The sequence below is a fragment of the Salvelinus alpinus genome, chromosome 22, assembly GCF_045679555.1.
Source record: "Salvelinus alpinus chromosome 22, SLU_Salpinus.1, whole genome shotgun sequence".
NCBI classification, from domain to species: domain Eukaryota; kingdom Metazoa; phylum Chordata; class Actinopteri; order Salmoniformes; family Salmonidae; genus Salvelinus; species Salvelinus alpinus.
Genome location: NC_092107.1, coordinates 13,439,188 through 13,727,545, shown reverse-complemented (window position 1 = coordinate 13,727,545; position 288,358 = coordinate 13,439,188). Strand labels below are relative to the sequence as shown.

The 288,358-nt window shown below is 43.6% G+C and overlaps 8 protein-coding genes and 1 long non-coding RNA gene across 18 annotated transcripts in view; 7 read left to right on the top strand and 2 right to left on the bottom strand.

The window, feature by feature from the left end:
- Positions 1-16,392, bottom strand: part of LOC139549033 (ankyrin repeat domain-containing protein 13B-like) — a 40,652-nt gene extending 24,260 nt beyond the window's left edge. The window contains exons 1-2 of the mRNA XM_071359090.1: positions 16,279-16,392; positions 2,400-2,535 (exon numbers count right to left, since the gene is read on the bottom strand). Of these exons, the coding sequence (XP_071215191.1) occupies positions 2,400-2,535; positions 16,279-16,386 (244 nt within the window). The 5' untranslated portion in view covers positions 16,387-16,392. The remainder of the gene's footprint in view (positions 1-2,399; positions 2,536-16,278) is intronic.
- Positions 16,393-17,410: 1,018 nt separating this feature from the next.
- On the top strand, positions 17,411-44,205 carry git1 (G protein-coupled receptor kinase interacting ArfGAP 1). 3 transcript variants are annotated; one of them, XM_071359081.1, is made up of 21 exons: positions 17,411-17,835; positions 20,994-21,127; positions 22,041-22,153; positions 22,894-22,999; positions 23,266-23,352; positions 25,055-25,185; positions 25,497-25,591; positions 26,022-26,064; positions 27,086-27,112; positions 28,334-28,382; positions 28,905-28,977; positions 34,035-34,132; positions 35,194-35,305; positions 35,803-35,930; positions 37,124-37,276; positions 39,865-40,164; positions 42,348-42,428; positions 42,749-42,825; positions 43,084-43,251; positions 43,379-43,442; positions 43,698-44,205. In XM_071359081.1, exons 1-21 carry the CDS (start codon positions 17,784-17,786, stop codon positions 43,911-43,913), a joined length of 2,307 nt encoding a protein of 768 aa, XP_071215182.1. In that variant the 5' UTR covers positions 17,411-17,783; the 3' UTR covers positions 43,914-44,205. The 3 variants fall into 3 exon arrangements, with proteins under 3 accessions (XP_071215182.1, XP_071215183.1, XP_071215184.1); XM_071359082.1 differs by lacking the exon at positions 39,865-40,164 and having other exon boundaries at positions 17,412-17,835; XM_071359083.1 differs by lacking the exons at positions 27,086-27,112; positions 39,865-40,164 and having other exon boundaries at positions 17,412-17,835.
- Positions 44,206-48,238: 4,033 nt separating this feature from the next.
- LOC139549030 (tumor protein p53-inducible protein 13-like) lies at positions 48,239-62,930 on the bottom strand. 2 transcript variants are annotated; one of them, XM_071359085.1, is made up of 9 exons: positions 62,492-62,930; positions 62,202-62,279; positions 61,932-61,964; positions 61,407-61,465; positions 53,340-53,418; positions 52,858-52,986; positions 52,166-52,345; positions 51,036-51,771; positions 48,239-50,241 (listed from the first exon to the last, which is right to left on the bottom strand). In XM_071359085.1, the coding sequence occupies exons 1-9, from the start codon at positions 62,588-62,590 to the stop codon at positions 50,126-50,128; spliced, it is 1,509 nt and encodes a 502-aa protein (XP_071215186.1). In that variant the 5' UTR covers positions 62,591-62,930; the 3' UTR covers positions 48,239-50,125. The 2 variants fall into 2 exon arrangements, with proteins under 2 accessions (XP_071215186.1, XP_071215185.1); XM_071359084.1 differs by having other exon boundaries at positions 61,932-61,967; positions 62,492-62,929.
- On the top strand, positions 53,454-61,189 carry LOC139549034 (uncharacterized). Its single transcript, XR_011669820.1, has 2 exons — positions 53,454-54,127; positions 61,104-61,189. It is a non-coding gene; the product is annotated as an uncharacterized lncRNA (long non-coding RNA).
- An 8,252-nt stretch (positions 62,931-71,182) lies between the features above and the next one.
- LOC139549032 (uncharacterized) lies at positions 71,183-81,915 on the top strand. 3 transcript variants are annotated; one of them, XM_071359086.1, is made up of 24 exons: positions 71,183-71,461; positions 72,177-72,370; positions 72,637-72,738; positions 73,424-73,483; positions 74,937-75,021; positions 76,286-76,344; positions 76,527-76,592; positions 76,685-76,795; positions 76,882-76,992; positions 77,162-77,203; positions 77,318-77,387; positions 77,616-77,731; positions 78,387-78,435; positions 78,531-78,643; positions 78,828-78,902; positions 79,038-79,097; positions 79,306-79,393; positions 80,103-80,171; positions 80,372-80,410; positions 80,507-80,581; positions 80,692-80,769; positions 80,864-80,923; positions 81,138-81,203; positions 81,397-81,915. In XM_071359086.1, the coding sequence occupies exons 1-18, from the start codon at positions 71,440-71,442 to the stop codon at positions 80,114-80,116; spliced, it is 1,437 nt and encodes a 478-aa protein (XP_071215187.1). In that variant the 5' UTR covers positions 71,183-71,439; the 3' UTR covers positions 80,117-80,171; positions 80,372-80,410; positions 80,507-80,581; positions 80,692-80,769; positions 80,864-80,923; positions 81,138-81,203; positions 81,397-81,915. The 3 variants fall into 3 exon arrangements, with proteins under 3 accessions (XP_071215187.1, XP_071215189.1, XP_071215188.1); XM_071359088.1 differs by having other exon boundaries at positions 81,138-81,214; XM_071359087.1 differs by lacking the exon at positions 80,372-80,410.
- A 9,983-nt stretch (positions 81,916-91,898) lies between these two features.
- On the top strand, positions 91,899-94,335 carry LOC139549028 (uncharacterized). 4 transcript variants are annotated; one of them, XM_071359080.1, is made up of 5 exons: positions 91,899-92,168; positions 92,347-92,455; positions 92,926-93,023; positions 93,187-93,423; positions 94,134-94,335. In XM_071359080.1, exons 2-5 carry the CDS (start codon positions 92,434-92,436, stop codon positions 94,158-94,160), a joined length of 384 nt encoding a protein of 127 aa, XP_071215181.1. In that variant the 5' UTR covers positions 91,899-92,168; positions 92,347-92,433; the 3' UTR covers positions 94,161-94,335. The 4 variants fall into 4 exon arrangements, 3 of the variants coding, with proteins under 3 accessions (XP_071215181.1, XP_071215180.1, XP_071215179.1); XM_071359079.1 differs by having other exon boundaries at positions 92,026-92,168; positions 93,175-93,423; XR_011669819.1 differs by lacking the exon at positions 92,347-92,455 and having other exon boundaries at positions 93,175-93,423.
- Positions 94,336-97,831: 3,496 nt separating this feature from the next.
- LOC139549751 (immunoglobulin superfamily member 11-like) lies at positions 97,832-212,789 on the top strand. 2 transcript variants are annotated; one of them, XM_071360489.1, is made up of 8 exons: positions 97,832-98,468; positions 131,126-131,155; positions 191,791-191,954; positions 198,834-199,041; positions 199,463-199,618; positions 200,765-200,887; positions 204,924-205,071; positions 207,748-212,789. In XM_071360489.1, exons 1-8 carry the CDS (start codon positions 98,408-98,410, stop codon positions 208,271-208,273), a joined length of 1,416 nt encoding a protein of 471 aa, XP_071216590.1. In that variant the 5' UTR covers positions 97,832-98,407; the 3' UTR covers positions 208,274-212,789. The 2 variants fall into 2 exon arrangements, with proteins under 2 accessions (XP_071216590.1, XP_071216591.1); XM_071360490.1 differs by lacking the exon at positions 131,126-131,155.
- A 25,179-nt stretch (positions 212,790-237,968) lies between these two features.
- Positions 237,969-238,790, top strand: LOC139548700 (general transcription factor II-I repeat domain-containing protein 2A-like). Its single transcript, XM_071358438.1, has one exon. It carries the CDS (start codon positions 237,969-237,971, stop codon positions 238,788-238,790), a length of 822 nt encoding a protein of 273 aa, XP_071214539.1.
- A 41,686-nt stretch (positions 238,791-280,476) lies between these two features.
- LOC139549749 (limbic system-associated membrane protein-like) overlaps positions 280,477-288,358 on the top strand; it is a 1,088,465-nt gene continuing 1,080,583 nt past the window's right edge. The window contains exon 1 of the mRNA XM_071360485.1: positions 280,477-280,714. Coding sequence (XP_071216586.1) covers positions 280,651-280,714 — 64 coding nt within the window. The 5' untranslated portion in view covers positions 280,477-280,650. The remainder of the gene's footprint in view (positions 280,715-288,358) is intronic.

The following is a 288,358-nucleotide window of genomic DNA, read 5'->3' as shown; positions in this document are numbered from 1 at the left end:
TCGTCAGGTTTTTTACACCCAGCCGGCTCGTCAGGGCACTATGTCTCCACCGGATAATCGGGCTTCCACGCCGCAGCGGGATCGATGGGCTTTCACGCCTCAACCGGATCTTCAGGCTCCCACGCCTCAGTCGGTTCGCCAAGCTCCCACGCCTCTGCCAGTTCATCAGGCTTCTACGCCCCAGCCGGCTTGCCCAGCGCCCATGCCTCGGCCGGCCTGTCAGGCTCGCCCCCCCATGGGACGCGAGGGGAGGGGTGCTGTCATACCTGCTCCCTCGCTAGACTGCCTATCTTTACGCACACCTGTCCCCTTCGTTACGCGCACCAGCGCCTCATTGGACCCACATGAACTCTATTATTAGTTGATTGCCTTCCCTTTATCTGTCTGTTCCTCACGTTATTCCCTGTGTCAGCATTGATTTCGTTATTTTGTCCCGTCCAGACGCTGGTCCTGTCCTGTTTTATTTCCGTAGTTGATTAAATGTTCTCCATGTACCTGCTTCCTGTCTCCAGCGTCGTGCCTTACAATACTATACAGGTCCCTTCCCAGTGCCACAGTTCTCAATCAACTCTCTGAGGAAACTCAGACTAACCAACTCTCTGAGGAAACTCTGACTAACCTACCCAATCAATTTAAATTTCATTTTAAATTATCAATAAGTGCATTTAAAAGCAAGTGTGCCTAATTACTTGATTAGATCCATCCACAACGGCCATTTGGCTCACCATCAATCCACAAACAAATGGTTCCTATTCGTAGAATCCAATCACCTCAATCTATTTCTATTGAGATTCCATACAGTACATCCTTCCAGCCTTTAATTATGAGTCACTATTTAGACTTCTCCTAGCCAATTTATCTATGCTTTCACAGTACACATGCCTGTTGTGTTTTATGGATGATTCTGCTGAAAAAACTATTTCCCCTTGAGGGTAGATAAAGTTTTCTATCGCTAGTGCTACCGATACTACTCCTATTATTACTCCTACTACTACTACTACTACTACTCCTCCTACTCCCACTACTACTACTCCTCCAACTGCTCCTCCTACTATTTCTCCTACTACTCCTATTACTCCTACTACTACGATTACTCCTACTACTCTTATTACTACTCCTCCCTCTACTACTACTATTACTACTCCACCTCCTACTACTACTCCTACTATTTTTACTACTACGATTACTCATACTACTCTTATTACTACTCCTCCCTCTACTACTACTATTACTACTACTCATCCTACTACTACTCATACTACTCCTACTACCACTACTACTCCTACTACTACTCCTACTACTACTACTACAACTACTCCTATTATTACTCCTACTACTACTACTACTACTCCTACTCCCACTACTACTACTACTCCACCTCCTCCTCCTACTACTACTCCTACTACTCATACTACTCCTATTACTCCTACTACTTCTACTACTCATATTACTCCTACTACTCTTATTACGACTCCGCCCTCTACTACTACTATTACTACTACTACTTCTCCTACTACTACTACTCCTACTACTCCTACTACTACTACTACTCCTACTACTACTACTACTCTTTCTACTATTACTCCTACTACTCCTATTATTACTCCTACTACCACTCCTACTCCTCCTACTCCTACACCTCCTACTCCTCATCCTACTACTCCTCGCACTCGTATTACTCCTACTCCCACTACTATTACTCCTACTACTCTTCCTACTACTACTACTCCTGCTACTCCTACTACTACTCCTACACCCCCTACTCCTCATCCTACTACCTCCTACTCCTCCTCCTACTCTTATTACCCCTACTGCTACTACTCCTACTACTCCTCCTACTATTACTCCTACTACTACCACTCCCACTACTCTTCCTACTATTACTCCTACTACTACTACTACTCCTACTATTACTCCTACTACTCCTCCTACTACTACTCCTCCTACTATTACTCCTACTACTACTACTACTACTCCTACTATTCCTACTATTACTCCTACTACTCCTACTACTAATAGGCCTACTACTATTACTCATACTACTCCTCCTAATATTACTCCTACTACTACTACTACTCCTACTACTCTTCCTACTATTACTCCTACTACTCCTACTACTAATAGGCCTACTACTGCTACTACTATCACCACTACTACTACTACTACTACTACTACTACTACCATCATTACTACTCTTACCACTCCTACTCCTACTACTAATAGGCCTACTACTGCTACTACTATCACCACTACTACTACTACTACTACTACTACTACTACTACTATTACTACACAAATTAAATCAATCACATTTTATTGGTCACATACACGTGTTTAGCAGATGTTATTGGGGGTGGAGCGAATTGCCACCGTACTATTACAACCCCTCCCTGTCTCACCCGTCCAGCCGTTGCGGTTCTCCTTGCTGACGTCAGCACCATGTTGGAGGAGCAGGCGGGCACAGTCCAGGTGACCCAGAGTGACAGCCAGATGGAGGGGAGTCCGACCCCGGGGGTCCAGGGTCTCTACATCCACCTGAGGGAGAAGAGGAGAGAATTGGGGTCATTGTATTGTATGGCGTACAGGGCTCATCTGGCAAGGAGAGAGATAGGGTGGAGGAAGTATGGAGGAGAGAGTGATGGAAGGAGAAGAGACAGGTGATAATTGAGCTATCACATCCTCACATGAACGGAGTGCCAGTGTTCTAGATGGGTCGGCTTTATATAGTGAGTTACACTGTAAGTGTCTAGATGTAACGTCTCTGTTATTCTCTAGAGTTAATCTCTCTCTCTCGCTCTCTCAATTTCAATTCAAGGGCGATATTGGCATGGGAAACATATGTTAACATTGCCATAGTGAAGTCGATAATAAACAAAAGTGAAATAAACAATACAAATTAACAGTAAACATTACACTCACAAAAGTTCCAAAAGAATAAAGACATTTCAAATGTCATATTATGTGCAAATAGTTAAAGTACAAAAGGGAAAATAAATAAACATAAACATGGGTTGTATTTACACTTGGTGTTTGTTCTTCACTTGTTGCCCTTTTCTTGTGGCAGCAGGTCACAAATCTTGCTGCTGTGATGGCACACTGTGGTATTTCACCCAATAGATATGGGAGTTTATCAAAATTGTGTTTGTTTTAGAATTCTTTGTAGATCTGTGTGATCTGAGGTAAATATTTGTCTCTAATATGGTCATACATTTGGCAGGAGGTTAGGAAGTGCAGCTCAGTTTCCACCTCATTTTGTGGGTAGTGTGCACATAGCCTGTCTTCTCTTGAGAGCCAGGCCAGCCTATGGCGGCCTTTCTCAATAACAAGGCTATGCTCACTGTACATAGTCAAAGCTTTCCTTAAGTTTGGATCAGGTATTCTGCTACTGTGTACTCTCTGTTTAGGGCCAAATAGCATTCTAGTTTGCAAAATGTTTTTGTAAATTCTTTCCAATGTGTCTGTCAAGTAATTATCTTTTTGTTTTCTCATGATTTGGTTGGGTATAATTGTGTTGCTGTCCTGGGTCTCTGTGGGGTCTGTTTGTGTTTGTGAACAGAGCCCCATGACCAGCTTGCTTAGGGGACTCTTCTCCAGGTTCATCTCTCTGTAGGTGATGGCTTTGTTATGGAAGGTTTGGGAATTGCTTCCTTTTAGGTGGTTGTAGAATTGAACGGCTCTTTTCTGGATTTTGATAATTAGCTGGTATCGGCCTAATTCTGCTCTGCATGCATTATTTGGTGTTGCATGTTGTACACTGAGGATATTTTTGCAGAATTCTGCATGCAAAGTCTTAATTTGGTATTTATCCCATTTTGTGAATTCTTGGTTGGTGAGCGGACCCCAGAACTCACAACCATAAAGGGCAATGGGTTCTATAACTGATTCAAGTATTTTAAGCAAGATCCTAATTGGTATGTCAAATTTTATGTTCCTTTTGATGGCATAGAAGGCCCTTCTTGCCTTGTCTCTCAGATCGTTCACAGCTTTGTGGAAGTTACCTTTGGCACTGATGTTTTAGCCGAGGTATGTATCGTTTTTTGTGTGCTCTAGGGCAACGGTGTCTAGAAGGAATTTGTATTTGTGGTCCTGGCAACTGGACCTTTTTAGGAACACCATCTCTCTCTGTCTGTCTCAGCCTCTTCCTGCCTCAGTTTTGATACAGTAGCTATATCAGTCTAGTAGACTACTGCAGTGTGTTTGATGTAGGCTCTCTGCTCTGCAGTCTAGTAGGTCTAAATCAGCAAGTCTCTATGTCTATAAATCTGGTCTCTGGCTTGTGATTAAACAAAGTTCATTAGAGCACCTGGCAGGTTCCAAGGTCAAGAATAAACCAACCACACGCTGATATCCTAATGAGGGAGGCTGATAGAAGGCGACTGGGGTGCGTCCCAAATGACACATTATTCCCTCTTTAGTGCTCTACTTTTGACCAGAGCTCTGTGGGTGCCATTTGGGATGCACACAAGGAGACGCTCTGAGGAATATGAATCTGCCTTACTGGTGGATGTGGAAAATGTATTGAAGAAATGACAACGCATGGAAATGGATGGATGGATGGAGCTTGCTGTTGTGAGGGGAGGAGCAGTTGTAACAGGGAATAAGCGCAATAGCTTTATGGTATACTTCCATCCGAGCTTTGTGTCTATTCATATTTGCATTGGAAATGTTTCAAATAACAAAGTACACACACTGTTGTGTTGTGTTGTGTGAGGGCTTGCGTTTTGGTTCACGTGTGCCCCAGTGCAGGTCAGTGCAGCCCCGGCGGTTGGTGTTGGTGTGTTGAGTATACTTTGCAGTGTGTTATTGTGGAGTGTGTTGTACAGTACATCAGAGGGATGAGGCTGGGTTGTTTTTCACCAGGAGCAGCCTCCCTCCTCCCACGTGGAGCCTCCTCATCTCCCCCGCTGCTCTCCCTCTCTCTCCAGGGGCCTCCCTGGGGGCCACGCCCTGTTCTGTAATTAGCAAGCCCAGCGTTCGTGCTAGTGACGCCACCGCTTGATCGTAAGCAACAACCGGGGCTCCTAATCCCAAAGAGGTGGTAGGGGGACACCGGAGAGGAGAGGAGGAATGGAACGGCAGAAAAACAGGAGGAGGAATCCACACAGGCACTGTCAGAGGTGAAGGACGAGGTGTGGAGGGAATAGAGGGAGAGAATAGAGGTGTATCGCTATAGCAACCAAGAAAAGAAGAGGCGGGAGAGAGGGAGAAGGAGGAGGAAGGTGTGCTATGCGTTGGAGCTGACTGGTTGACTGGCGGCAGCTGCACTGTGAGATAGAGAGGGTGGTGATGGCGTAGGCTGTGGGTGTACTGAATAATGGGTAGTGAGCGATTTATGTCAGTGTGGCTTTGTAGGGCCCTCCAAGTGGCCCTGGGGATGACACTGAGGAAAGAGAGAGAGAGAGAGAGAGAGAGAAAGAGAGAGAGAGAGAGAATGGATTGATGGATGGATGGATAGAAGAAAGGGAGTGAAACTGGCAGATAACGGTGAAAACTACATAAACAGCAAGAGCAGAGCAGCAAAAGATTGTGGTAGTATTCTGACGATTTGAGGGGGAATATTTTAACGATTGTTGTCTAACTAAGCTCATTACAACCTAGTGTTGGATGAGATTGCCTTGGTTAGCAAGATTGCCTACAGGCTGGGAGGCCTGGGTTCAAAAGCCACAAGGGGTGTTGCACTGTCACCATTCGCTACAATATTTAAGTGATAATGCCCTAGAATCTGGTGTTTCTTCTCGGGCCGGAAAACTGTGCCAATATATCCTCCAAACACCGGCTTCAAGGGCATTATCAACGGGTTGCTACCCAAGCCGGCTGGTCGTTTGTTCTATCGGTTGGCTGAGACACGACCAAGTTGTTAATTATTTTTGTTCTGTATCTATGGACAAATGTTTTATTGCCATACTGGCTGGCAACGTTCTTATCCCTCGCTTGCTAGCTAGCCAACTACGGCTAACTGACAGTCACGTCAGACAGTGCAGCAAGAATAACAACAAAGTAGCTGCATTTGCATTTGTTTAACTGTTTTCTAGTGACATATATTTTGATACATCCATAATAATGAGCAAATGATGCGCGATTTCACCTAGCATAGAAAATGTGCTCTCTGTTGTTCAGAGGAGCTAGCCAACAACACAGCTAAAAATCACTTCAAACTGAAGCTGAAAAAACTGCAACTAGCTGCACTTAATTTAGTTTTACCTGTTTTCTATTGATATCTCTTTGTATATACAGTGCATTCGGAAAGTATTCAGACCCCCTTTCCACATTTTGTTACGTTACAGCCTTATTCTAAAATTGATTAAATAACTTTTTTCCCTCATCAATTGTGTCCGGGACTGGACACAATACCCCATTTTGACAAAGCGAAAACAGGTTTTTAGAATTTTTGCAAATGTATTACAAATAAAAAACAGACGCTCAGACCCTTTGCTATGAGACTCAAAATTGAGCTCAGGTGCATCCTGTTTCCATTGAACATTGAGATTTTTCTACAACTTGATTGGAGTCCACCTGTGGTAATTTAAATTGATTGGACATGATTTGGAAAGGCACACACCTGTCTATATAAGGTCACACAGCTGACAGTGAATTTCAGAGTAATAACCAAGCCATGAGGTTGAAGGAAATTTTTCGTAGAGCCCCGAGACAGAATTGTATCGAGGCACAGATCTGGGGAAGGGTACCAAAACATTCCTGCAGCATTGAAGGTCCCCAAGAACACATTGGCCTCCATCGTTCTTAAATGGAAGAAGTGTGGAACTGTCACGATCGTCGAAATAACATTTGGACCAAGGCGCAGCGTGATACATCTTTTTATTTGTGAAACGCACAAAACAAGAAAAAAATTAAACGATACGTGAAGCTATGGAGTGCTCACAGGCACCTACACAAGATCCCACAAAACACAGTGGGGAAATGGCTGCCTAAATATGATCCCCAATCAGAGACAACGATAAATAGCTGCCTCTGATTGGGAACCATACCAGGCCAACATAGAAATAAAACAACCTAGATTACCCACCCTAGTCACACCCCGACCTAACCAACATAGAGAATAAAAAGGCTCTCTATGGTCAGGGCGTGACAGTACCCCCCCCAAAGGTGTGGACTCCGGCCGCAAAACCTGACTCTATTGGGGAGGGTCCGGGGGGGCATCTAGCGTCGGTGGCGGCTCCGGTGCGGGGCGAAGTACCCACTCCGCTCGCGGATCCGCCAGCATCGGTGGGTCCGGCCATGGAGCTGGGTAGAACGCCGTGCCTGGACTGGGCCTCGGCACAGAGGAGGGCCCTGGCCATGGAGCTGGGTTGAACGCCGCACCCGGACTGGGCACCGGCGCCGAGGAAGGTTCCGGCCATGGAGCTGAGTTAGCCGCCGTGCCTGGACTGGGCGCAGAGGAAGGCTCCTGCCATGGAGCGGGACTGGACCGGGCACCGGCGCAGAGGAAGACTCCGGTCTTGGAGCGGGACTGGACGCCGTGCCTGGACTGGGCACCGATGCAGAGGAAGGCTCCTGCCATAGAGCGGGACTGGACACCGTGCCTGGACTGGGCATCGGCGCAGAGGAAGGCTCCGGCCTTGGAGCGGGACTGGACACTGTGCCTGGACTGGGCATCGGCGCAGAGGAAGGCTCTGGCCTTGGAGCTGGACTGGGCACCGGCGCCGAGGAAGGCTCCGGCCTTGGAGCGGGACTGGACGCCGTGCCTGGACTGGGCACGGGCGCAGAAGAAGGCTCCGGCCCTGGAGCGGGACTGGATGCCGTGCCTGGACATCGGCGCAGAGGAAGGCTTCGGCCATGGAGCGGGACTGGACACCGTGCCTGGACTGGGCATCGGCGCGGAGGAAAGCTCCAGCCTTGGAGCGGGACTGGACACCGTGCCTGGACTGGACACCGGCGCAGAGGAAGGCTCCGGCCTTGGAGCGGGACTGGATGCCGTGCCTGGATTGGACATCGGCGCAGAGGAAGGCTCCTGCCATGGAGCGGGACTGTACGCCGTGCCTGGACACCGGCGCAGAGGAAGGCTCCTGCCATGGAGCGGGACTGGACACCGTGCCTGGACTGGACACCGGCGCAGAGGAAGGCTCCTGCCCTGGAGCTGGACTGGACGCCTTGCCTGGAAGCTCCGGACCGTTGACCCTCGCTGGAGGTTCCGGAACATTGACCGTCGCTGGAGATTCCGGACCGTGGACCGTCGCAGGAGGTTCCGGACCGTGGACCATCGCAGGAGGTTCCGTACCGTGGACCGTCGCAGGAGGTTCCGGACCGTGGACCGTCGCAGGAGGTTCCGGAGCGTGGACCATCGCAGGAGGTTCCGGACTGTGGACCGTAGCAGGAGGTTCCGGACCGTGTACCGTTGCAGGAGGTTCCGGACCGTGTACCGTCGCAGGAGGTTCCGGACTGTGGACCGTCGCAGGAGGTTCCGGACTGTGTACCGTCGCAGGAGGTTCCGGACTGTGTACCGTCGCAGGAGGTTCCGGACTGGGGACCGTCGCAGGAGGTTCCGGACTGTGGACCGTCGCAGGAGGTTCCGGACTGTGGACCGTCGCAGGAGGTTCCGAACTGTGAACCGTCGCCGGAAGCTCCGGACTATGAACCGTCGTCGGAAGCTCCGGACTGGGGACCGTCGCCGGAAGCTTCGGACTGGGGGACGGAAGCCTGGGGCGTGGAGCCGGCACAGGTGGCACCGGACTGGTGACACGCACTTCAGGGCAAGTGTGAGGAGCAGGCACAGGACGTACCGAACTGGGAAAGCGCACTGGAGGCCTGCTGCGTTGAGCCGGCACATGTGGCAACAGACTGGTGACACGCACTTCAGGGCGAGTGCGAGAAGCAGGCACAGGACGTACCAGACTGGGGAGGCGCACTGGAGGCCTAGTGCGTGGAGCCGGCCCAGGTGGTACCGGACTGGTGACACGTACTTCGGGGCGAGTGCGAGGAGCAGGCACAGGACGTACCGGACTGGTGAGGCGCACTGGAGACCTGGTGCGTGGAGCCGGCACAGATTTGACCAGACTGATAGCACGCTCCTCAGGACGAGTACGGAGAGCTGACTCAGGTGGCATCAAACAGATAACACGCTCCTTAGGGCGAATGTCGTGTCTCATACACCAACACAACAACTCTCTCATTTCTCTCTCCTCCAATTTCTCCATCAACTCACTGACGGTCTCTGACTCTCTCCGTTCACTCTCCTCCAATTTCTCCATCTTCTCCCAGATTGGCTCTGGTTCACTCCTCTGCTCCGCCGACCACCCCGTTTCCCCCCCCAATTTTTTTTATTGGGGCTGTTCCTTGGGCTTTCGTTGTGGCCGCGAACCCCGTCGTCGTCGCTGTCTTCCCTTCTCTCCTTGCGTCTGCTTCCAAGGAAGGCTTTCGTGTCCTCCCATTATTTCCTCCCAAGTCCAGGATATCTTCTCCTCCTTGATCTCCTCCCAAGCCCAGGATACCTTCTACTCCTGGGCACGCTGCTTGGCCCTGGTGTGGTGGGATCTTCTGTCACGATCGTCGAAATAACATTCGGACCAAGGCGCAGCGTGATATGGGTTCCACATCTTTTTATTCGTGAAACGCACAAATCAAGAAAAGAAAAAAACGATACGTGAAGCTATGGAGTGCTCACAGGCAACTACACATAAACAAGATCCCACAAAACACAGTGGGGCAATGGCTGCCTAAATATGATCCCCAATCAGAGACAACAATAAACAGCTGCCTCTGATTGACAACCATACCAGGCCAACATAGAAATAAAACAACCTAGATTACCCACCCTAGTCACACCCCGACCTAACCAACATAGAGGATAAAAAGGCTCTCTATGGTCAGGGCGTGACAGGAACCGCCCGGCCAAACTGAGCAATCGGGGAAGAAGGGCCTTGGTCAGGGAGATGACCAAGAACCCGATGGTCACTCTGACAGAGCTGTAGAGTTCTTCTGAGGTGATGGGAGAACCTTCCAGAAGGACAACCATCTCTGCAGCACTCCACCAAGCATGCCTTTATGGTAGAGTGGCTAGGCGGAAGCCACTCCTCAGTAAAAGGCACATGACAGGCCACTTGAAGTTTGCCAAAAGCCACCTAAAGGACTCTCAGACCATGAGAAACAAGATTCTCTGGTCTGATGAAACCAAGACTGAACCAAGGAAACCTGGCACTCTCCCTACAGTGAAGCATTGTGGTGGCAGCCTCATGTTGTGGCAATGTTTTATGTGCATTATGTGTAGATTGATGAGGGGAAAAACAGTTTAATCCATCTTAGAATAATGCTATAACGTAACAAAATGTGGGATAATGGTTTTTGGTTTTCTCAGATAAATTATTCAATTTATTTATTACTCTGAATCTAAATGTTATGTTGCCTATTTGTCTTTTTTGCTTGGATAACACATAGATGGTGGGCAATCTACTCTTACTGTAGTATTGACTAAATGTCTGAGACAGACAGACAGCAAGGTTTATACAAATCTACACTGTTGAAAACGAAATGTTAGTCTAAAAGAAATGTGAGATAATGTCTAGATGCTTTTTATAGTGGAGATCAAGTTTATAAATTGCCTGGCTGGGCTGATGAGACAGTGGATTGCGCAGTCAGATGGAACAGAGTAAATAGGCATTTTAACGTCATAGATTTAGTCGGTGGTAACTTGTGGAATAGACACTGGCTGGAATGTGGTTTTAACCAATTCAGGATTAGACCCACCCATTGTATAAAGCTAATTAAGTATAAGAGCATAGAGCATTCTAAGAAGTCTTGACTATGGCGGAGAGGTGTGGTAAGTAAGGGAGAGAATAGAGAGGGAGTGTTCAGGAAACTCCTATTGTTTAAGACAAGTGGCCCCCATTGACCCAGTCTGATGTTATTTTTACACCATTGTGACACTCAAATAGAAACACTACAGCAGCCACTTTCTCACATAAACAAACACGCAATCACACACAGACACAAGTCCTCTCTCTCTTGATCTGTTTAGTGAAATTAGATTTAAAAAATATATGTATATATTAAAAAAGGAAACCACTCTTGACAACAACACTCTGATAACATTATTGGTCAGTTACGGTATAGAACTGACACGCTAAACCAATACACTCAAATGTAACACTTTTCTGCTGTGGTACACAGACACTCGCCACCTCTTAGTCCACACCTCATCCTCATGTCTTCACACTAGTGCACACATTAACCCTGAAACACAGTGGCACACTTACTCATTCACATGTGAACAATGTGGTTCTGACCAACAAACAGCCCACAAATAGAGCCATACTATCTAGCACACAGACACGTACAGACCTACACACCCACACACACAGGCCAGACATTAGCTAGAGTCTCAGTATAGATGCTGATTTAATGTAGGATCAGTTTTGCATTTTAGATCAATGAATAAGATTGGGTGGACCTTCTCCCAGATCAGCACTCCTACACGGAGGCACTTACAGAATCGACTGGCCCAGGTGGTTACAGTAAGGATATTATGTCATACTGGGTCTCCCCATTCTCTCTGCTCATCCTAATCATCCACTGACTGACTCGTAGTCCATCCGTGGCTCAATCCACCCTTCATTCTTCCATCCCTCCCTTGGTCCTCCGCTATCTCCCTCTCCTCCTCCACCCTTCCTTCCATCCCTCCCTTGGTCCTCCCTTCTCTCCCTCCCCGTGGAAACTGCATAATTGATAGACATCTCTGTCTACTCCTGCACTCTCTCTGCTTAGCCTTAATGTTCTCTGGCAGCTACTTAAACCAACATCAATCATTTATTGTGAGACCAAAATATGTTTGAGGTGGGCGGAGAGTGCATGCATGAGAATCATATGTGTGCTCATTGGGAGGGGTTAAAAAAATCAACCTGTCCCCCTTATTTTCAGTGTTACCCTTTTTAAATTCGGTAGTTACTATGTACAACTGTGATTGATCCATTTTCAATATGTGTTGGAGAGTTATAGCCTAGTTATAGCCAAACGTGGTATATGACTACATGACAGCGCTTGGGATAATGTATCTTTATGCAGTCATTCTCTATGCGAGTGTATGGTGTAAGTGGGGCGTATGCAAATGAGACCACACCATCAGATGCATGTGTGTGATCGACCTATAGATATCTCGAAATAACTCATATCATTACCATCCCTCTATCACCAAATGCAGGTCAGAGAAAGAAAATGAGGCCAGAGCAGGAGTGAGTTGTTGGAGCCTGACAGTCTGAGCCCAGTAAATTTGAGCGAGAGGGACGGCTGGGCAGAGGTGAGAGCAGCAGAGGGACTGAGGGAGGATGGAGCTGGGTGAAATAACTCTGCCATGGTCAGTGAACCTGTCACAGGCAAGGCGGGGAGAGATATGTGGGTCTCTCCCTCCTCCTCGATAACAGATGTGACAGCACTAGTCTCTGATACATGTCCAACTGAAGAGACTCTAAGAGACTCTAAGCTCTCTCATACTTGCGGATGAGGGTGAAAATGATCACCTATACATTTATATTTGGGACAATATGCAAACCAATGGCAAACCATTAGGCCTTTAGTGTTTAATCTGAATCACCACTAAACCTCACAATCATCTGCACTTGTGTTAGTGTTCTAAACCAAAGTCAAACCTTCATTATGCTACAGGTTTCTACTGTTAAATCACGAAAACTTTTAAGACGCATTATATTGGCAACATGTCTCGTAACCATTGTTGTCACTTGCCAGACCACCATAAGACTAATGTAATAACATGTATTACTTTGCTCAGTGATAGGAGACAGCAGATGGTATTCTGTATGAAGGGAGGAGGAAGTTGTGAATAGAGAAACAGTGGATAGAGGAAAGTCCCCCACAATGAAAAGCGAGGAGGAACCTACTCCTGTCTCTAAGGTAGGAACCTCACATTTGATCTCATGCACGGAATAGAAGCTGAAAATACCCTGGATTTGCATAATCAAATGACAACAAGATACCGTGGTTAAGCAAACATCAGGACAAAATGTCGGAACGGAAACTGGAATTGCTTAGGGGCGGTTTGTTTCAGGAAACAATGACATGACTGCTGTGGAACAACTCTTTCCATGTCTGATGGTTGATATAGATTAGGATACCGCAAACAATGTCTGTGAACTGATGGAGAATTGGAGGTTGAATTCAGTACTAACCTCAGAGAGTTTTATGCATAGCTATTTACAACCGGTGTGTGTGTGTGCACGCGTGTGAGCGTGTGCATGTGTGGTGTGTGTGTTTGCGCATGCAAATATACAGTAAATCTGTCCCTACGTTATGGTTTGCAAAGGCAGATATGGGCCACGAAGTACCATTAATTTCCTCCTTTCCTTTTCAGGCACACAAATGCAACCCAATATTAGCAGGGACATCTTTTCAAGCTTTAATGAGTACTGCTGTCTGTTTCTGTCCTCTCTCTCTCTCGGTTAAAAGCTTTCCGCAATTGAACTAAATGTAGACGAATCACACCCCTATCCCTAGTGACACTGCACTGCTGCAATTAGCGTAGAATTTCACTGCACTGTAGAGGTAAGTAGAGGGGAGAGGAGATGGAGGTATGGAGCACCATAGAGGGGAGTCAGGGGGAAACTAAGATACGTTGGGTGCGGGAGCGAGAAACGGACAGAGGGGAGGATGGATGTTGTGCATAACGGGTCAGGGAAATTTACTGTAGATTACAGGCAGGGATAGACAGATGGTACAGCAGAGACAAACGAGGAAGGGGGACAATGTAATTTGTGAGGCCTGTCTCCACCCAGTATGATATCATCAGACTTCAAGACTGCTGAGTTGACATGAGCGCCCAGCTGAGGCTGTGAGCATCGTACACATTAGAGTGAGGGGAGTGGGGGCGGGGGGCGGTGAGGGTGGCTCCTCTTCGCCTCTTTGGTAGAAGGTTGGGGCAGTTCTTTTTTAGAAAAGGACCATGTTCCATTTCAAACATATCTGGGATGCATTTTTAGTGCTTGGATCAGGATATAGTGATATGCTGCTGCACACTGCTGTTATTCTTCCCTCCATCCACTCCTCCCTCGTTTCTTCCCTTCACTATCCCACTTGCATCCTCATGTTACTTTACAACCTCTGGCTATTCCTCTTTGTCTCTACCTTGTTGTCAGCTCGCTCTATTCCAAGAATCCATCTGCTTTGTTTGATGATACTGCTTAAAGAAGCTGTATTGAGGACCCCCTCTTCACTCTCCTCCCCGCTCAATTTATCTTTTTTTTAAACTTTTGCTCTTTTATGTGCTTCTTCTTCTCCTTCCCGGATACCCAATACCAATAACATTTTCTCTCTCTGCTGGCGCAGCACTTCTCTGTTCTTTCATCAGTGAGGCGCAAGCCTTGCTTACCCTGTCTGCACTTGCTCCCTACACCCTACACCCTGTGCATTTCTTGTGTCCGGCACTCCTTTAGATACCATTGATCCTTGACACATATGCAACCACCGTCAGCCACATCCAATCCACTCATGTGCACACTTGACCGTCCATACATCCAGCCAGTCAGTCAGTGAGTTCCAGACAGACAGTTGGCCAACCAGTGTAACTCTTCCCCTGATGGAGCCATAAACACACTTCTATAAGCCTGCGTGCTTTTCCAAGAGAGGCCAGGATTTATCTATCAGCGCCCTGTAAATGACATCAACTGGGGGTGCGTTATATAGTTATAATCAATGGGGCTCAGGCTTGAATCATCACCAGCATCACAGTGCGCTGCACAGCATTGTATCCGAGCCAAGAGGTGCTAGGCCTGAGCGTTTACCATACGTTTTAACGGTGTGCACTGTTAAATAAAGTTATTCGAATGGAATTGAATTTGGATTAGTATATAAATATGACTGAGCGGGTATGACATTCGAGTCAGGTTCGGAGATGTGAGTGAGAGTAAACAAATTTTATAAATGTCCTAAAAAAAATCTAAACGTAAATACGGTGTCAATCACACTGACCGGACATATGAAGGACATGCAAATACTCCCCTTTAAACATTTTTTTGTTGTTGCTCACATTCAGAGTGAAAAACAACCACAGCCCTTATGTTGATGTGACAGTGTTACAGTAGGGAAGCCAAGCCTGTACTGCACATCAACCTGGTGCATAATAAGCAGCAGAACAGGGAACTGGCATTTCAGTCTACTGTCATTTAAAACCTGTACTCTCGCCATTGCTTACCATTTCTTGTCAATATTAAATGCATTGCATTATATGCTTTGTATTATAAACACATGTGATTAATCTTGCTGGAAATAATAAGGCACTGAAATAATGCAGATCCTCATGAGAAATTGAAATGAACTCTTTACATAGTGTGCAGGTTTTGAGGTTTTTAGTTCAGTCGTATTCATCCTACTGAATTGTCCGTGTGCCTGGGAAACTGCAGGAAACCTGTGTTAGATATTCCATATTCTTGCAGAGGTGCACTGACTGTTCATTTAAGACAGTATTTTCAGGTGTCTGTCTGTCATGCCTTGTGTCCATCAGTCTGTCCTGTAGTACCTATTTCCATTGTATGCATGCACCATGTTCTAGATATTTATGGGTTCAAATAAATGGACGTACAGGCTAAAATGTTCCGACAGTACATCCCAGAAAGAATACATGAACACCTATGCAATTTCATTCTGTAGGAATGGACATATCATAGAATTAGTAAACATGGCATAGCCACACATCCTCTTCTGACAGCCGAGTCAAGAGTGGTATTATTTCCATCACTGTGCATGTGCATCAATTCGCCCACATTATATCTGCATTGTCTCCCACGGTTTCCTCCTCTTCATTTAGGTGGTGGGGAGGTACAGTACTGGACACAACACGAAATAGTATTACTAGTAGCTTTACACACGCACAGCTATAGCTTGCGAAAATGTAACAAGGAAGCAAGGAAATTGTAATGAAATGGATAAGGATAAAGGAGATGATTTCAAGAATGATACAATGTTGCAAGTTCATGATGTGGTCGCTAAATGCAATGACATCATTATACGCAATTGTGGCAAAGCCTTGACACATTTTCTGACTCCCACTGAACGAAAACGATGGAAACACATTTCAAACGAGGTTTACAGTATTTCATGGCATGGGCTAATTTGCAATCTCGAGGTAAACTCATGGCAGGTAGCCACCTATTGAAACATATGTAACTTCCACCACCTCCTACCGTTCAATTCATTCTACGAGCCCAGGGTTCGTGAACTGTGGTCACACTAGATGGCACACCTAAACTAAACCTATCCAAATGATATTGGCATGGCCCACGCTTTTTTATCAGATAGACTAGGACGTGTCGCCCGAAGACTCACCTGCTCGTTCGCGGATAGCGCTTTCTCCAGTTGCGGATGTTTGTCGTGCCACACCATATAGTGAATAGGATAACGACTCTTTTCCGGAGTTTTCTTAGCAGAAATCATCTTCGGTCATAGTTCGCCTTCTCCTCTGTTTATTTTGTTCCGTATAAACCTATATCTTAATACTTCGCTTTTGACTGACTATTTGCTCATATTCTCGCTCTGTCGTGACATGTCACTTTACAAGACATGCCTTCCGCATTATGATATGAAAGTATGAATACAATGTTTCAATGATTTCCCTTGCAGTCTGTTGGTTATGATAAAGACTAGTCAACAGCCCTAGATCTAAGAAGAATCTGCAAGAGACCCCTTACTTGTATTTAATCTAGCCTACCTCTGTTCTCCATGCCCTGCCCCTCTCATACCTTTCTCTTCCTCCTTGAATAAACTAGCGAGGCAGACGCCCAATCATTCTCCGCTCCCTCCCATCACAGCGAATGGTGACTGTGAGATGCCCTCTGCACTGTTGCGAGATAGTGATGACAGCCCGCAATAAAATGTAAACAGCCAATCAAATAGAAGGGATGCTGATGAGAGTGATGTATAGGGTGCACGCGAGTAGAGTGGCTAGTGTGGCTACATACTGTACGCCCCCTGCCAGTCATTATGAGTTAGTCATTCACTTTTCACTTCATATGAATAAACTAAAGATTCAAGCCTATATAGCTTAGCCTATAACATTATCACATCCAAATAGCCGAAGGCCAACACCCTTGATGCTGTCTATTGGCTCATTGGCTAGGCTATAGCACGGCAATGTTTTTGCAACATGAAGCTCTCTGAACATTTATTGAGGCTATTTGTAAACCTGCTTTTATCCCCATATTATTACAGATTAGTCAATGTCTAAAACATCAGAATTGCATTGCCAGCCACCACTATTTTCCTTCGACAGCCTCGCCTGTAATATAAACTAGCCTAAGCCACTATAAAGCTTTACAAAACATAATCAAATAAATAATGTCTAGAGAGCTAGCTAAATATGAACATTTATAGGTGTAGGCCTACATGCATGGGTATTGATGAGATTCCAAGCTTTGACGAATACGATAGGATTTTAGAGCTATCTCTATTCCCATTGGCATTGGTGAGAGAGTGGCGATCAGAGCAAGTAGTGGGAGAGCGAGTCGAGTGACAGGTAGGACGGAGCGCAGTTATCCTAGGTCTCGACATTGGCAATGCAGTGTGCGCTAGTGTCTTATATCCCTCTAGATATGAGCTAGCCAGTGATAATCATCCCACTGACGAGGACTGCGACTCACTGAATCCGGAGTTTAGGACTGAAACCGGTTAGGAAGAAAAGGGAAAGCTTCGGGCCGGGAGAGCCAAAGACCACAACGCCGGCTTCCGGGGATTCAGGGCAGCATATAGAAACAGCAGAAGGCGGTCTTCGGAAGGGCGAGCATCCATTAGATATAATTTGGATATACAACCACTGCTGTAGTGGAACCCTAAACATGTCAAGAAAGGTCCACAGAACCGAAGTATGCGCCGACTGCAGTGCACCAGGTACGATGAAAACTGAAACAATGTGTTATTTTAGTCTTTGATATGTGCTGGCTGGCGACATTTAGGTGGGACGGCGGAGGCCTGTGCCCGCTGTCAGTAGTACAATAAAACGGCGCAGGTTCACAGGCAGTTAGTTAGTCAGGCCTTTAAACAGTGACATTTGCATTTTCAGTGCATGTGAATAAATGAAGTGACTAGAAAGTTACTTTGGTTTATTTGATAAGAATCATATTCTGTATATGAATTTGAGTGTCAGATTTGTTTCGCCTACTTGACTAGCCAGCGCAGCTAGCCAAGCAACGTATAACGTTTGCTTTTATTTATCGTGTTAACCGCCACATCTATCTGGTAGCTAACTACGTACCTAGTTTGCTAACAAATGAGAAAGGGTGTCTGTCTTGTCTGGTCTAACATGAATAACTTGCTATCACATCTGTTTGTCTGTAAAGTTGGCTCTGTAGCCACACGGGCTAACTAGCTAGCTGGTTATGTAGCTAGTTACATTTGAAGACGACAGGCTAGCTAGTTTGGCATGTCTTCCTCCAGAGTACTTCTATAAATGTGACCAATTTCACGTTGTAATTTGTGTAACGTCAGATAGTTAGCTAGTGTGCTAACGTTTAGAGTCAAGAAGATTAGCTGAACGTTGTTACTGAGTTAGTTAGCTAACTAGTTAGTTAAATTATCATACGATATTAGTTGAAGCTAGTTGGCTAGCTAGCTGCCTGCAACTAGCCAATGTTAGCAAGCAGTGCGGCGCAGAGTAGGGGCGTTGATAGTATAGGTTGTGAATAGTGATTGAGTGAGTGCCTGTAATCTGGACCCCTGACCTGTCTAGACTGCTCCATCTGTAGGCATAAAACCATTTTTTTTTAGCTTAATCCTTCATGGCATTTTTTTTAGTAGTTGCTCATAAAATCATGAAGACTACATTCTCCAACTCTGTGTTTTTATACATTATTGTGCACCCACAACTCTGATGTGATGCCAACCTTGGCATCCCGGCACTCCCTGCCGGAAGAGCCTTGGCCTTACACATTTAACAATGTTTTGGGGAGAAGGAGAGTTTGGGATGGGGGTGGTTGGAGTGGGGTGCATGGCAGCTGCTCTCTCCTTCACAGCTGCTCTCTCTTCAGGAATGTGTTTCTGCTATCCCAGCTGATTTATGACACTCCTGACCATCACTCCTCTGCAGTTACCTGCGTTAGCCTGGCTTGCTTGTATACCTACTCTGTGTGTGCACTGTGCCGTTTCTTTTTCTTACTTACAGTCTACCGTCAGCTTTCTGCTGCCTCGGCGGCCCGTCCCCTTCTGGGCAAAGGCAGCTCTAGCAAGCTTCTGATCCAAGCCACTAATGTGTGACTCCTTGCAACCCTCCACATTGGAATAGCTACTGGACTCATAAACAACCTCCATATTTTGGAAGAAGTCATATAGCCACTATAGGCTATTAAATGTTGTTACTGCCAGTATGCTCGTGAGGCCTATTTGTTTTTCTATCATAATATGGTTCGTTTTATGGGGTTGTGATGGGCAGCACAGCATGTGGTAGAATGCTAGACTGAAGAGATGGCTATAGCCTTCAGTAGTGTTGACTGTAGATGTAGTGGTAAAAGAGACTAGAGTGGCCCCATATGCACTGTGTAGCCTAGGTCAGTGTCTGTGCATGAAATCACATTAGGCGCTGCACACACTAAGTGGAAGTAAGTGTGGACATGGAGAGGAAGACCAATGGGGTTGTTCTGTGAAGCATGAATTATGACGAGATTTAACTTTGTGTCAACGATTGGAATCTATACCAATGAAGAGTCCTGCTCCCCACTCTTAACATTTGATTTAGCGCTTTGCTTTGTCCTGTTCTGCCATGGGTACAAACCCAACAATTGTATTTATTTATTTATTTAACTCTTATTTTACGAGGTAAGTTGACTGACAACACATTCTAATTTACAGTAACAACCTGGGGAATAGTTACAGGGGAGAGGAGGGGGTTGAATGAGCCAATTGGAAGCTGGGGATGATTAGGTGGCCATGATGGTATGAGGGACAGATTGGACATTTAGCCAGGACACCAGGGTTAACACACCTACTCTTACAATAAGTGCCATGGGATCTTTAGTGACCACAGAGAGTCAGGACACCTGTTTAACGTCCCAGCCGAAAAACGGCACCCTACACAGGGCAATGTCCCCAATCACTGCCCTGGGGCATCGGGATATATTTTTTAGACCAGAGGAAAGGGGGGCTCCTACTGACCTTCCAACACCCCTTCCAGCAGCATCTGGTCTCCCATCCAGGGACAAACCAGGACCAACCCTGCTTAGCTTTAGAAGCAAGCCAGCAGTGGGATGCAGGGTGGTATGCTGTTGGCTAATGAATTGCTGCTTTTCATAGATTATAATATTTGAAAACAGTAGGCATGCTTTGTTGAGTATTGCCAATAGCTATTTGTTTCAGAATTGTCCCTCAAGAACAGATCTCTCTCTCTCTCTGCATGTATTCGCTCCTCCCCAGCCCAATCTGTTAAGCTCTTAGGCCTACCAATTGAGAAAAAAATGCTCCATCTAGTTCCTCGGATAAAATAGGCTGTTTGCATGTCATACACAGTTAGCTTAGCCTAATTCTAGCAGGATCCTGAGGGTGTAGGCTAACCTTGCCCCAGCCAGACTTAATGACTAGACTGTGTGGCCATTGGTTCTCTTTGTGCCCATTGAACTCTGGACTTGTCTAGTATGATGATCTCATTACCACCTAAAGGCACAATTGGGTGGTACTGGAATTTTTAAGGTCAGACTTATATTTAGGCTATACAGTATGATGCTAATAATACGTGTTTTGTTGATTTTTATGGTCTCGAGAACTTCTCATTGTGAACTCCACATGTCAGGGAAACTGTCAGTCTATTCATCACCCTCACATTAGGCTATTTGATTATTTTAAATGTGTGCAGTAAACAATAATGTCAAATATTAGGCCTAACTTTATTACCGGTAAGAAACGGTAAAACAGCTATAGGCCTAATGATGAACCTGAGATGACCTAGGCCTAGTAGACAGTTGTCAGAGGTGGGTCTTTGCTAAATAGCCTAAGTTGTACACACCTGACCCCCCCACCCTCTCCCCCTCTCTCTCACTTCATCTCTTTCTCTGTGTTTTCAGATCCGGGCTGGACCAGCATCAACAGGGGCGTTCTGATCTGTGACGAGTGCTGCTCGGTGCACCGTAGCCTGGGGCGCCACATCTCCATCGTCAAGCACCTGCGGCACAGCGGCTGGCCCCCTGCACTGCTGCAGGTACCTGGGGGGGCGGCGGCATTGGGGATCATTACTGATGGTTGTACAAGTATCCCAGTATTTGGCAAGCAGCTAAATGACAAGTAACCCAATTCAACCAATGTATTATATGTATTGCGATATGTATTGCGATTCGATAATACGATTTTATTGCGAACCTGTTTTTTACAGATTTATAACATGTAAATCCATACTGATAAAAAACAGTTTATAAACTATATATAAATTAGGGCCAGGGACCTCACAATACGATATTACAATATTTAGGTGCCAGTATTACGACTCTCCCGATATCTAGATGTATTGCAATTCGATAATATAATTTTATTGCGAATTGATGTCCCAAACATATTGCTCACTATATGTCTGCTGCAGAGAGACGAGAGAGCATGGAAATAAAAGTGCTGAAAACATGTTGGCTCACTATTTAAAAAGATGATTGAGATCAAGCTATAGGATGAAAAATACAGGCGTTTTGGTGCACGCACAGCCGACTAGCGCTAGCTAACGCTACCTAGAAAAACTATTAAATACATTTAAAATAATGTTGCAATATTTAACTATCAATAGTTTTTTTCCTCCATCGCTAATATAAAGTAAATGTTACCTGGCTGCTGGACAGAAAAGATTTAAGAAGACTTTTGTTAGGAACTGGATTTAATTATTATTATTTTTTTGTTGTATTTTCACTTTATTCAGACAGGAAGGAAATTAGTGGTGAGGGAGATGCAGAGAGTGGCTCTGGGGTCGGGATTCGCACCCACGCTTGGTGGTGTATAGGTGCTGCAGGCGGTGGCTTTACCCACTAGACCAGCCTCAGGCACTGGAAGAGGCTTTGATTTGCTCTAAGAGGACGTTCCACGCCAACATGAGGGCTGTGTTGTCGTGTGTCTCATTAGTGTGTGTGTTTTAGATGGTGCAGACCCTGGCCAGTAATGGGGCTAACTCGATTTGGGAGCACTCTCTGCTTGACCCAGCACAGGTGCAGAGCGGCCGCAGGAAACCCAACCCACAGGACAAAGTCCAGTAAGTTTATTTTTTATTTCACAACATATATTTCACGATACGTCAGATGAGAACCAATTCTCAGTTACAATGATGACCTGGGTGGGAACATTCCCCACTTACGTATAGTCTCTGTTTGTGGAACTCACTCACTCTCCCCCACCAAGATCTCAAGAGATTCTTTTCACTCGGTCAATTGTTATAGTCCGATCAGGCTAATAAGCTTATGTGTTAGATGCAGCTCAGCCTTGGGTCATTAACTAGTATCAGACTATTATGGGATCAGAGAGGATTTGCCCCTCGGCATCTCCTGCTGCAATGATTCATACATAGATCTGATGAGGGCCTTCTGAGTAGCGCAGTGGTCTAAGGCACTGCATCGCAGTACTAGCTGTGCCACTAGAGATTCTGGGTTCGAGTCCAGGCTCTGTCGCAGCCAGCCGCGACCGGGAGACCCATGGGGCGGCGCACAATTGGCCCAGCGTCGTCCGGGCTATGGGATGGTTTGGCCGGCAGGGATGTCCTTGTTTCCTCCGAAACATTGGTGCGGCTGGCTTCCGGGTTAAGCGGGCATTGTGTCAAGAAGCAGTGTGGCTTGGTTGGGTTGTGTTTCAGAGGACGCACGGCTCGCAACCTTCGCCTCTCCCGAGTCCGTATGGGAGTTGCAGCGATGGGACAAGACTGTAACTACCAATTGGATACCATGAAAAAGGGTAAAAAAAAATACATACAGCTGATGTCTTACCTTATGTCTTACACAGCGCCACCAAGTCCGAGTTCATCCGCTCCAAGTACCAGATGCTATCCTTCGTCCACAAGCTGCCGTGCCGCGATGACGACGGTGTTACCACCAAGGATCTCAGTAAGGTGAGGCCCCGCCCCCTCAGGTCAGGGGTTGACGTTCTTCACAGGCTGGGCTCGTCCACTCAGGGCCATGGCTGGTGGGCCGGGCTGCCTCCCACTGAGGCTACACACACACAGAGCCTGCCTTTCTTCTTCTCTCCCCTGTAGGCAGGAAGGAAGCACCTTAATGACACCACAGGAATAACTAATGGAAGCCGCTGTGTGGACCTATTAAACACCACTAATGAGGAGATTCACAGGGTCTCTCTCTCTCTCTCGTTCTGTCTCAGCAACTGCACTCAAGTGTGAGGACGGGGAGTCTGGAGACATGTCTACGGCTGCTGTCCCTGGGAGCACAGGCCAACTTCTTCCACCCGGTGAGACCCATACCACTCCCACCCTCCCACCCCATTACTGCAAATGATCCACTTTCTCACCACTCACCCTCCCGCCCCGTCACTGCAAATTACCCACTTTCTCACCACTCACCCTCCCGCCCCGTCACTGCAAATGATCCACTTTCTCACCACTCACCCTCCCGCCCCGTTACTGCAAATGATCCACTTTCTCACCACTCACCCTCCCGCCCCGTTACTGCAAATGATCCACTTTCTCACCACTCACCCTCCCGCCCCGTTACTGCAAATGATCCACTTTCTCACCACTCACCCTCCCGCCCCGTTACTGCAAATGATCCACTTTCTCACCACTCACCCTCCCGCCCCGTTACTGCAAATGATCCACTTTCTCACCACTCACCCTCCCGCCCCGTTACTGCAAATGACCCACTTTCTCACCACTCACCCTCCCGCCCCGTTACTGCAAATGATCCACTTTCTCACCACTCACCCTCCCGCCCCGTTACTGCAAATGACCCACTTTCTCACCACTCACCCTCCCGCCCCGTTACTGCAAATGACCCACTTTCTCACCACTCACCCTCCCGCCCCGTTACTGCAAATGACCCACTTTCTCACCACTCACCCTCCCGCCCCGTTACTGCAAATGACCCACTTTCTCACCACTCACCCTCCCGCCCCGTTACTGCAAATGACCCACTTTCTCACCACTCACCCTCCCGCCCCGTTACTGCAAATGACCCACTTTCTCACCACTCACCCTCCCGCCCCGTTACTGCAAATGACCCACTTTCTCACCACTCACCCTCCCGCCCCGTTACTGCAAATGATCCACTTTCTCACCACTCACCCTCCCGCCCCGTTACTGCAAATGATCCACTTTCTCACCACTCACCCTCCCGCCCCGTTACTGCAAATGATCCACTTTCTCACCACTCACCCTCCCGCCCCGTTACTGCAAATGATCCACTTTCTCACCACTCACCCTCCCGCCCCGTTACTGCAAATGATCCACTTTCTCACCACTCACCCTCCCGCCCCGTTACTGCAAATGATCCACTTTCTCACCACTCACCCTCCCGCCCCGTTACTGCAAATGATCCACTTTCTCACCACTCACCCTCCCGCCCCGTTACTGCAAATGATCCACTTTCTCACCACTCACCCTCCCGCCCCGTTACTGCAAATGATCCACTTTCTCACCACTCACCCTCCCGCCCCGTTACTGCAAATGATCCACTTTCTCACCACTCACCCTCCCGCCCCGTTACTGCAAATGATCCACTTTCTCACCACTCACCCTCCCGCCCCGTTACTGCAAATGACCCACTTTCTCACCACTCACCCTCCCGCCCCGTTACTGCAAATGACCCACTTTCTCACCACTCACCCCCCCGCCCCGTTACTGCAAATGACCCACTTTCTCACCACTCACCCTCCCGCCCCGTTACTGCAAATGATCCACTTTCTCACCACTCACCCTCCCGCCCCGTTACTGCAAATGATCCACTTTCTCACCACTCACCCTCCCGCCCCGTTACTGCAAATGATCCACTTTCTCACCACTCACCCTCCCGCCCCGTTACTGCAAATTACCCACTTTCTCACCACACTCACAACTTCCCTATAGAGCATCGGTCCAATCGGTCTATGCTGTATCCATGTTCCCTAATTTGAAGTTATGATGTCTGTGTGTGTGTGTGTGCGGTTGTCTTCTCAGGAGAAGGGCACCACTCCACTCCACGTGGCAGCCAAGGCAGGCCAGGTTCTGCAGGCAGAGCTGCTGGTCGTGTACGGAGCCGACCCCGGAGCCCTGGACATCAACGGACGCACACCCATGGACTACGCCAGGTAGGCTACACCAAGGGTCTATTCATTATTGTACACTGATCCAAAACATTTTCCAAAGGAAAACAAGGGTCTCTTCTTGGACAAGTTCAGGTAGTCCCTTCCCGTTTTGTCCTGTTTGCTTTTGTTACTTGTGAATACACCCCTGGCTCACTCTTTTTAAACATAGTATTCATACACATACAGTTTTGTGTGTGACTCTGTCATAAGGTAGTCAGTTTATTTGTTATTTTTTTCTGCCTTATTGTGTCAGTAAGCTGTGTCATATACAGTTATAGGATCTGATCTTTGTACTGTGTGTGTGTGTGTGGAAGGCAAGCGGGCCAGGTGGAGCTGGCAGAGCGGCTGGTTGAGTGTCAGTACGAGCTCACAGACAGGCTGGCTTTCTACCTGTGTGGCCGACGCCCTGGTAGGTGACCTTTTTACCCCTGCCAAGGACCTTACAGAGGGCTCCGAGTTGAAGCGATAATCAGCAATCAAGTCGTTGAGATCTCGCTTGGTGGGTGTATCTTTCAAACAGCTAGCATGACAGCAGTTTTGTTGTTCGCTAATGTCAGAGCTTTCTAACAAGAGCTGCCCTCTCCCTAAATTTGCATAATATTGGGACATTTTCAATTCTGGTCACTAGTTCTCTCCTCGCCGACCGCTAAGTCGCTGTGTGTCGCTGTGTGTCTCTTTGTGTCTCCTTCCATTGAACATGACTGGTTGGTGGTTGATAGTTCGCTGATTATCGCTCCAAGTATGGACCCACTGTCAGGCTTAACTAGTAGGGTGGTTTTTCACCCAATGACTGTTTTACACTATACAATGATTTCACTCCATTGTACTCTATCCTGTAGATCACAAGAATGGGCATTATATCATTCCTCAGATGGCTGACAGGTAAGTGTCAAAGGGTCGTGTTCAGGGTCAACATAGAATGTGTGGGGACTATATTTATAAATCTGCATGGTGGTTGATATTTATTATAAACTGGGTGGTTCGAACCCTGAATGCTGATTGGCTGACAGCCGTGGTATATCAGACCGTATACCACGGGTATGACAAAATATTTATTTTTAATGCTGTAATTATGTTGGTAACCAGTTTATAGTAGCAGTAAGGCACTTCGGGGGTTTGTGGTATATTGCCAAAATACCACGGCTAAGGGCTGTATTCAGGCACTCTGCGTTGTGTCGTGCATAAGACCAGCCCTTAGCCGTGGTATATTGGCCATATGCCAAACCCCCTCTGGCCTTATTGCTTAAGTATACATAGGGGTGTTTTTTCAGGCACAGATTAAGGCTAATCCTGGACTAAAACGTATTTTCAAATGAGATTCTCTATTAAGCATTTTTGTCTTTGACTTGACATGATATTCTGGCAATGCCTTTGATTTTCTGGAATCTACAATGAAATGTTATGAATACCATGTAATATTCTGGCACAAGTGAAGTGGCTAGGTGTATTGCAGTGTTTTGACCAGTAGGTTGTGCCCTGTCGTTAGTCAGTCTGTACTGCTAGATAGGAGAGGAAGGCCCCTGTTACACTGATGCAGACTGCATGTCTGTCTGCTGAGCTACAACAGACTTCTACAACACTGCTATTACTGTACTGTACTATACTCTGTACTATACTCTGTACTATACTCTGTACTCTGTGGAGAACTAGTGGGCGGTATTCACAAAGCGTCTGAGTAGCTGATCTAGGATCAGTTTTACCTTCGATAATAATTCATATGACAGAGGGGGACCTGATCCTACATCAGCACTCCTACTCTGAGAGACTTTGTGAATATGGGCCCTGGTGTTGATATGGAGTGTATCCCCCCTCCCCTCTCTCTCTTTTACTTTCTACCTGTCTCTTTCTTGTCTCGCTCACTCGTTTTCTGTTCTCTCCATCTTTGCTGCGCTTGTGGAGGCAGAGCTCGCCCTAAGTGCCCGACACAGAGGTATCTCTCTCTTTTCTCTTACTCACTCAACATCCCCCCCCCCCCCCCCATTTTCTTTCGTCTTTTATCCTGTACGCTCATCATCTTCTCGCTGTTGTTAGGGAAGGAGGGAGGGATTCCTGTGATATTTTGTCAGACTTTTTTATATAGTAGTATTACTTTTATGATGTCTTGATTCAATAAACATTGACGAGAGCCCTTTTGTTTTTAAATATCAGGTTGGCTACTGTATCTCGACCACCAGTACTCATTGTAGATCATACAAGTACTTAGGCCTATAGTTTTGAATGTTGCCAGACTGAAATGGAAGGAGCTACAGGTAACTGCCAAAAATAAAGGAAACGCCAACATAAAGTGTCTTCATATGGCGTTGTGCCACCACAAGCCAGAACAGCTTCAATGCACCTTGGCATGGATCAGGGGTATGCAACCCTGGTTCTGTTCTTCATTTAACTGACCTGGAAGACCCAGTGTGTTGAATTTTGGCAATCACCGAACTGACCAATTAGCTTAGTTGGTTAGGTGTGGTGCCTAGTTGGAACAAACTCCAGCAGTAACTGCGGATCTCCTGGGACATGGTTGTCTACCCCTGGCATAGATTCTACAAGTGTCTGGAATTCTATTGGAGGGATGCGACACCATTCTGCCCCAAGACATTCCCAAAACGTTGGTGTTTTGTTGATGGAAAGGTAGAAAACGCTGTCTCATGCGCCGCTCCAGAATCTCCCATACGTGTTCAAATGGGTTGAGATCTGGTGACAGACGGCCATGGCATATGGTTTACATCGTTTTCATGCTCATCAAACCGTTCGGTGACCACTCGTGCCCTGTGGATGGGGGCATTGTCATCCTACGGGCACATCGCCATGGTATCCAATATAATGGCCTGCCCAGCATTTATATACATGACCCTAAGCATGATGGGATGTTATATGCTTCATTAACTCAGGAATCACACTTTGTATCCCTAAGTGTTTCCATTATTTTGGCAGTTACCTATATATTTCACCTGATTATCTGCCATGGCCCTCGCTCCATGACCTAACACCCCTCCTGTCCTCACCCCTACCACCCACCACCCTGAGAAAACCCCCAGTCCCATGTCCTCCACCTCCCTTACCTTTCTGTCCTTTTTTTCTCTCCTCACCCCTCTCTCTCTCTCTCTGTTGGTGTCTGCGGTTGTTTCATTGTGGCATTTTGTCTGTCTGTGTCTCTGCGTAGCCTGGACCTCTCAGAACTGGCCAAGGCAGCTAAGAAGAAGCTCCAAGCGGTGAGTAGTGCTGGGTGGTAGGGGTCATGGGTTAGAGTTAAGGCTCTATCCGTCTGGTAGACTTCCTGGCTTGTGTTCATTAGGACACACAAGGGAAAACATTTTGAAACGTTTTCAACGGAAAACAAAAACGAGGTATCCCTCCCTGTTTTTCTTCCATTTGGTGCCTAATGCACACGACCCAGAAAACGAGCTAATCTGATAATAAACTGAAGCAGTGGGCCATGTCTGTATCAGTGACTCTAATTGTCTATGACAGAGGACAATGACTTTCCCCATTTCCTGTGTATGGTATAATCAATTCTCCTTTGGCCCAGGCAGCAAAAGGACAGAGCCCTTTAGTGTAGTGCTACTGTTTGTGTTGACAGCATTGCTGTACATGGTTGTCCTATTATTTTAACCGTGTGTGTGTATTTATATATATTTTTTCCTCGCTGGTATTTGCAGTTTTGTCGTGCATTGCTTATGTTTGTCTTGGTCTTGTACACTGTCTGCGTCCCATAAATGTCCTGTGTGTGACAGCTGAACAATCGATTGTTTGAGGAGCTGGCCATGGATGTGTATGACGAAGTGGACCGCAGGGAGAACGATGCAGGTGAGACACCCCCCTCCTCCTCTTCTCCCTCTCCCGTGTAACCCATCCCCTGCTTCTCCCTCTCCCGTGTAACCCATTCCCTGCTTCTCCCTCTCCTGTGTAACCCATCCCCTGCTTCTCCCTCTCCTGTGTAACCCATCCCCTGCTTCTCCCTCTCCCGTGTAACCCATTCCCTGCTTCTCCCTCTCCCGTGTAACCCATTCCCTGCTTCTCCCTCTCCCGTGTAACCCATTCCCTGCTTCTCCCTCTCCTGTGTAACCCATCCCCTGCTTCTCCCTCTCCTGTGTAACCCATTCCCTGCTTCTCCCTCTCCTGTGTAACCCATCCCCTGCTTCTCCCTCTCCCGTGTAACCCATTCCCTGCTTCTCCCTCTCCTGTGTAACCCATCCCCTGCTTCTCCCTCTCCTGTGTAACCCATCCCCTGCTTCTCCCTCTCCTGTGTAACCCATTCCCTGCTTCTCCCTCTCCTGTGTAACCCATTCCCTGCTTCTCCCTCTCCTGTGTAACCCATTCCCTGCTTCTCCCTCTCCTGTGTAACCCATTCCCTGCTTCTCCCTCTCCTGTGTAACCCATCCCCTGCTTCTCCCTCTCCTGTGTAACCCATCCCCTGCTTCTCCCTCTCCTGTGTAACCCATCCCCTGCTTCTCCCTCTCCTGTGTAACCCATCCCCTGCTTCTCCCTCTCCTGTGTAACCCATCCCCTGCTTCTCCCTCTCCTGTGTAACCCATTCCTTGCTTCTCCCTCTCCTGTGTAACCCATCCCCTGCTTCTCCCTCTCCTGTGTAACCCATTCCCTGCTTCTCCCTCTCCTGTGTAACCCATCCCCTGCTTCTCCCTCTCCTGTGTAACCCATCCCCTGCTTCTCCCTCTCCCGTGTAACCCATCCCCTGCTTCTCCCTCTCCCGTGTAACCCATCCCCTGCTTCTCCCTCTCCCGTGTAACCCATCCCCTGCTTCTCCCTCTCCCGTGTAACCCATCCCCTGCTTCTCCCTCTCCCGTGTAACCCATCCCCTGCTTCTCCCTCTCCCGTGTAACCCATTCCCTGCTTCTCCCACTCCCGTGTAACCCATTCCCTGCTTCTCCCTCTCCCGTGTAACCCATTCCCTGCTTCTCCCTCTCCCGTGTAACCCATTCCCTGCTTCTCCCTCTCCCGTGTAACCCATCCCCTGCTTCTCCCTCTCCCGTGTAACCCATCCCCTGCTTCTCCCTCTCCCGTGTAACCCATCCCCTGCTTCTCCCTCTCCCGTGTAACCCATCCCCTGCTTCTCCCTCTCCCGTGTAACCCATCCCCTGCTTCTCCCTCTCCCGTGTAACCCATCCCCTGCTTCTCCCTCTCCCGTGTAACCCATTCCCTGCTTCTCCCTCTCCCGTGTAACCCATTCCCTGCTTCTCCCTCTCCCGTGTAACCCATCCCCTGCTTCTCCCTCTCCCGTGTAACCCATTCCCTGCTTCTCCCTCTCCCGTGTAACCCATTCCCTGCTTCTCCCTCTCATGTGTAACCCATCCCCTGCTTCTCCCTCTCCCGTGTAACCCATCCCCTGCTTCTCCCTCTCCCGTGTAACCCATCCCCTGCTTCTCCCTCTCCCGTGTAACCCATCCCCTGCTTCTCCCTCTCCCGTGTAACCCATTCCCTGCTTCTCCCTCTCCCGTGTAACCCATCCCCTGCTTCTCCCTCTCCTGTGTAACCCATCCCCTGCTTCTCCCTCTCCTGTGTAACCCATTCCCTGCTTCTCCCTCTCCCGTGTAACCCATTCCTTGCTTCTCCCTCTCCCGTGTAACCCATCCCCTGCTTCTCCCTCTCCCGTGTAACCCATTCCCTGCTTCTCCCTCTCCCGTGTAACCCATCCCCTGCTTCTCCCTCTCCCGTGTAACCCATCCCCTGCTTCTCCCTCTCCCGTGTAACCCATCCCCTGCTTCTCCCTCTCCCGTGTAACCCATTCCCTGCTTCTCCCTCTCCCGTGTAACCCATCCCCTGCTTCTCCCTCTCCCGTGTAACCCATTCCCTGCTTCTCCCTCTCCCGTGTAACCCATCCCCTGCTTCTCCCTCTCCCGTGTAACCCATCCCCTGCTTCTCCCTCTCCCGTGTAACCCATCCCCTGCTTCTCCCTCTCCCGTGTAACCCATCCCCTGCTTCTCCCTCTCCCGTGTAACCCATCCCCTGCTTCTCCCTCTCCCGTGTAACCCATCCCCTGCTTCTCCCTCTCCCGTGTAACCCATCCCCTGCTTCTCCCTCTCCCGTGTAACCCATCCCCTGCTTCTCCCTCTCCCGTGTAACCCATCCCCTGCTTCTCCCTCTCCCGTGTAACCCATTCCCTGCTTCTCCCTCTCCCGTGTAACCCATTCCCTGCTTCTCCCTCTCCCGTGTAACCCATCCCCTGCTTCTCCCTCTCCCGTGTAACCCATCCCCTGCTTCTCCCTCTCCCGTGTAACCCATCCCCTGCTTCTCCCTCTCTTGTGTAACCCATTCCCTGCTTCTCCCTCTCCCGTGTAACCCATCCCCTGCTTCTCCCTCTCCCGTGTAACCCATCCCCTGCTTCTCCCTCTCCCGTGTAACCCATCCCCTGCTTCTCCCTCTCCCGTGTAACCCATCCCCTGCTTCTCCCTCTCCCGTGTAACCCATCCCCTGCTTCTCCCTCTCCCGTGTAACCCATCCCCTGCTTCTCCCACTCCCGTGTAACCCATTCCCTGCTTCTCCCTCTCCCGTGTAACCCATTCCCTGCTTCTCCCTCTCCCGTGTAACCCATTCCCTGCTTCTCCCTCTCCCGTGTAACCCATCCCCTGCTTCTCCCTCTCCCGTGTAACCCATCCCCTGCTTCTCCCTCTCCCGTGTAACCCATCCCCTGCTTCTCCCTCTCCCGTGTAACCCATCCCCTGCTTCTCCCTCTCCCGTGTAACCCATCCCCTGCTTCTCCCTCTCCCGTGTAACCCATCCCCTGCTTCTCCCTCTCCCGTGTAACCCGTTCCCTGCTTTTCCCTCTCCCGTGTAACCCATCCCCTGCTTCTCCCTCTCCCGTGTAACCCATTCCCTGCTTCTCCCTCTCCCGTGTAACCCATTCCCTGCTTCTCCCTCTCCCGTGTAACCCATCCCCTGCTTCTCCCTCTCCCGTGTAACCCATCCCCTGCTTCTCCCTCTCCCGTGTAACCCATTCCCTGCTTCTCCCTCTCATGTGTAACCCATCCCCTGCTTCTCCCTCTCCCGTGTAACCCATCCCCTGCTTCTCCCTCTCCCGTGTAACCCATCCCCTGCTTCTCCCTCTCCCGTGTAACCCATCCCCTGCTTCTCCCTCTCCCGTGTAACCCATTCCCTGCTTCTCCCTCTCCCGTGTAACCCATCCCCTGCTTCTCCCTCTCCTGTGTAACCCATCCCCTGCTTCTCCCTCTCCCGTGTAACCCATCCCCTGCTTCTCCCTCTCCCGTGTAACCCATCCCCTGCTTCTCCCTCTCCCGTGTAACCCATCCCCTGCTTCTCCCTCTCCCGTGTAACCCATCCCCTGCTTCTCCCTCTCCCGTGTAACCCATCCCCTGCTTCTCCCTCTCCCGTGTAACCCATCCCCTGCTTCTCCCTCTCCCGTGTAACCCATCCCCTGCTTCTCCCTCTCCCGTGTAACCCATCCCCTGCTTCTCCCTCTCCCGTGTAACCCATCCCCTGCTTCTCCCTCTCCCGTGTAACCCATCCCCTGCTTCTCCCTCTCCCGTGTAACCCATCCCCTGCTTCTCCCTCTCCCGTGTAACCCATCCCCTGCTTCTCCCTCTCCCGTGTAACCCATCCCCTGCTTCTCCCTCTCCCGTGTAACCCATCCCCTGCTTCTCCCTCTCCCGTGTAACCCATCCCCTGCTTCTCCCTCTCCCGTGTAACCCATCCCCTGCTTCTCCCTCTCCCGTGTAACCCATCCCCTGCTTCTCCCTCTCCCGTGTAACCCATCCCCTGCTTCTCCCTCTCCCGTGTAACCCATCCCCTGCTTCTCCCTCTCCCGTGTAACCCATCCCCTGCTTCTCCCTCTCCCGTGTAACCCATCCCCTGCTTCTCCCTCTCCCGTGTAACCCATCCCCTGCTTCTCCCTCTCCCGTGTAACCCATTCCCTGCTTCTCCCTCTCCCGTGTAACCCATTCCCTGCTTCTCCCTCTCCCGTGTAACCCATTCCCTGCTTCTCCCTCTCCCGTGTAACCCATTCCCTGCTTCTCCCTCTCCTGTGTAACCCATCCCCTGCTTCTCCCTCTCCTGTGTAACCCATCCCCTGCTTCTCCCTCTCCTGTGTAACCCATCCCCTGCTTCTCCCTCTCCTCCACCTCTCTCTAGATCTCTCCATCCTGCTCCTCTTTCTGTCTTTGCCTTTTTGAGTCATGCAATCTGTTTGGGCCACTCTGGGGTCTGCGTCCCAAATGGCATCCTGTTCCCTATATAGTACACTACTTTTCACCAAGCCCTGGTAAAAAAAAAGTAGTGCACTATAAAGGGAATAGGGTGTTATGTGGGACATGGCCCTAGTGTAGGCTGTTCCCCCGGAGAAGGAGTCACTGTTTAGAAAGGAAACGTAAAAAAACGCATAAACAAAGTCTGTAAAAGGGCACTGGGTGAGGTCTAAGACGAGAGAGAGAGAGAGAGAGGCAATTTAGAGGGAAGGAGCAAGTGAGAAGGAGAGAGCGAGTTGGTGAGGAAAGTGCCTCAGGAATTCTGGAGTCTCTCTCTCTTTCACTCTCCTCCCTCGCTCTCTCTCGGAAGCAGGAGCAGTCGCAGACTGCGTTGTCTGACAGAGACTCTCCGCAGGTAAGCAGGATGGGGTAGAGACCGAGAGCCGGACACGCTCAAGCACACACACATGCATACACACACAGCTCTAGGTATAGCAGGACATTCTCGGAGGAGAGAAAGTGTGTAAGACTGTAACTGTTCTGTGGTCTGTTCCAGTGGAGCTGTGCACTGTGTGTATGTGTGGGCGGAAGGCAGGGTGTGTTGCTGTGCGTATTCCAACTTCCAGCTGAAATGACCTTGTTTCTCTCTCACTCACACATCAGTGTATAATATCTCTCTCTTTCTGTCCTTCCTCCCCCTTTCCCCAGTGTGGCTGACGACTCAGAACCACAGTACTCTGGTGACGGAGCGCAGCGCGGTGCCCTTCCTGCCTGTCAACCCCGAATACTCAGCCACACGCAACCAGGTAACCACCACCACCACTACTATCAGACACACACACACACACACGTGAAAACAACGTTTGATGACTGCCAGCAAATGCTTGAATATCTTAGTATGTATCCTTCTCCAACCGCTGCGTAGGCTTAGTGATGACAGCAGGCTGAAGACGATGCTAGTCACAGTGACACAGGCAGGCAGTAGAAGGGACTACGGAGAAATCCTTCGAGAACACGACAGATTTTAAAACGGGAACAAAAGAGGAGAACAGAAGGGCAGACGAGGAAAGATAAAGTCTGGGCTGAAATATGGAGAGAGAGAGAGAGAGAGAGAGAGGGATGAAAGATCAAATTCTATTAATAGTTTTGTGGCTGTACCGGGATGTATGAGCTTCTGCACTGGCCAGTGGGATATAGAGACAGTGAGAGAGAGATTTTCCAGCTGTGGGGGAGGGTGAGGGGGAAACAAAAGGGGTTGTGTGTGATTGTGGGTCCTCCCTCAGTTGGCTAGCTCATTAATGTAAACATAGGCCTTAACACATCAGCACCCTCACCACAGTGAGATCCCCAGCTAGGATTGGATTGAATAGGGTTGGAGCCATCTGACTGGTCAGTAGTAGTGTTTATGTTTCATGCAAGAGAGACTGAGGGAGAAAATACACACACACACACACACACACACACACACACACACACACACACACACACACACACACACACACACACACACACGACAGTGTGCTCACGGTCGGACGTGTTTAGAATTGAAACCACATGGATACAAAGCCTGTATTTTTGTCCCCTTATGCAAACACAAACGTGAATTGCTAGGTGCAATGTTTAGTGTGTGTGTGTGTGTGTTACTATGATCAACTGTAGCCCCTATGACTATGATTTTCCACACCACATGACCAGTGACCACAGGACTGCAATACCAGAGACTGTGGCTTCAATTTGTGTTTTCTTTAATAATACACCAAAAATGTCTGAATTCATTTTTCTCCTGTAAACCTACGTCTATGCGTCGGAGGGTTTTTGAGTACTCAAGAATGAATGCGTGTGTCCCCTGCCTATTTTTCTCTTTCAGGGTAGACAGAAGTTGGCCCGTTTCAACGCTCGTGAGTTCGCAACGCTAATCATCGACATCCTGAGTGACGCCAAGAGGAGGCAACAGGGGAAAGGCCTGAGCAGCCCTACCGGTGAGAGAGGGAGAGGTGTGGAGGAGGAGAGGACTGAGGAGTGAAGGGGGGGGGGGGGGAGAGAAGGCAGGGACTGAGCCAGTTCAAACGAGGTCTTTTATGAATTAAGTATGCTCTGGACTTTAAGCTGTTTTGGCACACTTCAGTCAATCCATCCATTGCGATGTATGAGTGAAAAGGAGAAGTTACTGAGATGTATTTTAAATTTTGGGGTTGCCTGGTTGTGTTATGGTTAAGTCGTCACTAGTTAAGTTGAGCTGTAGTTTTTCCTGATTTTTTTGTGGCTTAATCTCAAAACATCTTTCTGCAATTCCTCACATCCTGTCTCCTCGCCTCCTTCTCAACCGTATTCAAGGAAAAGGTCCAAGTTCCCTCCCCTCGGACTTTCTTCTCCAATGCATTTTCAGAAGGAAGCGAGGAGAGTACGCGAGGAATCGAGGAAAGATGAATTGAGATTGAACCAGGGCCTATGTTGTTGCTCTGATCCATCCCTGTAGACTCTAGTCTGGACCTGGGGGCCGACGACGACCAGCATGACTACGACAGCGTAGCGTCGGACGAGGACACGGATAGCGAGTTGACAACTCAGAACAACAACAACACGCAGCGCAACAACCGGGCCAAGGTGAGGAGAGAAGGACTGCAGGGTTGTGTTCATTAAGCATCAAACGGAAGCCAACAGGTCCAAATGAGGAGGGACCTACCTGAATTTGTCCAATGGGAAACATTTTGCTGTGTTCACTTGGCACCAAGCAGCCTGAAACATAGTGAAAGGGGCAGGTACTATTCGGAACTCGCCTAATAAGAAGCTCTTGTTTTCTTTTTCCATTGCAAACCGTTGTTATGTTTTTCTCTACAGGCCAACATTAGAGTACCAGAGAACAGCCAAAGTATTCCCCTTAAACCCAGTAAATAGATGGATAAAATGTGTACTGAGAGACATGGAGGTGGAGCAAAGTGACCAGGAAGTGGTCCTATGCTCCCAGCCCTGCTTTGAGTTAAGGGTCCATACATGTCAAGAGTCTCAAAATAGGAGTGCTGATCTAGCATCAGGTCCCCCCTGTCCATGTAATCATATTCATTGTGATCTAAAACGCAAAACTGATCGTAAATCAGCACATAGTTCTTCTTAGCTTCTTCTAGTGATTGCAGTGTTATCCCCAGCAGTATCTTCCTCCCCGCCTGTCCCAGCATGCCTTGCGGGAGTGGCAGTGCTGCTGCTGCCACATACTTCCACAGTGACATCACAGCTATTCTGGGTCTTCAATCAGAGGAGCATTGTTCTACAAGCAGGGGAGGAGAGGGAGTGTGAGAGGAGGGGGTGGGAGGAGGCGAGGGAGTGGGTGAGAGGAGGGGGTGGGGGAGAGGGAGGGGGTGGGGGAGAGGAGGAGATGGAGAGGGGGGGGGGGTGAGAGGAGGGGAGAGGGGGTGGAAACCCTGTTAAAGCACGTTCCCACAGCCACAGGACGTGGTGGAAAAGCTGCTGTAAAATTAGAATTTCATGTCCTCTGTGTGAAGAAGCTCTGTTCTGGTGTCATACAGACAGAAGCTCTGTGCTTCTCAGATATGGCTGAGCTGTGAATGATGAATGCTGTTCAAAGTCATTTCCAGTTAAGAAGAGATTTCTCAAATATGGTTTCAGTGTTGAATGTGAAAAGATTGTTATTTTAAGCTGTGCTTTAACTTCTCCATTTACTGCTAAGAGTGATGATGAAATCGAGTGCCGCTTATTGCTCAGACAATATCCCACATAAATGACTCCCAAATGCTTGTGTGTGTATTTTAGATAGTTTTATTTCTGTGTGTGTGTCCCCTCAGAGCATGGACTCGTCGGACCTGTCGGACGGGCCCATCACTCTGCAGGAGTACCTGGAGGTTAAGAAGGCCCTGGCCTCCTCCGAGGCTAAAGTCCAGCAGCTGATGAAGGTCAACAACAACCTGAGTGAAGAGCTGCGCCGGCTGCAGAAAGAGGTAGGAGAGGGAGGATAACAAAAATGTGAGGGAGGTACGATGGCAGGGAGAGGAGGGAGGAATGGATAGAGTGATGGATGGAGGGAGTGGAGAGGGAGAGAGTTAGGGAGGGGAGGGTGGAGGGCAGGATGCACGACAGAAAGATGGGAGGAATTTCTATGTCTACCAGTTGATGTGTTATAATACACCAAGAGCTGGTTTTTCAATTATATTTTTAGTTAATGGAAGATATATCGTTTCTGCCTCAGTATGTTAGTGTGAAATCACTATCAGTGTTCCCAGAGCTGTCCTTATACTGTAGTATGCAAATTGTGCAGCTCAGAACAGTATCTGTTAGTTTTGGTGTTTAATACTGCAGTTTGTTTTTCAGTTTGTCAAAATATCAGGTTTCGTTCCCATCTGTTGTTACGCCATATTTAGTCACTTTGTTTCTGTTCCATCTCTCCATGGTGGTATTGTTGGTTTGTTCTCATGAATGCCCGAGCTATTGTCCCATGTCTGTCCCATCACTCATGTCTAACGCCAGGAGAAATACCAGCCCCTAGACACACACACGTCAGTCCCTGCACACACACTTGGGGAAATGCACAGCAATTCTCTTCCAGTGTTGATAGGTTGACAGGTACATACAGGTAAAACAATAACACAGTGTCAGTGAGAGCAGCCCCCCCCCCCCCCCCCCCGTACCCCTCAATAAACCATGCATGTGTAGTTCCATTATTTTCCAAGATACTAAAGATCAACCCCCAATACCTACCGCCAATATGTATGTTTATTGGTTAAGATACAGTGCATTCGGAAAGTATTCAGACCCCTTGACTTTTTCCACGTTACGTTACAGCCTTATTCTAAAATGGATTACATCCCCCCTTAATCTATCTACACACAATACCCCATAATAACAAAGCAAACAGGTTTTTAGATTTTTTTTGCAAAAAAAACTGGTCACATTTACATAAGTATTCAGACCCTTTACTCATTACTTTGTTGAAGCACCTTTGGCAGCGATTACAGCCTTGAGTCTTCTTGGATATGACACTACAAGCTTTGCACACCTGAATTTGGAGAGTTTCTCCCATCTTCTCAAGCTCTGTCAGGTTGAATGGGGAGCGTCGCTGCACAGCGATTTTCAGGTCTCTCCAGAGATATTTGATCGGATTCAAGTCCGGACATTGAGACTTGTCCTGAAGCCACTCCTGCGTTGTCTTGGCTGTGTGCTTAGGGTCGTTGTCCTGTTGGAAGGTGAACCTTCGCCCCAGTCTGACGTCCTGAGCACTCTGGAGCAGGTTTTCATCAAGTATCCCTCTGTACTTTGCTCAGTTCATCTTTCCCTCGATCCTGACTAGTCTCCCAGTCCCTGCCGCTGAATAACATCCCCACAGCGTTATGCTGCTGCCCCTACCATTCTTCACTGTAGGGATGGTGCCAGGTTCCCTCCAGATGTGACGCTTGGCATTCAGGCCAAAGAGCTCAATCTTGGTTTCATCAGACCAGATAATCTTGTTTCTCATGGTCAGAGTCCTTTAGGTTCCTTTTTGGAAAACTTCATGCGGGTTGTCATGTGCCTTTTACTAAGGAGTGGCTTCCGTCTGGCCACTCTACCAGAAAGGCCTGATTGGTGGAGTGCTGCAGAGATGGTTGTCCTTCTGGAAGGTTCTCCCATCTCCACAGAGGATCTCTGGAGCTCTGTCAGAGTGACCATCGGGTTCTTGGTCACCTCCCTGACCAAGGCCCTTCTCTCCCAATTGCTCAGTTTGGCCAGGCGGCCAGCTCTAGGAAGAATCTTGGTGGTTCCAAACGTCTTCCATTTAAGAATGATGGAGGCCACTGTGTTCTTGGGGACCTTCAATGCTGCAGGAATTTTTTGGTACCCTTCCCCAGATCTGTGCCTCGACACAATCGTGTCTCGGAGCTCTACGGACAATACCTTCAACCTCATGTCTTGGTTTTTGCTCTGACATGCACTGTCAAATGTGGGACCTTATATAGACAGGTGTGTGCCTTTCCAAATCATGTCCAATCAATTGAATTTACCAAAGGTGGACTCCAATCAAATTGTAGAAACATCTCAAGGATGATCAATGGAAACAGGATGCACCTGAGATCAATTTCGAGTCTCATAGCAAAGGGTCTGAATACTTATGTAAATAAGGTATTTCAGTTTTTTTATTTGTAATACATTTGCAAAAATTCTAAAAACCTGTTTTCGCTTTGTCATAATGGGCTATTATATGTAGATTGATTGAGGGATTTTTATTTTATTTTATCCATTTTAGAATAAGGCTGTAACTTAATAATGTGGAAAAAGAGAAGGGGTCTGAATACATTTCGAAGGCACTGTAACCCAGTATGTAGTTATATCCATCCACAGACTAGCCAGTTTAACCCCTTATATCCACCCTAGTATAGACTATAGATGGCCTATAGACTCCCTTGATCCCCATTTATAATCTTTCCTCCATCCATATCTAGTATGTGGTTAGCTAAATGAAGCTCCCTGTACAGTACCTGTGTATGTGGATGCTTGTCCATGTGATCTTTGACACGTTAAGGTGACCCTCCTCCCCCGTCCCCACCTCTCCCCGTAGATCTCGCGGATGCAGACGGAGAACAGTGCGTTGCGGGGGGGCCAGGTCATCGGAGGAGGGGGAGCTGGCGGTTTGGGAGGCGGGGGAGGAGGCAGCCCGGCACATTGGCAAGGGGGGGTGAGAGGCGGCGGAGGGGGAGGTAGGGGAGGGGACCACTCCAGCTTAGCCATGTCCTCGGCGCCCGCCCACCGGAGGGACAGACAGGCTTTCTCTATGTACGAGCCGGGGCCCGCCACCCCCAAGCCCCACTCCCCGGGCCTGGACTCCTTGACGGGCCGCCTGCAGCCTCTGCACCCCAGTGTAAGTGTGAGCAACGCGCTACGGCCCCCAGGTGGCCGTGGTCATGGTGATATACACCACCTGCTGTCTCTGTCTCTACTGCTGTCTGGCATGCACACACTGCTCACCAGTGGAGCGCGCCTCTACTTTAACCCCTAACCTTTGACCCCCAGCCTCTACCGCTGGCGCAAATCTTTCTGGGCCAGATGCTGCACGCACGCACCTGCCCCAAATACACACAAATAGTGACTTCGACACTGTGGCAAATCACTCTTCTCCTCCACTCACTTTACATGAGTTTATCTCTCAGATTGAGGTTTCTTTTGAGTGTAGAATGTCATCATTTGTTTTTTAAGCTAAGATGGCAGGTATCTTTCCCACCATTGAGTGTCTATCATAGCTTTCCCATTCCCTATCTCTAGTGTGAGTAGCTCAAACACGAGGAGTGTTAGTGGTTTGTCCTGCACCGTTAGCCAATAGCCATACGCTCTTCTCAATGGATCCTTCAAGGCACTGTGTCAGTCACTGACCCACTCGGTCACAGTGGAACCTAGGGCAGGCTGACTTACACGAGTGTGGGTCAACTGCTGGGTGTGTTGACAAACAGTGGTAATTCAACATGTGGAAATGAACAGAAAATGACGGACGATGATCTGTGGTCTGAGGCGCTCTAAGCTAATGCACTACTTACACATACACACACACACACACACCCCTGCTTCCAGACACTTCGACTGGTATGGAACTTGAATAGGAAGCCAGGAGGTAAAGTCAGTCTGTCTGTCTCTCTATCTGTTCTGACTCCTGTCTGTCTATCTGTTGCTTGTATTCTGGGCACTTCCATCTATCTATCTATCTATCTATCTATCTATCTATCCTGTCTGTCTTTTGTTGTGCTCATTGTTGCCTTCAACCTTTACATTCCATTATCCATGCGGGTGATGCAAAAAACCAAACTGCATTGGGATATCTGTGCATTTTTCTGTGTTTCTTTTAAGTTTTTATTTTGTAGGGCATTACAGCGTAGCAATTTACAAATGCACAATTTCTTGTGTAGTTTGAAAAACATTTTTATTTTGTATAGAATTGAGTTCTATATGCTAGGATATATCTAGATAAGTTGTGTTTTTTTCTGTATATGTCTTGCATTGTTGCTCATACTGTGTTTATAAGTAATTCAAAAACAATGATATGGCTATACTGTATATAATTTAATATAATATATATATATTTTTTTAATCGATGTACCAATCCCAGATTGCCCTTTTTTAAAGTTGTACAGTTTGGACCCCATCATAGATATTGGACCACACAGTGGTAAAACCCAGTGCCGATGACGATGACTTCATTTTATGGACATTATTTGTGTATCATAAAGCATATGCCATCATACAAATATTCGCAGATGTTCAGTCTACATCTAGTTAGCTCTCCGCTAGGGAACCGTGAGTCCAAGAGTGGCCTACTGGCCATACTGTCTGGGATAACTCACAGCATAGCCCCTTATGTCAGCCAGCTGTATCTAAAGAAGTATCTATAATCGTGCTGACTGTCTGGGCCTGCATAAAGTGTCTCGGAGGAGTGCTGATCTAAGATCAGTGACCCCCCCCTTATTTCTTATAATTTTAAAAGCCTAAACTGATCCTAGATCAGCACTTCTACTCAGAGATGCTTTATGAATACATCTGTTGTGACTGTGACTAGAGAGGAGACGTGATTTGAGGCAAGCTAATGAAAGTTAACCGGCTCCTCTGTCTTCTCCTGTGTTTATCAGACAGTATGTTTGTGTGTCTGATAATGTTAATGATGTTTTCCGTGTGTAAGTTGTTCTGGGATAGTGACTCACTAACTACTTGGCAGGACCTCGCTCAAGACTCACACATTTCCTTTTGAATTCCAGTCAACTGGGCCGTACACATTTTCAGTATAAACCTGTCCTGGGGAAAGTTGCTCGGCAGTTTGGCTGTTGAGTTTCAGTCAAAGTTATTTGACAAAAAGAATCTAATTTGACCTCGACATATAGGCTACTATCTCCCCGCACAAAGCTGAGCTGACTCTGCTCAAGCATGTATAGTGCATCCCAGTGTCTGATTGGAATTTTCCTACTAAAACTCAAAAATTCTGTCAGGCAGTGTTCCTTCTGCGATTCCTCTGTTGCTTTTCGTTCTCCTCTGAGTTCCTGTCCCATTCTGTCTATCCTCCAGGTGAGGAAGGGGGGTCCTGGCGGCCCAACACCCTATGGAGGACAGCACCTCTCTAGCTCCATGGAGATGGGGAGATACATGGTAAGGCTGGCTGGCTGTTGCCCTCCCTTGCAGTTGGTCAGCTCATCTGTGACTTCCAGGGTTATTAGACTACTTCGCGACCAACCCCAGACTGTGACGGCTGAAACCTTCAGTGGCGTCTTATGAAAGCTGATACTGACTGACTGTTTTATAGACCAATATGAGCTGATGCATTGCTGAGGATTATATATTGCAGATTAGTGTAAATGTTTGTGTGAATGGCTTGCTTAATAAAGGCCTTGCCATACTCTCACTGATGTCTGCCTTTAGAATCACTACTGCTACCTTTGATGCTGATAAGGTGTTCTGTTTGTCCACAGGTCCCTAAAGGAGAGAAGCACGGCAGTGGCACTGATAGTGACTATGACAACACTCAGATGTATGAGCTGTCGCTAAGGTAAGGCTGGGGGGGAGATATCTGGGGCAGGTGGCTGGGCAGTGAACGAGTCATTCTGGGGTCTCCACCAATATGTAGCAGGGGCAAGACAGGCCAGGCTCTAGGGTCTACCTAGACATCTAGCAGACTGGCGGACTGTTTGTCTTTGTCAAGGACATATTTACTGTGGGTGATTACTTCAGAGATGCTTACCTCTCTGCTCAATGTGGGAATTGCAGGCTAATGTTAGAGTGTACTGATTGTGTGTGTGTCCTACAGTAGGGGGCGCAGCAGTGAAGAGGAGGGCCGGGGGGAGTCGGAGGAGTGGGAGGGGGGTGAGCCGGATCCTACCCTGCCGTGCACAGAAGACGTGATCCTCAAGACGGAGCAGGTGACCAAAAACATCCAGGAGCTTCTGAGGGCCGCACAGGAGTTCAAACACGACAGGTAGGGCCCCGACTTACGAGACTCACTCACAGTCGGACTGAGGCTTACGTTGTATCTACGGGGGTAACAAGAATTTGGCTTACGTTTGATCTATGGTTGTAACAAGAGGATGTCTTATGTTCCCTAGTTTCGTTCCATGCTCTGAGAAGATCCACTCTGCTGTCACTGAAATGGCCTCTCTCTTTCCCAAGGTAAGGTTTTGCTCTAGCTCTCCCTCTTTCTAGAATTTCCTTAAAGATTCCGTATTGTGTGAAACTGCCACCAACAGTTATTATTATTATCAAAGAGGTTGCGTCAAACAACAAACATTTCTTATTTTATTTTTGGCTGCCTGATAGAACAGCAGAATATATACTGCACATTTTTTGTGACCAAATACAGATTCTAGCTGTAAGCAGTAAGTGTTGTCTCCCCTGTGTCTAACTGTTCTCTCCGCCTCCCCTCAGCGGCCCGCCCTAGACGCCGTGCACTGCTCCCTGCGCCTCCTGGCGTCCAGCGCCTCCCGCCTCCAGGTGGAGTGTCGCAAGGCGGCACCCCCGGACCCGTCAGCGCCCGCCGTCGACTACCAGCTGCTCACCCAGCAGGTCATCCAGTGCGCCTATGACATCGCCAAAGCCGCCAAGCAACTGGTCACCATCACCACCCGCGAGAAGAAACAGTGACGGGGGTAGAGGGGGGACGGACAGGGGAGTGGCGAGGGGAGTTGCAAGACTGACAGAGGGAGGGGAGAGGGAGCAGGAGAGGGATGGAGGTAGCATCGATTTCCAAGCTTCCTAGTCGAGTGATGAACGACACTTGGAAGGTTGGCATCTCGAGGGAGGGAAATGCCAGCCAAGGGGAGAAGCTATATTGGCTGCAAACCGAAAAGAAGATCTCTGAGGATGAATAAATAGAAAATGGGGAGTCGAAGGTAGGGAATGAAGAGCGGGGGGAAGACCAGGTGGTAATATTATATGACAATAGAACAAAGCTGAGAATCCACTGCAGCCCTTGATACTATACCTGAGTGGACTGAGTGCAGTTCTATGGGGGAGGAGGAATGTGGACCATTGAGAGAGTAATTGCATGCGGGAGATGGGCACAGCTCTCATCTCACTATGATCTCAGTCTATCGTTCCTTTGGAGAGGGGGGGATCCTTTTACTTCAACACCCCTCTCTGTGCAGCGCCTCAAACTCTGATGAGACCGAGGCAGGCTGGGCCCGGGGCTGGGGCCAGTCAGTGTGGCCTACAAGGGGGCCAGGCCTTGGAAGAGATCCACCCTGCTCTATCTCTCTGTCTCTCAGACAACGCCTCCACTATAGTCCCAGGCTCTGCTAAGGAGGGCCCTTGCTACTCACTGGTACACTACAGCATGTCTTGGCATCGTGGACAAACGACTAGGGGATTTTTTCTTTTCTTTTTGCCAATCCGTTGGCCTGTACCTCTGGGACAAGAATTACTGACTTAAGAAAAAAACAAAAACACTTACACTGGAATTATTGTGATTTATTATTATGCCCATTGTTTTGTATTTTTACTGTCATGAGTTACATTATCTCATGTATGTTTACTTTGACGTCGTCTCATGTATGATGGTTCCTGTTTAGGGACCAGGGAAGAGCTGTGACAATACTCACTCGCCTTCTGTCTGACTGTGTCTTGACACGTGCGCACACACACAAACACTTAACTTGTGAAATGGTCCTGGAGCAGTCCAATTCCTCCCAGGAATTTCACTTTTTACTTCCTATAGATTATTATTTTTTCTACCTGTCATGTTCTAATATGTCAGTAGCCAAGGGGTTGAACAGATGCTTAAGGGGTAGGGAAGGGGTATAATATGCTATCAGTAGAAAAATCTGGAAGCGGCATGACAATATTATATATTATGCAGCCATTGGCTGCTTCAGTCGCTAGGCAAAGCTTATCATCTCAATCGCACTACAGTGGGATCCATACGAAGCTCGCTCTTCAACATATGCCAACTCGAGGCAGACTAGCTAGATAGGGAACAAATGTTTTGTGAAAACGACAAACTGCACCTGCTGTAGGTTGTGGGGCCACTGGGGAAGCTGCCCTGTTTTTAATACTGTGCTAAACAAATGAACGGTCACACTTAGCTTAGTGACACACGCACTCCATGTATTTAGTTTGATTTCTTAGCTTCAAGGACTTTAGTGATCGTCTGTCGGATGGATCTGGGTCATGTTAATTAGGAACTAAACGGTTGAAAACGGACTGAAACAGGGAGACTACTTGGACCCCCCACACACACACACACACAAGGCTTGTGTGATCCTTGAAAGCGCTTCCATGTCAGCTTGACTCATGTTCTCTTAGCCACGGGGTCCTGTCGTTTCACTCTCCGCCTGACTGCTCTCGTGCTCACTACATTTAATGAACCTGTATGGGATATGAGATCTTTTATCTGTTCCCCGTCAAATGTCCAAAAGATTGTCAAATGTAACGTTCCAATCATGATTGCCTTTGCACATCTCCTGCTAGTCTGGCTTAATACTTAGTGATGTTATAGCTGTTTGGGTTCCCTGAGTTGATTATCTATCTCACACACTGGGACAGTATTAAATACTTTCTTCCCCATTACAATGTCCTCTGTTACCTCTCAGACAACCTGTTGTAGAATAGAGGCCTATATATAAACATATTTTCATGCTATTTTTTTATTAAGCTATATGTTCGTATTGTGTTTGGGAGATCTGATCTATTTATGCTTGCCGTGGTGGGTTCCAGGCCTGAGGGGTAAGTGAATAGGGTCTGAAGTCTGCCACTGGTTAGCACTAAACTCATCTCAAGTCTGAGGGGAAAGGGCTATTGCACAATGCTACGCCTTCCCTCTTCTTCTTAGTGGACACTTAGTATAGGGTCCCTTTTTAGTGGGAATGTTGGAAAATGTTACATGTCAGTCTGCCTCCATGTTGTTCACATATGCATCCCGAACACACACACACATCATGTTGTTTAGACAGTGGCACTGCTCTGTGCCCAGTACTGTTTTCTGTGTGTCACAAACCTCTTTACCTGGGAGATCACTGATGGGAGAATATATTTTAACAGAAGTAAAAACTGTAAAAAGTAGAACATGGAAAAAAGGTCAATCGTAATGGAAACTCATAAGCTGTACATTTCTAATAAAAAAAAATATTAAAAAAACAAGTGAATTGTCTTAAATGTATGTATTTTTTGTTTAGCTAGAGATGCTTGAAACATTCATCAGTAGGTAATGCAAAGGCTGTATCAAAGGACCGTCTCTGGGTAAGCTGTACAAACTACAATCTCTCACTTTCTCTCTGGTTCATGTAGTCACACTTTAACCGTCCTCCTGGTGTCAATGATTTCACAGGTTGTTAGCTTTAATGTCTGAAGTCTTTAACATTTAATCACAGCTCATTACATGGTAATGGCATACTGTGTCCCAAATGGCACCCTATTCCCTTTCTAATGCACTACTTTTGACCAGAACTCTATGGGCCATAATCTCGATTAACCCAGAACTATAGTGTCACGTAATTTGTCAGCTGCTCGATTAAATTCTGGGCCCATACGTGTTGAGAAGAGATGAAGATATGCTAGAGAGGGGAGCAGAACCCTCTTCGCATGTTACAGGCCAAATGTCCCCCCTCACAGCAAAATATGAAAGATGCGAACACCTGAGAAATCAGGATTTGTACAAATAACCAGCGCCAGAACTACCGCTGCTCATTGTCCTCCGCATTCAGTCCCGACAGATTCTCTCGGTTTAAATGAATAATCTTTCCACGAGAGATTATATGGGCCACACTAAAAAGTAGTGCACTACTTGGCACGTGTACACACTAACGGTCCGAGGACGTGATGTTGGACACGCTGAAGCCTGTTAGGGACAGACATTTACCATTTCAATGGTTACGTCCACAATGGTACACTATTCCCTATGTAGTGCACCTTTTTTTATTGTATGATTGTCTCATCGTTGCAACTCCCCAACGGGTTCGGGAGAGGCGAAGGTCGATTTCATGCGTCCTCCGAAACATGACCCGTCAAGCCCTGCTTCTTAACACCCACTCGCTTAACCTGGAAGCCAGCTGCAGCAATGTGTCGGAAGAAACACAGTTCAACTGACTACCGAGGTCACCCTTCAGGCACCCGGCCTGCCACAAGGAGTCGCTAGAGCGTGATGAGCCAAGTAAAGCCCCCCCGGCCAAAACCCTCCCCTAACCCGGATGGCGCTGGGCCAAATTGTGCGCCGCCCTATAAGAATCCCGGTCACCGCCAGTTGTGACACAGCCTGGGATCGACCCCCGCCAGTTGTGACGCCGCAACACTGCGATGCAGTGCCTTAGACCGCTGCGCCGCGCAGGAGGCCAGTGCACTATTTTTGACAAGGGCCTAAGGGAGCCAATCATTGACAGATACACTGAGTCTAAAAAACATTAAACACCTGCTCTTTCCATGACAGACTGACCAGGTGAAAACTATGATCCCTTATTGATGTCACCTGTTAAATCCACTTCAATCAGTGTAGATGAAGAGGAAGAGACAGGTTAAAGAATAATTTTTAAGCCTAGAGACATGGATTGTGTATGTGTGCCATTCAGAGGGTGAATGGGCCAGACAAAAGATTTAAGTGCCTTTGAATGGGATATGGTAGTAAGTGCCAGTTGCACCGGTTTGTGTCAAGAACTGCAACGCTGCTGGGTTTTTCACGCTCAACAGTTTCCCATGTGTATCAAGAATGGTCCACCACCCAAAGGACATCCAGCCAACTTGACACAACTGTGGGAAGCATCCCTGTGGGAACGCTTTCGACACCTCTGTAGAGTCCACGCCCTGAAGAATTGAGGCAGTTCTGAGGGCAAAAAGGGGTGCAACTCAATATTTGGAAGGTTTTCCTAATGTTTTGTACACTGTATATGGCTACAGCTGCTCCATTATGGTAACCACATCTATGGTGATGTTTGTGTTCATGGTTGTAATTTCATTACTTAGAATAATGATCTTCAGTCATATCCTACTATGTATACATTAGTATTGTAAATAAGAGTATACACATCTACATCTGGTACAGGGTTACTAGTAAACATCACACAGTAGATAAAAACAAATAAAAAGCCTTCACAGGGTACTGCTGCTCCCAAGTGTTTTCATTACCTGCAGAGCAACATAATGTTCAATCGTTTTCTCGCACAAGGGAATTCATATCCTGTGGTTTTTCAAAGCATAGAAATAGAACCTCTCTAGTTCTGTGGTTGAAACGGTTAGCTTCCAACCAATAGCTTCATAGGAGTACACTGGCCGTAGTGTAGTAGGAGACGAGCAATAATCAACATACAAAACCTCTTTGTCCATGTCTTGATTCACTGCAGCCATCATATATTAAATAACTCACAAAACATGATAACATTTTTTTTTTTAAACGATTTGCTACTAATCACACAACAGAATTTGATGGACTCGTACCCACTACTGCAACACAGTGCAACCGACAGCCTGTTGCTTACAACAGCAACTACACTCCCCTCCAGATTTATTTGGACAGCGAGGCTAAACGTTTTCATTTGGCTGTAAACTCCAGCATTTTAGATCACATGATTCATGAGGTGACAGCACAGAATGTCAGCTTGAGGGTATTTTCATACATATGTTTTAACATTTAGAAATGTTAAAACATTCCCCCCCCCCCATTTTGAAGAATTCACTTAGTGTAAAATAATCAAAAGTTGAGTATTTGGCTACATATTCCTTGAACTCTGTGACTACATCAAGCTTCTGGCTCTACAATTTGTTGGATGCATTTGCAGTTTGTTTTGGTTGTGTTTCAGATTATATTTTGCCCAGTAGGAAATGAATGGTGACTGGAGTAAATGTCTTTCTGTGAGCAGATGTTTCTGAACACTTCCAAATGAATCCTGATAATGCCATGATTAAGACAAATCGTGAATGAATAATGATGAGTGAGAAGGTAACATAGGCTACAACAAAACATGCTAACCTCTCACCATTTTCAATAACAGGAGAGGTTAGTATTCACTCATTATTCACAATTCATGATTATCGATAATCATGGTAGCAGCCACATTAATGTAGAAGTGTTCAGAAACGTATTCTCTTCCTACAATAAAAGCTTGTAGGGTCACAAGCTTGATGTGGTCATTGATTGCAAAGGATTATGGGATCAAATACAAAACTTTTGACTACTTTAATACACTAAGTGAATTTGTCCAAATACTTCAAAAATGGAGAAGTAATTTTTAAAAGGTAAAACAGATATTTATGAAAATACCCTCAAATTAAAGGTTGCCTCATATGAAACACTTAATCTAAAATAAAAATTGTTAGCTTCACTGTCCAAATACATATTTAAAGGGATTACCTTAGATAAATGAACGAAAACGCCGTTGTCAATTCTGTCGGCCAACTAGTGGATGTGTTTTCTGGGGTTGAATTACATTTATTGTTGGAGCCACACCCGCAAATCTTGCTTGAAACCTTCATATGGCAAGTCTGAATACCAACTACTTAGAAGTGCGTAGGAATGGCGTGTGTAGGAAAGGCGTACATTTCCTAATTCTGAATCGGCCCCTACGAGAACATTTGAATGTGTAGTAGAATGGTATCATTGGTGGTGATTGTGAATGAGATCTGATAGAATGGGGTTTTGTACTATGGAGTGTTTTATGACAGTTGAAATACCAAAATATTCCTTAACTACCGGCGATAGAAGATGAATCTGAGGTCTCCTTACAAAAGAATCCATAAAATGCTCAGTTTCTTCAGCAGAGCAGTGTTATTAGGCAGATGGGAGTACTCTGCTTTTAGGTCCCAGTGTCCTCTCCTCTTACCTCTCTTCTCACAGGGCTAAAGACAAGACGGGTATAATAAACAGATGTCTGTTTCTACTCGTCGTCCTCTGTGCTGGAGCTGGGTGGTAGGAGGACACATTCCTGTCTTCGGCTCTTGGACGCCCTCCTCTTCCTCCTCCCTGGCATCTTCAGCCTCCTGTGGATCACATCTAAGACACAAAACACAACTAGACCTTTGAACCTTTTTAAGGCCCTCTGATCAATTTCCCCCCAAATGTTACATTTTTTAGGAACTCAGTCGGGGTCTCAACTTCAAAGTTCAATTTCGAAATGTGGTTGTGCATCAGCTTTTTTGCTCCATGTCAGTCGCTGATAGTGAGTCGATTAGCCCACGTCAGCTAACATTTTTTAGATTGCTAAGTTAGTTTAGCGGCTAGCTATCTAAACATGCTATCATGTTCGAATTACCGGCCAGTGGGCCCCTATAGATTTTGTTAGTCTCACTCAGATATCATATTCAAAACGGCAAACATTTCTCTCCACCCCATGGCAAAATGTGTTGATTTACCTGAAATGAACACCAAAACTATCCCCGTTGTCAAGAGGGGGGTCATTAAAATGTTTTGCTCACAATGTGGGTGTGTGGGGGTATGGATGTGGATGTGCAAACCCGCGAGCAACTGCGGCCCCTCGTGATGAGTTCATATTTTTGGTGTAGACATATTGTACGTGCGCACAATACCCACCACACACACGGGCATTCCTGTGCCGTTTCAGAAAGTTGCAGGTAAATACGAATCACTGATGCATTTTGTTGTTGTATTATGTTAATCTTAGGCAAATGAATAAATGCTCTAAAGTTCAAAAAAAAAATGATAGTGTTGAATTCCATTTTAATGTCTGCATTCTGTAATTCCGTCCACATTCTATGCAACGCGGATTTTATGGGACCCTAAGAAGTGTGTGTTGGGGAGGGGGGTTGTTTAAACCCAAATGAACCCACCTGCCACCCTGTCGTAGTCCTGCTTGGGGTCATGCCAGTACATGCTGGGCGTTGTGCCACAGTGGCGGTAAAGGCGGGTGTGCAGCACAGAGAGTGCCAGCAGCACCAGGAGGAAGCCCAACGCTGCTGCCGCCCACACCGCCTCGTCTGTCCGCGGAGTGGGCAGCATCCTGTCACCGGGTCCAGCCGTGGCGCCCCCTAGCGGAGCTACGGTCTCAGTGCACTCGCTGTGGCCCACCCTACCATCACAGTCTGCTCTCCTGTCCTGGCTGTTCGTTTGTGTGACAGCCAGCTGCTTGCGCCAACTCTGAGACAGAGCCTTTTTCCTCTTGGTTGGAGAGTTACGGGGCTGTGTCTCTCCCTCGTGTCTGCTGCTCTTCACCTCTCTCTCCTGGGTGTCTCGCGTTTTCCCGCTCTGCCTCTTGTCCTCTGCTTCGTTCTGGTTCAGCCAGTCTGTTTCTCTCACTTTGAGTCCTTGGTCCGTATCTCTCTGTGTAACCCTCACTGTGGCTGAGCCCTGTGCTTCAGGTCCGTTCGGCTCGGTTTGGTCCAGGGTAGTCCTGTTGGTCTTGGTGACTGCTCGAGGCGGCACCACGGTGGTCTGTCTCTCTTTCTCCCTCCCCTCGGTCCCGAGTGCAGCTCGGCTCTTGCGGACCCTCCCTCTCCTCCAGTCTGTCACCTCCAACCGTCCATCCAGCAGCAGAGAGAGGGTCTCCTCACAGCACTGCTTCAGAGACTGGTGATGATCGACAAATAGGCACACTCAGTAAATCATACAGTCAAATCATCCTACGACAGCTTCAGGACATCATGTTACTTTACACCAGTGCTATTCAAAGTCGGGGTTGTGGGAAAATTATAGTGGGTTCGCCAAATACCTAAAATGTATATATTTTTAGAGTACAGAATAATATTTTATGTATATTGGTTTGGATAAGAGAGATGAAATTGTAATGAATTGAAGGTCATTTGTTGATGTGAAAATCTAAATGTACAGATTTGAAGGTTGTTTCATTAGATTTGGGGTGGAATGGGGTCCCCACTGAAAAAGTTTGAATAGCACTGCGTTACGCTGTCTTTCAAACGTTGAAACATCCAGTGCCCTCTCCTCTCTCTGTCTTCTGGCTCACCTTCTTTGGGTATGCGTGTTTGTGATCCGCAGGATGGCTCAACAGCAAGTTATACTTCCTGTTTGGACCCACATCGCCACTGTTACCGTGTGCCGCTGTCAACTGCAGCCAATCACAGACCTCCGGCGTGGTCACCTGGGACAGCTCCAGAGTGCGACCCCAGGACACCAGCGCTAACGGCTTCAACAGGAGAGAGATTCAGTCACCACAGGGTCATGTTCAGTAGGCACCAAATGGAAAAAAACTGATGTGCTTATTCAATAAGAAACGCTTGTTTTCCTCCTTGTTTTGTAACTGTGTGCCCTAATGAACACAACCCTCATTTCAATGACATGCCACTGAATATGTGTTCTACTGTGTTCCCCATTGCTACAAGGAACATTCTGGTGTCTTGTTTCACCGTCACGACTTTGTCTATGCATCTGTTGGGATGTCAATTGAATGCCCTGCTGTCACAGTAGACATGTTGTCGTCTGTTTTCAGTGTAATCTATAATCAGGTTCAACTAAGCCACTACGGAGTGCCATCGTGGGTTTTCTAGAATCCTATTGGTAAGGCGATGATTCTATTGGGATATCAGCCAATTCACAAGCTAGTACAGAGTAGATGGTAAATGACTTCTACTGATATCTTAGTGTAAGTAAAGGTAATGTTTCCTTTGAGACTGTCTTTATCGTGTGTGTGTGACTCACCCGGTGTGTGCTGAGGTCAGGGTGTGGCGTTATGATGTAGTCAGACAGACAGCGGTGGCCCAGGACAGACAGCAGGTCACGCTGACAAACAGGAGCACACGGATGGTACAGCAACACTGTTGCTCCATGCTGCAAACACACACACACACACACACACACACACACACACACACACACACACACACACACACACACACACACACACACACACACACACACACACACACACACACACACACACACACACACACACACACACACACACACACACACACACACACACACACACACACACACACATCAGTAAAGGCTGATTAGAGTTGGACAATCAGTTATGGCAATACTGGACTAATGAAAAATATTAGCTATCTCTGTGAGGTTGTGTGTGTGTGTGTGTGTGTGTGTGTGTGTGTGTGTGTGTGTGTGTGTGTGTGTGTGTGTGTGTGTGTGTGTGTGTGTGCGGTCATGGTTTTAGTGGTTACCTGCAGGTTATTGAGCCAGTGTTGAGGGGGGCAGTACAGGTACTCTCCACTCTCTGCCCCTACAGTCCGGTGAGCTCCACTATACAAACCACCCACATAATGACAGTATAGTAAATGGAACCCAACACAGGAATTGACATTAAGCTCTCAGAGGCACTTGTCCATCATGCATGCAGGTCAGGAGCTGTTTCTATTTATGGTTGTCACTTGCCCAGAAAATGTATTTGGCTGTTTACATATGTAGCAGTGTGATGTTGTTCCCCTAGATTACGCACCAAATTGCACACAAGGACCAATTCAAATAGGCCAGGTCAAGAGGGGATGTTAGTAATTTGATAATAATAATAATAATTCAGTGTATTTTTTTTATTTAATTACAGCCGCATAGCTAATGTTTTTATTTGGTGTACAAACACTTTTTCATACCAATATTGTACATACAAGTGATGGTAAAAGTTTTGTATATTTTGGTTTGGCCCATCGCGGGTTATCTGTATTCCCATACCACTTTATCGTTCTCTTTTGCCTGACCCTCGGCTAGCAAGGTGCCGGAGAGCTGTGACTGCACCAAGGGTAACGTTTGTGTTGTCTCTTCGTGTGCAGGGCAAATAAAAAGATTTCAACGAGCAGACCATCAGTTGTGGCAGCGTCCTAATTAAAAATACACAACGCAGAATGAACCAAGCTACAAACTGGTGCCGCGACCTCCCGACTGGTTAGCTCAAGCTGACCACCGGAGCTGTGCATGTGGAGGAGATGCGCGATCCGCGCATGCGCACTTGTTGATGGTTTGCTATAAGTGAATGTATACTGTAAATAGTGAAGGTGAATGTAGCATATTCACTAGATAATTGTATTGGTGTTTATTTGTATGTTTTGAGGGAATTTGTTTATTGCATTTTTTTTGTATTTGTATGCAGTAAATTACATTGTAGCTTAGTTCTCTATTGAGCCATGGAAGACTCTCAAGTCCATAAGATGAGTTATGCTGGGGATTTTGGTGTGGTTAGTGTGGGTAGAGGGAGGGGTGTCCATGCATTTACACCATTTGTACAGTCAGCTCCTGGGAGTAGAGTGTTTGCTAGTCCTAAGTTTACAAGCACTGGGAGGGGTAGGCTGTTTACTCCACCTGACCAGGGTATCCCACCTCTGTCTCTTGATGTACCATTGTCCCCAGTCCTCAGTAATAATGGGACACCGAGTCAGCTTAGTGACCTTATTAAGCAGATTGGTTCAGAGATAGGAGAATCTATCAGAGCGAGTTTACTGCAGCCTGGGGCTTCAAGTCTTTCTCCTGCCCATTCCCCTGACCAATCCCAGCAGTTTCCCCTGCCTGAACAATGTGGGTCAACTTTTATTGATGCGTCCAAGCTGAATCTGGTTGTGAAGTCAGAGGTTAGTGCTCCACCTTTCTTCAGGGGTGATGGCTCAGATGAGTACTCTGTCCTGGAGTGGGAGGAGCTAATGGGAGTCTACCTAGAGAAGAGGGGTTACACTGGGTCTGAGAATGTTGGGGAGGTGATGTCTAGGCTCATGGGGAGGGCACGGGATGTGACCAAAGTCTGGATGCGTAACAACCCTGTTGTCACAGATGTTAAGGCAGTGTTCAGTGTTCTCAAGCAACACTTTGGGGATACTGTCTACTCAGGTATGCCATTAGCTGATTTCTATTCAATGAAACCATATGCTAATGAGGGTCCACTAGATTTCTGGATTAGGCTTAACAAAGCTGCAGACGCAGCTGAACAGTATCTTGTAGGTGAGGGTAGAACTTTGCCCAATCAGCGCTCAGAGTTGGCAGTCATGTTTGTACGCAACTGTCCTGATAAAGAGTTGGCCCAAGTGTTCAAATGCAAACCCCTTCGTGACTGGACAGCCAGTGAGGTACAGGATCGTTTGGATGAACTGTTAAGGGAGCGTAAAGCATGTAGAATACAACTTTCACAGCAGGTGGCTGCTGTCTTCAACTCCCCCCAGGAGGAAGTGGATCCTGAGAGCAGACCTAATGTGTCATCTTTTTCTCGATGTGGCCGTGAACCAGAACAGGCCCAATCTGTATCTGAGGGTGGGACATTAGAGAAAGTTTTGAGTATGCTAGAGAAGGCTCTTGTCAGCAATACTCAGTCTGTGAACAGAGGGCCCCATAAACAGTTCCCCAAACGTGAGCGTGAGTGCGCTGTCTGTGGAAGCACTAATCACTGGACCAAAGCTCACTGTCAGATGCACCAGCTGTGTTTCAAGTGCTTCTCTCCTGGCCACATGAGCTTTGACTGTAGTGAGACTGGGCAGCGACAGAGCCCTGGATGTGGACAGACTGGCAGGTCTGGAAAACTAGAAAGCCTCCATTCTGAGGAGGGCAATGTGGGGCAGGCTAATTTTTCCTCCACTGATGATGATGATATCCAATCTGTTTATTCTTATTTTTGTGAGTCAGTACCCAAGAACAACACAGTAATTTTTCAGAACACAATGAGAATTTCTCAGAATGACAGTTTGTTTTACACCACCGTGCTAGTACAGGATAAAGTTGAGCTGAAGGGGATGTTAGATAGTGGGTCCATGGCTACTACTCTGCGCGCAGATATTGTACCTCGGTTGAGGGAGGCAGGAGTGGTAGAGGGGAACTTTGTAGCTCCTTCAGACATCATACTGGTGGGTTGTGGTGGGACGCAAACTAGCCCAGTGGGCATGTGTGACTTGAAACTACAGCTTTATGGCTTCAGTTATGTAGTCCCAGTGCTTATTGTAGATGGGCAGGTTGATGAACTCATTGTTGGCACTAACGTGTTGAAGTCTCTGATTAGACAGTTCAAATCAAATGACAGCTACTGGCGGGTGGTGGGTACGCCAGGTCCTTCTGGCCAGTGTGAGGACAGCCGGTTCCTGCGTCTCCTATCAAATCTGGAGAGATGGAGAGGAGACTCCATCCCAGATAAAGTGGGCACCATTAAGTTGAAGAGGGCAGTAACGCTCCAACCCATGAGTGAGCATCTGGTGTGGGGCCGCTTACCCCCAAAGACAAAACTCTCTGTGGGCAGTACTGTTGTTGTCGAGCCCAGCACGTCTCGTTGTGTGAATCGACACATACTAGTAGGGAGAGTAGTTACGCCTCTGTGGGGGGATGGATGGCTCCCTGTGAAGATTGTGAATCCAACAACTTCGCCAGTTACCCTGAGACGAAATGCTAAAGTGGCAGATGTGTACCCTTGTATTGCATTGGAGGATTTTGATGATGTCAAGCAGCAAGCTGCTTACCAGAACGTGGCAAAAGTACAATGTGACAGCTCACATGGCAGTCTTACAGCTAAGAGTTCAGTTGGTGGCAGTGTAGTTAATGACAACAGTACACTGAGCAATCTTGGACTTCAAGGCCTGTCTGTTGAGGAGTGTCCAGTTTCACAGTTCTGGAAAGACAAACTTGTCGGTTTAATTGAGAAGTATGACACGGTGTTCTCTAGACATAGCCTGGATTGTGGAGAGGCAAAAGAGTTCTGCCATCGCATACGGCTGACTGATGACCGCCCATTTCGATTACCTTATCGTAGGCTTTCTCCAGCTGATTACCAAAAACTCAGGGAAACACTGGATGATATGGAGGAAAAGGAAATCGTCAGAAAATCCAGCAGCGAGTATGCCTCACCATTGGTGCTGGTATGGAAAAAGAATGGGGACTTGCGTCTATGTACTGACTTTAGGTGGTTAAACGCCCGCACAGTGAAGGATGCTCATCCCCTGCCTCATCAGGCTGATGTACTGGCGGCGCTGGGAGGTAATGCCTTCTTCAGCACAATGGACTTGACATCTGGGTACTACAATGTGCCACTGCATGAAGAGGATAAGAAATACACTGCCTTTTCCTCTCCTTTAGGTCTGCACGAGTACAATCGTTTGCCTCAGGGCCTTTGCAACAGCCCAGCTACTTTTATGAGAATGATGCTGACCATCTTTGGGGACCAAAACTTTCTAAGTCTCCTTTGCTATTTGGATGATCTGATGGTTTTTGCTAAGACGGAGGAAGAGAGTCTGCAGAGACTTGAGATGGTTTTCCAGCGGTTGCAGGAGCACAATCTTAAACTGTCTCCGTCTAAGTGCAAGTTTTTGAGGAGGTCTGTTAAGTTTTTGGGCCACATCATTTCTCAGGAGGGCGTAGCCACTGATCCTGCTAAGGTTCAAACCATTTTGAATGTGACTGAGAGTGAGATGATGGAAGCTGATGGTGTCACTCCGTCTCCTAGCAAAATCCGTTCTTTCCTTGGTATGGTAGTATACTATCAACACTACATTGAGAATTGTTCCATGGTTGCTAGGCCATTGTTTCAGCTGACTACAGGTCAGAAGAAGCCTAGGAGAGGCAAGGGCAGAAAGAGGCCTGGTCCCTCTCGCAGGCTCACTGCTGCAGACTGGACTGCTGAATGTCAACTCGCTTTTGAAGCTTTGAAAGCAGCACTAGTTGACCAGGCACTGCTGGCTCATCCAGATTTTTCTCAGCCATTTTTGCTTTCTGTTGATGCATCTACTAGTGGTTTGGGAGCTGTACTATCCCAAGTGCAAGATGGGAAGGCCATAGCCAGGCCAATAGCTTTTGCTAGTAAATCTCTTAATCATGCACAATCCAAGTATCCTGCTCACCGGCTGGAATTTCTAGCCATGAAATGGGCCATTCATGATAAGTTCAGCCATTGGCTGCGAGGGCATAAGTTTACGGTGTGGACCGACAACAATCCACTCAAATATATTCTTACAAAGCCGAGACTTGATGCATGTGAGCAGAGATGGGTTGCAAAGCTGGCACCTTTTGATTTTGATATCCAGTACATACCAGGGCCCAAGAATGTCGTTGCTGATGCTTTGAGCAGAGAGCCATTTGTCCGCTCCAAAGTTCTGCACCGACTGACAAGAATTCCATATGATGTCCTGCTGGAGGAAGCCAGAGGTCTTCGACTGGATGATGTACAAGACATGTTCCGTCTCTCCTGTGAGCAGCCCGAGGCTGGCTGTGGAACGTCTATGGCTCCTGGGAGTGAGTTGAGTAGAGCTGGAGACGATGTCAGTGGGTTGGTTTCCTGTGAAGAGGTGTCTGCTGTCCTCCAGGCCCATCGCCGATGGGATGATGGTGCCACAGTGAGGGCCGTTTCACATGTGCAGCACCTTGAGAAGTTGATGTCCATGGGTCAGAGCCCTTTACCTGTCCTTACACACAAGGAGCTGTATGATAACCAGTCACTGGATCCTATCATCAGCAGAGTCATGTTCTTTGTAGATAGAGGCCGGCGCCCATCTAGGAGAGAGCGAGTCTTTGAAGCTAAAGAAACAGTTTATACTCTAAGACAGTGGGGGAAACTCACCACGCGGTTAGGGATTCTGTATCGTGTCTCAAAACACCCAGTGAGTAAGAAGAAAATATTTCAGTATGTCGTACCTGTGTCTTTGAGAGGCCTTGTGTTGAAGGGAGTTCATGATGATGCTGGTCATCAGGGTCAGCAGCGCACATTGTGGCTCACGAGACAGCGGTTTTACTGGGAATCTATGGAGAAGGATGTCAAGGAATACGTGGCCCACTGTAAGAGATGTGTGTTGAGTAAAGCACCTGAGCCTGAAGCAAGAGCTCCACTTGTCTCCATTGTGACAACGGCACCTTTAGAACTTGTGTGTATTGATTTCTGGACTGCAGAAGATTCAAACAACAAGTCTATTGATGTGTTAGTAGTGACTGATCACTTTACTAAGCTGGCCTGTGCGTATCCATGTCCAAACCAGTCTGCTAAGACTGTTGCTCGTGTTCTCTGGAATAATTTCTTCTGCATTTATGGGTTCGCTGATTGCATCCATTCTGACAGGGGTGCTAACTTTGAGAGTTTACTTATTGCAGAATTACTTCAGTTATCTGGTGTTGAAAAGTCCCACACCACACCTTATCATCCCATGGGTAACGGTCAAGCAGAACGTCTGAATCGCACACTGGGTGGGATGATTAGAGCTCTGCCAGCTAGGTCTAAGGCTAAATGGCCTCAGATGTTGAACACATTGACATTCTCCTATAACTGCACTGTTCATGAGACTACTGGGTTTCCACCCTTCTTCTTGATGTTCGGACGCACCCCTAGGTTGCCGGTAGATGTTATGTTTGAAAGTGTGCTGTTGGATGGGGACACAGTAGATGTGGATAAGTATGTCCAGTCTCTGGGTGAGGATCTGAGAGAGGCCATGACATTGGCCCAGCAGCATGCCAGTAAGCAACAAAAGAGACAAGCCGAGGTCTACAACAGACGGTCTAAGGGTCACTCGGTGCAGAAGGGAGATAGAGTTCTACTTGCTAACAAGGGGGAGAGGGGCAAGAAGAAACTGGCTGATCGCTGGGAGAGTGTGGTGTACATAGTGGTTGCAAAGAACAGCTCACTGAACACATATCGTATCCAACACCCTACCACTGGACGCATCAAAACTGTGCATAGGAACCTGATTATGCCAGTCAACTTTCTGCCTTTACCTTCGTGGGAGGAACCTGAGGGTCACGGATCTCTATCGAGTGGTGACGTGATCTCTGAGATGTCTGCAAAGTCCAGCCAAATGGATGGGAGTGACGCCAGGACTGTCCACTGGGTAGCAGGCCTTCCTGAGTCTTCTGGGAGGATACTCCAAGAGGATGGTGAAGTCCCGGCTGATGAAAGTGAGGTGGAACAACCGTATGAAGTCCCCTTAAGTGAAGTGTGCTCAGCAGAAGTGGACCAGAGAGATATCCCCAAAGCCTACAAGAGTTCTGATTGCGAAACTCCATTCAGTGTGGATGATGTTACCTTGGTTGAAGATGCTTCGTCAGTGTGGTCTGTGACAATCTACCAGGATTCTGATCAGTCGTCTGACACTACTAGTGTTGAGTCGGTAACTGAAAGTGGGCTGGCTCCGGAGATCTGTAGTACTCCCCATCCTGAGGTTAGACCTCTGAGCAGGGTTAGTGCTGTCTGTGACATTCCTGCTAGGTTTGTGGGTGAGGGTGTTCGGACTAGACTAGGTAGACTTATTAAGCCAGTGGATAGGCTAATCCAAACTATGTCTACACAGGAAATGAAACAGTTCTTGGTTTCTCAGTGACGGTAGGATATTGCCTACCTTTTCTTTTGTAGGAATGTAGGAATCTAAGCATGTCTTAGAATGATTTGTGGGTTTGTCTAATATATTTGACAATTCATGTAACTTTGTGTGTAGTCCATCGGCATAAAATGTATATGGCATTTTTCGTATACGGTTGAATAAGGGATTAGCTACCCCTTATTTTTCCTAATCCTTCGCGGGATAGCTTTTCAGCTGATCGACCATTTGTGGGTCTAGAATTAAAGGACTACACTGGGTTACTCTGTCGCCCTGTGGGTGTGAATTTTCTTTTCTTTCTTTGCTTTGTTACCTTTGAGGTAGTGTGTTTTGTTTTGGGCCTATAATCTAGTGTAAAACAGTGGGGGTGAATGTAGCAGTGTGATGTTGTTCCCCTAGATTACGCACCAAATTGCACACAAGGACCAATTCAAATAGGCCAGGTCAAGAGGGGATGTTAGTAATTTGATAATAATAATAATAATTCAGTGTATTTTTTTTATTTAATTACAGCCGCATAGCTAATGTTTTTATTTGGTGTACAAACACTTTTTCATACCAATATTGTACATACAAGTGATGGTAAAAGTTTTGTATATTTTGGTTTGGCCCATCGCGGGTTATCTGTATTCCCATACCACTTTATCGTTCTCTTTTGCCTGACCCTCGGCTAGCAAGGTGCCGGAGAGCTGTGACTGCACCAAGGGTAACGTTTGTGTTGTCTCTTCGTGTGCAGGGCAAATAAAAAGATTTCAACGAGCAGACCATCAGTTGTGGCAGCGTCCTAATTAAAAATACACAACGCAGAATGAACCACGCTACACATACATTTATTACATTGGTTATTACAAAGTTATATTTAACAGCCTGTCATATGGGATTTGGGATTTGGGATTTGACACATGTTCCCAGGTGAGTGTGTATTTTGTGTACTTGGTGATGTAACACTTCCTGTGTGTGTGTGTGTCTGCAGCATCTTACCTGTTGGGGATAGTGTGATTGTAGGTGATGGGTGTGTCCATGCAGACGTGCTCAATCGGCTGAGGTCAGACAGGAAAAGAGGGCAGACATATCAGCGCCATGAGCAGATACAAATGTCATGAAGAGACCAGGCGTGATTTCTCATTCTACATGTCAGAGAGGCATGTTTAGTTCTACATAATACACCTCTATGTGAACGTTCTGCAACGCTGTGCCCTGCTGAATGGAGCCCAGGATTAGGCGACGTCAGCATCCTATCGTTACAGACAGAAACACTGTGATATGTTGTCTTGTTGCTGCCTCTGAGGGATACATTTATTTTTATTTTTTATGATTGAATTACATTTAATTGAACAATCAGGTCATGTGTGGATCTTTGATAGTATTTTTGTGTAAAGAATCAGTCGCTCTAAAGACTCATCACTATCAGTAATAGCTACACTAAAGGTTTTGGAAAGAATGTGTTCATAACGAAAGATAATGCTAGCTCATTGTGCTTTCTGTTTGACAAGTTGATTGATTTACCTGTGGAGGATACTCTGTGTCAATGCTAGGAATCTTCTGCAAACAGAGGAGAGAGACCTGGTTTGCACTGTGTTCCAGCAATGGATTTGCTCGGGGAAATGCACACAACAAATGCACAATACGAAGCCAAGTGCACAAGATAAATAGGCGACCTAATCAGAAATGCTCAAGTTTACATGTAACTCATGCTTACAGTAGTTTACTACCAGTCGGTTTGTATGTTATGTGGAACAGTGGTTCAATAGGTCAAGTGGTTAGCTCCATGGTTACCTGGGTAGTGGACTCTGGCCAGGAAATCACAGGACAGCTCCATACAACTGATGGGGGCAGGTCTCTCCCCAGCAAGAGCTGTCAGTCACAGAAAACACATCATACAGACACAACACTGCCACAGTTTGCTTGCTGTCTAGAGTGGTAACATACAATCGATGGCACATATATTAATCATGTCATTGCATTGTGATAGCTATGGTTTTTCTTCATGGTCGTTGTTCAGATCGTCTAGCAATTATACTTGAAGCAGGCAATACAAAGTCAAGTGAAGTGACATATGGCAGTACCTTCCCATTGTCACAGGCTTGCCACATCGACCTAGCAGCACAAGACAGAACCAAGAACAGCCACAGTCCGGACAGCAGAGTCGCCACCCGTGGAGACATTCTGCTGCACACAATGGAGAGTGCGCTAGTCACGGCGCTGTGATGATCTTCTGAGATGTATCATTTGAGGTCATCTCTTAAGCTAAATACATTTTGTTTTTCAGAACAACCATTAGTCAACGTGTGGATCATCCCATCCATCTACCTCCCACGGCTAGGACCATCAACGCGAGCTACTGCAAGCCCTCTCCAGTGCAAAGCGAGGCACTGATGCTGTTACAGAAGAGGTTTCCGCCAAAATACAGTATTCCAAGATCTCCTTTTTTACCATCGTGCCATTAACACTGCCTACGGCAAACCAAAGGGGACATAAAATGTAGGTTCTTTGTCCATGGTTTCTACTAATTTCTTCCACATGGCGGCGCCAAAGTATCACGTAACCATCTGAACGCTGAACACTTGCGGGCAGCAAATTTGAGACCAGTGCCGGGCTGCCCGCAAATGTTAATGTGGAAATCCCTATGGGAAATCCACACCTCAAAATTCATCTTCAAAATGTGATTGATAGGATGAACAAATACTTTCAATTACAATTACATGTAGTGAGTAGGCTTATAGAATGTGGTGTCCTCTCACCATTCCCCAAATGTTTGACCAGAAAGGTTATGCCTAAATGTAGGCAACCTTGCCGCGAAAATTTGAGTTTCTATTGGACAAATTTAGGTAGGTTCCTCCCGTTAAATTTGCTTCTGTTTGGTTCCTAGTGAATACACCCCAGTGTAAAATTGACTAAATTTGATCCCTTCAATACTATACCACAATGAATTTGATTGATTAGAAACTCTTTACCCACTTTAAAGCGCCAGGCAGCTACTTGCATTCTGTGCTTTTATACCACACAGTCCTACTCAATTCCGAATTTTATTTTATTATTATATTTGTCACCCCTCCGAAATTTATTATTTTGGTTGGGCCTGGTCTTGAGGCAGCAGTTTGTGTTTTGTGACTGGAAAAAAGTTGAGCAAGGGTTGAAAGGAAAACTGAGAAACACCACTATCTCCTCTCACTCATTTCATTTTGTGTGATCATAACCAGAACGAAATATTTTATTATAATAATAATCATAATAATAATAATAATTCATTTAATTTGTAAAGCACTTTTCTCATACACAAGGCACAAAAAAAAAGTAATAAAACAATCCAAAACACAGAACACAGACAGCATTCAAAGCTACACTACATTACCAAAAAGTATGTGGACACCTGCTCGTCGAACATCTCATTCCAAAATCATGGGCATTAATATGGAGTTGGTCCCTCCTTTGCTGCTGTAACAGCCTCCACTCTTCTGGGAAGGCGTTCCACAAGATGTTGGAACATTGCTGCGGAGACTTGCTTCCATTTGGCCACAAGAGCATTAGTGAGGTCGGGCACTGATGTTGGGTGATTAGGCCTGGCTCGGAGTTGGGGTTCCAATTCATCCCAAAGGTGTTCGATGGGGTTGATGTCAGGGCTCTGTGCAGGCCAGTCAAGTTCTTCCACACCGATCTCGACAAACCCTTTCTGTATGGACCTCACTTTGTGCATGGGGGCATTGTCTTGCTGAAACAGAAAAGGGCCTTCCTCAAACTGTTGCCACAAAGTTGGAAGCACAGAATTGTCTTGAATGTCATTGTATGCTGTAGGGTTAAAACTTCCCTTCACTGGAACTAAGGGGCCTAGCCCAAACCATGAAAAACAGTCCCAGACCATTATTACTCCTCCACCAAACTTTACAGTTGGCACTATGCATTCGAGCAGGTAGCGTTCTCCTGGCATCCACCAAACCCAGATTCGCCTGTCGGACTGCCAGATGATGAAGCTTAATTCATCACGCCAGATAACGGATTTTCATTGCTCCAGAGTCCAATGGCGGCAAACTTAACACCACTCCAGCCAATGCTTGGCATTGGGCATGGTGATCTTAGGCTTGTGTGCAGCTGCTCAGCCATGGAATCCCATTTCATGAAGCTCCCAAAGAACAGTTCTTGTGCTGACATTGCTTCCAGATGCAGTGTGGAACTCAATAGTGAGTGTTGCAACCGAGGACAGACGATTTTTACACGCTTCAGCGTCGGCAGTCCCGTTCTGTGAGCTTGTATGGCATACCACTTTGCAGCTGAGCCGTTGTTGCTCCTAGATGTTTCCACTTCACAATAACAGCACTTACAGTTAACTGGGCAGCTCTAGCAGGGCAGAAATTTGACGAACTGACTTATTGGAAAGGAGGCATCCTATGACGGTGTCACGTTGAAAGTCACTGAGTTCTTCAGTACGGGCCATTCTACTGCCAATGTTTGTCTATGGAGATTGCATGGCCATGTGCTCGATTTTATACATCTGTCAGCCACAAGTGTGGCTGAAATAGGCAAATCCACTAATTTGAAAGGGTGTCCACATACTTTATTCCATGGTCATTCGTAACTTTATTCAATGCATTCATTTGGTCAGGGCGTCCTCGTGCATTTCATTGTTAAATCTTATCATTGCATATTTATGCCCATGCTTCAGCCTATTTATTTATAGCCACTATGCTGCATCAGTTGGGCTACAAGTGATAATGCTTATTACTAAATAACACAACTGCCTGATAATATGGACCAATATATGATATTGAGCTCATTTATAGAGGGGATGTATTTATTTTAAATGGTGTCATTATCATTTACATTTTTATTCATTTTGGAGTAGAAAATTCTATGTCAGAAATGTCCAAAGTAATCAGCCTCTCTGATTCCAGGTTGTCCAACACAAGACTTGTATAATTTTATTAATGATATAAACTTCAGCCTAATTAGACCTGATTTCCTATAAGACCTCATTTGCGACGATGTCTTGTCTATATATCGTTGTCAAAACAAGTCCGAGGCGCTGTGTGCTAATGGTTAGTTCTGGTGAGCGATTGGATAGCATGCACTGCAGCACACTGGGCAGCTGTGCTTCAGATAATTTGATTACTGCCAGGGGTGATTAGACTGCGCTAGGCAGTGGTTTCATGTGGGCATGAATGTAATCCAAACCCAACCTTTATGTAAATCGTGATGATCTCAGTTACACAAATCTCACAGAAATTAGCCTACTTACACTTTTTAGTCAATTTTAGCATTGGAATAAATGTTTCTGACTAATATCAATGCCACATAGGCCGTTTTCAACCAGAGAAGTTGATTTTTGCCTTCAGTTGTTTTTATTTAAAGTAATACATACAAATATTGGTAGTTTTGAGTTTTGATTGGGCTATATTGACTAAAATATCAGCAAAGTGTTGGATGTACAGCTATCTCTTTTAAAATGCCCCAGACCCCCTTACAGGGTGTTGACCTTGGAATCCACATCCATACCCACACATACAGTCAAATTGTACAATCGGCCCCGGCCTTTTGGGAGCCCTAAGCGAGATTTGGTTGGTAGGCACCTGTACTTTGCGGGCAAAACATTTGACTGGCCCCCTGTCTTGATGGCAGAGAGAAACATTTTAGTTTTACAGTTAATTTCCTGCAATTCTACACATTTTGCCAAGGAGCTTAGAGAAAATGTTGCAGTTTTAAAGCAAGTTTTCTGCAGTTCTACACATTTTGCCATGTGGCGGAAGAGAATGTTTTACAATTTTGTAACTAATGTCATGCAATTCTACTAATTTTGCCATGGGCTGGAGAGCAGTTTTAAAGCAGGTTTTTTGCAGTTATAAAGCAAATTTCCTGCAATTCTACACATTTTGCCATTACTTGTGCCATGTTAATATGATGTCTGAGTGAGGGGGACTAACAAAATCAATGGGGGCCCCCTGGAGGTCAGGCCCTCTTGACATGCCCGTCGTGCTAATTGAGTGGCGGACATAACAACAGAAAAACTACTGATAGACAACCACATTTCGAAATTGCACCCTGTGTTTTCTACTTTTCTAACTCTCAACAGTATATTTAATTATTTATTTATTATTCATATTTTTGGTCGTGGGCCCCGTTTTTGGAAATTGATCATCAGGCCTACAAAAGGTGGGCCAACCCTGCTTTATGGTCAGAGTGGGATCTCTGGTACTTTTAGAGAAATGGCCCAATTTGTGAGCATTACCACAGAGCTAGGTGTTGTGGTGGAGAAAAAAGGTTTTTTTATCCATTCCCTCTGATTTTAAATCTGTTCCCACTGATTTTTATCCATTGCCTCAGAATTTGTATCCATTCCCTCAGATGTTTTATCTGTTACCTCAGATTTTTTATGAATTTCCTCACTTTTTATTCGAGCCCTCTTCTTCTTATGTAGGCTACCATGACGGTCCTACTTGGCCATAGCATATTGCAGCCTAAATGTAATTCTATTTAGTTAATTACATGTTTCAAATGGTGATGAGCCTATTTCCAGTTTGTGTTTCATTCCCTCATGTTCCCTCATTCCGTCAAGTTCCCATGAAGCTACAGTTGTAGTAGGAAGTTTACATACACCTTAGCCAAATACATTTAAACTCAGTTTTTCACAATTCCTGACATTTAATTCTAGTAAAAATTCCCTGTCTTAGGTCAGTTAGGATCACCACTTTATTTTAAGAATGTGAAATGTCAGAATAATAGTAGAGAGAATGATATATTTAAGCTTTTATTTCTTTCATGACATTCCCAGTGGGTCAGAAGTTTACATACACTCAATTAGTATTTGGTAGCATAGCCTTTAAATTGTTTAACTTGGGTCAAATCTTTTGGATAGCCTTCCACAAGCATCCCACAATAAGTTGGGTGAATTTTGGCCCATTCCTCCTAACACAGCTTGTCTAACTGAATCAGGTTTGTAGGCCTCCTTGCTCGCACACACTTTTTCAGTTCTGCCCACAAATTTTCTATGGGATTGAGGTCAGGGCTTTGTGATGGCCACTCTAATACCTTGACTTTGTTGTCCTTAAGCCATTTTGCCACAACTTTGGACGTATGCTTGGGGTCATTGTCCATTTGAAAGACCCATTTGCGACCAAGCTTTAACTTCCTGACTGATGTCTTGAGATGTTGCTTCAATATATCCACATAATTGTCCTGCATCATGATGCCATCAACTTTGTGAAGTGCACCAGTCCCTCCTACAGCAAAGCACCCCTACAACATGATGCTGCCACCCCTGTGCTACACGGTTGGGATGGTATTCTTCGGCTTGCAAGCTTCCCCCTTTTTCCGCCAGACAAAACAATGGTCATTATGGACAAACAGTTCTGTTTTTGTTTCATCAGACCAGAGGACATTTCTCCAAAAAGTACGATCTTTGTCTCCATGTGCAGTTGCAAACCGTAGTCGGGCTTTTTTATGGTGGTTTTGGAGCAGTGGCTTCTTCCTTGCTGAGTGGCCTTTCAGGTTATGTCGACATAGGACTCGTTTTACTGTGGATATAGATACTTTTGTACCTGTTTCCTCCAGCATCTTCACAAGGTCCTTTGCTGTCGTTCTGGGATTGGTTTGCACTTTTCGCACCAAAGTACGTTCATCTCTAGGAGACAGAACCCGTCTCCTTCCTGAGCGGTATGACGTCTGTGTGGTCCCATGGTGTTTATACTTGCGTATTGTTGTTTGTACAGATGAACGTGGTACCTGCAGGCATTTGGAAATTGCTCCCAAGGATGAACAAGACTTGTGGAGGTCTACTAATTGTTTTTCTGAGGTCTTGGCTGATTTCTTTTCATTTTCCATGATGTCAAGCAAAGATAGTCCTTGAAATACATCCACAGGTACAACTTCAATTGACTCAAATTATGTCAATTAGCCTATCAGAAGCTTCTAAAGCCAAGACATAATTTTCTAGAATTTTCCAAGCTGTTTAAAGGCACAGTCAACTTAGTGTATGTAAACTTCTGACCCACTGGAATTGTGATACAGTGAACTATAAGTGAAATAATCTGTCTGTAAACAATTTTGGGAAAAATTACTTGTGTCATGCACAAAGTAGATGTTCTAACCGACTTGCCAAAACTATAGTTTGTTAACAAGAAATTTGTGGAGTGGTTGAAAAATGAGTTTTAATGACTCCAACCTAAGTGTATGTAAACTTCAGACTTCAACTGTATAGGGGAAAACTGGGCTAAAATGTAACACGAGTTAGATGTAAAAGATAAGCCTACATTATTCAGTCTGTATCAAATCAATAGACTTTCTCACTGTCTATTACCGGAGTGTACTTCTGTCTGGCAGTGATTCACAGCGAATCATGCTACAAAACATGTTGCGGCGGGACATAAGATGCTTGCAAATGGGTTTCGAATTTTGGAATATTGACAAGTAGCAGTTGGGGTGCAAGTGCGCGTCATCTCAATCCTCAGTTTTCCCCAAACAGTGGCAGACTTGAGTGATCACTATCAAACACATCAACAAGTGTGCTTTCAACATAACATTGGTAAAGGTATTGTCTCATGTAAACAAGTCCGAGACTGCGTAATGTGGGCAGGTCTGTCTCACTGTCTGTAGGTTATGTTGTTTGGATAGAGCGCAATCAGCGCAGCTGTTTCTCTGTGCTTAACAATTCTCCCTAGGTGTTCCCACCCCGTGTTAGTGGGCATGATTGAAATCCAAACCCAATCCTCAAATGGATCTAGGAAAGTAATAGCTTCTGTAAATCTCTCAAATCTCCGTTTTGGAAAACACTGACTTTATGACCAAAATTATGCTATTTACACTTTGTAGTCACTTTAATAAAAAAATGTAATCAATGTTTCTGACTAATATCGATGCAACATAGATCTTTTTCAACCAGACAAGTTGTTTTTGGACTTCAACTGCCTTTGAAGTTAATTAGGTATTAGAAATGAGTCATTTCAAAACCATGTATCTATCTCTGCTGCATTCCTAGTTATAAATGATGTGGTTAACTGTATGGATAAAAGGCAACATTCTGCTGCCCTTTTCATTGACTTGTCAAAGGCTTTCGATACCGTTGATCACTCACTGCTAATTCAGAGGCTTTCCTCAATTGGCCTAGACCAGGCTGCATGTAACTGGTTTAAAAATTACTTGACAGATAGAACTCAATGTGTATCTATTGATGGTGTTTAATCAGGTTTCCTGGATATTACGAAAGATATCCCGCAGGGGTCGATTCTGGGTCCTGCACTGTTTACATGAACAATATTGAATATTGTTGTGCATGCTACTGCCCCAATAGTTGACCAGGCTCTATCTGAACTACAGTCTGCTTTCATTGTATTACAGAAAAAAATTTGTGACCTGAAATTAGTATTGAATGCTGATAAAACTAAGTATATGTTTTTCTCTAGAGCGCATAAAAATAAGCTTATGTACTTTGGATGGTGTCCATATTGATCATGGCCCTGCTTACAAATATCTGGGCATCTGCATAGATGACAGCTGTCTTTTAAAAAGCATATCGATGAGTTAGTAAAGACGCTGAGAATAAAAATGGTCTTCTTCTATAGAAATAGGTCCTGCCTCTCGCTAAATAGTAGGACGCAGATTATTTAGTCAACGTTCCTATCGGTCCTAGACTATGGAGACCTGATCTATATGAATGCAGCTGCCACTTCATTAAAGCTGTTAGATGCAGTTTATCACTGCATTCTCCAGCAGAAAGTTGGTTGGCCCTCTTTGATGTCACGTAGGTTGATACGTTGCTATGTTTTCATTTATAAAGCCCTTTTAAAAAAAAGTCCCACTGTACCTAGCATCTTTACTTTAGACATACAAGTTACTACCTCCCGGTCTCAGGGATGGCTAACTCTAGAAGTTCCTTTGGTCTCTAGGGTGTTATGTAAATCACCGTTTAGTTTTCTTGCACCTTATTTGTGGAACAATCTTCAAAATGTTCTTGAATTTGATGTTTTGGTGCCTCTCGTGCAATTCAGAAGGCTGATTGAGGACCTTATTACTGATGAATGTGTTTGTTTTGTATGACCTTGTTTTTCTTTCTGCTTGCATTTTGTGGTCATATTAATGTGTGTATTTTCTGTCATTGATGTAATTCAGGGCTGATCTGTAAAAGAGACCTTGGTCTCAGTATGACTCCCTGATAAATTAAAGGTTAAATGAAATTAAAATAAAATAAATGTAGCCTACTAGCCAAGTGTTGTGAAAGGTAGACTACACAAATAGAATAATATGTTTTTAACATTTACTGTACATAAAGAAGGGGTGGTGGCTTACTGAACTGTTAGAGTTAGACCAATGGTTTAAAGTAATACAGAAAAATATTGGTATTTGAGTTGTGATTGGGGTATATTGACTGAAATATCAAGTGTTGGATTTTCCCTGTAACATTCACCAGAAACAACCATTTCACAGCTACGATATGCTTTAAATAAATGCTCCAGGATCCCCCATTGACCCTGACCCCAAGTTACACCTTTGGTTGGCCTACATAACCCTTTAAATTCTAACCAAACAATGTCCATAATTTGCCCCTTGGCTGTAGTTCAGAGATCAATTTTAGCACTTCAAGATATCACAATAAAAAATTGTATTCAGCGCAATACTGTGTGTCATCACGCGCCTTATTTTGCGCAAGGCACACCTGACCATACTGACAGGTGTAATGTTTTGACAATTATATGTTTATACACTTATTGTTTTTGTTTGTTTTTTGTACCTCCATGTACTGTGAGAAGAGATAATACATTTGGACAAACTATACAAAAACGTATTATATAGATCAGACATAAACAATATATTTTTTTAAAGATATTAGGCTAATGTTCTACATGCAAGGTGAAAGGTCAGCCCATTACTGTGAAAAACGGATTTACCTGTTCTGCACAGGCCTACACATTTAAACAACACAACACTCACACCTTGGCCGATGGCCATATAGAAGGAGTTACTATCGTTGTAACTGTCAGCTCATCATTTCACAGCAAACGACGAGGTGTAACTGGAGCGGCTGTTGAGTTGAATGGAGTTCAACAGGCCCAAAGGTATGGTGATCTATGCACTTTTAGTGATTTTATAGATTTTATAGATTACCGACATATGTTTAAAGCTTTATGTGGTGTAAAAATGTAACGGGTCTCGTTCTTTAAGTATATTCCCCAGTAAAAGTAACAATAATTTCTCATTATCACCAACTCTATAATCTACTCCATTCTGCTTTATGCGTAAATTGGAAACATGTAGATATATGACATTTGAAGCGGTGCACTGTTGTGTAAAGCTCTACAAATATTCGTCTTTTTCGGGTCATGCAGGGGCGTGGTCAAAATAAACCTGTTGTCACTCAACATGCATAATTCAGTTATCTGTCAGTTATTCTACTTAGGACAGACAATATATAGACGTAGTCAATTTGTTTTGTGCGTTATGGCTACAAATGTACTCCATCATTGCATGGGATGGAGTACAGTGTGAGAAATAAGGAAGTGCATTAGATAATATGTTTAAACCATAATATTAATAGACTTTTATGCCATTCATACATGAACAGTCGGCCTATGCATTTTTGATACTCTGGTTCTCGTTTTTGTATTGTATTTAATATTGTTTGCACCGCAAAAGCCTCAGTCTGTAGGTGATTGGTACAATAGGATACAAGTCTAAGACAACTGAACAAATATTCTAACACATGCAATACAATAACCATTGATTTGTGAATGGAAAATATAATTGTGTATTAATCTATGCTGGTTTGTGTAGTTCCAGGGCCTGTAGATGGAGATGGAGTGGGGGGAGAGGGAGGACGAGTGGTCCTGAGCCCGCTGGAGGAGATCCAGCCTGGGAGGAGTGAATGGGTGCTTGCAGAGCATGGAGGGTTAGGAGGGCTGTCTGCCGCCGACACCACTAACGCAGCCAAGACGGAGCCCAAAGGCCCTGCAGGAGGATCTGGAAAGGTATGTCGGAGAGGGCCAGGTTCAATGGGAGGGCTGGGGAGACAAAGAAAGTAGGCCAAAAATGTTGTGATAGGGGGAGAATATAGTGCACGTTTATATTCATGGTTTAGTCAAAGACTCTACAAGGAAAGCAACAATGGGTCAACTAGTGTGTGCACTAGTGCATGTGTGCAGTATGAAAGCAATAGTATATTTAACATCTATTTTTACTCCGTCATATCCATCTGTAAGTTGTAACAATTACAGTCTCTCTCTCTGTCCTTCAGGTTGACCTGTACTCATTTGACAGCTCCCAGACTTCAGGCAGCGAGGATGAGGTCAAAGGCAAGAAGGAAAAGATAAAGAAGAAGCTAAAGAAGAGGAAAAAGGTGAGTCGCCTAAGTGGTTCCAGTTTTAACATTCCTTACTTGGAATGCATTGCTTACTAGAGCCTCTCAAATTTGGTAAAAGTGACCCGAACGTAAATGCAGTGTCATGTCAGCTCTACACTACTCGTTTCGGGTGTAGTTGCTCCACAGCTGAGGGCTGATTTTCCTATTTGACCTTTATTTAACTAGGCAAGTCAGTTAAGAACAAATTGTTATTTACAATGACAGCCTACACCGGCCAAACCTGGATGACGCTGGGGCAATTGTGCGCCGCCCTACGGGACTCCCAATCACGGTCGGTTGTGATACAGCCTGGAATCAAACCAGGGTCTGTAGTGACGCCTCTAGCACTGAGATGCAGTGCCTTAGACCGCTGTGCCACTCGGGAGCCCAAAAATGTTGATCTCCAAAAACATAGATGTATTTTGTTATTGTGTTTGCAGTAACCTATTGGAGAGTGGCTATCTGTTACCTGTCTGTCATCTCTAAGTATGTTATCTAGAAATATTGTTATTTAATAGTGGGGCATTCTGTAAGACCCTTTCTAAATTCAATAGAGAAGCATATGCATTACATTCACGCATGAAAGGTAAAATAGGAACTAACCAAATAGGGGAGGTATCTACTGACATGTACTTTACTGGTGTCAATTATGCAATAACCTCTTTATTTTTCTTGTACACAGGATTCCAGTTCATCCTCTTCCTCCTCCTCCTCCTCTGACAGCAGCTCTTCAGACAGTGAAGTAAGCTATGCAAATTTCTTAACATGTGACCTGATGTTCATCAGCAACACATCAAGATCTGGGCTTGATTGAGCGTGTATTGTGCAATGGAACAAATAGAAAAGTCACACAAGTGTGAACCCTGCCCATCTGGCAGTCCAGTCCAAAGCTGCCTGTTTGGAATGAGTCACTGAACAAACAGAGAGAGAGAGTACGTTTTGTTTGGATTGGGCTGTGTGTTTAGTTTTAGACAGATATCTTGTTCATGCGAAGCCAAAAGGAGACTTGAATCCCCCAATGAAACAATTAAAGTGAAAGGAAGCCAAATTGCTTTATAGAGAGTGTTTTGGCAAAGATGGTATCTACCCTGAAACCAATCCAATGTTGCTTTAATCCTGGGAATACTCTTGTCAAGCGTATCCAGATTAGGTTCCTTGCCATAGCACACAGCTTTATAAAGTGGATGTAGTATCGTCTTACTATGCCACATTGGGCTGGGCAGTTTTTATTTGATAAAAATGTGACTCATGTAAATTTCTTTATTTAATCTTACTCTTCTCACTTTTAGATGTCCAATCATTTAGATTTGTCTTTCATACAAGGATAAAAATGTGAATCACATTTTTGGGAAATTTGTCTTGGGAAATGAGTGCACCTGTTTATTCGAATATGAAATCAGTGAATTTGTTAAGATTTGCGTTGATTATCGATTGCAGGTACTTTGATGCCACAATAGAAACTCAAACGCCAGCGTTGTACTGGTCTGGAACAACGGCACTATGTTCTGTCGGCGTTAGTAAGCAGGAGACACAGGTTTGCCTGTTTGAGATATGTGGGGTTGAAAGACTAGCTGAAAGACTAAAAGCCACAATGAAACCCGTATGGTAGGCATGCTGTGACCCTCGGGACCCAGATCTAAGATAGGCATAGGAAACACACCCAGTCATAACCTGTTGAGCTGGTGCTCACATGATCAGGAATCAGAGAGGTCCCGTACCACTCTTGTGGTAGGGATTTGCTTACTCTCTGGAATATGATCTGTCAAAACACTCAAACTAGCAATTATGCATAAGGTGGACGTACCTGTATGTGAATGGTGTGTGCGTGTGAATGGTGTGTGGGTGTATGTGCGTGCGTGTGTATAAGTCATTTATTAGTCATGAATAATAAAACGAGGATGGATACCCCTGGGCCGGTTGGAACCTGGTAGAACCCATGCTTGTAGATGCTGACTCGTCATGCTTGTTTATTTCTGTTGAATGACCCTTTTTGTCACGGCAGGTCCTGGAATAAATGTATGTTTACTACCCAATATGCCTTGAAAGGAAAGTACACCCAGTGATCTAAAAGGAGATGTAGCCAATGTTCCGACAGGCGCTTTTGTCCAACCTGTCAGGGTATTGTCTTGTTCTGATATGTTAACGTTAGATGAATGAGTCAAACTCGCTGTGAGTGTAGTAACTTCTGTCTGCAGGATGAGAAGAAGAAGAGGAAGAAGGCAAAGAAAGAAGGCGCTGGGGATATCATAGTACACGGTGTAGCCTTCATACCTGAGCCTGGTGAGTGTTTATGTTTATTTTTGATTTATTTGACCTTTTATTTAACTAGGCAAGACAGTTAAGAACACATTCTTATTTTCAGTGACGGCCTAGGAACAGTGGGTTAACTGCCTTGTTCAGGGGCAGAACGACAGATTTTTACCTTGTCAGCTCGGGGATTCGAAGTCCAACGCTCTAACCACTAGGTTACCTGCCGCCCCATGTGTGTTCGTGCGTGTGTACTGAAAACTACGCACTGTAGTAAATGACTGTCTTTATACACAAATGACCCCACCTTGTAACCAGTGGTGGAAAAAGTACTCAATTTTCATACTTGAGTAAAAGTAAAGATACCTTAATAGAAAATGACTCAAGTAAAAGTGAAAGTCACCCAGTAAAATACTACTTGAGTAAAAGTCTAAAAGTATTTGGTTTTAAATATACTTAAGTATTAAAAGTAAATGTAATTGCTGAAATATACTTACGTATCAAAAGTAAAAGTTTGAATATTTAAAAATTCCTTATTAAGCAAACCAGACGGCATCATTTAATTTTAATTTTTTATTAACGGATAGCCAGAGTCACACTCCAACAGTCAGACATCATTTAAAAACAAAGCATTTGTGTTTAGTGAGTCTGCTAGATCAGGGATGTAGGGATGACCAGGGATGTTCTCTTGGTAAGTGCGTGAATTGGACCATTTTCCGGTCCTGCTAGCCATTCAAAATGTACGAGTACTTTTGGGTGTCAGGGATAATCTATGGAGTAAAAAGTACATTATTGTTTTTAGGAATGTAGTAAAGTAAAAGTTGTCAAAAATATAAATAGTAAAGTAAAGTACAGATACCCCAAAAAACTACTTAAGTAGTACTTTAAAGTATTTTTACTTAAGAACTTTACACCTCTGTTTTTAACCAAACATTACACCTACCTGCCTACTGCTCAAGTGACACATTCACCTCAATTCACATTATATGTATAGACATCATGGTTATGGCACAATTGTTTTATAATAAAGCAATGATGGGAGGAATATGGGTAGGCGAGGGTGTGGTAGGTGTGGTAGGTGGGCAGGTGGGTAATCACAGTCTAAAGAGCATGTATTGATTGCAATTTTACAGTTGATTGTAATTTTGTTGACTGTTGGCGTTTTATCTGACCATGTGCATTGTTTATGTTCAATCAATCATCGTCAAACAGAAACACCACAAAATACACAGAACAATGATACTATTCTAAATATTATATTCTTGTTCACTAAAACATATTGACATGTTGTTTGCAGGGCTTGAAGGCTGCACTGATCTAAACCACGAGGAAACACAGAAAAAGAAGACAGAGGATGTAAGTGGGTTTCATAACTTGTTGTGTCATTTCGTATCATCAGCATGGCCAATTTCCTTTTCCAGGAGTGTGTACAGTAACAAGAAGCGGCAGTAATACTCTATATCGCAGAGTAAGTCCGCGTTTACTTCAATGTTTCCATGGCAGTATTTAGAACATGCATTTTTGTCCCCACCTCATAGAATTCAGGCTCAGACAGTGAAGAGGACAAGAAGATGAAGAGGAAGATGAAGAAGAAGATGAAGAAAGTATGGACAGTACCTCTCCTGTATCAGGTGGTAACGTGTGAAATGTCTCATGAAAGAGGTCCTATTCGATGTTCCTGTTTTCTGTCTCTCAGGATTCCAGCTCCTCTTCTTCATCTTCCAGCTCACCATCCTCTTCATCATCCTCGTCAGACAATGAGGAGGAGAAGGAGAAAAAGAAGACGAAGACCATGAAGAAGAAAAAGGTTTGATTCAACATGACATCAGAGAAATGTGTGGTGCCCATTTTGTCTACACAGCACACTAACTATTTGTTCGGATTATTTTTCAGGATTCCAGCTCCTCATCTTCATCCTCTGATAGCTCGTCATCCTCCTCATCGGACAGCGACAAGGACAAGAAGAAGAAGAAGAAAAAGAAGAAGAAGAAGCAAAAGAAAAAGGTAAGTAAATGTCTCATTGCACCATTGTGGCTAAACAATGTCAAAGTGTTATAAACTGGATATCATTCCTCGACCAAATCAGCAAATCTGACTGAAACCGTACAATATGACCTGACATTATTGTGAAACATTTACCTGACGTCCTGACTCATGGACATTTCTCTTCTAGGATTTTGGCTGTTCCTCCGACAACGAGGCAGACAAAAATAAGGTAATATACAGTACCAGATTAGGAGTTCTAGCGTGTTGGTAGCATGGCAAAAACATTGAAAGCTGTTTTTAAAATGAGTCTAAAGTTACATATGTTCTGTTCTGTTGTCTTTAGGAACAGGGAGAAGAGGGAGACGGACAGGGCAAGGATGAGTACAGCTGTTCTGCTGACGTTTCAGCAGCTGGTATGTCATTTCCTCTTTTAAAATGTCACCACATGTGTTTTCACAGCATGTTGTACATGCAAAGCTATTCTCATTCTCGTCATTGTAAACAGAACATCACATCAGATCTTTCATGTTCATTTATCTAACGTCAATAAACACGTCCACAATGGACGCCTATCTACTTGGTTTCACTGGGCAGAACAAATGGCAACAAGAAATGATGACCAAACCCATGTATCTCTGCAGGCGAGGAGGGCGCCGGACTGGAGGGCACCCTGGGACAGAAATCAGGTCAAGGAAAAAAGAAGGAAGATGAGAAGAAGAAAGACAAGAATAACAAGAGAGACAAAAAAAAGGACAAGGTGAGGTCATCGAGGTGCATGACAACATGACCTTTTGCGAGTTTTAACCTTGAAACATATCACGTACTGAAGCGGAAGTGGTCATAATGTGGTCCATCAATGGTCATAATAAGCATTATGCATCTCTTAACCTATATCAACTGTTAAACTCTGAGCGGTTGTTTTGGACCCAGTACAGTGTCGGCTCAGCCTAAGTGGTACGCACTCCGTGGAAAGAGCAGGTGTTCCTAATGTTTTGTACACTCAGTGTGTATTTATTTTGCTTTTCCTTGCCTGCTGTTGCTCTGGCTCTGTAATAGTCAATTTGTTAATGTACACCCGTATCAGAAGCCCACGGTTATTACCTTTCTAACAGTACTAAGCGTGTGTTTGTAAGACTTATAGTTTTGAAATCGAAATGTATCTAATGAAGGTAGTTTACAATATATGTGTCGCTTAGAAAATGTCAGCAGAGAGCGTCAGAGATTTAACAGGTTAAAGTTTCAAAGGACATCAACATCTCACTCTTTCTCTGGGCTCTGTGTCAGAGTGATGGTGATGACAAGGTCAACACAAACATATCTACAGACAGACACTCCTCTCCTCAATTTGAATTTAAACTCTCTGTATCCACTGAACGACTGTGTCTGTTGTAATACCCTCTCCCCTATCACAGTGCAAGAAAGGCAAAGGAAAGGAGGGTGGTGCATCAGCTGAATGGATTTGTAAGTAAATCAAAAAAGAATTGTCTCAGAAGAGATATGGAGATTATGAAGGGGAAATCTTGAGGATGATAAAGTCTTCCTTCCCGTGACCAAAGGTGGTGGAGATTTTCCTGAAGGGATGGAAGCTGGAAATATGAGTGATGACGAGAGAGACGGAGGCAAGAAGAAAGAGAAAGAAAAGAAGAAGAAGTTGAAGAAAAAGAGGAAGGTACTCAACTCAGTTCCCATTGGCTCCCTGTGCTACAGTACAGACAACCTTTCCCACAAGTATTTAGCTGAGCTGTGTTATTCTGCCCTAGGACTTGAGCTCCTCTCCAAAAGTGTAATGAGCTCATGTATTTAATTAAGTAATATAGCTGTAATTAACCTACTGAGTGTTTTTTCAATTGAAGAACTTTGGCTGTTCATCATCCTCTTCATCCTCGGATAGCTCTTCCTCTTCAGACAGCGAAGACGACAAAAAGAAGGTAAAAAATAACATGAAGAAGAAATCTGAGGTTTGTGGTTCCAAACTAGCAACTACATTGTTTACTATGGTATTGTTGGATGGTCCACACCATCCCAATATGACTGACGGATTGGACACTCTGTCTTTGCCACAGGATTCCAGTTCTTCATCTTCCTCCTCCTATTCTGATAGCGAGGAGGAAAAGAAAAAGAAGGTGAGAAATCCATGTGTTGTATGATTTAACACAAAACAAGCGTATTGTTTGTGTTGACTCACTATTGACTGTGGTAACTTCTGGATCACAATAAAACTGTGTAACACCATAACTAAAACTATGGCCATCTATAGCCCTATGACAGACATCTGTCCTAGAAAGATGTTAAGTACTTCATAGTGACCTGCTTTTTGTTGTTGTCCCTCAGGATTCTAGTTCTTCATCCTCTGACAGCTCCTCATCTTCCTCCACTGACAGTGATGACGATGAAGAAGAAGAAAAAGAAGATGAAAAAGGTAAGTGCAGCAATGAAATGTTGTATGTCCATATTTCCCAAGCTACTACATATTGCCCAAGCTACTCCATATTGCCCTAGCTACTCCATATTGCCCTAGCTACTCCATATTGCCCTAGCTACTCCATATTGCCCTAGCTACTCCATATTGCCCAAGCTACTCCATATTGCCCTAGCTACTCCATATTGCCCAAGCTACTCCATATTGCCCTAGCTACTCCATATTGCCCTAGCTACTCCATATTGCCCTAGCTACTCCATATTGCCCAAGCTACTCCATATTGCCCTAGCTACTCCATATTGCCCTAGCTACTCCATATTGCCCTAGCTACTCCATATTGCCCTAGCTACTCCATATTGCCCTAGCTACTCCATATTGCCCAAGCTACTCCATATTGCCCTAGCTACTCCATATTGCCCAAGCTACTCCATATTGCCCTAGCTACTCCATATTGCCCTAGCTACTCCATATTGCCCTAGCTACTCCATATTGCCCTAGCTACTCCATATTGCCCTAGCTACTCCATATTGCCCTAGCTACTCCATATTGCCCTAGCTACTCCATATTGCCCTAGCTACTCCATATTGCATCCCCTTTGGCTCTATCTCCCAGCATTACAGCACGGAAGGAAAGGCAGACATGTTACAAATCGTCTTCTTCTTTGGAAAACACAGGATAGATGTCTGATTTAAAGTTTTGTCTGTTTCAGGATTCCAGCTCTGATTCAGATAGCGAGAAAGACAAGAAGAAGAAGAGGAAGAAGAAGAGGAAGAAAACGGTGAGTGCCGATGCATACAGGTGTTATTTTGAGAAACCCAGTGTGCAGGGTTATGGTTAGAAGCCCACTGGTAAGTGAATTCATTACACTCTCATTTTGTTTTGGGGGGGGGGGGGGGGCAGGATTATAATTGAAATAACTGTTCATTTGAGATATCTAATGACAACTGAATGAGCTGAATATTTCTTATGTGTGTCCAGGACTCATCTGACAGCGAGGATGATAAGAAGAAGAAGAAGGTATGTTTTTTAATTGACTGTCTTGGAGAGTGATCCACAAACTAACAACAGTAACTATCAGAATGTGACTGTGGATCGTTCCTCCTGTGTACCCAGGACTCTTGTTCAGACAGCTAGGAAGATAAGAAAAAGAAGAAGGGTAAGAAGAAGAAAGACAAGAAGAGGAAAAAGGTCAGTTATTTATGGGCCCCGCTATGAGTTTTGAGCCCAGTGCACATAGTTGAGGCTAATAATAGAAGATTGCTATGGATCACCATATACTGTATTTTATGTGTGTCTAGGACGACTCCCCGTCTGGAAGTGATGATGATAAGAAGAAGAAGAAGAAGAAGAAGGGGCAGAAGAAGAAGAAAGAAAAGGTAAGTCCCCATAAAAGTAAATGTTATTTGGCGATGAACAACAGTGAGGTGAACACTGGAATCTGACGGACCATGTCCTCTGTTTGCCCTGTAGGGCTCCTCTTCTGGAAGTGGTGATGATGATGAGGAGAAGAAAAAGAAGAAAGACAAGAAGGTAAGTACCAAGAAAGTAAATGTTATTTGGAGATGCACTTGATCCTGAGTTGAACACTGTCTTTCCTCCGGACGTGAGAAGGACAAGAAGACGATAGAAAAAGTTAGGGAAATTCCTGGTAGACTTTTGTTGTGTATACAAACAAACATGTGACACAAAAATAGCTTAGAAACTCATTCCCCTTAAATGTACATTGGTCATTTTTTTGTTGTAGGACTCCCATTCCGATGTTGAGGGAGAATCTAAGAAAAAACAGAAGAAAGATGACAACAAGAAAGACGTAGGTACCAGGTAGTGAATATTGGAATTCTATGCAAAGAGAAAGCCAAACCCTCAAGGTTTTCCCTGGTGTAGTCCAATCATCTCCTCAATGTCTCAGCTCTAAAGCAGGTATTTAGGACAGCTTTGAAGTAAAAGCCACTCATTAGGTGCGAGTCTGCCATTCTAATAACATCCCCTTTATTCCCTTTTAGGATGGACCTGAGAATGAAAAGTGTGGAGAGCTGAAAAAGGAGGGGAAACGTGCAGGTGGCTTGGTGATGGGAGGAGGGTGCATGGATACAAAACCATCTGACGAGGGATCAGCTGTTCCTCCAATACCCACCCTGAAGTTGGAATCCTGGGGGCTGTTGGCGGACGCCAGAGCCAACACTCGCCATGTGTTCCTTTATAGCTCCTCATCCTCTCTCAGTCCCAGGGATATCAGCCCCTCCTGCCTCCACTCAGTCCCATGGAGGCCCTGATGGGGAACCCAGCCAAGACCAGTGACCGTGACCCACTGACCGGGAGAGGACCAGCCAGCGGCAGAACCACACTGCTCAAATCCATTGATCTGTTCAGGGCCCTAAGCCTTATCGGCCTTAATTAACATGGAGATAACATGGAGATAGGTCAAGATGATTCATGCTCATTACAATCAGGTGTACAGGCTGAAAAGTGATCAAATGTAGAACATTCTGTCAGAAATAAAGAAATCACGTCAATAGGTACAATTTTGTGAATCTCTTTTCCAACTGAAGCTGGTCAACTTTTGCAATGAATAATCTTTTGGCTCTTTGGAAACCTCACACGTGTCAGAAGGTGGGTGTAGCTGGTGCATGAAGTCAGGCGCAGGAGAGCAGAATGAGTGAGCAACGTACTTTACTCAACATAAAGGCACAAGGTAACAATACACTTGACCAACAATAAACGGTAATCAATTACGCAGGGGTGAAAACAGCACCCTTCGAAATACCAGCCATAACGTACCGAATGAACATAGAAACAATCACGCACAAAAACATGGGGAAAACAGAGTTAAATACATGAACATGTAATTGGGGAATGAAACCAGGTGTGTAGAAAACAAAGACAAAACAAATGGAAAAAGAAAGGTGGATCGGCGATGGCTAGAAGACCGGTGACGTCGACTGCCGAACGCCACCCGAACAAGGAGATGGACCGACTTCGGCGGAAGTCGTGACAACACGTGAGTGACATGCAACTTGTTTATCTAAAGAAAAGTGAGAAGATTGAAGAGAATTGTGTGTGTACACATGCAGGAATTTCCAGCAGTGTTCATGCAGGCATAGCTGGTCAGACTGCACACCAGAGCAACAGTCAGTATCTGGTGTGGCCACCAGCTGCATTAAGTACTGCAGGGCATCTCCTCCTCATGGACTGCACCAGATTTGCCCGTTCTTGCTGTGAGATGTTACCCCACTCTTCCACCAAGGCATTTGCAAGTTCCCAGACATTTCTGGGGGGAATGGACCTAGCCCCCTCACCCTCCGATCCAACAGGTCCCAGACGTGCTCAATGGATTGAGATCCGGGCTCTTCGCTGGCCATGGCAGAACACTGACATTCCTGTCTTGCAGGAAATCCCGCACAGAACGAGCAGTATGGCTGGTGGCATTGTCATTCTGGAGGGCCATGTCAGGATGAGCCTGCAGGAAGGGTACCACATGAGCGAGGAGGATGTCTTCCCTGTAACGCACAGCATTGAGATTGCCTGCAATGACAACAAGCTCAGTCCGATGATGCTGTGACACACCGCCCCAGACCATGACGGACCTTCCACCCCCAAATCAATCCCGCTCCAAAGTACAGGCCTCGGTGTAACGCTCATTCCTTTGACGATAAACGCGAATCCGACCATTACCCCGTTTGAGACAAAACCGTGACTCGTCAGTGAAGAGCACTTTTTACCAGTCCTGTCTGGTCCAGCAACGGTGGGTTTGTGCCAATAGCCGATACTGTTGCCAGTGATGTCTGGTGAGGACCTGTCTTGCAACAGGCCTACAAGCCCTCAGTCCAGCCTCTCTCAGCCTATTGCGGACAGTCTGAGCACTGATGGAGGGATTGTGCGTTACTGGTGTAACTCGGGCAGTTGTTGTTGCCATCCTGTACCTGTCCCACAGGTGTGATGTTCGGATGTACCGATCCTGTGTAGGTGTTGTTTCACGTGATCTGCCACTGCAAGGACGATCAGCTGTCCGTCCTGTCTCCCTGCAGCGCTGTCTTAGGCGTCTCACAGTCCGGACATTGCAATTTATTGCCCTGGCCACATCTGCAGTCCTCATGCCTCCTTGCAGCATGCCTAAGGCACATTCACGCAGATGAGCAGGGAGCAGGGACCCTGGGCATCTTTCTTTTGATGTTTTTCAGAGTCAGTAGAAAGGCCTCTTTAGTGTCCTAAGTTTTCATAACTGTGACCTTAATTTTCTACAGTCTGTAAGCTGTTAGTGTCTTAACGACCGTTCCACAGGTGCATGTTCATTAATTGTTTATGGTTCATTGAACAAGCATGGGACACTGTTTAAACCCTTTACAATGAAGATCTGTGAAGTTATTTGGATTTTTACGAATTCTCTTCTATTTTTTTTCTGAGTATATGTGTTATCCAGACAGAAAAGAAATATAGGCTAAATAACATTTCGATTTAGAGCAATAAAGAAATGGAATACTTTAACTGAGCAAACCAGAAACCTTTCAATATATAAATTGAAACAACACTTTAAAACCATTTAAATATAATACATAGGAAAGTTGTGCTGGACTATGGTAGATGAAGAATCAATCTTTCTTTTCAGACTGTTAGAGTATTTATCTGGCCAATATGTCAGTGTATTATGTCTGTTTGTAACAGTGTGAAATGTGATCGTATTATACATTTTATTTTAATATTTAAGGACTCTTGGAAGATTAGTCCAAATGAGGACTAAAAGAGAGCCTAATAAAAGAAAAGAAAACTGCAAGGTGACTGGGTATATGGCCGAATACAAACAGTGTAGTCATTCCCTCCGCAAGGCAATCAAACAGGCAAAATGTCAGTATAGAGCCAAAGTGGAGTCACAATTCAACAGCTCAGACACGAGACGTATGTGGCAGGGTCTACAGACAATCACGGACTACAAAGGGAAAACCAGCCATGTTGCGAACACCGACGTCTTGCTTCCGGACAAGCTAAACACCTTATTCACCCGCTTTGAGGATAACACAGTGTCACCGATGCGGCCTGCTACCAAAGACTGTGGGCTCTCCTTCTCCGTGGCTGACATGAGTAAGACATTTAAGCCCGTTAACCCTCGCAAGGCTGCCAGCCCAGACAGCATCCCTAGCCGCGTCCTCAGAGCATGCGCAGACCAGCTGGCTGGAGTGTTTACGGACATATTCAATCTCTCCCTATACCAGTCTGCTGTCCCCACTTGCTTCAAGATGTCCACCATTGTTCCTGTACCCAAGAAAGCAAAGATAACTGAACTAAATTACTATTGCCGCGTAGCACTCACTTCTGTCATCATGAAGTGCTTTGAGAGGCTAGTTAAGGATCATATCACCTCTACCTTACCTGACACCCTAGACCCACTTAAATTTTCTTACCGCCCCAATAGATCCACAGACGATGTAATCGCCATCGCACTGCACACTGCCCTATCCCATCTGGACAAGAGGAATACCGATACAAGAATCCTATTCATTGACTATAGCTAAGCATTCAACACCATAGTACCCTCCAAGCTCATCATTAAGCTCGGGGCCCTGGGTCTGAACCCTGCCCTGTGCATCTGGGTCCTGGACTTCCTGACGGGCCGCACCCAGGTGGTGAAGGTAGGAAACAACACCTCCACTTTGCTGATCCTCAACACAGGGTGCCCCCACCTGTACTCACTGTTCACTCATGACTGCGTGGCCATGCACGCTTCCAACTCAATCATCAAGTTTACAGACGACAACAGTAGTAGGCCTGATTACCAACAATGACGAGACAGCCTACAGAGAGGAGGTGAGGGCCCTGGGAGTATGGTGCCAGGAAAATAACCTCTCACTCAATGTCTACAAAACGAAGGAGCTGATCGTGGACTTCAGGAAACAGCACAAGAAGAACGCCCCTATCAACATCGACGGGACAGCAGTGGAGCAGGTGGAAAGCTTCAAGTTCCTCAGTGTACACATCACTGATGATCTGTAATGGTCCACCCACACAGACAGTGTGGTAAAGAAGGTGCAACAGCGTCCCTTCAACCTCAGGAGGCTGAAGAAATTTGGCTTGGCACCTAAAAAAACCTTTTATAGATATACAATTGAGAGCATCCTGTAGGGCTGTTTCACCACCTGTTATGGCAACTGCACCGCCCGCAGCCTCAGGGCTCTCCAGAGGGTGGTGCGGTCTACCCAACGCATCACCGGGGGCAAACTACCTGCCCTCCAGGACACCTACAGCACCTGATGTCACAGGAAGGCCAAAAAGATAATCAAGGACAACAACCACCCGAGCCACTGCGTGTTCACCCGCTATCATCCAGAAGGCAAGGTCAGCACAGATGCATCAAAGCTGCGACCGAGAGACTGAAAAACAGCTTCTCAAGGCCATCAGACTGTTAAATAGCCATCACTAGGCGGCCTTCACTCAGTTACGTAACCCTGCTCCTTAGAGGCTGCTGCCCCATATACATAGACTTGAAATCACTGGACACTTAATAAGTGGAAACCTTTAATAATGTTTACATTAATAATGTTTACATATTTACACTACCGTTCAAAAGTTTGGGGTCACTTAGAAATGTCCTTGTTTTTGAAAGAAAAGCAAATTTTTTGTCCATTAAAATAACATCAAGTTGATCAGAAATACAGTGTCGACATTGTTAATGTTGTAAATGACTATTGTAGCTGGAAACGGCAGATTTTTAATGGAATATCTACATAGGCGTACAGAGGCCCATTATCAGCAACCATCACTCCTGTGTTCCAATTGCACGTTGTGTTAGCTAATCCAGGTTTATAATTTTAAAAGGCTAATTGTTCATTAGAAAACTCTTTTGCAATTATGTTAGCACAGCTGAAAACTGTTGTCCTGATTAAAGAAGCAATAAAATTGGCCTTCTTTAGACTAGTTGAGTGTCTGGAGCATCAGCATTTGTGGGTTTGATTACAGGCTCAAAATGGCCAGAAATAAATACCTTTCTTCTGAAACTCGTCAGTCTATTCTTGTTCTGAGAAATGATGGCAATTCCATGCGAGAAAATGCCAAGAAACTGAAGATCTCGTACAACGCTGTTTACAGCTTCACAGAACAGCGCAAACGGTCTCTAACCAAATCAAATCAAATGTATTTATATAGCCCCTCTTACATCAGCTGATATCTCAAAGTACTGTACAGAAACCCAGCCTAAAACCCCAAACAGCAAGCAATGCAGGTGTAGAAGCACGGTGGCTAGGAAAAACTCCTTAGAAAGGCCAAAACCTAGGAAGAAACCTAGAGAGGAACCAGGGGTTAGAAAGAGGAGTGGGGGGCCCCAGTGCACAACTGAGCAAGAGTACAAGTGCATTAGAGTGTCTAGTTCGAGAAACAGACACCTCACAAGTCCTCAACTTGCAGCTTCATTAAATAGTACCCGCAAAACACCAGTCTCAACGTCAACAGTGAAGAGGCAACTCTGGAATGCTGGCCTTCTAGGCAGAGTTGCAAAGAAAAAGACAAATCTCAGACTGGTCAATAAAAAGAAAAGAGTAAGATGGGCAAAAGAACACAGACACTGGACAGAGGAAGATTGGAAAAAAGTGTTATGGACAGATGAATCTAAGTTTGAGGTATTCGGATCACAAAGAAGAACATTCGTGAGACGCATAAACATTTTTACGATGCTGGAAGAGTGCTTGACGCCATCTGTCAAGCATGGTGTAGGCAATGTGATGGTCTGGGGATGCTTTGGTGGTGGTAAAGTGGTAGATTTGTACAGGGTAAAAGGGATCTTGAAGAAGGAAGGCTTTCACTCCATTTTGCAACGCCATGCCATACCCTGTGGACGGCGCTTAATTGGAGCTAATTTCCTCCTACAACAGGACAATGAACCAAAGCACAGCTCTAAACTATTTCCAAACTATTGCAAGAACTATTTAGGGAAGAAGCAGTCAGCTGGTATTCTGTCTATAATGGAGTGGCCAGCACAGTCACCGGATCTCAACCTTTTTCAGCTGTTGTGGAAGCAGCTTTACCGTATGGTACGTAAGAAGTGCCCATCAAGCCAATGCAACTGGTGGGAGGTGCTTCAGGAAGCATGGGGTGAAATCTCTTCAGATTACATCAACAAATTGACAACTAGAATGCCAAAGGTCTGCAAGGCTATAATTGCTGCAAATGGAGGATTCTTTAACGAAAGCAAAGTTTGAAAAACACAATTATTATTTCAATTAAAAATCATTATTTATAACCTTTGACTATATTTCCTATTCATTTTGCAAATCATTTCATGTATGTTTTCATGGAAAACAAGGACATTTCTAAGTGACCCCAAACCTTTGAACGGTAGTGTATATACCCTATTCCATTCTGCTGTATTTTAGTTTATGCCACGCCAACATTGCTCATCCTAATATTTATATATTCCTTAATTACGTTTTACTTTTAGGTTGTGTGTATTGTGTGTGTTGTTGTGAATTGTTAGATATTACTGCACTGTTGGAGCTAGACACACAAGCATTTCGCTACACCTGCAATAACATCTGCTAAATGTGTATGTGACAAATAAAATGTGATTTAATTTAATTGAAATATTAATCAAATGTGTTTTGTGTGTTAAGAATTGTCATGTTAAAATACCTTACACATTTAGTAATGACAAACGCATTTGATACTTCACACAGTGAAACTTTTATCGATAAGAGTGGGAAAAAAGGTGCTGTGCATTGATAAGCACAACAAAGGCGGCATTAACGATAAGTAGTCAAATAAAGACGACGCCTCTAAAAGCCTATTTCACACCATAACCTGCTGAATTTGAAAGATACATTTTCTTTCATTTTGATTTCGGCACAAATGAAAATGTGGCACATGGATTGATGTTTCAGTGTTGTCTCAATGAAGAGTTCGGCGTTCGACTAGCCACATGCGACATGCACGTGCAGTTACAAGCCTGCTAGAGTTAGCGGCAGGCAGAGGAGCAATATCCACCATCGTACTACGGATAAACTCTGAACTGGAATGGGAAACTAACTGAAGCTGGCTAGCTTTAGAAAACCCTGAGTAGATCTAGCTTGCTTCGTAGTATACCCCTTTGGTCAAATAGTTTCTTAACCAACCCAGCTCATTTTTAACAATGAAGTACCTTACTGTGATTGTTTTCAATTAGAATGGTCAAAAATAAACAAAAATAGCTTCTTAACAAAGAGCAATTTCTCAAGCAAGAATTTTGCTACGACTGTCTGGGAGTGGTCTGAGTGGGGAGGGGAAAACTGAACATTAGCTGTTATTGGCAAAAAGGTTTGGAACTCCCTTTCTTATTGGTCTATTAACCCCCAGGTTTGTTAAACATACTTCCATGGTTGGTTTCATTGATTTTCCCCTTTAACTGCCCCTAATTGACCAATTTTTAGCTACAACTTCCATTTATGTTGGAGAGGATCAGCTTGAGCAAAGTGAAGTGTAGAATCACTGATCTACAAATAGTATTCCCTGCCAAATAATAGGCTTTGTGCAATTAAGATTCCTAGAGGTACGCCTCCCCTGGCTTAGGCAATCCCCCCACCGATTGTCACGGCTGGGGGCCCTCAGATCCTCAAAAAGTTTTACAGCTGCACCATTGAGAGCATCTTGACTGGCTGCATCCCTGCTTGTTATGGCAACCGCTTGGCATCCGACAGTAAGTCTCTACAGAGTGTATGGCCCAGTACATCACTGGGGCCGAGCTCCCTGTCATCCAGGACCTCTAGATCTTTGTGGGCTATACTCGGCCTTGTCTCAGGGTAGTAAGTTGGTGGTTTGAAGATATCCTTCTAGTGGTGTGGGGGCTGTGCTTTGGCAAAGTGGGTGGGGTTATATCCTGCCTGGTTGGCCCTGTCCACAGTGCCACAGTGTCTCCCGACCCCTCCTGTCTCAGCCTCCAGTAATTATGCTGCAATAGTTTGTGTCGGGGGGCTAGGGTCAGTCTGTTATATCTGGAGTATTTCTCCTGTCTTATCCGGTGTCCTGTGTGAATTTAAGTATGCTCCCTCTAATTCTCTCTCTCTCTCTCTTTCTCTCTTCTCTCGGAGAACCTGAGCCCCTAGGACCATGCCTCAGGACTACCTGGCCTGATGACTCCTTGCTGTCCCCAGTCCACCTGGTCGTGCTACTACTCCAGTTTCAACTGTTCTGCCTGCGGCTATGGAACCCTGACCTGATCACCGGACGTGCTACCTTGTCCCGGACCTGCTGTTTTTGACTCTCTCTCTCTACCGCACCTGCTGTCTCTAACTCTGAATGATCGGCTATGAAAAGCCAACTGACATTTACTCCTGAGGTGCTGACCTGTTGCACCCTCTACAACCACTGTGATTATTATTAGTTGACCCTACTGCTCATCTATGAACATTTGAACATCTTGGCCATGTTCTGTTATAATCTCCACCCGGCACAGCCAGAAGAGGACTGGCCACCCCTAATAGCCTGGTTCCTCTCTAGGTTTCTTCCTAGGTTCCTGCCTTTCTAGGGAGTTTTTCCTAGCCACTGTGCTTCTACATCTGCATTGCTTGTTGTTTGGGGTTTTAGGCTGGGTTTCTGTATCGCAGTTTGTGACATCGGCTGATGTAAAAAGGGCTTTATAAATACATTTGATTGACTGAAATTTGATTGATATACCAGGCGGTCAGAGGAAGGCCCTCAAATTGTCAAAGACTTTAGCCACCCAAGTCATAGACTGTTCTCTCTGCTACCGCACAGCAAGCGGTACCAGAGTGCCAAGTCTGGGACCAAAAGGCTCCTGAACATCTCAAATCAAATCAAATCAAATCAAATTTTATTAGTCACATACACATGGTTAGCAGATGTTAATGCGAGTGTAGCGAAATGCTTGTGCTTCTAGTTCCGACAATGCAGTAATAACCAACAGTAATCTAACCTAACAATTCCACACTACTACCTTACACACACACACAAGTGTAAAGGGATAAAGAATATGTACATAAAGATATATGGATGAGTGGTGGTACAGAACGGCATGGCAGATGCAGTAGATGGTATAGAGTACGGTATATACATATGAGATGAGTACTGTAGGGTATGTAAACATAAAGTGGCATAGTTTAAAGTGGCTAGTGGTACATGTATTGCATAAAGATGGCAAGATGCAGTAGATGATATAGAGTACAGTATATATACATATGAGATGGGTAATGTAGGGTATGTAAACATTGTATTAAGTGGCATTGCTTAAAGTGGCTAGTGGTACATTTTTACATAATTTCCATCAATTCCCATTTTTAAAGTGGCTGGAGTTGAGTCAGTATGTTGGCAGCGGCCGCTAAATGTTAGTGGTGGCTGTTTAACAGTCTGATGGCCTTGAGATAGAAGCTGTTTTTCAGTCTCTCGGTCCCTGCTTTGATGCACCTGTACTGACCTCGCCTTCTGGATGATAGCGGGGTGAACAGGCAGTGGCTTGGGTGGTTGTTGTCCTTGATGATCTTTATGGCCTTCCTGTGACATCGGGTGGTGTAGGTGTCCTGGAGGGCAGGTAGTTTGCCCCTGGTGATGCGTTCTGCAGACCTCACTACCCTCTGGAGAGCCTTACGGTTGTAGGCGGAGCAGTTGCCGTACCAGGCGGTGATACAGCCCGACAGGATGCTCTCGATTGTGAGCATCTTCTACCCCTAAGCCATAAGACTACTGAACAGTTAATCAAATGGCTACCCAGACTATTTACATTGACCCCCTTTTTTGCACTGGCTCTATGCACACTCACTAGATTCTACCCACACATTCACACATACTACGCTGACACTCCCAACACACACATACACACACAAAATACACACACACGTGCATATTGATGCAACACTCACACATAGACACACGTGCTGCTGCTACTGTGTTTATTTTCTATCCTGATTGTCTAGACACTTAACCCTACCTGTACACATTGCCTAAACTACCTCAACTACCTGTACCACATTGACTACCACATTGACTCAGTACTGTTACTCTTTGTAAATAGCATCGTTATTGTTATTGTACTGTGTTACTATTTTCCTTTTTTTATTTAGCAAATATTTAAAAGAATTCTCACTTTAACTCTGTATTATAGGGGTCATAAGTAAGCATCTCACGGTAAAGTCTACACCAATTGTATTCGGTGCATGTGACAAATAAAATGTGATTTGATTGGAGACTGGCCTTCTCCCATCGCACTCCAATGACTCCTTGTGGCAGGCGGGCAAATACAAGCTGACTTCGGTTGTACATGTTTACTGGTCCTGTTTTAGCAGACCAATATAGACATCTTCAGGGTTGGCAATTTTTTTATTTCTGCATGCTCTGGCCGAACGCTACCCTATGTAGGCCCACGGACGTCACATCATTGGGCTCAAATCATGCGGTCAATAAGGCAGCATGGTCCATCATCCAGAAGAAAATATATATTTATATATTTTCGAAATAAATGTTTGAATTTACAAAACTAGTTTTCATTAGGAAGGCAGATAATGCATTGTTATAAAAAGCAATTACCTTTGCACGTGAAAACACATAATCCTACTCATTACTACACGTGCGTGACTACGTCACGTTTGTTTTGGCCAGTGTTCGCGGTCGGCCAGAGCTGGGCACTGGCTCACGCCCCGGAGGCAGCCCCGTTCCAAAGCAATCACGTTACACCCGGTTCAAACTCTTCGGGCCAGATAAGCGAACCCCCTCGGTGATTGCAGTCTTAGACTAATTTGCCTATGTAGCGGACGACACATTAGCCGAATAATTTAGTTTTAATCGTCATGCTACCGGACTAAGACTCCACCAGGTAAATTCCACACTGGCCCAATCAGGGGCTCTTTCAAAACCGTTAAAAAACATTAACATTATCATTGTTACTGGACAAAATCAGATGGTCCCTCCATTTAAAACTCCTTATGCCGTTTTGTGCCTTCTGACCAACACGAACGTGTTTTGGTCACGTGGTTCCGGGGTGGGGTCAACAGGTAGGTGCGTTGCATGAGTTTTTCCGTTTAAAACGTGCAACATTGCTATTGCTGGTTGTCTTTACTGCCGTGTGCTCTCAAGACAAAATGGATTTCGATTTGGCTTCAGGTAAATCTTCATTTCTTGAATCATAATTGCATTCAACTTTAAAATATTGTCTGAATACAGAAACGACATTGTATGCATTTCTCAATTGATTTGGTGGTTATTAGTCTGAGATGCGAGCCTAAAATGTTCCTATTATTTGAGCTGATTGAATGCAATTCACACCTATTAAGCATTTCATTTTATTCCAAAGACTGCCTTAGTTGAGGCAATATGTTTACATTATTAATGGAAGAAGGCAAATGTGCCTCTGAAGGACTTTATATAAATGACATGATTAGCAATTGAACATGGACAGGTGGAGTAGGCCTTATGTCCTTTCAGTTGAAGAACGCATAGTGCCACTGTCTATTTATTGCTATTGAGGATGGTAACCTATAATTTTAATGAAAATGTTCTGGTTAGTTTATTAGGCTGTGATTGTTCATGTAAAGATAACTAAGCCTACATTGCCTGTCTCTTATTTTCCACAGCTGTGGGTAAAGATGATCAGGTGAAAAAGGATGATGCCTCTGGCCAGGAACAGAATGCCCTATTTGGATGGGGGAAGAAGGACAAAGATGGGGATAAGGTAAGAAACATACTGTTACCATTACCTAAACCAGTTGCTTGATGAGTGTGTCAATTGTATTTCAGCCATGAATGGCAATTTGTGTGCAATTAATGCTGACAATCATACACACACTGCATACAAAGTATTCTGACTGTATACCAACTTTCAGTGTGTGTCCAAGGACAAATCAAAGGACCATGACAAATCGAAGGACCGTAAGGACCATGACAAATCGAAGGACTGTAAGGACCATGACAAATCAAAGGACCATAAGGAGGATAAAGACAAGTCTAAGGAACATAAAGACAAGAAACATGGTGACAAGAAGGACAAAGGTCATAAGAAGAAAGACAAGAAGCCCAAGGAGCAAAAGGGCAAAGATGATGGGTCATCATCTTCCTCGTCCAGCAGCGATGAGGTAGTGCACATTAGCCTTGATTTGTTATTTTTGTTGTTGTGATTATTGTTCCAAAGAATGTTAATATATGACTGCTATAGAATGGGGTCCAAAAAGTTGTGTTGACAACCATTCCTTTAGTTCAAGGGTTCCTTACTGTCAAGATGGGTAAGTCAATAGAGGCTGTGCAGGTCATACCAGTTGTGGCAGTTTTATCAGGTTAAACGCCCTAGTTATGTAGGTGTGGTTGTGGCAGTTTTATCAGGTTAAACGCCCTAGTTATGTAGGTGTGGTTGTTGCCATTTACAACACTTGAGACTCCGAACGTCTACTATCACATGTTGTTCCATACACTATCAGCTAGTATAACATCATTTTAGAAACCAATATCTTCTTTAGCAGTCTATTCATGCTACCTCTTACTGTAATGGTTATCTGTTGTCGCTAGGTATATTGGTAAGACTCGTAACCTTGGTCGTGCCTTACTTTAATGTAAAAGAGGAAATGGACAAGAATGCTCTGAGTTACTAGGTGTGTCTGTGAAAACAGATCAGATAGGAGAGCAATAAAAAGGTGTTACCTGCCCTACAGTCACATCAGGGACTGACTGCATATTTCACCCAAGACAAGTGTTTATTATTAGTACATGTAATGGTTCATACTGGCATTTTAATGTGGTACATAATCACTAGGGTTGTCTTTTATTAAATGTATGTCTTTTGTCATTTTAGGATGAATGCAAGAAGAAGCATCACTGATTCTGGTGCTGTGAGGAAGTGCTACTGCCAGTGAACTCTTACAATGTTTTGTACTGCAATGTTGCCTGCATGATATTTACTGTGTACTGTTTCCTTGTTCCTGATCATGTGTTGATGTGCCAGACTGTAAAGTAGTGGTTTTACAACAGGACATTAAATAACACAACAACCAGGATGTATGGTGACTGTCAGCCTTTTTTCACTTCTTTCCTCCCTAGTAAAAAGTGTAATGTCCACCAGAAGGGGGAGGTGTTCTTCATTCAATGTTTATTTAATAGATTGAATTCAATTGCTTTGTTGAAGTTTTTTGATAAATTGTCCAGTTCAGAAGATTGAATTGAATTCACTTTTGTTTTATTTTAGCACAAGTTATGGGAAAGCTCAATGTTCTTAGTTTGGAATAAAAAGCATAAGGGTGCATATACCTAAAGGTTTCCTCAACAGGGGATAGGAGTGGGACATGGGTACTGGGCATGTTACTTCAGTACATATGTATTGTACTCCAACTATGCAGAGTTAAGATAGCAGTCCATTCCTTGTCTAACCTGAATGGACTTAGTGAGCAGGTGCACTGGCCTTGAGTAAATTCATTCTATAAAAACTAACTAGGAAAAGCAGAGCTGCACAAGACTGGGGTACACAAAATGCATGACATAGCAAAGCCAGGTAGTGTTTCCGTAACACTGGCATCAATATTGAAGTGGACCTGAACTTTAACATGGGTTGTCAGGAAAGAGGAATTAAAACATTTAACATATGGAATTTGTTCACATACTTAATCTTTTATACTGGGCAAAATATATCAATAAATAAATAGTGTGTGGATGCTGCTATTGCTGTATGGTATCTCCTATCACACTAGGCTGTATCCCTGTTGGGATGCATGGGAGGGGAAATTAACAGATATACAGCCTGTCTTTCTAGTTGATCTAGTGAACTTGTTAGCAGAACTAGATGGTCACTTCATTTATGCTTTCATGGTTTATGAAATGAAAAACAAATGGTATGCTCATATTGCCTATTGGCTACTAAACTCAGCAAAAAAAGAAACGTCCTCTCACGGTCAACTGTGTTTATTTTCAGCAAACTTAACATGTAAATATTTGAATGAACATAAGATTCAACAACAGACAAACTGAACAAGTTTCACAGACATGTGACTAACAGAAATGGAATGTGTCCCTGAACAAAGGGGGGGTCAAAATCAACAGTCAGTATCTGGTGTGGCCACCAGCTGTATTAAGTACTGCTGTGCATCTCATGGACTGCACCAGATTTGCCCGTTCTTGCTGTGAGATGTTACCCCACTCTTCCACCAAGGCACCTGCAAATTCCCGGACATTTCTGGGGGGAATGGACCTAGCCCTCACCCTCCGATCCAACAGGTCCCAGACGTGTTCAATGGGATTGAGATACGGCTCTTCGTTGGCCATGGCAGAACACTGACATTCCTGCCTTGCAAGAAGTCACGCACAGAACAAGCAGTATGGCTGGTGGCATTGTCATGCTGGAGGGTCATGTCAGGATGAGCCTGCAGGTAGGGTACCACATGAGGGAGGAGGATGTCTTCCCTGTAACTCACAGCGTTGAGATTGCCTGCAATGACAACAAGCTCAGTCCGATGATGCTGTGACACACCGCCCCAGACCATAACGGACCCTCCACCTCCAAATCGATCCCACTCCAGAGTACAGGCCTCGGTGTAACGCTCATTCCTTCAACTATAAACGCGACTCCGACCATCACCCCTAGTGAGACAAAACCGTGACTCGTCAGTGAAGAGCACTTTTTGCCAGTCCTGTCTGGTCCAGCGATGGTGGGTGTGTTCCCATAGGTGACGTTGTTGCTGGTGATGTCTGGTGAGGACCTGCCTTACAACAGGCCTACAAGCCCCCAGTCCAGCCTCTCTCAGCCTATTGCGGACAGTCTGAGCACTGATGGAGGGATTGTGCGTTCCTAGTGTAACTCGGGCAGTTGTTGTTGCCATCCTGTACTTGTCCCACAGATGTGATGTTCGGATGTACTGATCCTGTGCAGGTGTTTCACGTGGTCTGCCACTGCGAGGATGATCAGCTGTCCGTCCTGTCTCCCTGCAGCGCTGTCTTAGGCGTCTCACAGTCCGGACATTGCAATTTATTGCCCTGGCCACATCTGCAGTCCTCATGCCTCGTTGCAGCATGCCTAAGGCATGCTCACGCAGATGAGCAAGAACCCTGGGGACCTTTCTTTTGATGTTTTTCAGAGTCAGTAGAAAGGCCTTTTTAGTGTCCTAAGTTTTCATAACTGTGACCTTAATTGCCTACCGTCTGTAAGCTGTTAGTGTCTGTTCCACAGGTGCATGTTCATTAATTGTTTATGGTTCATTGAACAAGCATGGGAAACAGTGTTTAAACCCTTTACAATGAAGATCTGTGAAGTTATTGGATTTTTCAAATTATCTTTGAAAGACAGGGTCCTGAAAAAGGGACGTTTTTTTTTGTTGCCGAGTTTATATTTTATTTATTTTATTACATTTTTTATTTCACCTTTATATAACCAGGTAGGCTAGTTGAGAACAAGTTCTCATTTACAACTGCGACCTGGTCAAGATAATGCAAAGCAGTGCAACACAAACAACAACACAGAGTTACACATGGAATAAACAAACATACAGTCAATAATACAATAGAAAAAGTCTATATACAGTGTGTGCAAATGAGGTAGGATAAGGGAGGTAAGGCAATAAATAGGCCATAATGGTGAAATAATTACAATATTAATAATTTCTCAAATCATAAGGCAGTTACTAGGTGTGCTTTTAAGATACAGTAATCATATCTGATAACATATGCCAGGGTTCTATAAAACGGCAACAGTATATCAAAAATAAAACAACCTAAGGAGTAGATATTGTACCTAAAGTCAGGAGTGACAGACATTCTTTGGAAACGCTACCAACAACCCCAGGAAGAGGTGGTTGAAGCACTGGCCCTTGTCACGCCTTCTCCTCTTCTCTCATACATTTTTAATTAGTCAAGTCTAAAAAGTTGAATAAGATAAAAAGTTTTCATCAAATGTTTGTCTACAAAGCCTTGACAGATTAAAAAAATATAATAATAATATAAATCTATATTTGGACCAGAAGTGCTCAGGCTCTATGTATGCATGCAGTGTTTAGTGAGACACAGGAAGTATTTTGGTTGAACTGTGGTGAGATCACATTTTGTTCAAGAGAAGACATTGACAGTAGCCTCCCTTTGAGAGCTGTTGTTCTGTGTTGCTGGCTCTCTAATATGGGCGGCGGTGACAAAGACAACTGTGTTGGGCTTGAAAAATAACTACCAAAAGTGTTGGTTTGCTGTTACATGCATGCAGAAAACTACTTTTTGAAATTGAATTAGGCTTAAACTTTCTGGAAAGCTTGTCACTTCTGCAGAATTAAGATGTGCATGAAAGCTGGAGCAATCAATCAAACAACACTTTCAATAAACCAGATAAATGGTATCCTGGCAAGTCCATAGACTTTATTTACTTGATATCAGCTTTTATTCAGCACGTGCATTGTATGCATAATGCATTACATCCGTACATATTGGAGCAGGCTTGGAGCTGGCAGCGGTACAGTTGCTTTTTTTTTTACACCAGAGGGGGGCATTACTACCTCTTGTCTAGACCGGCGTCACTGGTCTCCTGGCAACAGCCCGGGCGAGTTCTCGATCAAGGTTCCAAATAGAATGCTGTACAGAAAAGGAGTGCATGTTTCCCGTTGAGAAACATGGGCCAGCCTTGTACAAGAAGAAACAACTACCCTCCAAGAAAGTGTACTGTTTCATGTCTTCTGTGAATGTGTATCTACAACAACAAGACTGCCGGCAATTTTCAAAACGTGCGTAAATTAATTAAAGGTAAAATACCAAGTGCTGTCAGCAGAAAAAATAGTGCGAGAGTGTGCGACCAACAACAGACAAATAACAGTGAACAACAAAAAGATAGGACGACCAAGAAGAAGCAAAGGTTTGGGGTGGTGGTAGGCTAATTGTACAAGAAAGGCTATGAGGAGATGCAACATTTTGTTACTCTTTCGACTTTTAGAAAATTAAACATTTTGTTTTGCGACATTAAACGCATCTGATTATTGCGTAAACCATTGGGACTGTATTCATGTATGCTGTTTCGAGAGACCGTTACTTTCCATCAAATAAACTGTGAAATAACGATTTATTTAATCAAGAAGGCACACAAAACGACTTGCCAAGTAGTTACGAACCATGATGAAATTCCATAATTCGGACCTATGGATTGCTTGGCTGGTTTTATTTTGCATGGAAGGTAAGACATTTATTTATTACTTGAAAAAGTTTTTAGGCCTAGCTACTTGAGTGACATTAAACTGTCCCTGCCAGTCTAACACCATGACAAAATGTGATGGAAAAAATAATTTACTATTGACATTCATTTGAACAAATTTGACATGAGATGTTGTATTATATCAATGTGATCATAAGTAAGTGATTGGGATACAATATTGCATTTATGTAATCTATGATTGCAATATAGGCGATTTTGGAATTACAATTGTGCCATGGAAGCAACCTCGCCAAGAGCGCATGCCATGCTTACGTTTGATCCTTCCCTTAATATATTTGAATCTCTCTGTAAATCCCCTCCATTTCAGCACAATCTAAAGCAATGATTTAGAATTACTTTGCTTAAATAGGTTTTCCCATATAGCATGAAAATAACTTTTGATTGCTTTCATATGCACACGATGTGCGTTTTTTTGGAACATCGGACAGGGAGCCCAAATCTTTATTCTCTGTTTTTGCCAATGCCATGGATACGGAGTGAAACATGTAGTGGAACATTCAGTGTTTGTCTGAGATAGAAACGAAGATCCGTCCAGACGACAAAGGGTTGCATCCGATAATCCGCGCGATTAAGAAGAGCACTCGATTCCCTGTGACGACGCCGCCTTGTCGTTGTAGCTGTACAACCTCATAAGAAGTTTTCAGAATATATAGATGGGAACTAGGTGGGGGGTAGATGACAATAATATACAAAGTCATCTTTATATTACAACAAAGTATGTGCAGAACAAGTTGAAATGGCCAATGCGTGTGTAATATATTCCCAACATGAACCCCACCCTCTGAATTCTCCCTCACATGGTTATGAATCACAGAGAAGTGTCACTTTGAATTCTGGTTTGATCCAATTGAGTGCTAGTTATTTAACAAAACACTATACTTTGCTATATGTTGTGTGTGATGTCTGATGTCATCCTTATTCAATAGTGGACAGAGACAGAGCATCCTTCTCCCCATCCTGTCCAAGTCTACTCCTGCAATCAGGGTCTCACTTTATCTGCTCTGTACTTAAAGTGATCCAGTGGAAAAGTGGAAAATGCAAGAGTTCAAAGGGTGAGGTGCAGCAGTTCTCCCTTGTACTCCAAAGAGATGACCGTGAGTGGTTCATACTGTGCAATGTATCCAAAGAAGACACATAACTAAACACAAGTTGTTGATTTACTTTTCAAATATGTCCTCTTTCTATCTAGGCGTTTGTCTATAAATACAGTGAACTGGCAATAGATTTCTTCTTGTTTCTGCTGTAAATTGATATTGACCTCCCTTGGGTGCAATGTGCATCTCAGGCATCATCACTCAGTTATATGAATTGATCTGATCAACTCATTATCAACTACCAGAGTTACGTCTCTAGTGTGGTGAAGCTAGGTCTGTTGATATGGTACTACTGGTTTGTTGGGGTAAAGTGTTGGGGTGAAGAGGAGAGATACAGTGCACTCTATTGGCCCGTGTTACTTCAGCGTCAATTCCCACTGGGCACAAACTGGTTGCATCAACGTTGTTTCCATGTCATTTCAATGAAATTATGTTGAACCAATGTGGAATAGACATTGTATTGATGTCTGTGCCCTGTGGGTTGTCTCCCCGTGCTGTGCTGCGGTCTCTCTTTAGCTGAATGTGGCCGTTACTTTCCGCTAGAACTCCCCTGTGTCTGGGAGAAACCGTGTCACAAGGGAACTCTCTCCACACAAGTGACGCCGGACATAGTCCCCTTCAAACTGTCAGCCTTAGTTGGAGATGTAGCCTGTCCTCAAGCCTTCCAACATAAATGTTGCATTCCTGTCAATTAGCTAAGGCCAGGCAGACAGAGTACGGACATTCAGATACATGCAGAGCACAAAGTGATGCAGAAAAAGTTTTATGTTAAAACATTTTTTTCCAGAGCTGGTTCAAGGGACTTTTAAAAGAACAGAATAAATGGCGGATTGGTTCTGCTTGTGAAATGATGCCCAGGGCCATACCCAGAGTGTGTCTCTCCGTGGCCGGCTCTAAAGATTTCACTAGATAGCTGGAGGGCTGGAGAACCAATCCGGCATGGTGATCAATTCTGCAAAATAAATTCATCTGAAGTGGTGTCCCTGAACTTTTCAACTAGTTGTTGTTGAATATAATGCATTTTAAATTGCCTGGTTCCACCAGTGCCCCGATGTAGTGGCATCTCGTTTGAAGTTCTCCGCACCCCATGAGTTAAATGCTGTGTTGGGAAGATGAAGGGTCGGCCTAGGCGAAACATAAAAAATAAAAAAGCAGCAATGGAAAAACTCATAATAGCAGTAAGGTACTTTATCTGCATCAATTTAACACCGATTTCTTGGCAATAAGAGTTTCTATGCAGGGACTGTAAGCTATAACCCTCCAGACATCAACAGGCTTTCTGAAATACCATAACCCGGGCAAAAAGTAGGGGTGTTAACCGGGTGTCTTGGCTGAATTTCCTATCCTGGCCCCTCATAATGACATGGCCAGTTTCCGCTACACTGGTAATTTAGAATAAGTTCAATCAATTTACCTGGCAAAATCAAGGTAAACGAATAGAACAGAATTGAACAGATAAATACGATTGACACGGCAGAGGAATCTCTGAAAAGAGAAGCACTCGGGTGAGAGAGTTGGGAAACAGTGCTCAATACAAAACACACGGTCTCTGTAATCATCTGTGGTCCTTCATGATGAGTCTCCCTTCTAAATGATATTCAATATATGATTTCAATAATCAATTATTCTTTAAAAACACATTTGAGTACGATTTATACATTAAATACGTGCTCAAATCATTTGTGTTCGTTAGCTCTGGAAAATGTATGTAAAAATAAAAATGTTCACCACTAAAAAGGAGCAGCTGGAATGTGAGTAGGACAGATGGAAGTTTCCACCTCGATTATTTTAAAGCTAAAAATATCTTCTCAAAAATTAAAAGACCTTTGGGACTACTTGCAAAGTGCATGAGCGACAGAGACGAGCTAGGAGGACAAGCCTTCAAAAGACGACTGTGATAGCTGGTTCTGGGGAAATTTATAAATTAATGATGGAGATATTTGAGAGAGAGAGAGAGATACCACTGGCAGTTGCCTGCTCAGGACACACTAACAGTACCCAAAAGAGAAGCTTGAGGCGATTGAGCCGAGGTCATGCCAAAACACCTCAGTGCAATGTTTGGTTATGGCTATTTGGATTCAGCGGTTTGGTAGCCTAGCTGTTAAGGGTGTCGGGCCACCAACCGAAAGGTCGCTGATTCGAATCCCCAAGCTGACAATTTGAAAAATCTGTCAATGTGGCCTTGAGCAAGGAACTTAACCGTAATTGTTCCTGTAAGTCGCTCTGGATAAGAGTGTCTGCTAAATGACTAAAATGTCAATCTTATTAGTGTCATCAAACTGAGCTGTGAGAATACACACATTTTAATTGAATAGAGATAGGAGAGAGTTTGTGTCAGAAGGGCAGTGGATTCGAACCCCTGCTGATACGGTATATGTGTTCTGAAGGTTGTGGCTCTAACCACTAGACTGCACGCATACGGTATGAGCAGGGTTGGGGAGTAACGTAATCCGTAACATGTAAGGGATTACAAAAAAAGTAACTAAACCGTTACCAGCAAAAATATTGTAATCAGATTACAGATACTTTTGAAAAACTAGATGATTACTTCAAGGATTACTTTTAAATTCAGAAAGGAATTTTGCTAAAAAATCTTTGCCATTTCTCTGTTTTCTCAATGACATTCAAATCAGCATTGAAAAAAGGCGCACGTTTTAAGTTTGTTCCACCTGAGCGAGTCTGACCACAAGTCAGAAACCACTATGATGACACACCAAATGTGTTTGATGGATCGTGGGAAAGAGCAGGAATAGGCTTTTGTAGGCTACAGTCCAAGCTATGTCTTCCAATGGTGCGACTGCTGTCGGCATCCAAAGATGATCCAATTTGAATATACACTTGGAGGTAAGGATGACAGCAGTGGTGTAGTCTACGGCGATATGGATATCACTTATTATTGATATCTACACAGCGCATTGATGTGAATCACACTGCTGCTTTCTCATTTAGCTATTTGCGCCTCATGGATTGTGGTTGTTGTGGATGGCTGTTCACAAATCTAAATGTGTATCTGAACCCAATAATGGTTGAATTCAAGAAGTTTAAGCTGCCTATCAATCATTGTTTTTGAAACCAGTGGACAGACAATGAAAAATGCGCTCTTGCAACAGCTGCATAGTGTGGATTCCAGCCTATGGAATAAAAGTTTATTTTTTTATTGCTCAATCTAATTCATGGTGATAGACTTAAAGGGGCAATCTGTAGTTGCTACATCCATTTTTGGATTTATAAATTATATATATATATATACATACATACATATACATATACATATGTGGTCCCGTGTGGCTCAGTTGGTAGAGCATGGCGCTTGCAACGCCAACGTTGTGGGTTCATTCCCCACGGGGGGACCAGGATGAATATGTATGAACTTTCCAATTTGTAAGTCGCTCTGGATAAGAGCGTCTGCTAAATGACTTAAATGTAAATGTACATATACACACACAGTTGAAGTCAGAAGTTTACATAGACTTTAGCCAAATACATTTAATCTCAGTTTTTCACAATTCCTGACTTTTAATCCTAGTATAAATTCCCTGTTTTAGGTAAATTAGGATCACCATTTTACTTTAATAATGTGAAATGTCAGAATAATAGTAGAGAGAATTATTTATTTCAGCTTTTCTTTATTTCATTACACTCCCAGTGGGTCAGAAGTTTACATACACTCAATTAGTATTTGGTAGCATTGCCTTTAAATTGTTTAACTTGGGTCAAACGTGTTGATGTCAAATGATGTCAAGCAAAGAAGCACTGCGTTTGAAGGCAGGCCTTGAAATACATCCACAGGTACACCTCCAATTGACTCAAATGATGTCAATTAGCCTATCAGAAGCGTCTAAAGCCATGACATCATTTTCTGGAATTTTCCAAGCTGTTTAAAGGCACAGTCAACTTAGTGTATGTAAAGTTTTGACCCACTGGATTTGTGATACAGTGAATTATAAGTGAAATAAAATAAATAATACTTGTGTCATGCACAAAGTAGATGTCCTAACCGACATGTCAAAACTATAGTTTGTTAACAAGAAATTTGTGGAGTGGTTGAAAATCAAGTTTTAATGACTCCAAACTAAGTGTATGTAAACTTCCGACTTCAACTGTATATATTGATTCTTGAAGAATGTAACTTATAAATGCCTCATGAGCTTAGTTCAACTGTCACACTCCATGAGAACCCAAAATATTAGTTTGTTTTTCTCCTATGTTTGTAAACATTGTAAATGTAAACAAACACAGTATAGCCTCATAACATGGTTCAAACAATACTTTTGATATCATGGATGGTCAGTCCTTGCATCCATAGCTCTGTCTATTAATCTGAGAGTGGTTACATTTCACCAGGCCTATCCCTCAGCTTTTTACCAAAACAGAGGCGGGGCAACCGTTTTGTTATTGTTTCATCTGTGGAATAGCCCTTTACACAGCCTCATATTACCAAGATAAGAAAGTGTCGCCAACAAAAAGGTAAACAATAGGCCTATAGCAAATGCAGCATATGGCATTCATTTTTCACATGTAAATGGCACTTTTCAGTAGTGCTTAAAGCATGCTATTCCTTGAGCGCCGCATTTATTTTTCAACTCGAATCAATGAGCCCAACAACAGAGTAGGGCTTGCTAATAAGTCCTTAGTTTTGGGGTTATGCTCAGGTAAGACAATTTGGCTAATCAATACTTCCATGTTTCCTATTCTTGAAGATCAAGGGGTATAACATTTATTGGAATGGCTGGAATTCTGATAGACTGGGTTTTAATGTAAAGATTTGATTTCGTATTATTAATCGTATTATTATATGTAGTAGAAAGCGATGGGTTAGAAGATGCCTACATAACAAACCCATAACGTAAAATGTAACATATGGCCAGCTATGTAAACTTTAACATTGATTTATCCTGCAATAGATGTTGTTGGTAAAATACATGTTTTTCTTCTTCTAATGCCTCTTAAGGGAAAAGTAATCTAAAAGTAACTTAATGTAATCAGATTACGTTACTGAGTTTGGGTAATTCAAAAGTTACATTACTGATTACAATTTTGGACATGTAACTGTAACGGATTACATTTAGAAAGTAACCTACCCAACCCTGGGTATGATCGTACGGCCACAACTTCCTGTTGTGAAACTGTTGGGAGTAACTTTCTGTTGTGACATTGTTGTGAGTGAGGAGAGGGACACATCTGTGGTTCACACACTAACCTGTCTTTAATGTGGATTTCCTGTCCCTGTGCGTTGCTCCCAGGGCTTATACATCTTTTAGGCGGATGTTGTCCTGCTGTAGTAGCATCCTGAGAATGGCCTCAACTTGCAGTTTTGATTTTCAGCTTCAGTGGCTTGAAATTTGATGGCATTGCAGGGAAGGGTTTAGAAATGTTCCTTGTCTATCTATTTGTAATACAGAAACAGTCTTGTATTGTGCTTTATGAAGATGGCTAATTTAGTGCTGTACCTTGGTTCTCCATTTTAACACCAACGTAAAATGTAAAGCTTGCATGGCAAGCATTTTAAAGCTATCATTAAACTTCCCAGGTGCAGTTATTATTCGTAAGCCACATTCTATATCATTTAAACCTACAACACCCATAAGACACCTTGCCTCCTTGTGCGTTAGCCTATCATAATCCTCCAACAGTGTCTGATAGAGGATTATTATGTATCAGGGCATTAGCAAGGATTGTTTGTTTATAAACCGAGGGGTCAGGGGAATCAATGGGTCAGAAGGTAGAGTAGTGTGCTCTAATTCCCTTGGCATGGCAGTGAGTGAGCATCCCAGAGGTTTAATGCTCTCCTGCCCTGGTATGATCACATAGCTGCTGTAATCCACCTCACACACTGGCCACCAACCAGCATCACTTTATGTTTGTATAGTGTATGCATGTGAGCTTTTTCTCAGGTACAACGATTTATTCAAACTCAGCTTTTGTTGTATAGTGACATATAAGTAATATATCACCATAGTGCCAAAAAAGTAATATGTCACCTCAAGTGACATGTAATTAATATGTCAGCATAAGTGACATACAGGTAACTGCCAAAATAATAGTAACACTTGAATAAATGAGGCATACAATGTATATTGAAAGCAGGCGCTTTCACACAGGTGTGCTTCCTGAGTTAGGTAATTAACATCCCATCACGCTTAGGGTCATGTATAAATATGCTGGACAGGCCATTATTTTGGCTACCATGGCTATGCTCCCATAGGATGACAATGCCCCCATCCACAGGGCACGAGTGGTCACCGAATGGTTTGATGAGCATGAAAACGATGTAAACCATATGCCATGGCCGTCTGTCACCAGATCTCAACCCAATTGAACACTTATGGGAGATTCTGGAGCGGCGCATGAGACAGTGTTTTCCACCACCATCCACAAAACAAAAAATGATGGAATTTCTTCTGGAAGAATGGTGTTGAATCCCTCCAATAGAGTTCCATACTCTAAGCATGCGTGACCAACTGGCAAGTGTCTTCACTGACATTTTCAACCTGTCCCTGACTGAGTCTGTAATACCAACTTGTTTCAAGCAGACCACCGTAGCCCCTGTGCCTAAGAACACTAAGGTAACCTGCCTAAATGACTACCGACCCGTAGCACTCACGTCTGTAGCCATGAAGTCCTTTGAAAGGCTGGTCATGGCTCACATCAAAACCATTTCCCCAGAAACCCTAGACCCACTCCAATTTGCATTCCGCCCCAACAGATCCACAGATGATGCAATCTCTATTGCACTCCACACTGCCCTTTCCCACCTGGACAAAAGGAACACCTACGTGAGAATGCTATTCATTGACTACAGCTCAGCGTTCAACACCATAGTACCCACAAAGCTCATCACTATGCTAAGGACCCTGGGACTAAACACCTCCCTCTGCAACTCGATCCTGAAATTCCTGACGGGCCGCCCCCAGGTGGTAAGGGTAGGCAACAACACATCTGCCATGCTGATCCTCAAACCTGGGTCCCCTCAGGGGTGTGTACTTAGTCCCCTCCTGTACTTCCTGTTCACCCACGACTGCTTGGCCAAACACAACTCCAACACCATCATTAAGTTTGCTGACGACGCAACAGTGGTAGGCCTGATCACCGACAATGATGAGACTACAGTATAGGAAGGAGGTCTGTGTGGTGCCAGGATAACAACCTCTCCCTCAACGTGATCAAGACAAAGGAGATGATTGTGGACTACAGGAAAAGGAGGACAGAGAACGCACCCATTCTCATCGAAAGGGGGTTTTATGCAGCAGGTTGAGAGCTTCAAGTTCCTTTGTGTCCACATCACCAACAAACTATCATGGTCCAAACACACTAAGACAGTCGTGAAGAGGGCACGACAAAGCCTATCCCCCCTCAGAAGACTGAAAAGATTTGGCATGGGTCCTCAGATCCTCAAAAAGTTCTACAGCTGCACCATCGAGAGCATCCTGACTGGTTGCATCACTGCCTGGTATGGCAACTGCTCGGCCTCTGACCGCAAGGCACTACAGAGTGCGTGTGTCCCAGTACATCACTGGGGCCAAGCTTCCTGCCATCCAGGACCTCTATACCAGGCAGTGTCAGAGGAAGGCTCTAAAAACCCTAGTCAGACTGTTCTCTCTGCTACTGCACAGCAAGCGGTACCAGAGAGCCAAGTCTAGGCCCAAAAGGCTTCTTAACAGCCTCTACCCCTAAGCCATAAGACTCCTGAACAGCTAATTAAATGGCTACTCGGAATATTTACATTGTCCCACCCCCACCCCCTCTTTTACGCTGCTGCTACTCTCTGTTTATTATCTATGCATAGTCACTTTACCTCTACCTACATGTACATATTACCTCAATTACCTCAACTAACCTGTGCCCCCGCACATTGACTTTGTACCGGTACCCCCTATATATAGCCTCGCTACTGTTATTTTACTGCTGCTCTATAATTATTAGTAAAAAAATATATATATATATTTTTTTACTTATCTATTTTTTTTACTTAACACTTATTTTTCTGAAAACTGCATTGTTGGTTAAGGGCTTGTAAGTAAGCATTTCACTGTTGTATTCGGTGCATGTGACAAATACAATTTGATTTGATTCGACACTTGTAGAATCCATGCCAAGGTGCATCGTGGTGGCCCAAAGCCCTATTAAAACACTATGTTGGTGTTTCCTTTGTTTTGACAGTTGCCTGTACTTTGGTTAAATGTCACTATTTTGACATATTCAAATGGGACCATGTTGCTTTTGTATACTGTAGGCAGAGGAAATTCCAACATAAGCACTGTGAGTGTGTTCTTGTTACCATAAATTCCCCTATAGACTAGAAGGAATAGAGACATAACCTCTTGAACCTGGTAGAGCTGACGATTGGAGGTTATGCCCCTGGCCATAGTAATGGCTTCCAATTCCGAGATATTATGTGGTTGAAGACTATTATGTTTGATGTTTGTGATGAAATCACTGAATATTACACTGCTCTAGTGAAAACAGGAAGACCAGGAAAGTGTCTTGACCAGATAATTCCGATTCTCTAAAAATACATGGAGGATAATTCATATTATTCTGAATGTAATTTAGAAAAATGGCACATAGTTGCACCCAGCGTGTCGTCTGGCGCTCTGTAATGGTGACTTCCACGTTTCATCCCTCGAGGTACGGTTACTGACCTCCGTCGATAGCTTTCATGTGCCTGGGAATTATACTTTCACTTTGATATATTCAGTGTTCCAGAGTGAGGTGTGCAAAATGTAAATGTTTTGAAAAGGGTTTTCTGTTTATTGGCATTTCAATGTTAGAAGCTTTTAAATGTTAAGGGAGGTGGTGTGCTCTCACTCATGGCTGTTTGGCTGTATGTGACGCAGCCAGTGGTTAGTGTATGTTTTCTTTTTAACCCAGAAAACCCAAATCAGGGGACACTGCAGTACAACCTCAATCAAGCGCCACTGTACTACAAAATGCCTTGTTTGTCTAGATTCTCTTCCTCTGGAACCGGTCGTTCTATTGCAATTTCATGCTGTTTTTCTGACATTAAGCACAATTAATAGATATTTAAACCACCGTTCAAGAGTTTGGGGTCACTTAGAAATGTCCTTGTTTTTGAAAGAAAAGCATTTTTTGCCCATTAAAATAACATCAAATTGATCAGAAATACAGTGTAGACATTGTTAATGTTGTTAATGACTATTGTAGCTGGTAACTGACATTTTTTATAGAATATCTACATAGGCGGACAGAGGTCCATTATCAGCAACCATCACTCCTGTGTTCCATTGGCACGTTGTGTTAGCTAATCCAAGTTTACCCTTTTGCAATTATGTTAGCACAGCTGAAAACTGTTGTGCTGATTAAAGAAGCAATAAAACAGGCCTTCTTTAGACTAGTTAAGTATCTGGAGCATCAGGATTTGTAGGTTTGATTAAGGCTCAAAATGGCCAGAAACAAATAACTTTCTTCTGAAATTCGTCAGTCTATTCTTGTTCTGAGAGATGAAGGCTATTCCATGCGAGAAATTGCCAAGAAACTGAAGATCTCGTACAACGCTGTGTACTGCTCCCTTCACAGAACAGCGCAAACTGTCTCTAACCAGAATAGAAAGAGGAGTGGGAGGCCCCGGTGCACACCTGAGCAAGAGGAGAAGTACATTACAATGTCTAGTTTGAGAAACAGAAGCCTCACAAGTCCTCAGCTGGCAGCTTCATTAAATAGTACCCGCAAAACACCAGTCTCAACGTCAACAGTGAAGAGGCGACACGGGGATGCTGGCCTTGAGTTGATACTGGTGTTTTTTTTTTGTTGCTGTGATTTTCTGATGCCTAGTTTTAATGAAATCTGTAAAGGAATCATCCAGAGAGATCTTCAGAGAAGCAGCGGAATATAGAGACACTACTGCATTAAACATGCCACAAGTTTTTTACAGCCATAGGTAATTCATAACCTGACAGGGTGCTCTCTCTCTCACTCTCACTCTTACTCACAAACACACACACAAATGATGTATCTTTTGATGACGTGCTTCATAAAGCCATCGATTCGCTTCCACCTAAGATGTATGTTTCTTTTTTTTCAATTTAAAGTTTTATTCAGTTTTCAAACAACCAACCAAACACATTCCACATTCACAGATGTGACAGACTTAAAAAAAAAATAATAATAATAATAATAATAAAAAAAAAAAAAAATGTTATATATATATATATACATATATACATACCTACATATACATACATACACACATACACACAAATAATAATTATAACAACATTTAAAATGTAGAACTTGCAGCAGCACTATCAAGGTTCTTATTTGCTATTTCCAGCCTTAGCTGAGATGACGAGCCAATGATTAGTTTTTAGATTTTACAGCACCTTACACAACACGCATCTGCTCACCTCCCCGATCCCCCCATTCACTCTGTCCAATTTGAGATATAGTGGAGTAGTGGAGACCAGAGTCTATCAAACTTGGGCTGTCTCTTGTGGAGGTCATAAGTGAGCTTTTCAAGAGGGAGAAAGTCAACAATCTGGTCAATCCACATTTTAAATGTAGGAGAGGTACTAGAGGCCCACAATAGAAGGATACATTTCTTAGCAAAGTATGTAATGGTCATGAGCAAATTTTCTCTGTCAGGATCAAGAACAAAGTCCTGCTGGGCATTAAGAAGATAGAGACACGGGGTCATATCAAACTGTACATCTAGTATTTTCTGTGCAGCAGTATGTATAGATTGCCAAAATCTGGCAATCTCTCTACAGCTCCAAAATACATGCATATAGGTTCCACTTTCAGAGGTACATCTTTTACAGTTAGGAGAAATGTCTGTTTTCATTTTATGGAGTCTCAAGGGAGTGTAATAAAATTTGTACAAAAATTTGTAATTCGATTCTTTCATTTTTACATTAGTAGAGGAGCAGTATACCCTGTCGCAAACCTCCGCCCATAACTCATCACTGATAGTCAGACCAAGGTCCTTTTCCCAGATTATTTTCAAAGGAGTAAAGGAGGAGCCTCCTTTCTCAGAAAGGAGTCTATAGATATAGGATATTTTGCCTTTAATGGATTGTGCTGTGACAAGAAGGGTTTCAACTTCGTTCAACTGAGTTCTAAACCTCCTCTTGGAAGTAAATGAGGAGATGACATGTCTAATTTGAAGATATTTAAAAAAAATGGGATCTTGGCACATTGAATTCACTGCAGAGCTCTTGAAAGGATTTCAGTGTAGTGGTCTTCTGATGAAATAGGTCTGAAAAGGTCCTGATTCCTAGAGTATGCCAAAGATTAAAGTTGGCATCCCTCAGGGCTTTTGGCAAGTCTGGGTTGCCTACTATAGGCGAGTGAGAGCATATTTGGGAGGAGATGCCCAGGTATTTCTTACAGTCCCTCCACGCTAGTAGGGTGCTGTAAATCACAAATGTTTTGGCTATGTTGCCCACTTCACTAAAGTTATTAATGAATATAGTTGAGCTTAGTGGCAATGAACCACAGGATTGGGCTTCTATCTGGATCCACGTTGACTCTTGTCTGTTTGTGATCCATGTTAGCATGTTGCGGATTTGGGCAGACCAGTAGTACAATTGAAGGGAGGGAAGGGCAAGACCGCCCTTAGATTCAGGTTTCGATAGAGTGGAGAGCTTGATCCTAGGTTTTTTATTGCCCCATATAAATTTGGTGATGCTTTGGTTAATTGTTTTGAAAAAGGAAGCTGGGAGATAGCATGGGAGCATCTGAAATAAATAGTTCAGTCTAGGGAGGATGTTCATACGGATTACATTAATTCTTCCTACTAAGCTAATTGGGAGGGAGATCCAGGTTTGGAGGTTGTTTTTGATTCGATCCAGGAGTGGAAGATAATTCTCCTTGAAAAGCCTATTCAGATCTGGTGTTATGAATATCCCAAGGTATTGAAACCCCTGTGTCTTCCATTGGAATGGGCATAGTGTCTTCATAGAACTGGTGAGTGTAATATTGAGAGGGCAGACAGTGGATTTGTTAAAATTTATCTTATAACCTGAAAACGTGCCATACTGAGCAATTGTGTCTAAAATGGGAGGAAGGGATTTCTCAGGGTTGGATATGTAGAGCAAGACATCATCCGCGTAAAGCGAAATCTTGTGCTGCAGGCCGCCTGCAGGAACACCTGTAATACTTGAATTGCTCCTTATCAACTCTGCCAGAGGCTCCGCCCCCAACAAGTAGAGCAGGGGGGATAGCGAGCACCCTTGTCTTGTGCCCCGTCCCAAAGGGAATCTGTCAGAGTTCAGTCCGTTAGTAGTCACCATGGCATTTGGATGAGAGTATAGTGATTTGATCCATTTAATAAAGTTTGGGCCCATATTGAACTTTTCTAAGACTGAGAACAAAAAGCTCCACTCCATCCTGTCGAACGCCTTCTCAGCATCCAGTGAAGCCAGCAGGACAGGGGTCTTCTGTGCGTTTACTTGATCAATAATATCAAAAAGACGGCGAATGTTATCAGAAGAGTATCTGTCTCTAATAAATCCAGTTTGGTCCGCTTTTATTATTTTGGGAAGAAGAGTGTTTAGTCTTTTGGCCAGCAATTTGGTAATTATTTTGTAGTCGAAATCCAACAAGCTTATGGGCCGGAAGGAGGAGCAGGATAGGGGGTCCTTGTCTTTTTTGAGCAACACTGTAATGCGAGCTGTGCGCATTGAGTCTGGGAGAACTCCGTTTTTGCAAAACTCCTCCAGCATTGGCATGAAAATAGGGCTAAGCTGGGGCCAAAAAGCTTTGTAGAACTCTCTGGGGAATCCATCTGGGCCTGGGGACTTGTTAGGTGGCATGGAGGTAATTGCCTCCAGGATCTCCTCAGGAGTGAAGGGGGAGTTGAGATCTTCTTGGTCAGTCTCTGATAGTTTAGGTAGCGAGATTCCCTCTAGGAAGGAGTGGAGTTCTGCTTCCGTGTGTTTTCTCTCAGAGGTATATAGTTTGCAGTAAAAATCATGAAAAGTTAAATTGATCTTTTTTGGGTCATATGTGACCTCGTCCTCTGCTGTTCGGATAGCCACAATTGTACGCTCTGACTGCTCTTTTTTTAATTGATAAGCAAGCAATCTACTAGGCCTATTGCTATACTCATGGTATTTCTGTTTAGTAAAGAAAACCTTTTTTTTAATCTCCCGAGTATAGTCCAAATTCAGTTTGGCTTTGGCTGCTTTAAGTTGACTCCAGGAGGTGCTGTCTGTGGATTGTTTATGTACTTTTTCACAGCGTTCCAGCTCCCTCTCCAGATCTAGCCTGTGTGCTTCCATTGCTTTTTTCTTAGAGGAAGCATATGCAATTAGATGACCTCTTAGTGTGGCTTTAGCAGCGTCCCACATTGTGGCCGGAGAAACAGGAGAATCTTTGTTGTCTTGTGTGTAGTTGTCTATCCATGTAGTTACCAATGTATGGAATGCTTCGTTTGATAGCATGGAGGTGTTGAATTTCCAGCTCTTTGACCTCGGGATGTTTTTGCAGAGGTCAAAGCGGAGGTGGACAAAGGCGTGATCCGAAAGCGCTATGGGTCCGATTCTACACGTGGCTGAATTTATGAAACTCTTTGGGATAAAAATGTAATCTATACGGGAGTAGGTGTTATGGACATTAGAGTAGTATGTATAGTCCATAGATGAGCTATTAGTCTCTCTCCAGATATCTATCAGTCCCATCTCTTTAGTAAGAGAGTTCAACATCTTTGCAGATCTAGGATTTGTGGTGGGGACTTGAGATGATTTGTCTAGGGTTGGGTTCAGGGTACAATTAAAATCTCCGGCCAACACTCCAAAGGAAACACAATGCTCATTGAACAGGGTTATCATTTTCGACATAAAAGCAGGAGTATCTGTGTTAGGGGCGTATATGTTTAAGAGAGTAATTGGTTGCCCATACAGTGACCCAGTTATCAAAATAAATCTCCCCTCCGGATCAGATATGTTTTTGTCAATTATGAATGGAACATTCTTATGGATAAGTATGGCTGTGCCTCTACTGTTGGATTTGAAAGATGAGAAATACACCTGTCCCACCCAAGCTCTGCGGAGTTTGGCATGTTCCGCATCACAGAGGTGTGTCTCTTGCAATAGCGCGATGTCTGCTTTTTCCTTTTTTTAGAGCACATAGTATCTTTTTCCGTTTTATTGCATGACCTAGACCATGGCAGTTCCATGTCAATAGATTTAAGGTACTAGTCATCGTCATCGAACAGTAATCGAACTTTAGTGCAAGTCATCTCTGGGTAAAGGTGGATAGTAGTTACAGCTGCGTTCACATAAAAGGAAAATAAATGGTTTACATAAAATAACAGTCTCTGAACACCCCAGCCGAGTTCCCAAACAACTCGACATATCCCGTTGGATCTATTACCTCCCCGCTCAGTCACAATTCTGTGTTCCCACAACAAACAAAAAAAAAAACGGGAACAGTTAGCAACGCACAACGTCTCCCCCTCCCCACCAAAGAAATGCCTCATCCTCTCCGCCCCGCATTGGGTAAATGACAACGTAGCCCCCGTCCAGACCACATTAAAAATGGGAGAAAATAAAATCAATAGCCCAGCCTACATATAGTAGGCCTAGGTTATAATATGGAGCCTATCCCTCTCAGCTAAAGGAACATAAATATAGATTAGACGGCTATAATGACATTTAGCAGGGCGGGTGGGTCTTTGGATATCGGCTATATGTTGTCTTACCTCCTTTAGTAATAATAGTAATCGCATTTAGTCATTGGTCCATTTCTCATTGACCGGGGTTGTCTTTCAAAAAACGTTTTGCCTCTTCGGGAGTTTTGAAGTGTCGCAGGGCTCCTTGGTAAAGAATCCTGAGCTCGTTTGGGTATTTGAATCCCCTAAAGATGCCTCGGTCAATGGAACATTTCTTCACCTCGTCAAACTCTCGGCGCTTTCGGCGTATTCCAGCTGACAGGTCCTGGAGCAAGATGAGTTTGGCGTTTCCCACTGTAATGGTGTTGGTTTTCGCCGCCTGTAGGACTCGTTCCTTGTCGGTGAATCTCAAGAAACGTATGGTGATTGGGCGCGGTGGTTGTCTGGCTGCTGGTGGGGGCCTCAGTGCTCGGTGAGCTCTCTCGAGTTCTATGGGTCTGTCGGTGGACAGGTGGAGCCACTCGGGAAGTTTGTCTTGCAGGTAGCGGATCAGTGGCATGTTTCCCTCTTCTTTTTCGCCCAGATTTAATAGAACACAATTATTCCTTCGCCCCCTGTTTACCAGGTCCTCTGTTTTCTCTTCCAGCTGCTCTATTTTTTTTTTAGCATATGCTATTGTTTCCATGGCGTCTGTCAATAAGTTTTCCGTGGATAGGATTCGCCTCTCTGCCTCGTCCAGGCGCCCCGCGTTTATGGTTATCTTGTTGTTTATGTCAGGCAAAGCATTTTCCAGGATTGTCACCTTGCCCCCTATCGCACTGAGCTGAGCGTTAATGGCATCTAGTTTAGTGTTGAGTTTTGTACGTTGGGATCTCAGCTCAGAAAAGATGTCTTCGACAGAGTGCGAGGTTGGCCTTCGTTGGGCCTCGGGGGGGAACGGGTCCTCTTGCTCCTGGCTAATGGCGCTAGCTTTTTCTGAAGCTAGCTGCTTCTTGGAGGCTTTTTCCGTCGCTAGTGCTCGAGTCCGGGTAAAAATGTCACCTGTAGTGTCGCCTTTTGTAGCCGCCATGACTTTTTGACTAAAGCTAAATGAGTTTAAACTTGAAGTGGAGGTAAGATTAGGAATTGGAAACTACTTGTGCGGAGCTCCTAGTTCATGCGGCCATCTCGTTCAGGGGTCACGTGATCCCTCCAAGATGTATGTTTCTAAACATAGAACTGATGAATATACTGTACATCGTCAAAAGATCTCAGAATATGTATGCAGCACAGGTTCAGTCTGGCAAAAATGTGTTTAAACTAAACATGAATAAGGTTGTAGCTAAGTGATGGACAGCGACTAGCAACGGTATATTTAACACACTGTAGAAGTTTATTACATGATATTTTACTTCTCCACCAGAGGACATCCAGGTTAATGTGTGCTGAGTGTCTGAATTGATCCTTAATGGTGTGTTGTCTACACAAAGTTTTCACCAGTTCCCTTTCCTCACCAACTTAAACAAGAGCCAAATGACTTTCCAAGGCCGTGCAACATTACTTGAGTATGAACGAGCACGTCGGGTCTGATGTGTGTAAGAACTGCAGAGTGATGGTTGTAAGCATGAACAGTGAGCATGCAGGAGATCCCATCTGTACATGGTTACAGCAGATTTCACTGGCCTCAGAGCCGGGGCCCCTGTCATAGAAGGGAGAAGGGCCACTGCAATGTGCGTATTATGGGGGGGGGGGATATTGCCTACTAGATTTAATTGGTCATACGTCCCCATAATCCACTAAACTGTCCTCAGTCACTGACCACACTTCGAAACCACTCTCTCAGAGAAAAATGTGATAACCTCTACCTTCACGTCACTGTTTTACGACATCATGATCACATCTTTGCAAATGATGCGCAAACAGACCAATCACAAGACACAAGCTTCGTTTGGTCTCAGCACAGTTTTCCCTCTCTGTTCCAATGCAGACATGGTCATGCAACACCAACCAACAGCAGAATTAATATGATGCACATAATAAACAATGCTACAATGTACAGACTTACACTATATATACAAAAGTACACGTGTATAAAATCGGGCACATAGCAATGCAATCACCACAGACAAACATGGGCAGTAGAATGGCCCGTACTGAAGAGCTCAGTGACCTTCAAAGTGGCACCGTCATGGGATGCCACCTTCGCAAAAAGTCAGTTTGTCAAATTTCTGCCCTGCTAGAGCTGCCCCGGTCAACTGTAAGTGCTGTTATTGTGAAGTGGAAACGTCTAGGAGCAACAACGGCTCGGCCGCAAGTCACAGAACCGGACCGGCGAGTGCTGAATTGCGCAAAAATTGTCTGTCCTCTGTTGCAACACTCACTACTGAGTTCCAAACTGCCTCTGGAAGCTACGTCAGCACAAGAACTGTTCGTTGGGAGCTTCATGAAAGTGGTGTAAAGTGGTGTAAAGCTCTCCACCTTTGGACTCTGGAGCAGTGGAAACGCGTTCTCTGGAGTGATGAGTCACACTTCCTCATCTGGCAGTCCGACCGACAAATCTGGGTTTGGCAGATGTCAGGAGAACGCTACTTGCCCCAATGCATAGTGCCAACTGTACAGAGCCCTGACCTCAAAACCATCGAACACCTTTGGGATGAATTGGAACGCCGACTGTGAGCCAGGCCTAATCGCCCAACATCAGTGCCCTACCTCACTAATGCTCTTGTGGCTGAATGTAAGTGGGTCCCCGCAGCAATGTTCCAACGTCTAGTGGAAAGCCTTCCCAGAAGAGTGGAGGCTGTTGTAGCGGCAAAGGGGGGACCAACTCCATATAAACGGCCATGATTTTGGAATGAGATATTCAACGAGCAGGTGTCCACATACTTTTGTCCATGTAGTGTATCTATCAGCCCTGATATTAGTTGTGTCCCAGATCCCTGGTCCAGCGGTGTGTTACCTATTAGTGTGTGTTATCCCACAGCAGAAAGGATTTTAAGTAGATTCAGGCTATTGAGGGGCTTTAAGCTAGCGTGGGGCGTAATTTAACAGCCGCGGTTCGCAAGTACCACATGGACGCAAGACAATGTGTAAAATATTAAAGTGCTCCTCTGTTTATTTGCCCCAAATCGTTCGCTAAGACAGGCTTTTCGGCAGATTACAACCCTCAGGTCCCTATGCAGTGATTTATAGATTATAGATAGCTTTGGGTTTATGTATTCACGAGACTCAGTGGACAGCAAGCCTCTTTGGCCCTACCTCACATGAACAAATTCTCTCCTCCCTCTACTTCCCTTCTTGTTCTCCTCTTTCCCTCCATCTCTCTTCTTTTATCTCCAGCCTCTCATCATCCCTCGGTCTGCTCTGCCCTCATCCCGCCACAATAATTTCTCTTTTTCCTCCCTGTATGGTCACACTTCCTGCTCCTCTTCCCTCTCCTCCCTCTGAGCCATACTTCACTCTTGTTCTGTGGATCCTGAGTAAAAATACAGCACAGTGTTATGGCCATGGGAATGAGCTAATGACTAGAGTTGAAAAGGTATTTGGTTTGAAGCCCTGGTCCTGCGTGCTGTCTGTTTAGGTCCCCTGTGGTTGTTTTTCAGTTGTCCAATATGCAATTAACATCAATCTAGTCAATATGGGTAATTAGCCATGCACAATTAATTATTAATTAATTAATCCCTGCATGTTATCACAGCTGTAATTAGCCCAAACCAACAATAACCATGCAATTGCCATGTTGTCTCCTCTCTCAATGCCAACATGAAGAGTAATTCCTGTGTTCATAGATACTGGAGGGAGTGTCTGTATCCCATCATGCATAACAACTGAGATGTCCCCTCCTCTTTTTAAAAGAGAAAAGGCATGTCCCAATAATCTCTCCTTCCTAAAGTGTGCACCACAGGAGGTTGGTGGCACGTTAATTGGGGAGAACGGGCTCATGGTAATGACTGGAGCGAAATTAATGAAATACAAATACATCAAACACATGGTTTCCAGGTGTTTAATACCATTCCATTTTCTCTGTTCCGGCAATTATTATGAGCTGTCCTCCGCTCTGCAGCCTCCTGTGGTGTGCACTCATTCACATCTTCACACAAAATTAAAAGCATCGGGTTGGTGTTGGAATGGGCTAGGTAGAGTACCTCATGATAAACTGTAGACCACACTGTCTACCAAGAGAGTTTTCATCTATATTTTTCGTAGCCTTCTATTTACCACCACAAACCGATGCTGGCACGAAGACTGCACTCAAAGAGCTGTATAAGGCCATAAGTAAACAAGAAAATGCGTAATCCAGAAGCGGCGCTCCTAGTGTCCGGGGACTTTAATGCAGGAAAACTTTTACCTAATTTCTACCAGAATGTCACATGTGCAACCAGAGGGGGAAAAAACTATAGACCACCTTAACTCCACACACAAGGCTCTCCCTCACCCTCCATTTGGCAAATCTGACCGTAATTATATCCTCCTGATTCCTGCTTACAAGCGAAAACTAAAGCAGGGAAGTACCAGTGGCTCGATCAATACGTCAGATGATGCGGATGCTACGCTACAGGACTGTTTTGCTAGCACAGACTGGAATATGTTCCGGAATTCAACCAATGGCATTGAGGAGTATACCACCTCAGTCACCGGCTTCATCAATAAGTGCATCGATGATGTCGTCCCCACAGCCATGCCATGGATTACGGGCAACATCTGCACCGAGCTAAAGGCTAGAGCTGCCGCTTTCAAGGAGCGGGACACTAATCCGGACACTTATAAGAAATCCCGCTATGCCCTCAGACGAACCATCACACAGGCAAAGCGTCAATACAGGACCAAGCCTGAATCCTGCAAACTATTACGGACTACAAACAGAAACCCAGCTGCGAAATGCCTTTTATGTTCCCTTCGAGGCAAGCAACACTGAAGCATGCATGAGAGCACTAGCTGTTCCGGACGACTGTGTGATCACGCTCTCCGTAGCCGATGTGAGCAAGACCTTTAAACAGGTCAACATTCACAAGGCCACTGGGCCAGATGGAATACCAGGATGTGTACTCAGAGCATGCGTGGAACAACTGGCAAGTGTCTTCACTTACATTTTCAAACCTCTCCCTGACCGAGTCTGTAATACCTACATGTTTCAAGCAGACCACCATAGTCCCTGTGCCCAAGAAAGCGAAGGTAACCTGCCTAAATGACTACCGCCCCGTAGCACCCACGTCGGTAGCCATGAAGTGCTTTGGAAGGCTGGTCATGGCTCACATCAACACCATCATCTCGGAAACCCTAGACCCACTCCAATTCGCATACCGCCCCAACAGATCCACAGATGATACAATCTCAATCACACGCCACACTGCCCTTTCCCACCTGGACAAAAGGAACACCTACTATGTGAGAATGCTGTTCATTGACTACAGCTCAGTGTTCAACAGTATAGTGTCCACAAAGATAATCACTAAGCTAAGGACCCCGGGACTAAACACCTCCCTCTGCAACTGGATCCTGGACTTCCTGACGGGCCACCCCAAGTGGTAAGGGTAGACAACCACACATCTGCTACGCTGATCCTCAAAACGGGGGCCCCTCAGGGGTGCGGGCATGGTCCCCTCCTGTATTCCCTGTTCACCCACGACTGCGTGGCCAAGCACGACTCCAACACCATCATTACGTTTGCTGACGACAACAGTGTTAGGCCTGATCACCGTCAATGATGAGACAGCCTATAGGGAGGAGGTCAGAGACCTGGCAGTGTGGTGCCAGGACAACAACCTCTCCCTCAACATGATCAAAACAAATGAGATGTTCGTGGACTACAGGAAAAGGCGGGCTGAACACGCTCCCATTCACATTGACAGGCTGTAGCGGAGCGGGTCGAGACTTTTAAGTTCCTTGGTGTCCACATCACCAACAAACTATCATGGTCCAAACACACCAAGACAGTCGCGAACAGTGGTGGAAAAAGTACCCATCGTCATACTTGAGTAAAGTAAAAATACCTTAATAGAAAATGACTCAAGTAAAAGTTGAAAGTCACCCAGTAAAATTCTAGTTGAGTAAAAGTCTAAAAGTATTTGATTTTAAATATACTTAAGTATCAAAAGTGAAAAGTCATTTAAAAGTCCTATTAAGCAAACCAGACAGCACCATTTTCTTGTTTTTTTAAATGTATGGATAGCCAGGGGCACACTCCAACACTCAGACATAATTAACAAACAAAGCATGTGTGCTATGAGTCCGTTAAGTCAGAGGCAGTAGGGATGACCAGGGATGATCTCTTGATAAGTGCGTGAATTGGACCATTTTCCTTCCCTGCTAAGCATGCAAAATGTAAAAAGTACTTTTGGGTGTCAGCGAAAATGTATGGAGTAAAAAGTACATTATTTTCTTTGGGAATGTAGTGAAGTAAAAGTAAAATTTTTCATGATTATCAATTGTGAAGTACATATACCCCAAAAAACAACTTAAGAAGTACTTTAAATGTTTTTTTTTTACTTAAGTACTTTACACCACTGGTCGTGAAGAGGGCACGACAACACCTTTTCTCCCCCAGGAGACTGATTTGGCATGGGTCCCCAGATCCTCAAAAAGTTCTACACTACAGAATGCTATGGTAGCCATGTTGGTTAAGCGTGCCTTGAATTCTAAATAAATCACTGACAGTGTCACCAGCAAAGCACCACCACACCATCACACCTCCTCCTCCATGCTTCACGGTGGGAACAACACATGCGAAGATCATCTGTTCACCTACTCTGCGTCTCACATTCTCACATCACTATTTTTAGCCCATTTACTCCCAAACTTCATGGTATCCAATTGGTAGTTAGAGTCTTGTCTCATCGCTGCAACTCTCGTACGGACTCGGGAGAGGCAAAGGTCGAGAGCTGTGCCTCCTCCGAAACACAACCCAACCAAGACGCACTGCTTTTTGACGAAATTCCCACTGAACCCGGAAGCCAGCCACACCAATGTGTTTGAGGAAACACTGTACAGCTGGTGACCGTGTCAGTGTGCACTGTGCCCATCCCGCCACAGGAGTTGCTAGTGCGCGATGGGACAAGGACATCCCTGCCGGCCAAACCCTCCCCTAACCTGGACAACGCCGAGCCAATTGTGCACCGCCCCATGGGTCTCCTGGTCGCGGCCAGCTGCGACAGAGCCTCAAACATTTGACAAACTGATTTGACAAAGATGGCATCCTATGACTGCCACGTTGAAAGTCACTGAGCTCTTCATTACAGGCCATTCTACTGCCAATGTTTGTCTATAGAGATTGCATGGATGTGTGCTCGATTTTATACACCTGTCAGCAACGAGTGTGGCTGAAATTGCCATATCCACTAATTTGAAGGGGTGTCCAAATACTTTTGTATATATAGTGTACCTGTCATTTCCTTTCAAATCTACAAAGGGAATAAAAAAAGAATCCATTTTATACTCATCATCTCCAGCACCACCCCAACATTAACATATGTGAAAATGTTTATGTTTTGTAGTAAAAAAGATAAGTGTTTCCAATGACATCATCGGTGTGCATCGTGTGATTTTAACCAATTATGAGCAGGCATTGCCTAGCAATTGGTTGATGATGTCATTGGAAACACTTATCTTCTTTACTACAAAACATAGAAACACACCATTTTCATATATGTTGGATGTTGGGGTGGTGTAGATGATGAATATGAAGCTAAACATTTTTGAAATTTCCCTTTAAGTGTACAAGAAAGGAAAGATTATTGAAACGCAACCAACATCCTCATTTAGGACCTAGAGAGGAAGGCCTGTTCATATTCATAGATCATAATCAGTGAGTGAATAACAAGGGATCAGCCAACCTCCCATGTGTGGACAAGGCTGACATTTTCACTTTAAAATTAGCACAGGTATTTCATGACACTCTCCAGAAAGAAAGAAAGAAACAGAAATGAGTGGCATTGTTGGGTCTGAGGTTGTTTTGAACAGGGGTTTCAATACATTGAAGGTATGCTTCAGCTGTCTTATTGAAATTGCCTATTGACTTTTAGCTGTGACTAAAGCTTTAGGAGAGTGTAAGAGGGACTGTAATATGGTGGTGGGTGCAGAAAGTGATGGCTTCGCTATTAGAGGGAACACAATAGAAAATTGAGGGTGGTTGAAAATGACAGAGAGCCCCATTGAGCCAACCATCCTTTTGCTCACACAGCCACAAGAGATGCTATTTTCAATTGTTAAAAATGGTGTCTAGATAAAAGGGTGAACGCCTGCTCGACCCAGCTATAACTGATTATATGGCTATGCAATGCAAAATGAGCGCAGTTTTAATTCATCCTTGTTTAACAGTAGGATGAAAAATTCATTGCACATTGGTATGCAGATGAGCCTGTGTTGTAGTCATAGTTAATAAACCGTTAAAGGGAGTTGGTTTTAGCTGTGCCGTTAAAGTGTGAGCTCAGGAATAAACGGCATACTTCCCTTTAGATATCTGACAGACACCTCAGGAGAGACCAGTTGACTGTAGATGGAGAGGTCAACGTGAATCTTTTAGAAATGCATACATGGTTGAGAGAGTCAGCCACCGAGGCACATTTCACACACGACTGCACAGCATGGTAAGGGCTGTACTGCCTCTATCTTGAGGAGAGTCAGTCAGTCAGTGTACTGGCACAGTGCAGCAGGATTACAAAGGAAAGAACTACAACACTTTGCTTGAGCTTCCTCTACCCACTCTACTTTCCTCCTTTGTGGTAAAAGACCTGGGTTCAAATACTATCTGAAATCATTTAAAATACTTTAGCTGGGCATCATTGAGCTTGCCTGTTGCAAAGGAACCGGTAGAATAGCTTTGAAACAGCAAACCCTAACCATTTGGCACTCCAGGCAGACTGAAGCAAACTCAAAAAATATTGGAATTTTTTCAAATAGTATTTGAACCCTGATCTGCCATGGTATCTGAAAAACAATTCTAAGTTAACATCTGGAGCATACCACCATGTCTTACATCCCTGATCTAACACCATTACCACTTGTTTGCATGCTGTCAGCTGTAATTTTGGGCAGAGGGTTCGAATCCAAAGGCTTGTAAGGTTCTGTATTTATTTTCTTAGTCAACCTTGTGTTCTGTTTCTTTGTGTTCTTGAACGTAGCCCCGTCTTTCATTTTTGTTCATTGATTTCACCTGTTAGTTATTCACCTGGTCTCATCAGCTCCTTATTTAGTTCAGTTCATTCTGTTTGTGCCTTTGTGGGGTATTGTTCGTTTTGACTCTACTAAGCCTTTTCCTAGCTCGTTTGTGAGAACCAGTTATAGCCTTCAGTCCTAGTTTTGATTCACCTGTCTGTTTGCCTACCTGTGTATGACCATTGCCTGCCTGTGACCACGATTCCTGCCTTCTGCAAAGACGAATTAAACACCTGCCGTGCTCTGCGTGTGAATTTACACCTTTTTCTCCCTGAGTATTCATTACAGTTGCCTGGGGAGCAGTAAAATACTTTATTTTACATTTTATTTGGTTGTCTTACATCCTGCCTACAGTACCGAGGACTCAGGTGGACTGTGTGTATAAAATAGAAACTAACAGTGATGACGTGTTTTGGAGAAAATCACACATGCCATAGATGATTTTCAAAACAGCATTCCAATACAGCCTTTTACAGTAGAAAATATACCAAGGGTAACTGTGTGTTTTTCTTTGCTGAAAGACAGTCCTCTGGAAAGCCTCAGTTCGTTCAGAGCTTTGTGGAATCCTTAATGCCCTCACTGTCCCTAGGCACTGTCAGGGTGCCGTTTCCAACTGGTTTCCTTGGCGATGGGTCTTTGAGAGAGGGCTAGCTGGTGCCAGGACACTGGGGGTTTTGATTGTCCTGCTGCATGGCTCATTATCATCGGAATACATCATGTTTCCTGCCACCATGTCACGGGAACAAGAGGCCCCCTGTTCCACTGGCCAGAGCCTGGGTGAAGCCTGGGCCCAGTGTGGTTGGTTGGGTGGTTTCTTGACTTTTCACTGGCACTTCTTACCAGACGTTTGTGAGCTGCTGCTGCATCACATCTCCTCCATATTCCGACCTGTAGATCTGGGGCACAATATTAAAGGGATAGTTTGCTGTTTTGAAGATTGAGCTTTTTCGACTTTCCTAAAGTGAACTATCCATTTAACCTGGCTCGGTGGTGTTTCTCTGCCAAAGTGATGGTGTAAGTGCTAAAACACTTCACAACCTTAACTTAAGCCTTATTAACTGATCGTGCCCAGGGCTGGCTCCAGGACTAAGAGCCCCCGGCCCAAAGCGACCACTTCCTTTTTTTAAGGAACTCAGTCGGGGTTTCAACTTACTGTTGAGAGTTAGAATAGTAGAATACACAGAATGTAAGTTAGAAATGTGGTTGTGCATCAGCAGTTTTTCTCTTGTGTCAGTCACTGACAGTCACTCAATCAGTCATGTCAGCTAACAATTTTTAGGTTGTTAAGTTAGGCTAGCCGGTTATCTAAACTTGTAGTAGTCATGGCCAAATACCAACCTCCAGGGCCCCCATTGATTTTGTTAGTCACTCTCAGTCAGATATCATTAACCTGGCATAAGTCATGACAAAATTAGTAGAATTGCATAAAAGTTGTTATAAAATTGCAACAAAATAAATCGTCCCATGGCATACAGTGCATTGGGAAAGTATTCAGACCCCTTGACTTTTGACACATTTTGTTATGTTACAGCCTTATTCTACAATGGATTAAATCGTTTTTGCCTCCCATAAATCAACACACAATACCACATAATGACAAAGCAAAAACAGTTCTTTTGAAATCTTACAAATGTGTATATATATATATATATATATGGTAAATTGATTGGAAATGATTTGAAAAGACACACACCTGTCTATATAAGGTCCCACAGTTGACCGTGCATGTCAGAGCAAAAACCAAGCCATGAGGTCGAAGGAATTGTCCGTAGATCTGGGGAAGGGTAGCGAACAATTTCTGCAGCATTGAAGGTCCCCAAGAACACAGTGGCCTCCATCATTCTTAAACGGAAGAAGTTTGGAACCACCAAGACTCTTCCTAGACCTGGCTGCCCCGGGCCAAACTGAGCAATCGGGGGAGAAGGGCCTTGGTCAGGGAGGTGACCAAGATACCAATGGTCACTCTGACAGAGCTCCAGAGTTCCTCTGTGGAGATGGGAGAACCTTCCAGAAGGACAACCATCTCAGCAGCACTCCACCAATCAGGCCGTTCTGGTAGAGTACCAGACGGAAGCCACTCCTCAGTAAAAGGCACATGACAGCCCGCTTGGAGTTTGCCAAAAGTTACCTAAAAGACTGTAATGTGTAGAACTGTAGAAAACTTGCTTTAAAACTGCAACATTTTCTCTAAGCTCCTTGGCAAAATGTGTAGAATTGCAGGGAATTAACTTTAAAACTAAAATGTTTCTCTCCACCGCTACATTTTTAGCTGCTTGGTGAGGGGGGCCCCAACCAAATCTCACTTAGGGCCCACAAAAGGCTAGCCCCGGCCCTGATCGTGCTGACAGCGACTAGTTCTCTTGTACATAAGACACCAGCAAAGGTCATGCCTCAGCCACGGCGGAGTGATTTCACTGGGACCAATTTAAAAGTGTAATAGGTGGTTGGTGTCATGCCCAGGGCCTCAGGGGCCCCTGTGTACTGTGTGCATTCCCATACTCCATAACACTGTTCTATACATGAGGCTATGGATGTGTAGCAGATTGAAATGTTACATATGCCGGTCTACCATGGTATAGCCAGGTTAGATAGTGGTGAAGACCGTCTATCTTGCATGCAAGGCATACAGAGGAGGCATAAGTATTTCTTCTGGTTATGTTTGCATAATACAAATTGACAACCATGATACCTGGCAAATTTACTTGAAAATGTCTTGTAGCTTTAATGCGCTAGAAAAATTGTGGGTTCCATACACTTAGGGAGCAAGTGGGGGGGCTTCATGTATAATTGAAAATGGTGTAGATGGTCGTTTTATAATAACTGCAGATCTAGCACCCTAGAGATAGAGGGTGGAGATGGTGCTGGAACCCAGAGACCTAGGAGAGCCAGTAGGCACTGTGCATAAGCATGTATCATACACCACCCTGTAGGTTTCCTCTGTAAGCTTCATCTCCTGTGTGTGTGTGTGTGTGTGTGTGTGTGTGTGTGTGTGTGTGTGTGTGTGTGTGTGTGTGTGTGTGTGTGTGTGTGTGTGTGTGTGTGTGTGTGTGTGTGTGTGTGTGTGTGTGTGTGTGTGTGTGTGTGTGTGTGTGTGTTTGTGTGTACAGCCAAAGGATTTAAAGCCCAAGGCTCCCTCATCTCATCCTGTAATTAATGTTAACCTCTGATTAAGACAAATGTAATCAGTCAATCTGACTGTTATTGTAGGCTTTTGGAACCAGGCTCCTCATCACCAGTCTTGGCAGATGACTTGGATCCCGTCTTCTCAATATTTTCCTGGCTGTGTCCAAGTGGGGGTCTCACTTTGTGGGGGACTCATCATTGACCTTTTGCCATCCTTTTCCTTTTAGAATCCCTGTTGCTGATATCTTTTGATATTGGCCAACGATATATGGGTTTTTAATTGCAGTGATAAGGGGTTACACATACTGTACAGTGATTGGTTTGTCGATTGTTCACAAAGCAGAGTAAGCAGTGACAGTAGTTAATTTATACTGTCAATCGGCCTATGGGTTTATCTTATTCTGCTATTTATGATGCTTTTTATATACTGAAACATTGGCATTATGATTTTGCAGGGAATACTAGTCTGAGTGAAAGTACATTTGGGGTGTGTTTTGGATGGTGCTGCCGGTCCACACAAAAATAAAGGAAATATTGCACAGTATGTGTTCATTTAGGTGCAAATGTATTATATTTGAGCAATATTAAAAGGTCTGATCATCAATGATTAATAGTCGTTGTGCTGTAATCTAGGTTAGGGCCCAAGAAGGAGTGGGGAGGCAAAATAAAACAAACAAATCATTCTGTATAAAGAAAACAACATCTTTTACTATCTGGCCCAGATCCTGTTAATTATACAATATAAATGTACATTTTGAATGACAAAATGATCAGTAACACGTTTACTGAGGGTTTCTGCATCAGACTGTCATTATTATTGTAAGACATGCTTGCTCACATGCACACACACACACACGCACAATTAAACAAACAAGTGAATACTTACTCCTGAAATAAACAGCTTACATTTTGACTCCTGGAAGAAAACCAGGTGCAAACACCTTGAGTCATGAATTCATGTGTGAAACTACAATCAAGTTGTGCTAATCTTCAAACGCTGTTGTTATTCTCATATCTCCTAAGACTACAGGGAAGCTTAACACATAGGACTGTGTTTTACAGGATCCAGGAGCTTAGTCTGAACAGAACTTGAAAAGAACTGGATGAATCAAATGGCAGAATCCCACACAGTAACAAGCGGACCATGACCCAATAGTGAGAAGATAGCTTTTTAAACCAAACCAATGGGACTTGGACACGTGCTGAACCTAAAGACTCATTGTGGCACCATATGGGATGTGGTTGCAGATGAGGGATGTGTGATCATATCGGACTCATTCATTGCACCCAGTTATGAGGAGGTCAGTCTGAATGCTGAGAGTATTGACAATAGGAGAGAGAGGATATAGGCTCTTGGAAGCATGAGAATGGTCTGTTTTTAGAAATGAAGGCTGCATGGACGGAGGGCATCAGGACAGGGCTACCAATTCTGTGTTTGTGACCTGCTTTAAGCTTGCAGGTCACTATACTATCTGGTCTTGAGAAGACTAAGGAACTGACTCGATAACATCTTACTGAATCTATTTATATTAACTGTACTACCACACTCCGCTGAATCCTGTCACTGCAGTTGTAACATGTTTAAGTCCACTGCCAAGCTAAGATTTAACATGGTTTACCTGGCGATTCGACCAACAAATACCAGTAACATTTATACCAACTACCAAAGTACACTAAAGCCAGTGGCCTCTACCTCTCAAATTATCTCTTTCTGTGCTGCATATGTTTTAATCTCCTTTTAAAACTTTACTTTGAGTACCTCTGTGAACCAAAAAATCAGCATGGGGAATATTAGCCAAGGGATACTTGTGCTACTTCTGTTGTTAAATATGAAGACAGATTCTCAAAATGAAAACAAACGATGATATCATCCGTTTTGACACTTGTTAATTCATCTCAGTGCTTCGTACTTGTAGTGTGGCGAGGAGGTTAGAGCCAGGGTTCTACAGTAGCAGACGTCTCCGTGGTAACTGACATTCTCTTTAAGGTGCTTGGCTGTTAGCGGACAGTTGTTTGCCTGGGTAATGGCTTGTAATTCTCACCAACGTGCTTCAAAGGTCGGAATTAAATTCAAAGGGGAACTTCAATGAAAATTGCCTTGTTCGGTTGGTATTTCTATCTAGAAAACCTTCTGTTGCAGCCTGTGATTGTCAACTGTTTTCAAATATTCATGTTTTCAACCCTGTTTGGGTTTAACCCTGTTAAAAAGCACTTTTATACATTCACATTAAGCATAAGACTGACACACCTGAAATAGAACAGGTCCAATGATGTGTATGCTGGAGTGAGTTTTACACACAAATTATTATTAAACATAAAATCTGAATTTGTGGTCTAATTCTGTCAGTCATACGATCACTTCTCTAAATATCCAAACGACAGTGATTTATTATGTTTCCTGGCAGTTATCATTCATGGTAGAGGACAGCCTAGCTACTGTATATGCCTGATTTGCACCCGGTAATCTACCGAGATTCCCTCTTTCCCCAGCAGCCATTGCTCTTGAAGATAGCCTATTTCAGTCAGAGTACTCTGGCCCAGCTTGACAGCTGATGAAATGATTGCCCCTTCGTCTCTGAAATGAGAGCACTTTAGCAATACAGCAGGTACTATTAAAATCAACGGTGATAGCCTGTGAACGTTCTCAGTATAGGAGCAGTGAGGCAAAACGTCAGCTTCACGTCTCGTTGCCAGTTCATGCAGAAAATGTAGAAGATTATTAAAGGAGTCCGCCGTGCTTTGGGTGCATGTTCCTCTCCTGAAGCCATGGGGGTTTCAAAATGCTCATTTACATCAACTGGGGAATTTCTGACAGGCATCAATTGAACACTTGAAGATGCCAATGTCCAGAATATCAAACGCCAACCTTTCTCCAATGACTATATTGTATTTCACATTGGGTGTGTAATGGAATTTAAAGTGAGCGGGGTGCGTACTGCACATTTGAGAACAATAACATTATCTGAAATGCAGTGTATTGTTTACATTGACAACGATTTCTTTGGCTGTCGACGTGGAAAACTCAAGTATGACACCCACAATGGTCCTCTCACCCCATGCAGTGTTTTGATGGGATGCCTAATGAGCTCTAGTGCTGTTATCGGTATGCTGGTGTTCACTCCAGTTTCTAAGGATTCTACTCTAGGACTGTACGTTTCGGCTCGGCAGAGAATCAAAGGTTCTGTATACTGTCCCCCAGAGCAGGGTTCATGAAAGCCAGTTTTTCACATGATTCTCTTCAGTTTATCCAGGCTGCCTGGGTTAGAGCCAGCCATGGAGACGCTGTGGGTTCTTCTGGGCCGTTGGATCTATGGGAGGGCACTGAGAGAGGTCCATTTAACACCAGTGGAGAGAGCAGTGAAGACGTCACCATATTGCAATCTCTAGTTAGAAACATTCTAGTGTATCAGAGAAGAAGAGCCTGTTATTGGCCAGATATATCAAGCAGCATGCAAAGCTTGAAGAGCTTTATCACAGAAGAGCTTCATCTCTCTCTTCAGCAGTTACTGTAACTTCAAGTAACATGCTGTTTGTTATAATGTATCTGTAGATTAGGGAAATGTTAATTCCAGGAAAATAGGATGAAGGGGAATGAGAAAAATGGGATTTATGGAAAGATCCTCCTTTGGCAACATATGTGATATTGCTTGAGCTTGAATTCCTCGGCGATGCATATTCAATTAATTGCTTAAATGCAGATGCAGTGTATGTAATACATATTTGTTATCATGCACTTTGCATACACAAGCTATGGGGTAGATAGACCCCCACACATTGACTCTGTACCGGTACCCCCTGTATATAGCCTCGTTATTGTTATATTTTTACTTTACATTTTTTCACTTTAGTTTATTTAGTAAATATTTTCTTGACTCTTATTGTTCTTAAAACTGCATTGTTGGTTAAGGACTTGTAAGTAAGCATTTCATGGTAAGGTCTACCTACATCTGTTGTATTCGGGGCATGTGACAAATACAATTTGATTTGATGTCAATACAGATTATTATGATTATGAAAGCCCTCCAGGACTTATATAAACTAGACTTAATATCCCTGTATCATGACGACTGATTTATGCCTGTAAGGTTAACTCACAATGTGGTCAATTATAGCCAATCTTAATGGCGACAACGCTGCTGATTGTATTGGCACATTGTGGAAAACCAGTCAGCGGTGCCATCGAGTCACTTGATCTGTTTGGCATACGATTCACTCAGTGGGGCGATGATGCAACGCTTGTTCCCCGTTTGCAATGTGAGCTCTAGGGGATAATGGAGGTGATGGGGGCAGATCTATGAACTGTAATTACATTACCTACTGTACCGGGGGACCTTTTTAATTAAGTGTCCCATGTCAAACAGTATATGGAAAATAAATCGATGTATTCTGACACGCTGCAACAAATAGAGCAGGGTGCATTGAGTTTGCCATCAATTAGTGTTTTCTTTCTTTTTCCAGGCATGTAAAATCACACCCCCTTGACTGCATGAGCTCTATAGAACAATTACACTTGACAAGGTGCCCTACCAGGAATTCACTGTAGACGGGGGTGGATTACCTTTTGAAAACCAACAGCTGTTCATGTTCTTGAAATGCATATTTGCATTACTTTATCTTTACTATGTATAGGCCTAAGCTCTTTTACATGCATGCAAGCTTTTCGCTTCAATACTTAGCATTGTTTTCTTATTCTCTTTTCTCAGGTTCAAGATTTGATCTACACACAGGAACAGGTACCTTTTTTGATGATTCCAGAAATAAATACAATGATGATTGTTGATTGTGCAGAATCCATCCTCTAAGAGTAGGGTGTAGTGGTGGAGATGCATTGAATCCATCCTCTAAGAGTAGGGTGTAGTGGTGGAGATGCATTGAATCCATCCTCTAAGAGTAGGGTGTAGTGGTGGAGATGCATTGAATCCATCCTCTAAGAGTAGGGTGTAGTGGTGGAGATGCATTGAAATGCCAAGATGAGAACGCCGCTCGGCTGTTCAGGTGTGACACTAGTAGTGTCAATGGCACTATTTGAATTAAACCCTTTTTTAGGAATGGTAACTCATTCATTTGATTAGAAATTAGTCACATTCTTCCCCTATGTACTGTTAAAGCACTGCACTTAATATAGTCAGGTCCATAATTATTGGCACTTGATTAGGATGAATGAAAAAGACTGTATAAATAAATAATAGAAATACTGAGCTATATTGTATGCTACATTTTTTGGGGAAATTATATTTTATACAAGAAGCAAAAAAAAATCTGGTCCTGGGGCCCTTGTTAAGGTAAACGGCATCACAAACTTTACCTAGTACTAGCACATTTTACCCAAAAACCTGACACTTGGCCATAAGTGGATCTCTTTCAACAAGAAATTGTATATTGGTTAATTGACCACAAAAGCTCCCTGTGAGGAGTCAAAGGAAATCAAAGATCTGGAAGGATTCTTTATGGAGGAATGGTCTAAGATCACTCCCAACATGTTCTCCAATCTCATATATACAGTACCAGTCAAAGGTTTGGACACACCTACTCATTCAAGGGTTTTTCCCCTTTGCCTCCATGACAGCTTTGCACACTCTTGGCATTCTCTCAACCAGCTTCACCTGGAATGCTTTTCCAACAGTCTTGAAGGTGTTCCCACATATGCTGAGCACTTGTTGGTTGCTTTTCCTTCACGCTGCGGTCCAACTTATCCCAGACCATCTCAATTGGGTTGAGGTCGGATGATTGTGGAGGCCAGGTCATCTGATGCAGCACTCCATCACTCTCCTTCTTGATCAAATATCCCTTACACAGCCTGGAGGTTTGTTGGGTCATTGTCCTGTTAAAAAACAAATGATAGTCCCACTAAGTGCAAACCAGATGGGATGGCGTATCACTGCAGAGTGCTGTGGTAGGCATGCTGGTTAAGTGTACCTTCAATTCCAAATAAATCACTGACAGTGTCACCAGCAAAGCACCATCACACCTCCTCCTCCATGCTTCACGGTGGGAACCACACATGCAGAGATCATCTGTTCACCTACTCTGCGTCTCACAAAGACATGGCGGTTGGAACCAAAAATCTCAAATTTGGACTCATCAGACCAAAGAACAGATTTCCACTGGCCTAATGTCCATTGCTCGTGTTTCTTGGCCCAAGCAAGTCTCTTCTTATTGGTGTCCTTTAGTAGTGGTTTCTTTGCAGCAATTCGACCATGAAGGTCTGATTCACACCGTCTCCTCTGAACAGTTGATGTTGAGATGTGTCTGTTACTTGAACTCTGTGAAGCATTTATTTGGGCTGCAATTTCTGAGGTGCAATTTTTTATTGAATTTTTATTTAACTACGAAAGTCAGTTAAGAACAAATTCTTATTTTCAATGACAGCCTACACCGGCCAAATCCGGACGACGCTGGGCCAATTGTGCGCCGCCCTATGGGACTCCCAATAGCCTGGATTCAAACCAGGGTGTCTGTAGTGCCGTCTCAAGCACTGAGATGCAGTACCTTAGACCACTGCGCCACTCGAAAGCAACTCGAATGAACTTATCCTCTGCAGCAGAGGTAACTCTGGGTCTTCCTTTCCTGTGGCGGTCCTCATGAGAGCCCGTTTTTGCGACTGCACTTGAAGAGACGTTCAAAGTTCTTGAACGTTTTCCAGATTGACTGACCTTCACGTCTTAAAGTAGTGATGGACTGTCGTTGCTCTTTGCTTATTTGAGCTGTTCTTGCCATAATATGGACTTGGTCTTTTACCAAATAGGGCTATCTTCTGTATACCACCCTTACCTTGTCACAACACAACTGATTGGCTCAAACACATTAAGAAGGAAAGAAATTCCACAAACTTTTAACAAGGCACACCTGTTAATTGAAATGCATTCCAGGTGACTACTTCATGAATCTGGTTGAGAGAATGTCAAGAGTGTACAAAGCTGTCATCAAGGCAAAGGGTGGCTACTTTGAAGAATCTCAAATATAAAATGCACTTTTTTGGTTACTCCATGATTCCATATGTGTTATTTCATAGTTTAGATGTCTTCACTATTATTCTACAATGTAGAAAATAGTAAAATGAAGAAAAACCCTTGAATGAGTAGGTGTGTCCAAACTTTTGACTGGTACTGTATATATGATACAGGCTTTTAATTAAAGGCTCATTGTCATTATCCTCGCAAGGGGAGGATGCCAGACTATTGAAAACGAGGGTGGCAATAATTTTGACCTATCTTTTTGAGATTTGTTTTTATTACTTGTTAAACAAAATCTCTTTCTCTGAGCAATAGTTTTATTATGAAATAATATAATTTCCCCTTTTTTTTGCATACAATTTAGCTCAATATTTGTATTATTTATTTTATAATGTATTTTTTGCCCATATTTATCAAGGGTGCCAATAATAAAGGACCTTGCTGTACATATTCAGTGTGCAAACAGCCATAATCAGTTTAATCACATTGACTACATAGTGTTTACCATGGTGACGTTGGCTTTAGCATAGAGCTGGTCCTAATCACGGTAAATGGAGAGTGTGTTTGTGTGGACACTAGTAATAGTGCTCTAATAATTTGTCGGGACAGTCCTAATGACACTGTTTGGAATTCCCTTCCCCTCTCGGCTCTTTAGTTTACCTGGGATCGACTGTTATTCCCATATTATTACTTATAGTATTTATTGTTGTAATGAGTCAGCACGGACGGTGTGAAGCAAAAAAAACAACAACAGGGATATCTATAGACGCAGAGGCATGCTAGTCGATTGAACGGTTCGTCCTGCCTTTATGGGTATTTCTAGCAGATGGAGTCTTGTTGCGATTTATGTCTCTGGCCTCCCTCAGTGGATCGCAGAGTATTTTAGTCCTGAATAATCCCCACCATCTCTCTCTCTCTCTCTCTCTCTCTCTCTCTCTCTCTCTCTCTCTCTCTCTCTCTCTCTCTCTCTCTCTCTCTCTCTCTCTCTCTCTCTCTCTCTCTCTCTCTCTCTCTCTCTCTCTCTCTCTCTCTCTCTCTCTCTCTCTCTCTCTCTCTCTCTCTCTCTCTCTCTCTCTCTCTCTCTCTCTCTCTCTCTCTCTCTCTCTCTCTCTCTCTCTCTCTCTCTCTCTCTCTCTCTCTCTCTCTCTCTCTCTCTCTCTCTCTCTCTCTCTCTCGGCCTCTCTCTCTCGGCCTCTCTCTCTCGGCCTCTCTCTCTCTCTCTCTCTCTCTCTCTCTCTCGGCCTCTCTCTCTCTCTCTCTCGGCCTCTCTCTCTCTCTCTCTCTCTCTCGGCCTCTCTCGGCCTCTCTCTCGGCCTCTCTCTCTCTCTCCATCCATTCATTCATGACTATTGCAGATCCAGTCTGGCAAATGTAATCTGGACTCTGGTCAGGGTAGTGTTTCCTCCTGCCAACCCTATAGGCCCCTTACTGTTGGCTATTGACCAGTAGCATATTCATGTGCCTGGTGCTTAAGCCTAACTAATGTCTGATGTCTGTTACTGTTTTATCCAGTAGCTAGATTTGAATTTAATGTTTGCTTAGTAAGCGTTATATTTGCTACACTATCAAGTAAACATTGTTATGGTTGTCAATGAGGAACAAAACTGTCAGCCATATGACCTTATGTGTACTGCTGCAGTGCGGTTTGCATATAAACATTCTCGGCTCAAAATATCAAGAGTCTGTACCAAATGCCAGACAGCACTCTAGCATCATAAACAATGGCTGACCATGCACAGGATTTAGTGTGTATACAGGCCTACTGTATACACACTATAACTGACATGTTCGTCCGCCATGTTCATGTTCTATGGATTACTAATGGTTATGAATGGATTATGGAGGAACGATAAAAAATAAACTAGTGGTGACTAGTGGGGGCATGTGAGTATTTGATGAAGCCATCTATACCTCAACAGAGATAGACGTCTCATCATCAGACACGGCTCTGCTAATGATAGATAGACACCCTCTGAGTGGATAGGATTCACATTTTCCACCCAAACCTATTATCCATTACCAGGACACAGTCTCTCTGCTCCGTTTCACATTGGCTTTTCTCCGGATAATTTGTTTTTTCCTGAAACGATATGATAAGCCAGAGACCGTCAAAGATAAACATTAGGGCCTATAAGATTTTGTAGTGCGGTGTGGATTGTGGATTCCAACTGCCTACAGTAGCTAGCTATCCAGTGAACCCATTGCAGTTTAACAAAGGCCAGTATCCAAATGATGTAATTCCGCTTGCCATACAGCAACTTCGAGTTAATTATCCTTACAGTGATTTGAATGTTGGATTATTGTAATAGTCATTAATCTATTGGTTATTGAAAAATACGCTCCTTATTGAATGCTGAAAGGCACTTTTGGGTAATCAGCTTTCAGCTTGGATATGTAATAGTTTGGAGATTCCTAGTACACAGAAACCACTAAATCTTTATTAGAACTCAATTCAACCACATTTCATTGTGCTAATCTGCTGGAACAATGGGCACTGCTGCCAAAGTGAAGTAGTGTTGCAATAATGAGGTGATGAATCCTCTATTCACAACATTGAAGTCAGAGGTGTCAGACAGCCGCTCCACTTAACACATTGTCTGTCTGAGATTGAAATACATCTGCAATAAATTGCAAATGCTCTCTGTTATACAGTTTGTATAAGCACATAAGCACATTGGTAGAGAACAAGGGAAAGCTTCGCACAACAGGATTTGATGGAAATTATACAACGGGTGAGTTTAATCCTGAGTGCTGATTGGTTAAAACCGCTTTCCAGCCGGTGTCTATTACACAACTTACCACCGGCTAAATCTATGATGTCAAAATGCTTATTAACTCTGTTCCATCTGACTGCGCAATCCACTGTCTCATCAGCCCAGCCAGGCAATTTATAAACTTGATCTCCACTATAAAAAGCATCTAGACATTATCTCACATTTCTTTTACACTAACATGTAGCTTTCAACAGGGGAGATTTCTATAAACCTTGCTGTCTGTCTCTCTGACATTTGCAACATTGTTTCAATATTCAAATTCCATCTACAGCTGTCCAGTAGTAATGAATGTGTCTGGAGTTGGGACGAGACAGACAGGCAGGCAAGCAGCGTTTCTCAGCCAGTCATCTGGCATCATTTTTATGGATATATACAAATAAATGTCAATTGAAAACAAAATGAAGTGCAGCTAGTTTGCAGTCTTTCCAGCTTCAGTTTGAAGTGATTGTGTTAGCTGGGTTGTTCTATGCCAGGCGAAATCGCGCCTCATTAGCTCATTGTTATGGTTGTATCCAAATAAATGTCACTAGAAAACAGCTTAAACTAATGGAAATGCCGCTACTTTTCTGTAATTCGGGCTGCACTTTTATTTTATTTTTTTATTTTTTATTTTATTTTTTTATCCCATTTTCTCCCCAATTTTCGTGGTATCCAATCGCTAGTAATTACTATCTTGTCTCATCGCTACAACTCCCGTACGGGCTCGGGAGAGACGAAGGTCGAAAGCCATGCGTCCTCCGAAGCACAACCCAACCAAGCCGCACTGCTTCTTTAACACAGCGCGCCTCCAACCCAGAAGCCAGCCGCACCAATGTGTCGGAGGAAACACCGTGCACCTGGCCCCCTTGGTTAGCGCGCACTGCGCCCGGCCCGCCACAGGAGTCGCTGGAGCGCGATGAGACAAGGATATCCCTACCGGCCAAACCCTCCCTAACCCGGACGACGCTATGCCAATTGTGCGTCGCCCCACGGACCTCCCGGTCGCGGCCGGCTGCGACAGAGCCTGGGCGCGAACCCAGAGACTCTGGTGGCGCAGATAGCACTGCGATGCAGTGCCCTAGACCACTGCGCCACCCGGGAGGCCCCCGGGCTGCACTTTTTGACGTGACTGTAAGGTAGCCGTAGTTGACTAGCTAGCAAGCAAGGGATAAGAACGTTGTCAGCCAGTATTGCAATGGAACATTTGGAAAGAAAGACTGGGTCGCGTCCATAGATACAGAACAAAAAGACTGAACGACTGGGTCGCGTCTCTAGCAACTCGACTTCGTCTCGGGCCTAACAACACCCGTGCCAATATATCCTCCAAACACCGGTTTCTTGGGCATTATCACTTAAATAAACGGTAGAAATCAGATCCTTCAGTTTTCAGAGGAAGTGGATGATGAATTCTTAGTTCAATTCATTCCTTGGTAGCTACAAGCCCCATACTATATCTAAATTCCTTAGCACACCATAGGTTTGTGGAACAGTGTAAAGTATTTGCTGCCATCTCCATATGAGTCATTGGTAGTCTAGCAGACTGTTAGCAGAGGTGCTACTTGGCCGTGTCTCATACCACTCATTCCTCGCAACTCCTACCCATATCTGTTAGAGTCCAGCCTCTGGAGAGAAGAAATGTAGAGCAAGACCGCATGACCCAACACACAACACAGATAGACTTGGACTCCTGGGAGACACTAAAGAAAACGAACATACCACTCAACCAACCCAGCGCCAGATCCTACTGGAAGAGGTTACATACTGTAGAGAACAAGGCCTACATAGACAACAATACAATTAACAGTTTCCTTTTTGATTACTGCTAGTCAGGGTTGGGTAGGTTACTTTCTAAATGTAATCCGTTACATTTACTAGTTACCTGTCCAAAATTGTAATCAGTAACGTAACTTTTGGATTACACAAACTCAGTAGCGTAATCTGATTACATTCAGTTACTTTTAGATTACTTTCCCCTTAAGAGGCGTTAGAAGAAGATAAAAATGTATGTTACCAATTGAACGACATCTATTGCAGGATAAATCAATGTTAAAGTTTACATAGCTGGCCATACATGGATGTTAAATTTTACTTTATGGGTTGGTTGTTGGCTTTTTCTAACCCATCGCTTTCTACTACTTATAATAATACGATTAAAATATATCTTTACATTAATATATATAATTTATAAGTCCAAAAATGGATGTAGCAACTACAGATTGCCCCTTGAAGTCTATCAAAAGTGTTTGAGCGTGTGGCCATTAGGCCTATGGATGTATTTCTTTTATCAGCATGAATTATATTGAGCAATAAAAGCCCTACTTTTATTCGATAGGCTGGGATCCGCACTATGCAGCTGTTGCAAGAGCACATTTTTCACTGGCTATCCACTGGTTTCAAAAACAATGATTGATAGGCAGCTTAAACTTCCTGAATTCAACAATTATTTGATTCAAATATACATTTAGATTTGTGAACAGCCATCCACAACAACCACAATCCGTAAAGCACAAATAGCTAAATGAGAGAGCAGCAGTGTGATTCACATCAATGCGCTGTGTAGATATCAATAATAAGTGAGATCCGCATTGCTGTAGACTACATCACTGCTGTCATCCTTACCTCCAAGCGTTTATTCAAGTTGGATAATCTTTGGATGCTGACAACAGTTGCACCATTGGAAGGCATAGCTTGGACTGTAGCCTACAAAAGCCTATTCCTGCTCTTTTCCCGCATCCATCAAACCCATTTGGTGTGTCATCGTAGTAGACTCTGACTTGTGGTCAGACTCCCTCAGGTGGAACAGACTTAAACTTGCGCCTTTTTTCAATGCTGATTTGAATGTCATTGAGAAAACAGAGAAGTGTCGAAGATGTTTTGAAAGTAATCCTCGAAGTAATCGTCTAGTTTTTCAAAAGTATCTGTAATCCGATTACAATATTTTTGTTCGTAACGTAACGGATTACAGTTACCGTTTTTTTAATCATCCCTTACATGTAACGGATGACATGTAATCCGTTACTCCCCAACCCTGCTGCTAGTGGATACAAAGATCAGATGCAAAGATCTGGATACAAAGGTCAGAGAGAAAATTTATCCAGGATGTATAGTGTGTGTGAAAAGGAATCACTATGGTGCTGGTTCTCCCGGATCAATCGGTTGGATGTACACTCATAGATCTCTGTTAGATCTCATAGATCTCTGTTCACTTGAGTATATGTCTACAGTGCATACTTTTACATTTGCTTCATTTAGCAGACACTCTTATTTAGAGTGACTTACAATCAATGCGTTCAACTAAAGTAGGTGAAAACAACCACATATGACAATATGTGATTTGCATACCACTTACAATTCACATATTGAAGTTGTCTGATAGCATTATCCCATGAAACCAAAAATGGGCAGTGCTAGCTAGCCATAGACCCTCTGGGCAGTGCTAATTAGCGCAGGCAGATGCCAACGATGGCAGAGAAGAACAAAAGAATGTCCTGATTCTCATTCTTCATAACACCTAAGTGTGTGTTCCCACCCGGTTCAAATCCAGAGATCCGGGCCCCACTCATTAATGAGTCACAATTGGGGTGATATTTTTGCCATAGGCAACACATCATGTGCACTGTTGGAAATACACATCTGTCTTCTGATGAGTAGACGAGCAGTAGCTTCTTAATCCACCCTTGTATTTGGTTTTTAGAAAAACAGATAGCAAGTTGGCCTATGTTTGTGCTTTTAGATTATATATTATGTACACTATATATACGCAAAAGTATGTGGACAGCCCTTCAAATTAGTGGATTTGGCTATTTCAACCCACAACCGTTGACGATAGCTGTATAAAATCGAGCGCACAGCCATGCAACTTCCATAGACAGTAGAATGGCCTTGTCATAGAATGCCACGTTTCCAACAAGTCTGTTCATCACATTTCTGCCCTGCTAGAGCTGCCCTGGTCAACTGTAAGTGCAGTTATTGTGAAGTGGAAACATCTTGGAGCATCAACGGCTCAACCGCAAAGTGGTAGGCCACACAAGCTCACAGAAGTGCTGTGCCGAGTGCCGATGCGCGTAGCACGTTTAAATCATCTGTCCTCGGTTGCAACACTCACTACTGACTTCCAAACTGCCTCTGGAAGCAACGTCAGCACAAGAAAAAACAGCAGCCACACACAAGCCTAAGATCACCATGCGCAAAGCCAGCGTCGGCTGGAGTCATGTGAAGCTCGCCACCGTTGGACTCTGGAGCAGTGGAAATGTTTTCTCTTGAGTGATGACTCACGCTTCACCATCTGGCAGTCCGACGTACGAATCTGGGTTTGGCAGATGCCAGGAGAATGCGACCTGCTTAAATGCATAGTGCCAACTGTAAGGTTTGGTGGAGGAGGAATAATGGTCTGGGGCTGTTTTTCATGATTCGGGCTAGGCCCCTTAGTTCCAGTGAAGGGAATCTTAATGCTACAGCATACAATGACATTCTACACAATTCTGTGCTTCCAACTTTGTGGCAACAGTTTGGGTAAGGCCCTTTCCTGTTTCAGCAGGACAATGCCCCTGATCACAAAGCGATCTGTGGCTGAATGGAAGCAAATCCCCGCAGCAATGTTCCAACATCTAGTGGAAAGCCTTCCCAGAAGAGTGGAGGCTGTTATAGCAGCAAAGGGGGGACCAACTCCATATTAATGCCCATGACTTTGGAATTAGATTTTTGGCGAGCAGGTGTGCACATAACTTTGGTCATGTAGTGTACATGATCAAATGATGACATAATGATGACATTATCAAAGACCCGGAGATGGGGTTGTGCATGGCGTTCACTGCGGTGAAGGTGTACAGCTAACCATCCGGCTTGCCCTCTGCCCTTCCCGCCCTGACCCCCTTTACCCCTCACCCATCCTTCCCTTCTCCCCGTGGGCCCCACCTGCTGCTGGTGCTGGCGGTGAGGTATCCCTCACAGCCAGGGCTCAGAGACGATTAGCGTCGCGCTAAGGGACAGCTAATTTAGAGCCTGCCGCGTCAGAGTAATAGGATCTGTAAACAAACTGCCTCCACACGTCCCTGGCCGGCACCATTTAACTGAAGCACCTCCTCCCTCCTAGGGGAGGGAGAGGAGAGGAGAGGGAGGAGGGGGGGTCTCTGGAGGCATCTCTCCTCCAGTGCCTCTGTGGAGAGGCCTGGTAATGATGTGTTGCAGATCACAGCTCCTTTAGCTAGTTCCTACGCGAATCTTCTCCCTCAGGAGGTTGAAAAAGTTTGGCATGGGCCCTCCAAACCTCAAAACGTTCTGCAGCTGCACCGTTGAAAGCATCTTGACTGGCTGCATCCCTGCTTGGTATGGCAACAGCACCGCCCTCGATCGCATGGCACTTCAGAGGGTGGTGCTGACAGCCCAGTACATCACTGGGGCCGAGCTTCTATACCAGGACTTCTATATATCAGGTGGTGTGAAAGGCCCAGAAAATCGTTCAAGACTCCAGCCTCTATGCTTCCGCACGGCAAGCGGTACCGATGCAAGTCTGACACCAACAGGTTCCTGATCATCTTCTATCCCCAAGCCATAAACCTTCTAAATAGCTAACAAAATGGCTACATGGACTATCTGAGTTGACCCTTGTATTTGTTTTTTTTTGCACTTTCTCTATGTACACTATATGGACTATATACGCTCACGCACACTGACACCCCAACACACATTACATGCACACACATTTATACTGACTCTATACACACACACACACACACACACACACACACACACACACACACACACACACACACACACACACACACACACACACACACACACACACACACACACACACACACACACACACACACACACACACCCTTACATACGATCTTCATCTGCTGCTTTTCTGTTTATCATATATCCTGATGCCTAGTCACCATCCCCTATACATATCTACCTCTATCACTCCAGTACATTGTAAATATTGTATTGTTGGATTTTGCTCTTGCAAGAAAGGCATTTCACTGTACCTTGAAACCTTGGTCATACCGTTGTAGACCCTTCTGGAATCAGAGAGCAGCTAGTGGTAAGATAATAGCTGTGTTCTGTTGCTGGGCAGGCGGCTTAGTCCCTGGTCCTTGATATCAATGTGTTGGGGATGGATATGAATCATAGGCCACTTTACGGAGAGATCTCTGTCAGATCAAGTACAGGTGAATGGGGTTGTGTTAAACCCTGAGCCATTAAGTAAATCATGTTCTTAGGTCAGGAAGACTCACTCAGCTTGGATCCGAGTCAGCGAACTCACTAAATGTGCTTAGACAGACACACAGACATTTTTGCACTCCAATGCATTCCTACAAATCTTTCATAAATCATATAATTCCAATTGTTTACATGCTTCCTACATAAATGACCAGGACCCATAAGAAACACTGTTGTGTCACAGCATAGGTAAAACATACAGAGTGGTGGTGGTTGTGGTATTGCCCGTTAAGTGCCTTGCTGTAATTTCAGAAACCCAGCCAGTAGCATAAATCCACCATGTGCTTTAAGCCTAGAGTCTTCATGATCTGTCTTATCTTATCTGGGAGGGAATAGGTGATGTCAGGCAACACATTGATATACTAAGTAATTAGGAAGCAATTTGTTTTGGGGTTGATTTGGACCACGCCATGCCATAGTGGAATCTATGAATAATGCATGTCCTCTGCTGCACAGGAGGAGAAAAGCAATAAACATTTGTATCATCTGTTATTCTTGATGGGAAATTAAAGAATATTCCCTTTGAAGCACAGACCCATGGATCATGTTTTCCAGTTATTGTTTTTGATAACAGCTAAACATTTGCATGCTTTAATATCTGCTCAAGGCAGGGATTGCATACGTCAAAGTCGCTGTATAGCGAGATAGCAATATTCTGTTTAAAACGAGACTATCCTCCTGTGGAATATAAATTGTACAGAGATTTGTTTTATGGATTCGTTTGGATTAGGGTTGAATATTTTCCCGGTATTTTACAAATGTTCCATCCTGAGAATAAATCACTTTTCTCCCAAGTAACCTGGTGTTTCCCGCCGGAAGTGTATTTCAAACGCATTATAAAGCATATAAATAGGCCTATGTCTACGGTAGATTTGATTAGAGCTCTGATAGACAATTCAAGCCTGATGCTACCTAAGCTTGATGGGCCATACATTAAAGACATTTAATGAGCCCAAGCCCAAAAAAGCCCAAATGATTGTGCCGTTATCCAATACATACAGTACCAGTCCAAAGTTTGGACACACCTACTCATTCAAGGGTTTTTCTTAATTTTTTACTATTTTCTACATTGTAGAATAGTAGTGAAGACATCAAAACTATGAAATAACACATATGGAATCATGTAACCAAAAAAGTGTTAAACAAATCATATTATATTTTATATCTGAGATTCTTCAAAGTAGCTACCGTTTGTCTTGATGACAGCTTTGCGCACTCTTGGCATTCTCTCAACCAGCTTCATGAAGTAGTCACCTGGAATGCATTTAAATTAAAAGGTGTGCCTTGTTAAAAGATCATTTGTGGAATTTATTTCCTTCTTAATGTGTTTGAGCCAATCAGTTGTGTTGTGACAAGGTAGGGGTGGTATACAGAAGATAGCCCTATGTGGTAAAAGACCAAGTCAATATTATGGCAAGAACAGCTCAAATAAGCAAAGAGAAACAACAGTCCATCATTACTTTAAGACATGAAGGTCAGTCAACTTTGAAAGTTTCTTCAAGTGCAGTCATAAAAATCATCAAGCAATATGATGAAACTATCTCTCATTAGGACCGCCACAGGAAAAGAATACCCAGAGTTACCTCTGCTGCAGAGGATAAGTTCATTAGAGGTACCAGCTTCAGAAAATGCAGCCCAAATAAATGCTTCACAGAGTTCAAGTAACAGACACATCTCAACATTAACTGTTCAAAGGAGACTGCGTGAATCAGGTCTTCATGGTCAAATTGTTGCAAAGAAACTACTACTAAAGGACACCAATAAGAACAAGAGACTTGCTTGGGCCAAGAAACATGGGCAATGGACATTAGACCGGTGGAAATCTGTCCTTTGGTCTGATGGGTTCCTGCTTTGCTGGTGACACTCTCAGTGATTTATTTAGAATTCAAGGCACACTTAACCAGCATGGCTACCACAGCATTCTGCAGCGATACGCCATATCATTTGGTTTGCATTTAGTGGGACCATCATTGGTTTTTTAACAGGACAATGACCCAACACACCTCCTGGCTGTGTAAGGACTATTTGACCAAGAAGGACTTTTTTGGTTACTACATGATTCCATATGTGTTATTTCGTAGTTGTAATGTCTTCACTATTATTCTACAATGTAGAAAATAGTAGAAATAGAGAAAAACCCTGAGTAGGTGTGTGTACAAACTTTTGATTGGTACTGTATATATGATACAGGCTACTGCACAACAGAAAACAGAAAACCCCATAGATTTAGCTAGCTATATGCACTCTTGAGTAAAGAAATGAAACTAGCTCCAGTAGGCTAATCTTTGAGTGTGAACTGTATTAGTGTATTGTATGGACTGGAATTACGCACATCGTTCAAATCATGATGAAGCAGGAAGAGAACATGTGATTCTGGTGCAGCACATGCGGCCTACAAAGTTACAAGTATAGGCTATCGAATTTGATTTAAAATATCAAATAAAATAGGGCCTATTTGTATAACTAGTAGGCTGATGCATTTATACCTTTCATAATATTTCCCCTAATTATTAGCCCACCTTCTTTCTCTCTCTATTGTACCTTCATTCCTTCTGCGCTTTCAACAGTTAAATGAAATACGTTTTGTTGTCCTTATCTTCATAATTCTAATGGCATCCAAGAATAATATAGGACTAGAATTAGATGCAGAAGGCTTTCACTTCTCTTCACGAAGATTGAATGGTTATGGGTCTGATTAAATAACTGCTATAGCCTACCGCTGTAGCGGGTTGGCTCTTCTTTCAAACTACCTGTGAGTTCTATAGGCTGTTGTATTTAACATTCAGCAAACAAGAGTGTGTCCCTCTTTGAATAGTCTATTGGTAATATAAAAAAAATTAGAAAAAAAAACATTTTTTTTATGTCCAGCAAGCTACAGTATGCTAGTTTATATTTTCCTGCATGGGGGACTCCCAAGAGCTAAGGAGCGTTTTTTAAGGAGAGAGGCCAGCCGAGCACAGTTGGGTGCGTATTGCGCACGAGACAGAGGCTATAAATTATAATCTTCCTATGCATAACTAGTCAAATAACATGAATTAGCTAAATATAAGGCTAATACTGCATTGGATTTATTACCTGAAAGAGGTAGGCTAAGACATCTATATATAGGGCTATATATCAATCTAGAACTGTGACAATACAGAGGCGGATGCAAGATGCAAGCAACGATGGTTTAATGAATACAGTTTACAGCAGCAACAGGACAGACAGACTGTACTCAGACGGAATCCGACCCAGGGACTAGGGCGCATCTTCCGATGATAGCGTGCTGAGAAATCCAGGGGAGTGTGTCCGGATGGGTAGGAAGGAGCACAGAAAATAATCCACACAAGGGTGGCGAGAGAATGAGCACGGACACACGACACAACCTCAGGGAAGTAACAACGATCTGACAACAAGAAACACTGGTTACAGAACATATAAAGGGAAGATAAGTGATTCCAGCTGGCGCAGACAATCAGGCCGAGATTGGGAACCACGCCCACACAAACACGAGAGAGAGAGAGAGAGAGAGAGAGAGAGAGAGAGAGAGAGAGAAAAAGAGAAAGAGAAAGAGAGAGGGAGGCAGTGGATTCATGAACCGTGACAAGAACAGGATGATCTATTTTGGATGCAATTTGAATGGAGTTGATGGAGAGAGAGAGAATGCGAGAGAGTGCAGTGATAGACTGTTTTAAAACTCTGCAGCTGCAATTTAAAGATCGTCATCTTTTCAATATAAGGTGACCTCAAAAGCCAGATGGAGATGGGTAATTTAGATGTGCGTGGTCTATATATTACTGTAGCTGTACTGATGTTTGTCTGAGGAAGAAGGAGTAGACCAAAGCGCAGCACGTGTTCATGATTTTTAATATAACCTTAACACTGAAACAAAAAACAAAAATGGAACAAAACTCAACAGTTCTGTCAGGTATTCACACAAAACAGAAAACAACTACCCCACAAAACCAACATGGAAAATGGCAACCTAAATAGGCTCCCCAATCAGAGACAACGAGAAACAGCTGTCTCTGATTGGGAACCAATTCAGGCCACCATAAACCTACAATGCCCTAGACCGTACCAAATCCCCATAGATAGACAAAACCCCTAGACAAATACAAAAACTAAACAAACCACCCTTGTCACACCCTGACCTAACCAAAAAATAAAGAAAATAAATATAACTAAAGTCAGGGCGTGACAGTAGCATAGACTATGCTGCAGCAAATGCAGTCCTACCTGCCCCAAGAAAAAAAGTTACCATGATGAGATGATAAGTTTACATGCATTGTGAAATGCGCTCCATATTGAGATGGGCTGTCTGTCCCCACCCTGAGTGTTGATGATTAATCGTGCAGAGGCCGTAGAGAAGCCAGATTTAGACATTGCATATCATGTAACAGTTCAATTTCACGCCATCATATAAATAACCTATTGTAATTTACTGGTTTCTCGTAGTTATTGATCACGGGAAAAGAGAGTGGTTTTGGCGGTAAATCTCGGTAACCGGGTTCATTCAACTTTAGTTTGGATGTCACGATATGTGAAGTCTCGGTTTGGAAGTTCTCATTACTCAGCATGGTAGTTAATGTTACATACAAACTGTTTTATTTAGTCCCCATACATTATTCAATAATTATTTCTACAGTCGTGGCCAAAAGTTTTGAGAATGACACAAATATAAATTTTCACAAAGTCTGCTGCCTCAGTTTGTCTGATGGCAATTTGCATTTACTCCAGAATGTTATGAAGAATGATCAGATGAATTGCAATTAATTGCAAAGTCCCTCTTTGCCATGCAAATGAACTGAGTCCCCCCAAAAACATTTTCACTGCATTTCAGCCCTGCCACAAAAGGACCAGCTGACATCATGTCAGTGATTCTCTCGTTAACACAGGTGTGAGTGTTGACGAGGACAAGGCTGGAGATCACTCTGTCATGCTGATTGAGTTTGAATAACAGACTGGAAGCTTTAAAAGGAGGGTGGTGCTTGGAATCATAGTTCTTCCTCTGTCAACCATGGTTACCTGCAAGGAAACACGTGCCGTCATCATTGCTTTGCACAAAAAGGGCTTCACAGGCAAGGATATTGCTGCCAGTAAGATTGCACCTAAATCAACCATTTATCGGATCATCAAGAACTTCAAGGAGAGCGGTTCAATTGTTGTGAAGAAGGCTTCAGGGCGCCCAAGAAAGTCCAGCAAGTGCCAGGACCTTCTCCTAAAGTTGATTCAGCTGTGGGATCGGGGCACCACCAGTACAGAGCTTGCTCAGGGATGGCAGCAGGCAGGTGTGAGGGCATCTGCACGCACAGTGAGGCGAAGACTTTTGGAGGATGGCCTGGTGTCAAGAAGGGCAGCAAAGAAGCCACTTCTCTCCAGGAAAAACATCAGGGACAGACTAATATTCTGCAAAAGGTACAGGGATCAGACTGCTGAGGACTGGGGTAAAGTCATTTTCTCTGATGAATCCCCTTTCTGATTTTTTGGGGAATCCGGGAAAAAGCTTGTCCGGAGAAGACAAGGTGAGCGCTACCATCAGTCCTGTGTCATGCCAACAGTAAAGCATCCTGAGACCATTCATGTGTGGGGTTGCTTCTCAGGCAAGGGAGTGGGCTCACTCACAATTTTGCCTAAGAACACACCCATGAATAAAGAATGGTACCAACACATCCTCCGAGAGCAACTTCTCCCAACCATCCAGGAACAGTTTGGTGACGAACAATGCCTTTTCCAGCATGATGGAGCACCTTGCCATAAGGCAAAAGTAATAACTAAGTGGCTCGGGGAACAAAACATCGATATTTTGGGTCCATGGCCAGGAAACTCCCCAGACCTTAATCCCATTGAGAACTTGTGGTCAATCCTCAAGAGTCGGGTGGACAAACAAAAACACACACATTCTGACAAACTCCAAGCATTGATTATGCAAGAATGGGCTGCCATCAGTCAGGATGTGGCCCAGAAGTTAATTGACAGCATGCCAGGGCGGATTGCAGAGGTCTTGAAAAAGAAGGGTCAACACTGCAAATATTGACTCTTTGCATCAACTTCATGTAATTAGTAACATCTGACAAAAATATCTAAAGACACTGAAGCAGCAAACTTTGTGGAAATTAATATTTGTGTCATTCTCAATACTTTTGGCCACGACTGTAGATGGAGACTGCTACCATCTATGAATGTTTGAGAAATGATAATGATCATTCTCCTCTATGTATTAGCCATGTGCATTTAGGTTTAAACATGTCCAGTAATCTCACATGGAATGTATCAAGAGAGATGGTGTGATTCAGTCGCTTAAGTATAGATGGCTGATTTGGCTCCTTTGGACTTTTCTGTTCCGGCCAGGCCTGAGCGGTGCTGTGGTGTCCCCAGCCGCTCTCTGTCACTCTTCACTCCCAAGTGTATGTGTATGTGAACAATATGCATGCACTCTCTATTTATCTCTCCCCATCTCTCTCCCCCTCTCTCTCTCTCTATTAATTTATATTTTCTTCATACCCTCTTACTCTCCTTTCTGCCTTACCCATATTGAAACAATCTATCTCTGTCTCTCTGTCATATTTCTCTTATTCTGTCTCTCACTCTCTTTTTCATCTCTCCACTTTCGCCTCTCATCTCTCAATCCCCTCTTTCACTCCTTCCCTCTCTCCCTCCATGTTTCTCTATCTCTTTGATCCCTCTCTCCACATTTCATTTCACAGTGAGACCTCATGCACCAATGAGATCTTGTCGAAGGGCTGGTTTCTAGTTGTCGAGTAAGTAAGATTTAGCATAGGAAGTCTTGATTCATGCATTTGCGGTGTAGCGTGCATAATGGAGCAACTTAGTTTGCCAAACTCACGTTTATTGTGATACAAAAAACTGCTGAAGGATGTATCTTAATTTTATTGAGTATGTTGAATTCCGTTTGCCTCCTGATCAAGCAAACACACCTCTTATCATCAATACCTTAACACCTTCAGACACTGAACTGGTTCGATCTTCAGATGCAGTCTCTCCTCTTTATCAAACCCTCCTGCCTCTCTCCTCTCATCTGTCTGATCCTCCCATTATCAAGTTCCTCGTTCGTCACACACTGAAAACAGAAATATGATAGATTACCTGCTATTTTTAGGGAGTCTCATACAGTGCATCATGCCATGCATCTCTCTGTGCCCCGAGCCACTGTACACGCTTTATGTTTGGGATGCAATCTCAGTTAAACCCAAATGCAAAACCCAGAATCTTTCTGCCTTTGCAGGAATGCAAGATGTCTTAATAGAGAAATACAGACGATAAGAGATTCATACCATGTTTCTCAGAATGACACCCTTTATAGAAGTCCATGGAGAATAAGAGCACCTCCTCTCAGCTTCCCACTGCACTGAGGCTAGGAAACACTGTCACCACCGATAAATCCACGATAATCGAGAATTTCAATAAGCATTTCTCTACGGCTGGCCACGCTTTCCACCTGGTTACCCCAACCCCGGCCAACAGCTCTGCACCCCCCGCAGCAACTGGCCCAAGCCCCTCCTGCTTCTCCTTCACCCAAATACAGGCAGCTGATGTCCTGAAAGAGCTGCAGAATCTGGATCCCAACAAATGAGCTGGGCTAGACAATCTGGACCCTCTCTTCCTAAAATTATTAGCCGTAATTGTCGCAACCCATATTACTAGTCTGTTCAACCTCTCTTTCGTATCGTCTGAGATTCCTAAAGATTGGAAAGCGGCCGCGGTCATCCCCCTCTTCAAAGGAGAAGACACTCTAGACCAAACTGTTACAGACCTATATCCATCCAGCCCTGCCTTTCTAAAGTCTTCGAAAGCCAAGTCAACAAACAGATCACCGACCATCTCGAATCCCACCATACCTTCTCCGCTATGCAATCCGGTTTCCGAGCTGGTCATGGGTGCACCTCAGCCACGCTCAACGTCCTAAACGATATCATAACTACCATCAATAAAAAAAAGTACTGTGCAGCCGTCTTCATTGACCTGGTCAAAGCCTTCGACTGTCAATCACCGTATTCTTATCGGCAGACTCAACAGCCTTGGTTTCTCTAATGACTGCCTCGCCTGGTTCACTAACTACTTCTCAGATAGAGTTCAGTGTGTCAAATCGGAGGGCCTGTTGTCCGGACCTCTGGCAGTCTCTATGGGGGTGCCACAGAGTTCAATTCTCGGGCCGACTCTTTTCTCAAAATATATATCAATGATGTCGCTCTTGCTGCGGGTGATTCTTTGATCCACCTCTAAGCAGACGACACCATTCTGTATACATCTGGCCCTTCTTTGGACACTGTGTTAACAAACCTCCAAACGAGCTTCAATGCCATACAACACTCCTTCCGTGGCCTCCAACTGCACTTAAACACTAGTAAAACTAAATGCATGCTCTTCAACCGATCGCTGCCCGCACCCGCCCGCCCGCCCGCCTAGCATCACTACTCTGGACGGTTCTGACTTAGAATATGTGGACAACTATAAATACCTAGGTGTCTGGCTAGACTGTAAACTCTCCTTTCAGACTCACATTCAGCATCTCCAATCCAAAATTACATCTAGAATCGGCTTCCTATTTCGCAACAAAGCATCATTCACTCATGCTGCCTAATATACCCTCGTAAAACTGACTATCCTGCCGATCCTTGACTTCGGCGATGTCATTTACAAAATAGCCTCCAACACTCTACTCAGCAAATTGGACGCAGTCTATCACAGTTTCATCCGTTTTGTCACCAAAGCCCCATATACCACGCACCACTGTGACCTGTATGCTCTCATTGGCTGGTCCTCGCTACATATTCGTCGCCAAACCCACTGGCTACAGGTCATCTATAAGTCTTTGCTAGGTAAAGCTCCGCCTTATCTCATTCACTGGTCACCATAGCAACACCCACCCGTAGCACGCGCTCCAGCAGGTATATTTCACTGGTCATCCCCAAAGCCAACACCTACTTTGGCCGCCTTTCCTTCCAGTTCTCTGCTGCCAATGACTGGAACAAATTGCAAAAATCACTGAAGTTGGAGACTTAAAGTTGAAGTCGGAAGTTTACGTACACCTTAGCCAAATACGTTTAAACTCAGTTTTTCACAATTCCTGACATTTAATTCCAATAACAATTCCTTGTCTTAGGTCAGTTAAGATCACCACTTTATTTTGAGAATGTGAAATGTCAGAATAATAGTAGAGAGAATGATTTATTTCATATTTTATTTCTTTCATCAAATTGTCAGTGGGTCAGAAGTTTACATACACTCAATTAGTATTCGGTAGCATTGCCTTTAAATTGTTTAACTTGGGTCAAACGTTTTGGGTAGCCTTCCACAAGCTTCCCACAATAAGTTGGGTGAATTTTGGCCCATTCCTCCTGACAGAGATGGTGTAACTGAGTCAGGTTTGTAGGCCTCCTTGCTCGCACACGCTTTTTCAGTTCTGCCCACAAATTGTCTATGGGATTGAGGTCAGGGCTTTGTGATGGCCACTCCTATACCTTGACTTTGTTGTCCTTAAGCCATTTTGCCACAACTTTGGAAGTATGCTTGGGGTCATTGTCCACTTGGAAGACCCATTTGCGACCAAGCTTGAACTTCCTGACTGATGTCTTGAGATGTTGCTTCAATATATCCATATAATTTTCCTCCCTCATGATGCTATCTATTTTGTGAAGTGCACCAGTCCCTCCTGCAGCAAAGCACCCCCACAACATGATGCTGCCACCCCTGTGCTTCACAGGTGGGATGGTGTTCTTTGGCTTGCAAGCCTCCCCCTTTTTCCTCCAAACATAACAATGGTCATTATGGCCAAACAGTTCTATTTTAGTTTTATCAGACCAGAGGACATTTCTCCAAAAAGTATGATCGTTGTCCCCATGTGCAGTTGCAAACCGTAGTCTGGCTTTCTTATGGCGGTTTTGGAGCAGTGGCTTCTTCCTTGCTGAGCGCCCTTGTAAACTTCCGACTTCAGCTGTATATCTCCCTCACTAACTTCAAGCATCGGCTGTCAGAGCAGCTTACCAATCGCTGCAGCTGTACACAGCCCATCTGTAAATAGCCCATCCAACCAACTACCTACCTCGTCCCCATATTATTTATTTAATTTTTTTGCTGCACTTTTGCTCACCAGTATTTCTACTTGCACATCTATCACCTCAGTGTTAATTGCTAAATTGTAATTACTTCGCCACTATGGCCTATTTATTGCCTTACCTCCTTACTTCATTTGCACACACTGTATACAGATTTTCTATATTGTTATTGACTGTACGTTTGTTTATCCCATGTGTAACTCTGTTGTCGTTTTTATCGCACTGCTTTTGTCACGATCGTCTTGAGGTGAAAGAGTGGACCAAGGCGCAGCATGTGCAAAATACATCTTCTTTTATTAGAAGATAGGAAAAACACGAAAACGAACACTATACACAAAACAAACCAAACCAAACCAAACCAAACCAAACAAAGAAGCTAAATGACGTAAGTGCATGGACAAGCAACAAACGTTCAACATAGACAATTACCCGCAACCAGCTAAAAGCCTATGGCTGCCTTAAATATGGCTCCCAATCAGAGACAACAATAACCAGCTGTCTCTAATTGAGAACCAATTCAGGCAACCATAGACTTTCCTAGACACCTACACTGAACACTAAACCATCTACTCTACTTAACCCCCTAAACCATACAACACCCTAGACAATACAAAAACACATACTACACCATGTCACACCCTGACCTAACTAAAATAATTATGAAAACAAAGATAACTAAGGCCAGGGTGTGTCAGCTTTGCTTTATCTTGGCCAGGTCGCAGTTGTAAATGAGAACTTCTCAACTGGCCTACCTGGTTAAATAAAGGTGGGGGAAAAAAAGGGAAAAAAAGATGGACTTGATTATTGGTGGTCTTGAAGGTGATTTGTTTATCGTTATGGTAACACAGTATGATATATATTTCAGTGCTTTCGGCTTCTTTTCCCCTCCCATTTCTTCACATACAGGCTGGTTGCTGTAGATTTCCCTGTGACAACCTCACCTACTCATGTCATCAGTTGGCTCCGCCATGATTAAGAGGGCTCATATGAGTCTCCTTAGGTGTGTTGAACATCATCCATGATATGTGCTAAGCATCATCCATGACAGGGGTAGGCAATCATTTTGTCTCGAACGGCCACATTGGGATTTCAAAATTCAGCGGGCCACACAGATTATTTTCTGTATCGAATGTAACATGATGAAGTGGGCCATACAACGAGCTTCAAAAAAATGCAAGTAAAACTAAGTGCATGCTCTTCAACCGATTGCTGCCCGCACCTTCCCGCTCGACTAGCATCACTATTCTGGATGGTTCTTAGAATATGGACTTAGAATATGTTGACAACTACAAATACTAAGGTGTCTGGTTAGACTGTAAATTCTACTTCCAGACTCACACTAAGCATCTCCAATCCAAAACAAGGCAAAATACCTTAAAAATATTTTCCCCCCCACCAGAAGAGGAGGGATCTTTTCTGTCAAAAACGTCCTCTATTTAAACTATCAAAAAATTAGGAATATATGTTGGTAATAAATAAATAAATAAAAAAGCTTAACAAATGTAAAATGGGCCATTATGGCCTCATAAACTACTTAAATCTCCAAAGACATTGGAGTGACACAACTGCATACATCATCGCATCTGTTTTTTCCTCTTTAGAGGAGAGGACAGAGCTTTTAGGAAATGATCTGTCCTGATACATTTGTGTACGTGCAGGCCATTTGGCAGAGAGCGCACTGCACAGCTTTTTCTGAATACGGATTATTACTTTACATTACAGATGGTTTTACTGTAATGTCTGTTGTTTTACAGTCTCCTGTGTCTGTCCCCTATGGTCAGTCAATATTAAGACCGTGAAGAGCATCTGAGCATACAGATGTAGGATCTTAATTTGTTCACCCTGTTGCAGGAGAACTTCCCTACAGTACAGAACAGCGTGAAACTTGTAGTGTATTTAAGGTTTAAAAAGGCTTCTGAAGTTTGTAATTTCCCATTTGAAACTTGACTTGATTTTCCCTTACGAAAAATGAATGATCCCCTTCAAAAATATTGAAATGTCCATGAATTATAATCCACATTTCCTGTTGCTGCAGGAATATTTTCCCACTGTAGCAAACTGACTCAAATGTAAATCTTACATGTGTACTCATATTGCTCTCTCTATTTACTTGTTAATGGTGAGGCAGCCTGTGATATTTTCTATCCTTCTTTCTATTCAGCCCATACTTAGAAAATTGGGATGGTTGGAATTTCAGAGGAGTTATTCCCCCATATGACTCAGAGAAAGTATCACTCTGCACATCATCTATATGTATTCTAATCCTCAAAGGAGTGTGTTAGAGGCAGAGGCCAGACTGAAATGGAGAACCTCCCCTAGGAGGTAATTGATGTTATCGCATACATTTACATCAAACCAAGATAAGGTACTGTACGCTACCCCTCTCTTGGAATCCTAGAGATTAATACAATTTCTACATTTCAAATTAGATTTTCTTTCTTTGCCAGAAGCAGGGTTTCTTTTTTTCGACAGGCTTTTGTTAGAGTGCAAGAATATGTGAGGGGCCAAGACACAAATTGAAGGCATAAAACTATTCCTTTTCATGCAACACAAGAAAGGGAGCTCTGTTAGCCCTTGACATTCCACTTAATTTGATTCATTATGGGATGCTGCACATGCACAGTAGTTCCAGCTGAATACAGGCAACGTCTACTTATAGAATAAGGTTCCTCAGTTCTCCATATAGGCTAGTGGTCAGCAGAGAGATAGTCAGCTGGGGATCCATATACCAAATAACAGCATAGCATATTTCAGTAAATCTGTTCACTGTAGTAGTCATTTTCTATCCGAGGGTAGAATCAGGGTGATGGATATTACTGGTGGTACAGTACATTGGCACCAACCACAGTCTATTTGTCTGCTTGGTGTCTCATGACTCATGAACGCACTCGTTTGCATGCGGAGGCTGCCAAACAGTGTCAGTTCATTTACCAGGCAGTGAGCCTAACAGAGAGAACCCCCTCACGAAAAATGAAAGATCTTAGGGAGGTCCATGCAGTATGATATGAAATTGGATTGAGTGGGATTGAACATTTTATGTGAATATTCGCTCCCCTGACTTTGATGACCAGACAATCCATGAAATGTACCTGTATAAATGTCCTTTATGTCAGTTGGAAGGAAGAGCCAGAAAGCAGAGTGTCTTTAGGCTTCATATTGGTCAGCAGTGTCAATGGAATCAATGTACAGGCTATTCTCTGTCACTGATCAGACAATGACAACAAACCTGTAGTGGACAATGAAGAATACAGCTTTTCAGCAGCCAGTCCATTTTTCACTGTAATATCAAACGACTTCCTGTCACTGGCATCCCAAAGAGTTAGTGATGGAGAGTTTGCTATTGTTCTCCATGACAACCCACAAATCCATTTAATACCCAAACAGAGATAATCGGAAATAGGACTTTAATGTGACTCGGTCTACCCTGAACCTTGTTTTTTCCCCCATTTTGTATGTTGAATGTAATAACAAGCCTAGTTTCTCTCTGTGTAAAACATACCTTATCCGATCTTACCCAGAATGCTGATGGTCCACCGTCTTTCTGTACTGTAGTACTCTATTTAAATACCATACAGTATCACTACTGCTGCTGCTCTCCACCATCACCACTTTAAAGTCATTTGATTTCTACCACCTCCTCGGGTGTGCCATAAATCACCCTATACAATAAATCATCCTATACCATAGGCCACCGAGGCACACATATCCACCTGGCACAAACCCAGCAACACTGTCAGCACACCACAGCACTGGAGGTAGGAAGATCATTACCCGTAGAGGAGTGTAGAACCTCTTCCCAACCCGTCTCAGTGGGTGGGTTGTCTTTCAAAGAAACTCGATTCACATGTGAACATTAGAGAGATAGAGACATGGAGTTGACTTTATTAAATACCAGTGGGATCTATCTACCTTTAGCATTTAATCACTGTGACTTGAGAAATATGCTAGTTTTAACTTGTTATTTTTACTATTGACAAGTGAATATTAGGTCAGTATTTTAATGTAAATGAATAGCCTACTGTACAACTTGCATCACATTCACAACATAATCATATCACTCTTTTGACTGTATTTTGATCTTGTGAGCTCTTGCATCCTTTACACAATCCAATGCAGGGTTCTACAACTGGTGGACCACAGTTGATTTCATTTTTATTTGTTGGACATAACAAGACTTAAAACATCAGCAAATCAGTGATTTTAATTTTGGAAATCTGCGCCAAAGTATTCCCACGCATAATAGAGAGATATATGTGATTTTATACAAATGTAAGCAAGGTTTGAAATGGTTGTTTTAGTCAAATGTTATCTGTTTGGGATTCTTGCAGTCTACAAATTATTACAAAAATATAAATATAACATGAAATCATTTCAACGATTTTATTGAGTTACAGTTCATATAGAAAATCAGTCAATTGAAATAAATTCATTAGGCCCAAATCTATGGATTTCACATGACTGGGCAGGGGCGCAGCCATGGGTGGGCCTGGGAGGGTATCGGCCCACCCACTTGGGAACCAGGCCCACCCACTGGGTAGCCAGGCCCAGCCAATCAGAATGAGTTTTTCCCCACAAAAGGGCTTTATTACAGACAGAAATACTCCTCAGTTTCATCAGCTGTCCGGATGGCTGGTCTCAGACAGGTAAAGAAGCCGGATGTGGAGGTCCTGGGCTGGCGGGGTAACACGTGGTGTGCAGTTGTGAGACCGGTTGGACGTACTGCCAAATTCTCTAAAATGACGTTGGAGGCGGCTTATGGTAGAGAAATTTACATTATTTGGCAACAGTTCTGGTGAACATTACTGCAGTCAGCATGCCAATTGCACACGTTCTCAAAACTTGAGACATCTGTGGAATTGTGTTTTGTGACAGAACTGCACATTTTAGAATGGCCTTTTATTGTCCCCAGCGCAAGGTGCACCTGTGTAATGATCATGCTGTTGAATTAGCTTTTTGATATACCACACCTGTCAGGTAGATGGATTATCTTAACAAAGGGGAAATACTCACTAACAGGAATTTAAAGAAATTTGTGCACAACATTTGATAGAAATACACTTTTTGTGCACATGGAATATTTCTGGAATGTTTTATTGCAGCTCATGAAACATGGGACCAACACTTTACATGTTGTCTTAATATTTTTTTCTAAAAAGTGTCTCTCCCTCCTTTCACCTTCACTCAATCTTTATCTGTGCATAGTGTGTATCTCACACAAAGTGTATATCAGAGTCAAACAATGGGAGCACAGAAACCAGCTTTCACAGTGCTACATTCAACACCTTGAAGTGTAATGAACTCAGCCCAGTAAAGGAGGGAAGGTTATGAGAATAGCTCAGCAGTAGGTAGCTATGCAATCACCACCACCTCCACAGAGGGTATTACAGTACCATTTTCACACTACTGAGCCAAACGGAGCTGAGCCAAGCCAAGCTGTACTAGGATGGTCTGGTTACGCATCCAACATAGTTGCTGAAGAGGGCATAAAGAAAAGAAAATATCTGAGCCAGCACAGTACAGTTCGGGTCAGCCCTATAGTGGGAATCAAACACAGGATGTTAAAAATAAACTGCAGACCAATCTCTGTAGTTGAGGGTTGAGGGTCAGGTGGGGACTCCAGCTGGTTCTCCAGTTCTCGATGAAAGGCATCGTAGATGACAGGATATGCACAGCTGATTAAGCCTCCAAGTTTTTTCTGTTGGTGTCAGCTTGACATCAGCTCACGCATGGCTTGGCCCCCCCCCCCTCCCCCCCCGAACTGAAACACAGCACAAAGAGCAAAGCAAGTTCTTAAAACCATTCCTCCGTGTAGCTCTACCTGTTTTTTTTATCTTGTGTTTTTTTATTTGTTATACAGTACCAGTCAAAAGTTTGGACACACCTACTGATTCCAGGGTTTGTCTTTATATTTACTATTTTCTACATTGTAGAATAAGACATCAAAACTATAAAATAACACATATGGAATCATGTAATAACCAAAAAGGTGTTAAACAAATTCTTTAAAGAATTCTTTAAAGTAGTCAACCTTTGCCTTGATGACAGCTTTGTACACTCTTGGCATTCTCTCAACCAGCTTCATGAGGTAGTCACCTGGAATGCATTTCAATTAACAGGTGTGCCTTGTTAAAAGTTAATTTGTGGAATTTCTTTCCTTAATGCGTTTGAGCCATTTCAGTTATGTTGTGACAAGGAAGGGGTGGTTTACAGAAGATAGCACTATTTGGTCAAATACGAAGTCCATATTATGGCAAGAACAGCTCAAATAAGCAAAGAGAAATGACAGTCCATCATTACTTTAAGACATGAAGGTCAGTCAAAACGAAAAATTTCAAGAACTTTGAAAGTTTATTCAAGTGCAGTCACATAAAACATCAAGCGCTATGATGAAAGTGACTCTCATGAGGACCGCCACAGGAAAGGAAGACCCAGAGTTACCTCTGCTGCAGAGGATAAGTTCATTAGAGTTAACTGCACCTCAGATTGCAGTCTAAATAAATGCTTCATAGAGTTCAAGTAACAGACACATTTCAACATCAACTGTTCAGAGGAGACTGCGTGAATCAGGCCTTGATGGTCGAATTGCTGCAAAGAAACCACTACTAAAGGACACCAATAAGAAAAAGAGACTTGCTTGTTCCATGAAACACGAGCAATGGACATTAGACCGGTGGAAATCTGTCCTTTGGTCTGATGAGTCCAAATTTGAGATTTTTGGTTCCAACCGCCATGTCTTTGTGAGACGCGTAGTATTTGAATTAATGATCTCTGCATGTGTGGTTCCCACCGTGAAGCATGGAAGAGGAGGTGTGGGGGTGCTTGCTGGTGACACTGTCTGTGATTCATTTAGAATTCAAGGCACACTTAACCAGCATGGCTACCACAGCATTCTGCAGCGATACGCCATCCCATCTGGTTTGCGCTTAGTGGGACTATGAATTGTTTTTCAACATGACAATGGCCCAAAACACACCTCCAGGCTGTGTAAGGGCTATTTGACCAAGAAGGAGAGTGATGTAGTGCTGCATCAGATGACCTTGCCTCCACAATCATCCGACTTCAACCCAATTGAGATGGTCTGGGATGAGCTGGATCGCAGAGGGAAGGAAAAGCAACCAACAAGTGCTCAGCATATGTGGGAACTCCTTCAAGACTGTTGGAAAATCATTTCTCATGATGCTGGTTGAGAGAATGCCAAGAGTGTGCAAAGCTGTCATCAAGGCAAAGGGTGGCTACTTTGAAGAATCTCAAATATGTTTTGATTTGTTTAACACTTTTTTTGGTTACTACATGATTCCATATGTGTTATTTCATAGTTTATGTCTTCACTATTATTCTACAAATGTAGAAAATAGTAGAAATAATGAAAAACCCTTGAATGATTAGATGTGTTAAAACTTTTGACTGGTACTGTATATGTCTTATATGTCTTATGTTTATGTCAGCCCTTGTCATACATGTCTGTGCTTGCTCAAGGCTTTTATTTAGTGGGCTGTGGAATGGAGTGATGCCCAGCTCTGTCAGGGTGTATTGGGTAATGCGCACACACACACACACACACACACACACACACACACACACACACACACACACACACACACACACACACACACACACACACACACACACACACACACACACACACACACACACAGTCGTCTTTCTTGCTGTAGTCATTTCTTCTGCATGGCTTGAAGTGCTTCTAGCTTGCTCGATGGAGACATGTCGTTTTACAAAATCATTCTACGTACAATAACCCTGTATACTCAACCTCTCCTTCAAGTGAGACAGACTCTAACCCAATCCCATACAGAACTCTAAATAGATCTGAACAAAGCAATTCTCTCTCTGGTTGTCTGCAGTGAGTCTGTTCTCTTCATTCCACTTTTGAAGTACTACTTTTGTGTATACATTTGATCAGAATTCTAAATGTAAAAATAGAAAATGAAAATATAAAAATAGCTACTAGCTAGAGACGCATGGACACACACTCTCTCTCACGTACACACACACACACACACACACACACACACACACACACACACACACACACACACACACACACACACACACACACACACACACACACACACACACACACACACACACACACACACACACACACACACACACACACACACACACACACACACACCTTGAATGACTGTTCTCACCAATTACATCCTTGCTCGTTGCCTTGCTGTGGTGTGCCAGACAAATATCATTGAGAATTTCACACCTAAGCATTTCATTACTTCTGCTCGACAAGTGGTTCTGTTTATAGCCTTATCCCCACGTGATCACACATGTATAGCCTAGTTGACAATATTTCAAAGCAGTTTGGTCCTGCCAAGTTATTAACCAAGGCGGAATTGTACATATTTTGCCTGATAGCGCACAATAATAAAGTGCCCAGAATTGGATATGTTAGATTGAAAATGAACTCATATTTCCTAGGCATATTCATCTGGGCTATTTAATACACACGGGACAAATTAAAAGTTTGCACTGAAGCTGCAAGTTGTCTTCACTTCATACTTAGTTTTTTCTCAGGCAGATGCTAGACTCTATATACAGACTGTTTCTCATCATACCTCAGATGCTAGACTCTATATACAGACTGTTTCTCATCATACCTCAGATGCTAGACTCTATTTGCAGGCTGTTTCTCATCATACCTCAGATGCTAGACTCTATTTGCAGACTGTTTCTCATCAATCTTCAAACTGGGGATGTCAGTGAATTCTGTATGTGGCACGTGGAGCTCCAAACTACACTGGAGCTCCAAACTACACTGGAGCTCCAAACTACACTGTGGAGCTCCAAACTACACTGTGGAGCTCCAAACTACACTGTGGAGCTCCAAACTACACTGTGGAGCTCCAAACTACACCGTGGAGCTCCAAACTACACCGTTTGTGCCGATGTGGCCCTACAGCTATGAGACTAGTGTGTACGGTATTGTAGAGTACATCAAAAGTACAACTGAATCTTTCTCATGAAAAGCCTTTGTGGCTGTGTATAGCTCTGCCAAAGATGTCCGGGGAGGGGAGTGGAACAAATATTAATTAATTGGCAAGTGTTCCATTCCAACTTTGGAATGCACTTCAAAGACTAGGGCTCATGTGTTAAACAATTAGTGCCTAAAGTGAAATAGGTTGAGAGAGCACACACTTGAGGATGACTGCTGCGCTTGTCGGAGAAAGCAGAACACACGCGGCTGTTGTTGTTATTGTTGTTGGAAAAGCCTTCAGGAGGCATGAATGTTCTCGCTACATGGATCATTTAACGCCACTGAAGCGGGAGCGACTTAAAGCACTTATATTGACTTATTGGTTAACCAAATATGCATGTGGGTAATAGAATGTTTTGTTTTAGAGCTTACTGTTTTACATAGTTTTGTAGTGGAATTTGAAAAGGCGGTCAAAGTTGAGAAAAGTTTGCATACTGGTGTAACAGCTGCCCTATGCTATTTGACAAAGGACAACATTCCATACAGCACTAACCCAAATATACAAAATATTTAAGAGGTCAAAACATTTAGGATACTAATGCATGTGATGATTTACATTGATTCACGAGAATGTAGTTGGGGAGAAATTATCTGCTGCACTGGACAGAGAGAACGGCTTAGCTATAGCCTCTTTTTCAGCAAGACCCAGGTCCATCTTTCTGACAGTCAAGAGGTTTCTCCAACTTCCCCACCAATAGCCTACTGTTCCTGCTTCGTGTTTCCCTGCCTGTATCTCTGACCCAGCTGTCCCATGTCCCTGGCCTCTCTCTCTGACTGTGGCTCACAGTGGCTCTGTGTTACCATCACACCTGGGTTCAAATATCATTTGAAATAATTTCAAATAGTATATCTGTGCTTGTTTGAGCATGCCTGAGGCAATGACACCAATAGAAAAGTCTCAAAAATGCAAACCCCGCCCACATTGCATTCCAGGCAGGGTTAAGCAAATGCTCAAAGCATTTGAAAGATTTTGAATAGTATTTGAACCCAGGTGTTGTTACCATAGAACCCTTTTCGCTGGGCATTGGTGTACATCTATTCCAGGGATCTGAAGAAAAAGGTCAGCCACGTAATCTACAGTCTGGGCAACCAACGTGGGTCACATAATTGGTCACATGATCCCTCCTCGGTCTACTCCCCGTCCAGTGGTGCCAGCTGTCGCTTTAGTGTGAAATAGAAACAGGCCAAAACCGAAAATCTCTCTTCCGCTCTCTCTAAATCCTCAGCGCACACTCTTCTTCATAACTCACTCTCACTTCTCTCCCTCTTTCTTTCTGTCTCTGTATAGACTCTCCACTCTGGTCTCAATCTCCTCTTACCCATGCCTGACAGACCCTCTCTAGACTCACTGGCTTCTCAGATGATTCTTGGTCCTCTCCCTTCTGCTCAATGCAAACTCTTTCCCTGAAACCTAATCACAGCAGAGAATGATAACTACTCAAGGGCTGGAGGGACTATTGCGAAACATTTTATTATTTTCAAAGTTTATTTTCAAATATATTACTCTGTTCAACACACTCCAATCAAGTAAGAACCTTAAATAACAGGTTTTAACTGCATATGTTTCTAACAGTTTAATATTTAAGCCATAAATATATATTTGGACTTTTTGGTGGTTTGTAGAGCTGGCAGATAAGCTCCAACTGATCTAGGCAGCCTTCAGGAAATTACCAAATATATCTTCCTCCATTCGTAATGGACATTCCAGGAAAGGTATCAGTATGTGGTTTTAGGTAGCCATTTGATTTAGTCCACATTTGTCAAACTCTACAGGTTTTCGCTCCTCCCTTGTACTTGATTGATGATTTAAGGTCACTAATTAGTAACAAACTCCTCTCACCTGGTTGTCTAGGACTTAACTGAAAGTAAAACAAACTAAAACAAGCAGACACTAGGCCCTCCATGGAATGAGTTTGACATCCCTGATTTAGTCCAACAACAACTATTCCAAAACAACTGGAACTGAGGATCATGAAGCATGTTGATCCATTCTATTTCTACACATTATATTTCTATTAAAACAAATCTATACATTCTACTTCTACACATTCTATGCTGGTGACTAGGGTTGTACTTGTAAGTCGCTCTGGATAAGAGCGTCTGCTAAATGACTTAAATGTAAATGTCAATGTTGTACATTTTGGGGAATATTCAGAGGTGGAAACTTTCCGTGGGAATTAACGGGAATATAGGGGAATTAACGGGAATATATGGGTATTAACGGAAATATATGCAAATTAATATTAATTCAGTTTAAATGTAGATGTTTTTGCATTGGATATATTTACCATATCATATGGAGACAGAAACATAAACCTTTTATCTTATCATAGGTAGACATAATTGCAAATGATTAATCCTTCCAATAGAAATTTAAAAAACTATTTAGTTACGAATTGAACTTGAATTAAATTAGTTGACTCTTCACATGGGATGATTTCACTGAACAACAAAAGAAAGGGAATATTGAATGATCCCCATTGATCCATCGCATCTCCCCAAAACATTTTCAACATACATCTGTAAAATGATAGTCTAGAAACTACAGCTTTGGTTGTCTTCCTCTCAGGCTTCCATGTCTTCTCCCTGGACCTCCTCAATATCCACCTCTTGAACATCAGACTCTGAGGCCTCATCGTCACTGTCACTTTCCAACCTTGTTGAGGATGGCTCGTTGTAAGGCTCAAAAACCCTAAAATTTACACTTGTATTGGTCAGCCTGTTGCGTGCTTTGGTGTGTGTGTTCCCAAACAAGGACCAGCTGCGCTCTGAGGCGGCTGATGTTGGTGGGATTTGGAGGATGATGGAGGCAACAGGGGAAAGAGCCTCAGATACACAAAGTCCCTTCCACCAGGTGGCTGATGAGATATGTTGGCACGACTGCAATATTGCATCTCCATCCCAAAGCCCTTGCTTGGAAGTGTACTTTGCCAGACTGCCAAGAACCTTGCCCTCATCCAGGCCAAGGTAACACCATAGGCCTTGTTGATCTCTGCACCAGACAGGATGCTCTTGCCAGCATACTTGTGGTTCAACATGTACGCTGCGGCGTGTATGGGCTTCAGGCAGAAGTCTTCATGCTTTTTGATGTATTGCAGAACTGCAGTTTCCTCTGCTTGGAGCAACAGTGAAGTGGGCAGGGCAGTACAGATGTCTTGGAGAGACTCCTTCCCCTCCAGGAGACTGTCAAACATGATGATGACACCACCCCAACGGGTGTGGCTGGGCAGCTTCAACGTGGTGCTCTGTAGATTGCTGCTATAACTTGATGACCCTTCACATAACTAACCATTTCCTTGCCTCTCTTGTAGAGTGTATCCATTGTTTTCAGTGCCACGATGTCCTTGAAGAGCAGATTCAATGCATGAGCAGCACAGCCAATGGGTGTGATGTGAGGTTAGGAGTCCTCCACTTTAGACCAAGCAGCCTTCATGCTCGCAGCATTGTCTGTCACCAGTGCAAATACCTTCTGTGGTCCAAGGTCATTGATGACTGCATTCAGCTCATCTGCAATGTAGAGACCAGTGTGTATGTTGTCCCTTGTGTCTGTGCTCTTGTAGAATACTGGTTGAGGAGTGGAGATGATGTAGTTAATTATTCCTTGCCCACGAACATTCGACCACCCATCAGAGATGATTGCAAAACAGCCTGCATCCTCTATGATTTGCTTGACCTTCATTTGAACTCTGTTGAACTCTGCATCCAGCAAATTAGTAGACAAAGCATGTCTGGTTGGAGGGATGTATGCTGGGGGAAGAACATTCAGAAATCTCTTCCTATACACATTGCCTGTGAGCATCAGAGGTGAACCAGTTGCATACTGTACACAGCTGGAGAAATACATTCATCAGCATTTCTCTGACTACGTTCCTCCATTGAGTCAAAAAAACTTGATTCCAGGAGGACCATGAGCTGTTGCTATCGATACATTTAACATTTACATTTAAGTCATTTAGCAGACGCTCTTATCCAGAGCGACTTTCGATAGAGGTGTCCGATTCATCCTTTTAACCTTGAATAGAAATTTACCGGAAAGTTTCCAACCCTTTGCAACACTACTGGTGACCTCTCGATTGCCCTGTGGTACAAATGCTTGTCTTTTGGAATGCACAGAGTAGCACTAACAAGAATAAGCTTCATATATATCAGACAGGGTATCAACTGGTTTTATGCGAGTATACACTGCAAAAACAGCACACAGTGTAATGGAGAAAGCCAGTATGGTCCTGTGCATGGATTTTCTTCCCGGCAAGCTAAGTTACCGTACCTAGCATTGCCTTTCAACTGTAATTCACAGTAAGCTTCACAAGATAACAGAGAATGGAGAAAGATGATCAAACACATCTCATGTCAACTAGATACTAGCCCAAAAAGAGATCAGATATATTTGGATTTTAACTATGCCCTCTCTACTTGTCTGTGGAGTTTCACCATGCATTTTCTAGCAAATTAAGTAGCATTCTATCATTGATCATCTCCTTATTTTTTTTGAGACACCTTAAGACACCAACAGCTGTGGCATTTGAAAGATTGTGTAAACAGTTATTTACAGCAAAGGCAACCAGGAAGGCAGGGATCAGACTTTGAAGGCCCAGCCAAACCACTGGGGTAGGACCAATGACTCCCCAGCCCGGCCTGTTATGTGAAGCCAGGGAAGATAGAGTTTCCCATGTCGCTGAGTGAGGTGGTTATTCCAAGGATACGGTTTAATCTTTGCGATGTTCAAATACCAAGGCTGTGACTGTCTCAAGACGTGAGTTCTAATTCGGAGCCCCTTCTCAGATAGTGTCACATGCCGGTGGATGTATGTCTCTTTCCGGGACTTGCACTTTATGAGAGCCAGTCCGAGTGGGGGAATTGAGAGCGTCAATCATAGAGTGTCAAGGTGCTCTTGGTCGGTAAATATTGAAACTTAAAGCCCCGTATTTGTCAATTACTGGATATTTGCCTTGATAATTCCTTCTTGTACTGGATAGGAGACTTTTGACATGATCCATCCTGTTGATTGATCATTATGACAAAGCTGTGAGAATTGTTTTCTTGGGTTGATCCTCTCTTTAGGTCTTAGAACTGTGGTGCATATGATACCATTTGCAAGCGATCACTTTTAACCATTCGCGCTGCATAGCGAGAGGTAGTGTTATGCACCTCACGTCAGCGCCAAATAAGCCAGTGCAAACCGGAGCCCCTTAAGTGTGATTTTTCACAGAGGGAGCGTGAAATCCCGAGGATGAGATCCAAATTACACCAAATCTATATTCAGACCCTAAACCTAGCTGCTGCCCTTATACCTCCCCATGCCTATGAGTCAATATTCCCCACACGTCCTTGTTGAAGCACCTCACTACCATACAAGTATATCTGCTCTGCTCTCTGGTGACACTCTGGATGAAATGTCTGACAGGTTCTATGGATAGTTTTCCAGCAGAATCACTGGATGGATATTCTCAAGTCTGTTCATGTTGGTAACTCTGTATGTATTGTGGTTAGCTACGGTGTGAGCTGACAGTATTTTTAGACATACAGTTCTCTATCTGATTGCACTAATGGAGTTCACACGTGTGGTATCACACTCCGAGGTGTGAATGTCTGAGCCAGGTGTGTATACAGTACGTGGTTCCAGAGAGAGACGGGACTCAACATGTGATTAGGAACTAAAGCGTCTTAAATGATTTCTGTACTGTTGAGTGATCGTAAAACGCTCGTTAAATTGTGAGGAGACACGATACCCTATTTGAAGTAGTATTAATAGCAAACACTATAATAGTTGACCGTTGCCTGAAATAAAAATGGCCATTTGTCTTAATGTTCTGTCTGGTGTAGAGGAAGTCATATTGGCTGCAGTCTTGTCTTCTTCCTATGCCCAGGGATGTATTCATTACTGCAAACTGTAGAAAATAGTTTTGCATTGCAAAATTTGAGTTTCTATTGGGCAAATTCTGACAGGTCCCTCCCCGTTTCATCCTGTTTGGGTTCCTTTGTCCTAGTGAGTACATCCCAGGACTGTGTTCTTTAATAAGACAGCATAGCCCTGTCGAATAGACTGAATCATAGGACAGTCATGACCCAGACTGGCTCCATGAATGAAGACTACAGAACTACTAACAGAAGAAGACAGTGGGGCTGTCATGTAGAAAGAGAAAGGACTCTATGGGTTTCTGTGTTCATTCTTCAATTAGGTTAGAGCATTCTTCGTAATATTTGGCTGGCTTGGAGGGGCTCGGATTTCAAACCAGTGAATATGCTGTTGAGGGCTTGTCACAGACGTGTGGTATGATGGAGTATCCAATAAGCAACAGAAACCCTTGGAAATGTGTAACTCTAATCTGCCTTATGTTGATCAAGATAGCAGTGCAGCTGATGTGCTGTTTACATAAATTCATATTACAACTGTTGATCCTTTGGTCTACCTCCTTCTCACGGTGTAGTATGTGTTGGCCAGATTCATAATCCTCACTGTTAGTAGCAGAACTGTGACGTCCTTGAAACAGCCCATGGGTCAATCATGTGAATTATCTTTCATTTAAGAAGAGTGGCCTTATTGTCCGACACCCACACATCCAAAATACATTAGTTACAGTCCACCGTCTCAAATACTTTTTTCTTAAAATGAGAAAAAAAATCACAAACCCTATTTTCTTTATTTAAAATGGGTGGGGGAGAGAATTTAAGAGAATCCGATTATGCGAATTGATATTCTAAACTTGGGCCAATTTCTATTTAATGATATAGGATAACTAACTAAACTTTTTGTTGGTCTATCTAAGCATGACTTTAGATTGCACTACTTGAATTATTTTTAGCAGACAACCTCCAGAGGACAGTCTTCACTTATTTCTCTCAAGAGCGTTATCATCCAGTTTTAGGAAACGATCTTGAAAATAGTCACTCAGCAGACAAGTTACCTTACAACTGGGAGACAAGTTACCTTACAACTGGCAAAAGCATTGCGAATAGCCAGATAAATGCTCCAGTATTGTAATACGACTTCACCTCAACATAGCCCACATGCAGTAAACAAGTTGCTGTAGTTGAAGAAAACAATATATTTTCCCAGTACTGTAATGTTGTTTCCTGAAGTCTGAGAAAGACCTTCTGGCATGTCTAGAATCTTGGCGGTAGCTGTCGGCCAATCTGTGCCATTATAGTGATTTCCAACATGATCAGGAGCATGGTACAATAGATAGGTAGCTATTTTGGTAAGACAATAAAGCCATATGGGGACAGTCCTCTTTCTGGGACTATCCCCAAGACAAGACCTCTCCAGCAGAGTCTTTCTGGGACTATCCCCAAGACAAGACCTCTCCAGCAGAGTCTTTCTGGAACTATCCCCAAGCCAAGACCTCTCTCACAACTGTTCCAAGGTCATCCATTTTTCTTTCTGCCTTGACAGCGCCGTGGTAATAATGTGGGTCAGGGTATTCGAGCACGTGCTCAGTTTCACCTTCATTCATTCATCTGGAAATCTCATTGGTTTAGATGATGAACCCCGTTTTATTGACGTACTATGGTGTCAAGACATGCCCTGACCATAGACATTCTAATTCAACGTGTCCCTCTAGATTTCCTGCATGTCATTGTCAATCATCCCTCAAATCTGTCTTCACCAGTGGCATCGCTCATTTAGCCACACTCAGTGTGGTTATTATTAATCAATGATGTAATACACGCTGAACGGTGATCTCAACACTAGACTGTAGTGTTGATTCGTCTTCTGTCTTACCACATAATAGACAGTCACGGTACCCATGAGTCCATCATTAGAGAGCAGTGAATGGAGTCGATATAGCCACACACGTTCCAGCTTGCTTGTTTAGTCATTGTTCAAAGCCGTAGATACACGTGTGTTTACAGTAACTCAGTGAATATTATCTGTTTGTTTGTATGTTATTAACAAGTAGTGTACTTGGAGGAATGTGAATACACTATTATGGTAGTCTATTGCATAACCCTTAGGCTCAAAGGGAAGAGTCATTTCATGTTTTCATGTGTATCTGAGCTATTGCCATTCAATCAGGCAGAAATTCGTCCGGTATGTTGAGAATTGCGATAAAGCCGCTCTCACTATACTAGAAGTGATATGACTTTTAGATTGTGAAAACGTCTGTCATACATGTCAGATTTCAATAGTGACCAATGTCAGAACGTGGTGGGTTGTCTTCTCTCGAATGAGCCATTAATCATATTTTTGCGATATTCCTACCTAAAGAAATATGTAATTTAACAGAGGGTTCACCACATTTCTCCTGTTTGTCTGCCTCTTCAGTCCAGGGCGCATTGCATGGTGCCTTTGCATGGCCATTGCGGATGTCAGACTCCACTCTGTGAGGCACATCGATCTGCAAGTTGAACATGGTGAGACATTTGTGCCATTTTCTTTAGAGATATACACTTTTTTTGTGCGTATGGAACATTTCTGGGATCAAAAATTTGACCAACACTTTACATAATGTGTTTATATTTTTGTTCAGTGTATTTTGTCAATTTAAAAATGTATTTTGAAGTTTGAGGAGGCATATACATGATTTTGTCCTCGTCATACCTGTCATCTATTTAGGCATATTTGACAGCATACTGCGCTTTCGTGTGATCCTAACTTCACGAAGCATGTTCAGAGTTACGTGACCTAGAGTTAACCATATCAATTTGCAGCCTCATCCATAATCCAAAGGAAAAACATTAGCTAGCTCTCTCATGTCCAACTAGTCTATGTTCAGGCTCTTTGACTGCCTCTGCGCTGTCTCAGGCAGTGGGGATTCAGAGGTGGAAACACAGGAGTAGGATGGGAGCAATACTGAGAATACAAAACATTAGGAACACTTGCTCAGTTCACTACATAGACTGACCAGGTGAATCCAGGGGAAAGCTATGATCCTGTATTGATGTCACTTGTTAAATCCACTTAATGAAGGGGAGCAGACAGGTTAGAGAAGGATGTTTAAGCCTTGAGACAATTGTGACATGAATTGTGTATGTGTGCCATTCATAGGGTGAATGGGCAAGACCAAACAATATATATAAGTGCCTTTGAAAGAGGTATGGTAGCAGGTTTGTGTCAAGAACTGCAACACTGCTGGGTTTTTCACACTCAACAGTTTCCCGTGTGTATCAAGAATGGTCCACCACCCAAAGGACATCCAGCCAACTTGACACAATTGTGGGAAGCATTGGCGTCAACATGGGCCAGCATCCCTGTGGAATGCTTTCGACACCTTGTTGAGTCCATGTCCTGATGAATTGAGGCTGTTCTGAGGGCAAAGGGGGGGGGGGGGGGTGCAACTCAATATTAGGATGGTGCTCCTAGTGTTCGGTATACTCCGTGTAGGTGTTCACTATGTCAGTGATTAAACCTCTGTGTGTGTGTGTGTGTGTGTGTGTGTGTGTGTGTGTGTGTGTGTGTGTGTGTGTGTGTGTGTGTGTGTGTGTGTGTGTGTGTGTGTGTGTGTGTGTGTGCCTGTGGATCTGGGTCGTTCAGGCATCCCCCCTACACACTCCAGGGTGACTGCACGTTCTCAGCGATGATGAGATTACGTAACAACAATGTTGCGGAACCTTGATAGTTGATAAACCCAGCTTATCGTGGATTATTTTCCAACCCCCCTCCACCCTTCCTCCCCTCTCTGTGGTCCTCTGTGTGTGTGTGTGGGGGGGGGGGGGGGGGGCAGTGGTGAATGACGCCGTAAACGCTAAAGCCAGATGGGACAGGCCTAAGCTGCTTAGAGTCACATTAATCATAGGGCTAAGTTGCCATCAACGGTGTGGCATCTCATGCTAGAAGGGGTACACAGTGCACACACCCCCATATCAGTGAAACGCTAGAGAGAGGGAAAGGGAGCAGAGCGGTAGGACGCACAATTAACATATTAGTGTGTTAAAGAGAGCTAGAGAGTGACAAAAGAGACAGTATTACGCTCCTCCTCATGCTACCAAGATATTAGACACGAGTGTGGGAATTACATGGTGGGTGTCACACTAGAAGGATGAAGGCCTTAGGGAATGGAGAAAATCAATATTGTTTTGTCAACAGCAATCTGTTCGGAATTGAAAGTTGCAAAAAATATATTAAGGAGAAAAAAATACAGTGAAATGTTCAGTGACTCCAGTCTTCCATCCATTCCACCAACACACGGCAGACATGGAGCATCAAATGACAAGTCATGTGTTTTGACGTGCTGACTTCGTTGCGTGAACACATGAACTGTACCCATGTTAGGAAATGTTCTCTTTCAAACATTTTATTTTTATCTGCACAAAAAAAAAGCTGCAATACCCAGGAGAGTGCGCTGCATGAATGTATTTACCTACATCAATATTCAATAACGAGGCACTAGCACTTCACAAAGGGAAGTAATCACTCATTTATTTATTCGTGTTTTTGATATGCCATACAATCACACATCCCTGTTCTCAAGCTCCCCAAAAGCAGTATAGGAAATACCGTGATTCACAGTAAAACTGACTGACGTAAAGACCACTGTCTATACTACTACAGCCCGCTAGATCAATGATGGACATTAGAATAAGGTTTTTATAGCACTTTTTATGGTCTGTGTTTATAGTGACTGAGCTGCCGGAGAGTATCGTAGTCTTTGAAGGTAGAGTGATGACAACCAGTCCACTCTCCCCTCATTAAATATGCAGTTTGCTTTTGATGGTATTCATTTGAATACAAATGTCCTCCTGATGAAAAGCTCTCATTGCCTGGGTTAAAACGTTACCATAGTAATAGTAACGCACTCATTATCCTGGAGCTATTGGAGGTGTAATCTCACATTCGTTAGGAATGTCCTCAAGCAGACATTTTGATTTAAAATCAACAATCTATTGGAATTGGGAACCCATTAACACGCTAGCGTAATTAAATTCCTTATCAGTCTATAGAATTGATCAATGAATTGATCAATAAATGTTTTACTGTTACTTCTTAATTGTCAATAGAAAGCCAAAGGATCTAGATGACATTGTGTGTGTATCAACATCCACAGGGCAAAATAATGTGAAATGTCACAGTGCTGCTGCTCACTGTTACATAGAATACCAATTGCTAGCTACAGTAGCTACATTGCTTGGTTGTTGTAAGTGGAAAGGTTGAAGTAGGTGTTAGCATTCTCTAAATGCAGTTACAGATAGATTTGAGGGAATGGCTTTGTCTGTGTTCAGTACGTTCCAATCTCTGTGTAAAACGACTACAGCACTCCTGGAGGTTTTCGAAGTCTTTCAGTTGACTCCTGAATTCAAACTCTTTGTTTTCTGTACTTTTCACCCTAAGGCTTCATCCCCCCCTTCCCCACCTCCCTTCATGTCCTATCTAGCCCTCAGGACTTCTCTTCCCAGCGTTGTCTTCTTTTTCGCATGCCTTTTGCCCTCTTTCACTCTTTCCTTAACTTGCTGCTTCGTAGAGTTCCTTTCTTATTGCATTTAGGGTGCATGCTAACTTGCATTTCAACCCTTCCACTTCACCTATGTTATCCTTCCTCTGCTCTCTTCTCTCACTCTCTAGGGTCTCCTTCTAGATTATATTGTGGTTATATAAAATTCGATCATATACAAAGTGTATTTGAAGAAGTGTATCCTTCTATAACCACAATGAATCACTATGTATGCTCATTTGATTGTAGGAGTCATCTTCCAACCAGCTGGCGATCCATCCAACAGGATATAAGGACTCTCATATAGTCTGCTGCACCCCAGGCTTATCTCTGACCTATATTGATACCACCTATCATCGGGTGGTGAAAGCACTCCCCTGTTCACCCCACCCTCATATACTGTATCACCTGGCATTTAGCCTTCACATCTCATATCTCCTCCATTATGTCATCATATCCTCAGGTTGATGGGCCTCAGGATGATGGGCTCTTCACTTTTCACCTCCATATTTCATGTTACAGTAGCACACTTCCTGAATCTACCCTTCTTAGTCCGTCCAAGAACGAAAGTTATTGAACATAACCCATTTTATAGTCCATTCAACATGATAGTCTTACATCTCTCGTTATTTTTTCATTTGCAGCACTATGGATTTCCATTAGATTCATAGATGAGGGGAAATGGCAAATGAATGAAATTGGACTGAATACTCAAAGTTGATACTCAGACTTGCTACTGAATAGGCGACGTCCTTGATATCGTATAGACCATGGACCATGAATTGGATTCAGCCACAGGCTGATTTTTTGTTCTTGAGCGGATGCTAGGTGGGCTGGAACATATTAATTTGAAGACCTTAAGAAGCCAAAACAGATATAATATTTGACTAAAACATAATCATTTCAAACCTTGCATACATTTGTACACGATCACATATTTCTTTATTATGCATGGGAATACTTGGGATCATATTTCCAGAATTAAAATCATTTGCAGCTAATTTCCTGGTGTTTTTACAGTCTTTTAAGTCCTCCAAAAATTCTAAAATAGAAAATAGTTGGGCCCAGAAAACTTGGGGGCCAAATATGCCCGGGGGACGCCAGTTGGGGAACCCTGCTAAAGACATTTTTAAGCGATTGCGTTTAATGTTCTCTTTGGCATACGAGACAACAATAGAATATGGAGGGTAACTGTTTGTATGGTAATTAGAGTCTGAATATGTTCACTCCTGCAGGAGACGGGTGTGAATAGCTCAAGTGGTTATTGAAGACTAGGTGATTGAAGGAAAGGAAAAGAAGGATTCAGGGAGATTTGAGAGCACAGTCAGCCACAGCAGTGTTAGCAACCACAGCTAACACAGTAACTGTCTCGGGCATCGTACGGTCAACCATCAATGCTCTGCAGTTATAAAGTGTCATAGACGTCTTATGAGTGGTCATAGAACCCTCTCACTTTAATATCCCACCACAGTGCAGTTTATATCTATTGAAACAGAAACATGATTTGTAGCAGCACGGCGCTTGTACTTGTGTAAAAGGGTGTAACATATCACGCTTTCAACATTTAACCCCCAGATTGGATTGACTCTGGGTGAGGGCTTGGAATCTGGCCTCATAGGGGCCTATATAATGGGATTCTCTCTGCTCTGACTGGTGTGTTTGGCAGGTGATAATCTATCTGCCTGTGGAGGCTATGAATGCTGGGTAGGGGGGTTTAAGAGACAGATCCTGCTTTCTGGGACCCCCAGGGTCCTAATATCTTAATACCTCCATGCCCTGCGTCAGCACTCCTAGCACCCGTCTCTCATCTCCCTCATCCCCCAAGCTCCCAGTCCAACAAGCCTTCACAGTCTCACTGCAGAATTAGAGGTTTATTCACGTTTCTCCAAACGTCAAATTTGGAAATGTTTTTGACACCCTGGGTTGCTCCTGCTGCTCTGTATCGTTCCTTTTCTCCAAACACACATTTTTCTAAATTGATTGTTCTACTGTGCATAGGGTCCTTTGGGGGGGTGGGGGGGGGGGGGGGTGGCTAGATGTAATTTACACCACCTTTGTGATTGATCTGTGCTACAAATTACAGGAAATCGGAGGAACGTTTGTCTCTTTCAGAGTGAATACATCAGCTGTTGTGATGTTTGCAGCCGGCCATCATGATGCACCTGAATTGTGTCTCGGGTTCCTGTTTCTTCTCGCGCTCTCTTATCCCCCTCTTTCTTTCTCTTCTCCCTCTCTCTATTCTCCCCCCTCTCTCTTATGCGGAGGAGGAGGAGGAGTGCTTACCAGCCCATATGGCTTTGCTACAGGCTCCGGAGCAGATGTGCTTGGCATAGGGCTCTGCAACCCTGTGCTGCACGCCTGTTACCGACTGTAGAGGTCACACACTTACAAAAACCCATACTACCCCCACTGCACTGGCTGTCATGTACATGCAGAGCAAAGCACATAGAGCGGCTCACAGCTTCGTAACAGGAAGCGTTTTCCCCCTCTAATAGAAGGCTATACACTGAAAAGAAAAGACAGTCAGATGCAGAAAATTCACAAGTGTGCCGTTGAGTGAGTGGTTTATGATGTACTGTAACCGGAAAAGGAAAGTCCACTTTCTGTATGGTGCTCTATGGGGGCTCCATACAGTGTTTTCTCATTCAGTTTGGGTTGTAGGCTAACCCATTGCTGGTGGGTATGTTTTAAAACCATCCAAAGAAAGTGTCGGTTGTTTCCGTGTACTTAGAGAAGCAACCCGTTAGTGCAGCAAGAGAGATAGCCGAGTCAGCTTATTTGTGTTGATTTTCATCCCTGCTTTTTGCTGAATACTGGGAGAGAAGGAATGCAAATTTTGACCAGCGAGAAAGTTTCCCTGAGCCGTTTGCTGAGGCAGCGTTTGGCCTGCAGACCTCCAGAGCAGGCAAGGTGCTAAAAACCTTAAATACCTCCTCATGGTCAACACTTAGACATACAGAATATCACAGGGAAATCCAGGCCTCAATCTAACATCACTTGCTGTACAGTGCCTTCAGAAAGTATTCAAACCCCTTGTGTCAAGGCTGTGGTTAACTGGTGAAAGGAGTCAGGCGCAGGAGAGCTGAGATGCATGGACAAGGTATTTAATTCAATAAAACACCAGTATAAACACAATACTATGGTGTTGGAAAAATACCGGTACCACGAAATAAACGGGCGTAATAACAAAACCCGGTAACAATATACCAGCCGTCAGTAACAGGAAACCAGAGGGTTAAATAATGAACATGTAATGGGGGAATTGAAACCAGGTGTGTAAAAAACAAAGACAAAACAAATGGAAAATGAAAAGTGGATCGGTGATGGCTAGAAGGCCAGTGACGTCGACCGCCGAACGCCGCTCGAACAAGGAGAGGGACCGACTCCGGCAGAAGTCGTGACACCTTGACTTTTTCCACATTTTGTTAGTTACAGCCTTATTCCGAAATTGAATAAATACTTTTTTCTCCTCATTAATCTACCCACAATGCCCCAAAATGACAAAGCAAAAACAGGTTTTTCAATTTTTTTGCCAATTTTTTACAAATATAAAACTGAAATATCACATTTACATAATTATTCAGACCCTTTCCTCAGTACTTTGTTGAAGCACCTTTGGTAGCTATTACAGCCTCGAGTCTTCTTGGGTATGACGCTGCAAGCTTGGCACACCTGGGCTCCAAAGTGGTGCAGTGGTCTAAGGCACTCCATCTCAGTGCAAGATGCGTCACTGCAGTCCCTGGTTTGAATCCAGGCTGCATCACATCCGGCCGTGATCGGGAGTCCCAAAGGGTGGCGCACAATTGGCCCGGGGTTGGCCGGGGTAGGACATCATTGTAAATAAGATTTTTTTCTCAATTGGGGAGTTTCTTCCATTCTTCCCTGCAGTTCTTCTCAAGCTCAAGCTCTGCACAGCTATTTTCAGGTCTCTCCAGAGATGTTTGATCGGGTTCAAGTCTGGGCTCTGGCTGTGCCACTCAAGGACATTCAGAGACTTGTCCGGAAGTCTGTGTTGTTTTGGCTGTGTGCTTAGGGTCGTTGTCCTGTTGGAAGGTCAACCTTCACCCCCAGTCTGAGGTCTTGAGCGCTCTGGAGCAGGTTTTGATCAAGGATCTCCCTGTACTTTGCTCCGTTCATCTTTCCCTCGATCCTGACTAGTCTCCCAGTCCCGGCCGCTGAAAAACGTCTTCACAGCATGATGCTGCCACCACCATGCTTCACCGTAGGGATGGTGTCAAGTTTCCTCCAGATATGACTCTTGGCATTCAGGCCAAAGAGTTCAATCTTGGTAATCAGACCAGAGAATCTCGTTTCTCATGGTCTGAGTGTCCTTTAGGTGCATTTTGGCAAACTCCAAGCGGGCTGTCATGTGCCTTTTACTGAGGAGTGGCTTCCGTTTGGCCACTCTACCATAAAGGCCTGATTTGGTGGAGTGCTGCAGAGATGGTTGTCCTTCTGGAAGGTTCTCCCATCTCCACAGAGGAAATCTGGAGCTCTGTCAGAGTGACCTTCGGGTTCTTGGTCACCTCCCTGACCAAGGCTCTTCTCCCCCAATTGCTCAGTTTGGCCGGGCGGCCTGCTCTAGGAAGTGTCCTGGTGGTTCCAAACTTCTTCCATTTAAGAATGATGGAAGCCACTGTGTTCTTGGGGACCTTCAATGCTGCAGAAATTTTTTGGTACCCTTCCCCAGATCTATGCCCCAACACAATCCTGTCTCGGAGCTCTTCAGACAATTCCTTCGACCTCATGGTTTGGTTATTGCTCTGACATGCACAGTCAACTGTGGGACCTTATATAGACAGGTGTGCGCCTTTCCAAATCATGTCCAATCAATTGAATTTACCACAGGTGGACTCCAATCAAGTTATAGAAACATCTCAAGGATGATCAATGGAAACAGAATGCACCTGAGCTCAATTTTGAGTCTCATAGCAAAGGGTCTAAATACTTATTTAAATAAGGTATTTCTGCTTTTTGATTTAATTCATTTGCTAACATTTTCTAAAAACCCGTTTTCCCTTTGTCATTATGGGGTTTTGTGTGTAGATTGCTGTGGAAATTGCTTTATTTAATCAATTTTAGAATAAGGCTGTAATGTAACAAAATGTGGAAAATGTCAAGTGTTCTGAATACTTTCCAAGTCACTGTATGTACCAATTGATATTTGAAGAATATCACTTATAAATGCCTCATGAGCTTAGTTCAACTGTCGTACCCCATCAGAACCAAAAATGTATGCTCAATTCAAATCAAATTTTATTGGACACACACATGGTTAGCAGATGCTAATGCGAGTGTAGCAAAATGCTTGCGCTTCTAGTTCTGACAGTGCAGTAATATCTAACAAGTAATCTAACAATTCCCCAACAACTACCTAATACACACAAATCTAAAGGGGTGAATGAGAGTATGTACATGTAAACATATGGATGAGCGATGGCCGAGCGGCATTGGCAAGGTGCAATAGATGGTATAAAATACAGTATATACCTATGATATGAGTAACGTAAGATATGTAAACATTATTAAAGTGGCATTATTTAAAGTGGCATTGTTTAAAGTTACTAGTGATCAATTTATTAAAGTGGCCAGTGATTGGGTCTCAGTGTAGGCAGCAGCCTCTCTGAGTTAGTGATTGCTATTTAGCAGTCTGATGGCCTTGATAGGAGCTGTTTTTCAGTCTTTCGGTCCCAGCTTTGATGCACCTGTACTGACCTCGCCTTCTTGATGGTGTGTACAGGCAGTGGCTCGGGTGGTTGTTGTCATTGATGATCTTTTTGGCCTTCCTGTGACATCGGGTGCTGTATGTGTCATGGAGGGCAGGTAATTTGCCCCTGGTGATGCGGTCTGCACACCACCCTCTGGAGAGCCTTGCGGTTGAGGGCGGTGCAGTTGCCGTACCAGGTTGTGATACAGCCCGACAGGATGCTCTCGATTGTACATCTGTAAAAGTTTGTCAGGGTTTTGGGTGACAAGCCAAATTTCTTCAGCTTCCTGAGGTTGAAGAGGCGCTGTTGCGCCTTCTTCACCACACTGTCTGTGTGGGTGGACCATTTCAGTTTGTCTGTGATGTGTACGCCGAGGAGCTTAAAACTGTCCACCTTCTCCACGGCTGTCCCTTCGATGTGGATAGGGGGGTTCTCCCTCTGCTGTTTCCTGAAGTCCACGATCATCTCTTTTGTTTTGTTGACATTGAGAGGTTGCTTTCCTGACACCACACTCCGAGTGCCCTCACCTCCTCCCTGTAGGCTGTCTCGTCGTTTTTGATAATCAAGCCCACTACTGTTGTGTCATCTGCAAACTTGAAGATTGAGTTGGAGGCGTGCATGGCCACACAGTCGTGGGTGAACAGGGAGTATAGGAGGGGGCTGAGCACGCACCCTTGTGGGGCCCCGTTGTTGAGAGTCAGCGAAGTGGAGATGTTGTTTCCTACTTTCACCACCTGGGGGCGGCCCGTCAGAAAGTCCAGGACCCAATTGCACAGGGCGGGGTTGAGACCCAGGGCCTCCAGCCTGATGATGAGCTTGGAGGGTACTATGGTGTTGAATGCTGAGCTGTAGTCAATGAACAGCATTCTTACATAGGTATTCCTCTTGTCCAGATGGGATAGGGCAGTGTGCAGTGTGATGGCGATTGCATTGTCTGTGGACCTGTTTGAGTGGTATACAAACTGAAGTGGGTCTAGAGTGGCCGGTAAGGTGGAGGCTATATGATCCTTGACTAGTCTCTCAAAGCACTTCATGATGACAGAAGTGAGTGCTACGGGGCGGTAGTCATTTAGTTCAGTTATCTTTGCCTTCTTTGGTACAGGAACAATGGTGGCCATCTTGAAGCATGTGGGGAGAGCAGACTGGGATAGGGAGTGATTGAATATGTCCGTAAACACACCACACACGCCAGCTGGTCTGCGTATGCTCTGAGGACGCAGCTAGGGATGCCATCTGGGCCAGCAGCCTTGCGAGGATTAACACATTTAAATGTTTTACTCAAGTTGGACATGGAAAAGGGGGGCGCAGACCTTGATAGCGGGACGCGACGGTGGCACAGAATTATCCTCAGAGCGAACAAAGAAGGTGTTTAGTTCGTCTGGAAACGTGACGTTGGTGTCCGTGACATGGCTGGTTTTCTTTTTGTAGTCCGTGATTTCCTGTAGACCCTGCCACATATGTCTCGTGTCTGAGCCGTTGAATTGCGACTCCTTTGTCCCTGTACCGGCATTAAGCTTGTTTCTTTGCCTTGAGGTGGGAATAACTAGACGGTTTATTTTCAGCCATATTCCCAGACCTCTTTCCATGGTTAAATGTAGTGATTCGCACTTTCAGTTTTGCACGAATGCCACCATCCGTCCACAGTTTCTGGTTAGGGTAGGTTTTAATAGTCACAGTGGGTACAACATCTCCAATGTACTTTCTTATGAACTCACTCACCGAGTCAGCGTATAGATTGATGTTGTTCTCTGAGGCTGACCAGAACATATCCCAGTCCGTGTGATCAAAACAATCTTGAAGCGTGGATTCCGATTGGTCAGACCAGCATTGAATGGTTCTAGTCACTGGTACATCCTGTTTGAGTTTCTGCCTATAAGACGGTAGGAGCAAGATGGCGGCGTGGTCAGATTTGCCGAAGGGAGAGCGGGGGAGGGCTTTGTATGCATCGCGGAAGTTAGAATAGCAGGGATCGAGTGTATTACCCCCGCGAGTACTACAATCAATATGCTGATAGAATTTAGGTAGCCTTGTTCTCAAATTTGCTTTGTTAAAATCCTCAGCTACAATAAATGCAGCCTCAGGATATATGGTTTCCAGTTTACATAGAGTCCAGTGAAGTTCCATGAGGACCGTCGTGGTGTCTGCTTGAGGGGGAATGAAGACAGCTGTGACGATAACTGACGAGAATTCTCTTTGGAGGTAATATGGCCGACATTTGATTATCAGGAATTCTCAGTTGGTTGAGCAGAAGGACTTGAATTCCTGTATGTTGTTATGATTACACCATGAGTCGTTAATCATGAAGCGTTGACCCCCGCTCTTCGTCTTCCCAGAGAGATGTTTATCTCTGTCGGCACGATGCATGGAGAAGCCCGGTCGCCGAACCGATTCCGACAACATATCTGATGTCTCTCTAGAAGGCAACCCTTGCTCGAATTGTGTCTACCTTGTCAATATACTGGACATTGGCGAGTGGTATACTCGGGAGTGGTGGGCGATGTGCATGTCTATGGAGCCTGACCAGAAGCTCCTGGTCATAATGTTGGTAAGTTGACTTTGCTCTTATATCCAATAGTTCTTCCCAGCTGTATGTAATAAGACTTAAGATTTCCTGGAGTAACAATGTAAGAAATAATACATAAAAAAACAATATACTGCATAGGACTCGAAGCGAGGCGACCATCTCTGTCGGCACCATCTTGTGAAGCTTGATTCACTCCAATGTTTGTAAACAAAGTAAATGTAAACAAACACTGTATAGCCTCAACATATGGTTTGAACTATACATTTGATATCATGGATGGACAGTACTTGCATCCATAGCTCTGTCTATGAATTTGAGAGTGGTTACATTTCTCCAGCCCCATCCCTCAGTTTTTTTTGCGAAACAGTGGTGGGGAGTGTGGGTGTGTAGAGCTTTTGAAAATAATCTGTCCATTTGAAAACATTTCAAAAAACCTGTTTTCACTGTCATTATGGGGTATTGTGTATGTGTATATAGAAATATATACTGCCAATTGGTCTACCAACCAAGGAAACACTTATTACTCACATAACCGTGTGGCTTGTTTCCTTCCTCTCTGCTGTAGTGCGTTCAGAATACGGCAAATCAACCTGGAACCTTGATGCTTAATTTAATTATTTTGGGATTTCATAAGAACTACTGCCCATCCTATATACTATTTTTGGGGAGGTTATTTTTGACCAGATTTCATCAGAACTAAACCAGATCACATCCATTGTCTGATGCTAGACCACTAGCATAGCGCAATCTAAATGAGATTATTAAAATAGCTTTACAGGAAATGCCCAAACAAGAACATTGCATTGCATGGTTATTTATCATCAGGATTTCTCTATTCAGTGGGACCAGTTGTCCATTGGTTCTCATGACCTTTGCCCTCTGTACATTTGACCTGCTGTGGACGAAGGTCACAGGGGTCGTGTGTTTGGCTATGCCTGTCAACTCAGAGGACTAGAGGGCAGTCAGAGACGCAGTCAGCCTTCTGCTTTCTCAGCTACCTACCTTGTAATGACCACTGATCTGACTTAACTGAGCGAGGTTACTACAATACCAAATGACTTTGACTAGTTCAGTCAAGTCAGACGAGTGGTTGTTACCACAATGAACGAATGAAGGGAGAAGGCATTGTACTAGTATCTGAACAGGGCCGGTGATTTCCTTTCTGGGGTTGAATAGTGATGACCGTTGGGATTAAATGTCCATTGTCAGATCCTTTGGTTGGTGGCGTTGCCCTTGTCTGATCAACAGTCCCTGTGCACTTTTCATTCCTTTGACTCTCCTCTGATTGACACTGATCTTGTCCTGTAAAGTACGCACTCAGCCTCTTTTCTACCCTCGCTGTCAATTTCTCTGTCACTCAGTCAACTTCTCTTTCTCTGTAAAAAAAATGAAAAGCTACAACCTTCAGTACAGGCATTTTCTCCCCCACTTCTCCCCTCTGTCCTGCTTTTTACATCCAGTGTATTTAGAGGCTCAGTCTAACAATCACTGACATTTTCCCCATTTGACAGAGCCTGGGGAGAAGATTGCTACTCCTCCTGACTTCTAAAGTAGTTTCCTCTTGTCTTACTCATGTATTTCATGCCATTGCTTTAGGCGTACGGTAGCTAGATCACTAGCGGTTTACCTGTCATGGAAGTGAAAGCAAACAATTTCATCATGCATGCTAGGCTATGATTAGTCCATGAATGTGCTATTACAACGCATAGAATAAGTAGGAGTTGAGGTTGAGATTGAGTTCATCGACGAGTTAAAGTAAGACGCTGATAAATACTGTTGGCCCTGACGACTTGAGCACTACTGACCAACTCACCTGCAGACAGACAGCCATTGCTGTGATGCTTGGCCAGCCCAGGCAGGCAGAGCTCTTTATCGGCAGGCAGTGAGAGGGAGAGCCAATAGGTATTTTACAGGAGAGGCTATTATCTACAGGCAGTATGGAGGCCAGCCAGAAAGGGAGGGAGGGAGGGTTTACCTGCAGCCACAGCAAGGAAGGAGGTCGTTCCTGGAATAGCCCCTTATCTGCAGGTGATGTGAGGGCATGCCAGGCCGAGAGGCGAGGAGAAGCGGCTTACCTGTCCTGTCCTGCAGATAGACAGTGTGGAGGGGAGGCCCTATCAGTACCCAATGGCAGCAGCCCCAGTCCTGGAGTGGTTGGCTTGGCAGGGATACTGTCTGTCTGTCTCTGTAGCAGTACAAAGAATGGGGAAGTCCCTATACCGACCAGCCATTGGAGGAGGAGACGGAGCTACTTTAGGCACGTCACGGATGACGCGAAAGCCGTGCTGACCACTGCTAGCTGCGAGGATAATGCTGTGCTTATTCAAGCATTGCCTCTAGAGACCCAGGAGCACATGACAACAACACATTTGTTTTTCTTTTGTTGGGTTGCCTCACTATTCTGATCCAGTGGTTGTATGTAGGCCTGTTGGTTATATGTTGTATGTATTAGTTGTATTGCAGTATGTATTACTCTACCCTGTTTGTCTTCTGCAGGTGAGGCTGAAGTTTGGGGACAAATGTGGTGGTCCTATAGTGTTAAAACCTGTACACTGCACTACTGCACAAAGGCAACATAGTCAAGGCAATAATGCTCATGCACACAGACAATTTGTGGCTGTGCTCTGTCCAAACTGCGCTCCCTGTGTTAACAGTGGTGCTAAATAGCACTAGCCTACTGCTGTGTGTGTAAAGCCACAGACATTCTTTGGCCAGGCTGCATGTGCGGGAGACCAAGCCATCTGTCTGCAGCTTTAGCAGTCTTCTCTTCCAGCACTAGCTAGTTGGGGTTAATCCGGGCATGAGGGGCCCTGGCCTACTTTAATGTTCTGCTCCACTCACTGTCGCTGGTCACTCACTGTCCTTCGCTGCAAGGCTCTTGTGTTCACAGTCTCACCGGTCTGGAGTGCTGAGAAAGACCAGGACAGAGTGGATGGCTGGATGCAGTCCCCTGAGATAGAGACAGTTTACAGAGAGCTCTGTCTCGTTCCACCCGGGCCTGTGTTTACACATAAACAACATCTCTCACAAAAGCCCCTCTTGTCACTGATTGTCAATAATATCAGTGAAAGGGGACATCATGGCCGAGCCCTGCACTAGAAGGCTACTTTTAACTGCAGTGATGCTTCAGTGCCATCCTGTGCATGGCTACTAGCACTTTCTCACCAACCACCACTCTCTCTGACCTGTGTGGAGACTGGGGAAGATAGCCTTCTCAGCCCTGTGAGGGCTAGCACAGTAGTGTGTGGGCTACTGTGGGGCGGGCTACTTTCAGTGTAGGTGGAGCGGTGTGTCTGTGTTAAAGACTGGTTGGTCAGTTGGTGCTGAATAATAGTAGTAGTAGAAGTAGTAGTAGTAGTAGTAGTAGTAGTACTAGTAGTAGTAGTAGTAGTAGTAGTAGTAGTAGTAGTACACTGCAGTGGCAGTGTTTACAGTAGCAGTGTATTAGCCAAAGTTATTAGTAGCAGTGTATTAGCTGAAGTTATGTTGAGCAGGCTGCTTCAGCATGTGTGGGCTGGTGAGAGGGGTGGCTGTGGCTGGGGGTCACGCGGGCTGGAGGTCACGCGGGCTGGGGCCGGGCGGGGGAGGGTGAAGGGGAGAAAGGAGAGGGTTTATGGTTCTTTCATTGGGCTGGGCATAGCGGGAAGAGGGGGCCAGCTGGATTAGGCCTGGACAGTCATGTGAAAAGTTCTGGCAGACAGCTGACATCATCCGGTGACCAGCTGAATTCCCCAGCCAATCAGCATTGACGTTGTGCAGGGCAGACTGAAGACACTAGGCTAAGCCCCGTTGTTTTGCACCAGCCCAGCCAAGGTTGTGTGCAGAAGCTATGGGGGCACCTTGATAAAATATGAATTTGTTTCTTTAATGTAGTCCCTCAGGTGGCTTCAGAGTGAGCGACTCGAGTCTCATCCCTCCGCTGTTCTGTTCCACACATCATGCAAGGAGCTGCATGTTCCTCAGAAACAGCTTTTAGAACACTGTTTATAATTGTTTTTTGTTCATGTCAAACATTTATGCCACTGTACTGTTGAGTCCAATGAGGGATTCTATGATGAGGAATTCACAGGTTTCAAAATCAGAGACGAGATGGGTAGTCATGGTCCATTCATGGAGAAGTTCCTTGATATAGAGGACATCTTAAAGGTTAGCAAGTTAAAAAGTGAGCTTGAAAGATGTCAGCTAAAGCAGAGACAAAGCAAACATTGTTGCTTGTTAGAGGAGTGCAATTTCCGAGAACGCTTGTTCCCCAACCCCCCCCCCCCTCTGCGACGCTTTGAGCGGAGTCATTTGTAAGGTGCCAAGAAGCAGCTGGGCCCAGCTACCACCTGAGTTTCACACGGTAGGGCCTCGCGGGGCCCTCACAGATCACAGGCCCTCTCTGTGAAAGCACCGCACTGTGAAGCCCCTGGGCCCCAACAAGGCCAGGGACAAATAACCCTTTGTGTGTGTGTGTGTGTGTGTGTGTGTGTGTGTGTGTGTGTGTGTGTGTGTGTGTGTGTGTGTGTGGGTCCATGTATCTGCCTCCTACTGACTTTTTTTGTCTTTGGGAACTCTTTGGTCTGGTTCCTGTCATTCTGTTGCTGTCCAGAGGTTCAACAGTCATGGCAAGGCCACTGGGAGTGTGTATGAATTCAGAATGGTGTTTATGTGAGAAGAGATTGGGGAAGCAGGGATGTACCCAACACAAGCAACGTGGTGCCATTCACATCACATCAGCTTTCCTTCCTTTCAAGAGCATTAGAATAGCACTCATTTTTGGGTGCTGGTAAAGAAATCCCAAAAGAGACTATTTTTCATAGATGAATAAGAAAGGGACTATGTTTCCGTAGTGACCCAGCTGAGTGATGAGGTCAGATCTTTCCACCATCCTCGAGTGCGGTGTTTGTTTTAGCCTCAGGCCACCCAGTGATGGTACAGCAGCAGTAGATCAGAGCATCAGGGCATCTGTTGGAAACAGAAATGAAAGTAGCAACATGAATAAAAGAAACCCATGAATAAAAGCACGGGCCTGTGATGCAAATGAGCTGGCTGGGAGAGAGGAATTTAGAGTGAGGCTGACTCGCCCATGGCAGAGGTGCTACTGTGATGGCATGGAGAGCTGTACACAGAGCGAGAAAGAGATAAAATGACGTGTTTTCACTTCCACCCCCTATGCTCATTTGTAGCATAGCAGGCTTCCTATAGGCATCAAGGGCACTGGCTCACAATAGAAGACGGTTGTCATGTCTTAATCAACTCTGATCCAATGACTCCTTGTGGATTTTTTTGATCTCAGCAGGATATTCTCACATCATTTAACCACTGTGTGTGTGTAAGAGAGAGAGAGAGACAGATCTCCTCTCAGTGGTATGGCTCCCATGCATTAATAAACAGGAATTCTTAACACTCGGCTCCTGGATGAAAAGAGGAATCTGTTTTAAGCGAGATGTCCGCTGCAGGCTCTTTTAGGACTGCCTAAGGTGACTTTTTCCATTAGAGTTCCCTAGGAACACAAACACAGCCTCACTCCCACTGTCAGTGAATGCACATATATACTGTACAGTACAGTCGGCCCCCAGAGAAGAGGGGTAGTGCATAGTAAAGCCCTGTTAGCGGTAGTAGTAGTGTACTCCACATCCTTCCAGGCTGGCTCCGGGGCTTCAGCAGTGGAATGGAAGACAGGATGTCTATTAAAAAGTCATGGGACGAGTGGGGTAAACAAAATGGGTGTGACATTTAGCTCATTAGCATTACACACTGTCCTACACAAGCCGAGAGAGGGGGAGCACATCCATGTACAGTACTTAGCACTCAAGCGTGAGTGGTTCAACTCCAAACTACAAGACTTGGTTTGAGCAGTTCAATATCTACACCAATATTTTTTCATCAAAGGACGGTTCCCTTACTCTTTCTGTGGACACTTTATTTATGCATGAGCATTTCATTTTTCAGAGCTTCCCCACTGCGTACAGACGTCCCTTAAATGTCTAGTTTTGGTAGAGTTGTCAGCTGACGTGAAATCAACAAAAAATGTCACCGTGTCAGTGGATTTAGGTTAAAAAAAAGACGAAATTCTCTTATGTTGATGACTTTTTGCGATTTCCAATCAGTTTTCAAAGTTGATTCAACGTCATCACATGTACTTTTTGTTGTTTAAATGACATGGAAACAATGCTGATTCAACCAATTTTTGCCAAGTATCACAACCGGCCGTGATTGGGAGTCCCGTAGGGCGGCGCATAACTGGCCCAGCGTCTTCCGGATTTGGCCGGTGTAGGCCGTCATTGTAAATAAGAATTTGTTCTTAACCGACTTGCCAAGTTAAATAAAGGTTAAATAAAAAATAAAGTAGGGCTGGTGCAGCTCTCTCTCACAGAAAAGAGATACATGAAAAAACTAAAACATGTGAAGTGGTCAACTGATTATTCATGTAGTTTTTCAAACAAACATTCACATTCTGGTGACCTTATGAGGGTTTAATAAAAATGGGCCTACAGGAATCCATTGACAAACCATAAATTAACATTTTTTCAGGTGGTACTGTACATTTCTCCTTGAGGCCTCTTATCTAAGGATGGCGGGGGAATGGGTGTGGGAGTGGATTCTGGCTGGTATGCTGGGGCTGTTCTGACTCCTCATCAGCCCATTACATTTTAAGATACATCACTAAGTACTTTTAGTAGTCCATTATCCACCATTAAGTACTCACAAGTTTGGGTATACCATTTAACAGTCCTGGACATGGCCATTTTCACTTTTCCATCAACAGGTTAAGCACTGCAACACTATCAGGCATGCCAGCCGATCACTTTGCCTTCCTTTGGTGTTAGATAATGTCTATCTAGCAACTCAAATGTCACTCAATTTCCCCAATGCTTTGTGTGTTCCCAAGGGATGGCCAGGCCATGTGCATACATCTCTCCAGGCAGTAAGATTTGAGTGTGGTGCATTCTGCAGTCATGAGGGCTTAGGCTCTTGAGCACTTGTCCCCATAATCCAGTGTTTTGAAAATGAGACTCCAGCTGTTCGGGGCAGAAAGGTGCAGCCTTGGAGGAGTTTGGAAAAGATAAGCGCTTGTGTCTTCCATTTTGCCTCAAGGTCCTTTTTCTTCTCGCGTGACTGGTTTTCTTTCTTTGGACTGCTTTATCTACGTTATAGAATACACTTATTATAGGGCTGAGAAAGTATTCAAAATGTATGTTCGGCCTCACGAGTGGCGCAGTGGTCTAAAAGGCACTGCATCACAGTGCTAGCTGTGTCACTAGAGATCCTGGTTCGAGTCCAGGCTCTGTCTCAGGCAGCCGCGACCGGGAGACCCATGGGGCGGTGCACAATTGGCCCAGCGTCGTCCGGGTTAGGGGAGGGTTTGGCTGGCAGGGATGTTCTTGTCCAATCGTGCACTAGCGACTCCTGTGGCGGACCGAGTGCGCAATGCACCGCTGACATGGTCACCAGGTGTATGGTGTTTCCTCTGACACATTGGTGCGGCTGGATTCCGGGTTAAGCGGGCATTGTGTCAAGAAGCAGTGCGGCTTGGCTGGGTTGTGTTTCAGAGGATGCACGACTCTCGAGCTTTGCCTCTCTCGAGTCCGTACGAGAGTTGCAGCGATGAGACAAGACTGTAATTACCAATTGGATACCATGCGCCAGGCTAGCTCACTAAGTGCAGCTAAAGTATTTGAAAGAAAACAAATTCTACTAGAATCCAGATTTGGTTGTTTGGGTTCAGAGGTTTGAGTTGTTCCATTGAAATGGGACCTCCATGGCTTTGAAAAAATCTCCTGAGGTCAAGGATGGATCACAGTCACCTAAGGCCATACATAGCCTGTGTTATATTAATTTATATTCCTTTCTTGTTGTATTAACTTCCTTAATTTCTCACTAATCTGAGATCAATGTAGAGATTGATTTAGAAACAAATCATTGGAGTTTCTCAGTATTAGATATGAATAGACTGACCTTTAAAATTAATGACAGTGACTTTTTTAGATTATTTTATAAACTTTCTCAGATTCGACCTGAAAGACAATAATAGCCTGACAGCCACATTGTAAAGTAGAAGCAAAGCTTGAGAGCAATTGAGTGGCAGTAGCCACAACATCTTAATATAGTTTGTAATATCGCAGAGAAGTGTTTCAACCAGGCCTACCTTTAATGCTTTAGTCTCTATTCCATTGGGTTTAACCTCTCTGGGGTAGGGGGCAGTATTTTGACATCCGGATGAAAAGCGTGCCCAAAGTAAACTGCCTGTTATGCAGGCCCAGAAGCTAGGATATGCATATAATTGGTAGATTTAGATAGAAAACACTCTAAAGTTTCTAAAACTGTTAAAATTATGTCCGTGAGTATAACAGAACTGATATGGCAGGCGAAACTCAGAGGACAAACCATCCCCCCCCCCAAAAGAATTCAGCTTACCACTATTTTCAATGGCTAGTACTATAATTATAAGCCCAAGTCCTCCTAAATTGCAGTTCCTAGGGCTTCCACTAGATGTCAACAGTCTTTAGAAAGAGTTTCAAGCTGGTTTTTGGAAAAATTATCCAGAAATTTTAGTTTTTCTAGGTGGCTCCCATTTTGGCTGTAGTGTTACCAAGCGCGTGGAGGAAAGCGCGTTCTTTCTTATTTATCTCCGTAATGAACATACTATTCTCTGTCTTAAATTTGATCGTTTATTTGCGTATTAGGATACCTAAGGTTTGATTATAAACGTTGTTTGACTTGTTTGGAAAAGTTTATTAGTAACGTTTGGGATTCATTTTGTATGCATTTTGATGGAGGGAAACTGAGTGGATTATTAACTGAAGCGCGCCAGCTAAACTGAGTTTTTAAGGATATAAAGAAAGACATTATTGAACAAAAGGACCATTTGTGATGTAACTGGGACCTTTTGTAGTGCCAACAGAAGAAGATCATCAAAGGTAAGTCATTTTTTATATCGCTAATTCTGACTTTTGTGTCACACCTGCCTGGTTGAAATATGATTTTCATGTGTTTGTATGCAGGGTGCTGTCCTCAGATAATCGCATGGTTTGCTTTCGCGGTAAAGCCTTTTTGAAATCTGATACGGCGGCTGGATTAACAAGAAGTTAAGCTTTATTTTGATGTATAACACATATATTTCCAAGAATGTTAAATATTTGAATTTAGTATTTTTGAATTTCGCACTCTGCAATTTCACTGGATGTTGGCCAGGTGGGACGCTACCATCCCACGTACCCGTAAGAAGTTAAAGGCCCAATGCAGGCTTTTTGATCTAAATATCAAATAATTTCTGGGTAACAATTTAGTACCTTTTTCTAATAGTTTTCCCTTAAAATGGTCAAAAATTTAAAAATATATAACAAAAATAATTTCTCAAGCAGAACTTTTGCTGGAACTGGTGTGAGTGGGGAGGGGAAATTTGAAAACTAGCTGTTACTGGCAGAGAGGTTTGGAACTCTTTGTTACTGGTCTATATACTGCCTGGTGATGGCACCAGGCAAGCAAAAATCCTTACAGTACATGAAAACCTGCTGATTATAACGTCCTGTGTAGAGGATCTTTTCAACCAGAAATGATCAGGAAATAACTCTGCTACAATTTTTTCACACTTTTACAGTGTTAGTTTCAGCAGATGTACTATATGATACAAAACAAAGGAAAATCACTTTTTACTGCAATGAGCCTTTAAACTCTGTTGCTAGCCTGTGTGGTACACTGTCTCTCAAGACGTGCTCACTGAGATTCTCGTGTTTCTCTCCTTCTGGAGCTTGGGCTCCGGGCTGAAGTGTGCTTGCCAGAGGAACAACGCGTAGGAAGTGATTTTAGTCAGACAAGGAAGGAGCAATGTGTCAGTGATAATAACGTGGCAGCTGGCTACATGCATACCTATACAATTGGTTTATGTCAGCATCATCATCCTGCATTATGGTAGACAAGGACTCAGGACATGCCCAATTTCTTTAAGTTGATTATGGGCATTGTGTTCCTCACTATGTCCAGATAAGATTACTCCCACCGGGCCTTGAACATAGACAGATACATTTTACGGTAGGATGTAACTCAATTGAGGCTTTAATATGTTTAGCGGCTCCAGAAATAGGTTGTTGTACATCCTCCCCCCCCATCTATCTATTTCATGACAGCTAAACAGGATACCGATTGGTTCATTTGGGATGATAGCAAACCGATCCTACCGTTCGTATAGATAGAAAGTTGGTGGCCTATAGAGGGTTGGCAAAAGTACACATGATATAGTCATTAGTATTCCTGCTTTTCTTGTATATATTTAGTTTGTACATATTTTATGTGATATTTCAAAATAGACTTGGATGTTTGTTTAGCTGTGGAGAACATTTTAAAAGAGTAGCTTTGATATTACATTGTGTTTGTTTTGCTGTGCAAATGGAAATGTTGAGATAGGGTTGGGTACAACGTTGTGCCATTAGATTAAACGTGACCTTTCGGTTTGAAATATACTGCATATCCATTTAGAGGTACATTATGCTGGAACTTTTCTCTTCAATCAAAGGAGATTTGAGAAACAATTATTGGACTTATGGAGTGACTGAAGTACTTTCTGCCCATGATTCACCAATAACTCCAAGAGCAGGGATCTCAGTGATCTCTAGTCTAAATTAGTTAACCTTCATTTTAGGCTATATCAAAACAAAAGCATTTAAATGTTTTCGAGTATGACTTGCTGTTAAATATTTCAGATACAGGAAATGCCACAGTACATTTTTACAGAAATGTTTCTATCCACCCACTAAATCTCTCTGTATGTTTTTCTCTGTAGTGAGTGTGAGGGCATTGGATGTCACAGTGACCCAGAGCAGCATCCAGGTAGCCCGCGGCCAGGCGGCCATTTTGTCCTGCTCCTTCTCCACCAGCGCTGCCCTCAACAACCTCAACATTATCTGGATGGTCATCCCGCTGTCCAATGCCAACCAGCCCGAACAGGTAAACCTCCTCTAAACATGTTTATGTGATCTGCGTAGTCTGTGTGCCTCAAAACCATGTTATCCCTCTGAGCTAAAGTCTAGGCATCAGCTGTAGAAAGTTAAAACGTCTTCAGGACTCAGGCAAGGTTACCAGCCCATACACCACCATCACATCCTTCTCCACAGTTCCATACACCTACGCTCCCTCCCTAACCAACAAAATCTCTCAACACAACTTTATTGACACGCCAGACTGGTCACCTCAATGAGGATTTGTGAATATACTGTACTGTTTTCCCATGGGACCCATATGAGTCACTCAGGACAACAATCACACAGCATGCATCTGTGCCAGGCCACCCGGGTATTGTAGTGTTTGGAGCGTGGCGTACGGTACATACAGCACATGCCTGGCACACCAGACTAGTCCCTGTGAACATGAAGCATGTGCAGACTTTATCTATAGCCGAGCCAGAACCGGATATAAGCGGCTGCTCCTGTATGCCCAAAGAAGGTCGCTGTTGTGTTGTAAGGCCATGAAACAAAGCACGCAGGTTTCTCCTGGCCCTTTGATTCGGTCTGATTTCCTCTCATCTGCAGCTGCAGGCATCACAACCTCACCTGCCTCCAACACGTTTAACCTCATCCACATAACATAATAATCTTATGCACTAATTAACCTGGAGCAGCTGTTCTCGCCACACACACAGGCACACACGCACTCAGATAAACACACGGATGAGTGGGACCACGCACACACACACTCACACAATCAGGCAGACAAGCACACACATGCGTGGACACACACCACACACACATGCACACACACGATGATAAGTAATAACAGGGGTGTAACTTTGGTTTTAGAAGTGGAGGGGACATAATTATATGTATATATTTAACCAGTCAAATAAACAGTCCAAACAGCCTACCCGACCGCTCGGGGGCGTCCGCATGGTCCTAAAGCACACTGTTGCCTCGTTTTGTATCACATTCCAATGATAAAACTGGGTGTGCCAAAAATGCAATTTCAGAATGTGTGGGGGGGACATGTCCCCCCGTCCCTGGTGAAAGTTGCGCCCTTGAGTAATAAACACACACACACACACACACACACACACACACACACACACACACACACACACACACACACACACACACACTAACCACACTCAGAAAAACATACATACTGTACATCGAGCTGCATGCAACTGAAAAATACTTATCCAAATGCACCATGCTCACACAACACACCTACACACAAGGTTGCACTGCACAGGTATCTACATGCACACACACACACACACACACACACACACACACACACACACACACACACACACACACACACACACACACACACACACACACACACACACACACAGAGGCTGTTTTGACACAGTCAAACGCACAGATGGAGAGTGAATTGCTAACGTCGAGCAATTGGCTGCCTTAACCTCCTTCACGCCTGTCTGAGCACCCTTTTGGTGTAAACGACGAGGCTCGGGAAACATTGTGTCTGGATGATTCCAGTAGGAAGGAATTATTCCACCACATTCATTTGGTGACGTAGTCTCAGAGGAGTACAGATGTGCCGTGAGTGTGCGCGCCACCTCAGGCTTTCAGGCACCACTACAACAGGATGAAGACAGAGTCAGCTCTAGGCTATAGCACGGCAACATCTCATCAGAGCTACAGTACAGTACAGTATAGAAGGCACCTACACTCATCAACTTGGGTGAAGTAGTTTGAGTGCAGCACAAGCGTGTAAAATTGTCCACCTGTTACAATAGATTGGTTCAAAACATGAGTCAATACCAGTAGAATAACCAGTTGTAATTACCCGGTAACAAGCTAATAAATACATACAATTATGAACTAATGTACTTACCACTTCACTTTGGTAAGTACTGTGTCATTGTCTGTAGTTGACATGCATATTAAAGGGTAGTTACAGAAGTTATTCCCTAAGAGTAATAGTGGAATAGTACCAGTAATATAAAGTATTGCCGTACACCATAACAACATTTTGTACGGGTGCAAGTTCAGTGAATGCTTCAAAATAGAGAAACTTCGCCATTGTTTTCAGTTCTATCACAAGCGTGCTAGTACTGCTTATTCATGTTGTCTGGCGGGCTGTCCGAAAAGTTCACTGTGGTTTGAGTGTACACCGCTGCCAGTGTTGCGACAGCACAAGGCCACTCTGTAGGAAATGGCTGTCATGAATGATTATGGTTCGAGCCATACACCATGGATCATTTCTGAAATGATCTCATGAATGCACGCATCATTTTTTAATAGAAAATGGGCAATAATGAAAAGTGTACAGTCATTTAAAGTCCAACGTTATGTCACATGTGAAGTTTGATCACAGTATTCCATTTTATATGATATAAAAATGATTTATATTAATTTATATGATAAGTCTTTCTAAAAGAACCACAGGAGTGTTATCACTGGAAATGTCAGGCCTCGTGGGACCCCTACTTTGAGCAAATTACGAGTCTTTTGGGCATCAATATTCTAATGTTGGGACCGGTATGCATTGTATGGACTGAAAGGAAGCCTTTACAATGCACACTAACTCTTCCTTTCCTCACATACCAGACATAGGCCTATGCATACTTGTTTGTTTATTAGTGCAGACTCTCTCTGACTGCTTCGTGTATTTGGTATCTTTTAGACCATCCCTGAGGTCATGAATAAGATGTAAATAAGTTGTTGATAGAGTTTAGTTCACCCAGCTTTAGATTAAACGTGAGAACATCAGCCGTGCTCCTCAAAGACTCAACACTTAGAAAACATCAACCTTTTCGGCTGACTGACGATCATATCCCTCTGCTCACTTCGCAAAGAGAGCTCTTCTAATTCTTCTGTTTGTTTACTCTAATCTTCCATGTTTAGCCTCAGATTAAAAGGGCAGTCTGCAGTAGCTACATATACTTTGGGACGGATACAGTGCCTTCGGAAAGAATTCAGACCCTTTGCCTTTTTCCACATTTTGTTAGGTTACAGCCTTACTCTGATTTTTTCCTCATCAACCTACAGTGGATCGTACTTTAAAAGTTGCAGCGTACTGCAGCACAGCTTGCATGGTGCCGCAGAATTCTGTGGCACGTTATTTAAGTGTCAGCCATTTTTACCATTAATGCTAGTTAATGCTAGTTTGACCACCAGAGGACATCTTTGAGAAGGCATTTGATAGCCTTCAATAGTGGCTGTACTAGGGAATTTAAAAACTTTTTTGTAAGAATATTACAAAAATATTGGACTGATTTTAAGAAATGTTGTACACACAATACCCCATAATGACAAAGCAAAGACTAGTTTTTCGATTTTTTTTGCTAATTTATTAATAATAGAAAACTGAAATATCAATGTACATAAGTATTCAGACCCTTTACTCAGTACTTTGTTGAAGCACCTTTGTCAGCGATTACAGCCTCGAGTCTTCTTGGGTATGACTCTACTAGCTTGGCACACCTGCATTTGGGGAGTTTATTCCATTCTTCTTTTCAGATCCTCTCAAGCTCTGTCAGGTTGGATGGGGAGCGTGGCTGAACAGCTATTTTTAGGTCTCTCCAGAGATGTTCGATTGGGTTCAAGTCTGGGCTCTGGCTGGGCCACTCAAGGACATTCAGAGACTTGTCCCGAAGTCACTCCTGCGTTGTCTTGGCTGTGTACTTAGGATCATTGTCCTGTTGGAAGGTGAACCTTCGCCCCAGTCTGAGGTCCTGAGCGCTCTGGAGCAGATTTTCATCAATGATCTCTCTGTACTTTGCTCAGTTCATCTTTGCCTCAATCCTGACTAGTCTCCCAGTCCCTGCCGCTGAAAAATATCCCCACAACATGATGCTGCCACCACCATTCTTCACTGTAGGGATGGTGCCAGGTTTCCTCCAGAAGTGACGCTTGACATTCAGGCCAAAGAGTTCTATCTTGGTTTCCTCAGACGAGAGAATCTTGTTTCTCATGTTCTGAGAGTCTTTAGGTGCGCCTTTTGGCAAACTCCAAGCGGGCTGTCATGTGCTTTTACTGATGAGTGGTTTCTGTCTGGCCACTCTACCATACAGGCCTAATTGGTGGAGTGCTGCAGAGATGGTTGTCCTTCTGGAAGGGTCTCCCATCCCCACAGAGGAACTCTAGAGCTCTGTCAGAGAGGCATTCGGGTTCTTGGTCACCTCCCTGATTGCTCAGTTTGGCCGAGCGGCCAGCTGTAGGAAGTGACTTGGTGGTTCCAAACTTATTCCATTTAAGAATGATGGAGGCCGGTGTGTTCTTGCGGACCTTCAATGCTCCAGAAATGTTTTGATACCCTTCCCCAGATCTGTGCCTTGGCACAATCCTATCTCTACGGACAATTCTTTCGACCTCATGGCTTGGTTTTTGCTCTGACATGCACTGTCATCTGTGGGACCTTATAAAGACAAATCAAATCCAAATCATGTCCAATCAATTGAATTTACCACAGGTGGACTCCAATCAAGTTTTATAAACATCTCAAGGATGATCAATGGAAACAGGATGCACCAGAGCTCAATTTCGAGTCTCATACTGTAGCAAAGGGCCTGAATACTTATGTAAATATGGTATTTCTGTTTTTAATACATTTGCAAAATTTCTAAAACCCGTTTTTGCTTTGCATTATGGGGTATTGTGTGTAGATTGCTGAGGAAATTGTTTTATTTAATCCATTTCAGAATAAGGCTGTAACGTAACAAAATGTGGAAAATGTCTTTCCGAAGTCACTGTATATACTGATTGATTCTTGAAGAAAATCACTTAAATGCCTCATGAGCTTAGTTCAACTGTTGTACTTCATCGGGACTCAAAATACAGTAGAAGCTTGCTTTACTCCAATGTTTGTAAACAAAGTAAATGTAAACAAACACTATATAGCCTCAAAATATGGTTTAAACTATACATTTGATATCATGGATGGTCAATACTTGCATCCATAGCTCTGTCTATGAATTTGAGAGTGGTTACATTTCTTTAGCCCATCCCTCAGCTTTTTAGCGAAACAGTGGTAGGGAGGGCGCTTTGTTATTGTTTCAACTGATGATTCTCGCTTTAAGCCCGATTGCGTGCAGACAATGAGACCTGGTGTGTAGAGCCTTGGAAATTAATCTGTCCATTCTCCTTTACTCCCTAATAAACCACTGCTGTATCCTGATGCTGGGTTTTATAGGAAGTATAGGAGATGATCCAGACCGGGGTCGTACATCAGGGTCCTATTCACTAGGCACGACATGGAAGAAAATGGGCCGAAACTATCTGAACTTGCCCAATAAGAAACGCTCGTTTTCAACATTTTGCAATGTTTTGCTATATGTTGTGCCCTAATGAATACAACCCATGTCATGGCTGATGAGAATGTTGGGAGGGGGGTTGTTCATTGGTTTACAGGCAAGAGAGGGGATGGGATAGCAAGAGGAATATGGCAGTGGACATGGTCTTTGGGGCCATGCCAGTTCTTACTAGGGATCACTGCCATTTGCACACTGGAGCGTACAGCGCTCAGGAAACTGCGGCGCCGCAATTTACATGCAGTTAAGCAGCAGTTTGGAGGGAGGGATGTAGGAAGGGACGGAGGGAGGAAGGGAGAGGGGAGAACATCACGCAGCGTTACTGAGATGGTTCTGTGGCTCCCTGGGTCCTTTGAACAGAACAGTTCAATGGGTGTTCTTTCAAACACCGCTGAATAGCCTCCCTGATTCCCCAGCATGCTTCTGTGTGCCTGGCTGAAGGGTTCGGTGTTTTTTTTTATTTAGAAGGTGCTCACAAATGGCTGCTCTTATCAGAGTTCAAAGCAACAAAAAGCTTTTGAACATCCCCCGACTCTCAAACCTGCAGCTTGGAAGAGCTCAAATCAACAGGAGGTTTCATTTCGATAGTACTTGTATTTTTCTGGATGTTTTTCCACTTTGGCATCACTTTACTGAGGAGAAAATGCATTGCAGATGAATTGACCACGTCAATGGGGCTAGGCTTCTTCATATTATTACCATAGTTTGGTGTTTTAGTTCCTTGTTGTGTGTAATGAAAACAGTATGTTGACTATTGAGCTGTGCCCCTCTTTTTGCTCACAATTTTAAAGCTTGGAAGCTGCTCTTGAATTCAAGCTTGTTGTAATGTAACATACTTGTATAGTTCATGATATTTTTTTATTATCATATTCTGTGTATTATCATTCAAGAGCATCTATGTTATACATGGATGGACCACCTTCCATCCTTTCAGTTGTCAAGTGATGCTTCAGTTTGTACTGCAACACTAGGTCGCCCTCTTGTGAAAGTTTGTTGCACCGGCACTCTTTAGTATCCAGAATCCTCATCCACTCACTTGCCTGGCTGTTGATTCTCTGCTGTTTGGTTTTATTTAACTGTGGGATGAAGTATTGCATTTTAATTAACTTAATTAAACATGACTTGTTGAATTATCTCTAGTGTGTAGCAGAGAAAGGTTTTTGATTAACTTTCTACGATTACATTTAACCTCAGTGATTGTTTTTCCATTCACATTTAAGATATCGTCATACCCTTTATTTCCTCAAAATTAATCAATTCATTATGTTTGTACCTCAATATAAAGCTCTGCATCAATTGACATCTAGATAATGCACTTTCCCCTGCTGACCCAGGATAGACACAGTTGGCCACAGTTTCATGAACTCACATCCGGATGTACAGTGGACAGAAAATCTCTGATATTCCATTGAAATAGAAGTGGTCATTCGCACATGCTTGAAAAATAACAGAAAGGCCTGCACACTGTACGTTCCTAATGACCACCTAATGACCAACATCTCGATCCATAGGATCTTTGTTCGGTCAAACTAATGATATTCCATAGAAACGGCGTGAGTGAATCTCTGCCTTTGTCTTTCTCATCTCAGGTGATCATCTACCAAGGTGGCCAAGTGTTCAGTCTCGCCAACCACTTAAATGGCCGGGTGGGTTTCGTGGCCACCATGCCCAGCACAAGTGCCTCTATCTTCATCAACAACACCCAGCTGTCAGACACGGGGACATACCAGTGCCTGGTCAACAACCTCCCCGACAGAGGGGGGCGCAACATCGGGGTCATCGGCCTCACCGTGCTGGGTAAAACACACACTACTGCATTAGAATTACAATTAAGGGGTTGCATACTATGCACATATAGCCTGGTAACTCTAACTTGACTACAGACCAGGCTACGGTGCATAGCCTACTGTGATAAAATGGATGCATTAAAACTAGGAAGTGTAAGCGCATTGCATATTGTAAGAATTCTATTGTATGACATTTCTTTTGACAAATGAGTGTGCTAAGCTGGTTTTAAAGATGACTCTTATAGCATGTTGGGACACCACAGTTCTGTATATGTATACTATAAGTACAAGATCTGCTTTAGAGAGGAGCATCTGTTAAATTACTCAAATGTAACATGTAAGACCCGATGCCTCTTCAGGAGGCTAGGATCTGTCTGTGCTGATTGCTAAGGTACTAACTATACCCATCTATCTCCTTTCTGTCTCTCCAGTGCCCCCGTCGGTGCCCTCATGCCGTGTCCAGGGCACGCTGGACGTGGGCGCTGACATCATGCTGATGTGCAGCAGTGAGGAGGGGATCCCCACACCCAGCTACACCTGGGTTAAACTGGAGTCGCTGCCCAAGCTGCCCCACACCGCCATGCAAGGTATTAAACCCCTGGCCATGGGCGTGCCCTTTTGCCCCACCTTCGCTGGTAAATCAACAAGTATCTTTGGTAACGTCACCGTGGCTTCCGCCCACCCGCCCCCAACTCTGCCCCTCAGGGTGCCACCACCCACCCTGGTCCAGTTCAGGGCCTGCATTCACAAAGCATCTCAGAGTAGGAGTACTGATATAGGATCAGCTGGTCAACAGTTCCAGTCATTGTATTCATTATGATCTACAAGGCAAACTGATCCTAGATCACCACTCTATTCTGATACTTTTTTTTGAATACGGACCAAGTTTTGTGTGTGTGTGTGTGTGAGCCGTGCAGTGGCCTCTCCTCTCTCTCTCCAGCTGTGTCATCACAGCACAGTGTGATTCTTACCGTACTACACTACTGCTCACTTCAACACAAGGCTACCCTACCCAAGGACTAATCGGCTTAGGTTTTCTTCATCACTCCTCCTCCTGCCTGTCTGTGTTGTTTTACACAGTAGATATCAACTGTACCAGCACTGCCACCATGATATCTGTCTGCAAAACAGCCCATGTTGCAGAGAAGAGGGTAGGGGTGAAATCTAGGCCAGTAATCTGGATTAAGTGCTTATGTGGTTTGTTCCAAGCTCCTATGGTAGCCTTTTCTTAAAGGCAGTTGTGTAATATAATGTAATACTCCATAAATTATCAGACGTATGAACAACGGCACTGTAATTGGGTTTATATCAGCAAGGCACTGTATAATGTACAAAATATACACCAGCCGTTTTACGGGAAGTGATTTGGTGCCCTCTATTGGTTTTTTTCCAGTAGTCCCAGTTACTGTACCTTATCCTAAAGCAAGTTGAATAATGCTGTTATGTAAAGTAACATATCTGCATAATACTAAATAAGATGTGCTCAACAACAATCTCAACTGCCTAAATTATTTTGAAATGATTTTGGTTATTTAAATTATTTAAGTAATGTATGAACGTTACAAGCAAATGGTTACATGAATTATTAGTCCTAAAGGAATTTCATTCATATTTAATCCCAATGCATTTTAATGAGATGTTTTTGTGTCTTGTCTATTTGTTCTGGGGTTGTGGATGGTGTTCCCCAGTGATGTTTTAACCCTAGACTGGCATGGTTTGTGTTTAAACCCCAGACCAGATGCAAGGGACCGTAACACTGAGGAACATCAGTACCAGTACCTCTGGTCTGTACCAGTGTACAGCCTCCAACGCCATCGCCAAGAGCACCTGTCTACTCAACCTGCAGGTTGTGGCACGTAAGTACCCAACATACTGATGACATAAGCACGGCTTTGTGCAGTACCACTCGGAATAAAACATTTTAAAAAACACTAATCGGAACTTATGAATGTTAAATCCTTAGACCTCACCTTAAAAATATTGATTTTATTGTTCAAAATTATTTCACTCTGGATATACTCCTCAAGGATTTATTTTTTTCTTTTTTAATTTGTAATTTTTTTAAAGTGGTAGATCAGCTTTAATATTGCAGATAGACTGTGGCTTCTATCAACATCTGCATCATTTCCAATACCCTATATATATTTTTTGTAAATATATACAGTACAAGTCAAAAGTTTGGACACACCTACTCATTCAAGGGTTTTTCTTTATTTTAATTTTTTTGTACATTGTAGAATAATAGTGAAGACATCAAAACTATGAAATAACATATGGAATCATGTACACTACCGTTCAAAAGTTTGGTGTCACTTAGAAATGTCCTTGTTTTTGAAAGAAAAGCACTTTTTCTCATCATTAAAATAACATAATTTGATCCAGAAATACAGTGTAGACAGTGTTAATGTTGTAAATGTCTATTGTAGCTGGAAACGGCTGCTTTTTAATGGAATAGCTACATAAGCGTACAGAGGCCCACTTTCACCAACCATCACTGGGTTTTCTAATGATCAATTAGCCTTTTAAAATGATAAACTTGGATTAGCTAACACAACGTGCCATTGGAACACAGGAGTGATGGTTGCTGATAATGGTCCTCTGTACGCCTATGTAGATATCCATTAGAAATCAGCCGTTTCCAGCTACAATACTCATTTACAACATTAACAATGTCTGTATTTGTGCTAAGTTTTTTTAAATGGACAAAAAAATTGCTTTTCTTTCAAAAACAAGGACATTTCTAAGTGACCCCAAACATTTGAACGGTAGTGTAGTAACCAAATAAAATGTTAAACAAATAAAATCAAAATATATTTTAGATTCTAGATTCTTCAAAGTAGTCAAATTTTGCCGTGATGACAGCTTTGCACACTCTTGGCATTCTCTCAACAAGCTTAATCTGGAAGGCTTTTCCAAGAGTCTTGAAGGGGTTCCCACATATGCTGAGCACTTGTTGGCTGCTTGTCCTTCACTTCCCGGTCCAACTCATCCCAAGCCATCTCAATTGGGTTGAGGTCGGGTGATTGTGGATGCCAGGTCATCTGATGCAGCACTCCACCACTCTCCTTCTTGGTCAAATAGCCCGTACACAGCCTGGAGGTGTCTCCTCATTGTCCTGTTGAAAAACAAATGATAGTGGGACTAAGTGCAAACCAGATGGGATGGCGTATTGCTGCAGAATGCTGTGGTAGCCATGCTGGTTAATTGTGCCTTAAATTCTAAATAAATCACTGAGTGTCACCAGCAAAGCACCACCACACCTCCTCCATGCTTCAAGGTGGGAACCACACATGCAGAGATCATCCATTCACCTACTCTGCGTCTCACTAAGACACAGCGGTTGGAACCAAAAATCTAAAATTTGGATTCATCAGACCAAAGGACAGATTTCCACCGGTCTAATGTCCATTGCTCGTGTTTCTTGGCCCAAGCAAGTCTCTTCTTCTTATTGGTGTCCTTTAGTAGTGGTTTCTTTGCAGCCTTTTGACCATGAAGGCTTGATTCATGCAGTCTCCTCTGAACAGCTGCTGTTGAGATGTATCAGTTACTTGATCTCTATGAAGCATTTATTTGGGCTGCAATCTGAGGTGCAGTTAACTTTAAGGAACGTATCCTCTGCAGCAGAGGTAACTCTGGGTCTTCCTTTCCTGTGGTGGTCATCATGAGAGCCATTTTCACCAAAGTTCTTGAAATATTCCAGATTGACTGACCTTCATGTCTTTAGGTAATGATGTACTGTCTTTTCTCTTTGCTTATTTGAGCTGTTCTTGCCATAATATGGACTTGGTCTTTTACCAAATAGGGCTATCTTCTGTATACCACCCCTACCTTGTCACATCACAACTGATTGGCTCAAACAAGGCACGCATGCTAATTGAAATGCATTCCATGAAGCTGGCTGAGAGAATGCCAAGAGTGTGCAAAGCTGTCATCAAGGCAAAGGGTGGCTAATTTGAAGAATCTAAAATATAGTTTGATTTGTTTAACACTTGTTTGGTTACCACATGATTCTATATGTGTTATTTCATAGTTTTGATGTCTTCACTATTAATCTACTGTAATGATGTGCGCTGAGAGTCGGGAAGCAAGTTCAGGGAGTGAGTGTTTTAATAAAATAAACAGAACATAATACAAAACAAGAACCTCGAACAACGCACAGACATAAAACAGAAACAATGACGCCTGGGGAAGGAACCAAAGGGAGTGACATAATAAGGGCAGGTAATCATGAAGTGGTGGAGTCCAGGTGAGTCTGATGACACGCAGGTGTGCATAACGATGGTGACAGGTGTGCGCCATAACGAGCAGCCTGGTGACCTAGAGGCCTGAGAGGGAGCACACGTGACATCTACAATGTAGAAAATAGTAAATATAAAGAAAACCCTTGAATGAGTAGGTGTGTCCAAACTTTTGACTGGTTCTGTATATTTTTTGTAAATGTTCTTTATTATTTTATTATTATACCACCCCTCCCCTAATTGGAGTAAATTAGTGGACAACAATAATTTGTCTTCCACTTTCAGCTTATACATACTACATACATTTCATGGACAGTAAATTTTACATTAGTTATATTTTGTTTGTTTTTAGTCCTATCCTTCAGCGACTCCAGGAAAACGTTGTTCCCACGCTCCCCCTCTCCCAATTCCACCCCTGCCAGTGGGTAGTAACACTGTCACCTGAGTTATTATGCTGCTACTGCACTCGCCTGACCCTGCCTTAGAGTAGTCAGTCGCTGACACCAGTGGCAAATTTAGTGAGTGGCTCATTTGGGGTTTGTGACTGTCAAGGAGTAAATGGCATGTCACCGGTTGTCACCGGTTGTCACCAGCGGGGCAGCTGTGGTTGTGGTGAGTGCGCTGACAGAGGCACGGGGGGCTGTCTGTATGTCTGTCTGTCAGGGAGGGGACCCACTGTTAGATCAGGAGAGTGATCCTATAAAATCTTTATCGCCACTCAGCAATCTGTTCAGCTGTCAACAACGACAGCATCATTCTCCCAGCGTATGTTGCAGCATGTATGAGTAAACACCTTCCAGGGTACTACTCTCTCTGATCTGTAGAACAAAATACTGACCTAAACGGCCCTCATAGTGGAAATGGCTAGTATTAATACACAATTCTGTTGTGGTTTTTAAAACTCACTAACAAATCGTTTTCTGATAAATCACAATGGTACAGGTATCATAGATATTATGGTTCAGATATTATGCTAAAATTCAAACATCATAATAGACATCCAAATGAAATCACACTTCAGTCCAATGAAATCTTTCCTCCAATTCACTATGGTAGCATAATAGAGCCATTTGCATCCATGGATATATTCAATGTACTGTATTAACATATTAGAGCAAGTAACTTTGTTGGCACAAATGAAAAGTTGCCTGATCAAATAGACAGGGACCGCTGTGTGTATTTAACTCATTAAGAAATATTCACAGACAGCACAAACTCCCCGTGAACACAGCTTTTCTTCTCCATTCCTCCCTCCCTGCTTCCCTCTTCAAAGTATTTACCTGGGGGGGATGAGTGAGGACATCATTACAGGTCCTGGAGAACCACGGGGCATTTTGTTGGCGTTCAACCAAAGCTCCTCAATGTTTTATTCATGTCATAATGCAGGGCTTACTCGAGTGGCTTCATGCCACGGATGAATAGGTGTTTGTGCTGAGCTTCAGGAGCTAGCAGTATTGAAAGTAGCTGTTGTAGGGGCATGACCGATCGTGTGTGATCTAGGTCCCGTTCATTAGGGAAAACCGAGCAAAACGTTATGTATTGGAAAACAAGTGTTTCATATTTGAGAGGTTCAGGTAGTTCATTTTCTTCTGTTTTGTACTTAATGAACATGACCCCAGGACTTAGTCTCTCTCTCTCTCCCCTGGTCCTTCAGCTCAGCCCCAGAGTGTGGGTCTCATAGCTGGCACCATCGCCACGGGCGTGTTGGCTGTCATCATCTGCTCTCTACTGGTGCTGGTGACACTCTTCTATTGGAAAAACAAGAACAAATACGAGGAGGAGGAGATACCCAACGAGATCAGGTGGGTTTTCCATTGACTTCCTGCTTTCTTCCATTTCCCGCACCTCTCTGTCCATCTATAGCAACACACTAGTCTAAACATTAGACTCTGAACTCACCGTAATTGTTCTGGTGCTGTGCATTTGATAGGCTACATAGACTATGGAGTAGACAAGTGTTGAAAACGGAGATATACTGTATCTTTGAAATTGGATGATTACCCTTTTGAAGTTAGTTTTATCCATTTGTTAAGGTGTTCAAACTTTTCTTCATCACACCCCAATTTGTCATTTCAAATACTATGTGAATTCTCTGTCGCTTGTATTAATGGCCTGCTATTCTTCCTCTAAATTACTTCATAAATCAATTTCAAGATAAATCATTGTTGAAATGTTTCAGCTCTGAGCGAGTGGGATAACATCTGCCTCATTTGGGTGTTGATAATGTCCCTGAATTTAAATGTGGTCTCAGTGTGGTGCCTCTGCACTTATACCACTGACAATTAAAACAAAATGTAAACAAAATGTATCAGGACCAAGCTGTGGAAGTGAATGTCACTCCTCATAGAGTGATAAAAAGTTTAAGAATGGACCTCTTAAACCATCTTTTTTTTCATTCCAGTTTTAACCACTTGTCTTTATTTTGGCCATCCCAATCATTACAAGCACTATTCCGAGTAATAGGATACTAGTATTGAATTTATAATATCATGAAACACAACAGTCCACTGTGGCTCATCTGAAGCCAGAAGTAAATATATTATCTCTAATGTAGGTGTGCCAAAAGGTGCCCCATACTGTAGCTGTTTAACTATACATTTTTAAGATAAGTCATGCATATTGCATGTTCATTTAATAGACTGTCTCACTTAAATCCCTTTTTATACCAGAGACATCCACATCGGTATCAGGTCCACTAAGTTTCATCTGCGAAGAGAGAGTGTTCAAAACAGTGTTATATCTAATTAGTGGAGCTCAAACACAAAAACCTTCTTGGAAAAGTTTTTACATTAAACATTCGCAGTAAGGAACACTGACTGCTCAGACTGGTGTTGCAAATGGATTTGCCTATTTAAATGTTCATAACTTTGAAAGAAACCGTTATTTTAAACCAATCCCACTATTTGCAATTATGAGTCCATTTCCGACTAGCGTTTTCATTAACAGCACAGTCAAACATGAATAAGAAGAATAAAAAAAAAAAACAGTAGAACGTAAGCTGCAGATGACTTCATAGGGCATTGACTAAACTTCCAGTCAGAACTGGAAGGGAAACCTAATTGTGTATTAAGATGATATTTGGATATTGCAACACACTTGTTAACGTAAAAGCACCAAATACGTACACTACCGTTCAAAAGTTTGGGGTCACTTAGAAATGTCCTTGTTTTTGAAAGAAAAGCACTTTTTTTTGTTGTCCATTAAAATAACATCACATTGATCCGAAATACAGTGTAGACATTGTTAATGTTGTTAATTACTATTGTAGTTGGAAACAAATTCTTTTTTTAATGTAATATCTACATAAGCGTACAGAGGCCCATTATCAGCAACCATCACCCCTGTGTTCCAATGGTATGTTGTGTTAGCTAAAAAAAACAAATTTGCAATTATGTTAATACAGCTGAAAGTCCTCAACTGGCAGCTTCATTAAATAGTATCTGCAAAACACCAGTCTCAACGTCAACAGTGAATTGGCAACTCCGGGATGCTGGCCTTCTAGATAGAGTTGCAAAGAAAGAGCCATATCTCAGACTGGTCAATAAAAATAAAAGACTAAGATGGGCAAAAGAACACAGACACTGGACAGAGGAACTCTGCCTAGAAGGCCAGCATCCCGGAGTTGCCTCTTCACTGTTGACGTTGAGACTGGTGTTTTGCGGGTACTATTTAATGCAGCTACCAGTTGAGGACTTGTGAGGTGTCTGTTTCTCCAACTAGACACTCTAATGTACTTGTACTCTTGCTCAGTTGCGCACCGGGGCTTCCCACTCCTCTTTCTATTCAGGTTAGAGACAGTTTGCGCTGTTCTGTAAAGGGAGTAGTACACAGCGTTGTTCGAGATCTTCAGTTTCTTGGCAATTTCTCGCATGGAACAGCCTTAATTTCTCAGAACAAGAATAGACTGACGAGTTTCAGAAGAAAGTTCTTTGTTTCTGGCCATTTTGAGCCTGTATTCGAACCCACAAATGCTGATGCTCCAGATACTCAAATAGACAAATGCCGGCCAGTTTTATTGCTTCTTTAAATCAGAACAGTTTTCAGCTGTGCTAACATAATTGCAAAATAGTTTTCTAATGATGATCAATTAGCCTTTTAAAATGATTAACTTGGATTAGCTAACACAACATGCCATTGGAACACACGAGTGATGGTTGCTGAAAGTAGGCCTCTGTACGCTTATGTAGATATTCCATTAAAGATCAGCCATTTCCAGCTACAATAGTCATTTAAAACATTAACACTGTCTACACTGTATTTCTGATCAATTTGATGTCATTTTAATGGTCAACAAAATGAGCTTTTCATTCAAAAACAAGGACATTTCTAAGTGACCCCAGACTTTTGAACGGTAGTGTACGTCACATATGATGTTGATGGAAATACGATAAAGAGTGACATATTACTTAAGAGATTGAGTTGGATAGGAAAAACTGTTAACCCTATTGTGACATCCCCGTGCCCTTTGTGCTTTACAGGGAGGACGACCTGCCCCCTAAGAGGTCGTCTTCAGTGAAAGCGTTTCACGCCGACGCCTCATCCTCGGAGAACGACACCCTGACGTCCACCAACACCTACAACAGCCGCTATTGGCACAACCCCAAGCCCAACTACGACACCAACTCCTACACCCGCTACAACGGCGACACGCGCCAGACGTTCTCTACGGGGCAGGCGGGTCACACAGGTCAAACGGGGGGACATGCAGCGCACACAGGACACGGGACGCTAGCTCCGCCGGGCTCCGCCCCCCTGGCCCGCCAGGCCTACTCCAATGGTAGCCACACCCTCCCCCCGCCCAAGACTCTGGTGGTCACCACCAACTCCGCCCCCTCCCCTCCCGCCATGGTGCGCAGCAATGGCTCGGTGAGCCTGAAGCCCGTGACGGTGGCATCGCATGGCGGGTACACGCACTCGTACGCCGTAAGCCAGGCCACGCTGGAGCGCATGGGCGCCGTGCCCGTCATGGTGCCAGCCCAGAGCAGAGCAGGCTCTCTGGTCTAAAGTAAACTGTTACTGGGCTGAACCAGCCTGCCTCCCCACTTCTCTGATTCTCCCTTTTTAACTCAAAAACAGGATTTGACAATACCGACTTCATCTAATGCCAACGTCCAGGTGTTCTATTCCTATTGGTTGGTTTTGTATCTCTTCTTGGGTGTGGTTGTCTCTCACTGGTTCCTTGAATTAAATGGCTGTAACCAGTGGGATTATCGCACAAAAGTTACACATAATCTTCTAACTTTTCAGGTGATTGTGGCTGTGGGTTTTGGACTCGTCACGACAGTGAGCATTAACCGTTTAATCTCTGTTTAAACCACATCTAGACACTCCGAATCCTGCAAGTCCCAGGGAGAGGCATCCGATCGTGCATGTATATTCCATTAAAAACTAACAACCAGATTCTTGCTATTATTTCATATCACTCAGCTATTGCGGTGATAATAATTGTTTCGTATCTTAAAAAATGACAGAGATGTTCTTTGATTCACTGCAGTGGTCTTACATGAACAGAACCATGGCGGTGGAAATGGCCTTAGAAGAGCAGAAAGTTACGGAAGGGATTTCTGCTGAAGTACCAAATAGCAGAGACAACAGAATGGCACAACACAGTAGGCTGGTCCCGTAATTGGACAGGGGTTTTCTGATTCTGTCCATTAGTTCCAACTTCAACATGTTCATTTGTTTTTGCACAGTAGCACACTTTCATCACCAACTCCCCTGAAGAAATGTCTTATTATAGAACGGTCTTACTGAATGCATCCCCTTACCTCTAGAGTGTTACGAATGGGAGAGATATACTGTAGCCTCTCCAGCGCAGACTTGTAAGGGTTCAGCATTTATATTGATTAGGTCCAGTATTGATATCTATGGTCTTACCTCAAGATTCTATTATATAAAAAATAAAAAAACTTTCCCTGAAACTTGAATCTGCAGTTTGAGATGTACTGATAGTGTTTGTGAAGTATGTGCTATTGTAAACATGCTGCTGATTCGTTTGAACAAAATCCAATTCTCACATCAGTGCTGCTTTGACAATAAAACATAGTATTTATATAAAACATCTTATTTGAAACATCCTTTCTAAGAAAAATGATATTTAAGCGGATTTCCCTTGAGAATGCTAACAATTACTGATTTGTACCTACTGTAAATATTGTAACTACTGGTAGGCTAGGTTGTGAATTGAAAAGAAATACTTTTATTTCCAACGGATGCATATTTTACAACTCGTGTGTCTTAATTTAATAAGAGGTCTATTCATTTCTGTTAACAAGACACTGAACTGGGTTTTGTAGACTGTGTCTTGCGTTTGTTAAGAAGGGATGTCTGTTTGTTTTTTTACAACTAGGAGTCCTCTGTGGGCGCAGCTGCAAGTTTGGGCGGTGCAATTCATACAAAATGGTAAAGTATCACAGAAACCTGTGTACTAAAATGACTGTCTGCATCTCTTGATAGTAATAATAATAATAATGTAACCCTAGTGTAAAGAAATGTATACTCTACCAATTGTTTTCCAGGGCAGTTGGATTTTTTTACAGCTCCAAAATTCCAGCACTAAATATCCACAATGATAGTTGAAAATAAAGTGAATACCACCTGTATGAAATATCTAGGTTTGTTCCAGCAGTGTTGTAAAGTGTTGCTATTGAGGTAAGAATCAGAGCGTTTCGGGGAGACACATTGTTTTGACCGTTTTTAGACCTGAAACTGCTGATTTATGTTTTATGTGAATTTTACAATATTATCTATCCTGCTCTTTGCCTCGGAAGTCCTATTAATATTCAACTTCATCTTTCACTTGAAAGACACTATTGATATTGTGTGATATTAAATTTAAAAAAAAATGTACTATTCATTTTAGGGTAACCAAAAAAACACTTCACTCTTGAGAAAAAGCGTCTTCTGTATTTGGTGTCAGGATCTTTCTCGTTCAGTCTCTACATATACTGTACTCAATGATAGCTGTGGTCTCCACAGTATGAATTCGGCCATTCAATGTGCTCAAGCTGAGTGTTATTGAAGTTCATTGAAATATGCTCCAGTAAGAATCCATTAGACGTATTCAATTAAACGTCCTCAAGTAAATCAATAAGGATGGTGAGCGGAACTTTCTGTCCTGAAGCAATAAAGACCAACCAGGGGAACCACATTAGGAGGACTTGTTGATGTACAAGATCTTTATCAAACTCTTCCTTTTCTCACACACAGCTCATTGGCTGAGGTCCCTGCTCATTGGCTTATGTGTTATGTCTCATTCCATCTGTCAGGGAACCAAGATTATATTCATAACTTAATCATTCAAAAAATATTGCTTAATTTTAACTCAAGTCGGCCATGTCTAAAACACTGATGGGTATGATCAGGTAATACTCACAACTTTGGAGAGTATTCTTTGCGTATGTTTGGCGTTCAGAGACTTGTTTCAACATCAGAGTGCATCCATATGATTTATGTATGTACTCTTATGTACAGTGCCTTCAGAAAGTATGCATACCCTTTGACTTATTCCACATTTTGTTGTGTTACAGCCTGAATTTATTGAAAAGGAAATACAGAAATATCTCATTTACAAACTGTATGTATTCACTCCCCTGAGTCAATACATGTTAGAATCACCTTTGGCAGTGATTACAGCTGTCAGACTTTCTGCGTAAGTCTCCAAGAGCTTTGCACACCTGGATTGTACAATATTTGAACATTATTATTTTCAAAGTTCTTCAAGCTGGTTGTAGATCATTGCTAGACAGCCATTTTCAAGTCTTGCCATAGATGTTCAAGCTGATTTAAGTCAGAACTATAACTTGGCCATTCAGGAACATTCACTGTGTTCTTGGTAAACAACTCCAGTGTAGATTTGGCCTTGTGTTTTAGGTTATTGTCCTGCTGAAAGTTGAATTCATTTTCCAGTGTCTGGTGGAAAGCAGACTGAACCAGGGTTTCCTCTAGGATTTTGCCTGTGCTTGGCTGAAAAACTCACGAGTCCTTAATGATTACAAACATACCCATAACATGATGCAGCCACCACTATGTTTGAAAATATGGAGAGTGGTACTCAGTAATGTGTTGTATTAAATTTGCTCCAAACATAACACTTTGTATTCAGGACAAAAAGTACATTGCTTTGCCACATTGCAGTGTTAATTTAGTGCTTTGTTGCAAACAGGATGTATGTTTGGAATATTTGTATTCTGTACAGGCTTCCTTCTTTTCACTCGGCCAATTAGGTTAGTATTGTGGAGTAACTACAATGTTGTTGATCCACCCTCAGTTTTCTCCTATCACACCAACTCGTTTAAAGTCACCATTGGCCTCATGGTGAAATCCCTGAGAGCTTTCCTTCCTCTCCGGCAACTGAGTTAGGAAGGACGACTGTATCTTTGAAGTGACTTGGGTGTATTGATCCACCACCAAAAGTGTAATTAATAACTCCACCATGCTCAAAGGGATATTTAATATCTGCTTTGTTTTCACTCATTTACCAATAGGTGCCCTTCTTTGCGAGGCATTGTAAAACCTTGGTCTTTGTGGTTGAATCTGTGTTTGAAATTCACTGCTCGACTGATTGTATGTGTGCGGTATTGTATGTGTGGGGTAAAGAGATGAGGTAGCCATTAAAAATAATCATGCTAAACACTATTATTGCACACAGAGTGAGTCCATGCAACTTATTGTTGGTATTGGTATTTTATTAGGATCCCCATTAGCTGTTGCAAAAGCAGCAGCTACTCTTCCTGGGGTCCACACAAAACATGAAACATTACATAATACATAATATGTGAGCACATTTTTACTCCTGAACTTATTTATGCTTGCCATAACAAAGGGGTTAAATACTTATTGACTCAAGACATTTCAGCTTCTCAGTTAATTAATTTGCGAACTTTTCTAAAAACACAATTCCACTTTATGGAGCATTGTGTATAGGCGAGTGACAAAAAAATCTAAATTGAATCCATTTTAAATTCAGGCTGTAACACAACAAAACATGGGACAAGTCAAGGGGTGTGAATACTTTCTGAGAAGGCAGTGTGTATGTACTCTGCTGAAAACCTGGGGTTGTTCACTAGCTTGTTGTGTCTGGTCAGACAGACAGACAAAACTGCTCTTTAACTCTGAAAACTATTTTTAAAGAGCCACAGGTTCATGCCAGATGAGGTAAGGGTATCTGTTTCCTTGGTTTGACATCTCTTGGGGCGAATCCTAACTTCCACTTAAATGTTTACTTAGTCAAGCATTGATGTCAATGGGAGACTAAGTCAAAATTCAACTTAAAAGTTAGGATTTGTCTCTTAATGACCCTGGCCCGAAACACAACTACTTGAACTAAACCCAGACAAGTGATGGTGGATTGTCTGCTGTGGCCATAAGTTCATCAGGTCATGTGTATATAGATATTATATTGCCAATAGTAAACATTGTAAATATGTAAAATATATATTGTGTTTAAAAGTTGGATTGATATGAAATATGACATTAACACTGGAAGTTGCAATTAATAAATATTGTTAATACATTCTAACTGTAGTTGTGTTAATAGACTTATTATTTTAGGAATACAGCTGATCTTATTGGTAATATACACCGAGTATGCCAAACATTAGGAGCACCTTCCTAATATTGAGTTGCACCCCTTTTGCCCTCAGAACAGCCTCAATTCGTCAGGGCAGGGACTCTATAAGGTGTCGAAAGTGTTCAATAGGGATGCTGGCCCATGTTGACTTCAATGCTTCCCACAGTTGTGTCAAGTTGGTTGGATGTCCATGCCTTGAGACAATTGAGACATGGATTGTGTGCCATTCAGAGGGTGAATGGGCATGACAAAAGATTCAAGTGCATTTAAACGGGGTATGGTAGTAGGTACCAGGCACACCGGTTTGTGTCAAAAACTGCAACGCAGCTGGGTTTTTCACACTCAACAGTTTCCTGTGTGTATGAAGGATGGTCTACCACCCAAAAAAACATCCAACCAACTTGACACAACTGTGGGAAGCAATAGAGTCAATATACTCATTATTGTTATTCACTTTGTATTCCTTGTGTCACTATTTCTTATTTGGTTTAATGAAAAAATTTGAAAAGAAATTAAATAAAAATAATTACGAATGAATCTGGATCTGCAATAATTCTGAATAAGTAAAGTGAATTCTCTTAAACAGTGAAATTGGTCATTCGTTGTTAATGGACTTTCTGGGTTTGAATGGTTGTTGCTGATGGATTTAGATTAGCTAAAAACTCTGCAGTTAGTTTGAGTAATCAACTATATTCATATATTGGAGCAATGGCAATAAGCATATTTAAATCACAGTAATCCTCAAGGTGTTGCTCGCCATACTATGTCCTTAGTGTTTTTTTGTTTACCTTCCTCATCCAAAGGAATCCTATGAGGGATGGTTTGTAACAGAGGCACTAGCTCTGCTGTGATAAGAGAAATTGCTATTCTTAGAGATATCGCTCAATTTGTGAATTTGCACTTGAGACAAGAGCTAGAGCTATTGGGGGGTGACATTTTATTTATTTATGGGGGACTTGGATAGTATGAAGCACAACATATTATCCACCTCCACACAACATATTATCAACCTCCACACTGGGCCATAGCTCTAAAAGGGTTGGTTATGGCTGTGTTTTTATCCTTAGGCTCCCTGATCTCCCTGCACTCTCCTTCTTAACCCTGATAAATGTATTTACAGCCAGGAATGACAATCTGGAGTATAATTTAAGCACCTGCCACTGTTGATCACTGCAGAAACCTTTTAACTTTATTAAACTGTCAGAGCATGGCCAGTCTTTTATGCCTGGCCATGGACATACAGAGTTTTACATGAGATGCCATAAATGTGGCCTTACTGCTGCTATAAATGAGACTGATGGGACACTACATATGGGGCTTTCCTACATTGGCTGGATAAGACCCATTTTTTTTTATAGGTCTCAGTGTATCATATGATATTTAAATATATAGCTCAGGATTTACAAGTAAATGACAAACTTTCTTGATATTTTCAAAAGGCTCAAAATAAGTTTTGCTTATCAATGTTGATCTATAACACATTTCCTAATGTTGAATGAACGTTTAGATGACATTCTCAAAACTCTAAAGGCCCTATTGATTAGATTTCCCATGTATTTCTTTCTCCTGGAGGAAAGTTGTGTTTATGTTTGATTTGGGTTAAATGTAAATGTCATCCATCCTGAGGGCATTGGAAAGCGATGGCTGAACAAATGGAAAATCTCTTTCATCCGTTTTCCCAAATGTTAATTCTCGTATAACTTTCACCAATTCTTGAATAACATTAGAATACCTTTACCCAAACACTACCCCCAAAGCGACATATCCCATCTTCATCCATCACATGATCTCAAAGACAAATGGGTAACCAGGGACGAGGTGAGCAAATTAAGACCATCAAAGGGCCTCGCGTTTCAATTTGAATGCACTGTGGTTCTCTCAGGAAAGCACTTGAACACCCATTACATGCCCAAATCCGAATTGATTTCTGCTAGCAGCAGTGGTGTATCTACAGAACACCCAGAACATAATAGCCTCCCAGAGCTAGGGTTCCATTTTTATTCTCCTGGCTGGCTGGCTGGCTGGCTGGCTGGCTGTCTGCTATGGCCCTATTTAGGCCTTTGTTATTCATGACTTGGGGATGCAGAGGAAGACTGCTGCCCGGTGCTTGGTGATGCAGGGGCAAAATAATTGGCCTCTAAATGAAATTTCCATATAAGAATGCACTCTCTGAATACCTCATCAACCCATGATGCAACCCACATACATTAAACAGTAAGGTGCATACAAAGTATAAATTGTTTGCTTGGGTGAAAAATATATTTTTTCAGTATAAGTGCCAGCGGGCATATCATAATATGTGATAATACAATGCTTTATACAAATGTGACTAGTTACAAGATCCTAAGGTTATTGTAATTATTTTTAACAAAAACTGTTCTTTACAGTTTATAAAAGTACAGACTCAGACCTTCAAAATGGCTTATCATACACTGCAATCGGAAAAGGTTATGGGAAAGTTATGCTGGTATGAAAGAAGGCGAGGTCAGTACAGGCGCATCAAAGCTGGGACCAAGACACTGAAAAACTGCTTCTAAATCAAGACCATAAATAACCATTTACTAGACGGCCTTCACCCAGTAACCTGCCCTGAACTTACTCACTGTCACTAGCCGGCTACCACCTGGTTACTCAACCCTGCAACTTAGTGGCTGCTGCCCAACATACATGGAATCACTGATCACTTTAATAATGTTTACATACTGTTTAACTAATTTCATGTGTATATACTGTATTCTAGTCAATACCATCCTATTCAACTATTGCTGTATATATACACAAACACACACACACACACACACACACACACACACACACACACACACACACACACACACACACACACACACACACACACACACACACACACACACACACACACACACTATTCTAACCTACGTATTCTACAGATATACTAAATACTCTATTCACATACTTCCCATAATGTCTATACTTCCCATCACATATACTGTATATACAGTTGAAGTCGGAAGTTTACATACACTTAGGTTGGAATCATTAAAAATTGTTTTTCAACCACTCCACAAATTTCTTGTTAACAAACTATAGTTTTGGCAAGTCGGTTAGGACATCTACATTGTCATTTTTCCAACAATTGCTTACAGACAGATTATTTCACTTGTAATTCACTGTATCACAATTCCAGTGGGTTGACTGTGCCTTTAAACAGCTTGGAAAATTCCAGAAAATGATGTCATGGCTTTAGAAGCTTCTGATAGGCTAATTGACATCATTTGAGTCAATTGGAGGTGTACCTGTGGATGTATTTCAAGGCATATCTTCAGACTCAGTGCCTCTTTCCTTGACATCATGGGAAAATCAAAATAAATCAGCCAAGACCTCAGAAATAAAATTGTAGACCTCCACAAGTCTGGTTCATCCTTGGGAGCAATTTCCAAACGCCTGAAGGTACCACGTTCATCTGTACAAACAACAGTACGCAAGTATAAACACCAAGGGACCACGCACATGTCATACCTCTCAGGAAAGTGACGCGTTCTGTCTCCTAGAGATGAACGTACTTTGGTGCGAAAAGTGTGAAGATGCTGGAGGAAACAGGTGCAAAAGTATCTATTACCACATTAAAACGAGTCCTATATATCGACATAACCTGAATGGCCGCTCAGCAAGGAAGAAGCCACTGCTCCAAAACCGCCATAAAAAATCCAGACTACGGTTTGCAACTGCACATGGGGACAACGATCATACTTTTTGGAGAAATGTCCTCTGGTCTGATGAAACAAAAATAGAACTGTTTGGCCATAATAACCATCGTTATGTTTGGAGGAAAAGGGGGAGGCCTGCAAGCCAAAGAACACCATCCCAAACGTGAAGAACGAGGGTGGCAGCATCATGTTGTGGGGGTGCTTTGCTGCAGGAGAGACTGGTGCACTTTACAAAATAGATGGCATCATGAGGGAGGAAAATTATATGGATATATTGAAGCAACATCTCAAGACATCAGTCAGGAAGTTAAAGCTTGGTCGCAAATGGGTCTTCCAAATGAACAATGACTCCAAGCATACATCCAAAGTTGTGGCAAAATGGCTTAAGGACAACAAAGTCAAGGTATTAGAGTGGCCATCACAAAGCCCTGACCTCAATGCTATAGAAAATTTGTGGGCAGAACTGAAAAAGTGTGTGTGAGCAACGAGGCCTACAAAACCTGACTCAGTTACACCAGCTCTGTCAGGAGGAATGGGCCAAAATACACCCTAATTGTGGGAAGCTTGTGAAAGGCTACCCAAAACGTTTGACCCAAGTTAAACAATTTAAAGGCAATGCTACCAAATACTAATTGAGTGTATGTAAACTTCTGACCCACTGGGAATGTGATGAAAGAAATTAAAGCAGAAAAAAATCATTCTCTACTATTATTCTGTCATTTCACATTCTTAAAATAAAAAATTTAATAATAATGGTGATCCTAACTGAAATTCGACCAAGATTAAATGTCAGGAATTGTGGAAAAACTGAGTTTTAATGTATTTGGCTAAGGTGTATGTAAACTTCCGACTTCAACTGTATTTATACTCCGGACTCCGACATTACTAGTCCTAATATTTCTACTTAATTCCATTATTTTACTTTTAGATCTGTGTGAATTCTTAGATATTACTGCACTGCTGGAGCTAGGAACACAACATCTGCTAAATATGTGTATGCGACCAATGAAATTGTATTTGATATACTTGTTTATCCAGTTTTGAGAAAAATCCCTTCAACGTTTTTGTAGAGGTTTTTAGATTTGCTGAAGAGCACTTCTTTGTGTAACCCCATTCAGCATCGTTCACCACCTCTTAACCCGAACCATATCTTTAAAGATGTCCTCCAGCGATGTTTGTACTTTTACTGTTGAAAAGCAATATCACAAGTGTAAATACAGTAAAGTACACACACTAAAGGGTATAAAAATATGTTTTGAGCAAAATCGTGTTTCCAAAAAGGAGTATGGCATTCAATGAGTTGGTTTGATGGGGATTCGTGATGTCATCGGCCTCCCCCCTTGCTTGAGGAACAATAAAGGAGGAATATTTAGCAGATGTTATCAGTGGTGTAATAAAATGATTATGTTCCTAACTCCAATAGTTCAGTAATACCTAACAATACAAAACGATACACACAAATCTAAAAAAGGTAAAAAGAAAGGAATGAAGAAATACAGAAATATTAGAAAGAGCAATGTCATAGTCCGGAATATGAATATATATGTACAGTACAAGTCAAAAGTTTGAACACACCTACTCATTCAATTGTTTTCTCAATTTTCACTATTTTCTACATTGTAGAATAATAAGTGAAGATATCAAAACTATGAAATAACACATATGGAATCATGCAGTAACCAAAAAAAGTGTTAAACAAATCAAAATATATTTTAGATTCTTCAAAGTAGCCACCCTTTGGCTTGATGACAGCCTTGCACACTCTTGGCACAGTGTTTTTCTTGAAGCGGGGGGGCGAAGAAGGTGTTTATCTTGTTCTGGAGCAAGATGTTGGCGTCTGCGACATGGCTGGTTTTCTCTTTGTAATCTGTGATTGTCTGGAGTCCCTGCCACATACGTCTCCTATCTGAGATTCCGATTGGTCAGAAGAGTCCTTACCATGGGTACTTCCTGTTTAAGATTCTGCCTATCAGAAGGGAGGACCAGAATGGAGGCATGCTCTGATTTGCCGTATGGAGGCATGCTCTGATTTGCCATTGCTACTCCCCCGGAAGGGGCAGTATCAATGGTTAAGAGGAAGTAGTGCAGGCGATTTGTTGATAAAACTTCAGGAGCGTTTTCCTCAGATTTTCTTTATTAAAGTCCCCAGCTACAATAAATGCGGCCTCAAGATATGTGGTTTTCAGATTGCACAAAGTCCAGTGTAGATCCTTGAGAGCCCTCACGGTGTCAGCTTGAGAGGGAATATACACGGTTGTGATGAATTCTATCGGGAGGTAATGCGGTCAATATTTGATAGTGTGAGGTATTCCAGATCGGGGGAACAAAAGGGCTTGAGTTCCTGTACGTTACCACAATCACACCATGAGTAGTTAATTATGAAACGTACACCTCCGCCTTTCTTTTTCCCGTAGAGTTCCTTCTTCCTTTCCGCGCGATGTACTGAGAACCCAGCAGACTGTATGGGATGGGACAGTATAACCGGAGAGAGCCATAATTCCGTGAAACAGAGTATGTTACAGTCCCTGATGTCTCTCTGGAAGGAGATCCTCGCCTTGTCCAGGGACCGAACACTAGCGAGTAATATACTCGGAAGCGGTGGATGTTATCCAAGCCTCCTGAATCGGACTGAAAGTCCACTTCGTATTCCTCTTCGCTGGTGGCAGCATCTATAAAGAACATACCTGGACCACTTATTGAGATCTGCCTTTTGTTAAGTAAATCAGGTGATAAATGAGCTGAAAAGGAGACTTGAGCACCACTTTCAGATTTCACATATGAACAGGTCTCTTTCTGAATGGGTGCCTTTTGTCTCCTTTGTTTAGCTAGCTAAACAAGTTAATGAGCACCATTATTATCTACTATTTCGCCAATCATGGCAAACCACTTGGCACACACCAATTGAATCAACGTTGTGTCAGGACCCGGTGTGAGAAACAGTCACTAATAGTCGGCAGAACCCAGAAGATGAGGCAGACACAGCAGTACTAGAGACGGTGGTTTAATAAAGGAAAAAGATCTTCAGGCAAGAAATATAAATCCACAACGTCAAAAGTAATGCCAAGAGAAAAAATGAATATCCTCCAAGATACAATGAAAATCCACAAAGTGGTAAGAACAGCAGGGAAAAACAAACCTTAAAAAGAATAATCAAAAATAAACAAGAACAAAACCAGAGTACCTCAGGAAAATCCAACTAGAGAAATAAATGTTCACAGCATGGCTGGGGCTGGGTGCTAACATACAAACACAGAGCAAAGAACTGAGGAACACTAAGGGTTTAAATAACTACAAGGAAATGAGGCACAGGTGCAATTATTAACTATAACAAGGGAAAAACAAAATGTTCAAAAAGGCGCAATGGGGGCATCTAGTGACCAAAACAATCCTGGCCAAATCCTGACACGTTGTTTCCAGGTGATTTCAACGGAATAACCAATGTGGAATAGATATTGAATTGACGTGTCATATTTGTGCTTGTCTCCACCCCCTTCCAGGTGTTAACCATCTTCCTCATTATCCCCAGTGTATTTATACCTGTGTTCTCTGTTTGTCTGTTTCCAGTTTGTCTTGTCTAGCTTACCAGCGTGTTTTTCTAGCCCTCCCAGTTCCGACCCATTCTGCCTGCCCTGACACTGAGCCCGCCTGCCTGACCATTCAGCCTGTCTTGACCTCAAGCCTGCCTGCCCCCATTGTACCTTTTTGACTGCCCCTTGTATTTCAATAAATATCAGACACTCGAACCATCTGCCTCCTGTGTCTGCATCTGGATCTCGCCCTCTGTCGTTATAGTACAAACTGGCAATGACTGACCCAGCAGATTCGGATCGGCTCCACAACGCTGTCTCCTTGCAGGGAGCCACCATTGAAAAAATACTTCAGAGCCCTATGGAAGGTCTCCATACGCTGTCGGGACGCCATGACCAGGGTTTTGAAACGATACTAGAGCAATTCTGTGAACAATCTATCAGGCAGCATGCCACAATGGATACCTCCCGGACGCTCAGTAATTCTCCTGCAAGTGATGATTTTGTACAGCCTACCCCGGCTTCCCGGGAACCCTGCTTACCTCCTCCTGAGCGCTATGTTGGGGACCCTGGAACCTACCAGGTGTTTCTTTCCCAGTGCTCCTTCATCTTTGAGCTGCAGCCCTCTTCGTTCCCTTCGGACCATTCGAGAATAGCGTATCTTATAATGCTCATGTCTGGTAGGGCGCTCTCCTGGGATACGGCAGTTTGAGAGCAACAGTGTCAGGTTTTGGCCAAGACTGTTCGGGTTTTGGTCACTAGATGTCCCCATTGCACCTTTTTTGTACCTTTTGTTTTTCTTGCTCTAATTATTGTTTGCACCTGTAGGTCATTCCCTTGTTAGTATTTAAACCCTGTGTGTTCCTTAGTTCCTTGCTCAGTGTTTGTAAGTTAGCACCCAGCCCCAGCCCAAGCCTTGTTTTATTCAGATATTTCTCTTGTTGGATTTTCCAGAGGTTCTCTGGTTTAGTTCTTGTGTATTATTTGAGTAGTCTTTTGAGGTTTGTTTTTTCCCTGCTGTTTTTTACCACTTTGTGGAGTTTCTTTTGTATTTTGGAGGATTTCCATTTTGTGCCTTTTTGGCTTTATTTTTGGACATTGTGGATTTAGTTTCTTTGCCTGAAGATTTTGTTCTTTAATTAAACCACCATCTCTAGTACTGCTGTGTCTGCCTCATCTTCTGGGTTCTGACGATTATTAGTGACTGTTTCTCGCACCGGGTCCTGACAGAAACACTGAGCCATTATAATGAACCCAGAGGCAGCCAGTACCCAGGATCTTTTTTCCATGCTGTCCCACCACGAGGGGACTGTCCAACGCCACGAAGCTGCTCTGGTTCAGCAAGAGGCCTTAATGGCTAGACATTCTCAACTTCTGTCAGAGATGCTGACTTCCATAAAGCAGATTTCGGATCGACTTTCCCCGGCAACTGCTTCTGCTCCAGTTCATCAGATTCAAGTGCCCCTGGCAGTTAACCCCCTGGCTGAACCTCGTCTACCGCCTCCCCAACGGTTCTCAGGGGATCCGAGTGTTTGTAAGGGGTTTTTCACCCAATGTTCTCTCTCCTTTGAGCTGCAACCATCGTCGTTTCCCACCGACCGGTCCAAGATAGCATATATCATCACCCTGCTGTCGGGAAAAGCCCTAGCCTGGGCTACTGCTGTGTGGGATGCCCAAAGTCCCTGCTGTGCCAGCTACTCTACCTTTGCTGAAGAATTCAAGCGAGTGTTTCAAGGTCCTACCAAAGGCCCTGACTCAGCCAAACAGCTCCTGACTCTCCGCCAAGGTCGGCGCAGCGTGACGGACTATGCCATCCAGTTCCGCACTGTGGCAGCAGCAAGTGGCTGGAACGACGAGGCGCTCACAGTGTGTTTTTTGAAGGGTCTTTCTGACACCATCCAAGATGAACTGGCCACTCGGGAACCACCGGACAACCTCGAGTCCCTTATCAAGTTGGCTTCACGCATAGACCAGCGTCTGAGAGAGAGAGAACTCAACCGTAGACCGCTCACCCTAGCTCCTATCGGTTCCAGCTCCGAGTCTCCACCTTTATCCTCGCTGGCTTCACCAGAATCCATGCAGGTTGGACGCATCTCCCAGGCTGAGAGAGACCGCCGGATGAGGGAGCAATGCTGTCTATATTGCGGCAAACCGGGCCATTTCCGCTCCACGTGTCCCGGGCTCCAGGGAAACGCACTCTCCCGTGCAGGCCTGGGAGGACTGTAACGGGAAACATAACCTCCTCCCATCCATCCAACTCCCGCCTGCTCATTCCAGTTACCCTTTCCTGGGACGACCACGAGTTTTCTCTTCAAGCCTTGGTAGACTCTGGAGCCGCAGGTAACTTCATGGATGGGGTCTGGGCGAAAGAGAATGGCGTTCCTTCTGAACCTCTGAGTGACCCCATAAGGGTTACTACGTTGGATAGAAGCCCTTTGGGATCTGGACTTGTTACTCGTGCCACTACCCCCTTGCGACTTTCAGTTTCCCAACACCAGGAAGTGATGAACTTTCATCTGATCTCCTGTTCCGAGTTCCCTCTCGTCCTTGGTTATCCCTGGCTTCACAGCCATAACCCTCACATCGACTGGTCTGTGGGCACTATCAAGCAGTGGGGTCCTACGTGCCAAGCCACTTGTATCTTCCCGAGTTCCCCGAGTTCCCCTTCCGAGTCTCTAGAATCCATCGACCTGTCCCGAGTTCCCGAGTGTTACCATGACCTCAAACTGGTATTTAGCAAACAGAGGGCCACCAAACTACCACCCCATAGACCTTACGATTGCACCATCGACCTGTTTCCGGGGACCTGCCCTCCCAGGGGTCGGATCTTTTCCCTTTCTCCTCCCGAACGAGCTGCTATGGATACCTACATCAAGGACGCTCTGGCAGCAGGCCTCATGCGTCCATCTACCTCGCCGGCGGGAGCAGGGTTTTTCTTTGTGGCCAAGAAAGACGGTGGATTACGACCTTGCATCGACTACCGGGGACTCAATGCCATAACCGTCCGTAACCGCTACCCGCTACCCCTTATGGCCACAGCCTTTGAGCTGCTCCAGGAAGCAGTTGTCTTCACTAAGCTTGACCTGCGGAACGCATACCATCTTGTGCGGATCAAACCCGGGGACGAGTGGAAGACCGCTTTCAACACGCCTACTGGTCACTACGAATACTCGGTGATGCCCTTCGGCCTGACCAACGCTCCGGCTGTGTTCCAAGCGCTCATAAACGATGTGCTTAGGGATATGCTTAACATCTTCGTGTTTGTTTACTTGGATGACATCCTCATCTTTTCGAGCTCCCTTCAAGAACACACTAAGCATGTCAGACAAGTGCTCAAACGCCTCCTAGACAACCATTTGTACGTTAAGCCGGAAAGTGTGAATTCCATTCCTCTCGAGTACAATTCCTGGGATTTATAGTGGAACCCGGTCGAGTCCAGATGGACCCCAAGAAGGTAGGGGCGGTAGCGGATTGGCCCACCCCCAAGTCCGTTAAGGAAGTTCAGCGTTTCCTGGGCTTCACCAACTTTTACCGCAAGTTCATCAAGAACTTCAGCTCGTGGCAGCCCCTCTCTCAGCTGTAACCAAGGGTGGCAACACAAGGTTTCTGTGGGGAAGAGAAGCTGAGACGGCCTTCCAAGGACTCAAGCAGCGCATCCTCTCTGCTCCCATCCTGACACAACCAACGGCGGATGAACCTTTTGTGGTGGAGGTAGACGCATCAGAGGTTGGGGTTGGAGCTGTCCTGTCTCAGAGGGGTGAAGACAAGAAGCTTCATCCTTGCGCCTTCTTCTCTCACCGGCTTACCCCGGCCGAGAGGAATTACGATGTGGGGGATCGTGAACTCCTAGCGGTTAAGATGGCATTGAAGGAATGGAGACACTGGCTCGAGGGGGCTTCTCAACCGTTTCAAGTGCTTACGGACCACAAAAATCTGGAGTATATCCAGCAGGCGAAGCGGTTGAACTCCAGACAAGCTCGATGGTCTCTTTTCTTCAGCCGATTTCAGTTTATCCTCACCTATAGACCCGGGTCGAAGAATCTCAAACCGGACGCCTTGTCACGAATCTACTCTCCTGCCATTCGAGAAGATACTGACATGACTGTCCTTCCGGCCGCTAAGATCGTGGCTCCGATCTCGTGGCAAGTGGAGGATACCGTGAAACAAGCTCAAGCCATCGAACCGGGCCCTGGAGGAGGTCCTGCTAATCGGTTGTTTGTTCCCAAGGCAGCAAGGTCCCAAGTCCTTCTGTGGGGGCACTCCTCTCGCCTCACCTGTCACCCGGGCGTAGGTCGCACCTTGGAGTTCATCCAGCGTAAGTTCTGGTGGCCCACCATAAAAGAAGACGTTGCCACTTTCGTCAAGGCCTGTTCCGTGTGCTGCCAGGGCAAATCTTCTCACCTCCGCCCTCAAGGACTCCTTCACCCTCTATCTATTCCCCACCGACCCTGGTCCCATATCTCGTTGGACTTTATTACTGGCCTTCCTCCGTCCCATGGTAATACTACGATCCTAGTCATCATCGACAGGTTTTCTAAGGCGGCCAGGTTTGTTCCCTTGACCAAATTACCTTCTGCCAAGGAAACAGCTGAGTTGGTGATTAACCATGTGTTCCGAGTCTTTGGGATTCCGCAAGATATGGTTTCCGACAGAGGTCCCCAGTTCGCCTCAAGGTTTTGGAAGGCCTTCTGCCAACTCATAGGGGCCACGGCCAGTTTATCTTCAGGGTACCATCCGGAGTCCAATGGCCAAACTGAGAGGATGAATCAGGAGCTGGAAACCACCCTCAGATGCATGGTTTCCAACAACCCGTCCACATGGTCATCCTTCATTGTTTGGGCCGAGTACGCGCACAACACCTTGTGCTCCTCCTCCACTGGTATATCCCCGCATGAGTGTCAGTTTGGCTATGCGCCTCTATTGTTCCCGGACCAGGAGGCAGAAGTCAGAGTGCCTTCAGCCTCGAGGTTCATCAGACGCTGTCGGCTTACGTGGAAGAAGGCACGTCTTAATCTTCTGCGTTCCTCTCAGCAGTACCAACGACAAGCCAACAGACGTCGCCGTCCAGGTCCTACCCTGTACCCCGGCCAGAGAGTATGGCTCTCAACTAAGAATTTACCACTACGGGTGGAGTCTCGCAAGCTGTCCCAGAGGTTCATCGGTCCCTTTAAGATTGCCAGGAGAGTCAATCCCGTTACTTTTCGCCTGCACTTACCCAGATCCCTTAAGATCAATCCAACATTTCACATTTCTTTATTAAAACCTGTTGTTTTTTCTCCCCTTATCCCGGCAGGCAGACCTCCCCCTCCGCCCCGTGTCATCGGTGGCCAGTCGGCTTATACCGTCCACCGGATACTGGATTCCCGCCGGGTGCAGCGGTCCTGGCAGTATCTGGTGGACTGGGAAGGCTACGGTCCCGAGGAGCGCTCCTGGGTTCCTGCCAAAGACATACTGGACCCTGACCTCATTCGTCAGTTCAGGACCCTCCACCCTGAGAAGGCTGGTAGGAACGTCAGGAGCCGTTCCTAGGAGGGGGATTCTGTCAGGTTTTGGCCAAGACTGTTCGGGTTTTGGTCACTAGATGTCCCCATTGCACCTTTTTTGTACCTTTTGTTTTTCTTGCTCTAATTATTGTTTGCACCTGTAGGTCATTCCCTTGTTAGTATTTAAACCCTGTGTGTTCCTTAGTTCCTTGCTCAGTGTTTGTAAGTTAGCACCCAGCCCCAGCCCAAGCCTTGTTTTATTCAGATATTTATCTTGTTGGATTTTCCAGAGGTTCTCTGGTTTAGTTCTTGTGTATTATTTGAGTAGTCTTTTGAGGTTTGTTTTTTCCCTGCTGTTTTGTGGAGTTTCTTTTGTATTTTGGAGGATTTCCATTTTGTGCCTTTTTGGCTTTATTTTTGGACATTGTGGATTTAGTTTCTTTGCCTGAAGATTTTGTTCTTTAATTAAACCACCATCTCTAGTACTGCTGTGTCTGCCTCATCTTCTGGGTTCTGACGATTATTAGTGACTGTTTCTTGCACCGGGTCCTGACAAACAGTCCGTCATTTTCCTTCGTTTGGAGGATTTCATGGCGGAGGTGAGGAAGGTATTCAATTCTCCGGTGTCCGGGGGAGAGGCGGCCCGAAGGCTACTTTAATTACGTCAAGAACACCGTAGTGTGACAGACTACACAGTAGACTTTCACACGTTGGCCGCCGAGAGTGCCTGGAACCCAGCGTCTCTGTTCGATACCTTTCTTCATGGATTATACGAGGAGATTAAAGACGAGCTTGCTGCTCGGGAGTTACCCCTGGACCTCGACTCCCTCATAGCCTTAACCATAACGTCCTCCTGCAGGCTTTGGTAAAGCCTCAGATTTCTCTGCTGTTCCTGCAGAATACCAGGACCTCTTGGAGGTGTTCAGCAAGACTCGCACCACCTCCTTTCTCTCCACATCATCCCTACGATTGCGCTATTGATCTCCTCCCGGGCACCACACCTCCTCGAGGCCGGCTATATTCCCTGTCTGGCCCTGAGACCAAGGCCATGGAGGAGTACACTGAGGACTCTCTGGCTGCTGGGAGCATTCGTTCTTCTTTGTGGAAAATAATGACAAGACCCTGCGTCCATGTAGCGACTATCGGGCCTCAAGACATCACGATTGTCACGATCGTCTAATGAATTAACGGACCAAGGTGCAGCGTACGTAGAGTTCCACATGTTTAATCAAATGAAACTCACAAAAACAACGAAGAAGAATAAACGATACGTGAAGCTCAAGCAGTACACAGGCAACTACACAGAAACAAGATCCCACAAAAACCAGTGGGGAAATGGCTGCCTAAATATGATCCCCAATCAGAGACAACGATAAACAGCTGCCTCTGATTGGGAACCATACCAGGCCAACATAGAAAAAATTTACCTAGATAGGAACACCCCCCCTAGTCACACCCCGACCTAACCAAAATAGAGAATAACAAGGCTCTCTATGGTCAGGGCGTGACAACGTTGAAGAATCCTTACCCTCTACCACTCCTCTCCTCGGCTTTCGAACCTCTCCAGGTGGCTACCATCTTTTTCAAGTTGGACCATTGGAATACCTACCACCTAGTTCGAATACGCGAAGGAGACAAGTGGAAGACGGCCTTCAACACAGCTAGTGGACACTATGAGTACCTGGTCATGCCGTTTGGACTCACCAACGCTCACGCAGTGTTCCAGGTCCTGGTCAACGGTGTGCTCAGCGACATGTTGAATAGATTTGTGTCTGTCTACCTCGACGACATCCTTGTTTTCTCCCGTCCTGCTCAAGAACACTTCCTCCATTTCCGCCAAGTCCTTCAGTGCCTCCTAGAGAACCAGTTGTTCGTGAAAGCTGAGAAGTGCAAATTCCACCGCTCCACTATCTCCTTTCTGGGATACGTCATCGCTGAAGGGAATGTTCAGGTGAGAGCAGTGGTGGATTGAGAGCGGTGGTGGATTGGCCTCTTGGGATTTGCTCATTTCTACAGCCGCTTCATTCGGGGCTACAGCACCGTGGCAGCTCCCCTCTCTGCACTCACTTCTCCCAAGGTGCCGTTCACATGGTCCCCAGCTCTTGACAGGCCGTTTTTGGACCTCAAGCATTATTTTACTACAGCCCCCATCGTCATCCATCCGGATCCATCCCGTCAGTTCGTGGTTGAGGTCGACCCTTCTGGAGTTGGAGTGGGGGCCAACCTGTCCCAGCGGTTTTCCCAGGACCAAAAGCTGCATCGCTGTGCCTTCCTGTCCCATCGTCTCAACCCCGCTGAGAGAAACTATGATGTAGGAAATTCGGAACTTCTCACAGTCAAGATGGTGTTGGAGGAGTGGAGGCACTGTCTGGAAGCGGCGGAACATCCATTTTTTGTGTGGACTGATCATAAGAATCTAGAATATCTCCACACCGCCAAGCACCTTAATTCTAGGCAGTCCCGTTGGGCCCTGTTAATCACCAGGTTCAACTTCACCATTTCCTACTGCCGCAGGTCCAAGAATGTTATGCTGGACACCCTCTCTCACCTGTATAGCTCCGCTGCCACACCGCCTGACTCTAATACCATCCTCCCTACCTCATGTCTGGCAGCTCCAGTTGTCTGGGGAATCAAGAGCCTGGATAGCAAGGCACAACGTTCCCAGTCGGACCCTGGGATGGCCCGGCTAACAGAATATTTGCCGCTGATTCAGCCCGAGCTCAGGTCCTGGAATGGGCTCATTCCTCCAAGCTCACCTGCCATCCCGGTTCCCGTCGAACCCTGGCCTTCCTCCGACAACGCTTCTGGTGGCCGACTAGGGTTCCTGATGTCTCAGCCTTTGTCGCTGCATGCACTGTATGTGCTCAGAACAAGACTCCGTGGCAAGCTCCGGCTGGCTTCCTTCAGCCACTCCCTGTTCCTCATCGCCCTTGGTCCCATATATCCCTGGATTTTGTCACTGGGCTTCCTCCGTCTGATGGCAACACCACTATCCTGACAGTAGTGGATAAGTTCTCTAAAGCCGCCCATTTCATCCCTCTCCCCAAGTTACTTTCAGCCAAGGAGACGGCCCAGCTCATGGTGCAGCACGTCTCCCGAATCCATGGACTCCCTTAGGACTCGCTTAGGTGCCTCGTCTCAACCAACCCTACCACCTGGAGCCGGCACATGGAGTACGCCCGGAACACTCTTCCCTGCTCGGCCACTGGGTTTTTGCCCTTCGAGTTCTCATGGGATATCAGCCTCCGCTCTTCCAAGAGCAAGAAGAAGTCAACATACCCTCGGCCCAGATGTTCATCCGCCGCTGTCGGAGTACCTGGAAGAGAGCTCGGTCTGCTCTTACGGCCACCTTCAGGTATCATCGACAAGCGTACCGCCACCGGACTCCGGCTCCCCGCTATTGTCTCAGGCAGAGGGTATGGCTAGCTACGCGGGACCGGCCCCTCCGGGTGGAATCCCGTAAACTTTACCCTCGCTTTGTTGGTCCTTTACCCATCTCTAAAGATCTTAGTCCCACTGCTGTTCGTCTTCTGTTGCCCCGTACCCTCCGTATACATCCCACTTTTCATGTGTCCAGGATTAAGCCCTTGTCTCACTGTCCTTTGTCTCCTGTTTCCAGGCCCACCCCGTCTTATCGATGGCCATCTGGCGTACACAGTGAGACAACTTCTGGCAGCTTCATTAAATAGTACCCGCAAAACACCAGTCTCAACGTCAACAGTGAAGAGGCGATTCCGAGATGCTGGCCTTCTAGGCAGAGTTGCAAAGAAAAAGCCATATCTCAGACTGGCCAATAAAAATAAAAGATTAAGATGGCCAAAAGAACACAGACACTGGACAGAGGAACTCTGCCTAGAAGGCCAGCATCCCGGAGTTGCCTCTTCACTGTTGACGTTGAGACTGGTGTTTTACGGGCACTATTTAATGAAGCTGCCAGTTGAGGACTTGTGAGGTGTCTGTTTCTCAAACTAGACACTAATGTACTTGGCCTCTTGTTCAGTTGTGCACCGGGGCCTCCCACTCCTCTTTCTATTCAGGTTAGAGACAGTTTGCACTGTTCTGTGAAAGGAGTAGTACACAGCGCTGCACGAGATCTTCAGTTTCTTGGCAATTTCTCGCATGGAATAGCCATCATTTCTCAGAACAAGAATAGACTGACGAGTTTCAGAAGAAAGTCTTTGTTTCTTGCCATTTTGAGCCTGTATTCGAATCCACAAGTGCTGATGCACCAGATACTCAACTAGTCTAAAGAAGGCCTGTTTTATTGCCTCTTTAATCAGAACAACAGTTTTCAGCTGTTCTAACAATTGCAAAAGGGTTTTCTAATTATCAATTAGCCTGTTAAAATGATACATTTGGATTAGCTAACACAATATGCCATTGGAATCACAGGAGTGATGGTTGCTGATAATGGGCCTCTGTACGCCTATGTAGATTTTCCATTAAAAAGCAGCCATTTCCAGCTACAATAGTCATTTACAACATTAACAATGTCTACACTGTATTTCAGATCAATTTGATGTTGTTTTAATGGACTAAATGTTTTATTTACTTTCAAAAACAAGGACATTTCTAAGTGACCCCAAACTTTTCAATGGTAGTGTGCGTGTATATATGTGTATATATATTTCAAACAGCCCTACTGTGAAATAGGAACTCGCATCAAATTTCCACCTTCCTGAATCCGTTCTCAATGGTTTTCTTTGAAGGCAGCATTGGGAGAACCATGCTTTTATATACAGTATGCAATATATGCATTCCGAGTATCCTGGAAAGAGACATCACAGCCTACTCTTTAACTCACAGTTGATCAATTCTTCATTACCTTGTGCCTGCTTTGAATATGGATTCTAGCTGCAATTATTCAGTGAAATGTAACACTATTCTGTAGTGAAAAATCAGTGGAGCAGAAAGAGCGTTTTGTAATTCTTCTTCTTGAACTAACTCTTGTAATTCTCCCTCTCTCTGGCTTGTTTCTTCCCCTTAGCCTGATTGCTTTTCATTCCAGGCGGGAGAAGAGCAGACAAATCCCAATAGTCTAAAGCATGGTGACAGGAAACACAGCTCTGTGACTTCACTTGAACCAGGGAGCAGAAATGGCCGCCTAATAGCGCTCTCTGTGTACTGGGGCATTGACTGAGCCTGGAGAGCTGTGTGAAACTGTCTAACTGTTGGGGCTGCTGCATGGGACCGTTGCTGAGACCAGAGGCGAAGTGGTGCAAAGTGTCCAAGTATAACAAGAGCAAAACACTCATTAATCAAATGCTCTCAACAGAGTCAGAAATAATCAACTGTGGGGGCCATGTGACCGAGCCCACGGGGTAGCGTCACTGAAAATAGACAAAGGAATGATTTATCAAGAGTTGCAATTGAAACTGGAGTTTCAACACTCATTAGTGTTATGCTCTAACTACTGTGCGTCTCCGAGATGAAGATGCAAAGTCTCCTCTTTTGTCGTACATTACACATTGTCAGGGTCAGCACATATGCTGAATGTATAAGTCTAAATCTAGGTCATGTGTTTCTCAGGCTTTAAAAGGTCCTAGTTATTCTAAAGAACATTTGTTTAATCTTTGTGATACAATTTAAAGATGACTTGTGTTTATTGATGAGGTTGCTATATTAGCAATGCATTTCACAGACGCGGTATGTAAATCAAAGTTGAGCTGTACGATGACGAAGAGGAGGATCTAGAGATCCATCAGCTAGACAGGAGACTAAAAGCCAATGTCAAACCAAAGGCAGCTGAAACCTACTTTCAGGGCATTGAGGTAAAGCATTTTATGTTGCCTTTTAAGTCTGACTGACACAATGAATAAAGTGATTTAATATCAATTCACAAGCATTGTTTGCACGAGGTCATGCACCTCCAATCTGAATCTTTAATTGCTAACATGAAGTGGAATAATAATAACAGCCATCTTTAAATTAGGAAATCTATTTTTCATTGATAGTGGAGGAAAGATGATAAAACTAGAAAAAGAGTGGGATTTAAAGAAAGCAACATCCATGAAGTCTTTAGGTGAGCTTTCCCTTGAGGTGGCAAAAAAAGGAGTATGTCTTTTCCTAATAGCAATGACTTTGCTGATAAAATGCGTTGTTGAGGAAAATGTACTTTACCTAGCTATCTTAAGATGAATGCACCAATTGTACGTCCCTCTGGATAAGAGCATCTGCTAAACTACTAAAATGTAAAATGAAATATTAACAACCATGAAGTCTTGAGAGAGAAAAATAATCACCATTACATTACAGCAGGTGCAAGTCAGTGAGATAAAAGAGAAGCTGTCTTCTGGCTGTTTTTAAAATGGAAGGTTCATGAATGCCTTGTCTCTCAAAAGAGAAAGGGTATAAAACATGCACAATGACATGGACTTTGACAACAACAACAAAAAAACATGATTTGTCAGTGATTTGATTATACGGTTACGAGCAGGAGACGGATGAGTGTCAGGTACACGTGTACTTGAAGGTGGTGGAATGTTTAAGGTGTTTCATATTTTTGATTTGGAAACTTGTGATTGACTGTAATGCCCAGTCGGGTTTCTAGGATTCTACTCAGAGTAAGGCAGCCACACAACCTTCCTATAATGCAGACATACAAATGAATGGTACATCAACCAACCGCACAAGCGGCCCAGCATAAGGCCCGTACACACTCAAGTTGTACATCTGATGTACAATGCATTTGGCACAACGGTTGTGATACTACAGAGTTTTTCTGCAGAAACAATATTACAGAAGAGTTCTGGAGACACAGCACAATTACAAAAATATGTTGCATCACAACCATTGTGTCAAATACGTGGTACATCAGTTGAACAACCTGAGTGTGTACAGTGCCACAGTGAAGAACTCCATTTGGTGTCATTATATTATATATAAAGTCCTGTTTCCTTGATACATGTGCAAAAATTAGCAGTAGATTCATAAATGGACAGCAGTTCATCCCAACTTTGTATTGAATGCCTACTTGCATGTCTAAAATATATTCTAATAGCTATTCAAGATGTCTGTGGGTTTTTAGGAGTTTCTGCTCATCGGTGACATTTGAATACATCACAACTCACAAGTGGTCTGCTCTGGCTTGATTTTTGATAGCTACTGGAACACGAGTGCAAAAGAGAGGTGCTTCATTATACACAGTCTGCTCCAGAAGCTTTAACGCCGAGTAATACATTAATAGCTGATTTCAAAGACAGTGGCCGACCTGTTGATGAATCCGTATCGTTTCATCTTGCCATGAGTCAGTGTTCCATAATGAGGACTAATAACAAGCCAATGCATAAACAAAATAATTATTAACAAGACCTTCTGGCTTTAGAAATGATAATGGTCAGACAAAAAGTGTAATATCTGTACGTTCTCACCCCAGAAGATGAGTTGAAAAGGAATTTGTACTGTAGAACATTGTGGAACTTTCAATAAAGAGATCAATGGAACACAGACCGTAGGGGAAAGAGCAACGATGCTGTCATTGGTACACATTAAAAAAAATCTGATTTTACAAAGTGGATATTTTTCAAATCCGTCATTATAACTTTTTTCTAAAGCCTTGTTCACACTATAGGCCTTAATGTTCAAATCAGTTTTGTTTTTCAAATCCATTTTGGAATAGTGACTGTCCAAACAGCAAGTTACAAGTGACCAAATGGGATTTGTGTCACAGTCATTTGCTGACATGGCTACACTAGTTATCATGGTAATGACGCGTGTGTGCGCAGTGGTATAAGTTTGGTGGTAGTGCTTGTGGTTCCTATCATTCAGAACTTATGTAGCAAGCTAAGGTGAAAACAATACCTGCCATGGATGTTTCCCAGTTGCTTTGATTGTTCAAAATCATGGTGTAAGAACACTTTTAAGGCATCCAACGAGTAATTTTTGGCTAGCCACAGCTAGCTAGCTGTTTAGCTTTCTAGCTCATTCACTAATGTGTTTGTAAACAATAAACAAGTTAGTTAGCTACCACATGTTCTCATCAAACATTCAACAGAGTAGATAGCAAGCAACAAGATATGCCACTTCATGGCAAATAAATCAGATTTTAAGGTTCAGACACAATTTGCATGGCCAGGAATCATTTGTATCTGAATTCAAATCACCTATGAAGGTGGTTTGAAATGTGGCTTGAAATATACGATTCCATGTGCTTTTTGGCTGTTCAGACTGCAGGAAAATTATCAGATTTGAATAGGATTTGAGTCATTTCGAACTGCCAATGTCAACAAGGCTTAACAGGACCACAATGTGGTTACTTAAATCCAATGTTGATATATTTGGCTATTTTCACTGCATAATATTTTGAAATAGTCCTTTTTGGGGTTAGAAAACAAGACTGCTAAATGCTTCTCCTGTTCGTATAAGCTGGCAGCATAGCTAGCCATATGGAAATTGATGGTGGTACTTGAAGCTGTTTTTAAGTGTAACGCAGTTGATTGGTGACTGACATGAACATGTATTGGGGTTGACATCCATACAAGCATAATACTGCAATTTTTACCCTAAAATATTGTAGGAAAATGTTGATTCTGAATATACGCCTGAGCAGCGTTACCATGGCATTTCCATTGTTTTGGTCAAGTTCCATTGATCTCTTTACAGCATCTACTGTTACATCTGCTCCTGCCCCGCCCTCTAGTGCTCATCCTGTATCTCCTTGACCTGCCGCCTCTCCCCCAGTGCTCTCTCCCTGTGTCTGTCTGTGTCTGTGTATGTGTATGTCTGTCTGTGTCTGTGTCTGTCTGTGTGTGTCTGTGTGTGTCTGTGTGTGTCTCTGTGTGTCTCTGTGTGGGCAAGACAGATGTGCTGGAGTCAGAGCAGATCCCCACCAGCACAGGTGTGTTATCTTAATTTGATCAGTTTCTCAAAGCAGGAATATAATCCTGCAGCAACAGGAAATGTAAATTATTATGTGGCTTGTAATTTTTGAACATTTTTGTAGGGGTTGATAACAATTTTGTTAGGGCAAATTAAGTCTGACATTTTTTTATGGTAAATTACGAAATTTAGAAGCTTTTTAAAAAACTCTAATAAGTTTGCATTTCCTAGGAACATTCTCTCTGACAACAGGGCGATCAAATTAAGATACCCGAGGGGTATACTACCAAGATCAAGGAGTTAGCCAGCTAACTTGCCTGAATATTCTGAAATAACGTTAAATTATTTTTGAAAGATAAGCTTGTAATGGTCATGGTCTAATTGACTCTACAACCAAACCCACATAACCATGTTTAGCTTTTTTAATGAACAAGAAAATCAACTGTTATTTCTGGTTGTTTATCAAAGTTAACTGGCTAACTCATTGATCCTGCTTTGTAGTGTACAATCCTACCAAAACCAGAAACCGTGGATAAACGGCAGCATTCGTGCAAAACTGAAAGCGAGAACCGCATTTAACCCTGGCAAGGTGACTGGGAATATGGTTGAATACAAACAGTGTAGTTATTCCCTCCGTAAGGCAATCAAACAGGCAAAAAGTCAGTACAGAAGTCGCAATTCAACAGCTCAGATACGAGACGTATGTGGCAGGGTCTACAGACAATCACGGATTACAAAGGGAAAACCAGCCACGTCGAGGACACCGACTTCATGCTTCCAGACAAGCTAAACATCTTCTTCGCCCGCTTTGAGGATAACAGTGCCACCTACGCGGCCTGTTCCTAAGGACTGTGGGCTCTCGTTCTCCGTGGCCGACATAAGACATTTAAGCATGTTAACCCTCGCAAGGTTGCCGGCCCAAAAGGCATCCCTAGCCGCATCCTTAGAGCAGGCGCAGACCAGCTGGCTGGAGTGCTTATGGACATATTCAATCTCTCCCTATCCCAGTCCGCTGTAAAGATTTCCACCATTGCTTTCTTGGGTACAGGAACAAAGATAATTGAACTAAATTACTATCATCCCATAGCACTCACTTCTGCCATCATGAAGTGCTTTGAGAGGCTAGTTAAGGATTAATTAGCTTACCGCCCCAATAGATCCACAGACAAATAAGTTTAATTAAAGGTTACACATCCACAGACAATGCAATCGGCATCGCAATGCACACTGCCCTATCCCATCTGGACAAGAGGAATACCTACAATACCTAGGAATACCTACATCAGAATGCTGTTCAGCCTTCAATACCATAGTACCCTCCAAGCTCATCATTAAGCTTGGGGCCCTGGGTATGAATCCCGCTCTGTGCAACTGGGTCTTGGACTTCCTGATGGGTTGCCCCCAGTTGGTGAAGGTAGGAAGCAACACCTCCACTTCGCTGATCCTCAACACACGGGCTTCACAAGGCTGCATGCTCATCCCCCTCCTGTACTCCCTGTTAACCCATAACTGCGTGGCAATGCAAGCCTGCAACCCAATCATCAAGTTTGCAGACGACACAACAGTAGTAGGCCTGATTACCTACAATGACGACACAGCCTATAGGGAGGAGGTGAGGGCCCTGGTGGAGTGGTGCCAGGAAAATAACTTCTTCCTCAACGTCAGAAAAATGAAGGAGCTGATCGTGGACTTCAGGAAACAGCAGAGCGAGCACGCCCCTATCCACATCGATGGGACCGCAGTGGAGAAGGTGGAAAGCTTCAAGCTCATCGGCGTACACATCACTGACAAACTGTAATGGTCAACCCACACAGACAATGTGGTGAACAGCACCTCTTCAACCTCAGGAGGCTGATCAAATTTTACGTGGCCCCTAAGACCATCACAAACTTCTACAGATGCAAAATTGAAAGCATCCTGTCGGGCTGTATCACCTGCACCACCCACAACCGCAGGGCTCTCCAGAGGGTGGTGTGGTCTGCCCAACGCATCAGCCTATTCTTGTTCTGAAGCAGTCTATTCTTGTTCTGAGAAATGAAGGCTATTCCATGTGAGAAATTGCCAAGAAACTGAAGATCTCGTACAACGCTGTGTACTACTCCCTTCACAGAATAGCGCAAGCTGTCTCTAACCAGAATAGAAGGAGTGGGAGGCCCCGGTGCACAACTGAGCAAGAGGACAAGTACATTAGAGTGTCTAGTTTGAGAAACAGACACCTCACAAGTCCTCAACTGGCAGCTTCATTAAATAGTACCCGCAAAACACCAGTCTCAACGTCAACAGTGAAGAGTATGCTCCGGTATGCTGGCCTTCTAGGCAGAGTTGCAAAGAAAAAGCTATATCTCAGACTCAGACTGGCCAATAAAAATAAAAGATTAAGATGGGCAAAAGAACACAGACACTGGACAGAGGAATTGTACACAACACTAATGTACAATTAATTGGTCAGAGAGAGGCCCAAACATAAAGTTAACAATTTGCAGGACAATTACATGAGTCAGGGCATTTTTTCAGTTGAAAGAAGTGCTTCTTACCATAACCTGAACAATGCTGAGGCATGGGTTGGTGGACTGCCAAAGTGATGTTGAGCTTCCCATGGACCATGCCGGTGAGTACTACCTCTAGTGACATGGGATTGCCATCTGTCATACCCTCTAAACCAGGCCTGGGCAAATCATGCTCAGATCGCATATAGAATTTCCAATAGTAAAGTTCTGAAAAACCTATTTGTTATTGAAATTAAAGCCCAATGAATTCTCGTCTTTGTGTAATGATTTAACTCCCAACGCTTGTGGGACATTTATTTTGAAGGCACGTATAAATAACAACTGCACGAGTACAGACTGTGACTGACAGGCTGACACACACTTCACAGTTACAAATAGTAGCTAGCTAGAAATTGTATTAAAAATAGTTTTTCAAATATTTCAAAGAAAAGGAAAGTAGACAATGAATGTAGGATGTTCCAGCAAGAGTGGACATCGAAATATTTCTTTATTGAGGTATCAGGGAAAGCTGTGTGCTTAGTGTGTAAAGAGAGCATCGCTGTCTTGAAAGACTACAACTTGTCCTGACACTTCCAGATGAAGCATGCAGAGAAATATAGGACTATGTCTTCTGAGCAGAGGACAAGTGCATCAAAAGAGTTGCTTTCTCAGTTGCAGAAGCAGCAAGGACTTTTCACAAAACTGCATAGCAGCAAACGACGGAATTGCGAGAGCTAGCTATGTACTGTCCCACAAAATTGCTAAACATAACAAGCCATTCGCTGAGGGCGAATTCATTAAAGAATGTTTAATGGACTCTGCAGCAATACTTTGCCCCGACAAGAAAGAGCTGTTTGAAAATGTTTCCCTGTCAAGACGAACAGTGACACAGCGTGACACAGCGTGTTGAGGACATCGCAGAGAATATGGAACAACAGTTGAAAGACAAGGTAAAGGATTTCACCTGTTTCTTCTTGGCCCTGGATGAGAGCAGTGACGCACCAGACACGGCGCAGTTGTTGATAATCTTATGAGGCATAACCCCAGACTTTGAAATTACAGTGGAGCTTGCTTCAGTGCAGTCAATGAAGAGCACAACCACAGGGAAAGATTTATTGGAGGTTAATAAATGTGTGGCCAAGCTGGGAGTTTTGAAAAGTTATCCAGTGTGACCACTGATGAATGCCCAAACTTGACAGGAAAAAATGTTGGCCTTTTGAAAAGGATAAAAGATCAAGTAGCTGAGCTGAACCCAGATCAGAAAATTATTTTCCTGCATTGCATTATTCATCAGGAGGTGATCTATAAATGTCTTCTGAAAATGAGCCATGTTGTGGATACAGTCACTAAAGTGGTAAACTTCATAAGAGCCAAATCTTTAAACAACAGGCCGTTTGTCTCACTGTTGGAAGAGACAAAGTCGGGTCATGCAGACCTCCCCTACCACACAAACGTGAGATGGCTGAGTTTGGGGAACGTGCTTAAAAGGGTGTGGGACCTGAAGTTGGAGATTGTTGAGTTTTTGAAAATGAAAGGAAAGTATGTGGATTTCCCTCAACTGCAAGATAAAGAATGGTTGGCTGATTTTGCCTTCACCATGGACATCATGGCCCTCATGAATGAACTGAATTTCAAACTACAAGGGAAGGGCCTATTTGCGCGTCAGATGTACAGCCTTGTCAAAGCCTTCAAGGGAAAATTACTCCTCCTGTACCGCCAAGTAGAAGCCAACAATCTCACCCAACTTCCGACACCACTAGTCTGTTCCCTATCAGATGACCAACGGGAGAAGTATATATCGCTGCTGTGTGCTTTGAATGGTGAGTTTTCTCGTCGTTTTGAGGATTTCAAAGTGTTGGAAAATGACATGCTGTTGGTTTCACCTTCAATGTGGATAACGCTCCCACTGACCTACAACTTGAGCTTATCGATCTTCAGTCTGATGCAGTGATTGGAGAACTATTCATAACAATGTCACTGATGAGGTTCTATGCATCTCTCGATGAACAAAACTTTCCAAAGATTAGGAGTCATGCTCAGAAGATGTTTGTACTGTTTGGGTCAACCTATGTATGTGAACAGATATTTTCAGTTATGAAATATAACAAGTCAAGGCACAGATCTCTTACTGACTCTCACCTCTCAGCAATCCTGTGCATAGCGACGTCAGAAACTATCCCTGACTTCACTGCTCTAGTCAAAGCCCATCAGAGACTTCACTCCTCACACAGATTAAGTAGTTTAAATGTAATGTTGAGCTCTCGCTCTCCTTCTTGTGTTTTTGTGCATATCCGTTAAGTTCTGTCCGTGGTGCTGAATGTACTTTTCCCTCCGTGTAGTTCATTGCATAGCAAGCCATTCCCTAGGGGCGGTAAGTAGCCTAGTGGTTAGAGCGTTGGACTAGTAACCGAAAGGTTGCAAGATTGAATCCCCGAGCTGACAATCTTCTGAACAAGGCAGTTAACCCACTGTTCCTAGGCCGTCATTGAAAATAAGAATTTGTTCTTCACTGACTTGCCTAGTTAAATAAAGGTAAAATTGCATGTTTTAATAATGAAGATACTTACCAAAAGGAGAACATGGATGTGGTTTATTTCTGCGCATGTTAAACAAGTAAAATAAGTAGCATATCTGGATGTGATTTACAGTAGATACAGTGGGGAGAACAAGTATTTGACACACTGCCGATTTTGCAGGTTTTCCTACTTACAAAGCATGTAGAGGTCTGTCATTTTCATCATAGGTACACTTCAACTGTGAGAGACGGAATCTAAAATAAAAATCCAGAAAATCATATTGTATGATTTTTAAGTAATTAATTTGCATTTTATTGCATGACATAAGTATTTGATCACCTACCAACCAGTAAGAATTCCGGCTCTCACAGACCTGTTAGTTTTTCTTTAAGAAGCCCTCCTGTTTTCCACTCATTACCTCTATTAACTGCACCTGTTTGAACTTGTTACCTGTATAAAAGACACCTGTCCACACACTCAATCAAACAGACTCCAACCTCTCCACAATGACCAAGACCAGAGAGCTGTGTAAGGACATCAGGGATAAAATTGTAGACCTGCACAAGGCTGGGATGGGCTACAGGACAATAGGCAAGCAGCTTGGTGAGAAGGCAACAACTGTTGGCGCAATTATTAGAAAATGGAAGAAGTTCAAGATGACGGTCAATCACCCTCGGTCTGGGGCTCCATGCAAGATCTCACCTCGTGGGGCATCAATGATCATGAGGAAGGTGAGGGATCAGCCCAGAACTACACGGCAGGACCTGGTCAATGACCTGAAGAGAGCTGGGACCACAGTCTCAAAGAAAACCATTAGTAACACACTACGCCGTCATGGATTAAAATCCTGCAGCGCACGCAAGGGGGACCTGCTCAAGCCAGCGCATGTCCAGGCCCGTCTGAAGTTTGCCAATGACCATCTGGATGATCCAGAGGAGGAATGGGAGAAGGTCATGTGGTCTGATGAGACAAAAATAGAGCTTTTTGGTCTAAACTCCACTCGCCGTGTTTGGAGGAAGAAGAAGGATGAGTACAACCCCAAGAACACCATCCCAACCGTGAAGCATGGAGGTGGAAACATCATTCTTTGGGGATGCTTTTCTGCAAAGGGGACAGGACGACTGCACCGTATTGAGGGGAGGATGGATGGGGCCATGTATCGCGAGATCTTGGCCAACAACCTCCTTCCCTCAGTAAGAGCATTGAAGATGGGTCGTGGCTGGGTCTTCCAGCATGACAACGACCCGAAACAAATAGCCAGGGCAACTAAGGAGTGGCTCCGTAAGAAGCATCTCAAGGTCCTGGAGTGGCCTAGCCAGTCTCCAGACCTGAACCCAATAGAAAGTTTTTGGAGGGAGCTGAAAGTCCGTATTGCCCAGCGACAGCCCCGAAACCTGAAGGATCTGGAGAAGGTCTGTATGGAGGAGTGGGCCAAAATCCCTGCTGCAGTGTGTGCAAACCTGGTCAAGACCTACAGGAAACGTATGATCTCTGTAATTGCAAACAAAGGTTTCTGTACCAAATATTAAGTTCTGCTTCTCTGATGTATCAAATACTTATGTCATGCAATAAAATGCAAATTAATTACTTAAAAATCATACAATGTGATTTTCTGGATTTTTGTTTTAGATTCCGTCTCTCACAGTTGAAGTGTACCTATGATAAAAATGACAGACCTCTACATGCTTTGTAAGTAGGAAAACCTGCAAAATCGGCAGTGTGTCAAATACTTGTTCTCCCCACTGTATATCTGTCAACACAGTTATACACATGATGTATAATCCTGTAACATGATTCTGGCCCGCGATGGCAAAAATATATTCTAATTCACCCCCCATGGAAAATAATTGCACAGGCCTGCTCTAAACTCAGTTACAATCTCCAAATCAACATGAAGCAGTTAAAAGGGGAAGTTCAGGATTTTACAACTTAGTCTATGGGCCAGAACAAAACTATAATCAATGTTTTAGTTTTCTTTAACACTAAAGCAGTCATTTGGACTGCTCATGAATTTAATTGTTTTATTACTCTGACAGTTGTGGGTGGAGTGTCTAGACACACTTGACTGTGTGGCTCGTTTTTACTTAGATCCCTTTCATGCTCATCCTAACCCTGGTTCGACTTTCTCTAAACAGCCACTACAAACATTAGCTAACATTAGCCACCACTAGATAACAATTAATGTGTGCATGTTTTTCCAAATAACATCAAACCAAAAAGGGAGATGATTTCAGCTGAAATATTGACAATTGCACACATGCCCCTATCACTCCTCTTGATGTTTAGCTAGCGGTGACTAATGTTAGCTGAAGTTTGTAGAGGCTGTTTAGAGAAAGCAGGGTTAGGATGTAAAAACAAGCCATACAGTCAAGTGATCTGGATACGCAATCCGCAACTTGAAATGTATTGAAGAAGGAAGTATTCCTTAACTAATTCAATATGCTCTTAACTGAAATCCATTTCAGGTGAGTATCTCATGAAGCTGTTTGAGAGAATGCCAAGAGCGTGCAAAGCTGTCATCATGAAGAATCTCATATAAAATATAATATGATTTGTTTAACACTTTTTTGGTTACTAAATTATTCCATGTGTTATTTCATAGTGATGATGTTTTCACTATTATTCTACGATGTAGAAAATATTACAAATAAAGAAAAACCCTGGAATGAGTAGGTGTTTCCAACCTTTTGACTGGTACTGTAAGTTTGGAGGGAAAGTTTCATTACTTAAGGCAGTAAATAATAGCATATACTGGGCTGAGAATCTCATCTACAAAGGATTGAAAGACGGCTGGAGCATTCTTTAACCCGTACGGCATGACGAGGTACTCATAATGGCCAGATGTGGTACTAAACGCGGTTTTCCACTCGTCTCCCTCCCGAATACGCACCAGATTATAAGCGCTCCTGAGGTCCAGTTTCGTGAAAAAACGCGCTCAGTGAAATGAGTCCACCGCCGTAGCGATGAGAGGTAGCGGGTAACTAAACCCCACTGTGATGGAATTGAGACCTCGATAATCAATGCACGGACGCAGACCTCCCTCCTTTTTTTTCACAAAAAAGAAACTCGAGGAGACGGGTGACGTGGAGGGCCGAATGTACCCCTGTCCCAGAGATTCCGTGACATATGTCTCCATAGCCAACGTCTCCTCCTGTGACAATGGGTACACGTGACTCCTGGGAAGTGCAGCGTTTACCTGGAGGTTTATCGCACAATCCCCCCTGTCAATGAGGTGGTAATTTGGTCGCCCTCTTCTTACAGAAAGCGATAGCCAAATCGGCATACTCAGAGGGAATGCGCACAGTGGAAACCTGGTCTGGACTCTCCACCGACGTGGCACCGATGGAAACTCCCATACACCTACCTGAACACTCCTCTGACCACCCCTGGAGAGCCCCCTGTTTCCATGAAATCCTGGGATTGTGACTGGCCAGCCAGGGAACCCCCAGCAACACTGGAAACGCAGGTGAATAAATAAGGAAGAGACTAATCCGCTCCCTATGACCCCCCTGCGTTACCATGTCCAGTGGAACCGTGGCCTCCCTGACCAGCCCTGACACTAATGGTCGGCTATCTAAGGAGTGCACGGGGAAGGGGGCATCTATCGGCACCAGCGGAATCCCCAGCTTACGGGCGAGTCCGCGATCCATAAAGTTCCCAGCTGCGCCTGAATCAACTAGCGCCTTATGCTGGAGAGAGGGAGAAAACTCAGATTTTTTTTTTTATACAAACATGTGACCAACAGGGTGCTCTGGGTGAGTTTGATGCTGACTCACCTGGGGTGACCGAGAAGTGTTCTGCCTGCCCTCTCGACTCCCAGACGGGCTCCTCCAGCACCGGTCGGAAGTGTGCCCTCTCCCACCACAGCTGGTGCAGGAGGAGCCTCCTCCTCCGGTACCCCTCGATGTGCCCCCCCCTAACTCCATAGGTATGGGAGCGGGAGGGCCAGGAGGTGGAACTGACAGGACCCTTTCTGAACGCCCGCGGGCAGCTAGCAGATTGTCCAGCCGGATCGACATGTTTATGAGTTCGTCGAGGGAGAGAGTGGCGTCCCGACAAGCTAGCTCCCTGCGGAAGTCCTCCCGAAGGCTGCACCGGTAGTGGTACATCAGGGCCCTGTCATTCCACCCGGCCCCAGCAGCCAAGGTCCGGAACTCCAGCGCAAAGTCCTGCGCGCTCCTTGTCTCCCGCCTAAGGTGGAATAGCCGCTCACCCGCCGCTCGGCACTCCGGAGGGTGGTCGAAAACGTGAACTCAGGATAGTGGTCCCTAGCCGAGTCTGGGCCATTCCAAACAGCGTTGGCCCACTCCAGGGCTCGGCCCGTCAGGCAGGAGACGAGGACGCTCACACTCTCTTCGCCCGAGGGAGTTGGCCTCACGGTAGCCAGGTACAACTCGAGCTGGAGCAAAAAACCCTGGCACCCAGCTGCAGCTCCATCGTACTCCCTCGGGGGCGCAAGACGAAGTGCGCTGGAGCCGGACGCCGCCGGAGGAGTGGGTTGAATCGTCGGAGGAGCTGGAGGCGAGGTGGGGAGACCACTCCTCTCCCATCATCTGGTCCATCGCCGACCCAATCCGAGGGTTGGCGTATGATGGAGGACGCGCTCCTCCATCGATGGAAGGGGGGTGGCCGCTGCTCCTGACTCCATTCTTGGTGCGGGCTTCTGTAACGCACTTAGGCATAGTGGGTGCGGAGTCAGGCGCAGGAAGCAGAAGGTACAGAACAATGTTTTATTCCGGCACAGAGAAAAATGTTCACGCCAATACCGGGCGCACATACAAGACCGGCCCAAAACCAGGACCCAACCAGTCCGGAGGAAAAATAAAGGGAAACGCACTACCACAAACATACACAGAGGAAAACTAAGCCCGCACAAAGAGCAGGCGGGCCGTACCGGCTTAAATAACCCAACTAAAAACCTAAACAAGAAACAGGTGAAACCAATAAGACAAGGGAAAAGGGATCGGCGGCAGCTAGTAGACCGGTGACGACGACCGCCGAGCGCCGCCCGAACAGGAAGAGGAGCCACCTTCGGTGGGAGTCGTGACAACAGCCAGAGATAAAAACAAAAGTTTAACCTTTCCAAGTTATCAATCTACTTTAATTGTTTTTGCTGGATGACGATAGAGCAGTTATTTAAATTACTCATGCCTCATTGACTGAATTGTTGATTCAAATTTTACTCAGAACTTTTGCTGTCCGATATCCCATTGGCTATTTATAATTCAACCATGACTGGCACATCAAGGCTGCCCAGTCAGTGTCCATTATACATATCGACCCACACTATTCAGACACCCCCTGAATAAACTCCCAAACACAGTCCTCCTCACATTTTATCCCTGTCATGTTATAACGAGGACTTATGCAGCTAGTCAGCATGTCTGGCCTGGACCAGCTCCGTCGCCATTAGCCAGAGAAGCAGTATATCGACTGGAGAATAAAGCTTAACTCTGCAACCAGGTTGAATTTACAACTATTTGGTGGGGCTAAAATGGCCAGAACAACATTCCTGCCCATGTTGATTTGTGCAGGAGGCTGCCATGACAGCCAGCATATTCCCATGATTAAATTAGTTAACCTGTGCATGGCTGTTGAATGGCCATTAGGCTGCTACCATGACAGACCCTTCATGCCATTCGGCCCCAGATCTTAGTAGCTGACAATGGCCCTAATAGTGACCCAGTCTGCCTCTTGTCACACCTCATAAACCATGGGCCGCTCAAAGTGAGAGAGAGAGACATAGGAGATAGTCTTGTGACAGTGGAGAGGTGACAGTCTCTCCAGTCTCCCCACACTGCCGCGTTGACTTTAGCCATGGCTGATTTGACTGCGGGCAATTAGATAATGGGGCAGTATTAGCGAGGTGTAAAATACTGTAAATCCTTCAACAGTAAAGCATCGTGTGACAAACTGAATCATCAGTAGCAGGGTAATAGACACCTAAGCAGTGTGTGTGTAGGTGTGTCCACACATGTCCACACAAGGATGTAAACAAATGCCCCGGACATGGTCCTCCTGTCTATTACACGTTGATTCTTTGTGTTGATGCTACAGTAGCTGTGTGTTTATCACAGACACACACTGAGCCTCAGAGACAGGCCAGATGTCAGTCTCTCTCTGTATGGGAGAGAAGGAGCCAACAGAGTCAAGTGACTAATGATAACAGACAAGCACATCACCAAGCCCTCCCTCAAGTCACCCTTATTGATGCAGGCCGGCCGTGTCATTGCCTACATCAAGCGCTCAGTGTGACTTTCTGAAATGTGCCCGCTTTGACCAGCACAGAAGGAATGGCACCCGCCACCGCTGAGGATCTCAACTACCAGTGCCAACAGTCATGCCTGGGCACCGTCTGAAGTGCTAATTGCCTGTCTCTCTCTCCTGGAAGACTCCTGGTTAAGACGGATAGCCGTTAATATCCTCCCTGGGATCCTGACAGGTTTGTTTGAGGTCTCCTCTCAGTAAACAAAAGTGTCAAGGCTATCTGATGGGGAAAGAACCCTGAGTGACAAATGTTTGGGGCTTTTTATGTTTGGGTCATGGCAGTGTACATTTATTTATATTTTATTATGCTTAACCTTTATTTAACTAGGCAAGTCAGTTAAGAACAAATTCTTATTTACAATGACGGCCTACTGGGGTCATTCTGCCCCTGAGCAGCACAACAGATTTTAGCTTTTTTAGCTCAGGGATTTGATCCAGCAGCCTTTCGGTTACTGGCCCAACACTCTAACCACTAGGCTACCTGCCGCCCCAAATGGGAGAAGGCATAGATCTGAAAGGATGTTTGTGGGTGTATAGGCTGTTTGATTATGGGAGATACTGAGAGTACAAAAGTGTGAGTGTGTGTGTATAGCTACGCGTGTGTGTGTGTTTGTGTCGGTCTATGTGTGTGTGTCTGTGTGTGTGTGTGTGTGTGTGTGGGTCTGTGTGTGTGTGTGTCGGTCTGTGTGTGTCGGTCTATGTGTGTGTGTGTCGGTCTATGTGTGTGTGTGTGTGTGTGTGTGTGTATTTAACTATTCTTGTAGGGACCAGCAGTCCCTACAAGAGTAGTAAACAAACAAAAATTGGACAAACTGGGGGCATTTTGTTAGTCCCCACGAGGTCAAATGCTATTTATAGGGGGTTTAGGGTTAAGGTTAGAATTAGTGTTAGGGTTAGAATTACGTTAACGGTTAGGGTTAGGAGCTAGGGTTAGTGTTAGGGTTAGAAGCTTGGGTTAGTGTTAGGGTTAAGGTTAGGTTTTTGGGTTAAGGTTAGGTTTAGGGTAAGAATATGGGTTAGGAAAAATAGAATTTTGAATGGGACTGAATTGTGTGTGTCCACATGGTTAGCTGTACAAGACTGTGTGTACGCCCAGTCGCATACCTATGTGTATGTATGAAAAATAGAGTGCTTAGTACTGTCAGAGGGGGCCGTGGCAGATGTGGCCCTGTCAGGTAGGGGAGCTCTATTCTGGTGTCACAATTTATCAGCGTCCCTGAGGTGGCTAGCCCACATATCAGCCTCTCTGGGATCCACACACACACGGACACACACTAGCACTAATTAGCAGGCTGTTTATGGGGACTGTAATTGGGGATGGCACTTGTCACCAGGCTTACTCTGGAGCCTGTCGTTTCCCTCAGCTGCTCTGCCATGATTACCAGCCCTTGCACCAGCACATTTCTTTGTTCACCTTCAACATCTCCTGGCTGAACTTGTTCTCCGCTCTCCTGCTGTTTATTCTCAGGCTCTGTAAAGTCGTACAGGAGTCGACCTTCCTTCAATCAGTATGCTGACTAACAGCCTATTAATATGGAAGTTTATGTAAATGACAGACCGGGACCGACCCTGTTGTCAAATATTAGTTGTCATACGTCTTCATTAAATTTGTCACTGTGTATTCTGTGTCGGGTAGATGGTGTTTGTTTTTCTCTTAATGACGAGAATACTTTTGGTTGTCAGTAATCAATTGGCAGAGCACTCCATAAATCCTCATTCCAGAAGGAGTATTGCAATTATTCTAACGTTAATTAGCTTTGGTTCACCACACAATGGCAAACCAATATTTTCCAGTCAGGTTTGTAACATAATGTTTGTGGCCTCTCAGAGACACTTTGAGCTTTACCGACTCTGCAACATATGAGTAGTCCTAAGTCAACACTAACCATGTTTTCTATAGTATTTAATTTTGAGAGGCTGGAAGGTGGGGATAACGATCACTGGCTGCTCTTAACAGGTTAACATTTCAATGCATTTCAAGGTGTGACTTGTTAAAAGTTAATTTGTGGAATTTCTTTCCTTCTTAATGCGTTTGAGCCAATCAGTTGTGTTGTGATAAGGTAGGGTTGGTGTACAGAAGATACTGTAGCCCTATTTGGTAAAAGACTGAGTCCATATTATGGCAAGAACAGCTCAAATAAGCAAAGAAAGACAGTCAGTCAATCCGGAAAATTCAAAGAACTTTGATTTGCAAAAGCCATCAAACTCTAAGCTAATTTAAAAAAAAAAAATTCTGAAATATCACATTTACATAAGTATTCAGACCCTTTCCTCAACACTTTGTTGAAACACCTTTGGCAGCGATTATAGCCTCGACTCTTCTTGGGTATGATGCTACAATCTTGGTACACCTGCATTTGGGGAGTTTATCCCATTCTTCTCTGCAGATCCTCTCAGGTTCTGTCAGGTTGGATGGGGAGCGTCGATGCACAGCTATTTTCAGGTCTCTTCAGAGATGTTTGATCGGGTTCAGGGCTCTGGCTGGGACATTCAAGAACATTCAGAGACTTGTCCTGAAGCCACTCCTGTGTTGTTTTAGGTGTGTGCTTAGGGTCATTGTCCTGTTGGAAGGTAAACCTTTGCCCCTGCTGGAGGTCCCGAGTGCTCTGGATCAGGTTTTCATCAAGGATCTCTCTGTACATTTTTCCTTCGATCCTGACTAGACTCCCAGTTCCTGCCACTGAAAACATCCCCACAGCATGATGCTGCTACCACCATGCTTCACTGTAGGGATGGTGCCAGGTTTCCACCAGACGTGACACTTGGCATTCAGACAAAGAGTTCAATCTTGGTTTCATCAGACCAGAGAATCTTGTTTCTCATAGTCTGAGAGTCCTTTAGGTGACTTTTCAAACTCTAAGCAGGCTGTCATGTGCCTTTTACTGAGGAGTGGCTTCCGTCTGACCACTCTACCATAAAGGCCTGATTGGTGGAGTTCTGCAGAGATGGTTGTCCATCTGGAAGATTCTTCCATCTCCACAGAGGAACTCTGGAGCTCTGTCAGTGACCATCAGGTTCTTGGTCACATTTCTGACCAAGGCCCTTCTCAGTTTGGCCTGGTGGCCAGTTCTAGGAAGTGTCTTGGTGGTTCCAAACGTCTTCCATGTGAGAATGATGGAGGCCACTGTGTTCTTGGGGACCTTCAATGCTGCAGAAATGTTTTGGTACCCTTCCCCAGATCTGTGCCTCGACACAATCGTGTGCTCTATGGACAATTCCTTTGACCTCATGGCTTGGTTTTTGCTCTGACATGCACTGTCAACTGTGGGACCTTATATAGGCAGGTGTGTTCCTTTCCAAATCATGTCCAATCAATTGAATTTACCACAGGTGGACTCCAATCAAGTTATAGAAACATCTCAAGGATGATCAATGGAAACAGAATGCACCTGAGATCAATTTCGAGTCTCATAGCAAAGGGTCTGAATACTTATGTAAATAAGTTCTTTGTTTTTTATTTTTAGTACATTTGCAAACATTTCTAAAAACCTGTATTTGCTTTGTCTTTATGGGGTATTGTGTGTAGATCGATGAGGATTTAAAAAAAATCCATTTAAGAATAAGGTTGTAACGTAACAAAATGTGGAAAAAGTAAAAGGTGTCGAAATCATTTCCAAATGCAGTGTATATCATATTGTTTGAGTTATGCTCGTTAAATTAGGTGTGTATAGGAAGATTAAAGTGTTCTGGATAGGAATCCCTGTACAAAGTCTTACCAAATACAATCTTACTGTCAGGACCCGGTGCGAGAAACAGTCACTAATAATCGTCAGAACCCAGAAGATGAGGCAGACACAGCAGTACTAGCGATAGTGGTTTAATAAAGAACAAAATCTCCAGGCAAAGAAACTAAAACCACAATGTCCAAAAATCAAGCCAAAAGGCACAAAAATGGAAATCCTCCAAAATACTAAAGAAACTCCACAAAGTGGTAAAAAAACAGCAGGGAAAAACAAACCTCAAAAGACTACTCAAATAATACACAAAACTAAACCAGAGAACCTCTGGAAAATCCAACAAGAGAAAACACTGAATAAAACAAGGCTTGGGCTGGGTGCTAACTTACAAACACAGAGCAAGGAACACACAGGGATTAAATACTAACAAGGGAATGACCTACAGGTGCAAACAATAATTGGAGCAAGAAAAACAAAAGGTACAAAAAAGGTGCAATGGGGACATCTAGTGACCAAAAACCCGAACAGTCTTGGCCAAAACCTGACAGAATCCCCCTCCTAGGAACGGCTCCTGACGTTCCTACCAGCCTTCTCAGGGTGGAGGGTCCTGAACTGACGAATGAGGTCAGGGTCCAGTATGTCCTTGGCAGGAACCCAGGAGCGCTCCTCGGGACCGTAGCCTTCCCAGTCCACCAGATACTGCCAGGACCGCTGCACCCGGCGGGAATCCAGTATCCGGTGGACGGTATAAGCCGACTGGCCACCGATGACACGGGGCGGAGGGGGAGGTCTTCCTGCCGGGATAAGGGGAGAAAAAACAACAGGTTTTAATAAAGAGATGTGAAATGTTGGATTGATCTTAAGGGATCTGGGTAAGTGCAGGCGAAAAGTAACGGGATTGACTCTCCTGGCAATCTTAAAGGGACCGATGAACCTCTGGGACAGCTTGCGAGACTCCACCCGTAGTGGTAAATTTTTAGTTGAGAGCCATACTCTCTGGCCGGGGTACAGGGTAGGACCGGGACGGCGACGTCTGTTGGCTTGTCGTTGGTACTGCTGAGAGGAACGCAGAAGATTAAGACGTGCCTTCTTCCACGTAAGCCGACAGCGTCTGATGAACCTCGAGGCTGAAGGCACTCTGACTTCTGCCTCCTGGTCCGGGAACAATAGAGGCGCATAGCCAAACTGACACTCATGCGGGGATATACCAGTGGAGGAGGAGCACAAGGTGTTGTGCGCGTACTCGGCCCAAACAATGAATGATGACCATGTGGACGGGTTGTTGGAAACCATGCATCTGAGGGTGGTTTCCAGCTCCTGATTCATCCTCTCAGTTTGGCCATTGGACTCCGGATGGTACCCTGAAGATAAACTGCCCGTGGCCCCTATGAGTTGGCAGAAGGCCTTCCAAAACCTTGAGGCGAACTGGGGACCTCTGTCGGAAACCATATCTTGCGGAATCCCAAAGACTCGGAACACATGGTTAATCACCAACTCAGCTGTTTCCTTGGCAGAAGGTAATTTGGTCAAGGGAACAAACCTGGCCGCCTTAGAAAACCTGTCGATGATGACTAGGATCGTAGTATTACCATGGGACGGAGGAAGGCCAGTAATAAAGTCCAACGAGATATGGGACCAGGGTCGGTGGGGAATAGATAGAGGGTGAAGGAGTCCTTGAGGGCGGAGGTGAGAAGATTTGCCCTGGCAGCACACGGAACAGGCCTTGACGAAAGTGGCAACGTCTTCTTTTATGGTGGGCCACCAGAACTTACGCTGGATGAACTCCAAGGTGCGACCTACGCCCGGGTGACAGGTGAGGCGAGAGGAGTGCCCCCACAGAAGGACTTGGGACCTTGCTGCCTTGGGAACAAACAACCGATTAGCAGGACCTCCTCCAGGGCCCGGTTCGATGGCTTGAGCTTGTTTCACGGTATACTCCACTTGCCACGAGATCGGAGCCACGATCTTAGCGGCCGGAAGGACAGTCATGTCAGTATCTTCTCGAATGGCAGGAGAGTAGATTCGTGACAAGGCGTCCGGTTTGAGATTCTTCGACCCGGGTCTATAGGTGAGGATAAACTGAAATCGGCTGAAGAAAAGAGACCATCGAGCTTGTCTGGAGTTCAACCGCTTCGCCTGCTGGATATACTCCAGATTTTTGTGGTCCGTAAGCACTTGAAACGGTTGAGAAGCCCCCTCGAGCCAGTGTCTCCATTCCTTCAATGCCATCTTAACCGCTAGGAGTTCACGATCCCCCACATCGTAATTCCTCTCGGCCGGGGTAAGCCGGTGAGAGAAGAAGGCGCAAGGATGAAGCTTCTTGTCTTCACCCCTCTGAGACAGGACAGCTCCAACCCCAACCTCTGATGCGTCTACCTACACCACAAAAGGTTCATCCGCCGTTGGTAGTGTCAGGATGGGAGCAGAGAGGATGCGCTGCTTGAGTCCTTGGAAGGCCGTCTCAGCTTCTCTTCCCCACAGAAACCTTGTGTTGCCACCCTTGGTTACAGCTGAGAGAGGGGCTGCCACCGAGCTGAAGTTCTTGATGAACTTGCGGTAAAAGTTGGTGAAGCTCAGGAAACGCTGAACTTCCTTAACGGACTTGGGGGTGGGCCAATCCGCTACCGCCCCTACCTTCTTGGGGTCCATCTGGACTCGACCGGGTTCCACTATAAATCCCAGGAATTGTACTCGAGAGGAATGGAATTCACACTTTTCCGGCTTAACGTACAAATGGCTGTCTAGGAGGCGTTTGAGCACTTGTCTGACATGCTTAATGTGTTCTTGAAGGGAGCTCGAAAAGATGAGGATGTCATCCAAGTAAACAAACACAAAGATGTTAAGCATATCCCTAAGCACATCGTTTATGAGCGCTTGGAACACAGCCGGAGCGTTGGTCAGGCCGAAGGGCATCACCGAGTATTCGTAGTGACCAGTAGGCGTGTTGAAAGCGGTCTTCCACTCGTCCCCGGGTTTGATCCGCACAAGATGGTATGCGTTCCGCAGGTCAAGCTTAGTGAAGACAACTGCTTCCTGGAGCAGCTCAAAGGCTGTGGCCATAAGGGGTAGCGGGTAGCGGTTACGGACGGTTATGGCATTGAGTCCCCGGTAGTCGATGCAAGGTCGTAATCCACCGTCTTTCTTGGCCACAAAGAAAAACCCTGCTCCCGCCGGCGAGGTAGATGGACGCATGAGGCCTGCTGCCAGAGCGTCCTTGATGTAGGTATCCATAGCAGCTCGTTCGGGAGGAGAAAGGGAAAAGATCCGACCCCTGGGAGGACAGGTCCCCGGCAACAGGTCGATGGTGCAATCGTAAGATCTATGGGGTGGTAGTTTGGTGGCCCTCTGTTTGCTAAATACCAGTTTGAGGTCATGGTAACACTCGGGAACTCGGGACAGGTCGATGGATTCTAGAGACTCGGAAGGGGAACTCTGGGAACTCGGGAAGATACAAGTGGCTTGACACGTAGGACCCCACTGCTTGATAGTGCCCACAGACCAGTCGATGTGAGGGTTATGGCTGTGAAGCCAGGGATAACCAAGGACGAGAGGGAACTCGGAACAGGAGATCAGATGAAAGTTCATCACTTCCTGGTGTTGGGAAACTGAAAGTCTCAAGGGGGTAGTGGCACGAGTGACAAGTCCAGATCCCAAAGGACTTCTATCCAACGTAGTAACCCTTATGGGGTCACTTAGAGGTTCAGAAGGAACGCCATTCTCCTTCGCCCAGACTCCATCCATGAAGTTACCTGCGGCTCCAGAGTCTACCAAGGCTTGAAGAGAAAACTCGTGGTCGTCCCAGGAAAGGGTAACTGGAATGAGCAGGCGGGAGTTGGATGGATGGGAGGAGGTTATGTTTCCCGTTACAGTCCTCCCAGGCCTGCACGGGAGAGTGCGTTTCCCTGGAGCCCGGGAAACGTGGAGCGGAAATGGCCCGGTTTGCCGCAATATAGACAGCATCGCTCCCTCATCCGGCGGTCTCTCTCAGCCTGGGAGATGCGTCCAACCTGCATGGGTTCTGGTGGAGCCAGCGAGGATAAAGGTGGAGACTCGGAGCTGGAACCGATAGGAGCTAGGGTGAGCGGTCTGCGGTTGAGTTCTCTCTCTCTCAGACGCTGGTCTATGCGTGAAGCCAACTTGATAAGGGACTCGAGGTTGTCCGGTGGTTCCCGAGTGGCCAGTTCATCTTGGATGGTGTCAGAAAGACCCTTCAAAAAACACACTGTGAGCGCCTCGTCGTTCCAGCCACTTGCTGCTGCCACAGTGCGGAACTGGATGGCATAGTCCGTCACGCTGCGCCGACCTTGGCGGAGAGTCAGGAGCTGTTTGGCTGAGTCAGGGCCGTTGGTAGGACCTTGAAACACTCGCTTGAATTCTTCAGCAAAGGTAGAGTAGCTGGCACAGCAGGGACTTTGGGCATCCCAAACAGCAGTAGCCCAGGCTAGGGCTTTTTCCGACAGCAGGGTGATGATATATGCTATCTTGGACCGGTCGGTGGGAAACGACGATGGTTGCAGCTCAAAGGAGAGAGAACATTGGGTGAAAAACCCCTTACAAACACTCGGATCCCCTGAGAACCGTTGGGGAGGCGGTAGACGAGGTTCAGCCAGGGGGTTAACTGCCAGGGGTACTTGAATCTGATGAACTGGAGCAGAAGCGGTTGCCGGGGAAAGTCGATCCGAAATCTGCTTTATGGAAGTCAGCATCTCTGACAGAAGTTGAGAATGTCTAGCCATTAAGGCCTCTTGCTGAACCAGAGCAGCTTCGTGGCGTTGGACAGTCCCCTCGTGGTGGGACAGCATGGAAAAAAGATCCTGGGTACTGGCTGCCTCTGGGTTCATTATAATGGCTCTGTGTTTCTGTCAGGACCCGGTGCGAGAAACAGTCACTAATAATCGTCAGAACCCAGAAGATGAGGCAGACACAGCAGTACTAGCGATAGTGGTTTAATAAAGAACAAAATCTCCAGGCAAAGAAACTAAAACCACAATGTCCAAAAATCAAGCCAAAAGGCACAAAAATGGAAATCCTCCAAAATACTAAAGAAACTCCACAAAGTGGTAAAAAAAACAGCAGGGAAAAACAAACCTCAAAAGACTACTCAAATAATACACAAAACTAAACCAGAGAACCTCTGGAAAATCCAACAAGAGAAAACACTGAATAAAACAAGGCTTGGGCTGGGGCTGGGTGCTAACTTACAAACACAGAGCAAGGAACTAAGGAACACACAGGGATTAAATACTAACAAGGGAATGACCTACAGGTGCAAACAATAATTGGAGCAAGAAAAACAAAAGGTACAAAAAAGGTGCAATGGGGACATCTAGTGACCAAAAACCCGAACAGTCTTGGCCAAAACCTGACACTTACAGATCCTGTCTGAGGTTCAGTGTTCATTGTTGTTTATCACTGAGGGGCAGACATGTAGCTGCTGTAAATTGCTGAATTTAACAGCTTTCACATTCAAATGCGTCAGACAGCAAACAGCATGTTTCCCGAACAGTTTGTTTAGTCCAGACTCACCAAGGTCTTGACTTTTCACTGTAGAAACAACAGACCACATGGAGTATTTTTTACCACCACCTTTTCACCAGAAATAGTCAACTACTATACTTGTAATACTTATTGAATCATTCATTTTAATTGTCCGCATTGTGCCAGTATAAGACGGCACATTCACATTCAGCTGTGACAGACAGATACAGAGAGGGTACACAAACGACATAGAGAAGCTTTCCCCCCTGAGGAACATAATGATACCTTCATAAAGAAGTCTACTTGATTACCTTCAACCCCTGACTGACCTGGAGGGGAAATCCTGTCTTTGATAGAGCTAGACTCTAACTCTGAGGGGAAGTTCTCAGTCACAATCAGCACAGGTACATCTGTCTATCTCAATCTATCAAGTCCACCACATTACAGAGAGCTTAATCTCTGCTTTAGAGAAGTGATTTTGGCCAGGCCAATGACCCATGTCTTCATTCATTGGGCTGACTTCTTTACAGGCCCATTGTGCCCGGCTCTTCCAATCAGTCAAACAGCAGTGTGGGACAATGCCATCGCTCGGTTGTATGGGAGCCACTCCAGCGCAGTTCCTTTCCTGTTTGTGTTCATCAAGTTTCTTGAGAACACAAACTGTCTGGCTAAATAGAAATGTATAACCTTATACATCATAGCTGAAGTTTAATTTTTCTTCTTGAGGATTTACCGTTAGTTCTAGCCATAAATCAGTAAGGCCAATGCAATGGTACCATGTGGGGAGGTGTAAGCAAAACGTTTCACCTATTGGGCCAGCAAAGGGCTCGCCTTCTGCCTGTATATTATAGTTTTTCTTGATATATTGTTAGTCGACAGAGGTGATGGCAATACACAATATCATTTTTCCATAATTCCATTTATCTCGGGACACTGTGCATAGCAGGGTTAGGTAAGTGGGAATGTGTTACAACTTAGGTGTAATACCGTCGACAGGCTTGGGTTGTTTTACTCTCTCAGTTGGGGAGTGGGGGGGGGGATTGATACTAGCTCACACAGGTTGGAGAGATATAGGCTTATATTCCAGTTATTGTGCCTTTTCATTTGTTTTACATTTTTGTCCCCAATTCATATACAGTGGGGAGAACAAGTATTTGATACACTGCCGATTTTGCCGATTTTCCTACTTACAAAGCATGTAGAGGTCTGTAATTTTTATCATAGGTACACTTCAACTGTGAGAGACGGAATCTAAAACAAAAATCACGAAAATCACATTGTATGATTTTTAAGTAATTAATTCGCATTTTATTGCATGACATAAGTATTTGATACATCAGAAAAGCAGAACTTAATATTTGGTACAGAATCCTTTGTTTGCAATTACAGAGATCATACGTTTCCTGTAGTTCTTGACCAGGTTTGCACACACTGCAGCAGGGATTTTGGCCCACTCCTCCATACAGACCTTCTCCAGATCCTTCAGGTTTCGGGGCTGTCGCTGGGCAATACGGACTTTCAGCTCCCTCCAAAGATTTTCTATTGGGTTCAGGTCTGGAGACTGGCTAGGCCACTCCAGGACCTTGAGATACTTCTTACGGAGCCACTCCTTAGTTGCCCTGGCTGTGTGTTTCGGGTCGTTGTCATGCTGGAAGACCCAGCCACGACCCATCATCAATGCTCTTACTGAGGGAAGGAGGTTGTTGGCTAAGATCTCGCAATACATGGCCCCATCCATCCTCCCCTCAATACGGTGCAGTCGTCCTGTCCCCTTTGCAGAAAAGCATCCCCAAAGAATGATGTTTCCACCTCCATGCTTCACGGTTGGGATGGTGTTCTTGGGGTTGTACTCATCCTTCTTCTTCCTCCAAACACGGCGAGTGGAGTTTAGACCAAAAAGCTCTATTTTTGAATCATCAGACCACATGACCTTCTCCCATTCCTCCTCTGGATCATCCAGATGGTCATTGGCAAACTTCAGACGGGCCTGGACATGCGCCTGGCTTGAGCAGGGGGACCTTGTGTGCGCTGCAGGATTTTAATCCATGACGGCGTAGTGTGTTACTAATGGTTTTCTTTGAGACTGTGGTCCCAGCTCTCTTCAGGTCATTGACCAGGTCCTGCCGTGTAGTTCTGGGCTGATCCCTCACCTTCCTCATGATCATTGATGCCCCACGAGGTGAGATCTTGCATGGAGCCCCAGACCGAGGGTGATTGACCATCATCTTGAACTTCTTCTATTTTCTTCTATTTTCTAATAATTGCGCCAACAGTTGTTGCCTTCTCACCAAGCTGCTTGCCTATTGTCCTGTAGCCCATCCCAGCCTTGTGCAGGTCTACAATTTTATCCCTGATGTCCTTACACAGCTCTCTGGTCTTGGCCATTGTGGAGAGGTTGGAGTCTGTTTGATTGAGTGTGTGGACAGGTGTCTTTTATACAGGTAACGAGTTCAAACAGGTGCAGTTAATACAGGTAATGAGTGGAGAACAGGAGGGCTTCTTAAAGAAAAACGTACAGGTCTGTGAGAGCCGGAATTCTTACTGGTTGGTAGGTGATCAAATACTTATGTCATGCAATAAAATGCAAATGAATTACTTAAAAATCATACAATGTGAATTTCTGGATTTTTGTTTTAGATTCCGTCTCTGACAGTTGAAGTGTACCTATGATAAAAATTACAGACCTCTACATGCTTTGTAAGTAGGAAAACCTGCAAAATCGGCAGTGTATCAAATACTTGTTCTCCCCACTGTATATATATATAATTTTAACATGCTCTAATCTCACCCCTAAACATGTCTGCTACTAACACTCATAATCACATAATTTGGAATGAAATTAAAGCAGCAGAAGGTGGATATAGCCCTTCTACAGGAGACTGATTTAACAGATGCTGAGCACAGCAAGCTTAGAAAGGATTGGTCGTCTTAATGGATTGGTCAGGTAGTCAACAAGCACTGTGCCTTTCAATTACAATCACAGGGTAGGTTTGTCATTATACAAAGCTATATTGATTCTGTGCCCATGTGCATTGTCAATGTTTATGGGCCAAACTATGATAACCTGTAACGGCTTTCCTCCTGGGATGAAGGAGAGGACCAAAATGCAGCGCAGTTAGTGTTCAACATGTTTAATTTAACGAACTGTGAACACTTACAACAATACAAAACAACAAACGTGAAAACCGAGACAGTCCTATCTGGTGCAGAACACAAACACAGAGACAGGAAACAACCACCCACAATCCCCAACACAAAACAAGCCACCTATATATGATTCTCAATCAGGGACAACGATTGACAGCTGCCTCTGATTGAGAACCATATTAGGCTGAACACAGAAACAGCCAAACTAGACACACAACATAGAATGCCCACCCCAACTCACGCCCTGACCATACTAAACAAATACAAAAACAAGGGAAAACAGGTCAGGAACGTGACATAACCCTACATTTTTTATCAAGATTTATTAATTAAATTAAATTGTCCATCGCCACAGATTATCATTGGAGGAGACCTTAACCTAACCTAACCTCACACAGGCAGCTAGGATGTTGAAAAGAGAAATAAAATCATTTGGACTCAGATATTCAGAGACATCTCAACAAGTCAGCCAACGAATACTCATTTTACTTTCCTGTTCAAAATAGCGACTCGAGAATAGACCTTTTTCTATTACCTGTGGGTAAAGGACACTTGATTCACGTTTGTGAATATGTAACTAGACCCATATCGGACCATTTATCGCCGCTAATCTCTATATACCCATGACTAAATTACACTCCCCTCCTAAACGTTGAAGGTTAGGCTCAAATCTACTCAATGATACTACCTTTGTAACATTTATAAAATACACACATTTATATATTTTTAAGTACTAATACTAATTCTGCATCCCCTGCAATTGTATGGGAGGCCCCACAAGCATATTTAAAGGGAACAGATCATCTCGTGTATAGCCAGTGTGCGGAAGATACAGTATATACAGCCGAAGTAGAGTCCTTGAAAAGAGAAATTAAAGACCTTGAGAACGAACATAGCACAACATTTGAGGACTCAACAAAACAAAAACTGACCTCAAAACAGCTAAAATACAACACCTTAATGACCCCTAAAGCAGAAAATGCGCTCTCTAGACTTAAACAGAACTATTGCGAACATGGGGATAAGGCAGGAAAGTTACTTGCCTGGCAAATAAGAAGGGAGGAAGCTAAGAGAGCCATAGATTCAATTATATGGCCTAGTAACATGTTAGTCCAGAGTCCTGATGATATTAAATTGGTATTCAAGAGCTTTTATGAGAACCTATACATGTCTGAAGGAGGTTCGTTAGAAGTGATGCAGAGGTTTCTGGATAGAATAAAATTAGAGTCCTTGCCTAATGAGGATAGAGAAAATCCGAAAGAGAATATTTAAATCTGATGAAATTCAGGAGGCCATTTTTAGAATTACAGGAGGGAAGGCACTTGGGCTGTTAACCAAGCCTGGTACAAGACTTTCCTTTCCAAATGAATTGAGCCACTCTGTAATGTGTTTCAGCCATGCTATAGTGACAGGCAAACTACCAGAATCTATAGAGTAAACCCTCATTACTTTATTGCATAAGCCAAGGAAATACTCTTCCCAGTGCAGCCCCTAGGCTTGGTTAATGTAGATCAGACAGGCTTTGTACGAAACTGACCGTCATCAGACAATATTATGTATTGTGTGAAGAGTATACAGGACCTGTGGTGATGGTTGGATGCGGAAAAGCATTTGATCAGGTCGAATGGAGTTATCTTCTGGAAGTTTTAAAACATATGCATTCGGAAAATATTCAGACCCTTTGACTTTTTCCACATTTTGTTAACTTACAGTCTTATTCTAAAATTGATTTAAATAAACATTCCTCATCAATCTATACACACTACCCCATAATGACGAAGCAAAAACAGGTTTTAAGAAACTTTTATAAAAAAATAAAAAAACAGATCTTATTGATCTTATTTACACAAGTATTCAGACCCTTTGCTATGAGACTCGAAATTGAGTTCAGGTGCATTCTGTTTCCATTGACCATCCTTGAGATGTTTCTTCAACTTGATTGGAGTCCACCTGTGGTAAATTCAATTGATTGGACATGATTTGGAAAGGCACACACCGGTCTATATAAGATCCCACAGTTGACAGTGCATGTCAGAGCAAAAACCAAGCCATGAGGTCGAAGTAATTGTCCATAGAGCTCCGAGACAGGATTGTGTCGAGGTACAGATCTGGGAAAGTGTACCAAAAAATGTCTGCTTCATTGAAGGTCCCCATTAACACAGTGGCCTTAATCATTCTTAAATGGAAGAAGTTTGTCATTATAGGGTATTCACCACTCCTTTTTGCCCTGGCTATTGAACCCTTAGCAGAAGCTATTAGGTCTCAGCCAGCTATCCATGGTATTATGGGTAGGTGGATGGGAACACACTATTTCTCTATACGCGGACAACATTTTGCTTTACTTATCCAAACCAGAGCAATCACTCCAAGCACATGTAGAAACTTTGAATGAATTCGGATCCTTTTCAGACTACAAGATTATTCTGACAAAAAGCATAATTATGCCACTCAATAAGGCTGTGACACAAAATCCAATCTTAAGTGAACCCTTTTACCTGGAGGTCTCAGATAACGACTTATTTAGGACTGCAAATTCCAACAGAAATGGCTAACACCTATAAAGTAAATGATGTACTGTACCATTACTTAAAACAGCTGGGGAAGAACTAGGTAGGTGGCATGATCTACCAATAGACGTATTAATTGTGTCGTAGCGTTTGCTGCCATTAAATGTGAAGACTGTATATTATCAAGTCAATTCCATATGTGTAATTATTCCTTACGTGATTAAACGAATCATGTAACTTTAATTAACTAGGAAGTCGTGGCACCACAGGAAAATGTTTATAGAGTCTCTATTTCCCAAATTAACTCTTCAGATATTTTCTTATCTTACCGATTACAGTCTTCTATTAATGTATTATTACCTCATCATTCTCATTCCTGTACGTCACAAACCCTTGGATATCTACACGAACCCTAATATCAAATCATGAATCATCGATATACAAATTGGCTTAATTATTTATTTACTAACTAACTAATCAATCACAGGATTACATAAGCACACACACACACACAATAGGTCATACATTGGTTCCTAACATGACACAAATTCAAGTCCCTAGTGGATGAAACCGATATGACGGCTTGGTAGGCAAAGGAAAGGGGTGGGGACAGTTCAAGAGCGGGAAACTCAGAGTGGACCCACTGTAATGCAGTTCATAACTACACTCATGTAAATGCTAATACTTTCAACATGAACAGCCGCTCATTAGAAAATAAATAGCAATTGACATATTTACGAGTGTATGCCTTTGTTGTCCCTCTCGGTGATCGCCGGTCCATCTGCTGGATAATAGTCAGTCGACAGAAAGCCTCTGGTTTGTCCACCAGAGATCAAAGTCTGTCATAGATGTCGGTTGTTTTAATGGATACATCAGAATACCTGTATGTGTATGTTCTGAATGGCAAGACGACATTGGCCTCGTTATTGAAGAAGAGACGTGGGAGAAGCTTTCCTTAGATGCCCAATAGTTGTCTTTTAGCACTAGGCATAGAATGATGCAGTTTAATTTTCTGCACAGGGTATACTTCACCCCGGTGAGGCTTCATAAGATTAACACAAAACACTCTAAATACTGCCCTCGATGTGAGGCTAAGGTGGGGTGCATTTTTCAGTATTTCAGATCATACTGCATCTCAAGTGATCTCTTTGACTATTCCAATAATTCCCTCCCTAGTATTTTTAGGAGATGAGTCTCGATTGCCAACTAGAAGTCAATATAAAGCTACATTCATTAAATTAACAATTATATCTGCTAATAAATAATTCACCTCTGAGCAAACAAATGTGGCAAAGGGAGTTGCGTACATTCCGTGTGAAAGGATAACTCACAAAAGATAATATAAAATATTCTGAAGAAACCTGTATTCAGGTTTTGGGAGACTTCATAGACTTACTAGATTCTACTGCATAGGGTGTGTTCAATGTGTGGAATTTGGGGTGACTTTGGATGTGGGGCTTTAAAACGCATAGTTTTTTCTTGTTATATATATTCCCTTTTGTTACATTTGTTACATTACAGCCTTATTCTATAATGGATTAAATAAATGTTTTTCCTTATCAATCTACACACAATAGCCCATAATGACAAGTATTGCAAGTATTCATACTGAATGCGCTTAATTTTTTTATTTCACCAGGTAGGCCAGTTGAGAACAAGTACTCATTTTCAACTGCGACCTGGCCAAGATAAAGCAAAGCAGTGCGACAAAAACAACAACAGAGTTACACTGAGTTAGCTAGGTTGATTTGTGATAAGTAATAAGTGGTGTATATAAAAAACATATTGATGTGTAAATACGATCTGATCACTGTGTTTATGTACATTTTACTATCTATTTTGTTTGTTAATGTTTTTTCACTGCAATCTTTTTAATGTAGGCTTATCTGTCGAGCTAGTACTGGGGGAATATGGATGGGAGGGGACTGGGGAAGGGTTGGGAGGGGGCCCTATGGGCTGTTAGGATACTAGGGACTCTGGGAGGGGGATATAGAAATGAGTTGTACGTATGTTAATATTGGAAAATGTTGAATAAACCAAATGTTAACAAAAATAAAATAAAAGAGATAATGCTTCTGTATTATTTTTTGTTGGTCTCCAAAGGTAGTTTTTCGGTTGCTGTAGGAATTCTATTGAAGGTACTGCATTATTGGATGTGCCTCATCCAATCTCCTTCTTCCATTCATTGAGAGAGTATGCTGTAATTCTGAGCACTACTGCTTAACAAAAGTATTATTGCAAATAATTCCCTCATCTGAAAACCAATCAAATTTAAATTCATCATTGTCTGTCATCTTTTACAATTGATTGATTCATTTTCTATAGCATCATCATTTAAAATGTGAACACGTACACTAGTCTAACAATGGGTAATTCTTTAAAAGACAGGATATAACAGCTGGAGGCTTGTTAATGAAATAAAAAATGCTTCAGTAAGTACCTAATTACCAATACAGTAGGTCTATGTATGCAGAATACGTTTCAAGTCATTGTGATATACTGGTCTGCTGCCTGTTTGCTTCTGAGCAACACACAGATCTAGTCACAACCTTGTACACTCACTGCACTGTCAGTGGCAGTTACCTCCCCACACGAGTCAATTTGAATTGGTAATGTACAGTAGTACTGTAGCAACCATCTCTTAGCAGCAGAACATTATTCTGTGAACATCTGAGACTAATCTCCCTTTCCTCTCCTCGCTAATTAGAGAAGTAACTGCACCAGTGTATGGATTCTACCCAAATCCCACGACACTACACTTACACATAATCCAATTCTCCAGGGACTAGTACTTCTGCATTCATTTACCATACCATACATCTACATTGAATAGGAATACGTGTGCTCTTCCTCGCCTAGTGTGTAATATGCATAACAAGAGGAGAAAAATCCATCTGTATCATACTCAGCAAGGGGAATCTCCTCATTGTGGCTAATTTCAGATAGGATCTAAGTGGTCCTCTCCTGGGTGAGAAAGAGAGAGACTGAGATTGGGCTGGATTATACAAAGCCACAGCTACTATGTGTCGGCCTTTGTACATGTTAGTATGCATAACTGTCCACACAGGGAGAATAATTGGTCCCAAAGAAATCAGGTTTAGATGGAGGCATTAATAAAACATATACCCTCACATATTACAGACTTCAAATCCTAGAAATGTTCCCCAATATTAGACGAGTGGCCCGGTGCTAAACCAAGCAGATGTTCCCAGCTTTCTTCAAAGTAATTAATATCTCACAGTACACATACCATCAACATTTAGGTTATTTGTTTCTATATTGAGATGTTTTTCACATCTCTTGGTGACCCGATTTCAATTTGTAATTCTTTAGACATATCTATGATGGTTAAATACTGATTTGAGATACAGACTAAAGCCCTTAGGAGTCTTCATCTGACTGACAGTAGATAATGGAAGGTCTCTGAGACCTGTGGTTGTTATGTTGTTAAGATTATAAAAAAGTGGAATATTTGTCCCCTACAATGAAATCTGGTCTACCGTGACGGATTTTCTCCGATTTTGAATTTTGTGAAAAATACTTAACACTACTCTTCTGGTACCGAATGACTGATCTGCACGAAACTTGATATGTGGCATCTATGGACAAAGGTCTCTCAATGCAATATTTTCCAGACTAGTACCTAACATTTTTTGTGTGTGTGGGGTCTGGCACATAAATGCATATAAATCAGTCAAGGACATTTGTATTATAACACAATTTGGTACACATGTTGCAAACACTCAATAATCCACATATGCAAGAACAGTCATAATGAACACACGGTGGAAGGTGTTAAAATCTCTTGATCTGTTTGACTTAGACTGCTGAAATTTGGCACACGTGCTCAGGGATATGAGTCTAGCTAACCTACGCAATAACAGACACCACTGTCTCTGATTCTAATTAAACTTGATGCGTCTTGACATATATAGCCGTCATTTACAAAATTATACTGATTTACCCAAGGGCTGCATCAACAAAATGTTTTGCTGTTGCCTTGTTATTGACTGACACAGACACTGGTAACAAACAGACAATGAATCAATAGTTACAAAAATATACAATTACACTCAAGGATTTTTCATAAAGTTTTTGTGGATCAAGATGAACAGTTCAAGGAGGTATGGTTTATGATTGAAAGCCACCATTGAACAATATACTGTGGCACAGTCAGTGTAATTGTTTTTCACTATATATATATTGATGCTGTAATGCACTGTGTACAGACAAATAGCAGAAATGATATCTTTCCATTACCCAAGAATAGAGAATGAAATATGAACATTAAAAAACCCATTATGATTGAAATTAGTCTCTTTTTTATGCCAATTTTTGGGGGAATTGCTCACTGCTGTAGCCAAGAAACATTATTTTTCTTCATTGTCCTTTGTCATTTTTTTGTCTGTTCAAAAATGTTTCTGCCTTCTCAGTCTATCTTTTCCCTCTGACAGGTCTGAGTGTTCCTCTCAAGGCTTGGCTCCCTAGTCCCCAGATACACTACTGGTCAAAAACACCTACTCATTCAAGGGTTTTTCTTTATTTTTAAAAGGTTCTACATTGTAGAATAATAGTGGATATAACAAATGGAATCATGAAGTAACCAAAAAAGTGGTAAAACAATTCAAAATATATATTAGAGATTCTTCAAATAGCCACCCTTCCCCTTGATGACAGCTTTGCTAAGTAGGTGTTCTAAAACTTTTGACCGGTAATGTAATTCCATAGCTCTTTTTTATTTGTATGCTTCTCCTGTTGAGCAGTCATGCATTTTCCCTGCTTTGGTCTCAATCGCACATCTGCAAAAATGAGTTTCAGTTCTCAGCTGCCAATTCCTGAGTTTCAGTCATGTACACAATCCGTCCCAGAATCCAATTCAAAACCATATAGTATTAGGTTTGTGATCTTCCACTTATGGAGAGCGATTGTACTGAAAACATTTTTGAATAATGTCATGTTAGCTTTGCAATGTCAATAAAGTAAAGTTCTATGACATATTTTTGAAATGGTAACTATTTCTATCCACAGTATACCTTTCAAGAAAGGCTATTACATGTGAAAATAACCCAAATATGTGTGTGGTAATTGAGCCAGGGAAATAATGTGGTAAAATGCTATAAAGTAGCTACGTTCCTTATGAAATATGGTGAAGCACACTGTTGAATTACATTTCATATTACACCCACCATCTTCTTTTCCTTTGAGTTGATATTCCGTATATCTGTTATAAGTGGGAAGTCTCAATCTTACAAATCACAGGATGCACTCTTCCTTTTAGAGGTTCATTTCAGAAGCCATTGACTTCCTTCCTGGCAGAGAACAAGGACAATGGGATGATTGAATAAAATGGCTACGAGCTGATCCTTTCTGACACCTTATCAATTTACAGAAAACAGCACTTTATCTGGCGGTGAGGAAAAAGGTGTAAGGGGTGCTATTACAGGGGGAGACTTCTAATAATGTTCCCTCTATCTTTCACCTCAATGAATAACACAACGGATTGAGGGATGTGATGCCCTCTATTTCCATGTAAATTGTGCTTGTTACAGCAGCTCAAGTTGATTGGCTGAGATACAGTAAGGTTGTTGATCAATTGTTGTGGTGATAGAAATGTTTGTTGCTATAACTCAAGTATATTTCACTACTGACTATGCATCTTACAGGGGCCCATACTAAAACATTCAACTGGATGGAGCAAGGGGTATATACAGCCAGGACAACCGTTTTAATGGGGGGAACCAGGTTTCTAACAATGGGACTTGATTTGGGGTAAGCACTAAGGTTTGCTTGTTAGAGCTCATAACTTCTCTTCAACTTTGCCTTGCCACACTTGGCTGGGGAATATGGTGCACATAGGGTCTGCTGTAACGGCGAGGCTGCTTGAGAGATGGAATGGCAAGGCTGCTTGAGAGCTGTCCAGGGTCCTGACTTCTCTAGCCTCTGTCTTCTGGTGGTGCTGAACAGACAGCCTGACTTCTCTGCATGTTGATTGACACCCTCTACATATACAGAGTCCGGACTAAGGTGGTGACTAGCAGTGGGGTCAAGGAGAGACCGTTTATAGTGGTAAAATACACCAGACTAAACTATCATAAATGTTCAACAGCACAGGGAGCAGAAGAGGAAGTCCTGCCCTGGTTGTTAGCTTAGCCAGATATACATTCTACAGCCCATCAATGTTTGGCAGTTGGCTTATATAAGGAATTCATGGAAAGTAGAGCCTTGATTTTACCATTTTGTAATTGCATTGATGATTATCTATCAAATTGATTTTCTTTTACAAAACAACGCAACAAGTCTTATTCAATTGCTAAAAATTAAGGCAATAAGAAAGAAAAAAAAGCAGAACTGTCGTTGCTATACGTCGCATGTATTAGCCAACAAGCAGAACACCTAGAATGGATAGCTGGCTAAGATCACAACTGGACGGGTCTTCTTCTTTTGCTCCCTATTTTAACCTGATTCAAGCAGTATGCTATTTGTAATACAATTATTATGTATCATCCTGTGCAGATCAAGACAGGTTAACCCTGGTAGCCAGGCAACTGATATACTTTAATAGCCATAGCACCTCGATTGACTACTGTATCCCAATAGAAACAAATTGACTAGAAGCACTAAGGAAAAACACCCTTGTCTCAGGATACTCCATACGAGGTCACAAAGGAAACATCCTCCATAAGACATGACAGAATCAGAGCTGTGTGTCTCCAGCACGAGCATGACTGATCTGGAGACACAGCAGTTCAGAATGTGGGCTAGCATGCATCTCTCGCTCTCTCCCTCTCTCTCTCTGATGAGGGCCTCAGCCCCAATCTGGAGGAAACTAAAGTGTTCCAGTCCAGTGTCCAACCCCCGAGTACAGCGTAGTCTCAATGTATCCTGGCCATGATGAATTACCTGTCCAAATGCATCCCACTCTCACAGTCAAATGCATCTCCAAACTCTACAACCAAACCCTCGGATGATGATTTTCTGTTACAAAAGCTTTGTCTACTGGCTGGTTTAAACAGAAGGAGATCAAACAGGGGATCAAAAGCATGAATGAGAAGAAGAATGAGGGTTTTGACAAAACTTGGCTATAGGCTACAGACACAATGTTAGTTACTGTGAAATTAGAGAAAAACATGCTACACATGGCACTGCTATGGTGACGTCTATCGGTGACTGTTTACTAGAACGTAGGAATTCAGACTTGAAGAACTTGAATGGTGAAACTTTGTGTGTCAGAGTTATCCATAAAGGATGTTATAAGGAGCCATGAGCCATTACAAAACCGTATTTAAACAGGTCTTGTAATGTATTATATCAAGGCTCAGGCTAAGACCCAGATGCAGACACAGGAGGCGGATAGTACGAGTCTCAGAGTTTATTAAAGGGGCAGGCAAAAGGGAAGTCAAGGCAGGCAAAGGGTCGTAATCCAAATCAGAGTCAGGCAGGTACAGGACGGAAGGCAATTGGTAGGTCAAAGCAGACAAAAAGGTCAGAACTGGGAAAACTAAGAAAATCCAAAACTAGAGCACAGGACCCCGCTGGTAGGACTTGACGATACAAGACTAACAGAAAACGCAGGTATAAATACACAGGGGATAATGAGGGGAGACACCTGGTGTGACAGTATTATACATGTTTATACAAGTATTATACATCCAAAAATGCTTTTAGAGTGATTAATAAAATGTTATGGAGGTCTTACAGCAGGTTTTATAATGGGATTAAAGATAGTATTATTGGACTGTACACAGGTGGCTCAGAGAACGTGAGCCCACTCCCCTTCCAGCCCTCTGTGGAGTATCCCGTCAATGTGTATGTCCAGATAACCTGAACACTATCTTACACTGTACACACAGCCCGTTGAGCAGTCTGCATATACAGTACTCTCTCCATCAGATACCAAGTCAACTCATGAATTGTTCATGAAAGCAAATATGCCAGGCATAATTTACATTGAATGCACAAGACTTGCGCTTTGAATCTATTTTCTGCCTCAAAGAGAAACATATAATTTCTTTGGTCATGCAAATATTGCATCTTCTTGGCAATAGACATCACTTATAAAACATGTTTTTTAAAATCCTTGTTTTGATGTGTAAACTGGGATTATTGTGAACCACAGAAGGTTCCTATACGCTCCTGTACGTTTGTGCCAAACGTTCCTAGCTCTCAGCACTAACAGAAAGTTGATCTATAAACATGTGGTAACAACTCCCCCATACTCCTCCCCCTCTCCCACCGTAAGAAGTGAGTTTAGCAGTCATTTGGTTAAATTATTTTCTCTCTAATGACCAGCTTTCCATATCAACCCAGACTGCCGCCGTAACTCAGTGGAAAAGAGCAGATGATTGATTTAGATAAGGCACATTGTGCTTTTCCATACTGCCTGTCACGTTCCTGACCTGTTTTCCCTTGTTTTTGTATTTATTTAGTATGGTCAGGGCGTGAGTTGGGTGGGTTGTCGATGTGTGATTTTTATGTTGGGATTTTGTGTGTTCGGCCTGGTATGATTCTCAATCAGAGGCAGCTGTCAATCTTTGTCCCTGATTGAGAATCATACTTAGGTAGCCGGGGTTTCACGTGTGTTTTGTGGGTGTTTGTTCTTGTGTCAGTGTTTCGCCACACGGGACTGTCACGGTAGTTATTTTGTTATTTTGTATCGCATATTGTTTTGTTATATTAAATCACTATGGAAACTAACCACTCTGCGTATTGGTCCGATCCTTCTCGCCTCTCCTCGTCCGAGGAGGAGGAAGAAAATGACTATCGTTACACTGCCTTATTTGCACAGCAAACACCCTCTGTGTCTTGGTTACATTTGTGTACACTGGCAGTTACAGCAGACCGACAAACTCTTTATAGCCTTGAATAATTCAACTGTCACACATCTTCCAGACTCCAACCAAATTTACAAGCAAACTGTAAACATTGTGTGTATTTAGAGTGTCCTTGAGAGTGTATTTCTAAACTTAAGTTATGACATACAGTAAATAAAGTTATGTTTTTTTGACTTCGCTCGTCATCTCAAAGCCCAAAGCAATCCCTGAGGGATTCATGAGTTAGAGTAAGATTTACATTTTTGTAATTTAGGAGACGCTTTTATCCAAAGCGACTTACAGGAGCAATTAAGGTTAAATGCCTTACTCAAGGGCACCGACAGATTTTTCACCTAGTCTGTTGTGGGATTCAACCTTTCGGTTGTTGGCCCAATGCTCTTAACCGCTAGGCAACCAGTCGACCTTTAGATCAGCCCCACATGAACATTCTCCCTAAAATGAATCGCCCATGTGGAGTTTGTTTTGTTATAATTTTTTACTTGCATACAAAGTCACGTTTTGTCATCATGCCAAGTGACAGATGGGATCCTGGCCTGACATACCTAATATAATATTTACTGGTTTAAGACAGTTTGATGGTTTGAGACATGGATTATTGACCAAATGTCAGAGAGAAATTGAGACATTTGGAAAATGAAGCCGAGGTCCTCTAGCCGACATTTGAGCATTTGATTATTCAAAGGTGGTGAGTATTTGTTTCAATTGGATAATTGGATGGATTTTGATTTCCTATGGGTACTGCATGCAACAACACACTATTGGGTACTGCGGAACAATATGGATGCCCTGGCCCCTGGGCGCAATTAGCCTGGTCCCAGATCTGTTTGTGCTATTATGTCAACTCCTTGTCATGCCAAACAAGGGTACCAGTCTAATACGACAAACAGATCTGGGACCAAGCTAATGGCAACCACAGTATCTGTGACCCGTTTCAGGAAGCTAGGCCTATGTCGCATGTCACTACTTCACAAAAACAAATGTTTCTTTTGGGGGGGGGGCAGAAATGCATTCTGGAACATGTGAACTTTTATGTGCTTTAATAACAAACTTGTATTCTATCTATAAATACAAATAAAATTGTTAAATTACGAGCCTAGTTCGTTTAGCCATGGAAAAAGACCAGAACCTTCCCGCTAGCCATGATTGACTGAGATAAAGGATGGGCTGGACATGCCAGGAGATGAGTTTGGATTGGTCTGCCATGTAGCATGCTTCTGTCTATAACGTGAGTTGCTCAATATGTGTTGATAATCCTTTCTACCGCGTCTTTTTTGAAAGATAAATGATTTACTACTTTTCTCTACAACATTGATACCCTGAATTTAGCAGGCACTATCGACAGATCAGTTGGAAAAAGTTGTGATGGACTACTGACTTGACACAATGCTAGCTAAACAAGATTTAGCTACGAACAAAATGGAGTTAAATGGTTCCAGTCTGCCGTGAAGCGTTCATCCATGTAATGTATATGGGTAAGAGTCTAGCTACATTTTCAGGTATTATAAGTTTTTTATTTTGTCAGGAAGTAATTTTCATAGCAAGTTAAAGCGTATTGTTCACTAGCTAGCAAACCTTGGCTTGCTTGCTAACGTTATGTGTATGATCTGTGTAGTAATATTATTTGAATCAGAAAACCATTTGCATTGCTAGTTGTAGCTTAATGTTAGCTAGCTAACAACAAAAATATAAACACAACATGTAAAGTGCTGGTCCCATGTTTCATGAGCTGAAATAAGATCCCAGAAATGTTCCATACACCCAAAGTGTATTTCTCTCAAATTTTGTTCACAAATTAGTTTACATCCCTGTTAGTGAGCATTTATCCTTTGCCAAAATAATCCATCCACCTGACAGGTGTGGCATTTCAAGAAGCTGATTAAACAGCGTGATCATTATACAGGTTCACCTTGTGCTGGGGACAATAAAAGGCCACTGTAAAATATCAAATTTTGTCACACACCACAATGCCACAGATGTCTCAAGTTTTGAGGGAGCGTGCAATTGGCATGGTGACTGCAGAAATGTTCACCAGAGCTGTTGTCAGAGAATTGAATGCTCATTTCTCTACCATAAGCCTCCTCCAACATAATTTTATAGAATTTCGCAGTACGTCCAACCGGCCTCACAACCGCAGACCACGTGTAACTACGCCAGCCCAGGACCTCCACATCTGGCTTCTTCACCTGCGGGATTGTCAGAGACCAGCCACCTGGACAGCTGATGAAATGGAGGAGTATTTTTGTCTGTAATACAGCCCTTTTGTGGGGGGGTAAAAGTCTGATTGGCTGAGCCTGGCTCGCAAGTGGGTGGGCCTATGTCCTCCCAGGCCCACCCATGACTGCGCCCCTGCACAGTCATGTGAAATCCATAGACTAGGGCCTAATTCATATGAACTGTAACTCAGTAAAATCGGTAAAATTGTTGCATGTTACGTTTTTTAATATTTTTGTTCAGTATAGTTGGTTAGCTTTAGCTACCTGCATATTCATACTATAGCTAAGACAATCCATTTGTAATGGTAGTAGTATGAGTTGAGATTATGCTGGTTCATTGTTTAGCTAGCTAGCTAGCTACATGTCAAAACAATAGACTCCACTTGGCCAGATGATTACATGACGCATCAAGTTAGCCAGGTGTGTCTGGGGGTGATTACGGCCACCTATTGTATTTCATGAATACAGTATGTGTACATGTCTAAACAATAGTGACCCATTCACTTAGCTAGATGAGGCTGGGGTGGTTATAGCACTTCTTTCACATGACCCATCAATTTAGATAAGTGTGTCTGAGTAAGCGTCATCTAATAATTATCTGGACACTTTCTGTTTTTGATATTGCTACTCTGCAAATATGCAAGTAAACATTTCACTGTATCGTTTTCACCTTCTGTATCCTGTGCATGTGACAACTTAGATTTTATTTGATAGAGTGGGTATTTACTAGAGACGGTAGACTCAAAAATTTAGGGGTTAAACAGGGGTTCTTCTAAGATCTTCAAAGTTCTTTGAAGAACCTTAGGGTTCTTGGCACTGGAAATTGCCCCCAAATGTTTTTTCCAATAATCCCATAGATTTGAGGTTCATTGAGGAACCTCCTTAGTTGATGAGGGTTTTCCAGGAACCTAACTGCCTAACTGGAACATTTGGATTTGAATTTGAGGGACAGCAGGTGCAAGCACTTAACTGAATTTTTTAAAAGATCTCCTCAATTTAAGGTAAGGTTTGTCCCTTGTATGATCTAAATTGATATTGTGTTGTGATGATACCATCTATATTTTCATATTTGTGCAAATCTTTCTGAAACCGAAAATGGACACAATTCAATGGATATCAATCAACAAAGAGGTAAGAATATGTAGGCTATAAGATTATGTTGAAGGCTAGCTGTATTGGGTGCAGATGACTGAACTGCTCACCTTTGTGTCTGTCTGCAGGTACACAGACAAGAGGCATACAGAGGTATGTCTATTGGTATTGGCAGATCACATGTACCATCCTCCTCCCTTACCTCTTCAATGAATATCCCATAGGCCTCTACATTATGGACAAGGTATGTGTATGAAAACCATTATCAAAACAGTTTTTTCCCATTCACATTTACAACAAAAACCAAGGTATGAGTACTGTTGTGTGCATGCTTTGTTAAACATCTGTATAATTACAATTTTTGGGATGCACAGACTTCACCCTCCCTACACCTCTGATGAATATAACAGGAGACAAATTCGATCACCAAGCACTGCACAATCATTCTGGCTATGTTTACGGAGAACATCAACATCAACACGCCAGAGGATATAGCCATTGGACTTGGGGCTCTGCTTTGCCACTGAAATCATAATAAGCACTGACAACTAAAATATGGTGTTATTGTCTATTATGCATATTAATAATAATAATGTTCTCCAAAACGTTCTTCAAAAGGTTATTTGAGGATCCATTAAAAGGGGTTCCCACGCAGTTTCAATTTGAAGAAACCCTAAAGGATACTGCAGGAACCTTTTATTTTTAGTGTAGTGTGAAGAACAACATGACCTGCACCTAAGTCAGATTAGGATATAGGCCAAGAACTAGATAGTGTATTTTTACCTGGAGTTTTTCCTTATTGTAGGCTACTACTTTTACCACTTTTAGTCTTAATCTTTGGTTGTTTACAGTAGGTGTACCAAAACATTCAAGGGCAATTTTCTAAAAAGTGGGGTTACAAGTTTATCAAAGCAGAATTACTTTCCATTGTTCCTCAACTGCAATGTATGATATATCATTTTGTAGCTCTGAGTCTCTACTTTTATCCAATGTAAAAAACACAAATGTTGCTACATAGGACCAAATCCAGGTGTTGGGCCAAATATTGTTCAGTAGTACCCAACATTAGTGTGATGCATTAGGGTGTTGTTGCGTACAGCACCCAAACTTCGTATGACAAGGAATGGCAAGGAGTGGCGTGATGGCACAGACAGGTACCCAGGCTAGGGTGCCATTTCATGTCAAATCAAACCTAAATATATTTTGTAAGGTTGTTTTCTAGCTTCTTTCATGCAGTATAATTTGATAGCAAGTCGTACATTTATGTTGAAATCAAAGCATCCCGATTCATTATGAATATGACACATTTGTGACAACACTTTTAAACGTGAATTGGAGCTGGCCCACTAGCATCAACCAATATACTACCAGGTGAAGTGGGAGTTGAGACACCATATAGAGATTGGTAGAGGACAATCTAAATTCAAAATTAATCAGTCAGCCAATAACTGTAACAATCCCAATGTACTAGGTCTCATACAATAATGAGCTCCAGTCCAACGTTTAAAAAAAATAAAACGCACATTAGAATTTGAAATATTCACCAGACTGAATTGGCTCCTGCGAGTCTCTCATTTATTTATTTATAGTCTCCTTAGTCTTTTGATTGAAAGCAGCATTCAGAAGCTATCAGGAGTAAGTCCCATATGTGTCGTGGCTAAATGTTGTTAATATTCAAATTTTGATCCATAACCTGTGAGAAAGGGTGTTCTGACATGATGGTAATTGGGGGAAACATTTAGTAATAGATTGTAGTAGAATAACTGGAGAGAATAATTTGTTCAACCCATTTTAATTTATTCATTGGTGAAGGAAAAAGGAAACCGCTCACTGCTCTTGATAGTATCACCGATATTTAATAAGCTTACGTATCGGCCACACGGCCTTCGTCATTGGTGCCTTCATTCATTTACAGTTCCTAAAAATGTAGCTTTATCCTCAAAACATACGTGTTGGCCAAAAATACCTTCCACACACACACACAGCAGATCTACAGAGAAAACACATTCGGCAGAAAAAGTAGCAAAACTCCAACAGGCTAGAAACTGTATGGATGTTACTTCTTTACAGTACCTGACAGTTCTCCTAATTAATTTTCAAATTTTAATTTTCTTGGCCATTTCCAAAGATTAAATGATAGGATTACACTATCCCAGTCCTAGGAAGAACAAAGTGTCTTTGAAAGAGCCTCAGACGACTTACATGTGTCTCTTCCTCATTGCTCTCTGAAGGGGTGTCTGTGGGAAAGATTTAGCCTGATCACAGTAGCCTTTTATGTTTAGTGCCTCTAGTCCTAACAGAAGGAATGTGCTTTCAATGTACAGAAATCCAGTATCTGGTTTTTCCATATAGCTTTCAAAGAGCACTGAATACTTAGCCATGATCAACTCTGTTTGGGTTATCGATCTACTCTAGACTAGACTAACCTATAGTGCTCGACTGACTCCACAAACTTCTTAGGGCTAGGCACAACTTCCGGTGAAATTGGAGGGCGCACAATTCAAATAAATAATCATAAAAATGATGGATATTAAACATTTAGGTACATACAAGTGTCTTATATCGGTTAAAAGCTTAAATTCTTGTTAATCTAACTGCAATATCCGATTTACAATAGGCTTTACAACGAAAGCATGCCATGCGATTGTTTGAGGACAGCGCCTCACATCAAAATATTTTTCTACCAGCACAGGTTCCATAAATTCCCGAATAGCGATTAAATATTCCCTTACTTTTTGAAAATCTTCCTCTGATTTGCAATCTAAAGGGTCCCAGCTACAACATGTAGTGTTGTTTTGTTAGATAAAATCCTTCTTTATATCCCAAAAAGTCAGTTTAGTTGACGCCATAGATTTGAGTAATCCACTCGTTCAACATGCAGAGAAAGAAATCCAAAAAGCTACCGCTAACCTTTGCTAAAACAAGTCAAAATACATTTCTATTTAATCCTCCGGTACCCTAAAATGTAATTAAACTATAATATTTCATACGGAAAGAAGTATGTTCAATAGGAAAGCGATATTAGCAGGTGCACGTCCTCTTCATCACGCGTGCCGAGACTGATTTTAGTACGTTTTGAAAGAAGCGAGCCTGAAACCTTGAACAAAGACTGTTGACATCTAGTGGAAGCCATAGGAATTGCAATCTGGGAGTTGGATTTTGATATGCCCCTATACCTTCGATTATAAGAGCATGGTCTCTCAACCAAAAAAAAAGAATCTGGTTGGTTTTTCTTTGGATTTTATCCTACCATATCTATTGTGTTATAGTCTCATACATTATTTTAACATTTCTACAAACTTCAAAGAATTTTCTATCCAATGGTACCAATTATTTGCATATCCTGGCTTCTTGGCCTGAGTAACAGGCAGTTTACTTTGGGCACGTCAATCAGGCTGGAAAAAAGGACCCTAGCCTGAAGAACGAGTTGTCTGCATGCAGTTTCAGGCTATCCTTATTCCGTTGATTGAAGTAGGCCGTGAAGCAATCACTGCTGAAGGTATTATCATAAGCTAAAATCAGTGGCGGCTGCTGAGGGGAGGATGGCTCACAATAATGGCTGGAATGGAATGGAGTGATTGGAATCAAACACAAAAACCATGTTTGATACCGTTCCATTGACTCCATTCAGGTCATTATTATGAGCCGTCCTCCCCTCAGCAGCAAACTGCAATTTGTCATTACTCAAAGATTAGTACTTGGGGCAGGCAACCTGAAAAATCTCAGAGAAGCATAGTCAGTGAAAAAGCCTTAAGATAAATGGTCTTAAAGAAGAAAAAAAAAAAACTTAACACTCTTTTGAGTGTTCCTTTGAGTAGACTCACTATGGCCATAAAATTCAAATCTGTACCTTCGAAAGCCAATTTCACTGCTTTTTAAATTCTTCACCTCTAATCAGGGACTGTTTTAGACCTGGGACACCAGCTGTTTAAAATTAATTCTCAGGTAGAATAGAAAACCAGTAGTTCTCTGGACCTCCATGGTAAACTTTGAGTACCCCTGCAATTTGGGTGGTCTCCCACAATTCCAAACACTTTGTTCACACCCCCTCAAATAGTTGCCACTCAAATTGCATTCACGTGTTTGTCACACTGAGCCTGTCTGTATGGTTGTGAACAGAAGAAATGTAGATGGAGCCCCCAAAAAATGGGCTCCAGCCATGAAAAATGCAAACCACGAAAGGAATAGCAGTAGACACTTTGGGATTTTGTGTTCGACAATTTTGGATGAAGCTAATGCTTTTCCAATGGGAGTCATTCATTGACAGATGAATGACTACAATGATGACTGTCCAACAAAAAAACACAAAAGGTCTGTCTTTTGGCAGATGCAGTTCGTCTGAACCTGTCCATCTGCATTCATTCAGCTAACATTTTACATTTGAGTCATTTAGCAGACACTCTTATCCAGAGCGACTTACAGTAGTGAGTGCATACATTTGAATACATTTTTCATACTGGTCCCCCATGGGAATCGAACCCACAACCCATGCATTTTGAGATTGTCCCCATCATGGCAGATTCTTTTTAGGTCTCAATTGTCCTATTTGCATTCAAAGAAAAGGTTTGGGTATTTCGATGACAGTTTTCAAAATTATGTTTCTTCCAAACAATAGTGCACAGACTATATATACACACACAGTTGAAGTCAGAAGTTTACAGACACCTTAGCGAAATACATTGAAACTCAGTTTTTCACAATTCCTGACATTAAATCCAAGTAAAAATTCCCTGTCTTAGGTCAGTTAGGATCACCACTTTATTTTAAGAATGTGAAATGTCAGAATAATAGTAGAGAGAATGATTTATTTCAGCTTTTATTTCATTCATCACATTCCCAGTGGGTCGGAAGTTTACATACACTCAATTACTATTTGGTAGTACTGCCTTTAAATTAAATTTGAACTTGGGTAAACGTTTTGGGTAGCCTTCCACAAGCTTCCCACAATAAGTTGGGTGAATTTTGGCCCATTCCTCCTGACAGAGCTGGTGTAACTGAATCAGGTTTGTAGGCCTCCTTGCTCGCACACGCTTTTTCAGTTCTGCCCACAAACTTTCTATTGGATTGCTGTTGTTCTTGGATTGATTTGCACTTTTCGCACCAAAGTACGTTCATCTCTAGGAGACAGAACGCTTCTCCTTCCTGAGCGGTATGACGGCTGCATGGTCCCATGGTGTTTATACATGCGTACTATTGTTTATACAGATGAACGTGGTACCTTCAGGCGTTTGGAAATTTCTGTCAAAGATGAACCAGACTTGTGGAGGTCTACAATTTTTTTCTGAGGTCATGGCTTATTTCTTTTGATTTTCCCACGATGTCAAGCAAAGAGGCACTGAGTTTGAAGGTAGGGCTTGATATACATCCACAGGTCCACCTACAATTGACTCAAATGATGTCAATTAGCCTATCAGAAGCTTCTAAAGCCATGACATCATTTTCGGGAATTTTCCAAGGTGTTTAAAGGCACAGTCAACTTAGTGTATGGTAACTCCTGACCCTCTGGATTTGTGATACATTGAATTATAAGTGAAATAATTTGTCTGTAAATAATTATTGGAAAAATTACTTGTGTCATGCACAAAGTAGATGTCCTAACCGACTTGCCAAAACTATAATTTGTTAACAAGAAATTTGTGGAGTGGTTGAAAAACGAGTTTTAATGACTCCAACCTAAGTGTACGTAAACTTCCGACTTCAACTGTATATATATAAATAGATTTGACAGTAGATTTTTGAGGCAGGCAATATATTATATTAGCCCAAGATGTTCTCTTAAGGAGACAACCGTTACGCTGTTACAGGCTTTGTTTTTTCCATTTATATTTTGAGTTTGGATGTTAGGTTAGTACTTGGGGGACACTGATTGGTGTTGCCTCATTAGTCAGAATGTGTTACACCTGTGCTGGATTGTCCATCTCGTTAGTCGGAAGGTGTTTCAACCTTACTGTCCCAGGTGATGTTTAAGATGTGGCTGGCCCAGTGCTCCAGTTGTTTTGAGAGATGTGGAGGATTAATGCCTTTGGTTGGTTCTCCCTATTTGATTTCTAGAAAAATAATCCTATATCTGATCTTCCCTGTTTTTTGATTTGCTCCCTGTCTAAGTTTGGTGTGGGTTTTTCTTTTGTTTGCCTCTAACTCGGCAAATTTAGTGTGCGCTCACGCTGTTAAAACTCACCTATTTCGTTTTGGTTGTTGTCACTCACTCTTTTAGTTCCCCCTTCTGTGTGAGTGACTTTTTGGTTTTCTTGCTGGGGAATGTAACAACCCCTTAATCCTTGAGTCTATTGCTGCACTGTCAGTTTAGTATAGAGAGATCTGGGGTTTTGCATGGGCTATGTCTCAATCCACTGCATCTGTATTTGCAGTGGAAGGTGCTGCGCTACAGCGGTGTTTGTCAGACCATGAGACACCCCGAAAATCGTTCTTATCACAATGTGGGTAGCGTTGGAAAAGGTTTGGCCTGAAGTCAGTAATGCTGATGTGTCAACTGTCTGTAGCGTCCGAACCGTTTGGGCTACAAACTAATACGACCTCAATGTGGGAAGGGGAGTTTCTAATGAACAGGATGGTGTTTTACTCTACTTTTATCTGCACACAAATAAGAAACGAACATACTATTTCACACATTGTCACATGACATGTTTGGGTTGAGCAAGCAGGCTGTGGTGTGCTTATGGTTATTTATCACTATGACCAGCATGTCTTCAATGAAATAGAAAAACCACACGAGTCAGAGAGCCTACATGTGAGAGGTGTTGCTGAAAGAAATGATTTATACAGACAACTGAGGTGGTGCAAATTTTATTTTTTTGTTATTTTGGGATTAATACGTGTCACACGTCAGTTTGCAAACAATGTAAAAAAATAAATAAATAAATAAATGGAACAAAAATAATTGACTGCAGTCCCTGGCCAGTTGCTCTTACATACTGCTCTTATGTATGCTAGACTGCGGGGATCTCATTGATTACTATATCAGACAGTAACAGAAATAATATTCAGCCTTGAATGTGAATTGTGTACACAATGATTCTCTAGCAGAACATGCATAATGAAAAGCTTGTGGTTCACATGGTGGTGTATAACAGGTAGAGAACAATATTCAATAAGGTGTTACGCATCACATCCAGACATCCTCCTGAGCCACTTTTGTTTTTCTCTTCAATTATTGAAGCTGTAATGTCTTTGACATTCATACTTAACAAATGACTAGGATCTGAGCATAATTGAATTCAGCAACACCAGTCATTTAGCTCACCAGGGTTCACAAGAGGAGAGATGTAGAAGCGGGAATACAACGGCATGTTCAGGCAGCATCTGCTTTCATTGCCATCACAATCTAGTAAGATTCTTGATCACAAAAAAAGACAGTTGCCACTGAATAAAATTGCAGGAATTGTCTGGATTAGCCTTGCTGTCAGTCATGGACATGTAAAACGGTAGACGAGAGGACCGTGTTGGGTAGGCAGTAGAGAGAGTGAGGAATAGAGCACAATAAAGGGAAGAAAATGTTACCTCTCCCTCTCTGAGGGCCACTCTCCCTGTCTGTTCCTCTCTCTCACAGGCCATTTTTTAGTGAGTATGGTCCTCTGGACTTTGATTAGTCTCAAGTGTCTTTACAAACAGCCCGCCCTCACCTTGCCTGCAGGATGAAGGTCTCTAACCAAATGTCACTATTATTATTCCACAGATTTCTGTGCCGCTATCCTCCTCTCCTGTCCTCTGCCAAGTTTCACCTCTGGTAGGGACACACCCCGTTCAGCATGAGTCCTATCCTTATCAATATCAGAAGAGTATATCAAACTTCCTTTTCTAGGTACTTGCTTAACCACTAGGTGGCATTGACGACGAGGAGAGGCAAGCGCTGAAGCGCACTACTAGTCGTGATCGCAAAAAGGATGCGTTTAGATCTCGCGCACTTGAGTGAGTTGAATAGTGCTCTGCAGCATTAGGACATAGCCTTGGAGCTATACGCCAACAGCATCATTTCTATCAAAAGACGATACTGCCTGCGCACGAAATTATTGCAAGAGACCTGCACTAGACGTCCAGGAGAGGTTTTGAAGCTGACGAGGACAACATGAATTCCTTCTGGATACACACAATTTGGATCCCGGGGTTCTTTTTCTTCTTTGGATTTCAAGGTACGGGTTGCAATCTAGTTCAATGTTTTTATAATTATGTTAGATTATCAGACACATTGCGTTTTTCAGTTTGGAGTTAAAGGAATTCCTTTTATGTACCTACGCCTGCTGAGCCTCTGCTTTTGGAGCTTTGATCGGCTACCTCTGGTGTCTAAGACTTATTATTTATCACACGTATTTATGACGTTCATCCTTGCCGATTTTATTGCTCTCTTGACACGGGGTACTTACGCACACAGGGAAGTAGGCTACACTTACACACGCAGAGGGGGAGATATTGAAAAGTACTTGAAAATAGCACCCATACGATTCAGAGTGGGTGGTGGAGGGGGAGACGTTCAGTTGCGAGAGTTCAAGCCACCAATTATTAAATTATTTCTGAAGTGACTTGTCTGCGATGTCCCTGCTGAGTTTGAGTCTTGTTGCGATATTTTTTTGTACCCTCTTTGTGGTTGTAGAACTGACATTCCTCATGTCAGACTGAGAATGATTTTAGTATCCTTCGAATCTGATGGCTTCATCTGTCACCAGTGGCGACCCCGTCATTCAGGGCAGGTGGTGCAAATTTTATTTTTTTGTTATTTTGGGATTAATACGTGTCACACGTCAGTTTGCAAACAATGTAAAAAAATAAATAAATAAATAAATGGAACAAAAAAAATTGTTAATAAAGTCGCATACAAACGTGGTCTCTTTTGCTTTCTTGAGTAAGGCAGCTCCAAAATGCAGGTGTTTCAGCCTAGCTCAGTACTTTCTGTGGTGGTAGGGCAGCCAGCAGAAAATACAGAGCGTAGGGGTTGGTAATGTTCTCTAGTTGCGCCGTGATTGGCTCAGTGTTCTGTCACTCATGGGGACACTACGTCACCGCCAAATCTAAGGGTAAAGCTCGAAAATTCAAGCCCCTTGTTCTGCCATATAATTACATTAGAAGTGCCCATCCAAGAAGGCTCAGGGTCATTGGCCACAGATAAAATGACGTCAAATCATGTTATATCTACAGCAGCTTTGATTGGACTGATCATACTTTCAACATCATATTTTCAATATCAAGCTAGCAAACTAGCAGTCACCATCATGAGTCAAGTCGACAATCTACTGTCAAATCCTTTTTAATCCTTGTCATATGAAGAGAAATAATGAAGAGAAATTATAGATAAAATGTATCGGTGCTCATCGGCCATTGGACATAAACATTACACAACAAGTTAGAAATTGCAAACTCAAACAGTGAGTGGTCTGGAAGGAATCAATGGCTAACTCCAAGCATTGCAAAGCAATCACTAGCCTGTTATTCAGTGGAGTGGCTGTATGGTCCCAAGTCTGGGTTTAAGGGTCTCTTTTCCAAGCTTAAAAGGTTATAAACATTCAACTTTGGCCATGGTGTCAATCCAGCATGACTTCTGCCGCGCTCAAAACAACTGGAAACTCAGAACTGGGAAATCTGATTTCAGTGAGTTCAAGACAACTGGGAAAATACGTTTTGAACGGTCATCCAACTCGGACTTGCGAGTCGGGAACTCGGGCCTCTTTCTAGAGCTCCGACCTGAAGATCACTGACATCATCATGATTCAACCTTGTTTTTTTTACCGAGTTCCCAGTTGTCTTGAAAGCACCATAAATCCAGAGAATGCCAGACTTTGATGACAAAATGTGCCCACGAAGTACCGCCGCGCCACCTTCCTGTTCAAGTGAGCACAGCACAACAAGGTGAGTCCAAAAATATATTGTATGCTGCTTGTCACGTCCTGACCATAGAGAGCCTTTATTTTGTATGGTGGAGTAGGTCAGGGCGTGACGGGGGTGTTCTAGTTTATTATTTCTATGTGGGGTTCTAGGTTTCATTTTCTATGTTGGTGATTTGTATGATTCCCAATTAGAGGCAGCTGGTAATCGTCTCTAATTGGGGATCATATTTAAGTAGTGTTTCTTCCCACCTGTGTTTGTGGGATATTGAATTTTGTATTGTGAGTAAGTGTATGCTCCATTGTCGTCACGGTTCGTTATTAATTTATTGTTTATTGTTTTTTTCTTAGTTTCACTATTAATAAATTATGTGGAACTCACATTTGCTGCGCCTTGGTCCGTTTCTACAAACGTTCCTGACACTGCTGCATAAATTCTGTAATATGCCAGGGAGATATGTATACTGTAGCTAAGAAAGTAATATTAAGTGTAAGTGGTGTAGTAACCTGTTAGTATCCCATGTGCATCACCCTAATAATTTGGTCCTGTTTCACCTTCTAATTTTGCCTCCTGTTCTGATTTGGTGGTGCACATGTAGCCTGTTTTAGAGAAATGTAATCATTGAATATTGTAAGAGCTTTCATTGTCTGCTTATATGCCCCCTTTATTTATCCTACGGCCCTGACTTGGTGTAAGAACGGCCCATGTTCCGAAATGTCGCTGTACATTTCAAAAGTGCTGAACAAATAGTTATATTGACTACGTCCATCCTAGCGCACTCATGAATGTCTCAATTGAAATTACGGATTGCCACTTATCTGCTCGTCATCCACATCTAAATTGTCAGTAGAAACAACTTTGTTTAAGCATGTGCAATACAACATCTATGCATAACAGCAATAGGCCTCCTTTGAACAGATTTCTGGTATTGTACTAAGGTAATGTCCACTAGTATGTAATACCTCTCTTTCCACAGTTCCTTATGCCTGTGCACATCTCTGATGGCCTCATGGCAGCATCCCACTACTAACACTAATGTAGCAAATTCGAGGGTTGGCCTCCACAGGATTTGAGCCCACTACCTTGTGGCTCTCAGTCCAACTCCTTTTTGTATGCTTTTGCCAAGAGGTTCAGTGTTATTTTAGGTGTTCATGATGATGACCAATGTGTGCAGACTAATTCTAATTTGGTCAATTATTACGGTAGTGACATGACTATTGAAGTAGCTTGGTTAGCTGTGTGTGCAGTAATGGAGTGCTGTCAAACCCAGGGCAGTAGTCAATAAACAACTCAGTGGGGCTTAATTACAAAATGGCTTTGAATGAAACCACAACTTCTGGGTCAACAACATTAGGAGTTTCTAGTTCTAACTTATGAAATAAATAACATATTCTCTATGAAATGCAAGAGCCATGAGTCATGCATATCTGAACTGTCTGCCTTGTATTGACATGAAATTTGTATTGAATGCAGGTAAAACTAAGTATATGTTCTCTAGAGCGCATAAAAAGAACTCTGATTTAAGCATACAGTGCCTTCAGAAAGTATTCATATCCCTTGACTTTTTCGACATGTTGTTACAATACAGCCTTATTCTGAAATTATTTAAATAAATGTTTTTCCTCATCAATCTACACACAATAGCCCATAATGGCAAAACAAAAACCCGGTTTAGACATTTTTGCTAATTTTATTACAATTAAAAAACTGAAATACCTTTTTTACATAAGTATTCAGACTCTTTGCTATGAGACTAGAAATATACCTCAGGTGCATCCTGTTTCCATTGATCATCCTTAATGTTTCTACAACTTGATCGGTGTCCACCTATGGTAGATTCAATTGATTGGACATCATTTGGAAAGGCACACACCGGTCTATATAAGGTCCAACAGTTGACAGTGCATGTCAGAGCAAAAACCAAGCCATGAGGTCGAAGGAATTGTCCATAGAGCTCAGAGACAGGATTGTGTCGAGGCACAGATCTGGGGAAGGGTATTAAAACTTCTTGCCACTAGGGGGGTGCCATTTCGACATAGTCCAAATTCGTCTCCAAATTAAACTGCCTCGTACTCAATTCTTGCTCGTACAATATGCATATTATTATTACTATTGGATAGAAAACACTCTCTAGTTTCTAAAACCGTTTGAATTATGTCTGTGGGTGAAACAGAACTCGACTTAGAGCAATTTTCCTATGTGTATGTCAGAATTCAGAATTGTACTGGCTGTTCTGAGACCTGTGTATTAATTTGCCTGTCCTCTATTGGTTGAGATGCACTGCATACGCCTTCCCCTGGGTGTCAGCGAATAGGGAGACTTGAAATGGACTCTCTGCGTAGTTCCCAAAGGTTATAAATTGATTGGAATCACGGTGGCCATTCTTTTGGATCTTCGCTCGGGCGCAAAGAGGAGCTTTGCGTATCGTTGTGGAAGCTCTGGTTTTAGCTCCTTAGATAATTCCGGTCATGTTTTTATTCGATATAAGCTTTAAAGACATCATAATCTTGTTATTTTGAACCGAATTATTTCAGTTTATATCAGTTTATTGCGATTTTCTGGCATTTCTTTGTGACGCACTTTCAAGAGTTGGACACTTTCCCTGTACATGCCGAACGTTAGTGGCCATTTCGACAGGACAAGAGGACATCTTTCGACCAAAAGACGATTAGACCGGAGAAAGGACACATTGCCCAAGATTCTGATGGAAGCTCAGCTAATAGTAAGAACTATTTATGCTGATAAATCGTTGTTCTGTTGAAAAATGTTAAACGCATAAGCTGCCATTTTTTTTGGGGTAGCTTCGCTTTGGCGCAACTTGTATTGCGCAGTAAGGTTAATTTTAAAAATGTAATTCAGCGATTGCATTAAGAACTAATTTGTCTTTCAAATGCTGTCCACGCTGTATTTTTTAGTCAAGTTTATGATTATTTAATGATTAGACTAAGTCACTCTCCAAGATGGCGCCCGACATTTTCTGCCCAGTTTAGCTACTTTTCTCATTGTATAACCATGATTTTTGTGGCTAAATATGCACATTTTCGAACAAACTCTATATGCATTGTGTAATATGATGTTACAGGACTGTCATCTGAAGAATTCTGAGAAGGTTAGTGAAAAAATTAATATATTTTGGTGGCGATAACGTTATCGCCCCCTTTGCCTTGATTTAATGCTGGTGTGATGTTAGCTCATGTGGTATGCTAATATAACGATACATTGTGTTTTCGCTGTAAAACACTTAGAAAATCTGAAATATTGTCTGGATTCACAAGATCTGTGTTTTTCAATTGCTGTACGCTGTGTATTTTTCAGAAATGTTTTAAGATGAGTAATTAGGTAATACACGTTGCTCTCTGTAGTTATTCTAGTCGCTTTGGTGAGAGTTGTGATGGTGGCTGCAATGTAGAACTGTGATTTATACCTGAAAAATGCACATTTTTCTAAAAAAACATATGTTATCAGACTGTCATCTTATGAAGTTGTTTCTTGGTTAGTGGCTATATATATCTTTATTTAGTCGAATTAGTGATAGCTACTGATGGAGTAAAAAAATGGTGGAGTAAAAAAAGTGGTGTCTTTTGCTAACGTGGTTAGCTAATAGATTTACATATTGTGTCTTCCCTGTAAAACATTTAAAAAATCAGAAATGATGGCTGGATTCACAAGATGTTGGGCTTTCATTTGCTGTATGCTGTGTATTTTTCAGAAATGTTTTAGGATGAGTATTTTGGTAATTGACGTCGGTCTCTGTAATTATTCCGGCTGCTTCCAACGCTATTTCTGATTGCAGCTGCAATGTAGGACTGTGATTTATACCTGAAATATGCACATTTTTCTAAAAAAACATATGCTATACCATAAATATGTTATCAGACTGTCATCTTATGAAGTTGTTTCTTGGTTAGTGGCTATATATATCTTTATTTAGTCGAATTAGTGATAGCTACTGATGGAGTAAAAAAATGGTGGACAAAAAAAAGTTGTGTCTTTTGCTATGGTGGTTAGCTAATAGAAATACATATTTTGTCTTCCCTGTAAAACATTTAAAAAATCGGAAATGATGGCTGGATTCACAAGATCTTTATCTTTCATTTGGTGTCTTGGACTTGTGATTTCATGAACATTTGATTATATGATATCCCTGTCGCTTTAGGCTAGGCTATGCTAGTCAGCTTTTTTGATGGGGGGGATCTCGGATCCGGGTTTGTGACTCTATAAAGGTTAAAAAATGTCTGCAGCATTGAAGGTCCCCAATAACACAGTGGCTTCCATCATTCTTAAATGGAAGAAGTTTGGAATCACCAAGATTCCTCCTAGAGCTGGTTGTCTGGCCAAACCGAGCAATCGGGGGAGAAGGACCTTGGTCAGGGAGGTGACCAAGAACCGGATGGTCACTCTGACAGAGCTACAGAGTTCCTCTGTGGAGATAGTTGTCCTTCTGGAAGGTTCTCCCATCTCTGCAGCACTCCACCAATCAGGCCTTTGTGGTAGAGTGGCCAGACGGAAGCCACTCCTCAGTAAAAGGCACATGACAGCCCGCTTGGAGTTTGTGTGTCACATCTGGAGGAAACCTGGCACCATCCGTATTGTGAAGCATCGGGGTGGCAGCATCATGCTGTGGGGATGTTTATCAGCGGCAGGGACTAGTAGACTAGTCAGGATCGAGGGAAAGATGAACGGAGCAAAGTACAGAGAGAGCCTTGATGAAAACCTGCTCCAGAGTGCTCAGGACCTCAGACTGAGGCGAAGGTTCACCTTCCAACATCTTAACCTCACAGCCAAGACAAAGCAGGATTGTTTTCGGGACAAGTCTCTGAATGTCCTTGAGTGGCCCAGCCAGAGCCCGGACTTGAACCCGATCAAACTGGTCTCTGGAGAGACCTGAAAATAGCTGTGCAGCCATGTTCCCCATCCAACCTGACAGAGCAGAGAAGATCTGCAGAGAAGAATGGGAGAAACTCCCCAAATACGGGAGTGCCAAGCTTGTAATGTCATACCCAAGAAGGCGCTTCAACAAAGTACTGAGTAAATGGTCTGAATAATTCTGTAAATGTGATATATTTCAGTTTTTATTTATAATACATTTGCAGAAATTTCATTTTTGCTTTGTCATTATGGGGTATTGTGTGTAGATTGGGGGGTGGGGGGATATAGTCAATTTAATAATAAGGCTGTAACGTAACAGAATGTGGAAAAAGTCAAGGGATCTGAATACTTTCCAAATGCACTGTATGTACTTTGGATGGTGTCCATAATGATAGTGTCCCTGCTTACAAATATCTGGGCATCTGGATCGATGAAAAGTGGTCTTTTTAAAAAGCATATTGATGAGTTTGTTAAGTTGAGAATTAAAATGGCTTCTTCTATAGAAATGGGTCCTGCTCCTCGCTAAATAGTAGAATGCAGATTATTCAGTCGACGTTCCTATCGGTGCTAGACTTTGGCAACATTATCTATATGAACGCAACTGCCACTTCATTAAAGCCATTACGTGCAGTTTGTCATAGCGCACTACGCTTTATTACGGTCAACAATTTTAGTACTCGTCACTGCATTCTTTACCAGAAAGTTGATTGGCTCTCTGATGTCACATAGGTTGATACATTGCTATGATTTCATTTAAAAAGGCCTTTATCAAAAGTCCTGCTGTACCTAACATCTTTACGAAACTTTTAGACATACTGTACGAGTTACAGCAACTGGTCTCAGGGATGGTAACTCTGAGTTGGGTAAATCAGCTTTTAGTTTTCTTGCACCTTATTTGTGGAATAATCTTCAAAATGGTCTTAAATTTGAGGTTTTGGTACCGCTAGGGTAATTCAGAAAGCTTATTACTGATGAATGTGTTTTTTTTATGACCGTGTTTTTCTTTCTGCTTGCATTTTGTATTACCTCATGAAGCTGGTTGAGAGAATGCCGAGAGTGTGCAAAGCTGTCATCAAGGCAAAGGGTGGCTA

Bases quoted from the DNA above. Each gene is read 5' to 3' on its own strand.
- LOC139549751 (XM_071360489.1), top strand. From the start codon at position 98,408: ATGATGAAATTCCATAATTCGGACCTATGGATTGCTTGGCTGGTTTTA. The intron at 98,469-131,125 runs GTAAGACATTTA...CTCTTTTCTCAG, and splicing joins GGTTTTATTTTGCATGGAAG to GTTCAAGATTTGATCTACAC. The intron at 199,619-200,764 runs GTATTAAACCCC...TTTAAACCCCAG, and splicing joins GCCCCACACCGCCATGCAAG to ACCAGATGCAAGGGACCGTA.
- LOC139549032 (XM_071359087.1), top strand. From the start codon at position 71,440: ATGGAGTTCAACAGGCCCAAAG. The intron at 72,739-73,423 runs GTGAGTCGCCTA...TCTTGTACACAG, and splicing joins AGCTAAAGAAGAGGAAAAAG to GATTCCAGTTCATCCTCTTC. The intron at 77,388-77,615 runs GTATGTCATTTC...GTATCTCTGCAG, and splicing joins TGCTGACGTTTCAGCAGCTG to GCGAGGAGGGCGCCGGACTG.
- LOC139549030 (XM_071359084.1), bottom strand. From the start codon at position 62,590: ATGTCTCCACGGGTGGCGACTCTGCTGTCCGGACTGTGGCTGTTCTTG. The intron at 62,280-62,491 runs GTACTGCCATAT...TGTGACTGACAG, and splicing joins AAGCCTGTGACAATGGGAAG to CTCTTGCTGGGGAGAGACCT. The intron at 61,466-61,931 runs GTAAATCAATCA...GTCTGACCTCAG, and splicing joins ACACAGAGTATCCTCCACAG to CCGATTGAGCACGTCTGCAT.
- git1 (XM_071359081.1), top strand. From the start codon at position 17,784: ATGTCAAGAAAGGTCCACAGAACCGAAGTATGCGCCGACTGCAGTGCA. The intron at 28,978-34,034 runs GTGAGACACCCC...CCCTTTCCCCAG, and splicing joins CCGCAGGGAGAACGATGCAG to TGTGGCTGACGACTCAGAAC. The intron at 40,165-42,347 runs GTAAGTGTGAGC...TCTATCCTCCAG, and splicing joins TGCAGCCTCTGCACCCCAGT to GTGAGGAAGGGGGGTCCTGG.
- LOC139549028 (XM_071359079.1), top strand. From the start codon at position 92,434: ATGGATTTCGATTTGGCTTCAG. The intron at 93,024-93,174 runs GTAAGAAACATA...ACCAACTTTCAG, and splicing joins AGGACAAAGATGGGGATAAG to TGTGTGTCCAAGGACAAATC. The intron at 93,424-94,133 runs GTAGTGCACATT...TTGTCATTTTAG, and splicing joins CCTCGTCCAGCAGCGATGAG to GATGAATGCAAGAAGAAGCA.
- LOC139548700 (XM_071358438.1), top strand. From the start codon at position 237,969: ATGTGTGGCCAAGCTGGGAGTTTTGAAAAGTTATCCAGTGTGACCACT.